General features: G+C 43.6%; 1 protein-coding gene across 2 annotated transcripts; it reads left to right on the top strand.

Moving 5' to 3' along the window:
• The first annotated feature begins 70,811 nt into the window (after positions 1 to 70,811).
• On the top strand, positions 70,812 to 205,175 carry Kif5c (kinesin family member 5C). 2 transcript variants are annotated; one of them, XM_035446811.1, is made up of 26 exons: positions 70,812 to 70,937; positions 116,633 to 116,723; positions 125,464 to 125,537; positions 132,148 to 132,252; positions 136,601 to 136,649; positions 136,928 to 136,983; positions 137,708 to 137,795; positions 140,846 to 140,970; positions 143,240 to 143,344; positions 143,679 to 143,827; positions 157,662 to 157,810; positions 167,249 to 167,421; positions 172,093 to 172,161; positions 174,206 to 174,412; positions 176,637 to 176,783; positions 177,149 to 177,152; positions 179,971 to 180,152; positions 183,796 to 183,913; positions 185,908 to 185,984; positions 186,960 to 187,069; positions 189,726 to 189,827; positions 190,026 to 190,086; positions 194,653 to 194,724; positions 197,045 to 197,149; positions 203,741 to 203,957; positions 204,971 to 205,175. In XM_035446811.1, exons 1-26 carry the CDS (start codon positions 70,812 to 70,814, stop codon positions 205,072 to 205,074), a joined length of 2,865 nt encoding a protein of 954 aa, XP_035302702.1. In that variant the 3' UTR covers positions 205,075 to 205,175. The 2 variants fall into 2 exon arrangements, with proteins under 2 accessions (XP_035302702.1, XP_035302701.1); XM_035446810.1 differs by lacking the exon at positions 177,149 to 177,152 and having other exon boundaries at positions 179,964 to 180,152.
• Positions 205,176 to 221,235: the final 16,060 nt, after the last annotated feature.

Here is a 221,235-nt window from a genome sequence, read left to right as displayed (position 1 = left end):
ACTTGTAGTCACCACCTCCCACTTACAACAGGAAAGGCCTCTCCCTAGCTGCCTCACTGTGTTACTCTGTGCTTGCTAGCATCTGCAGCAGCCCAGAATTTTATCCAAACAACCTCCACCTCACCCATACTCTTCCAACACCAAGCTTCATGCATTTACAAGCCTGGCTTCTAGCTGTGCCCTGGTCTTTCAGATCTAGCCAGTGAGTGTTCCAATGAGAGCAGGTCTTGGCTGAGGTAGGGCCCTTTCTGGACCTATAAGTAAGAAAGTTCCTGAAACTAGAAGAGGTCTCACTGATAAACTTGGTGGAGGATTGTGTGTGACCATGTGCCTCTGGCTATTTGCCAAGGAAGTAAACGAAATCAGATCTAAGTCTAGAGCCTTTCAACTCGTGAGTGACACACAAGCTGACAAACGGTGAGTGTATTGCAGCAAACATCTAGATAAACTCATGTAGATGACTATCACCAAGAGAGACTACAGAATGGTAGCGTACAAAAAACTTAAGAGGGGTGTTTTAATCCTTTTCTGGTCTTATCCCTGAATTTGTATCATTTAGGCAGCTCCTTCTCAAAGCATTCCAGAAACATCATCTTCCTTGCCCTTGTTAGTATCCAATTGCCTTATAGCCATCATACAGTATCAATAGCAAGTCAGATGTGTACCCTCCTATAACTTATACTGTCTGAAGGATTTTTTAGCTGTCAAAAATTTAGTATAGGTAAGAGAAAGGTAACAGCCATGTATTTCAGAAATCATTCATTTGGTTCTTATTTTAAGTTGTCCCAAAATAGAGTCTGATGCCATATCAAATATTTTCCCTTCGGTATAAAAACAAACCATGTCAGAAAGCCACACTCCCAGAGCAGGGGCATATGTATTCAAGCCCTGTAACTACTCACATAGAGAAAGCTTCCTCTGCTTTAATGTGGGACACCGGGGGCATATAGGCACACAACTTTTTTAAAAATGTGTTGGATGCACTTGTCTCACTGAAGAGAGTTGATTTTGGTCAAAATCAAAGAGAGATCAGGTTAAAGATAGCAAAAATGCAGGCTTTGGGTTTCAGCATAAGATATTCAGTATGTTAACACTGCTGAATAATGTCACTGTGTAGGACATTTGGAATTGCTGCAGTCTTCTAGTACCTGGGGCTGCATTCTAATCTAGATAGAGAAGGGTCTATTTCCAAGCTCCTTAGTCTGTAACAATTCTTTTTCTTGTGACCGTGAAATTCATAGTTTATGAAGCCATCACTGAAGGTTTTATCAGCTGCCTGGTGAGTTCCACTGACTAGGAGATTTAATCCCATCTTCCAAACCTCCATATTTGCTAATTCTATTGGCTTGAAGCAGGTCAGTGGCCTTGCACATTTTGGCATAAATAACAGGAATTATAGGGTGTGTCTGCCTCATCTTTGTAATCAGAAAATTGCATATTGCTACCATTCACCCCAGCATTCCTTCAACTCTGGGCATTAGATTAGGACATTAATTGTACAGGTTATAATATTCAGAATTGCTTGAGATAAGACCTTTTGAATTATTTGCCAAATTGTATAAATAAATAATTTAAGATACTCAAATACAAACAGCTATTTTGTTGGGCAGGTGATTTAGGTCAGAACTGAGGAAAGGCATCAACAACTCCAACCCCCAAAGCCTTTGTGGAAGCTGGAATTAGTGAGAACAGTAAGCAGCAGAGCCTGAGCATCTACGTGGGCAGGGTGGGAGAGGAGCCAAGGAAAGAAGAGGCAGTCAGGTGATAGGAGAACCATGCAGAAGCATAGTGTGGGGGAGAAAGGAGCAATCTGCAAGGAAATCCAGGCATAGATATGACCGAGTAGGGAGGAGATGTGAGAAAGCCTGGAGACAGTTCCAATCAGAACTTCTGTGCTTCAAGAACATCTAAGATTTGAGAACTACATGAGTTAGGCCATGGCAGAGCACACCTATAGTACCAGCTACTTAGGAAGCTGAATCTGGGCCATAGCAAATAAAGGTATGTGCCCTCACATACCAGACTGATTGGACTGGAGTCATGAAGATTGATTCAGGATATTAGTATTGAGTGCTTAGATCGTTGCAATTCTTTGCTTGTGTAGTTGGGTGGGTGGGTTGGCAGGTTGTCCCCAAGCTCTCTTGCCACATAACTACAGCTAAGGTAGTATTTCTGCTTTATATTCATGATAGTATACAAGTAGCTGCTTAGAAGCACGGATTTAATTTCCTTTGCCTGGCAAATGAAGGAAATTATTTCCCTAGCCTCATTAACTCCCCTGAAGTAGAAAAATTTCTCTGACTGAGCAAGTTCCCAGTCGCTACAATTCATGTGGATTATAAAGAAATCTATAACAACTGCTTTTCTCTATCCCCCTTTAAGCTTCTGAGATTTAGGAGGAAATACTCTACAGTAATGCATTGCAGATCTAAAATGTGGTTACTTAAAATTCTCTACATAAATCTTAAGATAACCCTCACACCTTCCCATCTCAAGCAATCCAAGCTTTCAAGGAACATTCTTGGATGCTGTTCTTGGAAAGTTCAGCTCATCGGTGGGAATCCAAAAGAAATGAGTTCCAGGACTGTTGTAGACTATAAGTTGAAGTTGTGTTACATTAGTTTGCGCTGTTGAACATTTGTTTAACGATGCAAAGATGTGTTGCATTCTTTTATGTTACATTTATTTAACTCTGTGAAGCTGTGTTACTTCTAAAACACCTGATTGGTCTCTAAGAAAGAGCTGAACAGCCAATAGTGAGGCAGGGGAGAGAAATAGGTGGGACTGGCAGGCAGACTAAATAGAGAAGAGAGAAGGAAGGAGAGAGAAAAAGAGAGGAAGATGTCAGGGGCCAGCCAGACAGCCAGACACAGAATAAGAAAGAAAGATAAGATATAGACAAAGGTAAAAGCCCAGAGGGCAAATGATAGATGGGATCATTTAAGTTAAGAAAAGCTGACTAGAAACAAGCCAAGCTAAGGCGGGGCATTCATAAGAAGTATAAGTCTCTGTATGATTATTTGGGAGCTTGGTATCAAAATCCATAGATATTTAGGTCCCAACTGTAAAGTGGCACAACTTTTGAACTGGCTGACACATACCTTACTTCCCAAGGTTGCTTACTTCCTTGGAAGCTTGCATGGAACCTTCTACTACTATGAAAACTAGTCCTTAAGGAATAAGTTTTCAGATTGGACCCAGCTCAGGTTCTCTGGGTCTTGTGTCCAAGGCTCACACTGTCTTCTGCAATAGGGACTTGTCTTCCACCTCTGGGAGGCAACCGAAGACAATACCCTGTAATGTTCTGGGAGTCTTTCAGACAGCTCTGACGAAAAACTAAAAAGGATGCTTCTTATGCCTGGTGTTGGGGGAAAATTTTTATTTAAACTAAACTTATATGAGTATATACAGATTCAGATCTATTATCTGTAATTTTATGTGGATAGATAATTTGTCTCCCTATGACTTTTTCAGACATTCTCACTGTTATTTCACCCTCATCCTTCCGTATGTGTTTATTTCCCTCCCCACTCCCTAGTTAAAGCTCCTTCAAATCTCTTTGTAGCCTGCTATTCTCCCCTCTATCATCTCCTCTCATGGCCCCCTTTTACTTGGTTTTTACAGTTAGTCCAGGATATGCGCTCACATCTGAAGCCTTGGAGCTAGGCACCTCCGGTGAAAGAGAACATGTGACATTTGTCTTTCTGGGTCTTATCTCACTCAACCTACTTTTAGTTCCCTCCGTTTACTTAGTGAGGCCCTGATGAAGGATGTCCTGGCTAGATTTAAGTCCTGGCTAGATTGCTAATAGTATCTAATAACAACAAAAGAAGTCTGCACTTGTTTAGAATAGAAACAATGTTTCTGTTCTTTTGTTTGTTTGTTTTTTTGACGGTCAGTTGGTCCTAGCCAAAGAAATAGAGCCGCTGGGTGTGGAAGGTATAGGGGTCAGTTTTTCATCACTATGACAAATGCCTCAGTAACAGCTCAAAAGGGGACATGGTTTATTTTGGTTCACAGTTTCAGTCCATGTTCAGCCAGCTATATTGTTTCAGAGCCTCATGAGACAGTAGATTGCCAGCCAGAGGGCATGGCAGAGCAAAACTGCTCACCTCAGGGAGGTCAGAAAATGCGTGGAACATCTTTTCGTACACTGTGAATATGTATTACTCTCATTGGTTAATAGAGAGCCGACTGGCCAATAGCTAGGCAGAAAAAGGTGAGGCGGGACTTGGGGACAAAAAAGAGAGAGGAGAAGAGAGGAAGGGGTCACCAGGAGACACGGAGAGAAACAAGATGAACACGCTATGCTGAAAAAGAGGTACAGCCGCCTGGTAGAATGTAGATAAGAAATATGCCTTCATTTAAGTTGAAAGAACTAATTAGGGACAAGCTTAAGCTATCAGCCCTCTAATTGGTAACTTATCAGTGGATTAGTTCATTGATTATGTCAGAGCCCTCTAGATGCAATCACACTTCAATGACTGGACAGTCAGCAGCTTGGACCATGCTTTTAGCACACAAGCCTTTTATTTATTGGGTCATTTTTGAGAATTTCATAAGTGAATACTGTATTTATGCCATTACTACCCTCCCTCTCTTTCTACCTCAAACTCCTCCGCAACTTTTCCTCCCCGTCTCAACTGTATGACTTCTTTAACTATATATCTACATGCATATATTTAATACAACCTGTCGGGTCCATTTAGTCTTCAGCCCCATCAAAGATCCAAGAAAGGTATCATATTACCTGCAGTGTTTTCTGACCATGTGAGACAAATCTTAAACTGTTTGGTGGCAGATAGGCCCTCTGCTGCATAGCTTTGACTTACGTCACTAGCAGCTGGCTCTGCCCCCTTTGGGACCACCTAACTGTCCCAGCCACACCTAACCATCCCAGCTCTGGGAAGCCGCTGTATCCATGCTAAGGCAGGCATTTCTATCTAGTCTCCTGCAGGGCCTCTTAAATTAGCCATGCCTCTGTACGCCAGAAGCAGCAAGCTTTGAGTCTGTGCTGCATATTGGATGCCAAATGTAGTGGAATTTTCCTTTAGGCCGCCAGCTCACAAATAATGACATGGAGACTTATTATTAATTATGAAAGTTCAGCCTATAGCTTAGGCTTGTTCCCAACCAGCTCTTTTAACTTAAATGAACCCATTTATATTAATCTACATTCTATCATGTGGCTTTACCACTCTCCTGTCTTGCACCTCCTGTTTCCTCTCCATGTCTCCTGGGGTATCCTCCCTTCTTCCCAGAGTCCTCTCTGTCCCCGGAAGTCCCACCTAACCTCTTCCTCCCTAGCTCTTGGCCATTCAACACTTTATTAAACCAATCAGAAGGCACGTTGGCAAAGACATCTTCACAGTGTAAACACTCTACCAGTTGGACCATAAGCTCCAGCAGACCCGATGAGGAGACAGTGGTAGATAGGATGCTGTTTAGAGCCTTTAGCAGCCCCCCCCCCCGCCAAGAGAATCACAGAAGAGATCTTTGAGATTTCAGAGCAAGGCTTTACCATAATCTGCAGACAATTATTCTCCCTTTGAAAGACAGCTCTTGGCCTGCTATCGGGCTTTGGTGGAAACTGAACATTTGACAATGGGCCAGCAAGTTACCATATGACCTGACTTCCCATCATAAAGTAGGTCATGTACAGTAGCAATCTATTATCAAACGGAAGTGGTATATATGAGATTGGGCCCAAGCACGTACTGAAGGCACTAGCAAGCTACATGAAGAAGTTCCCCAAATGCTTATGGTTTCTACTCCAGTTACAATGCTGTCTGTGCCAAGCATGCACCTATAGCCTCATGGGGTGTTCCCTATGATCAGTTGACTGAGGAAGACTAGGACCTGGTTTACTGATGGTCCTGTACATTACTCTGGCACCACTCAGAAGTGGACAGCTGCAACATTACAACCCCTTCCTAGGGCAACCCTGAAAGATAATGGTGAAGGGAAATCTTCACAGTGAACAGAACTTCTGTCAGTACACATGGTCATACAGTGTGTTTGGATGGAGAGATGGCCAGATGTGCGATGATTCACTGATTCATGGGCTGTAGCCAATAGATAGCTGGATGATCAGGAACTTGGAAAGAGTATGATTGGAAAATTGCTGAGAAAGACATCTGGGGAAAAGGTATGTGGTTAGATCTCTCCAAATGAGCAAAGGATGTGAAGATACGTGTGTCTCGTGTTAAGGCTCATCACTCTAAGTTGGTTGGTTCTTTGTGGACTCTTGTGCATAAAATATTATCTTCAAAGAAGACTACTTTGACTTGTTCCTTTCCCATTTGTATCACTTTTATTTCCTGCTCTTGTCGGATGGGTCTAGCTAAAACTTCAAGCATTAAATTAAATATGAGTAGAGAATGTGTGCTTGTCTTGTTTCAGACCCTAGTGGGAATGCCTTGAATTTTTCTTCATTCAGCATGATATTGGCTATAGGCTTGTCATATATAGCTTTTGTCAAGTTCCTTCCATTTCTCATCTCTTCAGGACTTTTTAAAATTATTTTTAATGATTTGTTTTTATTTTATGTGCATGTATGTCTATATGATTTGCCAGATCCCCTGGAACTGAAGTTACAGACAGTTGTGAGCTGTCATGTGGGTGCTGGGAATTGAAACTGGGTCCTCTGGAAGAGCAGCCAGTGTACCTGAAGCCATCTCTCCAGCCTCTCTTTTCTTGGTTTTTATCATGAAGTTATGTTAGATTTTGTCAAAGGCCTTTCTTAAAATACCTGTTGATGTGATCATGTGATTTCAGTCCTTGAATATGCTTATGTGATACACTATATTTACTGATTTGCATGTGTTGAACTGTCCTATATCTGTAATGAAGCCAACTCAATTGTAATGAACATCTCTCTCTCTCTCTCTCTCTCTCTCTCTCTCTCTCTCTCTCTGTCTCTCTCTCTCTACCTGTCCTGGAACTCACTCTGGCCTTAAACTCACAGAGATCCGCCTGCCTCTGCCTCCCAAGTGCTGGGATTAAAGGCGTGCACCGCCACCACCTGGTTATGAATATTATCTTAATGTTATTATTTTTATTGTTTATTTATTTAGAAACAAGGTCTCACTGTGTAATCATAGTGGGCTTAGAACTCATTAGGTAGAATCAGGCTGGCCTCAGAGTCACAGTAATCTGCTACTGAGTGCAGGGAATAAAGATGTATGCCAACATACCCAGCAATGAATTCTTTTTTATGTATTCTTGCATTCACTTTCCAAGTATTTTATTGCTAATTTGTTGTGTCTGTGTTCAACACAGAGGTTGGTATATCATTTTGTTTTTGCTGCTGTTGTGCTGTTGTGTTGGAAGTTAATTGATACTGGCTTGATAAAATAAGTCTGGAAGCATTCCTTCTTTTTCTAGCTTATGGAATAACTTGAAAGGACACAGTGTTGGTTCTTTAAAGTAGGATCAGGATGCTGCAATGCATCTGTCTAGACCTGGATTCTTTTTTTTTTTTAAGTTGAGAAAAAGTGTAATTAGTGCTTCAATCTTATTGATCTGCCTAACTTATTGATCTTATCTTGACTTAACTTTAATATATCATGTACATCTAGAAATCCATTCATTTTTCTTTTTTATCGTGTGTGTGTGTGTGTGTGTGTGTGTGTGTGTGTGTGTGTGTGTGCCCACACATGTGTGTGTACATGGGATTGCACATACCATGGGGAGGGTGTGGAGATCTGAGGACAACTTGTGAGAGTCCAATCTATTGGTGAGAATAAGCTATTAAAGTCACCCTCTATAACTGTGTCTCTACGTCTGGTAGTATTTGTTTCTTGAAGTCTGCTGTACCTGTATTCAGGGTTATATATTTAGAATTTTGATCGCTGTTTTTCCTTTAGTCCATATGAATGACATTCTTTATTTCTTATGACTTTGGGTTAGGATCCATTTTGTCATCTTTATTCTGAGGTTTCAAAATGTTTATCTTTAGCCCAGAACTCTACTCCAAATCGCACTCTCCTACACCAGTGGCCTTTGTGGAACTTCTATGTAAAGTCTCACACACATGCCTACACAGTTTTCCACTTTCTCCTCAGCCATGGCCATCACCTCTCCATACCATCCCTCATAGGCTTCTCCATTTCAGGGTATGGTACCACCTCATTCCATTGCAGTCAAGCTGCAAGTCTTTGGATGGGTGCTCCAAAATATGTATTGAACCCATCCATTCTTCTCGTTTCCATGCTGTTTCTGCCTTGTCCAGGTGGCTGCCAGCTCTTACACTGCAATGACCCCCAAGGTGTTTCCCCCAACTCCTGTTCCTGATAATTTGGTAGCAAATGTGACCCTCCAATCACCAGATTGAGAAAAAACCAAAAAGGAACTCCTCCCTTCCCTTTAGTTTCCATTACAATTCACCAAGGCTCTTAAGACCTTGCTGTTCTTATCCTGTGCTCATGGCCAACCCCATGCTGTTCCTCTGCCTCACTCTTGTGCCCCAGCCTTGTAGAGTCTCCTTACTTTTAACCATCTGCTTTGCTTCCTTTTCCTCTGCCTAGATCACCCTTCTCTTTGTTTGCTTATCTTTTAGTTCTTGCAGATCCCCCCTTCAGAGAGCCCCTCCCGTTTCATCTCAAGAACTTGCCTTCTGGCCATCCTCCCCTGGGAGCATGGGACCATTATTTTCTGCCCCAACCATCTTACTATGAATGAATGCTACAAGTGACATAACTACATTATTTACCTATTCACTGGTTCTTTCATCTCATAATGACAGGGGCTTGTTCTCCTCTGTATCTCGGGCACCCGGCATGGGCATGGGACCTAGCACATGGTAAGCCATCAGCTTTCTCCTTCAGCTGTTTTGGAAGGAAGCCATTTGCAATGTGGACTCTGTCTCCAGAGGTTGATGCTCAACACCAGGTATCCAACGGTGGTTTGGATCTAGCTAACTTGTCATCTATAAACTGCTCTGCTCTCCTTGCTTCAGAAGGAGCTGTTGAAATTTGTTTTTGTGTATACAAATGAGTGAAAATCCTTTTCTCCAAGCTTTTGCTCTTTTCCGTATGTCTTGGGGAATAGATGGCATGCATACATTTTTTTATAAGTGAAAAAGAACTCTACAATTGATGTAATCCATTCCTCACCTGGGTCCCAGACAGGTGAAAGAGCTTGTATGAATCAGACCTGGATGTGCCCAACCTGAGACCCATCCCCGATGCATGCCAGTTCTGTGTGCCTCCCTTACAGGGTTAAGTCCCAAAGACTGCTTTGGTGGCTTTCAGCTCTTAGTTATAATTCTGAAAGTGTCTGGTGACACTATTACCTATAACACTGAGGTGCTTTATCATATACATTGTATAGGTTAGAGCAGTGGTTCTCAAGTTTCCTAATGCTGTGACCTTGTAATACAGTTCCTCATGTTGTAGTGATCCCAGGCATAAAATTATCGTATTGCTACTTCATAACTGTAATTTTGCTACTGTTACAATTATAATGTAAACATCTGTGTTTTCTAATGGTCTTAGGCGACTCCTGTGAAAGGGTTTTTGACCTCCCAAAGGGGTTGTGACCCATAGGTTGTGACCATTGTGTTAGACTTCTTAAATATTGCCTCAAAAATGATATTTTTAAATGTTCATTGCTATTAGGGTAAGATTTAAGATTGTTGTATCTAAGCAGAAGCTCACTACATTACCCAGTTTCATTTGTCTTTGTTTTTGGATATAGGATCTCCCTGTGTAAGTCAGGGTGTTCTCTGGTCTTAGCCCCTTTGGCCTCTGCCTCCTGAGAGCAGGAATGAAAAGTGTGCACTGGCGTGCCAAGCCCAAACTCCAATTCTTAAGCAAATATAAAAAAAAAAAAATCAAGTCTAGAAATTTTTAATAAATTCACTAATTTAGCTTAATTCCATTAGATTGAAGGGCCCTTCTTTGCATTTATCTTTATAGGTATATATTTCAAATTAGCAAACTCAGTAGAAAGAGGTAAATTACTGCAGGCATGAAATCCAGCTAACGACCTTAAAAAATATTTATCAAATTCTAGATGAGGTGGCCCAAACTAAAAGCCCACCACTTAGGAAACTGAAGGGGGGTGTGGTCAACATGAGTTCAAAGTAAACTTGAACCACATGGTAAGTTACTTGCCAGTTTGAGATACAGTGTGAGAGTCCTCCAGGACAAGAAAAATCAAAAAATAATGATTGATGAAGTGATTTTGATGGAAATAAGACCAAAGTGACATCTGTTTCTTCCTTTATTTATTTGTCTATCATTTTATTCAGTAACTACTGACTATTCTGTTTTAAAGCACCCTGGGGCACTGTTGAGAATATAAAGGTTTTAAAGGCGTGACTCCCTCGGGATGTTGAATTCGTACCAATGGAGAGAGTGGAATGGAAACCAGCTGGCCTTGGTCTTGATCTCAAACCTTGCTTTTGCCAGATGGAATGTTCAAGCCCCTCATGTGACTCCTTATGAAAACAGATCCCAGGCCATTGTTTGTCATCTCCATCTCAATGAACTCCCAGTGTGGACTGGTGTGTCAGTGACAGCCCCCAAACAGGATTTCTCAGTTAGAAGATACACACAGCTGCAATTTTGGTGGAAGTGAACAGAATAAAGGTGTGTGCTCTCACCAGCAATATTTGTGTCTGCTCCATACAGCATGACCAACAGTGTTTTTTAAACTTTGGAATTTTTGTCAGTCTGAAAGGTAAGGCCTCTTTGCTTCTGTAGGTTTAATTTCTCTTATAATAAAAGAGATTAAGAATCTTTTCACTATTCTCTTTTTCTGTTGGATTATTATTTCCTTCACTTTTTACTTAGCACACTGTTCTTTTTATTATTTTTTTATTTTAAAAACAATATTATTTTATTCTACAAACCAATCCCAGGTCCCACTCTCTCCCTTCCTTTCCCCCTACTCCATCTCCCATTGACTCCTCAGAGAGGGTAAGGTTTCCCAAGGGGAGTCAACAAACTGGCACATCACTTTGAGGCAGGACCAAGGCCCTCCAACCTATATCTAGGCTGAGCAAGGTATCTCTCCATGGTGAATGGCCTCCAAAACGTCAGTTCAAGCACTAGGGATAAATCATGGTCCCACTGCCAGTGGCCCCAAAGACTGCCCATACCACACCACTGTCACCCACTTTCAGAGGGCCTAGTTTGGTCCTATGCAGGTTCCTTTGCTATCAGTTCAGAGTCAAGCACACTGTTCTTGAGATTTATTTATGTTACAGTCTCAGCATGTAACATAAACCTCTTTATGTTACATCCTCTTTATGGCTTCATGTTATATGTAAATATAATTATTAACTGGGGACCATTTACACCTTTAGGATAATGCTACTATGTTCATGGATATATGTGTATTTGTTTGGGTCTGTGTTTAGCGTTTTGAAGACTCACCAAACTTTTTTCAGCCATGAGCAAACCATATGCAGTTGTTGATGTAAAAGATTTCCAATTTCCCCAGGTCCTTGCCAAGATTAACTTCCCTTTAAAAAAAAAAAAAGTATAGCCATTAGGGGCTTAATTTGCATTTCCCTGATGAGTAATGAAATTCAATATACTGAATATGCTTGTTGGCTAATTGTGTGTGTTCTCCGGAAAAAATGTCTATTCAAGTCCTCTGCCCATTTTAAAGGCTGGTTAAATTATAGGAATTTATATCTGTTTGACAATATTTGCTATGTGACCTTGGTTGACCTTGAACTTGTGAACCTCCTACCTCTGTTGTGCTTAAATTCTGAACCCCCAAATTACCAAGAGACCCAATGTGATTCAAAAGCAAAGAGTCTTTATTGTTTAAGGAGTTAACTATTTAACTAGGTTCTTCCATCCATCTGTCTGACACACCAGATGGGATGAGAAGGACCCGAAGGGACCGAGGGGTGGGGAATTTATTGGGGTGAGCAAGGGGAGTGTGGGGGGGAAGGGGGGGTCCACAACAGTCTCAGTATTGGTGCATTTCTGGCCTTGGACAACCTGTCCTGAGTTGATTGTTAACTGCAACAGGTAGGTTGCTATATCCTATAGGCCCTCCCAGGGCAGTTGCTATGCCTTGCATTTCACTATTATCAGTAAAGCATGTCCAGAGCCCCCAGCAAACTTCTGATTGGTTCCTTGCCATGTGGAGGGTATCTGCCTTCCTAGTGACTAGGAGGCCCAGCAAGGGAGGGAACTCAGTACATGTTGCTGAGTCAGGGGCCTTTGTCTTCCTGGATCTTTTCTGTAGCCTGTCATGGCTGCCAAAGAGGGAGTTGGGTGAGGGGCTAGTCTCTTCACCTCTGCTTCCTAGTGCTAGGATTATGGGCTGTGTTGGTTAGATTTATGCCAACTTTACACAAATTTAAGTCATTTGGGAGGAGGAAACTTCAAAATAGAAAACCTCTAAAAATGGTGCTGTAGACAAGCCTATAGAGCATTTTCTTAATTAGTGATTGATGGAGAGGGCCCAGCCCATTGTGGGTGGGGCCATGCCTGGGCTGGTGGTGGTCCTGGGTTCTATAAGAAAGCTGGCTGAGAAAGCCATGGGGAGCAAGCCAATAAACAGCACCCCTCCATGGTCTCCACATCAGCTCCTGCCATCAAGCCCTTGCTCTGTTTGAGTTCCTGCCCTGACTTCCTTGGATGAGGAGACTTCCATTGGTCTGGAAGTATAAGCCAAATAAACCCTTTCCTCCCCAACTTGCTTTTTTTTTGGGTCACGGTGTTACATCACATCAATAGAAACCCTCACTAAGACACAGACCTCTGCCACCACACCAGGGTCTGTGAGATTCCTTTATATGTTTGATACTAGATCCTTGAGAGTGATAAATGGTCTGTGAAGATTTCCTCCATCCACGGCTTGCCTTTTCTCTTTCCTGATGGAAAGTCTTCCATTTTGAAGTTTCGTTTATTGTTGTTGTTGCTGGCACATTTAGACACATAATCAAATCCAAGTACATGATGTTTTCATCCTGTGGCTTTTAGTCACATTTGTGTATTGATCTGTTTGGGTGAGTTTTTCTGAAGGTGTGAGAAGAACAACATTGCGAAATACAGGGTTCCCAGCCAGAAGTCCAGGCTCTGCAAGCACCACCTCTAGACAGAGCACGGGGTGCGGTTGCCCTGCCACCTTTCCTCTGGGATTCCTACAGGTCACCAACTCCAGCCATGCTCAACTTCGGGGTTCCATTAGTGAGCCTGGCGACACTGTGGCCTCTCTGTCCTTGCTCTAAAAGATTTGGCACCCAATGCTCCATCCTCCCCTGTCTCCCACACCCCATTAGCTGAGCTGTGTTCCTGTTCCTGACACTTTGCCAAGGCTCTGGGATCCCACGCCAAGAAACCTTTTGTGCTAATTTCTATACACAGTGCCCCGAACACCTAACCTTGAGGACATCTGTGGAACATATGCTCTCCACAGAGCTGGCGGCCACACAAGAGCACGCCTGGGAGAGGGCTGTTCAAATGTGGATGCTGGGTTCTGAAATCCTCTGCTCGTCAAAATTGTGGGCAGTTCCACCTTGCGGTTTTGGTTCTATGCAGAGAGACGTCCACACAGGCTTGCTGCCTCGTAGGCTGCTGCAGCCTGAGAAAGCTAAGAATTGTGCCTGGGCCTCGAAGCTGTTTGCAAGCTGTAGAAACTGAGGCAAATTTCTTTCTTGCCTAGGAAACTTGAGTTTTCTCTTCAGTCCTCTCAACATCTGCCTACCGCACTAAAGCCTTTCAGATCCTGATGTGTATGGCATTTTCAAAGGGCATCTTCTGACCGGTGCTCACCATGGGTCACCACCAGACACTAGACACTTTGCACTCTTGTGAAGTCTCATTAGCAGCTTCGCTTGTCAAGTTGATGTGACTACAAGCTAAGGTGAAACCCAGTACCTTAGTCACAATGGTCATGCCCCAAGTGTTTGATGGCTGAAGACCATGCAGATTCGACAGCGAGTGACCAGTGACGGCAGTGGTCAGCGCCGAGGAAGCTTTAGAATCTCACTTCATTACTAACCTTTTGTTTTTGAAGGGAAACAGCCAGAAGTGCTGCTTTGTGGCTTCCTAGAAACGACACCACCATGGGGAAGCTTGCTTCTCGGGTGCCCGCAGTCAGGCAGATACCCGGTTCATTGTCTGACCCTGATGATGCGTTTCCACCCCAGGGCCAGGCAGCAGGCAACCAATGCCCAGCCATAGGAAGACTATTCACACTAGTTGGATCTAGGCCTGTGGATCCTGCTCCACCTACCCTACTGTGCAGAAAGGCAGAGAGTCCAAGGAAGGCTCTAACTCGGGCTTTCTCTCTCTCCTGGCTTATTCTGGTGGTCCCCAGGTGACACCACGCCCTCTGTTCCAGGAATCTGCATGCCCAATAAGCTTCTTTTCCATTGTAGCCATCTCCGCGTTTATGCGTCTTTCTAAGCCAGTTTACTGTCCCGCGCACTGTATGTTCTCGCCAGCAAGAAATACACGCAGGACACTCGGATCCTTCTGTAGACAAGCTTTAATGCATCTTGAGAGTTAGAGAGAGCATAAGCTTACCAGAGCGGAGACACTGAACTAAGAAACCCATCCCTTAAAAAGGCTGGCAAGCAGCCGCCTGGGACGTGTTACCCTATGAATGGCTTCAGCTCCTCAGGCCAAATGAGCCACGGGATAGGCAGAGATCAAAGGAATGGAGATTACCCAGCGCCTGTGAAGTAATTTACATCTTGGTGTCTTTAGGCACCATTATTATAATGGAGAATGCAGGAAACGGCCCCCTACATATCCCCCTTTTTTATTAATTAATGAAAAGGCTTTATATTTTTACAAGCAAATAGGTCACCCATATGTTGAGGGATAGAGGCAGAGGTTGTACCTTCCCAAAATCAAACATTAAGACTGTGTACGAGAGTCGCCATCAGGCTGTTAGCTTGACCCGAAGCACTCTCGACCTGTCCTCTGCCGTTTTTCTGGGAAAGGGAGGCTCGGGCAGGTAACCCTTATGCAGGTCAACGTACCTCTCAGAGAAGCCTGCATATTAGGCAACTCTGTGCGATGCCTTTGCTCAGCATCCCTCATGGGCTGCCCAAACCAGACACTCTACCCTGTGCAATGAGCCTAGGCTCCGGGTGTGCAAGAGCTGTCTGGCCGGCGGCCTATTGCTTAAGCATTGTTAGCCAAATATCAGTGGAAGCGCTTGGGCGATCTCTCTTTAGTTTTGAGCCTAGAGCTTATAGACCAGCCAGAAGTAACAGCAATCTGCAAACGGCTGCATCAAACAATCCCACCCCCATCCCTTTCTCATAGACCAGCCAGAAGTAACAGCAATCCGCAAACGGCTGTATCAAACAATCCCACCCCCACCCCTTAAGCAGTGACAATCTCTCCGCCAAGGACAGGAGTTAATCTGGATAACAATAGCGGCTCTCAACTCCCGGGGAGAGGGTGGAGTTTCAACTTTTGAAGGTCCGAAGGGGCTCTTCGGGTTGAGTCTTTTTGGGATCCACAGAGGATTTTCTTCATCCTGTGGGAAAACATAATAGCTCCCCTGGATCTTATGAGAATAGGATCCGGGCCTCTCCAAAGATCAGTTAAGATATCTTTCCATTTTACCATTTCCTTTTGACCTTTTAGGTTTTGAGGTGAGACGCTTGGCCCGAGCGTCAATGTTTATGAGGCTTTAAAGCCCCAGGCATTCTAGGCCTTTAAGAAGTGTTGAATAGCAGGCACGGCCTTTTCCCCTATCAAAGACTGGGAAAGCCATCTGTAATTTCCTCCGCTCCTCTGATGGTAAAAAGGAGTCGGTACCAAATTTTTGTTGTAACTCATATAATGGGGGTGCTGATGGAAGTACACCCGCTGGATTTTTAGGCGATGGCCTCATATTTGCTTTCACTTTTGGCAGCCGATATCTATCGGGGTGGTATCGTGCTGCCTCCTCCTCTAGCTCTGCTTCCTTGCTAGAGTCTAAAATCTCAGAGTCTGAGCTGCTCAGATCCAAGGCCTCTAGTTTCATTGTAGGGCAGAGGCTAGGTTTTGAGTCTTTATTTCTCTTAAATTTACCGGGGTGTGACCGGTTATCCCCTATTTTCTCTCCCTCCTTTTTTGTTTCTTTTTCATCTAGCTGAGCTGTTTTCTCTAAAACTTTATCTCTTGAGCTTTTAGAGTCATCAGAGCTATCAAGATTTAAAGCTTTAGAATCATCTAACAAATTATTCACTCCCTTGTCAGTAGACATCCCAGGAGGTCCTTTTTTCTTATTTGTTGTTGTTTCTTTTAACAAATTATTCACTCCCTTGTCACTAGACATCCCGGGAGGTCCTTTTTCCTTATACACTCCCTTGTCAGTAGACATCCCGGGAAGTCCTTTTTTCTTATATTTTATTGTTAGGCGCGCCCCATCTCTCACTACATTCGGTTTTTGATATGTAATTCTGGACTTCTTTAAGATTGCTACAACAGTGAGAAAAGTCAAAATAGCTCCTAGTAAAAGCATAGAAGCCTCTATATTAACCTCCCAAAATAGCAACATTCCCAAGCCAAAGTCCAGAAAAAACATATCTCTCCGAATTTACCACCCTGCAGTTCTGAATCCGCCCCGTTAGAGGGGTCTCCGCGGTGCCAGAGATGTTCACATGTTTCCCGGGTTTCGGCACCATATGTCCCGCGCGCTGTATGTTCTCGCCAGCAAGAAATACACGCAGGACACTCGGATCCTTCTGCAGACAAGCTTTAATGCATCTTGAGAGTTAGAGAGAGCATAAGCTTACCAGAGCGGAGACACTGAACTAAGGAACCCATCCCTTAAAAAGGCTGGCAAGCAGCCGCCTGGGACGTGTTACCCTATGAATGGCTTCAGCTCCTCAGGCCAAAATGAGCCACGGGATAGGCAGAGATCAAAGGAATGGAGATTACCCAGCGCCTGTTGAAGTAATTTACATCTTGGTGTCTTTAGGCACCATTATTATAATGGAGAATGCAGGAAACGGCCCCCTACAGTTTACCACTTAAGAATACCTTGATTTGGGGCTCATCTTCACCCCAAGGCTGTCCTGTTTTCTTTCGTGCCTCTCTTGTTTAAGCTCCTGTTTCCTGAGCAAAGCTCCATGCCTTTGTGCATATTGCTCGCAGCAGCCAGCTGTGGCTCATGTTCAGTCTATTTCTAAGGGCTGGGAAGACTTCCTGACACTCCCCATTTCATCATCCCACCTCCCTAACTTCTGTTCATCCGGTATCCTTTCTAGATATATCTGCAGACCTGCTGCAACTGGAGCAGGGGCACTGTCTGCTGATACAGCTGTTTGGTCACTGAATCGTAATCATTCTTCCACCAGCCACCTGGCACAACAGCCAGCAGTCAGCAAAGATTCACTGCTCAGCTCTGCTACTGGCAGGGTCTTGCTTCCAACACCTAGCTCTCTGGACACATCCCTACACATCAGCAAGGAAATAACCAGAAACTATCTGCTTTGGGGGAAGGAGGAGGGGAGAGGGGGGGCTTTTCTCTGACAATTTCCTGCTTGTAATTCAGGAGTACCCACCCTTTCCAAGAGAGATGTTCTCTAGAGTCAAGACTCAGTGGTGGTTCATAATCTCTCAGAGGCCCCAGGAGGGCTGGCTTGTGAAAGCACGGATGACAGGACCCCAGCCCAGCTGTAGGAGGTCTGAGATCAGTGGTGAGTTTCATTTCTGCCGTGTTCCAAGTGGTGCTCATGATGGTGGCCCATGGATCACCCTTGAAAGCCATTGCTTTGGATGTGTGGCCTTGAGACCCCACCAATCCCTGGGGTACCCGGCCCCTGTTCTGGTGAGCAGGGTTGAGCTTTCTGGAGAGAGTGGTCTTGGTGAGACTCATTAGATTCCCCTAAAGCAATCTTCAGGTGCTGACTGCAGAGCTTCATGGCTGGGAACAAACCTCTGGCATCATTTGCATACTGCGTTTTTGATACCCCAGTGATGATGGCAGTGTTATGTGCTCCACGGAGTCATTCATGAAATTCCTCTTCTCCCTGCCTCAACCAAGTGATAGTTGGGCTGTGATTCTAGAATAAATAAGGACCACTGGGGCTCATTACAAGGAGCTATAAACATCATAAAGAGGAACATCAAGACGGGTTGTTTTAGAGGAAGCTATTTGCTGGCTGTTGGGGAATACAGCTCAGCCTCAGAAAGCCACATTCCTGTCAGTAGAATACTGCAGAGCAAAGTGGTGCCCCTCCCCCACCACATAGCAGCCTTCCTTGCAGCCTCATTAAATGACAGCAAATTGAAACTTGTCAGTGAGAGAGCTGTTTGCAATGAAAAACTGAGACCCCTCTGCAACTGTGGATTACCATCTGTGACTGCCTGACTGCAAGGACACCTTGGATGGCTCCCCAGGCTGCTGCAGGCTCCAGAATTGGACCTGGTTTCTGGAGCTGACGTATGGGTGTGCTGCCTCCTGGGAGGTGGGGGTGGAAGAGCTCCTAAATTAAAACCTAAAGCATCTCCCATCTCACAGCAGAACTGCGTCAGTCAGGCGCGCTTTCTGTGCGCACAGTCTGGGGATGACGCTGATACTGGCTCAGGATGGTCTGCCATTTAATGCTTCCTGAGCGGATGGGAGAGCGATCCTTAGGAGCCAAGCCTTGAGCAGTGGACTCAAAGTACATTTTGAATCAGACATTCTAGTCATCAGAATCAACTAAGGAGCTTTTTAAAATATCCGTGTCTGGGAACTTCTCCGGGGCCAATTAAATCTAAAGTGCTGTGGTCAGTGTTTTGGCACCAGACATTTAACCTCACTTGCTGCCACACAGTCGAACTTGCAGCCAGGGTTGAGGGTCCTTGCTCAAGGCCATATCTGCCACTTCCCAACTAGGAGACGTTGGGAGGCTGTTTGCCACTTGCTGATTGATTGCATGCAAGGTGTGGTCCATGGATATTGAGAACCTAACACAGTAGAGGATCCAAAGCAAGTGCTCTGTAAATGGTATGTTCAGTTTGAGCTTGGGGGAAGCCCCAGGATTATAAGAATAACATGAAGAAACAAAACAAAAAGCAAAACAGACCTGAAGACCTAGCATAGTGGTAAAACTAGTACCTGGTATGTGTGTGGTTAGGAATTCAATAGTCTTTGCCAGGAAGGAAGGGAGGAAGGAAGGAAGGAAGGAAGGAAGGAAGGAAGGAAGGAAGGAAGGAAAACAACAGACTATAGTTTACAAGAAAGTTCTCAAAATACATCTGTCTGATGCAGGATTTGTATCTAGAACACAGAAAGACAGCACACCAACAGAGGGTCAAAGGACCAGCACATCACAGCAGAGAACCCAAGAATAGACCACAAGCACCTAAACCTGATCAGCAGCCTAGGTCAATAGGGAAATGCAAATGTAAATCACAGTGGAAGCCACTCCATAACTACTCTAGCTGCCAGAATTCAATGGTCTGGTAACACCCAGTGCTGGTGAGGATGGGAGACTGTTAGAATGTTAGCACAATGAGATAGAAATATTCCATGATGTAATCACTTGGCAAAACTGTTAGAAGTGTCTCCTAAAGTTAAGCATGTAATACTGAAAAATCCAAGGCCAGTTCCCATCCAGGAGACATGAAGGCAGGTGTCCTTCATAAGACTTGTGCTTGGCTGCTTATATCAGCTCTATCATAGGCAGAACTCAGGGTTCAAAATAAACCGACCACTAACAGCAGGGATACACCTCAAGAAACCTAAGAAAGAAGGCAAAAACCAGGGAGTCCATTCTACAAGTCCCATTCATAAGTCCACAAACAAATGTCGTCTTCAGTGATTAAAAAAAAAAAAAAAATCAGTGGTTCCATCTCAGTGAGTGGGTAGGATCCAACAGGAAAGAGCTGAGTGGGGAAACTTCTTGTAGATGGAGATGGGCAACAGACACACAAGATATGCATTATCAAAAACAAACAAACAATCCCCAAAGACTACCACCTGTCCACACATGAGACCTGTGTGTGTAAGCTATGCATCCTTTAGAAAGACTGTCTGAGGACAATAAAGTTCCACACAAAGATTCCTAGTGATACAAAGAATAGATAACTATGGGAAGATGGAAGATGGCTCGGCTGCCAAGTTCATGACTCGCTTTTCACCTAGATGGTTAGGAGTCTCTCCTGAAAGGAGGTGTGGAGTGGGTTTACATGTAATGAACATTAACCCAAGATGTTTGTCTCTGCAGGGGAGCATGACTCACTCTAGTGTCATACAGTCCTTCCTCCTGTCAGGCTAAGAACCTTCGCATTCTCCAAGGTTTGTATGAATGAAATCATTGTCAGAGTGAAAGCCTCCCCTGTGCATTTTTACCCTGCATGGCGACAAGGACTAACGACAGCATTATGCTGATGTCTTGTCTTCACCTAGCATGTACTCAGGTACAAAGCAAGAGGTACCACTTATACAATGGACAATCTGAGCATCACTGACACCCCCAATGATAACTACAGTGGACCAAAGCACACCAAATATATTTAAATGCATGAGTGTGTAATAATAGGAAAATGTTAAGGACAGTAAGAGTAAATCTAAATGGCCATTATTGAACGATGGAAGGAAATGCAGCCATCATTTTGAAAACCGTTAAGTAAAAGAGATAATTAAGTGGCTATCCAGCCTTGTATTTACTAACTGTGACACAAGGCAAAACAGTACTAGGCAGGTTACTTTTTCAAAGTGTTCTAACTAGTAAATGGAGAAGAATAGTTCAGCCTTACACTTAAGGAATGAAACCAGCAAAATCCAGATTTGGGGCTGGAGAGATGGCTCAGTCGTTAAGAGCATTTTGGATTCTTGCAGAGGACCTGAGCTCAATTCCCAGCATCCACCTGGAAGTTCACAGCTACCAGAAGCTACAGTATCAGATGATCTGATGCCCTCCTAGGACACCAGACACACATGTGGTACATGCAAGCAAAACACTCATACAGATGAAATAAAATAAATAAACCTTGAAGAAGTCCAGATGAGAAACCATGACACAAACAAACCATCTTGTTCTACAAATAAATTGGGGGGGGGGGTCCGGAAAAGAAGCTAAAAATGGAACAGAAGAAAGCAATTACCTTAACCAGTTGCAACATGTGAACTTTGTTTCCCAACTCAAACAAGCTGCAGAAAAAAGAACACAATGACATTTATGAGACACTGGGTTTCTGGATATTTGATTTTTTGATTCATATGAATAGCCCTGATATTATTTGTAGATATACAAAAATTAATATGCCTTCTTGAAATGGGGAAAATTTTTTACAGAAAAAAATGGTATACTATCTGGGATATATATCAAAATAATAGGGAAGAAATAATTGATCAGGCATGAACTGGTCTGTGTGCCTCATATTTAAAGAATCCATTATGCTCCATGGTAAATACTTGTCTGTATTAAAAGCATTCATGATGAGTTGGGTGGTGATGACCCACGCCTTTAATCGAAGCACTTGGGAGGCAGAGGTAGGCAGATCTCTGTGAGTTTGAGGCCAGCCTATTCTCCAAAGCTATACAGAGAAACCCTGACTCGGGGGAAGAAAAGCTTTCATGATAAACAGGTGTGTGTGTGTGTGTGTGTGTGTGTGTGTGTGTGTGTGTGTGTGTGTATGATGAATCTGGAATCAAACTCAGTCTTTATTAACTTAGCTGCATCTTCAGCCCCATAATATGTATTTTATAAAGTTATGCTCTCTCTTTTTTTCTTTTCTTACAGATTAAGAATTTCATACAGACCTGGGCATGGTGGGCACACACATTAAAAATAAAAAAAAATGTTTTTTTTAATTTTGTTTTTTGAGACATGGGTTTCTTTTTGTATCCATGACTGTCCTAGAACTCACTCTGTAAACCAGGCAGGGTCAAACTCACAGAGATCCACCTGCCTCTGCCTCCCAAGTGCTGGAATTAAAGGCATGTGCCACCACTGCCAGGCTAAAAAAGATTTTTATATACTCATATGATGTGTTTTGAACAAGTCCACCCCTATCCCCCACATTGTTCCTTTTCAATTTCATGTGTTTTCTATTTTTTTAAGCTCACCAAATCCTCTTAGTGCTACATGTATGTGCACGGGTTTAGGGCCATCTCCTGGACCACTGATAGATGCTCGGAGGCCACATCCTTAAAGAAAACAGACTCTCCTTCAGCTAGCAGCCATGAATTGTCAATAGCTGCTTGGCCGGGGTAGGTAGGATTTCCTGACCACCTCCCCACCTCATACTGGTATTTTGTCTGGCTTGATCTTGTGCTGGTCTTGTACATGCAGCCACAGCTGATGTATGTGAATTCCTATGAGCAAGTGTGCTGTCATGTCTGATGATTCTTGCTTTTACAATCCCCAGTCTTCTTTTTTGTTTGTAATAATCCCTGAACCTTGGAGGATGACTGTGATGTAGACATCTCACTTAGAGAACACCCCTGCAATCTCTCATTCTCTGCACAGTGATCAATTGTGTGTCTTTTTGTCAATTGTCATCTATTACAAGAAGAACCCTCTGATGAGAGCTGAGAGATCCACTTTATCTGCAGGTGTAATGATAAGTCTGTAGGAGTCAGTTTAATATTAAGTCCTTAGCCGACTAGGAAGTTACCCCTAGGGCCTATAACCTACCTATCTTCAGGTTCTTGTCCCCATGTGCAGTGCCAGATATGCATTCTATCATCTGGAGGGTACCTTATATTCAGTTAGAAAGGGTTTGGTTACTTCTATAACATGTGTGCCACAATTGCACCACTGGGCATGTCTTTTTATTTTAAAAAATGTGTATTTGGTGCATACATGTTTGTGTACCACATGCCTGCCTGTATCCAAGAGGCCGAAATTGTGGATGGTTGTGAACTGCTAGGTATTGAACCTTGGTCCTCTAGAAGAGCACCACTGTTTTAGTTAGGGATTTACTGCTGTGAAGAGACACCATGACCACAGCAAAACGAAGAAAAACCCAAAGCATTTCCACTTAATTTAGGAACATGACAAGGATGTTCACTCTCTCTACACCTTTTCAATCTAATGCTTAAAGACTTAACTAGAAAAGTAAGACAAGTGAAGGAGATAAAAGGGTTACAGATAGGGAAAGAAGAAGTCTTTTATTAAAATTTAATTTGTGTGTGTGTGTGAAGTGTGTGTGTGTGTGTGTGTGTGTGTGTGTGTGTGTGTGTGTGTGTGTGTGTGCAAGTCAGAGGACCATTCTTCAGGAGTTGTTTCTCTCCCACATGTATGGGATCTAGGGATTAATCTCAGGTCACCACATGTAGAGACAGCATGGTTACCTCCTGAATCAGCTTTGCTGGCTCACATGACTTTTTAAAGATGCAAAAGCATAAAATTTTGATACGGTTACTACTGGCATTTTATGAAAGTTATAGATACATATATATCCAACACTGATAGGAAATATTTGAATATCATTATCAGAATATAACATCATATAGCTAGTGATAAAATACATAATTTTCAAATCATTAGAGGGGCATATCTTAGTTTTACTTCTGTTGTATTAAAATATCTATCAAAAAGCAAAACATTGGGGAGAAATGGCTTATTTTAGCCACAATTCTAGATTGCAGTCCATCACTTTGGGAAAGTTAAGTTAGGAACCTCAAACAAACAAACAAAAAAAGAAAATATCCAGATGCAAGAGAAACATTACACACATTACTTGAGCTCACTTTGATGTCTACTCTTATACAGTGCAGGACCTCTTGCCCAGGGAATGGTACCACTGCACAGTGGGCTGGGTCTTCCCACATCAATTAACTTAATAAGGTCGTAGTCCAAAGGACAGTCCAAAGTAGACACTGTTCTTAGGTGATTCTAGTTGTGTTAAGTTGAAAATTAAAGCTACCTATCAATCACAGGGCAGGGGAGTATGGTGATATTATTAAAGCTTGCAAGAGGATACAGAAAGCAAAGCCAGCCACACTAATTAGCTATAGAAGCCAGGTGGTGGTGGTACACACCTTTTAATCCCAGGACACAGGAGAAAGGCAGATGGATTTCTGAGTCCAAGAATATCCCAGGCTACTAGAGAGTGAATCAGAGCTCATGCCTTTAATCCCAGGATTTCAGAGGTATAAAAGGTAGAGTCATTCAATCTGAGAGTTAGTCTCTAGCCACGCTGAGTAGAGCACAGCAACCTGAGTGAATCTGAGGAGCAGTGAAGTCGGGAGCAGTCTGAGGATTGCCCCTTTGGTCTAAACTGAGGCAGAGGTAAGAGCTACTGTCCTGCTGCTTTGCTTTTTTGATCTTCTTGAAGCTTGAACCCCAATATCAGTCTCTGGGTCTTTTTATCGTGTACAGAGGAGAACCCAGGATACTTGTGATTCATGAACAACAATGTGAGGAATGCTTTCTTGTGCTTTCAAGTGATTTTGTGTGTGAAGAAGGTTCTGTCTAGAAATGCTAAGAAGAAAAGGAGAAGCTCAGATGCTTTATTCTGAGGGAAAAGTAGGATTTCAGTGGGAATAAAGGTATTCACACATCTTCCTTTGTACACCTGTGTGATGGCTAATTTTAGGAGTTGACTTGATTAAGAGCTAGTTAGACAGCTGGGAAAACATTATGCCTCTGAAAGTGTTTTCAGGTTGGTGGACAAAGTGGGAAGATTTACCCTCACTTTGGTACCGTGCAATCAGCTGCCACCCCATATGGAACAAATGAGCAGTGGGAAATCTAACTTGTTCTTTTCCTTCTGGAACCAGAACACCCTCTTCCTCTCCTTAGATATCAGAGCTCTAGGCTCTGTGGTCTTGAATCACAGGACTTGGACCAACCACCAGTAGATTCTCAGGCCTTTGGCCTCAGAGTCAGGATTGCAACATCATCATCATCATCATCATCAACACCTCATGGCATTCTACCAACATCCCAGGGTCTTCATCTTGCAGATAACATATTGAGAGACTTCTCTGCCACTATAACCTTCGAATCCAATTGCCCTAATAAATCCAATAACATCTATCTTCTATCTATCTATCTATCTATCTATCTATCTATCTATCTATCTATTTATCTATCTATCATCCATCTACCTATCTACTATTTGTCTGTCTATTTATTTATTTATCCATCTTCTATTGGTTCCATCTCTCTGGAGAACCCTAATACAACTTAACTTTATGTCAAGTTTTTAAATGTAGATGTATTCATTTGGGGGAATATTATTAAAATCTTTAAAAAATAAATGACTAATTTTACCTATTGTCAGGAACTGCTTGGCATGGAGAAGGGCCTTCGTGCTGCATTTTTACCCCACCACAGAGATTCACAGAGTTCCTACCTTCCACACACCCAGCCTCTACTACTACTTGTATCTTATGTTACTGTGTTGTTGTTTTTTTTAATCACAGCTGATGAGCCAGCGTGTTTTAACTGTTCATAGTTAAAGCTATTATTTTATTCATTTCTTACCAAGTATTTTCTTTCTGTCCTAGGATCCTGCTTGGGATGTTTAGTCACTAGATGTGGTGATTTGAATAAGAATGGCCTTCATAGGCTGATACATTTGCAGACTTGGACCCCAGTTGGTAAACTGTTTGGGAAGGGTTAAGAGGTATGGCTTTGTTGGAGGAGGGATGTCATTATGGATAGAATTTGAGGTTTTAGAAGCCCACACAAGGACCAGTATCTCTCTTCCTGTGGCCTGTGGATCAGGATGTAAAGCTTTCAGCTACTGCTCCAGCGCCATACCTGTCTGTTTCCCACCATGATGATGATAATATACTAACCCTCTGAAACTGTAAGCAAGCCCCAATTAGATGATTTTGTTTATAAGAGTTGCCTTGGTCATGTGTCTCCTCACAGCAATAGACTCAGACACTAGGTCACTTCATACTCTTCTCAGCTGTGACATCCTCTAACTTTGCTTCTTTTGGTTGACCTTCAAAGATTTGAGAAGTACTAATAAAATATTTTGTAAAATGTCCCCAATTTTGTCTACCATTTTTCTCATGGTTCAATGTCTGGTGTGGCTACAGGTTTTTGAAAGAATGATCACCAAGCTGCGGAGTCATGCTCAGTACACTGAATCAATCAAGGGTATCGATCATCAACATGGTATCACTGATGATGTTGAAGTTGACCATTAGACATGTTTATGCCATATAAAGATGTCATAATACATTCCCAGGAGACATTCTTAAATACAAGAGTTAGTAGCATACATATCTTTCTCATTTTTAATGAGGCAACTGAAACAGTGAAGGACTGAGGGTGGGGACTTTGTTCTTTACCACATACACGGATCCAAGCTATTTCCTGTAAGCATGTGTGATATACTCCAGAAGGTCATGCAACCTTCCAGCTGAGGTTTGTGCTTCCATACTGATTGATTTGCAGGCCAGTGCCAACCTAAGCTGGTCAGCACTCTACACACAGTAGGTGGCCAATATATACCTGTGAAATAGCTTCCATGGGCTTAATTAATGAATGAAGGAGGATCTGATTTGAGTTCTGGCTTCCTCTTTGATATTCTTCCTTATGTTGTCAAGCAATGCTTTACACAGAGGTAAAACTGAGCCCTTGTCACACCACATACTTGGCATTTACAAAAAGAAGGGTTTACACTAGTAAATGTATAACTCTTGTAGCTGGGATACGTCTCTCAAGGACCTAAGACCCCTTGACAAGAGTGTGGCCATCAGAGGAATAAGACCTGGGCTTTCAAATCTTCATGACCAGACAGAGAAAATGTAGACCATGTGGGGAGGGTCCCACAGCACTAAGACCAGCTAAGAGACTGGACTGTGGGCTTTGGGGATCTTCGCCTGTTTTTCATTCACTGGGCAGATCTATTCTTCCCATGCATCAACTACTCTAATCTTAATAACACCTCAAAAGGAAAATATTTCCATCTTAGTTTTAGAGTACAGAATCCAGGGACAAGGTCCTGGCTAGAGCTTGCATATTGGAAAGTAAGTGCTGAAGCCAAAGATGGCAGAAAGACGAAATGATGGGGGTGAGTTGAGAGGATGTAAATTTAGGGGCTGTTATAGAGGCAGCCTCCACACAAGACCAGCCTGCCTCCCCTGTAGTCACAGGAGCACACAGCTACTTTCATACTGACCTGCCAGCTGCCTGGGACTCCTGTCTGACCTTCATCCAAGCTGCTATGGAGCATTGCTTTTCTGAACCCCCAGAGCAGTCATTCCTCTGCTTCCGAGAATTCTGAAGCCCAGACAGAGGATCCTACCTATCACAGTGGTTTGAGCATCTGCTGCAGGACCTTTGGCAGAAGTATGAGCCTCTCAGAACAGAAATGTCCACACCAGCTCAGCTGAAACCAAAGGCAGCCACCAAAACCCTCTATAATGGTGACTCTCGGCCTTCCTGATGCTGCTACCCTTTAATACAGTTCTTCATGTTGTGGTAACCCCCATCCCCCCAATTTTTTGTTGCTACTCCATAACTGTAATTTTGCTACTGTTATGAATTGTAATATAAATATCTGTATTTTTCAATGGTCTTAGGCAATGCCTAAAGGAATCGTAACCCACAGGTTGGGAAACACTGCTCTATAACATGCTGCAAACATCCTTCACACATGGAAACAGAGGCATAGAGAGAAGAATTAACATACTCAAGGTCACACAACTTAGGAAGGTGTCCGGCCTGGATTGTGACAATGGTGGTGTGTTCATCCTATCTATTTAACCCTAATTCTCCTCTGTCCAGTCCTTTGATTGCACTTAGACCCATTCCAAATCTTGCTGATGCCTAATGGACTCCATTCAATATTCTCCTCTTGATGTACTTTCCCCTGGTTCTGTGCCCATCATTTCTAACATGGCATAGGCCTTCCTGCCTTATTTATCTTTTATTCCTCTTGTCTCTTCTCTTTGAGCTTTCAAGCTGGTACCGCAGGCTAGAAGTATCCCCCAACTCCTCAGCCAATTCTATTACCAAGGAAACAATTTCTCTTATATTTTTGGTTGTGAGCCTAGCCTTTAAGAGCTGAACCATCTCTCCAGCCCAAGGGAACAATTTCTCATGCCACTTGTACTGTTAGAAATTTTCTGAGTTAGACTATGCTGCAGTTTGGGTCTTGGGTCTTGAATGTCTCCTAAGTCCTGTATTTTCTAATGGATTGGTCCCCAGCCTGTGGCACTGATTGAAAGTGGTGCAAGTTTTAGCATCTAGTGTGGAAGGAAGTCTGGTCATGAGAGCCTATCCTTGAAGGGATATTAGGATTCCAAGCTTTTGCTGTCTCTTTTCCTCTGCTGCCATCAGGCATGTAGTTTCTACATGCTTCCATGACAATGTGCTGCCTCACCAAAGCCACAATCCAGTGGAGCAAAATATGGGCTGTAAGCCCTGAATCCATGAACTGGAACAAACCTTTGCTCCTTTTAGGGTGACTTTCGTCAGGCATTTGTCACTGCAATGGAGAGCTGACCAACACAGGTTGTGGGTTGTTGAAGAAGAGCTTCCAGCTTTCTATCATCCAGGTCAGGCTATGCCCTGAGTGCTCATGGTCTCACTTGGCAGTAGTCTGGTTCACAGGGAGTCTCCCATCCCACCCTGACTGCTGACTGAATGAAAAAAAAGAAATAAAGTGGAAAGGAGTGTGAGTGCTCCAAGGTATGGCAGAGGAGAAGGTTTAATACAGATATGTGGGAGAGCATAGCCAGAGGCAGGGACATCTGAAAGAGTCCAGAGTGGACATGACACAGAACCATGTAAAGAGATGGGGAGGGGGAGGGAGACAGAAGAGAGGAAGACCAGATGCAGCAGTCAGGAAGCCCAAAGAGCAGATGAAAAAGCCGGGTAACCAAAATGGTTGGATTATATAGGGAATGGCAGCTGGGGGAAGGGCAGACCAGTTTCTGGGCTGGAGTGGGGTATGCAGGCCAGGAGGGCCCTGTAAGAGGTAGGGATTGGGGGATTCAGGGAGAAGCTGAAGGCCAGGTCCTCTTTGACGTGTTAAATAGGCACTTCAACCGTTTGTCCTGGGTTGAAATTTAACACTGAACATCTGCAATAATGAACATCAACTTTAGTAAACCTTGGGATAAAAGCTTTTATTCAACTTTCTTTCATCTGCTTTTTCATTTTAGGTACCAAACTCACAAAAGTCATGGGTCATGTCTGCATCGTCATGGGTGCCTTGTAGACTGACTCTACAGTTAGGTCAACTTTCCTGGGTTGGATCAAAAGGTAAAATAGACAAGAGGCACAATACAGGACAGATGTTGCTATGCAATGAAGGTGACTAGGCATCAGCTTTTACACATAACTTATGCTTCCCCCCGCCCCAGGTGTGCTTATCTATCAATCTGAGGTAAATGGTCACACAGTTGTTCTTTCCTTTCTAACTGCTAAAATGTGACCAATTGATGAAACACAGGCATAGGTGAGGAGAGGGAGGGCAGCCTCCTTGTCATAGCCACTTGCCAAGAAGTTGAACACAGATTGATTATAGAGTCCAAAGGACTTGGGCTTGGGCAGTTAGCTGGACAGGGAGAAGACAGAGCTGGAACAATATGAAGTTGTTGTGGGAATGCCCAGGAACACAGAGAATGGTGCACAGCTGAACCTTAGCACCACAGGGTATCAGATGCTCAATTCTGTCTTATGGAATGGCATAGCATTTGCTCATAACCTTGCACATCCTCCATAGACCTTAAATTGTCTCCAGGTTGCTTATACTACTTAATGTAATGTAAGTGAAATGCAGATACCCCTTGTAGTGTATTGTCTAGAGAAAAATGCCAAGAAGCAGTCTGAATATGTTCTGTATGGAAGCAGCTTTTTAAATTATTTTGATCTACAGTTGATTGAATCCTTGGATGCAGAAATAGTGTACAGGAAGGTCAGCTGTACAAAACTGTGCGCATTCACTGGCTGAGCTGAAAATCTGAGGTCAAGATAGCAACAGAAAAATCTCAAGGACTCCAGCCAGGGCTGGATTCAGAACCGAGGCACACATAGTCCTGTATGGGTGGAAGAAAAGAACAGACCGTTCATGGCTTCCTATTCACCTGTATCTGTGGGGGCTTGGACAGACTGTCAGGATGGGCAGTCAAGGCTGTACAAGCAGCCAGAGGCAGGACTCTGAGGCCATTCTTGCCTCTAGCAGGGACAGGTTGGGCTGAGTGTGAGGCTCTGCAGGTCTTCTTGGTCATCCTCATGTGAACTTCACTTCTGGACAACACATTGTCCACCAACCATGCTTGTGTTCAGAAGTCACAAGAGGGCAGCTGGCAGGTGCATGCAGCTGGTGGGAGCCAAGCTCAGGGTCCAGGGTGAAGCAAGCTGGGACTTGTGCACAGGTGTGCCTCAGAGAGCGTTTTTGTTTTGTTCTTCTGGTTCTCTGAGCTCAGCTGCTCTGAGCTGCATTAGAGCTCAGAGTCAAGTCGCCTTGGTGGCTTGAACAGTAATCACAAATTGAAGAGATGGGTTTAATGCAAGAAAGTGGAGTGCTGGCATGCTTGCTAGACTCCTGATAAAGAATTTGGAAAAATACAAGTTGCTGAGGACATTGTATACTTTGTTCTAAAGGATGATGGATTGGAGTGCAGACCAGCACGGCTGCCTCAGGCCAAGCACAGGGGTTGCCTTTATCTTGCCTCTTCTTGTAGCTGCTTCTTCCCTGTGTATTTCTTCTGTCTGCCTGCATTGACTTTGATAGCTGAGGGGTACTGAGTACCTACTATGTTCCAAGCGTATCTGCAGTCACTGGCAGTGCAAAGAAAAAGTACTCTGAGGGAGGGCACCATAGCCCCTCTACAAAAGAGCCTAGACCAGGGCTGGGTGAGGATGGCTGCTGTGTTTCTTCTGGCCTTTAGTCTCAGTGTTACTTTCTCTTGGCAGCTCCCATCTCTGACTGCCATTTTTGGCTCCTCATGGATGGTTGTCAAGGCTATCAGGGGTATTGAGGCAGGGACACTAGGTAATTACTAGACCTTTCTGACCCCTCCAGTCAGAAGGCTGGTCTTGAACTCACAGAGATCTGCCTGCCTCTGCCTCCTGAGTGTTGGGATTAAAGGCGTGCGCCACCAACTCGCGGCTATGAAGCTAGCTAGCTCTTAAGCACGGTGAATCTGAAGTGTTGTTCAGGGCAGACTCTTAGTATTTGATGAGTGCATTAATGGATACCTGCCTTACTTGAGGAGCTTCTGTTTCCTTTGCCAGGACTATCTTTTCCTCATGTTGGGGATCCACAATCCTTTCCCTTTTCTCCAGTACCAAGTGGCCCTGAGGCCAATTCTCATAAACCAGTGTGATTTGTTGTTGTTCAAAAGTCCTTAACATTCTCTTATAGTCTTACACTTTGAAAGGGATTTATTTTGAGGCTTTTGTTGCATTTATTTATTATGGTATTTTGCATTTCAGATGCACAACATGATATTTTTGTATATGAATATTTGTGGAATGGCCAAATCAAGCTAATGAACCTGTGTATTATGTACCTGATTTTTGTGGTGAGAACACCTAATATCAACTCTCATAACAATTTACTGTGCATGATACACTGTTATCATATTGTACAGGTCATCTTGTTGTACAGTGTTCTTGTATTTTACTGATACTAACTTGCCTTTAAGAGTTAGGTTTTTGGTTCTGTGACCACTTATTTCCAAGCGACTTATCTTCTATTACCCCAGAAGCCAGGCCCACCCCTTCCTCTTGACTTCTATGTCCAGTCTTCCCCTAGCTCAAGTGCCTATTTTCTTGCCTAGACTACAGGAAGCATTTTTGCATTTTAAGACCCTCTATATCCTGATGATTAGAAAAATAAAGACATCTTAATTGACTTTCTCACATAGCACGCATTTCAAATATTAAGTATATAATTTAATGGTGCTTAGTTTAGTCGTGGAAATTGTATAACCATCCTGACAATTTTAGAATATTTTCATTAGCCCCCAAAGAAACTTTATACCTTTTGGACTTCACCTTCCTCCCCTCCCCCATCCTCCTTGACTCCTAGTCTAGGCAACCACCACTCCTTTCTCTACAGAGTTCTCTATTCTGGGCCTTTATACAAATAAATTGTATGACCTGTGGGCTTTGTGACTGGCTCCTTTTGCTTATCAGTGTTTCTGTGGCTATCTCATGATATACACTTAGCAGTTCTTCATGACTGACGAACAACATCGAATGGATGGGTATTCCGCAGATTTAAAAACTTATTCTTGCCTCTGTGTATGGAGTTTGTGTTTCTTTAGGAGTCTGTTCACTTCATCCAAGTGATTTCAACTAGTCTGAGTAAATATTCCGTTATATCCCTTTTATTGAACAGTAACGTCCTTTTTCTCCCTGGAAAACATATTTTTTCTCCTTCGTTCTTTGTCAGCTTAGCTAAAACCTTGTCAGTTCTTTCCATCTGTGTGCAGAGTCTGCTTCTGATGCCTGAGTCTTCACTCTAGTCCTTAATCCATTTGTCTCTGCTCTACTCTGTAGGACTTTCTATATGCATGCTTAAAAGAACTTATCAAGACTTAATGTAGAAATATTACTCATATTAATATTTCTGTATTTCTCTTTCCCCGTTTTATGCTATGATTTGTATATTACATATCTATAAATGTTACAAACCCAGTAATTAATTGTTACAATTATTACTTACTTAAATTTATACTTATTAAAGAGTCTAAAAAAGGAATATATATATACATCTATATATATCATTTTAAAAGTTTAATGTACTCACTTTCTAATTTGCTGTTCCAGGTTTCCCCTGAGCCTGTGGTTTGAATTACCACATAGTGTAATTTCTTTACTGCCATCCAACTCTGCTGTCACCTAATTCCTTCATGCTGTTATTATCTTGCTATATTTATAGGTCAAGCAACATAGTTATTTACATATTATCTAATAAAATTGCTTTTAAAATACAGCTAGCTAGAAAATACGAATTCATACTACTTATTTATAGTTACATAACTACCTTTATGAGTATTCTTTGCTTTTCATGTGGCTTGAAATTTCTATTTTGGTTTATTTAGTTTCTGGGTAAGGAATGTCACTTAGTATTTCTCACGTGGCAGATCTGCCAGTAACCGTCTCTTTGTTTATTTGAAATGCCTTTATTTCATATCCATTTTTGAAAGGCAGCTTTGCTGACACACACACTCTTAGCTGATAGCTGTTTTCCTTTATCATGCTGAACCATCATTCCATTGCTTCTAGCTCTCCCTGGTCCTGCTGAGAAGTCAGCTGTTAGTCATTGGGTGTCCTTTGCATGTAAAGTGTTTTGTCCTTTCCTTTCATAGATTTCAAGCTTATTTCACAGCCTTTTACCATGATGTGACTGTCTGTGGATGATGGTTGCCTTTATTCCTGCTTAGAGATTGTTGGGCTTCTTGGATGGGCAGATTGGTGTTCTACAGCATATTGTGGACATTTTTATCTGTTGTTTCTTTAAATGCCTTTTCTGTTTCTTTCTACCCTTCTAATATATTAATGTGCTTAAACATGCTCATATTTTTATGAGGCTCTGTTGCTTTTTAGTCATCGTATCTTCTCTCTGTTCTTTGGGAGCTTGGTGGGGTTTTATTTCTATGTGCTTTGTTCTTGTTTGTTTGGCTCTTTGAACATCTCAGTCCACTGCTTTTCTCCTCCGTTGTCTCAGATAAATGGTATGCTGACAATCTTACTAAGGGTCCCTTGTTAGTGATGAGCTCTCTCTCTCTGTGTCTCTGTCTCTCTGTTTCTCTCTCTCTCTCTCTCTCTCTCTCTCTCTCTCTCTCTCTCTTTACTCTGGCGATTTGATTATAATGCATTCAGACTGGGCCTATGAGTTCACCCTGTTTAAAGTTCATTGAGCTTCTTGGAAGTCCCAGTCTATGTCTTTCAGCAAATACAAGTTTCAGCTATGGGTTCTGCAGCACATTCTGCTTTGCCTTGTTCTTATGGGACATCTACAATCCAGCTGTTAAATCCAGCTGTTAGTGAAAGACCCCCTGAGGCTCAGGCCCCCAGAGTCTCCACCCAGGACTGTGGCGACCTCAATCACTAGGTGGAGGCGAAAGCTTGATGCAAACAACAAGAAGCTTTATTACAGTTGTTTAACGAGCTAACCCCATTAGCTTGGGCCTTTCATCCATCCACCATGACGGATGGCTAGCAAAGACAGCTCAAGCCGTCTGCATAGAGATCTTATAGGGCAGTGTAAGGGGAGTGTCTAGGGGTACGCACAGGCTCAGGATTGGTGTGCCTCCAGTCTTGGATGGCTTGCCCTGTGTTGATTGGTCAACTGGTTGTTGACCTATGGGTCAACTGGCCCATAGGCCCTCCCAGGATGGTTGCTATGCTCTTCGAGTCATTGCTGTGCACTTGTCTGTAAAGCACACCCAGAGCCATAAAGCATAGCACCACCAGCTAACTTCTGATTGGTTCCTTGCCATGAGGCAGGCATCTGACCTCCTAGTGACCAAGGCAAGGACAGGCAAGCACGTGTTAGGCTGTTATGATTGCCAAAATGGGGAGCTGGTCCCTTCATTAGCTCATCCAGCTGATGTGTTCCATGACTTTCTTAAATCACATCCAGCTTTTTTTTTTTCTGTACCTGATTCAATTAAAAAAAAAAATCATTGATTCTTCCCTTTGTCAGTTCAATTTGCCCTTAAATTCCTATAATGGATCCCAACTTTGGTTGGTTCCAAAATTTCTTTGTGGTTTCCTTTTAGGTTTTAGAAGGTTCTTTATTGACACTTCCCTTTTCTTAATAACCATTTTCTTGATTTTCTACATGTCTTCTTTGAGTTCTCTGAGCACCTTTAAGAGTTGTTTTTCAGAGTCAGTTTCATTCATTTTTTTTGTTTTTGTTTTTTTTTTTTGCCTTTGAATAACCCATCCTTTAGTTTATTCTTTATGACTTTTTTTGTTGTTGTTGAAATCTGTCCTTTAGATTTTATAGTTTAGTAATTCCAGAAGTCAGATTGTACCCCTTTCCTGGAATTCCTGGGGAGTTTTGTGTTTGATTGCTACCAGGCTAATAGCAGAAATTGACTAAAATTAGCATCACTGGACCTCCCAAGCCTTCCTCTAGAAGTTAAAACCTACAGTGGACTTTGGGGTTCCAAAATAGTGCCCTAGTCAGATTCTGGGGGTGTCTAGGAACACAGATCGCTGCTTCTTTTTTCCACTGTTGCCCCAGAATCCTCCAGGAACAGATTTGGGGGCCAGTTTTTGATTCACAGTCTGATCCAGGAGGGCTCTTATGCAGTTATTTGTGGTAAAGTGGCTAGCCTGTGGTTTTGCTTGTTGCTCTGAAGCAAAGATGCACATTTTTAGGCTTGATCTACCTGTCACTATTTGAAATGAAGTCAGTTTCTTTGGCCAGAGTCCTCTTGTGTATGGATTGCCTTTCCCCTTGAACAGACTCCCTGGGCCTCCTTTCTGACAGTCAAGTGGGCCACGTGGCAGCCTCTGTCTTCTCTGTTTGACTTGGTCCTTACAAACCAGTAAAATAAGATAAAAAGCAATAATAGATGACCTTGGGTAAATGCTAATTTGTTGGGTGTCTTTATGACACATTCCATAAAATTTAAATGGTTGTTTTTTTTTTTTTTTTTCATCTTCTCCCACTTGAACTGTTTTGCTGGAGAATGGGGCTACAAAACACTGTACACTAGCACACTGGAATAGAATTCCCATCTAAACCTTCATTCTTATTCCTTACTTATGAGGTGTTGTTCTTTGGGGTATCTTGATGTGATATTACTATTTTAGAAATCTTCAAAATTTCAATGCCAGGGAACACTAATCAAGATTCTATGCTCATTTCGCCCTCTCCCTCATGCACAGATTTCCAACATTAATTGAGACATACATACATATTTTAGGTACCTCCTAGTGATCACAGTTGCTTAGTGGGGTCATAAAAATACATTTCAGTCCAGGAGTTTGAAGTGAAAATGTTGTCTGGGTTCTGAAGAACACCAGTGGAGTGAATTATTCAGTCGGGAACAAGAACCCTGACCTTTCTTGCCGGTTAGAATCCGGCCTTGAGTCTGGTGCACTCGAAGTCATCTTGGGTAGAGAAGAAACCATAAGTTCTGCCCTAAGGATGGCAAAGCAGAAACAGAAACCCTTTTTGTCTCATGGTCCTTTTGTGACCATGCAGAGCTGCCTATCAATGTTGAGTTGCTTTCCAATGAATGGTACAAAGCTATGTGTTTTACTATTTTTCCCTCAAATGTCACCATCCCTGTGAAATTTTGTCTCACCTCCAGACAGAAATAATTTCTCTTTCTTCTGAGTTTCCATAGTGCACCAACTACCCTGTGGTGCCAATTCTCAGCATTGAGTTTCCTTTTGCATTAATGCTCTTAGGTTCTATATTATAAGGAAGCCAGATGGTCTGCTTAATAAAATCTAACCCAGATCCTCCAAGGCTTGCTGCTGGGGATGGGCCATTTAGTGTGGAATGCTGACTGGACCTCAAAGACCAGCTCCTTTCCCAAGGTGCACTTTCTTCCCTTTACTCACCAGTTACTGTTCCTGCCTACAGGCTGGCCTCGGGGGACCTCTGTTTTCCCTTTGAGCATTTAGTCCATGTATTAAGCCTTTTGCTTAATTCCATTTGGCACAGCTATGGATAGGCAGAAAGATATTTTTCAAAGATCATCAAGAGCTCAGGGTAACAGGGGAAATACACGGAGATGGTAAATGACATTGGGCTATCCACCTTACGGGTCATATTTAGCTCAGGGATCCTACTGCATCTTTTGCTGCCTCCAGGTCACAGATACCATCAGTCCCTTATCTCAAAGCCTTTTGGAACAGGAAGGAAGTAGACATGTGTATTTAGCATGTTCATGTTGAATTCTGGATCCTAACATCTATTTTTAATTTATTTTATGTATACGAGTGTTTTGCCTACATGGTATGCATATGCACCAGATGTGTGCCTGCTGCCCAGGGAGGCCAGAAGATGGCATTGGATTCCCTAGAGCATGAATTATCAGCCACCATATTGGCATGGGAAATGAACCTAGGTCCTCTACAAGGGCAGCTGGAGCTCTTAACCACTGAGCCATCTCTCTAGTCCAGATCTTAACGTCTTTGAAAGTCTGGTACCTAAGACGCGAAAAGCAAACAAACAATAAACTCTAGTGCTTATTCTTTGTACACTTTGTGTCTTCTTTTACAGATGAGGAAGTTTAAGCAGAGGAAGACTAGGTAACTTCCAAAAGTCACACAACTAAGAATAGGAGGGACTCCAGAGGCTGTGCCTTTATGCCCTCTGAGACCACTCTGGTGCCCATTTCTTTACATAGTTATGAAATGCTATAAAACAGTTAACTAGGTAGTTTATAAACAACAGAAATGCCATAGTTTTAGACCCTGGAAAGGCCAAGGTCAGGCCTCTGAGATTTGGTGTCTGACCAGGGTCCCCTTATCTCAGCACCATCTCTCTGATGTCCTCACGTGAAAAAAGAGACAGACATACTATCTTGGGCTTATTTTGTAGGATCAGTCATCTCAGTGATGAAGTATCTGCCCAAAAATCCTAATGACCCCCAATGGCCCATCAGCTAACACCACCATATTGGTGATTAGATTTCAGTACAAAAGTTCAAATGGCCATGAACATTCAGGCTATAGCCCCGAGAGCTGGCAGCTCTCACCAGCGGGAACCATTCTCCCCTATGAAACTGAATACTCCTACAGAACAAAAATAAAAACAAAAACAAAAACAAAAAAAAAACAAGTGATAGTCTCATCTACTCATTTTTCAGTCAGTCACCTTCCTGAACTCTCATACATTAATCCTGTTAGTATTTTAGCTTACTCTCTTGTGATGTGTGGCAGTGTAATCATCTTTCCTGCAATATGTCACATGGTTTTGTTTCCACGTTTCCTGTAGCTACGCTTTCCATTTCTGTTTCCTGTCTCACTACATCAGCTCTAGTTTATGGAATAATAAAAATGAAATTGAATTTCCTGGTGACTGTCAGAAGAATCCATGAGATAAAAGAACATAGGGGCCATTGCATTAATTTTGGTGTGCTGTCAAAATGGTTTGTCTAGGATGACTGTTAAGGACACATATTTGAAAGATATCTTGGCAAAGAGCTACCTTACTTTGAGATGTAGGTGAGCAATAAAATAAATACACGCTACCTGAAACCAAGAGATCTATGGTACAGTAACTTCTAGGAAGTGTCAGAATCTATTGAGAATTTATGGCTGGCAAAAGGAGTTAAGAGTCAGTAGGTGAACGCAGGTCTCCACCAGTGATAACATTAGCATATGTCTTTTCTTTTGGTTTGAGACAGGGTCTTACAATGTTGCACAAGCTGGCCTCAAACCCTCCACCCTCCTGCCTCAGCCTCTCATGTTCTGGAATTACAAGTATAACAGATTCAAAACACAGTTTTAAAATTAAAGTGCCATGGTTTGGTTTTCTTTCCTTGAACTATCTATCCATCCTTGTTTTCACTTGCTGGCTTCACCTATGAGCTGCTCTATTTCTCTGTACCCACTATCCTTTCCTTCTAAGTGTTTTTATCCAATTCTGGTATTCATTCTTCTACCATCTTGGTTTAACAGGCTCTGCCCAAGATTTCCTTCCCTATGACTATGCCCAGGGACTAATTTCACTATGCTGTCTCTCAGCATTTTACCTCCCCCTTTCTGATCCTCTCTACTGGTTGCAGTTTGGGGGTTGCATGATGTGACTGTGTGGTCTGTTCCCCTACCTAATCTGGTAAGTGATCCTAAACTCCATGAGGCTCAGGTTTATCCCTGATGGAAACAACATCTTTTCTTGTTTGTTTTATTTCTTTTTTTAAATTTATTTATTAGTTCTAGTTAGAGAACAAGCTTGTTTCACATGTAAGTCCCTTCTCCCTCTCCCTCCCCTCACCCCCATCCCTCCTCCCTCACCCCCAGCCACCCCCACCCCATCCACCCACCACTCCCCAGGCAGGGTAGGGCCCTCAACGGGGCTCTGCAAAGTCCACCAAATCTTCCTGTGCTGGTTCTGGGCCCTTCCCCATGTGTCCAGGGCCAGAGTGTAACCCTTCACGTGGGATGGGCTCTCAAAGTCCCTTCTTGCACCAGGGAAAAATACTAATCCACCACCAGAGGCTCCCTGGAGTGCAGAGGCCTCCTTATTAACATCCATGTTCAGGGGTCTGGATCAGTCTTGTACTGGCCTCCCGACAGTATCTGGGGTCGATGTGCTTTCCCTTGTTCAGGCCAACTGTTCCTGTGGGTTTCTCCAACCTGGTACAGACCCCTTGGTTCTTCATTCCTCCCTCTCTTCAACTAAATTCCCAATTTCAGCTCAGTGTATATCTGTGGATGTCTGTCTCTGCTTCCATCAGCCACTGGTGAGGGCTCTAGGATGGCATAAAGAGAAGTCATCAATCTCATTTTAGGGGAAGGGCTTTTAGGTTATCCTCTCCACCATTGCCTGGATTGTCAGATCGTGTCATCCTTGTAGGTCTCTGGAGATCTCCCTGGTTCCAGATCTCTTCTCGGACCTATAGTGGCTCCCTCTGATATGGTATCTCTCATCCTGCTCTCTCTCCTCTATTCTTCCCCCAACTCAATATTTCTGCCCCTCCATTTCCTCTCCTCTACTCCTCTTCTCTTGCTCTTAGTGTAGCAGCTCCTTTCCCCCTACCCTCATGCTCCCAATTAGTTCAGGAGTTCATGCCACTTCCATTCCTGGGGACCATTTATCCCTTAGAGTCCTTCATGTTTCCTAGTTTCTTTGGTGAAGAGGATTATAGGCTGGTAATCCTTTGCTCTATGTCTAAAATTCATATATGAGTGAGTACATACCATGTTTGTCTTTTTGTGACTGGGTTACCTCACTCAGGATGGTTTCTTCTAGTTCCATCCATTTGCCTGCGAATTTCAAGATTCCATTGCTTTTTTCTGTTGAGTAGTACTCCATTGTATAAATGTTCACATTTTCTCAATCCATTCTTCAGTTGAGGGGCATCTAGGTTGCTTCCAGGTTCTGGCTATTACAAACAATGCTGCTATGAACATGGTTTATTTCTCTTTGAGGCAGGTTTTTCTGTGTAGCTTTGGAACCTGTCCTGAAAGTAGCTCTTATAGACCAGGCTTTATAGAAATCAATAAAGTAGAAACTAGGAAAACATTACAAAGAATCAATGAAACAAAGAGTTTGGAGATAGGTCTGGCACAGGGGAAATGTTAGGGGATACACAGGGATGACCCCAACTAAGAATGTAGACAGTAGTGGAGATGCCCTTCCCCTATAATAAGATTGATGACTACCTTGGTTACCATTCCTAGAGCCTTCACCCAGTAGCTGATCGAAGCAGAAACAGGTACCCATAGCTAAACACTGAACCATACTCCTAGAATCTAGTTGTGGAGAGGGAGGAGGGATGAGCAAAAGAGCCAAGACGGTGCTGGAGAAACAGTTGACAATCTTAAAGCTGAGGAACTAGCATTGGACTGAACCAAACTCTCTGAATGTGGGTGCCAACTAGGAGGCCAAGGCAGTCTATGGGACCTCTAACAGTGAAGCCAGTGTTTATCCCTAGAGCACAAATGGACTTTGGGAGCCCATTCCCTATGGAGGGATACTATTGCAGCCCAGATACGGGAAGGAGGGACTGGATCCTCCCCCCAATGATGTAATAGATTTTGGTGATCCCCAGTGGAGGGCCTCACTATCCCTGGGGAGTGGGTGGGGGGTGGGTTGGGGGTCAGTCAGGAGCATGGGAGGATGGGAGGGTGAGGGAATTGGGAGATGGACATGTAAATAAGAGTGCTTCTAAAATAAATTTTAAAATGTTAGAAATTGTTCATCTGATCATTATTTAATTTTGATATGTGTTATAGTAAATTTATATAAAAATTTGTCCATTTCTTTTAGATTGTCTAATTTTGTGGAGTACAGATTTTTGAAGTATGACCTAATCATTCTCTGGATTTCCTCAGTGTCTGTTTTTTATGTCCCCTTTTTGTTTCTAGTTTTGTTAATTTGGATATTCTCTCTCTGTCTTATTAGTTTGGATAAGGGTTTGTTTATTTTGGTTTTCTCAAAGAACCAACTCTTTGATTCATTGATTCTTTGTATTGTTCTCTTTGTTTCTATTTTATTGATTTCAGCCCTCAGTTTGATTAAGGTGTCTACTCCTTGGGGGTGAGTTTGCTTCTTTTTGTTCTAGAGCTTTCAGTTGTGCTGTTAATTCTCTAGTGTGACTATTCTCCAGTTTCTTCCTGTGGGCACTTAGTGCTATAAACTTTCCTCTTAGCACTGCTTTCAAAGTGTTCCATAAGTTTGGGTATGTTGTGTCATCATTTTCATTAAATTCAAGGAAAGATCTCCCATACTCATGGATCAAAAGGATTAACATAGAAAAATGGCAATCTTGCCAAAGGCAACCTACAGATTTAATGAAATTCCCATTGAAATCCCAACACAATTCTTTTCAGACCTTAAAAGAACAATGCTCAACCTCATATAGAGAAACAAAAGAAAACAAACCAAAAATAATACATAAACAAAAACAAAAAAAACAGACTATCTAAGAAAATCCTATACAATAAAAGAACTTCCAGAGGTATCACCATCTCTAATTTCAAGCTATACTACACAGTATATATAATAGCTTTTAGTAATAAAAACAGCATGGTATTGGCATAAAAGCAGACAGGTGGGTCAATGGAATCAGACTGAAGACCCAGATGTAAATCCATACACCTATGGACGCCTGATTTTTGAAAAAGAAGCCAAAATTATACAATGGAAAAAGGAAGCAACTTCAACAAATGGTGCTGGCATAACTGGATGTTGTCATATAGAAGAAGTCAAATATATATCCTTATCTATCACCCTGTACCAAGCTCAAGTCCAAGTGGATCATAAATCACCTCAACATAAATCCCAATACACTTAACCTGATAGAAGAGAAAGTGAGAAATAGCCTTGAACACACTAACATATGAGACAACTTCCTGAATGTAACACCAGTAGCATAGACATTGAGATTCACAATTAATAAATGGGACCTCATAAAACTGAAAAGACAAAAAGGCAGCCTGCAGACTGAGAAACAATCTTCACTAACTCCACACCTGACTCAAAGGGTTGCTCTCAAAAATATATAAAGAACTCAAGAAACCAGATATCAAAATACCAAATAATCCAATTAATATGGGGTACAGAGTAAACAGAGAATTCTCAACAGAAAAATCTCAAATGGCTGAGAATCACTTAAAGAAATGTTCATCATCTTTAGCCAATGGCTCTGAGATTTCAAACTCACACCTGTCAGAATGGCTAAGATCAAAAACACAAGTGACAGCTCAAGCTGGAGAGGATGTGAAGCAGAGACAACATTCCTTCATTGCCTGTGGGAGTACAAACTTGTATAGCCACTTTGGAAACCAATATGGCTGTTTCTCAGAAACAAGACCCAGCTATACCAATTTTGGGAGTAAACCCAAAGGATGCTTAATCATACCACAAGGACACTTGCTCAACTATGATCGAAACAGCATTTTTTTTTTCAATAGCCAGAACCTGGAAACAACCTAGATGTCCCTCAACTCAAGAATGGATAAAGAAAATGTGGTACATTTACACAATGGAGTATTACTCAGCTGTTAAAAACGATGATGTCATAAAATTTGAAGGCAAATGTGTGGAACTAGAAAAAAGTCATGAAGGAGGTAACTCAGACCTAGAAAGACAAACATGGTATGTACTCACTCATAAACAGATATTAGCCATAAAGCAAAGGATGACCATGCTCCAATCCACAGACCCAGAGAGACTAGGTAACAAGGAGGGGACAAGGGCATATGTTCAGATCTCCCTGGGAAAGGTAAATAGAAGGAATTTTGTAGGTGGACTGGGGGAAGGTGGGGATGGGAACATGAGGGATGGTTGGGAGATGGATGGAGGAGGAGAGTATTGAAAGAGATGACTGGAAAAAGGGTGTATTTGAGGGTTAGGTAGAAATATGATGCAAGGTAAACTCTCAGAAATATACAAGGATGACTTCAGCTAAGACTCCTTGCAATAGTAGATATGTAGCCTGAACTGGCCATCTCCTATGGCAAGACTTCAGGTGGAGGGATTGGGACACCAACCCATCCACATAACCTTCAAACTACAGTCTAACCTGCTTAGGATGTGTTGGAGTAAGAGCTATACAGAGATTGAGGGAATGGCCAACCGATGACTGGTCCAGTCTGAGATTCTTGCCACAAGTGTGAGCCCACTGCTGACACTTCCTGGAGTGCCAGGACCCAGAGGCTGGATAGCCCAGAGATCTAAGATAGAACCAAACACAACTGGAGGAAAAAAGGCCAACATAATGATGCCTAACAATATTCTGCTATCCTCATAGATTGGTGCCTACCCACAATAGTCATCAGAGAGGCTTCATCCAGTAACTGATGGGAACAGATGCAAAAACCCACAGCCAGACATTAGGCTGAGCTTAGGGAATCCTGATGAAGAGAGGGAGGAAGAATTGTAGGAGCCAGAGGGGTCAAGGACACCACAAGAAAACCCACAGAAACAGCTAACCTAGGCTCACAGGAGCTCTCAGAGTCTGAACCAACATCGGGGAACTTGCATGGAACTGAGCTAGGCCTTCTATATATAGAGGACAGTTGTGTAGCTTGATCCACTTGTGAGACTTCTAATAGTGGGAGCAAGGGTTGTCCCTAATGCTTTGGCTGGCTTTTGGGAACCTATTCCTCATACTGGGTTGTCTTGCCCAGCCTTAATACAAGGGAAGGTTGCTTTGTCCTACTGCAACTTGATATGCCATGTTTTGTTGATATCCATGGGAGGCCTGTCCCTCTCTGAATAGAAAGTGGATTTGGGAGGGGAGTAGATGGGAAGCAGGGGCAGGGAACAGGAGGAGGAGAAGAAGGGGAAACTGTGGTTGATATATAAAATAAATTTAAAAAATTAATAAAAAAAGATACTTTGGCTTGAGCTATTACAAGATCTTACAAAAGAAAACAATATTCATTCATACATTTGTTTTAGGAAATTGTACCAAATATCACTAAGAACTCTTTTGTGTATTGGGGGAATTGAACCCAAGGCCTCACACACGCTAAGCACATACTTTACCACTCAGCTATGTCCCCAGCCCTCTGTAAGGCTGCTTTTTAACTAAAACACAAAATAAAATAAACATACACCAAAACCCAATGTTATGTCTTTTCTATCATGAGAGCTATTAAGATAAGCAAGACATTGTTCCCACCTTCCAAGAGTTTACCATCTGGTGAATAAACAACAGTGGAGGGACAAACAGGGCATAGAACTGTATGTGTACATCTCTGAGATGAGTTTGGGGTTTTCTTCTGTGCATTCAGAGGAGGGAACCTGTGGCAGTAACAGGAAAAAGCCAAATTCTAGCAGGTGACAGGTAGAGTCTATGAAGGAGGTAGGGTGGGGGTGGGGGCTGAAGCAGGAATTCCTGTGAGCATGATTCCTTAGGAAAGGGCAGGCATGGGGAACAAGGCCAGGAAGGAGGTGAGTGAGGGTGTGGCTCTGCAAGCCCCTGCCCTCAGCCTGGTCTATCAGGAAATCCTAGCACAAAAAATTGCATCACTTTGTGTTGTGGCCCTCTATACCTCAAGGCTAGTCAGTGAGTGCAACTGCTTCCTCCCAAAGGAACATGCTTTATTCTTAGTTCTTTGGAGGAAGGCAGTTCATCACAGAAAAGAGCAGCTAGGAACTGTTCACAGAAGCTAGGGGAGGAATCTGAATGAGCACATGACATCCATAATGGGAGCCATGCTCAGTTGAGAGAAGAATTACTTGGGTAAAGAGCATGGCATGTCCAGAGTCTCATACACTGATACCAGTGAAAACATGGAACACTTTGAGGTGCCAACCACAAGTTCCAGATCTGTGATTCTCACAGTGTGGATGTCAAAACCAGATGAGGCAGAATAGATGTAAAGTATTCTCTGTAAACTAGAAGGTACCCCACAAGTGCTCCTTCTTTAAGATGAAGGGACCAGCTCCCCATTTCGGCATCCATAACAGCCGAACACATGCTTGTCTGACCTTGTCTTAGTCACTAAGGTCAGATGCCTGCCCCTTTCAGCATCAATAACAGCCGAACACATGCTTGTCCGACCTTATCTTAGTCAGTAGGTTAGATGCCTACCTTGTGGCAAGGAACCAATCAGAAGTTAGCTGGTGGTGCTATGCTTTATGGCTCTGGGTGTGCTTTATAGACAAGTGCACAGCAATGAGGCGAAGAGCATAGCAACCACCCTGGGAGGGCCTATGGGCCATAACAACCAGTTGACCAATCAACACAGTGCAAGCCGTCCAAGCCTGGAGGCACACCAATCCTGAGTCTGTGTGTATCCCTAGACACTCCCCTTACACTGCCCTATAAGATCTCTATGCAAATGGTTTGAGCTGTCTTTTCTAGCCATCTGCCATGGCGAGTGGATGAAAGACCCAAGCTAACATGGGGTTAGCTCGTTAAACAACTATAATAAAGCCTCGTGCAGTTCGAATCAAGCTTTCGAATCTGCCTGGTGATTGGTGTGACCACGGTCCTGGGCTGAGATCCTGGAGGCCTGAGATTTCCGGGGGTCTTACAAAGACATGTCTTAAGCTTGACATAATGTGCCCATGGGTGCAATAGTGGCACAAATTATGAGGGTAACCAACTGCTTTCTGATAGGATTTAAGGCTCACTCCATAGGAGGAAACTCAGGTCAGGAACTTGTAACTCGAGCCAGATATCATGATTTGGGAGTTCATATGCCTACCCCAATGGTGAACCTACTATTGTCATTCTATTAAATGGACATAATCTCACACTGGTCTCTAAATTCATATCTCTCTACCCATAAATTAGTGCAGCTCTCAGACTTCATTAGAGAAGTTTTGATGGGGGATGTCCTACTGTATGCTATGAATGTATGTTCCTCTTATTGGTTGAATAAAGCTGTTTTTTGGCCAAAGGACAGGCAGGATTTAGCCAGGTGGGAAATCCAAACAGGAATGGAGAAAGGTAGCAGGCAGAGTCAAGGAGAAGGCATGTAGCTGCTGAGGAAGCAAGAGATCCGGGTATCACCGGTAAACCAAGACCACATGGGGATACACAGATTAATAGAAATGGGTTAATAATTAAGACAGAGCTAGCCAGTAAGAAGCCTGAGTCATCAGCCAAACAGTTTATAATTAATATAAGCCTCTGTGTGTTTATTTGGGACTAAACTGCTGTGGGACTGGGCAGGACAGAAACTTCCATCCACAAAGTTTCCTTATGCAGAGGATAGTTGTTAATGCAGGATCTTCCAACTGATCAAAGTCCAGGGAGTAAATATTTGTGAAGTGCTCAGCCACAAAGGGACATCTGTATCACACCCTTCCCCAGCCTGGCCTCATATAAAGCCGAAGTCTTCTTCTGAGTTGGAGGCCAGAATATGAACCCCCGGGGAGTGGTGCAGTCTGGAGTTGTTGGACAGGCTTTAAGAAGTATTAGCGGGCAGTGGGTGGTGTCTTACCTGGGGTCGCCAAATCTGTCTGGTCTCTGCTAAAGTCTAAGTTTTCTTCCAAAGTTGTAGACTGGAATATGGAACCCAGGGGAAGGGTGTAGTCTGGGGTTATTGGTCCAGAATGATATTCTTAAATAAATCTATTCCTAAAGTTTGCCTGCCATTTTGAGACAGAAAGTGAATAGGATATGGCGAGAGTCCTCCAGACAGAGCCAGAGCTTTTCACACAATCTTTGTTCCATGCATGGAACATTTCCAAATCATCTCCATTTATTTATGGAATAGAATGAGCCAGACGCAAGCTCTTTATCTGTCTCTAGTTCCAATGCTCTTTCCCTTCTGGTCATGTCTGGTCACAGATGGAGACTGCAAATAAGCCACAAAGCACATGATTGCCAGATAAGCTTTGCTTATATTTTCAGTTATTCACATTTAAAAGAAGTCATCTTCCTCTTCCTGTATTTCTTTCCTTCTTCCTTTCCCTTTTCTCCCTTCACCTCCTTCTTTTCATCATTCCCTCCTATCTTCTTTCCTTCCTTCTTTTTGAAGGTCAAGGACTATGAATGACCTTGAATGAATGACCTCTTCATGCCCACACCTATCTAAGTGAGCTCATCCTGGCAGAACAGAATGTTTTAACTTCCCACAAGGCAGAATCACCTCAGCAGAGGAATTGCAGAGGAATTGCTTGCATCAGGTTGGCCTGTGAGTATATATGTGGCTGCATTTTCTGGGTTGCTAGCTGACGAAGGTGGGGCCCAACCCACTGTGGGTGTTACCATTCCTAGGCAGATGGGTCTGGGCTGTATAAGAAAAGTAGCTGAATTAGCCAGTAATTAGCAATCTGATATGAGTTTCGGTTCCTGCCTCCAAGTTCACTTGGCTTTGCTCAGTGAAGGACTGTAACCTGTAAGTCAAATGAAGCCTAGCAACAAAGAAACAAAGTAATGTAGGGTTCAAACAACAGAATGTGATTTTCTCACAGTTCTAGAAGCTGACAGTTTAAGGTCAAGGTTGTTTAGTTGAATGAGGGCCATCTTCCTCTCCTGTAACAGTGTGTTCTCATTGTCTTCACATGTGTAGAGAGTCTTTCTCCCTTTATTTTCATAATAATATGCCTATTAGATTAAGACTCCAGATTTGCTGAGTCTGGTGCCACAGACCTATAATCACAGCTATTCAAGAGGCTGTGTCAGTGGGATTGCAAATTCCAGGACTGCCTGGACTGAAGACCCATAGAGAAGTCTTCAAGCTTAGGAACCCATTGAAATGTCATTCTCACCTACAGACCCTGTCTCCAGGTGAAGTCACATGAGGGTCAGGGCTTATGAACTTGAGGGGGAGGCATGGTTCAGCATATACTCTACAGTAACATTCTTTGCTACATAATATTCTAGTCCCCTCTGAATGTGTCTTGATTCAGCCACATGGCCTGATTTGCTCAATGTGATCAACTGGGAGACAAGAGAAAGCATGAAGGTGTAGTAAGCACATGTTCACTGGTTCTCTTGTTCAGTTGCCTTGGTCAGCCTTGGGTCTCTGCCTCTGCATGAGGATGTTCCTGGCCAAGCGTTATGAAGCCAAGGCCATGCCAGGATCAGCAGACAGGACATCCAGTGTTTTGAGCCCATGTTGGATGGACATAGCAGAGGTCAGCAACCCTGCCAGATATTCTGCAGACTGTGAGAAATGATGGGAGCTTGAGGGGCTGAGGAGGAGATGGTTCAGTCAGTAAAAGTTCCTACTGCTCAAGTGTGGAGTTCAGATCCCCGGTGCTAAGGTGTGTGTGTGTATGGGGTGGAGGGTAGAATCCCTATGTAGCAATGTGTAGCTCTGGCAGCAGAGGGTAAGGTGAAGCAGATACCCGGAGTTCACTGGACAGACAGTGTAGGTGAATCAAAGAAATCCAAGTACACTGAGCAACCCTAGCTCAAAAGAATGAGGTGGAAAGTAATTGAGGAAAAACCTGACTTTGACCTCCACATGAATAAACATGCGTGTATATCACACTCATGTGTACATACCTACATGAACACATGAATACAATACACACACACACACACATACACACACACACACACACACACACACACACACACACACACACACACACACACACAAAGTTTTTTAAGCCACCAACTTTTGGGGTGGTTAGTTACATGGTAATTCCTAATCCCTCTCCATCACTCCTCCACCCCTCTGGTTTGCCTGCATGTATGCTGAAGCTTAAGAACTCAAACATAATTACAAATTCCTTTTAAGTCCTAAACTAGAATAGAACCCCATCCTGTACTGGCTTTTTACCATCCTTGCATCTTTACTCTAGCTTGTGGCCCTTAGTAGTGCTTTGGTATAATGTCATGCTCTTATGTGTTTATTGGCTAGCTCCTTCAGTATGCCATGTGAAGTCTTGGACCACATCAATCTACCTGAGACAGTGACTGGCCCTTAGGGGAAACTTTACTTAATAAAAAAAAAAAATTTTTTTTTTTTTTTGAGAAGGGTTTCTCTGTGTAGTCCTGGCTGTCCGGGAACTGTTTTGTAGACCATGATGTCCTCGAATTCAGAGAGTTACCTGCCTCTGCTTCCTAAGTGCTGGGATTAAAGACATGCAATGCAGCCCCACACCCAACTAGAAACTTTAAAGACACGTGTAGATGAGGCACGGCTGGGCATGAGAGACACCAAGAGGCCCCTGCCCACACCCATACAGCACAGGTGGGACATAAGATACTGGAGAGGCCCTGGCCTTTCCCACCACATGGCTGCCACTATGATGAGCAAGTATGTAGTGGAGAGATGGGAGAGGAAGAGAAGCAGAAAAGTTTGTGCACTGTGAAGAGAGGAAATACTCGAGCTGCGAAGGTGGGGAGGAACAGCCTGGTGTGAGCAGCCTGAGGCCATGGTGATGTCCTGGCCCATGCTGCTGCTGAAGATCATGAGGCAGCAGCAGCAGGAGTCTGGTTTAATGTCCTGGCCCATGTTACCACCAAAGGCCATGCAGATATCCCTGGTCTAGACTACCACCTGGGGCCATCTTGATGTCTAAGAGCTGCACAGGGCTGGCTCCTCCCCTCACAGGCAGCCACAATTCACTAGGGAGAGTTGGCTCCACCCCCACTTGGGCAGCATGGGAGAAACTGGCCCTGGAGGTGGGAGCACGCCTTTCTTGTCTGCCTTGAGGTGGCCTGGGCACACGAGAGACACCCATCCCTCCCCACTCCACCCCAGCTCCTTGCCACTTATGGCAGTCAAGAGAGCTGGCCCTGAGAGCTGGAGAGCTGGTCATACCCCTTGCCAGCTATAGAACGGAGGGAAGCAGGCCCTGCACCCCACCTGGGTAGCACAGTAGAACTGGCCCCACCCCTTGTCGACTTTGGCACGCAGGTGATATGGCTCTAGTGCTCACCAGGGCAGTGCTAGAGAGCTGGCCCTGGTGGCACAGGTGCAGGGTCAGTCCCACATTCAGGGCTTTGAGTGGGCCTACTCCAACATCTACCCCACCTGAGCGTGTGAAGCAGCTGACACAGGGCAACAACAGGATATCCAAGAGAAGTCCCAGTGAGGATCCAGTACTGATGGTATAACAGGAGACAGAGACCTGGAACAAGGCCAATGACTCATTGCAATTAACATTTGCAAGTAAAGAAGGTGTTTGGGCAAAAGGGTAGACTGTGACACACTGTAGCTACTATGGCAGGATTTTTTAAAAATCATATTTTTTATTTATTTTTAATTTTTTGTTTTCTTGGGGCGGGTTGCAAGGGCTGAGGGCAGATATGGAGGGACAGGAAGATGAATGGGATTGGGGTTCATGGCATGAAATTCCAAAAGAATCAATCAAAAGTTTTGTTTTGTTTTTAAATGCCCTGACACAGCTATTCAGACAGTCCTGGAATCCTGTCATCCTTTTACTATTGCAGTTTGGAAATTGATGTCTTTCATTTATTTTGAAAAATGTGCTGCTATTATCCCTTTCAATATTACCTCTGCCTGTTTCTCTTCTCTTCCAGAAAGTCAATAAAATATATGTTGGCCTTTTGTCTTAGGTTTCACTGTTGCTGTGAAGAGACACCATGATCATGCCAACTCTTATAAAGAAAACATTTAACTGAGGGCGGCTTACTTACAGGTTCAGAGGTTCAGTCCATTACGATCGTGACAGGGAGCATGGCAGCGTGCAGGCAGACATGGTGATGGAGCTGAGAGTGCTACATTTTGCAGGCAACATGAAGTCCACTGACTGTCATACTGAGGTAAACTTGAGAAAAGGAGACCTCAAAGCCTGTCCCCACAGTGACACACTTCCTCTAACAAGGCCACACCTCCTAATTGTAGGAGACATTTTTCCATGTAGCTCAAGGTCCCACTTAGACCAGTTTCTTTCCACCCACTGGGTTCCCAAAGCTACTTATAGGATAAACCACTCAGAAAATATATATATTTGTTTGGCGAATGTCTTAGACATCTTACTGACTAGATCTCTTAAAATATTAACCCATTTCTATTAATCTGTGTATCTCTTATGGTGATGCCCTTGCATCTTTTTTTCTTTTTCTTTTTAATTTAAATTAGAAGCAATCTTGTTTAACATCTCAATCCCAGTTCCCTCTCCCTCCTCCCCTGTCCCCCACTGATCCCCTATCCCAAGCCCTTTCCGCTCTGCAGGGAGGGTGAGGTCTTCCATGGGGGATCTTTAAAGTCTGTCATAGCATTTGGAGCAGGGGCTAGTCCCTCCCCCATGTGTCTAGGCTGAGAGAGTATCCCTCTACGTAGAGAGGATTCCAAAAGTCCATTCATATATTAGGGATAAATACTAATTCACTACCAGAGCCTCCATAGATTGCCCAGACCTCCAAATTGACATCCTCATTCAGGGGGTCTGGATCAGTCCTATGCTGGTTTCCCAGCTATCAGTCTGGGGTCCATGAGCTCCCCCTTGTTCAGGTCAACTGTTTCTGTGGGTTTTCCCAGCTTGGTCTTGACCCCTTTGCTCATCACTCCTCCCTTTCTGCAACTGGATTCCAGAGTTTAGTTCAGTGTTTATCTATGGGTGTCTGCTTCTGCTTCCATCGGATGAAGGCTCTAGGATGGCATATAAGGTAGTAATCTATCTCATTATCCGGGCAGGGCATTTAAGGTAGCCTCTCCACCATTGCTTAGATTGTTAGTTGGTGCCATCTTTGTAGATCTCTGTACATTTCTCTAGTGCCAGAATTCTCTTTAAACCTATAATGGCTCCCTCTGTTAAGATATCTCTTTTCTTGTTCTTCTCTATTCTTCCCCGACTCAATCTTCCTGCTCCCTCATGTCCTCCTCTCCTCTCTTCCTCTCCCCTTCTCTTTCTCCTCCCTCTCCCCTCCACCCAATCTTGTCCCTTTCCCCTTCTCTAGGGGACCATGTATGTCTCTCTTAGGATCCTCCTTGTTTCCTAGCTTCTCTGGTGATGTGGATTATAGGCTGGTAATCCTTTGCTCTATGTCTAAAATCCATATAAGTGAATACATACAATGTTTGTCTTTTTGTGACTGGTTACCTCACTCGGGATGGTTTCTTCTAGTTCCATCCATTTGCCTTCGAATTTCAAGATTCCATTGTTTTATTTCCCCCCACTGAGTAGTACTTAATTGTGTAAATGTACCACATTTTCTCCATGCATTCTTCAGTTGAGTGGCATCTAGGTTGCTTCCAGATTCTGGATATTACAAATAATGCTGCTAACTGGTGGAAGTAGAAGCAGACACCCACAACTAATCACTGAACTGAACTAGAATCCAGTAGCAGAGAAGGAGGAGTGATGAGCAAAGGTGTCCAGACCAGGGTGGAGAAACCCACAGAAACAGCTGACCTGAACAAGGGAGAGCTCTTGGTTCCCAGAGTGATAGCTGGGAAACCAGCACGGGACTGATCCAGACCCCAGGAACTCAGATGTCAATGAGGAGACCTCGGAAATCTATGGGGCCTCCTGTAGTAGATCAGTACTTATCCCTAGCATAGGTGTGGACTTTGGGAGCCCATTCCACATAGAAGGATACTCCCTGAGTCAAGACACATGGCTATGGGCCTAGGCCCTATCCCAAAGGATATGACAGACTCTGATGACCCCCCTATGGAAGGCCTCACCCTCCCTGGGGAGCAGAAAGGGTAGTTAGTAATAGGTAGCATTTTAGTTTGGGGAAGGAGAGGGAACTGGGATTGACATGTAAAACAAACTTGTTTCTAATTCAAATAAAAATAAAAAAACCAATAACGCTGCTATGAACATAGTTGAACAGATGTCCTTGTTGTATGAATGTGCTTCTTTTGGGTATATGCCTAAGAGTGGAATTGCTGGATCTTGGGGTAGCCTGATTCCCATTTTCCTGAGGAACCGCCATGCTGATTTACAAAGTGGCTTTACTAGTTTGCACTTCCACCAGCAGTGGAGGAGTGTTCCTCTTTCTCCACATCCTTTCAAGCAAAAACTGTCATTGGTGTTTTTGATTTTAGCCATTCTGACAGGAACAAGATGGTATCTCAGAGTGGTTTTGGTTTACATTTCCTTGATGGCTAAGGATGTTGAGCACTTTCTTAAGTGTCTTTCAGCCATTTTAGATTCCTCTATTGAGAATTGTCTATTTAGTTTTGTACCCCACTTTTTAATTGGATTATTTGGTGTTTTGGTGACTAGCTTCTTGAGTTCATTGTATATTTTGCAAATCAGCCCTCTGTCAGATGTGTGGTTGGTGAATATCTTTTCCCATTCTGTGGGCTGCCATTTTGTCTTGTTGACTGTGTCCTTTGCCTTACAGAAGCTTCTCAGTTTCAGGAGGTCCCATTTATTAATTGTCGATCTCAGTGTCTGTGCTACTGATGTTATGTTCAGGAAGCAGTCTCCTGTACCAATTTGTTCAAGGGTACCACCCACTTTCTCTTCTAAGAGGTTCAGTATGATTGGATTTATGTTGAGGTCTTTGATCTATTTAGACTTAAGTTTTGTGCAGGGCGAAAGGCTTGGGTCTATCTGTAGTCTTCTACATGTTTGCATCCAGTTATGCCAGCACCATTTGTTGAAGATGCTTTCTTTGTCCCAGCATATATATTTGGATTGTTTGTCAAGAATCAGATATTCGTAGGTGTGTGGGTTAATATCAGGGTTTTCAATTTGATTGAATTGGTCTACCTGTCTATTTTTGTGCCAATACCAAGCTGTTTTTAGAACTTAGCTCTATAATGGAGCTTGAAGTCAGGGATGGTGATGCCTCTGGAAGTTCCTGTATTGTACAGGATTGTTTTGGCTATCCTGGGTCTTTTGTTTTTCCATCTAAAGTTGAGTATTTTTCTTTCAAGGTTTGTGAAGAACTGTGTTGGGATTTTGATGAGGATTTCGTTGAATCTGTAGATTGCTTTTGGCAAGATTGCCATTTTTACTATGTTGATCCTACCTATCCAAGGGCATGGGAGATCTTTCCATTTTCTGGTATCTTCTTTTCTTTCTTTAAAGACTCAAAGTTCTTGTTATACGTTTCTTTCACTTGTTTGGTTAGTTTACTCCAAGGTATTTTATGTTGTTTGTGGCTATTGTACGGGGTGATGTTTCTCTGATTTCTTTCTTAGCCCATTTATCATCTGTATTTAGTAGTGCTACTGATTTTTTTTAGTTAATCTTGTATCCTGTCTCTTTGTCAAATTGCTGAAGGATTTATCAGCAATAGGAGCTCCCTGGTAGAGTTTTTCGGGTCACTTATGTAGACTATCATTTCACCTGCAAATAGTGAAAGTTAGACTTCTTCTTTTCCAAATTCTATCCCCTTGAATTCCTTTTGTTGTCTTATTGCTCTAGCTAGAACTTCAAGTACAATATTGAAGAGATATGGAGAGAGTGGACGGCCTTGTCTTGTTCCTGATTTTAGAGGAATCAGGTTGAGTTTCTCTCCATTTAGTTTGATGTTGGCTGTTGGTTTGCTGTATATTGCTTTTATTGTGTTTAGGTATGTTCCTGTTATCCCTGATCTCTCCAAGACCTTTATCATGAAGGGGTGTTGGATTTTGTCAAAGGCTTTTTCAACATCTAGTGAGATGATCATGTGGTTTTTATTTTTCAGTTTGTTTATATGGTGGATTGCATTAATGGATTTACATATGTTGAACCCTGCCTGCATCCCTGGGATGAAGCCTACTTGATCATGGTGGATGATTTTTTTCTGATGTGTTCTTGGTTTCGATTGCCAGTATTTTATTGAGTATTTTTGCATCAATGTTCATGAGGGATATTGGTGTGTACTTCTGTTTCTTAGTTGTGTACTTGTATGGCTTGGGTACCAAGATAATTGTAGCCTCATAAAAAGAGTTTGGCAGTGATCCTTCTGCTTCTATTGTGTGGAACACTTTGAGGAGAATTGATATTAGCTGTTCTTTGAATTTCTGGTAGAATTCTGCACTGAAACCATCTGGCCCTGGCTTTTTTTGCTTGGGAGACTTTTGATGACTGCTTCTATTTCATTGGGGGTTATAGGTCTATTTAAATTGCTTATCTGTTCTTGATTTAATATTGGTAAGTGATATCTATCCAGAAAATTGTCCATTTTCTTTAAATTTCAAATTTTGTGGAGTACAGGTTTTCAAAGTATGACCTGATGCTTCTCTGGATTTCCTCAGTGTCCATTGTTATGTCCCCTTTTCATTTCTGATTTTGTTAATGTGCATGTTCTCTCTCTCTACCTTTTGGTTAGTTTGGATAAAGGTTTGTCTATCTTGTTGATTTTCTCAAAGAACCAACTCTTTGTTACATTGATTCTTTGTATTGTTTTCCTAGTTTTTATTGATTTCAGCCCTCAATTTGATTATTTCCTGATGCCCTTGCATCTTGCTTCCCTGACATCTACATGGCATCTCTTCTACCCCTGTTTAGATTTCCTGCCTGGCTTTACTCTCTTAAGCCACTGGCCAAAACATCTTTCTACATTAAGCAAGAAGAGAAACATATAGTCCATCACCTAATAGTGCCACTCCCTTTGGGAGCCATTTTCTTTCAAACTACCAAACCCTTCTTGTTATTTTCTTTGACTCTTACTTTCTCTTCTGGAATCCCTCACCAATTGTTTCTATAAATACACTCCAATTAAATCAATTAAATTCTTCCTATTTGGATTCTAAATAAATAAAGTTATGTGTAGAATAAATAAATGAGCAGTCTTTTTCAAAACACTAGAACAAGATCTCTATCCTATACCTTTCATATATATATATATATTATATATATATATATATATATATATTCCATCCTTACACATATCAATATACAAGCTGAGTGCTTGTAGCATGGAGTAAATACTGTGAAATTGTAGAGTTCACTGTGATGCTAACATTTTGCTGATGTGCCAAATGAATGCAGTAAAAAAAGGACAAATAAATAGGACAAACTTGATTTTCATTAATCAGGGTTGTGAGGCCGAACATTGCTAATGTGAGTACCGTAGGAGTAAGGAGCCCTTCACACAGGGCTGGGAATATTTGCCAAATGACTGCAAGCTGTTGCCCTGCCCACAACTATGTGCTTCTACTAGCAGAGTCTGGAATCCTTGCCAGTGATGACAGGGTTTGGTTTTAAAGTATCATACAAATTCGTTGGTTTTCTGGGTTAGTTCAGAGTGTTTTATGCAATTAATTCCTTGGTAATCCAATGGCTTTCTTTCCTCTTGTAATGAACAGGTCCTGTAAGGAAACAATGAAGCTGGCCATTTAGGCTGGTGGAAGTAGAGCCTGCCAGCATAGGCTGAGCTGTGGCCATTTCGGGTCATTTCTTTGTTCTAGGGTTTGGTGACTGGAGGGACATACAGTGGAGTGGTAGGACTGAATGTGAAATGAGTGGCATTGCAGAGGACACACAGTATCAGCGGCTCCAGCATCTGTCTGAGGGAGGGTTCCTGGGGACAAAATTATTCCCTAAGTCTCATGGTTGTCAGTCCTATGCTTGTTTGCCAGGAAGATGCTCCCCACCCTTCTCTGTCCAACCCATAGATTACAGGGCCACTTATGGCAACCAAGATTGTTGAACATAACTCTGCCCTGGCTCAGAAATGGTTTGTTTCATGGGCGTGAACCTTCCCTGAGCTCAGACATTGAAACAGAGGGAAAGAGTTTATGTCATGCTCCAAGTGTCAGGCATGCAGCTGAGTATTCTGTGGTCCTGCTTTGAGAAGGCAAGGAGATGCATCCCCAAGAAGACTGACACACACAGCAGCAGCAAAGACCAGACAAAGAGAAACTTCCCAGTGTTCAGCTCACTGAGTTGAGTTTGTTTCTGAGCTCAAGTGTAGTTTAGCCTCATAATTCTTCAAGAATGCAACTTGCCCCTTCTCTGCTTTTGTTTTAGATAACTTACATGTATTTCTATTGCTTGGAACCCAAAGAATTCTGACTAACCACCATGGCTTAGCAATCTCCATTCTTGCAGTTCTTGGTAACTCCAATGCTGGGCCTGGGACGATGATATTAGACTCACAAGGCCATAGGCTTCTTCTGTCAGTGTCAGAAGGAGCCCAAAGTCTGGGCCCTTTTAGTCTCTACTGAGTACTAAATACTGATTGCCTCTGAGAGACTGTGAGATCAAAGGGCGTTCTATTGGAAAGAGAAATACACATTCCGAATTCTGCATCTGGATCCCAATGTATTTCCTAGAGGGCTCTAATTGTGTTTAGGGATTTTTGTTTTGTTTTGTTTTTAGCCTTCATACTCTACACACCCCCAGGGGCTCTCCACTGACTGTCAAGGCTACCAGCAACCCCACCTGCTTCTCAAGGTTTTCTAATACTTGGCAAAATTTCCAGCGTTAGTTCTCAGATGCCTCCACAGAACGTTGCAATTCCTGTCCCCCTGGGCTCACATGCTCATATCCTGATGCTTCTACATGTGATAGCAGGAAGTCCATGTCTGTATATCTGTGAAGTTCTGATTTATGTTGCCCTCCTAGAAAAAAAAAATACACAAACCTACCTCCTGCTAACAGTAGGATGAGAGAAAGCTGCCCTCCTGGCATACTTTGGAGTAGGAAGTCCTATTATTCTTTGTCATCCTTGCCAATTTAACGGGCATTCCCCTGGTTACTAATGAGGCCAAAGAGCTTTCCATGCATATCTGGATAATGTATAATTCTTTTGTGTGTCATGTTTTAACGCACAAGGCTAGCTTTTCTACTATGCATTTACAACCATCATATTGATTTGTAAGAATTCTTTATTAAAGGTATTGTGCTCTTTGCCATGTGAGTTACAAAAACCTTCTTTGGCCGAGTTTTAAAATTTATTCTCCCATATGGATTTTGATGTATAGGATCCCACTTTTAAAGAGGTGCAGTATTTTGCTATTTTCCTTTATGATTGCTGTCTTGGGATAATGCTTAGATGGCTATGGTTCTCTGTAGCTTATACTTCTACTGAAGCTGTTTGAGAAAAGGGTGTATGTTGGCTCAAGGTTGTGTTCATTATTCCATGCCCCATTTCTGTGTAAGAGACCCAGGAATACATGGTTGCTGTGACGGCAGCTGGTTTAAATGGTTCTCAGTGGGCCAGTCCCCTGAGTATTCACTCTATGGAAGCCCTTCCGTTGAATGTCCACTAAACCAGTGACATGCTTCTACTCACTGGAATGTGGTTACTGTCTTGTTCCCATTCTCTCATCCATTGTAATGATGCCTACTGCTGTGGGAGACCATATCAGGAGAAACTGAGAGCAGCTTCTGGCTATGATACCATGAAGTACCTTTCTGAGTCAGGTCTTAAAATGTCTACAGTCCTGGCTGTATGATAGAGCCCTAAGCCACAAGACCAAGTGTAGGGGAAGCGGTAATTTCCCACTATAACCAAGATACATGGCTTCAAGATTGCTGACCTAAAAACAGCAAGGGCTGCTTAGAGAGGCGGAGCGATTTGCTACCAGCAACAGATAACAAGCGCAAGTGTTGGAAAAAAAAAAAAAAAGGCTCCCAGTGTCTGCATGCTTTCCCTTGACCTCTGTTGAAGAAAACCTCATCTCACTTATGGCTTCAAGAAGAAAGAGAGACACTTATGGGAGCTCCACACCCCCCGCCCCAGCCCCACCCCAATGTTGACTCCAGTGGCTGTGACTATGTACAAGGAGGGCGATTGCTGCTGATGCTGCTTTGTGGGCAGTAGAAAGCCATTCTTCTCCTTTCTTCTTCCCCAAGTCTAGGAGACAGAGTGCTGACTGCAGGAGCATACTTTGTTTTTTTCCAAGCACGGTATTATAGTTGGGACCACAAATCTGGAACAGAGCTAGGTCACCATGGGATGACTCTGTTGCGGGCAATTTTCCTTAGAAGAAAGGAACTATGTGGGGTATCATAAGAGAAAGAACTCCTTGAGATTGTAGGACATAATAAAAACCTCAGCAACATGAAGTCTCCAGTGAATTTTTGGGGGCATGATGAGGGATGTATAACAGATAATGCCATTGTGCTTCCTGTTTCATCTTGGGAGAGTTTATCTTCTTAGTGACTTCCTGTGAGTGGATTTTAGAGTCACTATCAATGTTGAATTTGATGTCCAGGTGGGTCTTGGATGAATTACAGCACATTGACTGTGGTGAGTTATGCTGAGAGGGCTGGGTGCTCCAGTGCTGCTCATCTCCTATACCTCAGCTACCTCTAAGGGCCAGTTCTCATTCACAGGTGCTCTTCTGCTACAGGTTAACAACTGACACTGCTGTCCTTTCTTGGAACTGATGTTCCCCCCATGTGATTCCCCCATATCTTTCACTGTTTCTGTAAGAACACTAAGGGCTTAATCCAGTAAAGCCTCAGCCGATGTACCAGTCCTCAGAGACGAGAAAGGGCTCTCTCCCACATCAGCTGATGCCATGCTAGAGAGATGCTATAGCTGTTTCCCCTTCCTTGCTGAACTGTACAGCTCGAGCCGAGATGATAAATTTTAAAGACATCCAGATTTTTCTGTTCTATGATAGCACATTAGTTTTGCAAGTTTCAAAGGGACTTTTTTTTTTTTTTTTTTGAGCATCTTTAAAACTCGTTCGTCTGCTCCTTTGGTTTCTAATCTTCACTAGGGTCAGATCTTTCCTTTTCACTCTTATAAGAATAGGGCTGGGCCCGGGCAATCAGAAATGATTAGACCCACACGGTAACCTGCAGACCCCAGGGTTTCAGTTAAATGGCCATCCTGGGGACTGCCAAGACAGGAGCTGACGTGAAAATTGAAGCAATTACCTGGATCACTCAGGCAGAAGAATTTCTGAGGCTTTTTTTTTCCTTGAACAATCCAGATAATTGCTTCAATTTACACTTCTTACTGGCAGTAGAGATGGGGACAGAGACTATTCTCCAGGAGTGGGCTGAATAAAAGGAGGCAGAGTGCTGGAAAATTATTCTGGTAAGCAGGGTTATCAGAAGGGTAGGAAAAATTCACCTGCTTTGGCCTTGATTTCTATCAGGTACGAGTCACTCAAAGCAGGACTCATTGTCTGAGTGCTGCAGAGATTTCTCCATTTTCTGTTTCATTTCAACAATGAAGTTTTCAGGCTGTACAAGTATTGTTATAGAGGTGGTAGGAGAGACTAGGGACCTTGCAGTCTGTTTGAGGCCCTTTCCTTGCTAGCTGTGAGCTCCTCCATTCATTAGCCCTCTGAAAGCACAGGCAAATCCTTGCTGTGGGGAGGCCTGGCTAGGCCAGGAAGTTGAAGAGTGGGCAAGCAGCCTGCTAGTAGATGATACTGTGAATTTAGGCATGAGCTAAAGATAAGGACCATCATTCTCTGAAACAAATGTTTGTTGGCTAGCGTCCTCAGGATCTGTTTCCCACCACTAAAAACCCACTTTTGTAGAAAGACTGAAACGGTGAGCAAATTCATGGAATAACATTGATTGTGTTGTATTATGCTGGGCCTTGGAGATAGAAAACAATGTTATATTGTAAGCCTGTTCTGAGCCAGGGGTGGGGGCTCATGACTATAATTCCAGCACCTGGAAGATGGAGGCAAGAGTTCAAGGTCACCCTTGACTGCATAATGAGTTTGTGGCTAACCTGGGCTACATGAGAACCTGACTTTGAAAAACCTAGGATCCAATGAGCTGGCTCAGAAGGTAAAGGTGCTCACTGAGCAAGACTGGCAATCTGATTCCATCCCTGGATTCACGTGAAGGTGGGAGGAAAGAAGTGACTCCTCAGAACAGTCCTCTGTCTTCACACCTCCCCCACAGTAATAGTAAACAAAAAGAAAACAAAACATACGTACACAGATACACACATGTGCGTACACACACACACACACACACACACACACACACACACACACACACACACGTATTTTTTTTTTTTTTTGATGCAAACAGCAAGAGGCTTTATTGTAGTTGTTTAATGAGCTAACCCCATGTTAGCTCGGGCCTTTCATTTGTCTACCAAGGCGAATGGCTAGGAAAGACACGGCAAAGCCACGGGATAGAGATCTTATAGGGCAGTTTAAGGGGAGTGTCTAGGGGTATGCACAGGCTCAGGATTGCACACACAAATTTCTAATTACTTCTTTTCTTGTTTCATATTGTCTAGGGAAGAACAATTCTTTCAATCTTTTCACTGCCTTTTTAAAGATTTTTATCTCCAAAGCATTTTCCCCTCAAACATTTCTTTTTCAATTCTTTTATACACAGAATAGTTATTTTTAGTTTCAGCAGATGGGATAAAAAAAAAGTAGACTTTTTTTTTCTTGCAAAAAATAGACTATATCACAACCAGAATTTGTCAGCAGCAAATCTGGAATGAAAAGCAAAGGACCCTGTGCTCAAGGCTCCATCCATAACTTGGCACCATTGCCTTCAGGTTCCTGTGTGCATTCATCGGTTCTTGCCATTTCTAGTAATGTGATGGAAATAGATCAATCATTCAGAAAATAGTGATCGAACATGTGAGTAGGACACAGGTCTCACAATATAGAAAATGGAGCAAGACATACACACAGAGCATTTGACATGAAGGGAATGGCTATGAAGGGAAGGGAACTAGCACAGACTCAATACCAAGGCCACTGTAAGGCTGCCAATGGTTAGGTTTTGAGTTGGAGGTGAAGATGGAGATTTCTGTCCTTCCTGGTCCCACAGCTACTTTGCCCCAAATAAACACACAGACAATATATTAATTATTAAACTGTTGGCCGATAGCTAGGGCTTCTTACTGGCTAACTCTTAATTTCTATTAATCTAAGTATTTCTACGTGGCCTTATCTTACTGGAGAAGGGTCTGGACCTGTTACTCCTTCCTCTGCTACATGGCATCTCTTTCTGTCGGCTTCTCCCTGCCTCTCTATCCAGCATTCTCCTTGTCTGGTAGCCCTGCCTATACTTCCTGCCTGGCTAATGGCCAAACAGTGTTTTACTCATCAACCAATAAGAGAAACATATATACAGAAGGACATCCCCCATCATGGAGGAAAAGGACTGCAGAAAGTGATCGAGGTGTTTTTAAGTTCTTTTATTGCAGTAAATAAAGCGATCACAAAATTTCATTTAAAACCATCGTCAGGCCCCAACTCAGTGGCATCAAGTACATCCATAAAGCTGTTCAACCATACAATCACTTAGTTTCAGAATGTTTTCATGGTTCCAAATGTCAGCTCCATGTTAGAACATTTGATGGGTTCTTAGATATCTGGGATTTGGAGAGGTAGACCAGGTATGGACAGACTGGGAAGTAACCATGTAAGCAGGGTCAGATGTGTGAGGAAGCCAGGTCCTGAAGCACAGTGATGAAGAGAGAGGCTGGCAGACCCATGGGGACCTCCCCCTCCTGTCAACAGGACTTTCTTTCCCTGTTCCTTCCAGGGTCATCTTCCAGTAATTGATTTTTGTTTCTTTCTTTGCTTGTGTTTTAGACAGAGACTCACTATGTATCCCTGGCTGTTCTAGAACTCCCTATGTAACATCAGGCTGGCCTTGAACCATAGAGATTTATCTGCCTCTGCCTTCTGGTGCTAGGGTTAAAGGTGTGTGCCACCATGTCTGGTATCCCTTCAAATAAAAGGTTTGGAGAAAACAGGTATTGGATTTGTATTCTTGCCTTAAGGGAACAGCATATCTCCTCAGTGGTGTGTTCCCATACACCATCTCAGCCCTGCTGAGCAGCATACTTTGTTTTGCCCTGTCACAGTTCCCATTCCCCAAGTCTGATTCTCTTTCAATCCAACACTGCTGCTGCTGTTCCATGCATGTCTCAGCCAGGAGATGAAAGGGGCACATCGTTTTTTTGTCCTTGTCATTCTTCTTGGCATCTCTGCTATAAGGCTGTGGGGTATAGAGTCTTATGGGATGGAGACAGCTAGAGGGAATTTCATCATGGGGTTATATGATTAGATGTGGTTTGAGTGTCCTTCAAGGTATAGGTGCAGACATTTAATCTCTGGTGTGAGTATAAACACAGTGGGAACATAAATTAATCAAATCATGATGTTTAAAAGTGAGGTGACTATTAGGGTGGGGGCATCAGGATTGCCCCCAGTGACTTTAGAAGAAGAGGAAGAGGGACCACACACACACACACACACACACACACACACACACACACACACACACACACCCCTCTCCCTATATCTCATCATGTGATGCTGGGTGAACCAGTAAGATTCCAACAACAAAAGGGTCATCAACAGATACATAGCTCCTTGACTCTATACCGCCACAATCTGAGCCAAAATAAGCCTCCTAAAAACAAAGCCCACTCTAGGCCTTTGTTATAGTAATGCAAAATACCCTAATATGGGGGAAAATGTTTAGAACTGCATTCTAATTTTCATGATTCCTAGAGTCCAAATAACCAAGATCATCACCAAGGCATGCAGTTTCTTGCCAATACACTCTGTCATGCGTATTTGTTGATCATTTGTTGAATTGGAAGTAGCAGCAAGACCAGTGCTGATCAATCAAAATACCATGTGAGCCACTTATACTAAAACAAACAAAAACCAACGTTCCTAGAAGCCACTGAAATAAAAGAAAGAAAGATTCCTTTGTGACCCTTCCTGCACAATTGCTCTCTCCTAGGACTCCTCATTCACCAGCCTTAGCTGGGAACCATATTTTTGTGTCAATTGACACTCACCAGAGAAGCTTCATCTTGCAATAGATGGTTATTCACAGAGAGACCCACACCTGGAGAATGTGCAGTGAGAGACTTTGGAGCACTCAGCAATGGGGTGTTTATGTCCAGCTCCTCCCCTCAAGGCTCAGAAGTCTATGTGGAAGAGGAGAAGCAGTGTAAGAAACAGAGGTGAGTGACCCCAAGGAAGCAGCATCTTCTGTACACAGCAGGGCTGATGCATGGGGGAGTTCACAGACTGACAGCATGTATGAGAACTGCATCAACTCAAGCCAGACAAAATCTCAGCAATGAGAAGGGGAAGTAGGTACAGAGCCCCTAGCCAAGAAGCTGTTTGCAATTGCTATCTACTGGGAGAGGGAAAACCGGTTTTGTCCTTTGGAATGTCACTGGGTATACTAACTACACCCCGGGGAAGGCCCCATGCTCAGTCGTTGGCCAACACAAACCAGGTTCCATTCCTTTTTGTGTGTGCTTTATTGACTTTTTTTGGTAATGGTTTTATGGGGGGGGCGGGAGGCTGTTTTTGTTTGTTTCCTTATTTTTTGTTTGTGTGTTTTGCTTCTGTATTTTGGTTAGACAAAACCAAATATTAGGTTAGTGTTCTACTGCTGTAAAGAGACACCGTGATACCATGACCAAGGTAGCTTATAAAGGAAGACATTTAATTAACTTGATATGCAGACATACCACATTTAAGCTGTAATCTTCCACTCCTTGTTCTCATGGGCGCGTGGCTATCTTACAAGCAAATGCATTCAGTCTAATTTTAAAAGTCCTCACCATGAAAGTTCAGAGTCTAAGAGTCTAAGACTCAGGCAATCTCTTTAATTGTGAGTCCTGCACAATGGCTGTCTAAGGGTTTCTATTGCCATGATAAAAAACCATGACAAAGAATACCTTAGGTAACTGGGTGGTGGTGGCACACACCTTTAATTCCAGTACTTGGGAAGCAGAGGCAGGCGGATCTCTGTGAGTTCGAGGCCAGCCTGGTCTACAAAGTTACATAGAGAAACCCTCTCTCAAAAAACAAAAACAAAATAACCAAACCAAACCAAAACCAAAAAGAACACTTGGCTATAAAGAGTTTATTTCATCTTATACTTTCATATCAAAGTCAGGGCAGGGACTCAGGGCAGCAACCTGAAGGCAGGAACTGAAACAGAGGCTATGCATGAATGCAACTTATTGCTTGTCCCTTCGAGGCTTGCTCAGCCTGTTTTCTTACATACCCCAGGACCATTTATTTGCCGGGCGATGACCCCATCCACAATTGGATGGCCCTTCCACATCAATCACTAAGAAAACAATCCCCAGCCTTGCCTACAGGCTAATCTTACTGAGGTGTTTTCTCAACTAGTTCTCTCTTCTCAGATAAATTTAGCTCTGTTAAGGTGAAACAAACAAGTAAACAACCAGGACAAAAGGTCTAGAGTGAATATTACCATTCCAAAGGGAGGGGGGATGACGGGGGGGGGGGGTATTCAATTCACTTTCTCCCTTTTATTTAGTCCAGAACCCCAGCCCATGGAATGGTGTTGACCAAATTAAGAGTGGGCCTTCTCCCCTCAGATAACCTAATTTAGAACCCCTCATAAATATGCCCAGCAGATTGTCACCTGAGTGATTCTAGATCCTGTTGAGCTGATAATCAAAATTAGCCATCAGGCCTACCCTGGAAAAGAAAAATTATGGCTTCTATGGATTACACTGGGATGGGGAGAAGCTGGTGAAAGGCGGGCAGGAGGAGGCCTGGGAGCCAGCCCTGCTCTACAGAGCCCCAGCTTTATAACAAATGATATTTTAAATAAAGCATTTATTGATCTAAAGTTGTATCAAGAACAAAGGGAAAAAAAAAAAACAAAAGCCAAAAAATGAAACTGTGAACAGAATTCAAACTTTACACATCACACTTACTTTGTTAAAGAATAACAAAGAATAATGTCCCGTCTCTCCTTCCCCAGCTCCAGGCAACCAGTACTGCCCCTCCCTGGGGGTGTCTCTGTGAACTTGACTGTTCTAGGCATTTCACAGAAGAGGAGTCACACAGCATTGGTGGTCCTCCTTGTCAAGGTTCTATCTCCATGATGTCTCCATCTGTTTGTCTGACTAGCTGCAGTGGGAGAATACTCAAAAACTGTGTGTACTAAGCTGTGCAAAGGTTTTCTTCCTCTTATTTGCTAACAACTATTTATATAGTGTTTACATAGTTCAGGTATAAGAAGTAACCTAGAACACTGGGTGGTGGTGGCTCATGCCTTTAAGCTCAGCACTTTCGAGGTAGAGGCAGGTGAATCTCATTGAGTTTGAGGCCAGCCTGGTCTACATAGCAAGTTTCAGGAAAAAAAAAAAAAAAAGTAGCCCAGAAAACATTTAAGGTGCATAGAAAGCTTTGTATAGGTGGTGTCGATACGGAGGGCAGCTACCTGTTTCTTTGTTGAGTGACTTATTAATGTAGACTCTACAAGGTTCATTCATATTGAACCATGTGTCAGGATATCCTAGCTTTTAAAGACAGAGCAATGCTTCATTATATGTTTACACATTTATCAGTGGTGAGCACTGGATTGATTTCACCTCATGGTGAATTATGTTGCTATGAACACTGATATACAAATCCCCAATTATCAATTGATTGGAGAGCACGTACCTAGCAATAGAAACTGCTGGGTTGTCTGATAATTCTATGATTCAGGTTTTGACCGTGCAGATACTGTTTTCAAAATAGTTTTACCATTTTTACCCAAAACTGTGCAAGGAGCTTCAGTTTCTTCACACTGTAAATGTCTTCTTTCTCCCTCTTCCTCCCTGTCTCCCTCTCTCTTCTCTCTCTCCCTTTCTTCCTTATCATCCTACTAGGTTTTAAGTAATGCATCTAAGAGATTTTAATTTTCTGGTCTCTTTATCCTTTCATGTGCTCATTGGTCATTTGTACATCTCCTTCCGAGAAAGTCTATTCAATTCCTTTGGCAATTTTTATTTTAAACTTAAGGTCTTTGGTTTTGGGTGTGAGTTGCATGAGTTCTCTTTACATATTTTGAATATATGATAACCTGTGTCATACATATCACTTAAAATTCTTTTGTTACATGGATTTTTGTTGTGGTTACCATTCTTTAATGCATAAAAGCTTTTAAGTTACATTTTATTTATTTTGTCTGTGCCCGTGTGTGTGTGTGTGTGTGTGTGTGTGTGTGTGTGTGTGTACATATGTGCCATGGTGCTCCCATGGAGGTCCAAGAACGATTCTCATGAGTCAGTTCTCTCCTTCCACCATGTAGGTGAAAGGGGTTGCACTCAGGTTGCTAGGTCTCTTTTTACCCACTGAGTCATCTTGCCAGGCCCCAAAATCCACATTTTTATGTATTTAAACTTATCAAATTTTCTCTTGTTACTCTTTGGTTGCTGTCATATTTTTTTTTCTTGGATCCTACTTAGCCCATCTTCTTAGATACACTGAAGCCTTCTGTATTTGTGGCCTGGGGTTCCTGTGATGACCTTCTTGATAAGGGTTCACTTCATACACTTAGAAATTGGGAGAAAATGTTATTGCTTGGTAAATAGCAGATGGTTGAATAGATGAATTGATGCATGAAGAGGGAGTCCATCCACACACAGGCAGGTCTCTGTGTATCCCTGGTTATTCACAGTTCTGAGACTCTCAAAGAAATGAGTGTATGTGGAGTTCTGAGCATCCTCTATTGGGCCCAAGGAAGTTAGCAAGAATGCCATCGTGTTGTGGAATATTACTTTAACTATGTAAAGATGTGTTACATTAGTTTATGCAGAATATTTAACCGTGGAAAGGTGTGTTACATTTGTTTATGCTGCATTTGTTTAATGATGTAAAGATGTGTTACTGTTTAACCTTACCTGCCTAAGGTACCTGATTGGTCTAATAAAAAAGCTGAACAGCCACAAGCGAGGCAGTAGAGGGATAGGTGGGGCTGGTGGGAAGAAGACTAAGAAGAAGGAATCTAGGCTCAAGAATGAGAAGTAGAGAATGAGGGAGAAAAAGAAGGAGACTCCTGGGGCCAGGGCAGTCAGGCAGCCTTCAGCCAGCCAGACATAGAGTAAGCAGAGAAGTAGGATGTATAGAAGGAAAGAAAGATAAAAAGCCGAGAGGCAAAATGTAGATGAAAAACAGGTTAAGCTAAGCTATAAGAGGTAGTGGGACAAGCCTGTTGACTTATAAAAATCGATTTGATTTGGCTCATGGATCTGGAATGGCATGAGTCTGAGACCGGCACCTGCTTAGCTTCTGGTGAGGCCCATTTGCTGCTTCATACATGGTGGACAGCCAGAGGAAACTCCATAGGAAAGATCACACGGTGAATGAATGAGAGAATGAGAAAGGACAGAGGGAGCTGAGCATGGTTGGTAATACACACTCCCATGCTAACAGATCTAGTCTCACAAGAGCAAGAGCTCACTCCTGTGAAAAAGGTATTTTCCCCTTCTAATGACCGAATCACCTCTTACAGGCCTCACTCTCTCTCAACCAAAATTTGACACTGGTTTTCCAAAGGACAAGTGGTCTGTCTGTGAGCTAGAGGCTGAGACCTACTTAATGTGAGACAGGTAAGAAAGGAACATCAAAGTTCTGCCCACCACCCCTACCACTTTAGCTGCTTCTGAGGAGAAAAAAAATCAAACTGCTATTGCTTACAATGTTTTAGAAACATTCACTTCAGTGGGGGGTCTGTCTTCTCAGCTAGGCAGGAAACTTGTATTCCTGGGTGTAACAAGTCTTTTTCTGTCCTGCCAGCCAGGACAGAAATTAATTATGAAAGCTCAGCCTATAGTTTAGGCTTGTTCCTAAATAGTTCTTATAACTTAAATTAACCCATTTATGTTAATTTACATTCCATCACATGGTATTGCCTCTTTTCCATCTTGTACCTCCCGTTTCCTCTCCATGTGTTCTGGCTTCTCTTCTCTTCTTCCACGAGTCCTCTCTGTTTGGAAATCCTGCCTATACCCTCTGCCTAGCTATTGGCCACTTAGCTTTTAACTATACTAATCACAGCAATATATTTTTACACAGTGTACAAATATGCCACAACACCAGGTTATAACTAGATGGAAGCACCAGATATATTTCTAAAGTTAAATAGCTGATTATTTACAATTATTTATTTAACACTCAGTAAAAATGTATATAAGCATATATATACGTGTGTGTGTGTGATTGTGTGTGTGTGATTGTGTGTGTGTGTGTGTGTGTGTGTGTGTGTGTGTGTGTGTGAGTATCAGTCACTATGCTAAAGCTTTACAAGTAATATTGCTCTTAATTTGCTAGGAAGTTCTGAGGCAACATTGCTATTCTAATGACAAAGAATAGGAAACTGAAGTCTGAAGGAAACTAAATACCTTGCCATGGATGAGAGATGCTCAGGTGAAATCTTCACACAGCATGCCTCCACTCTGTGTGGTATTCGTTGTCTAGATGTAGAGATGCAAACACAGGAGCCTGAGGCTGTAAGTAAGGACAAACAGCCACAGGACATCAAGGAAATTCTCTTGTAGAAGTAGCCTTAGGCTTCACAAATTAGTGTTGGCAAAATTCAATGGACAACCAGTTATTGGCCAATGCATTCTTGTGGGATGTAGGAGCGCATCAGTTTTCAGGAACCTTCCTGCTCTGAGGGTCCTTTATGAAGTTACAAAGTTTCTGACTCTAATCTATTGTGCTAGTCATTCATAGACCTTCCCTGGAGCTTTCAAATCCAAATGTTGAAAACCATCTATCCTTGTCTAAATTGGAGAATGACGAGCTGTTGGCACTTGGTTTCCTGTAGGTGGGGATAGGTTTTGAGTAAGAACAAGGTAAGTACAGAGACAATACTCCCTCAGGCAGAGACCTAGTAGCCCACCCTTACTCTTGTTTGGTTGTTTAGTACCTTCTTGAATAAATAAGTAAGGCCATTTGTAGTCTAATAAGTTCTCCTTTTACTTCAGTGGCTCTGGTCATGTTCCTATCAACTCTGATAAGGTCCCCAAGCCACTGATGGATGGGAGTAGGTCGGTCTGGCAGAGCAAATGGCCTAAAGAAATATCAGAAAAAAGCAGGACTGTTGAATGAAAGAAGTCTCAAGAATTTGGTACCTGTTAGATTGTAAGCATCAAGATGGGAAGTTACAGGAGAGGAGGGAGCCTAAACATATAGGGATAAATATGATTATGGGGGCCTAGGCCTCTCAAGAACTTTGGATTTGATCTTCTATATATTCTGTTCATTCTGCAGGATTCTAAACAGAATTAAAAATTGATCTATGATTCGTTGTAACTGAACTTTTTTTTTTTTTTTTTTTTTTTTTTTTTGGTCCCAAACTGCCTTCTGAGTGTTGGGATTCCAAGTATGCACCGCCACACTTGGTTGAAAGGTTCCTGACTTGGGACTCAAAAGCCAGTTTCAATGTCCAAGCTCTATAGCAGCATGCTAAATATGTGTGGATTTGTGTTTTGACTTAGTTTTGCAGTGATAAAGTCCTGGACTTTCATCGAATATGAGCTGTTATGAACTACCTATGTATAGGCATTTCCAGGTATAATTGGCTTCCATGCAAATCTCATTTCTTTCCTGTTTTCCTCTTGCAAAAACTACTACGCTGAGAAACACTCTATAGATGTTCAGTTGTACACTGTATTGATGAGTATTTTTTCTTTGGGATCAGGAAAAGATGTGACCTGTATTTTTATAATTTACCGGGGATATTAACTATGACTTCCGTTCAGTTCTTGACTTAGGCAGGCACATCAGTCCTGCAGCTCCCCGGGCGTGGGTGGCAGTGTGTGTGGGGTGTCCTAACAAATAAATCCAAGCATCCTTGCCCTCCCACCTGTAGGTCAGAGTCCGACTACAAATCCCGGAATGCGCCGCGCTCACACCCAGGGTGGGGCGGGCTCTGCAGTGACGTTACCGTACCGAGGCGGGGCAGAGGGGCGGTCCTGGAGGTGCCGGAGCGCCCTGGTGCTGATGCAGGATGGCTGAGTGCGCCGGAGCCCGGGAGGTCTGAGCTGGGAGGGGATCGTTCCCTGCGCATCGCCTCGTCCGCCCGCCGCGTGGTCGCGGGCAGGTGGGCCAGGGCTCAGGACTTGGCTGGAGGTCAGCAGCGGGGTGGGGGGCGGGGGGCAGCTAATAGGCTGCTCTCCTTCCCGGTGGCGGAGCTGCCCGGCTGTCCAGCGCAGGCTCGCCATGACCTGCTGAGAAGCTGCGGGAGGCTGCGGGAGGCGGCCTAGCTGCGGGCAGCGGTTGGTTCGCGGCCTCCTCGGTGGCGCTGCCCAGCCCGGCCCCCCACCCATCCCCGTGTCCCCTCCTGCAGCGTCCCGAGATGGCGGATCCAGCCGAATGCAGCATCAAAGTGATGTGCCGGTTCCGGCCCCTCAACGAAGCGGAGATCCTCCGCGGGGACAAATTCATCCCCAAATTCAAAGGCGACGAGACGGTGGTGATCGGGGTAAGTGGCCTTGGTGTCTCGCCCCTTCATTCGGCTTTGCACCGCAGAAATCTTCCGGACGCCTCCTCGGACATCCCCGCGGGGCTGAGCTCGAGGGTGGACCCGACGACAGCCCTTGGCCGGTGACTCCCTCCTGGCAGTGGTGGCACCGGGCGGCGGGGGCGTGCGAGGGCCGCCATTGTTCGTGGGTGGGGGCTCGGGTGGGCCTATTGTTCCCACGCTCGCCTCCGCGTGGGCAGTGTTTCGGATTGCCCAGCAAGCCGGGATCCCCAGGCCTTGGTCAAAAGTATAAGCTCCACAACCCACAGATGCATCCAGGCTAAGGTTTGTGTGAGACCTTAGCCAAAAAGGTAGGGAGGCAAGGTGCAAGAAAAACAAAATCCTCGCCTGGGCCGTGTATAGCCGGTTTCACCTTGCTCCCCGTGGGGAAGGTGAGGGGTGCTCTTGTTATCCCTGGGAGGTCTCTTTGTCTCTTGCTTCCTATCACCCCAAATTGTCCTAGATTTGTGCTTTGTCTGCTGGATGTCCCCTTCCCCCAGATCCTCTCTTCTGAGTGTCCACACAGTCTGATAGGTTTCGCTCTGGGTGAAGGGGAGACTGTCCAATCTTCGGAGAGAGGGAGTCCCTAAATAGCCCCTCTGTGTCAAGAGCAGAAGTTACTTTAGCATATCTAGGGTCTCCACTTTGATCACCCCCCCCCCAACTTAGCTCTGTCCCTGCAGTCTGGCTGCTGCTGGAACGGGGAGGGAAAACTAATGGCTTATAGTTCTTAATGGAATATACCAAATGAAATAAACTAGTCTTGCCCCCACCCCTTTTCTTAATCTGCTCTCCCTGTAGTGTGTGGCCCACGGTGCCCTCTTTGTATTCGAGCCGCGTGGGAAGGGAGTGAGTTAATGCGAGCCTCTAGGTCCCCACTGATACGTTCCTGGCAGCCAGCTCCAGGCTGCTGATGCAGCCTTCCCGACTCCAGCATTGATTAAGTGATGTCATCTCCATCACTGAGCATGCTCGGACTACCCCCCCCCCCACTCCCCCAGTGATTCCAGTACTGTTGTATTTAGGTCAAGTGATTGACAGGTGACAGTTTTCTGAGAGTGTAGCTAGAGAACACCTAGCCCTTCCCAAGCATGAGGCCTGTGTTTCTCCACCTAGGCTGCCCCCAGCATCTTTGGCAAGGTTGTCTGCTGCAGTCACTGTAAAGGGACTTTGGACAAGGAGGTGCTAGTTGTACTGGTAGGCGGGTATTTTCCTGTGTAGGGGATTAGAGTCCAAGCCTTGGCCTGGGGGCTTCATCTTGAATCTTGCTTAAGAAGGCACTTTTCCCCCCTGCAGAGCATGGCCACTTCCCTCCCGGTTTTCACAGCTAAAGGAAAATGCAGACCTCTGAATGCTGTGTGCATGGGCAGTCACTCATTCTGGTACCTGATCTATGAGAGTAGGAAAGGGATTTTTTTTTTCTTTGCCTAGTGTTAACATGCAGAAAAGAAGTGTGCTACAATTATTGATGAGGAAATTCTATACTTAATGGCATATATAGGCTAGTGATATATTCATGGCAGCCTGGAGCTAGTGTTACAGCTTCTAGCAGGAGATCCATCATAGTCTGATCTGTCTTTCCTGAGTGAGGCGTGGTTCAAGTACAGTGGCAGTTGCTAGGTACTTCTAGTCCCTTCCTCTTGGCTTGTAACAATTTTTAAAGTAACCATTGTTTCAGCTACTGAAAATGTTCTGGTGACCTTGTGTTTTGTTTTGTTTTTCTTCTCCTGATGCTTTAAAGGGCCTGAAGTTCTTCCCATATCTCCTTCTCCTCCCCCACCTTTCTTCTCTTCTACAAGGATCAGTGAAGTAGAGTAATAAATCCTCTTAGTTGTGCAAGCAAAGATTAATTTTAGTACTATTTACTATGAGTCTATGCTTATTCTCTGCCTAAATGTACACATGTAATACTAAGTTAAAGCAACCAGATACAGAAAAATTTTAACAGAAAGTTATGCATGTGAACATACATCCTGCACTTTATTTTTAAGGTTTTTGCTCATCCTACTATATTTGTTTAATGTAATAAATGTCTTTTAAAGATAATTACTGAAACAAAGCATCATATAGAGAAGTGTTATCGATTAGCTTGATGGCTTTTCAAAGTATGGGTTCCCAATAACCATCTTTCAGAGTAAGAAACAGGCATTTTCAGGACCTTAGAGGTTTCTCTGTTGTCACCAGTCCCCCAAGCCCCAGGGGAACCATTATTTTCATTTCAATATCACTTATAAATTTTGCTTGTTTTTCTTTACAGTAGGCTTTCTGTTGCGTTTCTAGCAACTGACATTGCAATGCTATGCTTGTCAAGTTGGTCTTGTTTGCAGTGGTGTTCTACCAGATTAATATACCTAAATGTATTTATTCCTTAGATTTTTTTTTTTAAAAGAGGATCTAGCTTTGTAGCCCAGGCTGGCTTTGACTTCACGATTCCCCTGCTTTAGCCCTCACAATACTGCAATTATAGGTGTGTGCCACCAAGCCCTGTAGCTGTTGGGACATAGCTGGCCTGCTTCCATTCGGGGCTAGCTTGTGTGGTGAACATTGCTTTGTGCATCTTTTGGTTCATGAGCATATAGAACAGACCAGTCTCAGATGCTGATTTGTGTTGCCTTGGCCTTAAGACCTTTCCCATTCCTAATTATTAATGTAGGTGTAAATTCAGTCTGGCAGTGTATATGACTCAGACATACATAGAAATGGCCTCAGTGGGTACATGGTGAGGATGCCCAAAGAACCTAGAACTGAGAGCCACCCAGAAATGTCGCTCTCAGCAGACACAAAGGAGGACATTTGGTGGAGTTAACTGTTAGTCCAAGGTCAGAAATCTGAAGTTCTTAGTTTTGAAGCAGAGATTTTTTTTTTTTGCCCCTTTAAAGACTTCTTCAGTTCTTGTAGTGTTGCAGATCAAGAGAGACAGATTTCCAGGTGGAATTTCTAGCTTTCTCCTTTAGGGAAATGCACAGTCCTGGAGGAGTGCCCTCCCTGCTTTATGTTTGAAGCTTCTATGCAAACCGGCCCCTCCACTCCTCCACCCAACTTTTCCAGCCACAAACAGCCTCTCTTTACTTTGACCTAATAGTACTGTATTCATTACCTTTCTGCTGCTGTGATAGAATGCCATAAACAAAACCTTCTGGAAGAGTTTATTTGGGCCTGTGATTCCAGAGGGAAAGTCCACAATGGCAGGGGAGACATGGCAGCAGGCAGCCAAGTAAGAAGCGTAGCTAGTACATCCCCACCTGCCAACTCAGGCACAGGGCAAACTGGAAGTGAGAGTGTGACTCTAACTCTCAGAGCCAGTCCCTAGTGACTGCTTTGTCCAGCAAGGCCATGCCTCTTAAAAGTCCCATACCATCTCCAAATATCACTAGCAACCAGAGACCAAGTGTTCAAATGCATGAGCCTATTGGGGACATTTCTTATTTAAACCATTACAGACATGTTTGTTTTATGTATGATCTCACATGTTTCCCCTTATACTATTGTTAATTTGATCATATAATCTAGTGATACTGTCAGCTATTCTAGGGATAAGGACCACCCAGGTTTTACTCCTTTGTACTTTTTAGGGCCTTATTCATAGATGGTATTACAGTATTTACTGATGTCTGTTAGTCTGGAAATCTTTAGTGTGTGTGTGTGTGCGTGTGTGTGTGTGTGTGTGTGTGTGTGTGTGTGTGTGTGTGTGTACTTGTGTGGAGGCCAAAGGTAGACATTGAGATGTCTTCCTCAGCTTCTTTCCATCTTATTTTTTGAGGCAAGGTCCCTCACTGAACCTAGAGTTTGCCAAAAGGGCAAGGTAGGCTGGCCACTGAGAGCCCAGGATGCACTTGCCTTTGATTCCCTGGTCCTAGAAGCACAAGTGCATGCTCTTACACTGGGCTTCTTGTGTGGATACTAGGGGTTTAACTTGGGTCAACTGTGTAGCAGCCACTTTCCTGACTAAACGATCACTTCAGTCTCTACTTTGATACAGTGACTTACCTTGCTGACTTGATTTTATAGACAGCAGGATGTGGGAAATAGTTAACCAGTTTCAAGTGCCATTCTTCTTTATAAGAGTAGGCTTTATACTCAAAGGGCTATAAAAATTAGAGAAAAAAATGCTGTGTTCAGCTTGTTGAAAAATTGGAGAGTTGCTGCCACTGATGATAAGCCAGAGTGGGAGGGGAGGACTTATGATTAGAAAGGGAACTTTTTCTTGTACCATTTTAATTCTTCAGAGAAAGTTATGCGATTTATAGGATTTCTCAGAGGACATTTTCATAGCTGCTAAAATCCTGATGAGTCAGCCATGACTGGGGGCTCCACCTCTTGGTTGTAAAGCATCTGTGTTGATAGAAGATCTCTGTCTTGGCCAGTTCTAAATGCTTCTTTAATGTGGCCTTTCCTTCCTCAGTTTCTTCTTGTTGGATATTTCCATTTGCAGTCCTGAGCTCCTAGGCCTTTTTCCTGAGACTGTGTAAGCTTTGAGAGCCACACTGTCTGCCACAAACCCTGAACCGGCCACTTGTGAGGAAAGTGACCTTGGGACTTGGGAGCTTGGCGTTAGTTTTCCACAGTGGATGGACAGAAAAGGAAGACATCTGAAAGACTGCAGATCCAGGTGTGAAGAAATGGGCTGTACTTGAGAGTTTTTCATTTGGTCCACTCAATTTACTGAGCTTTCAAAATAAGCATTAAAACAAAACAAAACAAAACTAAGCACTAGAACTTTCTTAGGAGTATAGTTCTAATGGTTTGGAAAACAATGTTTGATGACTCTTACATTAGGTTTCTATTACTTCAGTAACAAATTGCCAGATTATCACAGCCCAGATTAATTTTGTCAGTTTACACAAGTCAGAAACCCAGTAGGTTGGCTATTTTCTGTTTTGAGTCTCCAAGGGTCCAGACCCAGGTGCTGGTGGGGTTTTGTTCCTTCTGGAGGGTCTAGGGGGAAGCTGTAGCTCTGCTACGCTGGTGGCAGAAGCCAGTGGTTTATAGTCCCACTCCCTGATCTGAGATCTTCTTATCCTATTGTTAGATGATTAGCAAGCTTCATTCTGTGTACAAAGTCCCATTTATCATATTACATTAACATAAAATGGAGTTAGTGAGTGTGGACATCTTTGAGGAACAATAATCTGCCTAACATATAACACCATACTAAGATATAAAACATTTTCATCTCTCAGCAGCACTACACACATACACACACACACACACACACACACAAACACACACACACACACACACACACACACACACACACACACACACACGTGCACCAAAACCAGACAATAGTTCTCTTTTCACCCTTCCAGCTGCCACTCATTATTTTCCTTCTCTGTAATTTTGCTTTTCCCAGGTTGTCATAAACACTTATATTTTTAAGTCTAGGTTTTTTCACATAGCAACTCTTTATGACTTACTTATATTGGGTATATTCATATATAAACAGGTTTGTTGCTATCTTGCATAATATTTTTCCACTGAATGTATGGACATACCACAGTGCTTATCCACTAATCTTCAAGGACATTTGGATTGTTTCCAGTTGGTATGATTATAAAGATAGCTGCTATAAGCTATTGCATATAGGTTTTATGTGAGCATACATTTTTGTTTCTCTTGGTTGAATGCCCAGAAGTGGGATCGCTGTATCATTTGGTAACTATATGTTTAACTCTATAAGAAACTGCCAAAGTCTTTTTCAAAGTGGTTGGATCATTTTTGCCTTCTTATCTAAAAGCAGTAACATTTTAAGCCAAAGTTTAAAATAGCTTAGTCAGTCACTTTAAGTGTGTGCTAAATTAGTAGTGTTTTAGTGCATCAGCCCTTCATCCCCTGTGCTCAAAATTCAGAAATGTTTCTCGCTCCTGAAAATAGACTAGTAATTTTCTATAAAAATGCCACCAAATATTGGAGTGCATGAACTCAAGGGAGTAGAGTAGTTACAAGCTGACACACATTGCATACACTACTTCAGTATTCACTATTCCCAGGGAAGCATACAGTTGGTGCTTCATAAATGAAGAGGTTATGTAGAGGCAGGTGGACACGAAAAACTATGGATTCCGCAGCTAGTGGTGACACTTTTTCCAAGTGACTTAACTATTCTGGGCCTCAGTTTTCTCTTATTAAAAGCGGGAAGAATTATATAACAGGGTCATTAGTCTAAAATGAGCCGGTCATTGTCTGGCACAAAGAAAATATCCAGCATTGATTATCTCCCGAGTTTTCCATCCCTTTATACACCACCCCCCCAGAGTTATGTTTGTTCATGAAGGTTCTTGACATACTTCGGGTATCCTCTGAACACCTTGCATTTCCTAGGCATCTGTCCACTCCTTTCTCCTGCCTGAATAGCCACTCTTCATCTTGTTTGTGACCAAAGCTCATGTTCCATATAGCTATAGGTTCTATTAGCTGGTTCTTTATCTGAAGCAGTCATGCCTGAGACTGCATGTGTGTGTGTCTTCACCCAATGGCATCGGAAGTTCCTGGGGCCGAAGTTGTTTGTTTATTTAAATGATTTCTGTCTACTTTACTATAGTCACTTCCTTCCTAAGTGTATTCTGGCTGAAGGTTGTTCTTTTCCCCTGCTTGGCAGCCAGTCTGCACAAATGCTGATTTCTGTATTTCTTTAAATAACTTGGGAAATCACTGGAGATATTCCTTTCCCTCTACCTGCACTCATATGGCCCAACTCTTCTTGTTAATAATACTGTTTTCCACTCTTAGCCCCTCCTCCACATTTAAAGTTTGCGTTCTCCCCTACTCGTCTTTCCCCTGTGGTTCACACCTCATATTTTTCACCTGTGTCTCCTTATTAAAAAAAAAAAAAAAAAAAAAAAAAAGCAAAAAACAAAGGCCTGCTCCCAAATGGTTTCTCTCGAGGAACAAAAAAAATGCTCCCTTGACAGATCCAATTCCATCTTTTTTTCTTTTTTCTCTTTCTTTCTTTCTTTCTTTCTTTCTTTCTTTCTTTCTTTCTTTCTTTCTTTCTTTCTTTTTTCCAGAGACAGGGTTTTTCTAATGTAGCTTTGGAGCCGATTCTGGCACTTGCTCTGGAGACCGGGCTGGCCTCGAACTCACATAGATCTACCTGCCTCTGCCTCCCAAGCACTGGGATTAAGGGTGTGCACCACCAATGCCTGGAGATCCAATTGCATCTTATTTTTTCCTTTTTAAAAACAAACAAACAAACAAACAAACAAACAAAAGCTCTCCCTTTTCCTTTCTTAATTGTATATCAACCAAATTTCTTGTGGTAGAAATTGTTGCACACATTTGTGGTCATTTGTAAATATGGAGGGACTGGGAGAGAACAGTTGAGAACCATTCTAGCGTCTCCCAACCTCAAACATGTGAGGTCAGCCTGGGAGGGATGCCCAGATCTGCTGCTTCTTAGCTTAGAAATTGGCTGACCTGTACTGAGTTCCGGCTTCCTCATTTGGAAGACAGTGATGGCAGCAGTTCCCTTCTGGGGTAGCATGATGTGAAATGCCCAATTCACAGGCTCAGCTGCAGGTGTACAACAGGTATTGAAAAATCATTCCCTATGGGTGCTGACTAGTGGCTGTTTCTCTGTATTCCTGTGGGACTGACTCCCCTTGGGAAAGCCCAAGTCTTTCAGAGGCTCTTGGTGTCTGCAAGGTGAACCCCGATGATTTTGTGAGGCATTTGGGGCCCTCTACTTGAGTCTGCTCACTTCTCTAGCCTCACCCCTTACTCCATGTTCCAGCTGTGTTGTTTCTTTCCTCCCCTGCCCCCAGCTCCTCACACCTTCATGCCCAGAGACTGCCTGTATAGCTTCCCTGCATGGCTTCCCTTTCTGTTTCTGCTCCTTCAGGACTTCCTCAGGACTCTCTTAAGTCCTTCTTTCCTGTTCCTGCAGGTGAGGTAGGGTTAGTCCTTTCCCTCTATTTTCCCAGCCAGGCACAATGGATACTTTTATCCCATTAGGCTGAAAACCTGGTGAAGGCAAGGGAAACAAGCCCACTCATTCTGTTTTCAAGACCCAGAACTGTGCCTGGAACAGAGTATTGTTTAGTGCAAGGTCTATGGAAAGACAGGCCTTCTTCCTGTTGGTGCCTGTGTTTATTTGCTTGGGGGCACAGCCCTGACTTCTCTGGAACCATGTCTTTCCTGCCCTAGGGACCTTCATGGTTTTGTTCTCACTGTAAATGAGAAAGCTGTTCTCTGACCTAGGTGTGGTGGTACCTACTTGTAATCCCAGAACAGAAGAGGCTGAGGCAGGAACATGTCGAGCCTGGGCTACATACTGAGATTTTATGGCAGAAAGGAAAAAAATAGCTCTTTATAGTTTGGGGGGTGCTTTTAAAATATATGTTCATTGAAAAAAGATCATGAAAATCACAAAGACAGCAAAAATAGCTCATGGTTACCGACACAGGAATACCAGTTAACATTTCCTGGCATATACCGCTCCTTCCTTTTACCACCATGTACACTTTGTTTTAAAACAGATTCTGTTATGGGGTGTGTTCTAGCACCCAGCTTACTAAGTGGCATACTTCAGACATTTTCATTTGATTTGCATATTGCTTATAACTTCACTGTTTTCTAATCAATTATTTAACTGCTTCATTCAAAGGAACATTTGGCACTTTCTCTGTTTTTCACCCATTATAAACATATTATTCACCTCAGCCTACTAGACTTCTTTGTGAATTTGCCCAATTATTTTGGTAAAGTATATTTCTAGAGTTGAAATTGCGGGATGAAGGTTAGCTACAGTTCTAGGGCATCCACAATCTGGAGAGGAAGCGATTTAGAGACGGGGAATTGTCCTGTGTTTTATAGTCTCGCTTCTCTGCTTGCCCTATGGAATTGCTGCCAGTTTGTTTCATCAGGCAGTCTGGTCTGTGCTAAATTAAATTCTTACTGAGAATGTGTCTTCGTCATGCACTGTTAACCCCTAGATCCAGAGCGTGGCAATGCCTTCAAACTCTCAGTGTAAACCATGGGGTTTTGTAGGCAGTCTCCTGTCATTTTCAATATCCCAGAGGATGTTGTCTCTTCCAGGTGATCAAAAGCTAAATCTTTCTCTTGAGGCAGACACACAGAGAGGCAAAGATTGTAGTCTTAACGAGAAATAGGATGGATGTACCCTGCCTTCTTGTGTTGACATTGAATGGCCTGTGATAGCCCAGGGAAGTGGGGCGCTGAGTAGGGACCAAATAGCCCTCCCAGAAAGGCCCTAGAAAGAGGACCCTAGTTTCCTTTTCCTTGATTACTACTCTAAAAACAAACAAACAAACAAACAAAAAACCCAGTAAAAATTCAAATCGGAAAGAATGAAAATACACACTCCCATGTGCCTTGACCAGTCTTAACCATCATCACCAAATAGCCAACCAACCCCTTCCCCGCCCCATCGTCTCCTAACCTTTCCCATACTCACTAAATTACTTTATAGAAAACACAAAATCTCTCATTTCATGTCATTTGATCCCCAAACTTCAGTATATCACTCTAAAGGGTCACAACTCTTAAATATCACTGTGAAACACCACAATAACTAAAACACTACTAATGACTCCTCACTAACAAATACCCATAGCCTCATAAATTTCACCCCCCCACCCCAAGTCTGTTTGAATTGGATTGGTAGGTACTTTTAATTGGCAGGTACTCTCTTCCAATGGAGAGAGAGAAATGTATCCCTTGAAACAACAAAAGGGGACTCTGCAGGGATGGAGCCATTGTGGAGACAAGAACATGACAGTGACAAGGGCTGATCAAGATTCCAGACCCACCTCTGCCAACAATGCCCATGTTCTCATTATCCCTTTTAATCAAGCAAGGCTGTTGGCTTTGTGGCCACAAGACAGCTGACAAAGCTCCACACTCTATAACTTTACCTTGCTGCTACACTCCCTGACTCCAGTCAGCTTGTGGAAATGCCAGGGCAGGTGAACGAATGCCATTTGTGTCCCAACCACAGTCCTCAGCCTTGTTTGATCAAAGATTTGGAGAGGTTCTTTGAGGTGCGTTTGGGAGATTTTCATCTTATCTTTTCATCCATGGTGTGAACTGAATATTGGGAAACACATCTTCAGGGGAGTGTGTGAGAATAAAATCTGGTGCAGCTTCTAAGGAAAAGAGTTCAGTAGTTTCTGCTTTCTCATTGAAAGAGGAGAGAAATGGAGAAAAACAGAAATGAAAAAAATCCAGGTAATTAGTGTTTTAACAACTTACAGGGTAGATTCTGAGGAACCCCACCCCAATATTACTTTAGAAGCCTGTTCTGTGGAGATCTTGGACACACAGTTCTGGACTGACAAGCCTTAGGGACTTTTCCTTCCACAGACTCCCTCACAGGACTTTGCTCCAGTTTCCTGCTCGCCCTTGGCCTCCTGAGGAGCCCAGAGCTGGCTGCTTCATTCTCTGGGGAGGTTGTAATGTAGTTTTCTCAAAACCTGTCTGGAACCTTGCTCCTCAGAGCTTATTGATTCCCTCCTGGGAACTGGGGCAAATAACGGCTCCCTCTGACATCAGAGACCTTGGAGAGTCGTGGGGGAAGGGTTTTTATTTCTCTCATAGCTGTCCCTACCCCAAAGGGAGGGACAGGTGCGAGTCTGACTATCTGGTGTCTAGACCTCTGTTAGACTTGGTTTCTAATGGAGTAGGTCCTGAATCAGTACTTCCTGTGTTTGACTTCTGTGGTAACCTGAAGTAAACTGGACTCTGCAGGGTGTAGCTTCTTGGGCTGGCCACCAGGGCTGTTCTCAGTCCTCATTACCGGTGGCTCAGTAGCTCACAAACTCCAGGCCCAGCTGAACTAGTTTCAAGTTCATGTAGGCTCGGGCAGCAGGGGTATAGGGTGGTTGGGTGATGAGAGTAGAAAAGAGTATAACCCTTCTCATTTGCCCTGGGCTAGACCTTGTGTTGGGATTGTGGGTGCTGGTGCCCCACCTACACCATGATGAATACTGTGTGTCATGGGTTTCCTGTGTGGTATAAACCCAATGGAAGGGTGGCAGAGTAAAGGAGCAACTGGATTTTGGAGGAGATTGTGATATTCTTGGGTCTCTGGTGCTAATGTCATTGTGATCTCACTAAATTCATGATCCCATTAATATATGTTTTATATATATATATATATATATATATATATATATATATGAGCATTAGCTTTAGAAGAAAAATGTGTAGCTCTTTGGAAGGGCTGAACAAACAGCACAACCAACTATTAACCTATTTAAACTAGCAGGGAACAACATCGGAAGTACTCTATGCTCGACCAACAGCATTTGCATGTACACACGTGTACTAAATTTCCATGGTAAACCTGGCTGTGGACAAGGACCTACTTCAAGATTTTCTTTATAAATTTTCTCATCTAGATTTGTCCAAAAACATTTGCAAAGGAGAAAATAGATACCCGTTTGCCACTTCCTAGCCCTGGTGGGGTAGAGGCACATGGGTTCTGGTGCTCCCTGGCCAGCTAGTCTAGCTGAATCCTGTGACTCCAGGCTCAGGTGAAGGACTGTCTCAGGAAGTAAGGCAGGTGCAATGAAGGAAGGTACCCTGAGATGATCTCTGCCTTCTACACATGCAAGCAAGTTCATGCAACTGTCCCCACCCCAAAAGATCCCCTCCCCCAAAACTACCTAAAACAGATATAAAGCAGTAACTAGTAGATTATGGAAAAATTGCCATTAAATACATTATTGTCAGTCCAAAAATGTTTCCTTTTAAAAGAGGTATTCTGTGCATTATAACCTTTTTTGAACTCCCCTCTCAGCTGCCCAGTCTTGTGGCCACTGGTCACATTAGTCTATTGAGCAACTTGAAATATAAGCCATCTGCATTAGGGTGTTTAGTAGTTGCAAAATATGCACCAGACATTGAAGACTCAGTATCAAACACACACACTCACACACACACACACACACACACACACACACACACACACACACACACACAATAAAGCAGTACCTCCCTCGACCAAAACAACAAACAAAAACCTTCAGGAAAAGAATCATTGATGTGGATAAGATCCATTACACATTGCGGGGATATTTTGGATGGAATATGTTTGACTACTAGCCCCAAGTGCAGTTTTAGATTTCATAGTATTCACATCTTCATAATGCAAACTTGGACAACTTTCCTAGCATTGCGATACAGGGTTCAGACTTTACATTCATTAGATTTAGTTCCACTCTACTGTATTGAGGGCCTACTGAGTGCTCAGCTCCATCAAACATCCTGAGTCCTGCCATCAACCGGAGGGAAAAATGAACCTTACAAGTAACTGTCCACAGAGAAGTAAAAGCAAAGCCTTGTTGCCATAGGGAAAACACATCTGGTTCTGTTGGGGACAGCAGGCTGAAGGACCCTTTGTCCATTATCTGGGGGAACCTACTTTGCGGTTCTCCATAACTATTTTCTACATTTCAGTTTGTAATACTCCTGAGGAGAGGTGTGAGCCGAGTGTGTGCTTCTGCCCTGGTCCTTCCCTTTCCTATTTATCTGTGTCCCTACCTTTTCCCTATGCAAATACCAGGACATTGAGGGTTACCTTTGAGAACCCCTGGGAACAACAGCCCAACTGTGCCCTTGTTAAGGACAAGACATTTGGGGACTGGTGGCTAGTGAATGAAACTGAGAGCACCAAAAGGTGACTGGATCCCACGGATTCTGGGAAATTTCACTTTGCTTCCTGGCTCTGTGGTCTACCCTGGAGCCAGCCTTGAAGCCAGCCTAGGGCCTCACTCATGCCCCTGCAGCTCCTGAGCCTGGAGTGTCTAATGTCACCTCCCAGGGAGATTTGCTTTCAATTTGCAGGCAAGAAACACCACAGTGACTGCAAATCTGCTACTTACCTTCTGTCACCATCCTGTCACTGTTGTAGGAATGATGAAATCTTTTGTCTTGAAATGCATTTTCCATTAGTATGGTGACTTCTAATGAGATTGCTCTGCCTAATGGGACAAAAGCAGCCATTAGGATGTGGAGGAGCCATAGCTGTAGTGGAAAGCCAAGGAAACCACCTTTGTCACTCTCAGGTACCTTTTCTTTGTGCATCTGTGGAAGAGGTTGCCTTCAGGTAAAGAAAGCCATGCAGCTCTTTGCAGGAATTTGATTCAATGTTGAAAATCTGCCCCTCCCCACTAAGTCCCTGGTATCTGAATCGATGCAGAATTGATTGATCCTCTTTGTAAATGGTGGAAGCAGGTATTACCACAAAGAAACTACCGGAATCACCACAAATCTGCCATTATTTAATATTCCTACCTAATTGTTAAAAGCAGTGTATTCAGAGGTATACATGTAGTCCTGCCCCTTTTCTTCTTGCTTACCTAATATGCTATCTGAGGGGTTTCTGTGTGGCAGAATATCCTCAAAATAATACCTTTTAGTAATTACTTAATGCCCATTGGGCTAGCATAGCAATTTGCTAGCCTGTCTTTTCCTGTTTTTGACACTGAGAACTCCATCTTGCACTTACCTTCAATCCTAGTTGGTGAGCGTCTTTATGCATGGAGCTATTTTCATTAGTTCCATTATTTATAGAGAATTTATTGACCAGAGGCAGATTTCCTTGGCCTGATGCTGTGGCTGCTTAAATCTGATCCTATTAAATGGCAGCCTGTTGTTTTTCACAAAGACTCTACTGATTCCTGCATCATTCAAGGATGGGTGACTGGACCATCTGGCAGTAAATCCATTCCTAAAGTAAAGGAACTGAATCATTTGAAAGGATGATTATATAGTATAAGTATAGCAGTGGTCTAATGAAAATCCGTAGGGATTTCCCCCCTGGTCTTTGCTCTGATGCAGGTGAGCTTTAAATGAATGGTGTAACTATCCAGAAAACTGTCTTAAAAATTTACAATAGTACTGCCTGTGAGCATTCCCAGAGTCAGGCTGTGTGTGTGTGTGTGTGTGTGTGTGTGTGTGTGTGTGTGTGTGTGTGTGTGTGTCCATCTGTCCAACCTGGCAATATTAAAGGACAGATTTGGTAGCATCACTGCGCTGTAGCCCCAACATCTAACAACTGACAGAAGAATTGAGTGAAGGTGATGATTTCTATTCTGAATGACCTCAAGGCTCTTTTCACAAATGATTATTTCTCTTGTGGCATGGGATGAGCATTAGCCTGTATACAGCAGCATCTGCCTGAGTGTGCTTTGGCTGAGAGTGTGATGGGCTGGCTGCAGTGTGAATCCATCCTTTTGGGAGGTGGTGTCACACTACACAAAAGAAATAACTTCACATTTCGAAGGTTATGTGTCATCCAGGGACACAGCACTCTAGTTCTGGAAGAGATAGTACACTAGGTTCATCTTCTAGTCAGTGCCACTGGCAAGCCTTGTTCTGCAAAGGCAGCCAGAACCAACTGAGTTGAGCTACATAAACAGAAAGAGGAGAGTATGAACCAAGCCTGTAGTTCCTCCCAGGTGTCTTGATTTTTTTTTTTCTTTTACAGAATACTGCTCTCTGTTGCACAGTTCAGCCACTTAACCCCAGAGATCCTTCACTGTGTCCTTACCTATCACATTGAGAATATTCACTTAAAGTCATCGATTTGTGAAATGTTACCTATGCCTTTGGTAAAATCATTACTTTAAAATTTGGTAAAGGAAGACACAAGCATGCATACAAACCAAGTGGTGCTGAAGGAGATAAAGAGAAAAGGATGTAGTAAGCATTTTACAGGGGAGGAAAGGCGGGCAGTTGATCACTCTGTGTGCCGAGGACAGGGTGGCCACACATGCAGGGCCAGTGTGGAGGAAACAGTAATACTCTCAGGCTGTGGGCTTTTCAAGTGACTTGATGAAATGAAATTTGACTTGGTCAACTTGCTTCACTGCTGTGGCCTGTGACTGGGTTAGAAATACTCCCACAAGACATTTCCTCAGTGCTGCCTCTCTTGGCTCCTTTTTGGTTCCAAAGATGGAGGATACAATTAATATTTGCTTTCCACAGTTTTATGGCTGATGGTGTAATATAAAACATCCATTTCTCGTCAGTCCCAAGTGACTTTCAACTGGCCCTTGACTTAATGACAAAAGGCTGAACAAACTGCATTTAATTTGAGTAGCTGAGGGATCACAGCTTGTTCTTTTTTACAGGATACTAGATATAGATCACCACATTTCAAGGAATCACACACAGACGGGTGTGTGTAACTTAATCACACTCCACAGGATGTTTTCTTCATGGTATAAATGTCCCTGGGAGGTTCCTGCCCTGTGGCCAAGACTTATCCATTTGGAATATAGTATATGCTGTGGCTCCTCAATGTATAATAATAGTTTTGGATTATGTTTGTTGGCCTTTTCTATTATTGTTAATAATTTTTTCCATTACTGGGGGTTAAACCCAGTGCTTTGTTCATTTTAGGTAAATGAGGGAAGACAGAGTTTCTTCTTTTTCTTTTTGGGGTGTCTAAGTGTGTGCACACACCTGCAAAGACAGATATTCCTTAAGGAGTGTACTCTATTTTTCACACTGCATCTAGATTGTTCTAGAAAAACTTGTGTGTTAAGAATTACTTCCTAGTTTGGCACTTTGTGGGGATGATAGATAATAGGTGGAACTTTTTGGAAGGTTACAGGTCATTGGTTTGTGCCCTCAAAGAGGTCTGTACCACCCTGACTCTTCCTTTCCCTTTGCCATATGTTGTCACCACCACAAACCCAAAAACTGGGGCTGATTGATTGATTGATGGACTTGCACCTTCAAAACTATGATGCAAAGTAACTCTGTCTAGTAACAGAGATGGGCAAACATACAGACACATTGGAACACATATACACATGCACATGTGCATGCGTGCGCTCGCGCGCGCGCGCACACACACACACACACACACACACACACACACACACACACAGACTAGTAATACCATTGACACTGAATAGTTTATTGAAGATGAAACCCCTTTTAGGATATGACAGATTTGGCAAAGTAGTTTCATTTTTCAAGGAATAAAAAATTCTTTTATGCTGAATACACTCATATTGTTTTGAATTGGATGCATTCAGATTCGTTAAACACAGATGATTACTTTGAAATTATTTCCTTTTCTACTAAAACCTGGAGTCCACACACAGAACATTCTTCTATGATTTGCAACTTACTAATCTTAAAAAATTATTTTAATTTCAACTGAAGGCTGAGATCACAAAAGAAGATGAAACCAAGAAGTTCTAAATTGAAGACATTAATATAAATGAGCCATACTTAAAATTCTATTGATAGAATTCTGAAAGGAAAATGTCTATAATTTACCTAAATTGCCTTGAAAAGAAAAGAAATAAGAAACTTCCTTCTTTGGATGTCTGTTCTCCTGTGTTTTCCTAATAACCAGGCAGCAGAGCTATTGAATAACTGTTCTAACCCCCAGATATTATTTTCATTGCCAAGGAGTGTGGGCTGATTTCAGCTAACCCTTACATTTCAAATAAATACACACACACACATATATATATATATATATATATATATATATATATATATATATATTCAATCTGAGCCACAAAAGTCGGACATTCAAAGAGGTTTCTAGACCTCCTAGTAAGTTTTTCAAGGATAGTTGGTGGCTTGTCCTAGCTTGCTTATTCCAGGAAACAGAAGTGACAGAGGATAGAGAAAGGGCTAAAGAAAGTATCAGTGATCACAGAGAGTCTAATTTATTTGCATTATTTTATTTATGTGTATGTGTGTCTTTCTCTCTGGGTATGCAATATGCATGTATGTGTAGTCTGCAGGTGCCCAGGGAGGACAGGAGAGGGCATTGGCTCTCCTGGAGTGGAAGTTGCAGGTGGCTGTGAGTAGAACTTGAGTCCTTGCAAACATTCTTAACCACTGAGCCTTCTCTCTAACTCTATTTTAATTGCTTTTGTTTTCTTTTTATTTCATTTATAAAATGTTCTTTGGGATCATTAAACATGTTTGTGAGAGTAAAATTTGGAAAGTAGAAATGCCCTCATATTGTCCCTGAATAACCATCTTATGTGGGTTAAATTATTTCAACACCTTGTTCATTAATTCAATTCTAGAATATGATATGTAGTGATACCTTGTTTATACTCTAACAAATAATGCTTGCCTGAAGTTCAGAAGGTGGAGCTAGTCACTAAACATAGAGGTCTGGAGGTCTGAACAGACAGACAGGAATTTATATGGTTAGGCAGAGAGAGGAACTGATAAGGCTGGAGGAGACAGGAGCTCAGTCTTTTTGGCTGGAAAGTTGAGGAGGTAAGGTATGGATGTGGCTTGCTCCTTTGTCTCCCTGATCTTTTGACTTTCACTCCCTAATATCTGACTCCAGGTTTTTATTATTAAGACCTACTAGAATCCATGCTACAATGATACATACAAGAATATGTAACAAAAGGGCAGCTGGGATGGATTAGTGGCTAGGTCTTGAGGTTGATGCTGAAGACCATATGGTGGAAGGAAAGAACTGACTCCTGTAAGTTGTTCTCTGATCTCCACCCATTCTCTGCTGTATATTACATGTGTACAGGCGCGCGCGCGTGCCCTCGCGTGCGTGCGCGCACACACACACACACACACACACACACACACACACACACACAGAGAGAGAGAGAGAGAGAGAGAGAGAGAGAGAGAGAGAGAGAGAGAGAGAGAGAGGGTATCAGGAGTAGCCAGGGCAGAGAGTGTAAAAAGAGCAGGGATCTAAGGTGAGAAGGGCCAGCATAGGGGCTTTGAAATGTGTAACAATACTTGTGGATAGGGACTGAGGGAGCCTGAAGGCCTGCATGGGCTTTGATATACCACTACAGTATATCTCAATGGAGCCTTATGTCCCTTCTGCCAAAGGTGGGGGAAACAACTCCTTTTGGCAGATGGGATTCCGTTTCAAAAGTTCCCAAGGAATGCTGGCTTTTATCTAACTGCTAGAAATCTAGTCCAGGTTGAGCTGGGGCTAGACTTGATTCTGAACTGAGTCAGTGGGCCTGCTCTTTTGAGCACATGCAGAGTGGGGGTTACCCTTTGGACCTGGCAGTGTATTGTCTATTAGTCAGCTTCACTATGAAAGCATGATACTGCAGTCAGAGTGGCTTAGACAGCAGAAAGTTATATTCTCACTGTCTGGAAGTCAGAAATACAAGATCAGGGTACTAAAGCTATCTTCCTGGCTTATAAACTTTCTCATGTGTCCTCACCACACAACCCCCGCTCTGTCTCTCTCTGTGTGTGTGTGTGTGTGTGTGAGAGAGAGAGAGAGAGAGAGAGAGAGAGAGAGAGAGAGAGAGAGAGAGAGAGAGAGAGAGAGAGAGCTGATGTTTCTTCTGTTCTCTTTTAAAGACATAGGAAGCTTATTGGATTAGGGTCCCCCTGCCACCGTCAACATCTGAGTCTGGAGACACATGCACTGTAGTCTCTAAGAGATCAGACTTACCCTGGGGATTAGAGCCTATGGTGGCTTCCTGAGTTTTTCCTAATAACTTGGTCAAGATCCCCCAGGTGAGCCCTCTTAGAAATTAGCTGGTGTAAGCAGTGAAAACAGGGAGCAATGGGGCCATGCCAGAGGCATGCCAGCTTTCCCTCATTTCCCCATGGGTGGATGCTATTGGATCTGGAGGTCTGTGTATCTGGAGACCCATCCTTGAAGTCCAGGTGCTTCTGTTCTAGTGCAGTATGTGCCCGCATAGACATAGGTCTGCAGCACCCAGCTCACCCTCTGGATCATCATAACACTGATGTCTTGCCTATTTCATTCAAGGAGGAAAGACTGTAATTCTCTTAACCTTATTGGTTAAGTCAGAGTCTCTTTCATTTGTGCCCAGAGCTCAGTGATGTGGCTTGTCTAGGTAGCCAGCTTACTCCTGGATCCCATGTTTGCAAGTGCTGGAATTACAGGAGGACTGCTATGCCCACTGGGCATTTACATGGATGCTGTGGATCTTAATACCTATCAAATCCAAGAATTGGCTTCTCTCTGTCCAGCTTATGATAGTGATGTGAATGTCTGACCTGGTCCCTCTAAGTCACCTTTTACGGGAGCGAATGAAAAATGTGTGTGAAAACCTGGGTTTGAGTGAGTAAAAATGAATAGGGCTTTATTTGTATAGTGTGACCCCAGATGAACAGTGGCTCCAAGGGCTTTCTGCATATGGACACAGTGTGCACAGATTGTCTCCTCTCCTCTCCCTTCCATCAGAATGTGGGCCTCTTCTAGTTTGTGGCAGAATAGAGGCTTTCTGGCATCTGGAGTAAAAGTCCTACACTGAGCAATTCTATCTAGTTGGAAAAGGCCAGCTTGCCAGGTCCCTTGAAGCAGAGTGGTAGGTTTGTGTTTAATGTCACCACCAAACCATCTATTAGATCAGTGGTTCTCAGTCTTCCTAGTGCTACCACCCTTTAATACAGTTCCTCATGTTGTAATGACCCAACAATAAAATTATTTTCATTACTACTTCGTAACTGTAATTTTAGTACTGTTATGAGTTGTAATGTAAATATCTGTGTTTTCCAATGGTTCTAGGTGACCCCAAAGGGATCATGACCCACAGGCTGAGAACCATTATGTTAGATGCATATGGATGCAGGACTCTGGGTATCTCATGAGATGCCTCTCTGTGGCAGGCAGAATAATGGACTCCATACATGTTTACTTTCTAATCCAGCATCTGCATATGCTATGTGCCAGTAAGAGAAGGAACTAAGATTGCAGATGAACTTAACCTGATAGCCAACTGGCTTTCAAGTAGATTATTGTGGATTCTTGGGTGGGTCCACTGTAATCACAGAGATCCTTCAGTGAGAGAGCAGAAGAGCCAGAACCATTGTGAGGTAGAAATGAGGGTCACCATTGCTGTGGAGGTGGAAGGGGGAATGAGCAAAGGGATGCAGAGGCCCAAAAACTGTCAGAGAGAAGGAGGAAGCTGCCCTCTGCAGCCTCCAGGAAGGAAAGTGGTCTGATGGTGCTTACTGTTAGCTCAGTGGGACCTAGGCCACTGAGTAAGACGTCTATTGTTAGATCATAGATTTGTGCTGGTGTGTATCTATATAGCTGGAAGTCAGCCTTGGGTCCTTCTTTAGGAGCTATCTACCTTGTTTTGTTGTGTGACAGAATCTGTTACTGGCTTGGAACTTAGCACTTAGGCTAGGCTGACTGGCCAGTAAGCCCCAAGGATCTGCCTGTCAACTCCTCTTCCTCAGGGCTGGGGCGACAAGTACATGCCACCATGAACAGCTCTTTTAAAAACGGGGTTTCTAAAGATCAAGCTTGGGTCCTTGTGCTTGCCCCAGCTCAGATTATCAATGCTTTGAAACTCTGGGTTTGTGGTGACTTGTTATGCTAGCAATGGAAAACTAATACAGTATGACACTACTTTCTATTATATCTTTTATAAAGCAAACACATGTTTATTTACCAGAAATGAAAATGCTATGAGAAAACACTGCTATTTTGAAGAGTTCATTTTCACCTTATCCAATAGGCACTGTTCAGACTTTCTGTGCAGTGGGAATATCAGTGTGCACGCCTTGCCTGTGCGATGGAGAACCATTGTAGGTGCTTGCTGTGTGAGATGCTAAGAGTGGTTGTTTTAGAATTCAAAATTACTGACCTGTGTCCTTTCTGTTGGCACAGAAGACTTTTAAAACTTAAAATGGATCCACATGACCAAGCATATAAAGCCTGTATCTTACTGTTCCCTTTTAATTTTATTTCTGTTTCCAGATCTGTCTGCTACTTTACACTTGAGTTTCCCTGGCAGTCTGAGCTCGTGGGTAGATCTAGGAGAAATAATTGACAGGATTTGTTTTACTCTGTTGAAGGAGAAGGTCTTGGACCCACACTGCTTGTTGCAAGAAACAAACTGGAGAGTTCTTATTCCTCACTTGCCTCCACATAGGCTCCTTAAGAAATGAGTCCCCCTAGCACAACCTAAGCCATGGGGATTTGTTCTTCCAGAATCCCGAGATCTGTTCCACTCTCTCCTGTATGTTATGCACTGTTCCCGATCTCATGGCTGAATGTAGACTCTTGACTATTAAAGCAGCAGGGTGATTTCTGGCCTCAAGGAAAGCAAAGAGCAACAGCCCTTTCTTCCTGCCTCCTTTATATTTGCACCTCTTGGTGCAGAGACAGTTAACGTTTGGAGCTGTCCCAGAATCAGGCTGCTCTGGTAGCTTTATTGAACCCCTTTCTACTCTACTTCGTTTGTTCCTTGAAGAGGGGTTCTTCAGACTTTGTGGCCCCTCCCCACCCCACTCTCTCCCCACCCTGCCCCTTGCCTTCTAGGCAGCTTACTTTTTCCAGTTCTGTCTACTTTGAAGCCCTCAAGGTGGTGGCTTTCCTCATAAAGCATCTCCCTTCACTCTAACCAAATCACTGTGGACACTCGGTTTGAGTATCCCATTCCTCACTGTCTTCCTTTGAGCTCATAGTCCAGTGATCTGGTCCTGCATGGGATGCAATTCTGGGATGGTTTCATGTGAGTCCCAGTAAGGTCCCTGTTCACCTCCAAATTTTGTAAATCAACTCTTGCAGTGTTTTCCCTGTTGGAAGAGGCAGATGGCTGAAGCAAAGCCCCTGCATGTCTTTTCCATCTCAGGGGCACCTTTGGCTCTCTGCAAGCATCCTGCCTCCTTCCTGACAGTGACTGTCACTGTGAAATGACATTTGCATTTAGTCATTTCCATAGCAACCAGAGCAGGGAATGACACTTCTGCTTTCTAATTATAAACTGGCTTTGGGAAAGGACTTCACAAACATTTAGTTGGTTCTTTCTCAATAGATGCCAGAAATGCTTGGTAACAGTGAAATGGAGTTTGAATTGGCAGCCTCTGGGAGAAAGTGGTCATTTTACAGGCCACTATGGATGGTGCACTATGGAAGTGCAGGTGTGGGGTGGTATAAGGGCACCTTGTGAGGACTGCATCCAGCAGGGATCCTGGCTGGAGATGAGATACATTCTGACACTTATGGCTGGTGCTGAACAGTGTGTCTTTGTATCCTTATAAAACACAAACAAAACAAAGCAACTCCACATTGTCCTACTGTGATTTGGAGTAAAAAATGGGTAATTGGCGACCGGAGTTGGCTAGAAAGGGACACAATACAATGTCTTTTTAGTTTGGGGCGATTTTTATAAAAGGATGTATGATAATCAGAATCATTTGGTGGAATGTTTCATATGTATGCACTTATTTGTAAATTAAAAATAAAACAGTTTGAGATGAAAGGTGGTAAAACATGCCTTTAATCCCAGCATTTGGGAGGTAGAGGCAGGTAGATCTCTGAGTTTGATGCCAGCCTGGTCTACACATCAAGTTCCAGGACAGACAGAACTACATAGTGAAACCCTGTCTTGAAAAACTACCACCACTACCACCACCACCACCAACAAAACCCCTAATCAACCAACCAAACAACAACAAAACATATCCCAAACAAAACAAAAACCACCTATGTAAAAGCTTTCCACCTATATAGTAACATATTTGTCCATCCTCAGATGTGGAGGATGGGCTCTAATACTTCCTCCATCCCCTCTGCACAGACATCAAAGTCTATAGACTCAAGTTCCGTATACAAAAACAAAGACAGCTGCATACTACCTATGTACGCTCTTCTGTATACCTGAAGTTATCTCTCAGCTGTTTACACTCCTGCTATATTGTAAATGCTCGGAAGCTAGTTGCTAGGTTCTGTTGCTAAGAGAATAATGGCAGAAAGCCTACATGTTCAAAAAGACATTTAAAAAATATTTTTAAACTGCAAGTGAGTAAATGCACAAATCCAGAACTTCCTAGACTAGTGCTCCATGGGGAATCTTCAACATAACATCGAGTGAAAAAAAGCAAGGTGAGGCAGATGTGTACAAAATGGCCCTTTATAACCTGACGAGGTGGCATTGATGGGTGTCTGCACAGAGGACTTTGGGATGAGAGGTGGGGATCTGGTGGCAGTGCTGGGCTGAAGGTAGTGATCAGCTGGAAGCTGTGGAAGTAGAGGGCAGGAAAGTGAGAGGCTGTCTCCTTTTATACTTCACGCCTCCTGAAATACTTTGTTTAATATTCACACATATATGTGGAGAAAATTACTCCCCTCCATTTTCTCCCCACCCCACTAACTACTCTCCCCAGTCTCATGTTCTCTCTCTCTCTCTCTCTCTCTCTCTCTCTCTCTCTCTCTCTCTCTCTCTCTCTGTGTGTGTGTGTGTGTGTGTGTGTATCTGTCTATCTGTCTTAATACTCACTAAATCCATTCAGTGCTGCCTATATGTGGGCATGGGAACATCTGTTGTAGCATGGGTAACTTCTTAGGGTTCACATCTTTGAAGAAAGCCACCCTCGACTCTCCTAGAATCCATCAGTTGCCAATAGCTTCTTTGATTAGGGTGGGTCTTCATGAGCCCCCTTCCCCCCATTTGTGGTAGGATTTCAGCTGCCTTGGTCTTGTGAAAGTCTTAAGCACGTAGTCACAGCTGCTGTGAGTTCCTGTGTGCCATGGCCCTGCCATCTCTGGAAACTATTGTTTCCTTACAGACTCTGTCTGGATCTCACAGTCTTTCTGCTTCTCTTCTGCAGTAATCCACAAACCTTGTCTGGGAGGGGATATAGATGTCTCCAGTTCTCTGCTTGTTGTCCAGTCATGGTATCTGTGTTAATTGTCATGTGTGGCACAAGGAGCTGCCATACATTACAGGTTATTGCCATTGCTCTTGCTTATTCTCTTAATTATGATAAGACCCTCTTGCTGAATCATTAAACATGGAGAAATCATGCTAGTACCACCTGGAGGCTTTATTCTTACTGGGAAGCTTTTGTAGAATCTGGACAGTCTATGCATGCTCTGGAAGGTTCTACAAATTCTACTGGAGGAGAAAATCATCAACAATCTCACCTAACTGTGAAACCTGTGAGCTTCAATAATGACTGCCCAATGTGCCCAGTGCAACGGTGGCATGATTATTATGGTAGTAACCAATCACTTTTTGATTGGATTTAAAGCCTTCTCCTCAAGATGGTCTCTTGCCTTGGTACCTTTAATGGGACAAAAATCTGTTGCTGGCTAGTAGGTAGGCCATAGGGGAACCTACTACTATTATTCTGCTAAATGGACAGAGGAATAAACTGCCTGCTTTTTACCATAGATTGATGCATCTCTCAACTGTCATCTCCTTTTTGCACTAGATGGAGATTAATACAGAGGCTTCATGCATTTTTAAAGATACTCCTTGGTGTTTGAACCATGTACATCCATTTTTTTTATTATTTAAAAAAATTAAAGGAGAAAAAAAAACCAGCTTACATAGAACTAAGGGATTTTAGGCTAACATAGAAAGTGGTTTCAGTTACTTGTTATGAAAGGCTATTTACAAGTGAAATATTTTCAAGTGGCCCCTTCTCAGCAGTTCTGTGGTAACCAGTGACAGAAGTGTCATTCCTTTGTTGGATGTCTACAGTAGGTGCTCCAGCCCCTGCCTCCCTCTTCCTTCCTAACTCCTTGCTCCTGAGAATGTCTCAGTCAACCTCTCCCTCTTTCCTGCTCCCCCCTTTGTGTGTGTGTGTGTGTGTGTGTGTGTGTGTGTGTGTGTGTGTGTCACACACCATCACACCATGGCATGTATGTGGAAATGATAGAATAACTTGAGGAGTTTGTTCTTTGCGCCTATCATGTGAGATCCAGAAACAAATTCAAGTCAGTTGTTCAAGTTATCCCCTCGTCACTCTCTGGTAGTCTAGTAGTTAGGATTTGGCACTCTCAAGTTCTCCCCTCCCCCCTCCCTCACCTTCCTTCCTTCCCTCCTTCCTTCCTTCCTTCCTTCCTTCCTTCCTTCCTTCCTTCCTTCCTTCCTTAGTTTCTTTCTCTCTATCTTTCTGTCCATCCATTCGTCTCCCCTACCCTCTCCTTTCCTCCCTTTGTAGCCCAGACTGGTCTAGAATGCATAGCAGTCCTGCCTAACCCTCCCAAAAGCTGGTATCACAGGTATGAAACCACCATGCCTGGCTTGTTTTTGTTTGTTTCTGAGGAAGCCTTATTTACCATCTGTATATTCTGGATGATAATCTCTGTAAGGCCTTTTCATAGTGACAACTTCTTCGTAGAAGCTTGGTAGCTCCTGCAGAGGTCCCAATGTCATAAGAACTTCATTTCTGCTTCTTATCTCTCAGGGTGTGTCATGCAAGGCAGAGACCTTTCTGTTAAATTTGTTGGGTTTTGCACCGGGAGCTGAGATCTTGTAGTCAGGCTATGCCCAGGGCGTGAAGGCCGAAGATCTTTCCTATTTTAATGTCTTCTTTCTAGGCAGCAGCTGGACTTAGCACCTGTTCAACCTTCAACCCAGAGGATGTGCAGCTAGTGTCCTGGACTCTCTCTCCTTCCTCTGGCCTGCCATTTTACTCTGTTTCTCTTCAGTGGGCTGAGTCAGCTTTTATGCTTGGGACCATCTTTAATAAGCTAGATTTGTCACAGTCTGTGTTCCTTCACTCTTCTCCTGTACCTGAGGATGCTGCTTACCCACCCAGGGGAGGATAGGGATGTTTTGTTGTGTGTGTATGTTCCAGGCCGAGAGCATCTCACGGTGCTGTGCATTGGATTTTGAGCCCTTTGTACCTTTGCCTCACAACTTAAGCAAGATGTGGTACACATCATATCGTTAACTGTTTCCAGTCAAATGTCTTATCAAAGGAACTGCAGTAACAGTGACCCAGATGCTGTGGCTTAGTCCCAGGCCTCATTCTCTGGCTGCTTGCTTAGAACTTCATTTCCAGAACTCAAAATGTGAATTGGCAGGAGTGTCTTCTTCTTGTGTGATTGATGGGTGATGTCTGCCATGGGATACAGAAAAGAAGGCAGCATAGTTTGAACCCCCCCTCTTTTTTTTTCTTTTTGAGACAGGGTTTCTCTGTGTAGTCCTGGGACTCTCTTTGTAGGCCAGGCTGACCTTGAACTCACAGAGATCCGCCTGCCTCTGCCTCCTGAGTGCTGGTGCCACCACTGCCCAGCTAGTTTGTTACTTTTTATTTGCCAAGTTGACAAGGTGAATTCCTTACCAAATTTCTTTTGATGTCAGATAGTATTTGCTACTTTTTGCTAATTATATGCTAAGTAAATACTTGCTCATGTTGCTGTTTTGGAGTTTGTTCTTTGGGAAACTGGGTTAGTGGAATTAGGTCTGGCCACATGAGCATGGCTACTACCTGTCATACTTATTCGAGTAGAATTAAAATGACAAAGGTCCTGAAGTCTCCTTTCTGAACCTTTGTCACTACTCTCAGCAGCCTTGATAGGACCCTTTAAGTTTCACCAAGCTTTGGAGACAGTAGTATGAGTGGCTAGGTGTCCGCACAGGTGCTATGCATGCAGGCTCCTAGGTTCCCAAATGTATCAAGTCCTGAAATCATCAGAAAAGCATGAAGAGGTGTGATCTGCGTGACGTCTTCCAGCTCTGGGTAGTGGAGCCTGGTTTTCAGCTTTGGGATGTCTGGATTTAGCTTATGTAATCCCTGAGCTTCACCAAGTGCTGGGCTATGACACCGAGCTCTGTATGTTCTTGACAAGTTGTATCTTTGTTTTCCCAGCTGTAAAAGGAAGGGTTGAGCATTGTGGCTTGGGTCTCCCCCAAGCCCCAGTTGACTTGATTGTCAGTTACACAGTGAAGTTACCCTGGAACCTCCTTAGGATTCACTGTGAGAGCTGACTAATACAACATGTATGTGCTGGAGATATACCGATCCGAAAGAGAACTTGAACCTTCTCAGCACATTCTAGAATTATAGCTTGTCAAGAGCAAAAGACTTATTTTCCCAAACAATTAGAGGACACCAGTAATTATGTTTAATTGCAAACCGAACAGTTTTCCTGTTGTGTCAACCCATTGTCTTAATTGTGCTTAAGAGCAGCAGGCTATTATTTTGCAGTTTGTGAGGTTGAAAGTTGCTTTGGTCTCAGAGTCAGGGAAGCTGGAGCTGGACACATTTCCTGCAAATTCTGAATCTGCCAGCTGCAGGCTTCTTAACATCTATAAATGATAGTCGTCTGATGGCAACAACCTCAGGGGGAATGTGTGTGAGGTGTATGGCTGCTAATCTCTCAGATGGTGCCTATTGTTTATTATTATTATTATTATGTCTATTACTTTTCTTTTTGCAGCCAGTTTTTGCTTATATTGCCCAGGCTGGTCTTAGTCCCAGCCTCCTGAATGCTGGGATTGCAGGCATTATTGTTGCTCAAGTTTCTTGATCCACCAAGTCCTGCCGCCCTTCTCAGCCCCAAATAAACACAGGAAGACTTGTATTATTAAACTGTTGGCTGTTGTCTAGGGCTTTTTTATTGGCCAGCTCTGACTTAATTATTAACCCATTTCTATTAATCTAAGTATTTCCATGTGGTCTTATCTTACTGGAGAAGCGTCTGGACCTGTTACTCCGCTCTCTCTGCCTACCTTTCCCAGAATTCTTGTCTCCTACTCCTGCCTATCTTCCTGTCTCTACTGGCTATTGGTCAAACAGTGTTTTATTCATCAGCCAATAAGAGAAACACACACACACACACACACACACACACACACACACACACACACACACACACACATATAGACATCCCCCATCACATTATGCCCCATCTTGTCTTAGTTTATTATTAATGATTATGTTTTGATGACAGGCTTTGGACACATTTCAGGCTCTAGCCCCGATGCATGGCTCCACCTGGGGTAGGTGTGGGCTCCAGTCTGGACCGATTGCTGTTGTTCTATACTGTTTTTGACATGAGAGTATTCATTATTCCTTCTGTTTCAGATTGCTGTCTGTAATCTCATTGTCTAAGGATATGTGAAATGGAGCTAAGAAATACAGTCAACCATTGAGGGAACTTAACTGTAAAACTCTTGATAAAAGCCTTGGGGGAGAGGAGGGAAGTGGACAATGGCCATAGCACACAGATACGACCTTAGGTAACAGGTAAATACAGGGAGAAGAGACTCCTTTTTATTTATTTCCCTTTCAGGCCCCATGCATCTATCAAGGAGAAGCCCCAGCTTGCTGATAGTCCTTTGTCTTTCTTTGGAATGAAAAGAATGGGTCACAGACTTGGAGTCCTTGTCCAGTAGTGATGCGTAGCTAGTTGTGCTCATTAATGTGTTGTTTGTGTTGCATCCATCTTTAATGTCTTCCATTGTAGTGTGTAGTTATTTTTAATATATTTAAGGAAAAATAACTTGATTTAAGAAAATATTAAATGAAATGTAGAATGGCTTGTATGTGGTTACAGCAAAAAGTATGATGGTGTCATGTAGAATCCTGAGTTGGGTGACATCAGTTTATGGGGGAGTGTAGATGGAGTTTCGGCTCCACCCAAAGCCGTTTAGCCCCAAATAAATACACTGATGCTTATATTAAATAGAAACTGTTTAGCCAAAGATTCAGGCTTCTTATTGGCTAGCTTTCTCTTAATTATTAACCCATAACTATTAATCTATGTATTTCTACATGGCCTTATCTTACCAGAGAACACCAGTGCATCCTATCTTCCTGGTAACTACATGGTATCTCCCTCAAGGTCTCTCTGCCTTGTCTCCCCAGAATTCTCATCTCATAGCCCCATCTATCTTCCTGCCTGGCTACTGGCCAATCAGTGTTTTATTCACCAACCAATAAAAGAAACATATATCCAAAAGAACATCCTCCATCAGGGGAGAAAGGGACCAAAGGCTGTTAGCCCTAGGGAATAGAATAGAATAGAAATGAAAGGACACATAATGCACAAGGGAAGTCATAGCAGAAGAGAGAAGTGGCAGTGGGGGTCTTCATTAGAGAGGACAATAGAGGGAGGCAGGGGCGAGGCTGTTGCCTTTGGCTCTTGTTTTGGTCAGTTTAGCAAAAGGCTAGAGTCAGGAAGCTGCCCCCTCCACAGGGAAAGGATCTGGAGGGTGTGATAGTGCAGAGGCAGATGAGCGGCTTTTGTTTTCAGAGCCTCAGAAGTGCAACACACTTTTAGGTAACTGAGAAGGAGATGATGAAAATGTGTGTGCACCTGAGAGGCCACAGAGAGTTCAGGGGCAAGGAGACAGGAGAGAAGGATAAAGCCTTCCCTGAGGCCAGCCGGGAGAGAGGCAGGATATGAAGAGGACACCTCCTTTACTGGTAAATTCTGCAAGTAAAATTTAGCCAATTCTTAATGTTAAATAATTCAGCAGAAAGTGAGAGTGGAGACTGAGGATGCTTGCCTGGAAGGAAACAAATGGCTATGAGAGATGCATACTCACGGATCCAGGCGCATACTCATTGATCGTTTGGGAGTCCCCAGGGAGGGAGTTCTTGAAACTGACAGGCCTCTAGGAAGTACACAGAAGGTGGGATTGCTGGAGAGGATCAGAGGAAAGCTGGTCATTGCAGACCATTGAGGAGTATCAGTGTAAAACTCCCCACTGGACCACTGGCCTCCAGTTTTCCTTCACTGTAGCTGATCGGCAGGCAGTCTGTGCCACTGGGATGATCTACTTGGAGATGTGGCCCGTGACTGGCAACCTGCCACTGCTGTGTTGGGCGCCTCACCTTGCAGGTTGCAAAGGTCAAGGGCTTCAGACCTGGTGGCATTAAGGCATCCTGGTATGAACTTAAAACAGGGAAGGGACCCAGATTACTGCATGACAGGCCCCAAATGTTGGTCTTTAACCCAGGAATGTAAGTTCTCTTATTGTCTGGTTTGCTGTATCTTCACGCTCCTGTATTGTTTTCTTCCAAATGTGGGGGCAGTGTCATTTGGAATGAATCTAATAGAGAGTGGTTTCCATGTATGGCTCCATGTCTGGGGCTTCTTGACCTCAAACCAAGGCCTATGACATTGGTGGAAGACTGAAGAAAGCAGAGAGGAGAGGAATCCTTGAGGAATTGATAGAAGTTGGCCATTGTGACTGATGTGGCCCACAGTGGGGGGAAGGAAGGGAAGAGTACTGTGTACCCCACCCCCATTACTTTGCTCAGGTGCTTACCCCAGGACACCTGGTCAACGGACTCTCCCAAGTTAAGAGCAGTGCTCATCTGGTTAATGGAGAGAACAACCTCTTTCGCCTACTGCAGACTGGGAGATTCTGATGGGGTTCTTCTCATTCTTTTGATCTCAGATCTTTCCAGCCTGCTCAGTCTCTGTTGCCACTGCTGACATCAGTGCTATCCACAACCGCAGATGTGGAGCTGATGGGGAACAGGTGGAGATAGATCTTTTCAGGCAGCTCACATTCCTGTTTTGGAAGTATTATCCATATGCATTTTCTAAGAACCGGATTGAGCATAGACTAGGTAGAAAGTCCTACCTGCCTCTCTGTAGGGAGTTGCCATTCAAATGTGGACAAGATGTACTCTCAGAAAGGAAAAGCACTAGAAAGATGGCTTTGCAGCAGGTGGGCTGTGTGACAGAAGAGGCATTGATGGTTGGTAAGCATTTACAGACAGCACAGTTCCCCTGGGTCCCCCACTTAACCCACTGCTTAGACATTCTTTATCCTGTCTTTTCCAGCCAGGTGGACAATGAAGACTTTTTCTTCTGCTCTTAGGGGAGGCGGAGAGCAGTATCTGTTTAACTTTAAAATACCCTGAGTGGGTACCAACCACTCTTCAAAATAGCTCTGTTCTACGCAGAAGAAAGTTGAACTCCTGAGCCCTGCTAATAACCCTGACGTCCCCTTAAAGATCATCCTGACCATAGCAGAATAGAAGAGGAGTTAAGAATGGGGTGCTCCATCCCATACATAACTAGGTATACTAACCTTATACAAGTTGTGCAGCCGCCGAAGTTCGTTTCTCCCACTCTGAAGTGGGCATCCTAATACCCATTCCATCGCCATCTGAGGATTCAGAAAGCTCATTTTTGCAGAACAGCCCACTCACACACACTAGGTTCCAGAGCTGTGTTGTGTCCTTATCCATTACTCACTTGCCCTTCTCTGTGCGTAGCCTCCAGCACAGTGGACCCTGGCTGGCAGTGCTGAGTGGCATTGCCAGCAATCTGAATGCTTCCTTCAAATAGAAGACTTATTTTACGTGTAGCTTCGCTTTTTTTAAACTGACACCTTTCTTCATGAGACAGAACTAGAACAGAATAATACAATGGAAGGGATCTGTGAAGTGATCTACATAATGGGGCCAGTGTGGCACAAAAGCAGTGAAGTCCTTAAAAATAAGTCTGAATTTTCACCCATTTATAGAACTTTAAAGTACGTCAGAGGAAAAAGACCACAAAAAAAAAAAAAAGCTTCTCCTATTTTTTGCCTCTTTGTCTTCATCATCAGACCCTGAACACTTGGTCCTTGGGAAATGTCTCCTTCTCACTGTTGGCTTCCTAGAATCTAACAGGTGCTTGACCAGGAGCATTGATAGCTACATGCTGTGCAAGTACAGAAACTTGTGCTTAGAAAAAAATTTCAGATGGGTAGTGGTGGTATACACCTTTAATCCCAGCACTTGAGAGAGGCTGAGGCAGCCTTGATCTACATAGTGAGTTCCAGGACAGCCGGTACTGTTACACAGAGAAACCCTACCCCCACCTCCAAAAAAAAAAAGAAAAGAAAAGAAAAGAAAAGAAAGGTGTGGTGATATAAAGCCACTGAAGATCAGAATGCAAAGCCAGCCACAGCCATAGAGCCAGGCAGTGGTGGCACACACCTTTAATCCCCAGGACTCAGGAGACAGACACAGATGAATCTCTGTGAGTTCAAGGCCACCCAAGGCTACATGAGAGTGAATCAGTCTAAAAGAGAAACAGAGCTCACACCTTTAATCCCAGCACTAGAAAGATATATAAGATAGGTGCAGAGTCTCAGATTGGGGATTCATTCTGGCAATTAGTCTCCAGCCACATTGAGGCCAGGATAGCCTCAGCCCTGGTAGAATTAAGAGCTGTCTGGTATCTTAGCTAGCTTGCTTCTCTGACCTTAAGCTTGAATCCAATATCTGTCTCTGGGTTTATATTATTCATGCTACAGAAAAGAAAAAGAAAAAAGTTGTCAAACAAAATGAGAGAGACTGAATTAAGGGCTGGAATCCAGAGTGGCTTCTGGAGTACATGTGGCCAGCTCGTGGCTACTCTAGCCACAGTGAAGGTCACTCTCCCTACAGAGAGGCACATACTGTGGCTGAAGGAGCATGGTTGTTGGGGACTGGGCTAGGTATAGATCTGTTGCCTACCCATTGAATATGCTGCCCCTGTCATGTCACAGGTAATGCCATGAGTTTCATGGAATTGCTGTGGGGGTGTAACTTGGCAACTTGAAGTATCTCTGGTTTCTCTCTTTCCCTTACTTCCAGCTGACACACTTGAACTTGAAGGTGGAAAGAGGAGAGGCAATCTCTAGAGTGTTGTGAGATTAACTTGGACAGCTTTTCTTGGCCTACTCAGCACTGATGATGGAAATCATATGTGACCTATGGCTCAATATGGCTACCAATCAATTAGATTCCTAGTTTCTGCAAGAGCTTGTGACATGGTTCTTAGCTGTCCTTGATTGCTTTATTGCCTTCCTCTCAACTAAACTCTTTTCATATTCACTGCCAAGCTGCCTCAGCTCTTTCAGGATTTCCACAGTTGCTTCCTCATTGGTCTTAACGATTATTTAATTTTATAGTTTATATTCCCACACATCAGGCTTCTACAGAGTGGCAAAATACACACCAGATCAGGCCATTCCTTTGCTTGAAGGATATCACGGAAGATATCCTTCCCAGCGCTGCTCTCTGAGCTTCCCAGCTGTCTCCTTCCATCCTGTGCCTTGCTCTCTCTGGATGAAGTGGCTCCTTTTCCAGCAGATAGGTGCTTCTTAAATAAGGCCACTTTTTGGTTACCTCTGCCTGTAGCACTCTGCCCTTGATTTCCCAGAGGCTGGTAAGCCTTCAGGCCTTGGCTCAGTTGTCAGGTCCTCTAGAACCACAAGTTACAACCTGGCAGAAATTCCCTGGTACAGTTGTCTGTGCAGAAGTGTTGAATTGACACGTGGTGGGTTGGATCTTTGTGGTCAGGAGTCTAGAACTTTGGGAAATTGGGAGCTCTGAAAGCAGCCCTTCTTGCCTCTGCTGCTTGCTTTACTGTGACAATGGGAAATATTATTTCTGACCACTGGTTTCCCTGTCTTAAGATGGGTGTTCAATCACCTTGGAGCTTTGCTATGATTATTCAAGATGGAAATTTATTTTTGGCACACAGACTTTATGTTGGCAATATTTTGGAGTGACACTTCTAAACCACTGTATTATTTAAACATCTGTAATGAATATTTAAACACTGCACTCATAGATGAGTGAGGTAGGAAATGCATTTCTTAACTAAAATTCTCAAAAAGTTATGATGTTAGTAACATGCCTTGCACTTTCTACAGTGATTTTATGTTTTTTTTTTTTTTTCTTTTTTTCCGAGACAGGGTTTCTCTGTGTAGCTTTGGAGTCTATCCTGGCACTCGCTCTGGAGACCAGGCTGGCCTCGAACTCATAGAGATCCGTCTGCCTCTGCCTCCGGAGTCCTGTGATTAAAGGCGTGCGCCACCAACACCGGGCTTTATGTGTCTTTTAAAAGTTGGTTTATTACTGAACTCGAATTGATTTATTTACTACTATGCCAAGGGCCTGATGAGTTTTGAAGAAGGCAAAAGGATTTCCTTGGAATTCTAGTAGAGTAAGGTGGTTGAGTAATACCTGGAAAGAGCCATGTTAACGTGGCATGACTTTTAGGTTCTTTTGATCTGTAGGCAAAGGGAAGGACAGAGTCTCAGTCTAGGAAAGTCTGGTGATCGGGACTCTACATGCTGTTGTGATGCTCTGGAGTGGGGCATTGGGAAAAAGGTCAGTTTGTTTGCTCATAGCTACAAGGTCATGATGCCCCTAAAATCTTGACAATATTTCCATTTTCTTCATCTTGGTGTCATTAGTTCTGTTTCATTTATCTACCAGATACCTGTGCAGGCCTAGATGAAGGATCAGTGATTTTTAACAGAAGTGGCCTTTGAAAATTAATCCAGGCAACAGCTGTCATCACAACACATGCATCCAAAGTGTTGTCCAGAACAAAACTAGTGGGGGACAAATAATATACTGCTCAGCTATGAGACCTCCACAATTAGTGGTTTTAAAAGCCACTTAAAATCGAGTGAAACTAGAGGGTTTCTTTAGACTGTCACTTGTTTACATGTTCTCAAACCAACATAGGAAGCAAACGATGTGGGTTTGTGACCCTGCGCACGCCAGGGGCCTTTCTGAATCTAACTTTGTTCCCTGTAAAATGCAGAGTAGCAATTACATGAAAGTGTGGTTATTTAGAAATATACACAACAGAGGGACTAGCATGCCCAATAAAATATGTCAGTCCTGTCTTACCCTGTGTTCCAACGCTGAATCCTGCTTTCTTTCCACAACATGGTGCTTCCAGACGCCTGCTGGTTGAAGCAGGCTGTGATCAGAGGCCCCCTGGAGCAGGACTACTGTGGATGCTCAAAGGAGAGAGAGGAAACTTGTTAGGTAAACAAATGACAATAATTCTGGAGGTCACACAGCTGAACAGTATGCATCCTACTTGCTTCTAGGAAGAGCAAGAAGGAGAAAAAGGAGTCTCAAGAAAAGACCTCCCTATGTTGGAAAAGAGAATATTTGGCATGAGTCTTAAACGATGGGCTGTATTTTGACAGAAAACAAGGGCAAGGCATTGAGATGGCATTCAAATTAGAGGGAATGATGCAACAGTGGGATGGCAGTAGGGACGTTGCAAGCACATTGCCAGAGTGTTTGACTGGGAGGTACCCACCTGGTGAGTTGTGAAAAGTGTTGCAGAAGGCTATGGGGCAGTACACAGTAGACATCCTCACAAATTGTTGAGCACCTTTTAAAGGACTTTAGTTAATGCAGATGTATTTGGAAAAGGACGTAGGGATGTATTGAAGGGTAGAGAGACTCGATGACCACTTAGAAGGCTCTTGCAGGAATTTTGGCAAAAAGTGGTAAGAATAGTTGAGTTGTAAGACAAGAGAGACCAGAGGCATGAAGGACCACTCTGATCCTGACATGGAGAAGGTGGCCTTAAGTTTGTCAGCCTTGATGAGTAGGAATAGGGATAGAAAGAGGGGGAGGCAGAGGACAAGGAGAAACGTGAGTTTCCAGCCTGCAGCTGCAGATAGTAATGGCAAGGAGAATTAAATAGCAAGAGACAATTAAAAATATTTCAAATCCACGGTTGGCTGATTGTGTAACTAGAGAACCCAAAGTTACAGCGGTCAGCTGCATGCTGTGTTTAGGGAAGTTGGGGCATTCAGTTGGATTTATTTTTGTCAGACAATTAATAACAGAGGTCTGGAACCCGGAATTGGAGGTGGTTTTGCTTCTTCTCTATGAGGCTGTGGCTGAGGCTAGAGGTATACTTAGAGCACCGCCAGGGCAGAGAGCACAAAAGAGAGGTTTCAGAATGAGAGAGAGCATAACGGCATGATGGAACTTGGATAGGTAGGGAGGAGAACAGGTGACAGAGGTAAGGAGATCAGAGGTAGGACACTGAGCTGGCCCTTGCAGCCGTAGAGACAGCAGTTTCAACAGGCTGGCTGGGGCTCAGGAGTGAACAGTTGGTTTTTCTTAGTTCTGTTAATAAATGAATCTGAGAAGTGAGTTGCTGCTCCTGGCAGAACACTGGAGAGCTGATTTTGGTGACACTTTGTTGCCTAATCCACTAGTGGGTTCAGGGAATGCAGTCTGGGTTCAGCAAGGAGGCAGATGAGTTAGAAAGGAGTGTTGGGAGGACTTGAATTTCGCCTTCTCTTGTGTGTGTGGCCATTTCGCCCTTCTAATACCTTAAACACTGAGAAATGAGGTTCCTCTGTAGCCAAGTGAAAAGTAAGATCATTTAAAGGATACAGAGCTGATGATCTTCCTACGCTTGACAGCACTCAGACTTTTTTGACTCGAAAATAGTGGCTGAATTCAGTGACAGAAATTCTCCTTAATAGAGATTTTTGCAGGGTGGGGGACTTTACCTGCTTTATCTGTTGATTGCCCCCCATGTGGCATTAAGGACCAAATGTCCTATTATTTCCTGAGGGTGGCATCTCCCTGGATTATAATGTCTGAGCTTCATGATGCCCACATTCAGCCCTCCATCCTAAATGTGGTTGGCTACAGAATCCGGTATCCAGTTTGCACCCATCAGCTTTCCCTTTTGAGCATCTTCGTATCCCCCCCCCTCGCTGTGTGTGTGTTTGGCCTTAGCCATCAAGACATAGCTTCCCGAGCCTACTGATTTCAGCTGGTTTTAGTCAGTGTCATCATGTCTTCTTCATGGGAGACTTTTTCTCCTGAAGTTTACAGAAGTTATCTTAATAAGGAAGAGCAGCTATCAAAATGTGAGTTGTGCTGTGTCATGTTCTGGACATGACATGTTCTGTTATTATAGCATATTAGAGCCAGAGGGATTCCACCTCTCATTTTCTATAGAGGAGGAGGCCCATAAAAATATGGATATGTTGTCTAAGGTCATAGATTTGGCCACATGTGTGAAGTTCTTAGAAAATCTGTAGTTGAGGAATAACAGTGTTCTTGGAGGAACAATAAAAGATGCAGTATGGTCTTATGGGTGGCATGTTTGGCAGGGAGCCAGAATTCTGGTGTGTGCCGAAGCTCACGTTGCTGCTTTCCAAATGTCCAGGGAAGTCATTCTTCTTTCTCAGAAATGGAGGCTAATGCTTTCACCCCACACCTCTGAGGAACAAATGGAAATAGGGCACCTGAACATGCCATGAAATTGAAGTTGTCATCCAGTGTGTCAGGTAATTACAGTTATGTGAGCTGTTTCTCCACAGTGATTCACTGAGCCAGTCAAGTGATGGCAGAAGCTCCCATATCAACGTCACATAAGTTCTCATGTGGCTTTGGTGTTGTCGCCACCACAGGCCTCAGCCTACCTGAGTAAGGTTTGACCTGAGTACATGTTGCTGCCCCCAAAGGAGGCACACATTGTCCCTGTTATTGTGAATCTGGCAAAAATAATTTCTCCATTTTACCTTCAGTGAATTTTTTTTCCTGTCTCTTCTCTGAGGAAAATTTCATTTTTTGCTCACACCTCGACATGGCACCAAATCTATTGAGATAACCATAGCAGAGGTTTTATTCCTTTCCCTGAGAATATATACTTTAGTGAACAGTGAACTCTTGGAACTTAAAGTTTACCTTCTCTGGGGCTGGATGTGTTTGAGACAGAAACCACTTGTGAGAAAATTGTAGGCTTCTGTGTCCTGTTACTATCACGGCATGTTAGAGCCAAGGCGATTCATCATGTTACACAGGTGAATGTCTGAGGTCACTAGAATGAGAGGAGCAAGCTTCTGGGAAGGGACAGCCATCCCAACCTTCTCTGCTCTTCTCTGCTCTCTGGCAGTTAGAGCTCCCACTTAGGGTGGGAGAGGAAGGAGTGCATTTTGCTTTTATTGGAAGTGAAAAATCACCGTGTTTTGAAAACAATCACCATTATTCTCCCCAAAAGAAGTCATACTTTCTGTTTCCAGTCTCCTGTTAGCCAGGCGACAATTCTGAATTTCTTTATTATCTCTCTGGCAGTGTGCCTTGCAGAATATTTTTTTTTATAGCTGTCTGCCATCTTGACAGTGCCTGTGTGTCCACATAGCGGGGGTTTTGGCAGAATGGAGAGAATTGCAGCCTGATTTCCTGCAAGGAGAAGCCTTAACAAGATTCATTCTTGTGTGTTTCTTTTGTTCGTTCTCTATCTGTGAAGTGGTTGGCATTGCCTTGGCAACTCTACTGGGAGCCAGGCACTGCTTTGTGGACGTCTGCTTCATTATTGACTTTCCTGGGAGCAGCCTTGTCTTCAGCCAGCATGGGCACCAGCCACCTTACAAAGGGCATAGAGCCAGTGTGGCAGCGGTCTGACTGCTCTGTGGCTTAGTGTTTCTAGCCCCAGTCACAGGACCATCCCCATGCAGGCAGGAAAGTGGAAGTGAGAGCCTGCAGCTGGAATGGAGAAGACAGCTGGTTTTAGAGTTTCCTTATAAGGCAGTTAGAGGCTGGTGGGCCGTGAGAAGGCTATGACAAGGCCCAGGTGTGGCTTCTCTGGAGTTGCTGCCATGATCAAATGGAACTCTGGAGTCCAGTTGGAATACCTGCCCAGTGACTGCTTTATACCACTTCTAGTCCAGACAGCTAAAGTATTGACCCCTAAATTTTATCTGCCATTGACTAACACTGCTGGGTTGGAGCCCCAGACAGGCCTTCTGGCCTGTTAGTTGTAGGTGGTCAGAGGGCTCCAGCAGCCAGCACAGATAGACAAGGTATGCAGGAGATGACAGTGGAAGGGCAGGCCAGTCTGCAAAGACTGGGAGGTGAACTCTGCATCACATTGGCAGTGGGTGTTCCACTCATGTTTCTGGAAGGCCCTAAAGCAACAGTAGTAAAGTTACTGAGCCCATGAGTGCCTGAATCACACTGAGTTCTTTACTGTTCCTGCATGGGCTCTGTGCACAGAATTGTTCTGGGGGTGGAGGGAGCCACTGTTTTGGATATGTCCCCCTCATTCTTTGGAGCTCAGCTCTGGAGTCACTGACTTGGGGGCTTGGAGTAGACCAAGATTTGATGGTGTATTTCATTTGGGATTGTGAGGGCAACAGGGTACCAAGTTCTGAACAGGTTGATTGAATGGCTCACTTTTCTGCATCTCTCCCTTTGAAGACTCACAGCTTGGGAAGTTTGGTGCAATTCAAGCTATTGGTATACATTGATCATCAGACCTCAAACCTTGCATTAGAGGATAACATTGATCCCATCTCTCGAATCTTCTAGAATACCTGGCACTGTGTGATAGATCCTTGATTTCCATGGTTATATTTGATCCTCACAGGAAGCCTGAATTTTGGCCTCTGTTGACTCCCCTTTGCAGGATAATCATAGTAAAGAAGACAACAGCAAGTGCTGACAAGGGTATAGCAACATTGGAACCCATATACACTGCTGGTGGGGATAATCAACGACTCAGTCACTTTGGGAAATCATGTGCCAGTTCCTCAAAGTTAAACTTAAATGTAGAGATGTTTCATGGCCCAGCAAGTCTACTAACTAGATACACTCCCAGAGGGAACATAGATCCACATAAAACCTTGCATGTGAATATTCATAATAGCTCCAAAGTACAGACAACACAATTGTCCCACCAGTTAATGAACTGCACCTAAAATACAGTATATCCAATCAGTGGAATGTTATTTGGTCTTGAAATGAAGCCATGATGCATTGTGAATGGAGCTTGAAACATACAAGGTGGAGGAAGCTGATCAGAAGACCACACACTATGACTCCCTTTGCACCGAATTCCTAAAGTAGGCAGTTCTGTGAAGTCTGGTGGCAGATTAGTAGTTGCCTAGAACAGGGAGAGTGGGAGAAGGGAGACCGACTGCTAATGCAATAAAGGGTTCAACTGAGAGTGATAGCAAGGCTCACTGCAATGAAGTGCACAAAGGGGTAAAGTTTGTTGCATGTCAGTTATATTGTAGCAGCCAGCCCTCAAACTTCTAGTGAATGTACTTCTGCTGATAAAAAGTGAGCATCAACACTAGCCCAAGGACTTGGGCTTTTTAGCTAATGTTTTGGAAGCATTCTTTTAGATTGTTATGAAAGCCCTTCACAGTATGTGTTTTTTTCTTGTTTAGTTTCTCCTTGTGCAGGCTAATATGATGCTTTACTGATATCCTGACCTTGGGTATCTTTAGAGTCCTTCAATTAAAAACACATTCATCCAGCTTTTAGAAGCAAGTACACCTGTCCTGTTATTTGTTTCCAATAGAAGAAAGTGCTCTGGGGGTGGACATTCACTTCCAACTCGAGGAGAGCTGCCTTAGACAGGTTCTGTCTTGTTCTGGAGGACAGTAACAGTGCTCCAGGGAGGTGGGCTTAAAGTTGATACTGCTTGCTTCTTCTAAAGGACATTGCTGGCTGAGCCGTGTGCAGGCTCATGGACATGGACACAGTCACTGTAAGCAGATCGAAAGGCTGCCGTTCATAGTTGGCTGGATCACAACTAGTACAGCACTGCCTCTTTGTTCCTTGCCCTAATTAATTGTGTGTATTCTGAAATGATTTAGACTCCACTGGGGACTAAACAGGTTGAGAACCATTGGTATAAAGGATGAACACAAAATCAGAGCCTCAAAAGTATTTCTGCAATGCATAGAGCTGAAAATGTGACTGGCTGGCCACTTTGTGACATGGGAATGGTAACATCTCATAAAGTTACTGTGAGGAGTAAGATGGAGCACAACTGGGTGGGGACCATTGTCTGGGCATTCAGCGTGAAGCATGATCAGCTGAGGCTGTAAGAGTTCATCCTCTCCTGCTCGCTCTCCCTGCATTTTCAGGAATGAAACCATCTTAACAGCTATGGCTAATGATTGCTCTCAGGAGTTGGGACTCACCAGTGGAAATGGTGGTCTTTCTTTTAGGGTGTTCTGTTTGTTTTGTTTTTGTTTTTGTTTTTCCACAGCTTTTCTCTTTGTAGCTTTGGAGCTTGTCCTGGCAGGGTGGCTTTGAACTCACAGAGACCCGCCTGCCTCTGCCTCTGGAGTGCTTGGATTAAAGGCATGAACCACCACCCGCCTTTCTTTTAGTTTTTATCCTCTTTCTGTCTCTCTTAGTGAAGATAGGAAAGAGACAAAAACATTCAAATTATGATCATAACTCTTGGTCAGTCTTTAAGATTGTTCTTGGGTTACTTATTAATACTCGGTAAGAATAATTAATTTTGTGTTCTGCAGTGTCCCTCTTGGTACAGCCTCTGAGTATTCCTGGATCTTCTGCTTCCCTTTGTCTTTCTCTGTTGAGTTCCTTGCAGGCAGTGGAACAGTTTTTGGGTGACGGGTCAGATGTATTAATAGGCAGGCCATATGGTTCACAGACATTTTGCTCTCAACAACTTGATAGGAATTCTGGTGGCATGATTTTTGTTTTTAATTTTAACTAGAGAAGTGTAAGGACCATCTGCTATTATTTTTTTGCATGTGATCCTGGTAGGTCATTAATTTTAGTATTCTGCTCCCGTGCAATTGCACTGCTGTGCATAGAGGCTTCATGACAACGCTGGCAAGCTTCATTGTCAGTAGTGATGAGTGCAGAGTGTGTCATCCAGATTCCTGTCATGAAGTTCAGTGGGTTTGCCTACCTGCTTAGGATTTGGAGCTTCCAGTCCAGCTGGATAAATGCTTTCATTGCAATGGTCCATTTCATTGGTTAGAATAGGTCATTTACTCATTGCCCTGAAACAACCCAAAACTTCAGGGAATAGTAATGTCAGCATGGGATGGGGTTGCTTTAGTTAGAATCGTGGAAGCCCTGAAGGATGAAGAGTATGAGATACAAAGAATGTGCTGACTGGTTTTTGTCAATTTAACACAAACTAGAGTGACCTGAGATGTAGGAACCTCAACTCAGAATATGCTTCCATCAGATTGGCTTGTGGGCATATCTTTGGGAGCATTTTCTTGATTGATGATCGATGTGGCAGGGTCCAATCCACTTTGAACAGTACTTCTCCCAGGCATGTGGTCCTGGGTTGTATAAGAAAGCAAATTCAGCCAGGTGTTGGTGGCGCACACCTTTAATCCCCAGCAAGCCACAGGGAGCAAGCTCACTGTGAGCGGTGTTCATGCATGGCCTCTGCTTCAGTTCTTGCCTTCAGGTTACTGCTTGCGTGCCTGCCCTAGCTCCCCTTGATGATGAACTCTAACCTATATGATGTAATAAATCATTTCCTGCCCAAGTTGCTTTTCATCATAGTGTTTTATTACAATGACATAAAAGCAAATTAAGACAGCAGTTCATAAGAGGGTAGCCAAATGCAGATTTGAACTAAGAGAATTCCAAGGGGAAGGAAGGTTAATAGCAAAGACACTGGGCAGGAAATGAACAGGGTGCAGGAGATGCCACTGGGCCACACTGCAGTGAGAGAGAAGTGCATGCAGCTTGCAGTGATGTCTATTGTGTGTGTAACAGGATTCACAAGTGGGGAAGTGATGCCATCTTAGTTTTGGGATACTTACCCTGCCCAGTGATGGAAATGGATTATTATGGAGGAAGAGCAGCAGGGTGACTGGCTAGGGGGCTTGGCTGCTCTGTGCAAGAGATTGATGGCTAAAATTGCATGGTGTAGGCACTAAGAAATGGTAACTGTTGGGATGTGTCCCAGGTGGAAGTCTCTGGTACACACTGAGTCTTAGGTGTTGAGTGTGAGTATCTAGGTGATGGCTGGGATGCTCAGATATGGAGAGAGTGATGGTTTGCTTTTGGCTAAGTTTGGGTAGCTAACGGTCACCCACAGAGGTGGAGCTCTCTAGTAGGCATATGAGCCTGAGTGTGAGATGAGAGTTGAAGGCTTAGTTATTTAAATTTCCTAAAAGTCAAGAGCACAACAAAGAGACTTGGATCTAGGCCAGGACTTCACCATTTCAGGATACATATGCATCAGAAAGAGATGCTAGCAGAGGACACTGGCATGGGTACTCAGAGAGGCTGGAGAACCCAGGTGCTGGGAGGAACCTGGAAGGAAAAGTATCTTCAGAGGCTGGCAGATAGTGGTCCCACCAAGGCCCAAATACCAGTGTCTAGTAGCTACACAGCAGTGTTACTTGAATTTTGTTCTGTAGCTGCAAACATGAGAGCAGGCAGGTCTGTTGCCTGTCCAGAATCCTCAGCCATTGCAGCATTAGAAACATTACAATCTTGTCTCTTTGGGGATTCTGCAGAAGGGTCTTTGTTCCTGTTTTGGTCAGAATTCATGACATATTCTTTCTATTAAAATGTGGAAGGGAGGAGAGGAGAGGGCAAACGTATATACAACTGGTACAAGTCAATTCTCTGACAACATTCAACAATGATACTAATCTCTCTCTTTCTTAATTCTTCAAGGTTCACTAAAAATAAACCAGAAACTTGTATAGTAGTCAAGTGCATGAAGGACACGGAATGCTTACATTTTAAACTAATGTGCTAGTTCTGATGAGACAGATCCTGGAACAAACTGTTTGCAGAGTTTCATCTTAGTGTCAACCAGCCATAAAATCTTGAAGGCGGTTGCTTTTTTGATGTCATTTAGAAGTGTCATGTTTGTCAATTGGTAATTGGTCATTGATACCATTTTCCAAAGGGAGTGGTGAATTCTTGTTTTGTTCCTCTGTTAAAGGAAAATATATGGCATGACAGAAAGCATTTACATTTGATGGCAAGCTGGCCATGCTATCATTCTGTACTGTACATCATCATTCACTAAGTCCTTTTCCCTGCTGCACTGAAGGCAGGATGTGCTGTGGACAGCACAGTCTACTATAGTTGGGGTTTCTTTTCCACTTGGTTCCTCAGCCAATTAGCCTCAAATAAGCACACAGACACACACTAATTATTAAACTGTTGGCCAATGACTCAGGCTTCTTACTGGCTAGCTCTCTTTTAATTATTAACCCATTTCTATTAAACTATGTATTGCCATGAGGCCATGGTTTACCTGTAATTTGAATTTGGCATGTTACTCCTCCAGTTCTCTCTCTCCCTCTCCCTCCCTCTCTCTCTCCCTCTCTCCCTCTCCCTCTCTCTCTCCCTCTCCCTCTCCCTCTCCCCCCCCTCTCTCTTGGCTTCTCTTCAGCATTCTCCTCATCTAGTTGCCCCGCCTATACTTCCTGCCTGGCTACTGGGCAATCATTGTTTTATTCATCAACCAATAAGAGAAACATATATACAGAAGAACAGCCCCCATTAGTCTACACTGCTGTTCTCTCTAAATTTGGAGCAATAGTAAAATTGTTTTAGGTTTCTAGAGGGTTCAGTGGACAACTTAGGCAAATTCTGTAAATGTTCCCTCCCATTGTTTTTTAGTGCACAGGTTGAACCCCAGGGCCTCATAAATGCTAGGCAAGAGCTCCCCCACTCAGATATGCCCTGAGCCCTCTGTAAATGTTTACTTTTACTTGGTGCTCTCTTGGTACTTGTCAAATTTTTAAAAAGTTTTTTTTTTAACATTTTAAATTGTTCTTAAGGTATATGCATGTGTGGATGTGTGCACGCAAGTACTGATGCCCAAGGAGGCCAGAAGAGCATCTTGGATCCCAGGGAGCTGGAGTTTCAGGCAGTTGTAAGTGCCTGACATGGGTGCTGGGAACTGAACTTGGGTGCCCTTTAAGAGCAATACTCACTCCTAACCAAGCTGAATCTCTCCAGCCCCTGATATTTGGTTGAGTTTGAAAATGGATAAAACTAATGAGAAAGTTAGCCGAGGATTTAGGTAAAGAATATTTCTTGGTTATCCCATCAAACATCTGGTTTATTAACCAAAGAGTACACAGTTGTGAATAAAACATAAGAAACTATCCCTTTCTGTATATTTTTTTATAAGAATGACTATAGTTCTGCCTTGTGTATAAAGCAAACCTCTTCCCTCTCCTCTTTCTTATATTGTCTAAAATTTCTCCATTCTTCTAAGATCAATTTACTAGTAGCTTGTTTACCTGGCTGGTTCAATTCTGTTTTCAGAGACTAAAGCTCAAACATAAGGCATTGAGCATAGGATTTCACCTCCGGTTGCCCGGACCCATGGTGATGAATGAGTAGCCATCAAGTCTTTCTGATGCCTTGTGCTCACTGGTGTGAGGGTTATAGGATGTAACAGGCCTTGTTCTTTGAGCTCTGAAGAACAGCTGTCTCCTCAAGGAGCCAGTCTGCCCTTGACTCGTAGGAGGTATGTTTTTTAGCCCTCCTCTCTGCTCTCTTTCCTCTGTCTTCCTCTTTGTGGTTTGTGGATCAGGCTGTGAGAGGAGAGTTTCTGTTTACCTGGGCACTGCTGGCAGAGGGAACTGCAGTTTGGATCAGTGTCTTAACCACTTTCCCCCAGTGTTCAGTGTTGTACCTGATGCTGAGATTCCTGTTGGTCCATATTGAACAGTGATGGCCAGGCAGAAGGGTCTACTTGGTAGTGTGGGAGAGCTCCTGCTCTCCCTCCCCAGGGATGGAGGTTTCTTTGAATTTTACATAGGCGGTTGCCAACCAAACCCCTAAACAATCCCCCTCCCCTGAATTTCTTGTTTTCTTGCATAGAAAGACTCCTTTGTTTCGGAGGTTTCAGTTTAGGCATTGCTTCTGCATGGCAAGGAAACTGAATTGTGTGGGACAATAACAGCTGGGCTGTCTCTCTACATGAACCGGCCTCTGATTTTCTTGCTAGTTTGTGACATCCTCTTGTTCCTGGCATTCTGTTCATCCCATGTCTAGAATGTTCTTCCCTATCATTTTTCTGACAGGAATCTTTCTGAACTTTTCATGAGCCTCTGAGTTGAAACATCTGTGGCCAACCCTTCCTTGCCAGCTCTGTCATCTGTGTCACCTTACTTCATACCTGGGCGCTCTGTGTTTTCCTGTGTCTATATTCTTGCATACCTGCTATCAGTTCCACTTAATGGAAAAATTCACAAACTCGGGAAAGTTGTCTCAGATTTAGGAATTTGTGCTTTCAAGCCCTTGACATTCACACATACAGCATGCATATGGCTCATGCCGTAAAGGTTCCATGGTGAGGGAGAGGACTCCCTTGCAGAGTGGGTTGTGATTTAGTTGCCTGTGGCCTAACTACTACCAATATTAGTGCTTTTTAGACCTAAACCCCTAATGTGTTTTCTCCACCCCTTTCTTTCATCTGCTTTCAGCAAGGGAAGCCATATGTATTTGACAGAGTGCTGCCGCCCAACACAACCCAAGAGCAGGTCTACAATGCCTGTGCGAAGCAGATTGTCAAAGGTAAGTGGCACTTTATTTCCTCCTGGGCTTTCACTAATGAAAACATAAAGTGACATTTACTGCCTGGCAATCAGTGTGCCTCGACTGTAAGCAGAGGCCCGTTAATTGGAAACACTAAATTGCTGCCTTGGCACTGGCCTTGACTTGCTGAGATGTCCTTCATGTTATTCGGCCTCTGTGTTTGTTTTCTTTGTTTCCTTTGCCACCTCTTTGGTGGTGTTATTCTGCTATACAAGCTGGAAAGGCAATGTAAGCTGTGGTAGCAGTGTTTCTGTCTTGGTCTAAAGAAACTTCAGGTCGAGTGCTCCTCTCTCTTTTGAAGGAGGAAATACATTGCTCCGTGCTTTAGTTATACATTGTTGGCTGCTTTCTTTTACCTAAGACTATGAGAATGGAGTCTCTCAGGTTAGAGATTGCTCTTGCCATCCAAGGATATTCTACAGGGTCATGAAGCCCTATTATTGAGGTGGCTGTGGAGCTATTTGTGCCGTGCAACATCCCTTAATTTTCAATTTCATCTAACCCACTTTCATGCATCCCATCACAGCCCAACATTTGTTTCTCCAAACAGGTAGCCTCGAGCTTGCCTGTGTGTCTCAGAGATGAGTTCTTTTTGCTGGGGCTGGCCTTGGCCCTGGAGGATCTGTGTCAAAATAACAGCAGGGCGATGAAGCAATTTGCACATTGCTCTCCCTTGCCCTTTCAAAGCAGGAACAGGTTGAAGCATGCTGAGGCAGGGCCTGCCATCTGGACAGAGCTGAGGGGCATCTCCTGCTTCCTTGCTTTTCATCATCAAATCCTCACCTTCCGATTGGAATGCCATGGCCGTGAACATGCTCAAAGGTCTTGATAACCCATGTAGGCAGCCATGGATTTGAAAGACAGAAGCATTTTTTTTTTCTGCTTTGGATCTGTTGTTTTCAGGAGCTGAGCTGACTAACCTATTTGAAATTCATGAAATTCAGCCCTGGTACATCTGTTAGATTAATTCTGACCCCAGACACCTGCGTGGGAGACTCAACGTCAGCATGCAATGTTCCTTGCTGGGATGTGTGTTTATTCACATTCTTGTTACAAACATCAATTCATTTGGAAGATTTTCTCAGTTGGATCATTATAGAAGACTGACAAGGAAAAATATGCCTGGATTGGAGCTGTTTTGAATGAACAGTTTTGGCCCTACAGGCAGTGGTCACTCTTGTGTTTTTCCCCCTTTGCCTCTCTGAGTATTTTCTCTGTTTTTGAAGTATGTCTTCCTTGGCTTGCTCCTACTCAAGCCCGCCTCCCCCCTGTGATTGAGCTTGTGTGTAGTTTTTTTTTATTTATTATTATTATAGTAAGATTAATCACACGTGCCAGGATTTCCTGTTCTTCCCCCCTCCCCCAATTTCATTATCAGAAGCAAATAGTGTTTACCACATGCTGTACTAAGCATGAAGGCCATTTAAATACATCCAGCTACCTCTGTGCCAATGTAATTAGAAATGGATGCACTCCATTAAAAAAAAAAATCAACCCTGTGATTAACAAACAGTAGTAATCGTCTTTGGGTTTTTATTCAGTAGTATTCTCCTTTCAATGTTTAGATTTTTTTTTTTTAGTATGAGATGTCAGAAATAGACAATTTCATTACCATTAATGTGTACACTTTTTGTGGTTTATATGTATCAGCCAATACCTAAATGAAAAAAAACAAAACAAAACAAAAACCAAAAGACACCAGTCTCTGTGAAGACATGGCCTAACCCTAGGTAACTTGCTACCCTACATAGATGGTGATCTACAAAGAAGAAGAACAGGGCTTAGCCTATGATAAACAGACACCTCCAGGGCACTATGGCTATAATGTGAATATGTTCATTTGGTAGCAATGAAGAATACCTTATTCTCCTATGAAAAGAAATTGTTAGGGTGACAAAGGCCTGATTGGGCATTTGTTAAACCTTTAAAAAATAGACTACCTTTTATTTTTTCTTCTCACTCATGTAACAATACATCTTGATTATTTGTTCCTCTGACTCCTCGCCTCCACTCTCCCATGGAACCCTCAACTCCTCAGTCCCAGTTTTCCAGAAACCCCTAACCCATCCCTTCCTCCCACCCACCCCATGTACCTCCAATGTGTTTCCCTCACAACCTCATGTCCTCCCCACTCCCTTTCTGTTGGACACTGAGTCCAATTAGTGATGCTTGTTGGAGTGTTGACTCATCCTAACTGCAGTGAGCTTCTGAGTGCAATGGCCTGTCGTGTTCTGAAGACAGCTTTCACTTGTCATTCCCAAACTCTTCCTGCCACTCCATGATGTTTTCTAAGCTCTGAAGGATGTGGGAGTTAAATATCCCCTGGAGGCTGACCACTTCCTTGCCGAGCCACTTATTCTCAGCACTTTGATCAGCTACAGGTCTCTACTTTAGCTATGCTTACTGCAGAGAGAAGCCAAGACTGAGGTCAGCATAATCGATGGGTATAGGCATAAATATTTATAAGGCAGTTTGACTGTATGACTGTTTAGCAAAACAACAATAGCATGCTCTTCCTAAGGGCCTGTGACCTCCTGAGCTATGGGAAAAGCCAGTTTTAAAGTATCAGGCCTAAATTCCTCCCTGTGATGCAGGTCTCAACTCTAAGCCAAAACCAGTTGGTTGCCCTTATAACCTTCATGTCACTATTGTACCATCAGGTGAGTTTTGCCTGGCAAGTTGGTATTGTAGCATGGAGGGTTGGCTGCAGGAATACTATTGAATACTATCTTTTCTCCCCCAATGGCCTGTGTAACACCTTCTGGTACTATTAAGCTAGCCAGCAGGGAGGAAGCTCCCAGAACAGTTCCAGCTGATTTCTCTATGTTGTTCAACCAGTGTGCTGGTGTTTTCAGCAATACAGTCTTATCATCTAGTTGTGTTGCATAACCAAGAACAATGGCAAAGCTTTGTTGTTCCGGGGGCCTCCCTGACAAATACCTTGTAGTGAGAAACCCATGCTTAGTACTGAGATTTCATTTAATAACTTATGTTCTCTAGGGGGATCATGGTTCATTCTTGCAGGGTATCTGTGTTCAAACTTGTGTGTGTGTGTGTGTGTGTGTGTGTGTGTGTGTGTGTGTGTGTGTGTTTAATTTTGTTTTTCAATGAACTTACAAAGTACTGGGTTTCCATGGAGGTTCTTTGTCCATCCTTAGTTTTGTTTAGCTCACCCTGCCCAGCTTCTCTCTCTTCACTTCCTATCCCCATACCTATTAAAAACCTTAAATCCCTGGGTCCTCTCCCCTTCATATTGTGTTTTCTTCTAACCCACTCTTCCTCTTAAGAGCTCTTCACATCTCCCTTTTACAGGCTCTTTCTATCTTCCTGGGCTCTATTGATACCTGACAGAAATTTTCAAAGTAACCTCCAGGGCTGCTGTGAAAGGAAGTGATTTTCCTTTCTGCAGCATCAATGTAAAGTGTACATATACAAGCAAGACCTTCTCGGAGTACATAACGTAGCATAGCTGTGTTATCTCCTGTCATAAGAGCCCCACCTAAGCTAGGACTGGGGCAGGGTACCATGGACATTTTCTCTAGAGACTGAGATGTGAATCAGGGGATTCTGAAGACCATCATAGTCCTCATTCATGATGCTGTCACGGGCTGGAGACTTCTACTTTCTAGTCTATCCAAAACCCTCAATGTCTCTGAGGGTCTATTAGCAATTGCAGAGCCCTGGCATTTCCCACACTCCCATCATTGGTGTGGTTTTCAAAATGTTGGCTGACAGAGCATGTGGATCTCTCCATTTCTGTGGGAAGAGGTTGTAAGGTTTATGATTATAATTGCAGTCAATAAGGCTTCTGTGGGTGCCTAGGCATTAAACACCATGGTTACTGGATCTTATTGTTGATCCTGGTAACTGTATCCTAGCCAGCAGAAGCTGCTCTGGGCATTTGCCTTCCAAATAAACTAAATATGGATTATCCAAATGCTGGAGAAGGTGGTTTCTGATTTTCCAGTTTGATTTCTTTAAAATATAATTATTTATTTATACAAGTGATATTAAGTGCTTAGTGTGTGATAAGCACTGCCAGGGACTGGAGTCACTAAAACTTCTAAGACTGTCTGCTAGGAGTTCTCAGTATACAGGAAGAGGCAAATGCATATACCATTATCATGCACTTTGCAGGCATTCTGTAGGTTAAGATGGGTGTGCACACTGCTAGGACAGCACAGAGCAGAGCCACTTTGTGCTGATTTGGGTGAATGTGGAGAATTAAAGAAAGGTTGGGCTCTGAGGACTATAGATTTTAGTGGAGCTGGAAGCAGAGGAAACTGTAAGAGCATAAAGACACAAATGGTGTGGCATGCTTTGGTAGTTCAGAGGGCGTGGCGTAAGGTGTTGACTACATGATGGGAAATGAGGTTGCAAAAGTCAGTCCTGAGCCTCTGCTGGACATTCTGGACTTTATCCCGTAGGCAGTGGGGGCAGACAGAAAAGCTTTAAGCTTAGGAAGATATACTCAAATCTATTTTGTTATTCCATATAACTCCTAAAGAACTATGCTTAGCTCTGTATTATGCTATTTATGTTTTGCATCTAGAAGCTTCAGTTTATGAAGTATGAACATTATTATTCCCACCATATTAAAGTGGAATTTGATGCTCAGAGATTGAAGCACTTTGGCCAAAGCTAGAGGAACCAGTGGGTCTGAGACTTGGTTTGTGACTGCCTGACTTCTGAATTATCTTGCCTTTCCTTTCTTATGGGCCCACAATGAGCATTTAAACAAACACAGTCATCAAGTATTTTATGAGTTGTTCTTTTTCAATCAGGCCATATGGACTATTAACCAACAGTCCAAAATGACAGGGATAGGGGTGCGTGTGGGAGGACAATAGAGGAGAAAGAATAGCCATTGAGGTCCCACAGCCTTGTGCTGGCCAGTTGTAGGGAGCGTTTCCATTCTGAAATGCAGTGTGCTTTTGCTTGGGAGTGGTGTCACTTCAGACAGAGTGTCACCAGGGTATGGAAATAGCCATTCTACTCAACAGAGACTAACACAAATGTTTTTCTCAGGCCTAGGAAATGTCTGCCATTTACTGAGATGAAAGTGTTTTGTGACCACTGGTGTACAGAGCTTGGATGGTCACTCTACAGCCATGGCCAACTTGAGTTGTTTGGTTGGTTGATAAGAATCAAATGTATTTCTCAGGTCCAGGAGCTGTCTGTTGATTAACTGCAATGAAAAGTGTCTGTCTTTTTGTGGAGCTTTCAGTTGGGGGTTACAGCATGGCCCAGGAGGTGGCATGGGGCTCTGTACAGAGCCAGTGCCTTGGATCTTCCCTCAGCAGATTCTGGGCTAGCTTTCTCTTGCCTTTACCCTCCACTAAACGTAAACCATAGACTAAATAAACAAACATGTCCTCTCACACCTGAGAAAATAGACAACCCTAGATTAACCTTATCTTTTCAAATTATCTTTTAGTTCAAAATTGAGTCCATAGAGGGCAACACCAGCTACATTCAATTTTGATCGAGGAGATGTTCTCCAAAAATGTATTAGCCCGCAAGATGATTCTCAGGTATTTTAAAGACCAATCAGAGTTTGTTTTAGTGGATTTAAGTGTTCTCTATTACAAAAAAGAAGGAAATTGTGCTCGGTGTTGACATAATAAAGAGAATGGATTTTCTTGAGTGCAGTCCCACATGCCTCTCGGCAACTTAGCGCCAAATAAGGCAGCACCACTCATGCATGTTCCTGTTTTTATTTTTTTTCACCTTTGCTACTGTCACATTTTTATTGAAGGAAGTCATGAGTCTTAATACAACTCTATTACAATAGGAACCTCAAAAGATGATTTTTTAAAAACATGTATCTCCCTGGTCCCAGGTTGTAAGAGTTAAATGCTCCCCTTTTTTTCCTTTTATTTATTCTTTCATACAAAAATCCAGACTGCAGCCTTTCCTCCCTCTATGCCTTCCAGTCCCCTCAGCACACACACACGCTCATACACACACACACACACACACACACACACACACACACACACACACTCACTCACACACCCCCACACCCCCCCCACACACTTCCCCTCTCCCCCAGAACCATTCCTCCTCCATTTTCCTTCAGAAAAGAGCAGGCCTCCTAGGAATATCAATTGAACATGGCATAACAAGTTACAATAAGTCTAGGTGCAAATCTTCATATCAAGGCTGGACAAGGCAACCCAGGAGGAGGAAAAGGGTCCTAAGAGCAGTACTCAGTCCACAACCACAGAACAAAGAATAGAGACTGTCTAGTTGACAAAACTTTGTGCTGTGTTGGCAAGAGTGGCTCAGAGGTCTCATGGAGATGCCAGCTTCCTTCTCTCTGGCAGAGGAAGAGGTGTGAGTTGGATTTAGTCTCTGAAGTCAGTTTCCTTTAGGGTGTGGCAGGTTGCTCAGAGACACTGCATACGGTTACTGCAGAAAGCAGGGTGCCACACACGGGAAGGACAGGAGCTAGGTCAAGAGCCGAATGGGTGTTGGCCCCAGCCTAGATTGGGATGCCTACATATACAGGAGGGTAAAGTAAGAAAGGCTCTTCCTTTAGTTTGAGGAGAGGTATTTAATTTCTAATAAAGGAAGGTTTTCTGTAGTGACAGTGTGTGGTGTTCTAGTTGTCTGCAGTAGTTTGTGTTATGACTATTGACTTTTGAAAGCACAACTGAAGGATGGAGCCTCTTTCTTTGGGTCCCTCAAAGCACATTTTTGTGGTGGTGTGGAGGCACACTGCCAGGTGCTGTCTCCACCCATGAGGACTCTTTTCTCTGAGAGTTGACATTTTCATGGAAACTGAAGCTTAAACCTCTACCCCTAACACTGACTTCTTCCGTGTTTTCTTTTTCTTCCTGTTGTTACCAGGGAAACCACCCTCAAAAACCATTTCTAGAAGACTGATATATGTAAGAATTCCCACCCCCAGCTTGATGCAACTCTTTTTGAAAAAAAATAAACCTTTGTATTGATTCTTTGTGGATTTCTCGCCATGCATCCCGATCTTACATATCTCCTCATCCCCTCGATTCTGCCTTCTGCCTTTGCAACCTTCTCCACAAAACAAAATTTAGAAGTAAAACCCAAAAAAACACCCCCCAAAACAAAACAAACAAACAAACAAAAACAAATAAAAAAATCTTGGCATAGAAGCTGCAGTGTTGCCCAGTGAGTCCCTCACACAGTGTAGCCTTTAGTCCATTCAGCTTAACTTGCAAGTGTTTATTGCACTGAGTCTGGTTCAAAGCCTCTGACTTCTCCTACACCCTTGATACACCCTCCCTGAGACTTCTCGTGGATATCCTATTGTTGCCTTGTGTGATGGAGACCCTATAGCAGGTCCAGCCCCTTCACATGCTCCAGCAGTTCATAATTGGGGTAGGTTACCTAGTAGTCCTGGTTCTGGGTCTGGGTGGTAGCTGGGTTGGTCGGCTTGCCCAGCTGTCCCTCATCATCACCACCCAGGTGAGCACTCCAACACTGCCTCAGCTAACTAACCCAATGATGCAAACTCTTCAAGGCTGCTAGGATTTTTTTTTAACTTATTGATTATTTTTTGTTTCCAGTTTTTAACTCCCTGAAGGAAAATCCTTTCTTCTCTGATCTTAAGTTATACTCTAATAATCTCAGATTAGTAAAATATGTATGCTAAAAAAAAAAAAAAAAGCCTAGCAAGCAAAACAAAAACCCAGCATTATAAAATTCAGAGAGGAGACCATCCCAATCTGAAAGAGTTGACTGGCTGGCATCCTTTTCTCACATGGCCCCAAGTAGCATCCTCTGTATGGGGCACTCCTCCTTGCCCTCACCATGAGCCACATTAGCATCTTCTGTATAGGGCAACTGTCCTTGCCCTCACCATCAGCCACATTGAGAGTTCCTCCCTTGGTGCAGAGTGGTGGGTCAAGGATATTAATTATGCATTGCTTCCCTCTCTGTGACAGCTGTATAGATGAGGGGAAGGCAGGAGGGAATATGTTTTAATCACCTCTGCTGCTTGGGAAGAATTCCCACAGTTGATCTTCAGCTCTGCAACATGAAGCAGCCCCCACCTGCACGCCTCCTCTCATCCCTGTGTGAAACGGAAGCCAGCCTGCCATGCTCGTGGGCTTCCCCAGCATGCTTATTGTGTAATTAAGAGAAATTCCTGATGTTGATGGGCCCAGGCTTCCCTGCTAGCAATGCAGGGAAAAAAGAAAAACAAAAAAACCCCAAAAAACAGGCATTAAGTTGAAATCAGGCCTGCTGGTTTCCAGGCTGATTGGATTGTCTGTGGGGCCCAGTTTGCAGGGTAGTATCTGTTCTGATGGGCCTCTGGTGGGATCTTCATGGGAAATGGCCCGGAGGATCCAGATTTAAGCTGACCCAGACCAAACCTTCAGGCAAGACATTCTGCTGTAATCTCCAGAAACTAAAAGCCTGCTTGCCTTTCCTCCTCAGTGATCTCAAGAGAGCAAAATATAGACCAAAGCTTCAAGTAGCTAAAAATGGCTTTACCCCTTCAGACATGCAGTCTGTAGAAATGTGAGTCCCCTTCTTGGTATTTGTGGGACAACAGACTTATTTCTGTCCTTATTTCACAATCATACTTAAAAAGCACATGCAGTTGGCACATATCATTTGTGTAAGAATGAGATTCGGGCCATTTGGAAACTGTAACTTTGACTCATGCAACCAATACCAGTGTAGGATCAAAGTAATGAATTAATTTGAATCTATTTTATGTTTGCAGATGTCCTTGAGGGTTATAATGGGACCATCTTTGCATATGGGCAGACTTCATCAGGAAAAACCCATACCATGGAGGTAAGTTTGCATTGTCAGTGTCTGAAGTGGCTGTTGCTTTGTGACAGCAGAGATGGTTAGGTTAGGGAGTTTTAAAGTAGCTGGACAGTGGTGGCTCATGCCTTTAATCTGAGCACTTGGAAGACAGAGGCAGGTGGATCTCTGTGAGTTCAAGGCCAGCCTGATCTATAAAGTGAGTTCCAAGACAGCCAGGGTTGTTACACAGAGAAACCCTGTCCTGAAATGAATGAATGAATGAATGAATGAATGAAGTAGCAGTGAGTAATAAGATTTCAAGAATTTAGTTTTCAAAAAGCCTTTGTTGATCTCTCTGTCCAATTGAAACAATACATTTCTTGAATAAAAGGAGTCAGGGTATAGCTTAGTGGCAAAGAGCTTTCCTAGCTTGCAGGAGGCCCTGGATTAGATTCCCAGCATAAAACACACACACACACACACACACACACACACACACACACACACACACACACACACACACCCCACTGTCGTCAGTAGGTCATCAGTAGTGTGGAACCTTATGGATTGCAGTCCACCCTAATTGCCTAACTGACAGGACCTATAGCAAAAGTCTTTTGCCCTTTGGAGGGCAAATGGGGAAGCCAGGCTTTTTATAATAAAAACAAAACACCAAAATCAAAACCTTGTAGGTCAGAGACGTAAAAGAGGTTGGCTTTAAAACCAAATTTAGCCTATGGGCTTACTTTTATCTGACTTGTACGATGTCTGTCTGTATGTATGAATGTATAAATTTAATTGCCGACAGTCTTTAAAAATGGGATGAGTTCACACAATTCTAATTTTTTTACAATTCTGATTTTTCCATTTTCTTAATTGAACAATAAAGATTTTGTAGAGCTGGATGAATTTTAGGATAGCAGAAACTGCATTTTCTTAGAGGAGGAATCTTCATTGTCTTGTTCATCTTTGTGGTCTTTTTTCTTTTCTTTATTTTTGTTGCTTGGGCTCGAACCAGGGCCTTATGCATCCTAAGCAAATGCTTTGCCACTGAGCTATGTTCCTAGCCTTTGTCTGCCTTCTTATTAACAAATGTGTAGTTGCCACTGAGAAGAGGCCACATAAAATATTTGTTAAGACAGTACCAGTGTGGTGGCTCTGACCACCCTATGTGTATGGTAGGTTCTCCAATAGGTCCCAGTGTACTTTGCCCACAACCAGAGTGAATGTGAACTGATACATACTTTCTAATGTGAACTGCTGTGCACCTTCGGATGTAGGTATACTTGTGCACCTTCTTCTGAAAGGTATACTTCAGGCCTATGCCAGCACTGGAAGGATTGGCCCTCTTATGCTTTGTCTTCAGAGCTTGGTGGCTTCAGGCTGTCTTCCAAATGGGAACCCTTTCTTGCCTCCTTTTCTACTTTTTACCTGGGACTCCTAAAGGCCTTTGATGCTGGATAATTTATCCAAAGGCTAGGCCTACCTGACAGGTGAGGAGAGTCAAAACTGGTTAGTTATTCCATGAAACAGCACTGAGAAAATTTGGAGAATTCAGCTTACAAGCAGCAGGGTAGAATGAATCCTTAATCCTTCAAGCTGAGGTTTTCTCATTTATGAATCCCTCCTGGGAACAGCAGTGAGACGGCTGCTGCAGAATAGGTTTAGCTCATGAATCATTCCTATTGAAGAGGAGATTTCAAAGGCATGAGGCTAAAATCTTCAGAGCTCTGATGTTCTGGGCACTGAATTGAGTGTGGGCTGGGATGCTGGGGGATCTCGTTTCCGTGGTGTTGACTTTCTTTTGCCCATTTTGCTGAAGACAAAGTGGTTTGGAGACTGTGCAAATTAAAGAAACATGAGGCTCACTTGCCTCATCAAGACTGTTGCCCAAACATGGGCTCTGTTAGCCACTTGTCTCCACACCTCACACCCCCAGCAGTACATTGCAGAAGACTGGGCTTCATGTCTCCACTCTCCACTTTGCCCCCTCATCTGTCTCTCTCTTCAGGGCCCACAGGCCCTTGATTTTGCAGGTAGGTACTAGCCAAGTTTAATTGCATACTTTCCCAGCCCCACTTTTTCTGAAAGTGGAGGATAGAGGATGGAAGAAGGAGAGAACAACATGTTCTCAAGAGGGAATCCATCAATTTTTAGGTTTTTAAAAAGTTAAAAGGTGTGTGCAACATGAGAGGAAAATCCTTTACTATTTTAAATCACTAAGCTATTAGGGAATGCTTACAAGAGCGAATGCTAAGGCTTAGGATTCATTTATCATTGAGAAATGCAAAGTATTTGCTAAATGTCAGGAAGCTAAAAATTGGAGACATTAAGAGATACTGCCCTGCAGAGGAAGACTCTGGAAGAAAGTGACTAGGTGTAGGAAGGGGTGTGCTGGTCCTCCAGTGCTGGTGTGGGGACACTTTGTAAAATGAGATTGTCCAGAGCCTTTGGGGCCTTTTCAGTGTAAATTCAACTCATCTGCCTTGAGCACACTCCTTGGGGGACATGAGCGGAACTGGATTCCACACTGATCTCATCTAAGGTCCCCGAATGCTGTCACCTATTTGTCAGTTGTCACGAGTTACTTCTTTGTTGTGACTTCTGCGGCTGGAAGGAGTTGACTGAATCTTTTCCCTGTCACCCAGCACCTATGCTGGATCCTGTTCTTTTATGGGTGCTGGAAGACTGGAGGAAGGTAGGAGGTCTGCTAAGAGAAGACCAGAGCAAAGGGGCTGCTGCAAGCTGCAGTCATAGACTGCAGGAAACAGCAATTCAGGACCCTGGAATGCAATTAAATAAGAATGTTCTTCAGGGTTTGTGTCTCCTAAAAGAGACACAAATTCTATATATTCAGAATTCTACACAGGATCCTTCAAAGGCATTCAGGAAGGATGTTAGTTCCCTGAGGGAAAGACTGTCACATTTTAAAGCAGTTTTTTTTTTTTTTTTAAGCATTTTAATCCCCCTATTTTGGGCCTGGCATCCAGTGGTATTGCCTTTATCTTCTGTTAAAGAGAATAACACATAATCCTCCATAAAATTGGAAAGATTAGCTTCTCATGATGTTGCATTTAAGGGGGCTTTTCAGGTTAAATAGGACCCGCTGGATAATACTGGGCCTGAGGACAGTAGCTAACCGTCATGCAAGGACCACAGACTTGTCAGGAGAATTTGCAGGTTCATAGAGAGGATGGTGGGTGCTGGCTGCAGACAGGCAGAGAGTGGGAGTTGTCTCATTGGTTGGACCCTGTCTGATGTCTGAAAGAGCTGTTTCTTGGTTTGTGCCCTCAGTGGACCTCTTCAGCATGCCTAGTAGATGGCTGAGGAAACCTTCTGGTTTCCTTTCTGTTCAGAGGGACATCTGGGGACTATAGGAATCATATAGTCTTTCTGGCCACCTTGTAAACCAGTCTGATGATTCCTAACAAAATCAAGAGTGCATGGCGTTCACACACTGCAGGTCTCTTGCTTTCCCTTTTTCAGTGTTTGAGGAAGCTGTGGATGCCATTGAGGCTACTGGCAGAGAACAAAGGGTGTCTTGTTGAGTGGCCAATGGGCTGTGTCTTGTTTTTCCTCTGTACCTACTCCTAGAAGGCTATATTCAGCTAGAAGTTTCTGAAGACAGTCCTGTAGAACATAGCTATGAAGTGTTTGTCCTATTTGCTCCCTTGGAAGAACAACAGATAGCAGCGCACTTCTTTGTACTGTGCCCCTTATTCCTGAGCTAGACTATACTTTGGCTGCCTTTGGTAGGGCATGCTTATTCTCATTTCCTGTTTTTGCTGCTGACAGCCCACCCCTTCTGCCACAGCCTCTATTCAGCCTAGATTTCAATCATCCCATACAATTTGGGGGTTCCCATCTCTACTACCTGAGCTGCAAGGGCCTTCATGTTCACTGAATTCACCTCTGTTCATAGTCTGCTGACCACGTTGTGTCTGTGCATGTGTGTTTCATCTGGAAGCAGTTAACTTGGAAACAGTAAGATCTTTATACACACACACACACACACACACACACACACACACACACACACAGACACATACACACACATTCACATGCACATGGGTATTCTATATATAATATGCATACATTTTCCATATATCACACAAGAAGTATCCTACATTTACCACACACATAGGGTATAAACATAGACACAACACACTTATGCAGGGGCACTCCACATATCCATATATGTGCCACACATACATTACATACTCACCACACAGATAGAGCATGTACCATACAGATATCCTTCATATCTATGCATCACAAACATATATATTATGCCCCCATATATATTTACATATATACACATATATACATACATATATATGTATTATGTATACATACATACATACATATATATATATATATACACACACAGTATAAATCTCTCTTCACATTGTCCCATAGTAAACACATATCTCATGTACATCATACCCTCCCATATACCACACATATATTCCACATATACTTACACACTCCCCATAAAATATTTAATATTATATACACATTCACTACCTCCCCTGGGTTATTTTGGCAGGCTAATTTTAAGTCAGTTATCAATAAAAGATGATCTGTTGGGAGAGAATGATCTAGGAAACACATTTGAGTCAATTTTAATGATTTTTAGATTACCAGTTATTCTTCTCTGGTTTGGACCAATGAGAAGAATCTAAAGAGTTATCATGGATTATTCAAGAGCCCTGGAGGTTTGGGTAGAAAAGATTTTTGATTGACTGAATGAGACAGTGAAATTTAACTGGAAGGAAATCTATCTTTTTATCATAGGAATCTTTTTGGATGATAGTCTCTGCAGTGCAGAGTACATATAGTCATAGTCAGTTTTCTTTGTATTTATGATGGACTATGTGATTTAAACGTGGTGAAAATTTGAAACCTAAGATTCAGTTATTGGTGCTGTTTTCCTAAGATAACATGCAATAATAGTCTGGAGTAGAACATTGTTTTAGAACTTCTGTGGTCAAATCAGCCTCACCCCAGCTTAGAGACAGCCTGTTGGGAGCTGCATTTTATAATGCTAACATTTATTGAGTCCTGTGCTGGTGAACACTGTATGTATTTTATTGAATTTAAACTCTGCCCTAATTTTATACAGTAAGTACTTTGCTCAGTCTCCTGAGTGTTAGGCCAACCCTATTTTTAGTGTGTCTTAGAACCAAACTAAAACACAATGTAAATAAATCATCTGATTTATTGTTCTTGATAGATGAGGGCAGCATGCCAGAATAGCCAGATAAGAGGGTAGCCAGGAATGTCTGAAGTTGCATACCTTTTGCTTTTTAATAGAATAGAAAGTAAGTAGTCCAATGTGCTGAGAAATTATGATACCGAGTTCTTGGTAGCATGTCTTTAGTGCCTCTGTCCATATGGGTTCTTGATTTTGTAAACTCAAATGTTGACTTAGAAGTCCCTAAGGATAGTGCTGTATGATGAAGACCTGAAGGAAAAGAGGATTGATTGAGGAAAACAAAGTTGGCTTTCAGGTATCTGGGTCTAATTTGTAAAGGTTGTTGGGCATCCCCCAGGACTGAGGAGAAAACTGTCTTTTGTGTTGTTCCTAGAGGTTTATAACTTCTAAAACGTCTAAAACCTTCTTCGGGTATACCATCACTGCAAACCTTTAGGCTGTGTCCATAGACAGAGAGGATTTTATCATGTGGGAGAGGACTTGAATATTCAAGAGAAGATTCTGTGGAGATGTGTACCTTAAGGTCACACTAAAGCCACGGTGGCTTTAAATCCTTTAGGACCCCTTTAGTAGGAAATGTAGGCTGCTGTCTCTCCCACTCCCCCGTCCCATTCCCTCTATTAGGGAGTGGTTCCAGAGCTTCCTACATCTGCAGCCATTGTGGCATCTTTTGAGAGTCTTCATAGGTGGTAAAAGAAATTCTGGGCATTAAAAGTAGACTTAGTAATGTTCAAAAAGAGTATTTGTCCCTCTACCTGCTAGGTAGAATGAATAAAAGTGGTAAAAAACAAAAACAATTCAGGCTGAGAATTATAGATTTCAAAAAGAAATCAATGGAATGGATTTTCTTGGCTGGTCTGCAAAATGATCCTGAAGAAGTTGCTTTGAAATTGAGGACTTAAGAAATTTTTGAACAATGATTAGTTATCCTATCTCATGGTGCTTTTATTCAGGATTAGCTTACCTATGGTGTATTTGTGAATATTACAAGTTAAACTAAATCATGCTCCTTCCCTACCTTCCTCCTTTTCACACTCTCACAGCTTGTGTGCATTTGGCTTGGCAAGGGAGGGGAGAGGATGGGCTGACCCGCAGCCGGGACAGCCCTCTGCTGGCTATAAAGGGGAACACATTGAATACTCAGGTAGATTCCCCAAGGGAGCCCACAGCCCACATTTTCCTGCTTCCTTCCTGTCTTGGGGGTTCTGCATAAGAAGTCCTGAGTTGAACTGGGACTAATGCCCATTTCAAGCCTTCCCTACCCATCATTCTAGAAACTTCTGTTTGTTGTACAGGACCCAAGCAAAACATGACCCACAAAATCAACTTGGGTTTTGTGGATTAAAGAACATTATTTGAGAAAGCATGACTTCTGTTCCTCTCCCATGTATTTACCAACACGCTTTGACCGCCTGTATTTATATTTTTCACTCATAGGGGAAGTTGCATGATCCTCAACTTATGGGCATTATACCGAGGATTGCACATGATATTTTTGATCACATCTATTCCATGGATGAGAACCTGGAGTTTCACATCAAGGTAAGTGCTTTTAACTAAGAACAAGACAGGAGAGGTCCTAAGTCACATTTATCAGTCTTCCTCCTTTCAGATAGATATAAAAGATGCTCTCTTTTCACTCAAGTGTCATTCTGTTGGAAGCAGGCCCTACCCATACTTTTAATGATTTGGGTCAGTACCAAGGTTTTGGAATGGTTTGCTTGAAATAGCAACATAAAGAAAGCATAAGCCCCTTATAGGATTTAATCATCTTACTCATTACTGGGATACTCACCATTTCCTATTAGTTTCTGAAGATAGGCCAGGAGTAAGTCTGTGTGTATATGTTGGGTTGTCATTCCCCAATATGAAGTTTATGGAACCAGTTGTGTTACCAATAGGGGAGCTGCCAGAGGAAAGTATCACATGGCTAGAGGAACTCAGAAAATGCTTTGTTGACCAGTGCTAAACTTACTACATGCTGTCTTGAATAATATGACTCTTAAATGGAATGCACACTCCCCACTCTCCTGTATAGTGAGTGACTCATTGAGAAGTATTGGAAGGTAATTCTCTTACCCCTTTTCCTCTTTCTCCTTGTTACTAGTTTATTTTAACACCGACCTCGCTTAAGTTTTAATTGAAAGGGAGACTTCTACTCTATTACTTTAGTCATTAAATCAAAAAATTTGAATTCCTTTGTAAAATCCGGGAGGGCTACTTGTTCAAGCAGAGAGACATGTCCTAAGGTAAAGATTGTGTGGCTGGTATGGGGCAGGCTGTGGAGATCAGTGAATTCCAGCCCTGGCTTTTCCTTTCTTTTTAAAGTTAAAAAAAAATGAGATGTAGTTCATATGGCATAAAAACAATCCTTTAAAAACATAGTTTTGTGAGTTTACTATATTGCCCAAATTGTATAGTTATCGTCCTTATCTAAATCTTTAATCTTTCCTTCACTCCTGAAACAAACTGTACCTTCTATCCCTGTTCATCAATACTTAACTTGCCTCTTTCTCTGATTGTGGACTACCTCTGTTTGGCTGGGAGGGCCTTGGGCAGCATGGCAACCCCTTGTTGAATGTTTGTAATTCTGCATTCTACTGGGAAGGGGATGACTGGCCAATCTAGAGCAGTCCCTGCCCTGCTTTTGTGTTCCCAGATCCACACTGTCTGGTTCTCCATCTTTGTGACTAGAGGTGTTGAAGGGCAGGAAGGGGAGACGCTGTTCTAAGAAGGCTTAGAGATGAGTTGATCAGTGGTCCCTAAAGCCTGACTGTTAGTACACATGACCCAGTGGGTTAGTATCGAGGAAGAGGAACCTCAGACATAGGCCCTAGCACCAAACTGATACTTAGCAACCGTTTCATTGTATTAGGCTTTTTTTTCTGGGCTGGTAAGGTGGCTCAGTGGGTAAAAGCATTTGCTGCCAAGCCTCATGATCCAAGTTTAATCTCTGAGTACCACATGCAGAAGAAGAATTGACTCCCACAAGTCATTCTCCACATGTGTACCCAGGCTCAGGCCCTTCCCACATCCACAGAAAAGAAACAAATGTAGCAATCAAACATTTTCAACCTCTCCCCTTATTTATTTCCACAACAGACTGTTCCTAAATTTACATTCCAAAAGGCCATTGCTGGCTGTTTGCTCAATTATGAATTACATCCAGCACGTCACGTGTCCCTGTGCTGTGAAAGCTTGCTTCTTACCCCTAGCAGGCTTCCTGATGTCTGAGGCTACAGAGCTTGTTGCTTTGATGGGCTCAAGATTTAGAGGCTTAGTGCTTCTTTAAGGCTGTTTACGATGACACACTTTAAACTACTGCAGAGGTCTTAAGTGATAATCCTGAGTAAGATGTTAAACCAATTACCACCCTGAACCAGTGTCTTGTGTCAGAATCTTATTACGATTAAGAACGGTGCTGGCTTGAAATGGTGGGGGAGGGGAAGAATATTTCCTGTCTCTAGTGTTAAGTTTTACCGTGCAGGTTCCCATCATGCATTTCTTAGTTGAATTTGCTTTCCTATTAATAAGAATTGTAAGTGGACGACTTAGCTGTGTGGACTCCGAATTCTGAATTTACCTGCTAACAGGCCAAAAGAGGCCCTGTTAAAACAGTGTGGAAAATCTGCTTCTTAATGCGTCCCACTAAGGTTTTGAAATGTTATTTCTGATCATGATCTTGTTCACCACCAAGCAGTGCCTATGGTGTTCCTTCCGCCTGGTCTCACAAAGCATTCTTAATAACAAAATGAATTTTGACACTTCACAAAAGCAGAAATGAATAAATCAGAATTCCATTTTAACTTGTATTAAATGTGAACAGGAATTTAATTGCCAGGCTTGGCAGTACATGGCTCATGACTACTTTTTAGATGTAATTAATTTTCTCTGTAATTTGTGGAAGTAAAATCACATGTTTAGGATCTCCCAAGGTTGAGGGTGAATATGACCAAAATGCATTGTATGAATGTATGAAATATACTAAGTTAAAAAAAATCTCAGAGGTAGTGAGAAATCTTAGTGGCAGTCAATCATGAACTGGAATAGGTTGGCACCAGAATAGGGCTGGCTGCAGAGAAGGCCTAGTTAGAAGTGACTAAAATTGGGCTTGAGGACTGGATAATGGGGAATATGACAACTTGAAAGATTAGTGAGAGCAGTTAGGGGCTGGTTTAGCTCAGTGGTAGAGTACACGCCTTGCATGTGTGAGGTCCTGGGTTCAAGCCCCAAGGATAACCTCTAGACAACCAGAACAAACTAGCAAAAACAAAGAGCTGGGAAGAGGGAGCAGAGAGACTTCTGATTGCCAGGTAGGAGTTTGCAGAAGAGATGGAATAAGTAATTGGGCAGATGAACAGGCTATTAGAGGTACAGGTATCCAGGATCAGGCTCCATGACACCTAGCTGCTGCTTGTAGATTTCAAAGCAAAGATCTTAAAGCTGCCTGGAACTGGGAAGTGGGTGGTTCCAGATAGTGGCACACAAGAGACAATGAGCCAGGGCTAAGCTGGGAGAGACATTAGTGCGAGAGCCGAGGACTCTTCACATTCCAAAAATTAGTGGTAGGGTTTGTCTTGTCCTGATTTACCTGGGGAGGCAGAACCCAGTTTTCCAACAGTCATAATCATGGCTGGCCTAACAATGGGGGCACATCCTGAGAAATCTGTAAGATAATTTTATCATTTTGTAAGCATGGTAGATAGCTTCTGCTAAACAAGGTGTCTGTGATATCATTGGACAGTATGATCTCATGGGACTGCTACCACATATGTGGTCTCTAATGTTATTATGTAGCCCACATGTATATTTTTCTTCTGTCCATTCTCTTATTTGTATTTCAAAGATGCTTATGAGTTTGTGGGGAAGTTTATCTGGGAAGAAAGAGTCAGATCCAAACTGTGCAAAATCCTGGAGAGAATTTTTCACATCTTAAAGACTAATGGCTTCATTTGCCAGTGAGGAAATTTAGGCCATCTGTGCATTAAATTTCTCAGAACTCATTCTTAGTTTAAGCATTTCATTACTTCGGTTATCAGATGAGTCACCTGGGGATTTAGAAGTCCATCTCTGGGTTCTAGTATCTGAGACTGTGCTCTGGTACCGTTGTGGTAGTTTTCAGGATTCTGTGGTTCTTTAGCATATGTTGTTATAATTGGGGCTGGGCTAAGGCTTGAGAATCATTATTTAGAAGGCTTTCTTTTCCTAACAAAGTCTAATTGCCTTTTAACTCTGTAGTCCTGGCTGGTCGTAGATTCATGACAGTCCTCTTGCTCAGCCTTCTGATCTGGGATTATAGGCATAAGCACCACACCTGGGCAGTCATCTTCATTAAACCACATTTGTTCCAATCTATCAAAGACTCCAATCCTGGCTACCTTCAGTAGTACTCTCCCAGGTATCTTCCTGAGCCCCTGTAATCCCAAGCCTCTGTAGCTTCTCCTTGCTTCCTTCATGTTTATGTATAAGCTGTGTTCGCATGAATCTGATGAAGCTGTGGCATCATGCAGTCGGGTGAGGTCTATATGAACATCACTGGTTTAGGATGTTTTCCCTTTTGGCTGTTGCCATACATGGACATTAACTTGGTATTCAGTTAAGGTGGAACTTGAGTCCTCTTTAAGAGTCTGTCTAGCATCTGAGTGGAACCAAGAGGAGCCAAAAGTGTGGAGCTCCTGAGTGGTCCATGTTTGACAGATGCATAGTCACATTGACCAAGCAGGAGGAACACATGAGGGTTGGCTGCAGCTCTATGCTCAGAACTCTGACCTTCACTTGGTGCCCCCTTTTCTCAGCCATAGCAAAAGCTTTTATGAGTTTAATGGTGATGTTTTTGAAATGTGGTATGGTATTTCTATTTCTATTCCAATTTCAATTTCTCTTTAACTAGGTTTCCTATTTTGAAATCTACTTGGACAAAATAAGGGACTTACTTGACGGTAAGTTACAACTGAATGTGACTATGTGTGCTCTGTAATTGAAGTTGGGGGGCGGAGTTGAGATGAGTTAGGGCACTTCTGCCTGGGCAGCTGATGCAAATGTAGAGAGATGTTTGCCTTCAGGCTGTGTGCTCTTCTCAGCCACAGCTTAAACTTGCAAATTATGAAAGGATTAGACTTGCCTATCTTCTTTAAGCATTGCTATTCTTCTTACAATACAGGTTTTTTTTTTTAACTTCCCTTTTCTTCTTTATATGCCATCATTTTTGTCATTACAGTGTCCAAGACCAACTTAGCTGTTCATGAAGATAAAAACAGAGTCCCCTATGTAAAGGTATGAGAATGGTTGGGGGTGATGCCACTAACTCTCCCTAGTCACTGTCACTTGAGAGCTATAAAGAGTACCCAAAAGGCATTGTTAACCCTGAGCCTTATTTATACTATTGATTGGCTCCAAAAATTAACATTTACTTTCTTCAGCTGTAGCTTTCTTGCATGTAAATGGTTTTTATTGTATTTTGGTGCTGGGGATTTAACACAGTCCTCCATGTATAAGCTATGAGCTATCACACCCAGCCTTCTTTAGGAAAGCTATTATTTAATATTACTATTTAGTATTGCTTATTTTAAAGAGGTTTGGGGATTGAATGCAATGGTTTATGCTTTGTACCTCGTTGAAGTCTATTGTAGCATTATGTGTACTCTGTTGATGACTGAAATGGTAAATACTGATGGCAGGTGAGGAAGTACATTCTCATTTCTTTTCCTCTTATAGATTTTCTTTTATTTTCTGCCTCCTGAAAGTACTGCTGGAGGGTATGAGCATGATCTTAAAAAGAATTTCCTCCAGCTTTACATCTAGTTTTCCCAGGGCTAGCTCATACTTCTCTTTAATGTAGAATCCAAGCCCCAGGCAAGGAGGAAACCCTGTGGGCTTGCATCACTCCCTTTCTGTTTACCTGTACCGTTGGGGGTGGAGGGACAGAGAAGCTGCTCTAAAATGCTGATGCTTTTCAGTTGTTGGAGTGGCCAACCTGACTTGTTTTTGACTCTTGCAGGGGTGCACTGAGAGGTTCGTTTCAAGCCCTGAGGAGGTCATGGATGTGATAGATGAGGGCAAAGCAAACCGACATGTGGCTGTGACAAGTAAGTGCTGTGGTGATGTTAATGCTATCAGATTGGATCCCAATATCTGCCCTCTGTGCAGGAAAGCTGGATGATGAGGCACATGTGTTGTGTGCCTGGAAAGGCAGCAGAGAGTTGCATGCAGACAGACCCTGGCCCGTATGCAGTGTGATTATATGCAGTAGTCTGAAGTCTTGAAGTGATGGGTGAGATTCCTTGGGGTCTGATAACAGGTTCTAAAAAAAAAAAAATCCGAGCTAATAAGTTCATGTCAAACACAAGGAAAAACTACTTGGCTTCCTCCTCTGCAGAAGGAGAGTAAAGGCAGACAAGAGTCAGAGCTGGCAGCTTCCAAGAAATCCCTCTAGCAAACACTTACTGTAGACACACTTGCTCGCAGAATCTAAAGTGCCTGGCATGGGCACCTGGGTCACATTTCTGTGTCACATGTGTCTTGGAGCAGCAGAGTCTCTTTAGAGAGACTAGGGCTATCCTTTCCAGAGGGATGTGAACTAAAGAGTATCAGAGCTTGGTTCCCACAGAGCTGAAGGAACCAAGAATTTCTAGTTTGGAGGAGAAAGAGAGGATGTAAGGGCCGTGCAGTGCATCAGTGTTCTCCTGGGTTCTGATGCTAAGGAAGCTATGATGTACTGCTGAGACAGGGAGGCAGGCAGACAGGCTTGAACACCTGACAGCACTCCCTGCCCCAGGGGAGCCTGCTGCCCAGGAAGGGAGCTGGGGTACTGTATAGAAGAGATTCAAGCACTAGTAGAGGACTGGTCTAGACTCTTCCAGCAGCTGATCTCAGACTCCCCCATGGATGGGTTCCAGGTCTGTGATCCAGAACTGAAACTCTTAACCTCTTCTCTGCCCTATAGCTTGTCAGATGGGTGCTCATGGATGTGGCAGTTTTCAGAGCTGACCTAGACTTGCATCCAGTTTAGGAAAACATTGATTCTCTCTGTCCTGCCTGAAACTTGCATGTACACATTGAAACTTTCTCACTGTGTCTGTTAAGCTCAGTCGTGAATTTTATTCACGGTGTCCCAGAGTTGGGCTACCAGCTTTAGAGCTGAGGGTCTACAGTGTTTCTAGTGTTATCATTCTGTCAAGGTTTTTCCCACATTATTTATTTGTGAGTGTGTGTGCTCATACGTGCCTATGTGTAAATGTACTTGTCAAGTTAGAAGACAACTTCAGGGAGTGGGCCCTGGAAACTGAACGCAGACGTCAGGCTTGACAGCAAGCATCATTTCCCATTGAGTCATCTCACCAGCTCTGTCTGTGTTTTAGCATGGTAAGTATAGTTATCCGTGCTCTGGCATTGAGTCCATTTGCATTGTGGGCAACATTCCACCATCAGTCTCCACGTTCCCATCTTCCCCAGCTGAGACTTGAACTCAGGTTCTCATACCTTTGCAGCAGGAGCTTTGGTAACTGCTCATCTCCTGTTTTAATTTTCAAGATCAGCTTGACTATTCAGGATGTTGTGAGATTCTGTATGAATTTTAAAATTTTAGGATAGATCTATCTCTGTAGAAAGTGTCATTGAGATTTTGCTACAGTTGAATTGCATAGATTATTTTGGCTAATATTTACATCTGGTTTTTATGTGTTTACATGTGTGGTGTGTGTAAGCAGGATAACACATGGGCAGGTCCATGTGCATGGTGTGTGTGTGTGTGTGTGTGTGTGTGTGTGTGTGTGTGTGTGTGTGTGTGTGTGTGTGTGTATAGCCTGAAGTTGATGTTGGATATCTCTTTCACTTTTCCTAACATTTTAAGTTTCTTGAGGCAGCCTCTCTCATTGACACAGAACTTACCAGTTCCAGCTAGTCTAGCTAGCAAGCTTGCTCTGGGCCTCATCTGTCCCTGCCTCCCCAGGGTTAGGACTGCATATAGCTGCTATGCCTGCCCAGCTTTTATGTGGTTTCTGGCACATAAACTCCAGTCCTCATACTTGTACAGCAAAGCTTCATCTTTTAAAGCCATCTCCTCTGCCCTAATTTTGATGTCTTATCACTATTTAATCTTTTAGTCAGTTACCGTGGGGTTCTATTTCCATTCATCTGTATCTGTTTTAATATCTTTTAAGCACCACTTTGTAGCTTTTGTCTAAAAACCTATCCTTTATTGCTATTGTAAATAGATTGTCCTCTTAATATTTCTGGTCAGCCATTGTTAGTAATATAGTTAGTGAAACGTAAATGCTGTTTACATTTTGACTTTGTAGCATGCGATGTTGCTAAATTTGTTATTTGTGACTTTTTGGTAGTGGGTTTTCTCGACCAAGATTCTCAGTGTAGCCCTGGCTGTCCTGGAATTCACTCTGTAGACTAGGCTGTTCTTGAACTCAGAGATCTGCCTGCCTCTGCTTCCTGAGTGCTGGGATTAAAGACCCGGCATTTGGAATTTTTAAAATGATCTTCAGAGTTTTTAGGAACAATCTGGTAAGATACTTTTTGAGAGACAGTGAAAGTTGAATGGGACACTTGCTGGGCTATGGTGGAAAAGGAAGCATCTTTCCCTGATACCCTGACATAATGAGCCACATTTAATCCTTGAGGGTTCTTTGTGTTTAACATGAGTTATAGAGGTGTGTTTTAATCTTCCTTTAAGTCAGTTTCTGATAGTCCCAGCAATCCCAGGGTACACACATGAGCAGGACAAACTGAATTAGACACTACACTGTGATAAAGTTGGAGGCTTTCCACAGGTCAGTCAAGGAAGCTGTGAGAATCTTGGTGGGTGAAGCTAGAGTAGGATATGGGATTCAGGGCATCTGGCAGATGATGGGAATGTTACCTTAAACTGCTCTACAAGAATGCTAGGTTAATTCCTTTGTTCCTTGAAGACATTGTAAATCTATCATCTCTAGAATGAATGGGGGGTTTTTTCCTTCTTTTTTCTTTTTGAAAGTAGAAACAGTGGCTTCGATACATTCTAAAGTTAGCTGCACTGCCTGCAGAGAACTGCAACAGTGTGACATGATTGGTTGTGTTTTAAAGAGCAGAGGTTTGCTACCTCTGCTCATGTGCTCTCTGTAGAGCAGTAAACCATGTTTCATTTCAGACATGAATGAACACAGTTCGAGGAGTCACAGTATCTTCCTGATTAACATTAAACAAGAGAATGTGGAGACTGAAAAAAAACTCAGTGGGAAGCTGTATTTGGTTGACTTGGCTGGGAGTGAAAAGGTAATTGGTTCTTAGTTACATTATCTATAATTTCCCCGTTATTTGCTCAAGTGTACAGTGGTATAATTTTTGTGCCTTTTACTTCCTGATTTTAAAGAGGTTTAAAATATTGAGGTACAGTACTGTCAAGTCTCTTGGTTTTCTCGTTTTCTTTTCTGGTCTGAAAGTTCCCTGTATGTTATGTTCATTTATGCTTAGTAGGGCCTATGGCATTAAGCAGGGTTAGACTGGCAAGACAGCTGCCCAAGGTAGCTACACAGCCTCCCCTTAGGATGGAGGGAAGCCATCTGTTGTATGGACTCCATTGGGCTAGGAAGGGCTCTGCCATTGGACCATGGTGGCCCTGCTTCTGCAGCTTTGCCTTGCTGAGGAAAGGTCTGGAACCTTGGCCCTCCTGGTGTTCCATTTCTACTGGTAGTGGATCTGAAGTGACAGTCTCATATGTATGACATTAATTCCACTGGGTTATGAAGCTTTCTTTTGTTTTGTTGTGACCCTCCTTACACACTGTACTCCATTCTATACCCCCAGGAACTGGCTAAGAATCACCACATCCAGAATCACCACCTTCCCTCCCTGCCCCCTCCACAGCACCAGGGATGTTTCCATGTCCACACTCTGGCAGGACACAACCCCTTTAGACAGCATCATAGAGCAGTGCACACGCACAATGCCTCTTCCTACATTCACCAGTGACATCAGCTGGATGTCCTCATCAGTCTACCTAGCTGTACAGGTGACTCCCACTTACTGCCACTTACTGCCTCACTTTGCTAAGTTCCTGAACCCTAACTATGGCTACGGACATCCACGTAAGTCATGGCTGTTTGAATAGCCCACTTACTTGCCTTTATCCCCAGGGAAAACCATTGGATATTCCTGGCTGCCATCTTAAATGTTTTATGTGTGAGCTGGCTACATTCTCAATCACTCTCCAGGATGAAGGCCACTCGTTCTGCTCTAGCCTGACCACTAACTTGACTGCTATGCCCGGCACAGGCCCATGAAGAGAGCCATGTGGAAATGTGTTATTTAGGGATGAAATACCCCTGACAGCTGCCTCCTGCTGGCAGTTGTCACTTCCTGCTAATGGCACAAGATATTTCAAATGTCCCTTCTATAGTTTTGTTTGTTCATGTCTGTTTTCCTTTTCCCTAAATGAATCCGTATGAATGTGCTATCTTGAGAACAGAGCTCTGGCTTTAGTTCCCATCACCCCAAAGGGCCATCCTTCCCTCGGGCTGGCAGAATGACATCTCTGGAGCTCATTGTCCTTGCCTGCCAATGGAAGGTGATAGACAGCCCCTTTTCTGAATATCTCATGGAATTAAGATGCCCAAATTAGAGACCATCTAAAAACTCCCGCATCTCTCCCTGATGTCTCACTCTGCAATCAAGCTGCCCTCCACAGTTCCAGGATAGAAGTTTGTCCTATATTCTGAACCACCCCGCCTCAACATTCCCCTCTGTAATTGAGGGTGCTCTCCATCATACGTATTTGAAGTCTGTCTTTGTTCAGTTTAAGTTATTTCTCCTCTTTTCTTTTTTAAGAGAGCAGCTGTTCATCCTGTAGCTTTTGCCTAGGCAGCCAGGACAAATGTTACTGAGTGCCCTCTCCTTTGAAAAAAAGTTGGCAGGATTTGTAAACCTCCCTACCTAGAGTATATGCTGTAAATGTGAAATTATCTGTACTAATATAGTAGAGGAGGCACCGTGTGTGGAGGACTGTAGAAGAAAACCAAATTTACAGGGTAACATATAAGTCTTTTGCATTTTAGATATCCCTCCCTCCCTTTCTTAGTTCCCCCACTCCCTCCCTCCTTGCTCAGGAAATAAGTAGAGAAGGAATAGTTCCAATACCTATTTCTTTAGTCCTTTGCCTGAAATTGGGGCTCGAAATGTTTTCCTCACTGTGCTCCGATGGACCCCATCAGACTGGGAGACTGTGGTTTAGTCCCACAGGACTCAGCTCACCGTGGTGACAGCACTTCAGGAGCCTGGTTTTCCTCGATGGATGTCCCCCGGGGAAGTATCTACAGTTTTCCCACTTGAGGCATTTCAGCCATTCCACTAAAACCCAATTGAGAGGAAAATGACAGCAGGAGAGACCAAACTGTCAGCTCCTGGCTCCAGGGACAGCTGGATCGTTGTGGTTCTCACTCAGTTCTTTCCCTGCTTTCCTGGAGGGTCTGCCTGCTGCCCCTCCATGAGTTTGCATTTTCTGCTCTCTGCTGTCCCTGCCCTCACTGCCTTTTCTATCCTCGGGTAGGTCAGCAAAACTGGTGCCGAGGGAGCTGTTCTGGATGAAGCTAAAAATATCAACAAGTCTTTGTCTGCTCTTGGAAATGTGATCTCTGCCTTGGCTGAAGGGACAGTAAGTAATCCTGTCGCCATCTATTAAATAGTATTAAGGGAAGCTGCCTTTGGGGTTTGTGTGTTCTCTTTGCCACAGACATTTATTTGCTTTCCTCTTTGGAAGAGAGCAGGGGAATTCCTGGCTGGGTCGCTTGTTGCTGGGAGATCTACTCCACTAGAAATTGTGAATGGTGATGCTAACTTCCAATGATGTGGGTCAGAGTGGACATTGGCAAGCTCCAAAGACCTGGCTGCAAATTCTTATTCCACATGCTTCTAAGTTTGGCTTGCTTGCTTCTGTAGTTTTTCTTTGAATGGGCTGTCAAAACCGATACTCCTTCTTTCTTAAATAGAAAACACATGTGCCATACCGGGACAGCAAGATGACTCGGATTCTCCAGGACTCTTTGGGTGGGAACTGTAGAACCACAATTGTCATTTGCTGTTCTCCTTCCGTCTTCAATGAAGCTGAGACCAAGTCCACGCTGATGTTTGGACAGAGGTGCGTGTGGGGTCTCGGAACCCATGCTCTGAGCTAGGTTATAGGTCTTAGGTGTGAATGGCTTTGGGCAATGGTCAGAGGGGCAATAATTATTACATTGCATCTAGCAGATGACCTGTAAAGTCGAGGCATTATTTACTGAGGGATTATGTTTTCAGTGGTGGTTAGCAATGTGCCTGTTGGAAGAGTGTTGATGAATAAAACAAAACAAAACAAAACAAAACAAAGCACCCAACTTCTTGCTTCAATAGCTTTGTTTTTCATGGACTTGAAGTTTAGCCTTTAGCTGTATACAATTTCACATCTGTAAATCTGAAGATTGATAACTACTTTTAGCTCTGGAATCTGAGATCCATTGCAAAGTGCTCATAAAAATCATCAGGAACTTAGATAAAGGCAGAGTAGAGGCATGAATAACAAGGGAAAGGAATCAGATGCGTTAACTCCAAGGGTGGGAGGCGTGGGGTGTATATGGAGGAGAAGGGAGGAGGATGACCACTTCTCGTTGTTTGAAAAGCCCAGGTCAGCATGCCCTGCCTCTGCGGATTGTAGCAGGTGGGCGGGCCTGAAGGGCTTGCTAATGAAAGCAATCTTTCAGTGTGTGGGTGGGTTCTTACCTTCCTTGCCTTTCTTAACACACTCTTCCTCACCCACCTTGCCCTGCTGCCCACAGCCGACCTCATTCAGTCTTGTTTGCTTAGTTTGCCACCTCCATCTTCTCAACTGTGTTTTTTGGAGGTTTGGTTACCTAAGCCTGTGATGCTGAGGTTTTTGATGATCTGAGCATCTTTGGTTGCACGGGGCTGAGTTGGGACAGATGTTGTGAGATGAGGATTCCCTTACCATTGTTACATTCAATGTTGCCAGCTGATGAGCTGTGTCTGTGGCCCTTATTGCCTTGGGTGTTAGTGGTTTTCCCAGTGCTCCCCTGCTTTAGTCACAGGAGTATGTGATGTATGGTTATGCCCAAGAAGTAGTTTCAGATGGGGCACATGGGGTGGGCATTCTCTATGGGAATTGTTACAACGTGTTTGAACTGCATCATATCCTAGTCACATCCTCAATAGACCATAGGATTATTCAGCTGTCTAAATAATATTGTAGAACTAATCTGTCTTTTAAACCAGATTTGGGTCCTTCACTTATCCTAAATGACTTCCTTGATTAGGCTAAAGCTTGAGGCAGTGGCATTATAGTAGGGTGAAACCTTTGTTTCCTGGCCATTTGAGCCATTCTCTCCTTGACTTCTCTGAGCTTCACATCTCTTTGCCATAGAGATGGAGTGGTTCCTTCCAAGGACATTTGGAGGATGATCGAGCTGTTTCCATTTTCTCCTTGCCCAAGGGCTGGCTCAGAGGGGGTTACCACTGATTTTAAGCTCACCTTCTACCATAAACTCTCCAGTGGTATTGAATATGGAAAGGTCATAGTAGTAGATAAGACTAGACTACAAATAGGGGACGACATTGTAATATAAGGGACAGGTTTGAATGAAATAGAATTTCACTTATGGAACTAATGGGTGAAGAAATACTATAGGTAATTTAGGATTCTGGCAAATAAAATGTAACTTCAAATATGTTTCCAGATGAAATAGTTGGCCTGCTTCTTTTATCAGACCCTGAACTACAGGAGAACAGAGAGTACATTTGCCATTGGCATCTGTTTTCCAGCATGGGAAGTATACAGTAGGTGATTAATAAGTACATGCTTAGTGAACAAGGAAGCAAGCCAGCCTCAAGTTCATGGTGCAGGATCCTTGCTGAGCTGTGTCATCATTGCCCCTAAAAATTGGCCTGGGTTTGAAGCTAGTTTGCCTTCTTTCTAGTCAGTAGTCAGAAATATGTGATAGTTTGTTCCTTATTTCTCTACCCACATGTTAATTGCCCTTTAAGGATAGTGGATTTTTCTATGAACCTTCTGTTTTATTAACTATACCCATTGAACCCAGTTATACAGCAGAAATGGGTCTCAACATCAGGTTAGACATGGAATCTGATAGATGATAAGATTAAGCACTTCAAACTCGGAAAAGCTGCCGAGTGTGTCCCAAGTGCCAGATAGCCAGTGTTCATTTTGTTCTTGTTGCAGAGCCTTGGGTAGCATAAGTTCTATGGTTCGCTCAAGGATGTAAGGGAAGAATATGTTTTTCCTGGGCTGAATAAACAACACCATGTGCTTTGAAGTTGTAGAAAGGCAACAGGGTCTACAGGCGCCTGAGCGCAACCCTGCCAAGACCCCAGCCAGCCTTCCTTACGATCCTAGGTTTAGTACTGGATTCAGCCCCCCCCCAAAAAAAAATCATGCTGTCTAGGCCTTATTTGACCGAGCTTGTCCCTTTAGCACTCTGCCAGCACAGAGGTGGATAAGTCTGTGTATCAGAGAGCAGCAGGTAGTCCAGACACCTGACAAAACGCCAAATTAAGACATTTTTGTGTTTTTTTTCTGTTTGTTTCTAGACTCCAGAATTTTAGTCTTTAGTTTTTAATTGCTCTTCCATAGTATTTTCCTAGCATTTTTCAAAAAAAAGATATTTGTAACTTTCGGATGTATGAACTCAAGTCACCCCATTATCTTGGAAGTCTGTTTAATGTGTTAGGGGGAGGAGTGAAGGAAAGAGGGCCCTTGCACCAATCAGTGTAAGAAGGCCTGAATCAGTATGCCTTTGGCCAGCACGAATCCTTTAGCCTGTTTGTATGTTGCATGTGAAAGGGGACTGATAACTTGAGAAGATTAATGGTCTTTGTATTCCTGGTGTGCACTGCTTTCAAAAGGACACCATGCTATCCTTTTAATTAAGCCACCTGCCATAGCGACAGCTGGATTCAGCAGAGACTGAATAGTGTACATGTAAAATTCATGTTACAAGTATGTGTGAACAAATTGCCTGCAGAGACAGAGCAAGCAGTTTAGTTAAGGCAAACACTTTAGTGCACTTGACATAAAACCTCCATTCACTTCTGATGGAGGACCTGTTGCTGGGACACCAGAGGGGTGATGGAAGCTCATGGAGGAAGAGATGCTGTGTGGTCTAATTTTATCAGAGGCCAGCTCATCACTGGTCATCAGGGCTTTAATTTCTCCTCACTGACTAGCCCCTTCTCTTAGAATAGGACTAGCCCCTTCTCTTAGAATAGGGAGCTCTTTCCAGGCCTGAAGAGTGCTTTGGATCAGAAATGTGTTCTGAGGAAAGGGTAGATGTTTACACAGCAACTGAGACTCAGGGCAGATCAGAATTATGGTATTAATTTCACACCCAAATACGTGGCAGACTCTTTTTAGTTTTTTGAGGCAGGGTTTCTCTGTGGCTTTGGAGGCTGTCCTGGAACTAGCTCTTGTAGACCAGGTTGGTCTCAAACTCACAGAGATCTGCCTGCCTCTGCCTTCCAAGGGCTGGGATTAAAGGCGTGTGCCACCAACGCCCAGCTATGTGGCAGACTCTTTAATCAAACACTGATCTAGCTATTGCTCTGACAGTAGTTCTTAGATGGTTAATGGCTGTACTCAGTTGACCGAGTCAAGTAGATGACCCTGGGTAATGAGCATGGCTCATTACCTCTGATCATTCAGAGTCACTGAAAAGCAAAACCTGGGGTTACCCAGGAAGAATTGAATACATGCTTGCACCTACATTTCCAGCTGGCTGCTTAGTTTTGATGGCCCCCAAAGACACATGAGCCAGTTTCCTTAGACAACTAAGAGAAGAATACATTGTATGTCTAATGGGGTCTATATCCTTATCACTCTCTGTTTCCTTGGTAACCTCTGACAGATGGAGATGGAAAGTGGCACTACCCTCCTACCCTCCATAGAGGGCGCTGCAGTCTCCCTCACTCTTCCCTTCTTTCCCTCTCTCTCCCAAAACTTACTGTGTAAAGTGTGCATTCATGGACTTTTCAATGCATTAAAGGTGTGGGGTGGTCCAGAGCTCCTTATTCAAATACTGGCACTGTCTGGAACACCTGTGGATCAGAGGAAGCTGCTGAAGCGAGAGGTACCATGATCCAGCATCCTCAGTTCCTTAAGGAGGCCAGAGTGCTTAGAAGAGACTCTATAGATAGCCAGTATGCTTGTCACTCAGAATCATTACCAGGGCGTGTAAGTTAAAGAGATCAATGAGGAAACAGGAAAGGGTGGGACTTGCCAGGGTGTAGAGTGAGTCTAACCACTGACTGTTGGTCTCCTCTGAAACATGAGGGCTCTTTTCAGGTGCACATGATGGGATGCCTTCGTCATCAGGTGTTCGTGCCCAGCCTCAGCTGTTGAAGCTGACATGTGTAGTCCTCTCAGAACCTGAACATGTATTTCTTTGTGTGTGAACTGGACACTTGGGGATGGAGGGCCTGCTGGGTGCTGGGAAGGTAATGGATAATGCTTGAGAGCAGAAAGGTAGCTGTCTTCTTAGCATTCCTTGGAGACTTTTTAAAGAGAATTTTTCCTAATATAACCATCTCGGTGTTTGCATCCAAGTGAATGTGTGCTGTATCTTCTGATTACTGTTGGCTGCACTTGGAACTGTCTTCCCTGAGGCAATAGCTTTAAGGACCTAAAAAAAAAAAAAAAAAAAAAAAAAAAAAAAAAAAAAAAAACTTGGCCTCATTCCTCTCCGGAGGGAGAAGAGATCTGATACTCAGGCAAACCCAGATGACATGTTACCGAAGTGGTATTTGAATCTCTGCAGCAAGGCAACACAAGGAAAGCTGTAAACAGATTCTGTTGGCGTCCACATAGTGGACTTTGTCGTGCCAAGTGGATCTTTTAGAGCAGAAGCAGAAACATGGATTCTTCCTCCAGGGAGCCATTGGTTAGGATTTTGCTGGGGTTCTAGCTGTAAATAGGCAAATGTGTCAGCATGCATTAGGGTCAATCACAGGCTGTCACAGTTTCAGTAGTAAATAGCTAGAATACAGCTCTAGAAGGTCACTGGCTTGTTCACCTGTGTCATAGAGATAGTGCCCCAACCCTATATGACTGGACTTTGCTGCTCTTACCGTGCTGTTTGCATAACAAACTATCATGTAAGACTTTATCACCCTAGTGATGTCTAATCCATCTTAGTTGCATAAACAGACTCTGTGATGTTGGTGCAATGCTTCCTGATGCATTTCTAAATAAATCCCGTTTTGAAGCCATGTTTGACTATTAGGCTTTCAACAAAACTATAAAACTGGCCTTCAGGTTCTTCCTTGGTTTCTGCTGTCTTACTCATTTCATGTGTGGTTGTGAACTAACTGAAATTCTTTTGGAAGCTAAGCTGAGCAATAAAGGCATGTATCTGGTTCTATGCCCTGTTCCCTGTCATGGGCACTAGGATCCTGTGAACTTACCATGTCTGATTCTCATGTCTAATGCTTTTTAGTGTGATTCTAGGCGATAAGTAAGTGGGGGAAAAAAACCAAAAACAAATAAAAGATCCAGGAAACAAAAACTCTTGGACAGTCTCTAAAGTGAATAAAAATGAGGACATGATTACTCCTAGGTATGGTGAGGAGAGGGTTTATCATAGATATGATGGGGGGTTCAGCTAGGAGCATCTGGAAGGGTCCAGACTGAACCAGGCCATAAGAGGACACTAGAGGAGGGGTTGGGGGGGGGTCATGGTTGGCAAGAGGACAAGAAAAGAGAGAGAAGAGGGCAAGGGACCAAAGGAGGAGCTGAGGACCAAGACTGTGGCTGAGATGGCAGGCTTATACAGGAAAGAAACTGGGGGAAGGGACAAGAAGTCCTTCAGATGGAAACATTAAGTAGGGGCGGGGTGAGAAGTGCTGGGAGGAGCCACAGGTACTGAGTGAGCCTTGTCAAGGGTTTCTTTGGGACCTGACATAAAAGTGTACAAGGCAAAACCATTTTGCATTGCTGAGCTTGGGGTGCCCTGGAGTGTTGTTGATATACCCAGTGACACTACATTGGAGAAAACTGATTTCCCTCTTCTAGCAGGCATCAATAGCAAATAGCCTCTTGGTTAGTTTGTACCTCCCTCCTCTTTCCTCTGTGTTGAGACTTTATTGGGTCTGAACTCATGCAGGTCTTGTGTGTGCTGTCACAGGCTCTGTGAGTTCATATGTCTATCAACCCAGTTGTGTCTGGAAGACTCTCTTTTTTGGATGCTTTGTTGTTTTTGGCGCGCGCGCGCACCCGCACACACACACACACACAGAGTTTATTTTGATTTTTCTTTTGAAATTATAATTACATCATTTTCCCTTTCTCTTTCCTCCCTTCAAACCCTCCAATATATGTTTCTTGTTCTCTTTCAAATTCATGTCCTCTTTTTAAATTAATTGTCATTATATATATTTGTATGTATATAGGTACCTATTTCTAAACATAGCCTACTCAGTCTGTGTAACATTACTCATGTATTTTTTCAGGGCTGACCATTTGGTGTTGGTTAAACAATTGTAATCTTCTTAGAAAAGACTGTTTCTCCCATTCTCAGTATCACTTAGTTGCCTGTAGTTATTTGTGTGGAGTTGAGGCCTCCTGGCCTTGAGAGACAAAGGACATGAAGTTGAATAGGTAGGAAGGTGGGGGGGAGGATCTAAGAGGAGCTGGGGGAGAGGAGAGGATGACCAAAATGTATTGCATGAAAAAAATTCTAAAGCCAATAAATAAAAACCAAACAAAACAGGATAAAGCCCATGTTAGAGCCCAGGGAAGGCTGGAGATGTGACTCAGGTTAAAGCGTTTCCTACTCTTGCAGAGGACCCAGGTTTGGTTCCCAGTACTTATATAGTGACACACAGCCAGCTGTCACTCTAGTCCCAGGGGATCCAATGCCCTCTTCTGGTCTCATTGGGCACCAGGCATGCATGGTGCACACACACACACACATACACACACACACACACACACACACACACACACACACACACACACACACATATACATCCAGGCAAACATTCATACCCATAAAAAATAAATGTTTCTTTTGTTTGTTTAAGATAGGCTTTCACTGTGTAACACTGACTGCCTTGGAACTCATTAAGTAGACTAGACTGGCCTCAAACTCACAGAGATCTGCTTGCCTTTTACTCTGAGTGCTGGGATTAAAGATGTGTGCTATCACACTTGACTGAAAATAAATCTTATTTTTTTCAGATACTCTTTTATTTTTTAACTTTTATTGATACTTTGTGGATTTCACATCATACATTTCTATCCACTTATCCCCCTGTCACCCCACATTTCCCTTTGCCCTTGTAACCCCCCCCCAACCAAAACTAAATTTAAAAGAAAAACAGAGAGAGGGAGGGGGGTGGAGAATGAATCTTGTTATCGAAGTTGAAGTGTGGCCTCTTGCGTCACACAGTTTACCTTTTAGTTCATTCTTCATTACTTGCAAATGTTCATTGCCAGGAGTCATTGATCTGGCTTGAAGTCTTTCGCTTCTGCTATACCACCAATAATGGGCTCTCACTGGGGCTCCTCTTGGATATCCTGTTGTCCTGTGTCATGGAGATCCTGCTGTTTTGAATTTTTAAGTTTGGTCCCCTTCACATGCTCCAACAGTTCATAGATGTGGTGGATGTTAGGGTGGGCCAACTCATAGCTCTGGCTCCGGGCCTGGGTGGTGGCTGGGTTGGTCAGACCAGCAGCTTTTCCTCATCATCACTACCCAGATGAGCTCTCCAGTACTGCCTGCGCTAGCTCACCTAATACAGCCTACAGCAAGGAGCAGGGCCAGTTTCTTGCTTTCAGGTCTCCAGGTCCATACTCAAACCACTAGGGCCAGCTCTACTATTTGGCCAGGCAAGGTGCAGAGCCCTCTCTCACAATTGCTGTAGGGCATACTGAGAGTGGGGTGATGGTGGGGGTGTCAGCTCTCTTGCTTTCATGCCCTTAACCCACATAGTTGTGTAAACACACTCTGTGATCCCACTATGTAGCCTATACCAATGGCACATAGCTGGACAGCCCCAGGAGGAAAGGCAGTCAGCATAGCAAAAGGTAGGGACCGATGATCATTCTGCTTGCTCATCTACAGATTTGCTAGAGTTAATGAGAAAAGGACGGAGATTGCCACTATCCCACACTGCTTGACTTCAGGTCCCTTAGGGAAAGGAACATTGAGAACCTTTTACTCCACCCTTCAGAGCTGTTTCCTGCAGTCCTAGGCAGGAGAATATTTGTTCTATTAAGAAAAACCCTCTGGGCAAAGAAATTCAATTTCTCTTTTAGTAGCTCTGGTTTGCTCCACAGCCTGGAAATGCTTGTATCTGATGTGTTTCCTTTCCTTTTGAAAATATATTTGGATTAATTCTTTGAGAATTTCATACATTGTGTTTTGATCACATTCATTCTCCCAATTTCCCCTCATTGATCTCAGATCTACCCCTCATCTCCAACTCTTCCCAAGTTCATGTCCTCTTTATATGTACCCATATGTATTTGTGGGCGGGGTATAGTAGACCTACCAGGGCCACATCCTTAAAGAAACTGACTCTGACTCCCCAGAAGCCATCATCTGTCAGAAGCTCCTCAGCTAATGGTGGGGCCTGGCTCATGAAGGCCCATTTTTCCATGTTAGAATGTTGATCTTGTGCAGGCAACCATAGCTGCCATGAGCTCATGGATTCTGCAGTGTTGTCATGTCTGGAAGACAGTTTCCCTCATGCCCTCCCCAACCTCTTGCTCTTAGAATACTGCTGCCACCTCTTTTATAATGCTCCCTGAACCTTGAGCATGAGGGAGATGTACATGTCTCATTAGTGGCTGAGCACTTCACAGACACACTTTGCACTTTGGCCAGTTAGGAGTATCTGGATTAACCAGTGTCCTCCGAAGCTTTGTATTTCTTTAAGTGTCTCCAATGAAGACAGAAAGCTGCACTACTTAATGTATAGGCACAGAGATAGAAGTTCAGAGATCAGTTTGATACCTTGTCTATATAGCAAAATGATAATAGTACTTCACCCCTGGGACCTGTGTACTCTCCAACCATGGGTTCTTGGCCAGATTCATAGTGCCAAGTATGTGTTTTCTCCTGTGGAACAGACTTCAGATCCAATCAGAAATCAGTTGTTACCCCCATAACATTGATGCTACCTTTGTGTCAGTTGGCATATTTCACAGTACTGTTAATTACTGCAGTATTCACAGCTAGGAATGCTATTGATGATATTCCCCCCCCTCCCCCCCGCCCAATCAGCCTACATAGTACTTTCCTTTCCTTCAAAATGTAGCCAACAGAAAGGAAGCTTCTTGGTCCTACAAAAGTGTGTGCTGTCTTCAGCAATAGGGTCTTATCACCAGGTTCTCGTGGGCAACCAAGATCAGTGGTAGTAGCTGTATTGTTTTTGGAGGTCCTGACCTACCTAACTCAAGGGGAGGCAGCCCATATCTGACACCAGGCTTTGTATTTGGAATGCAATGGCCTCTGAGAAGAGCAATATCCCTTGTTTATGGCAACTCCAATTAAACTCTTTTATATGAATATATGCATGTACTTAGGAAGCTTATAAAATAGAATGCTTCCATATAGCTTTTCTAAACATCCTTAGAGTTAGTTATCCTCCCTCCCAAAGCCCTCCTCTACATTCTCCTCCTGTTCAAACACAGGTGATATAAAAGGGTAGGGAGGAATAATGGGGAGGCTGGCTTAGATGCTATCTTTCTGTATAAGGTTATTTCTGTAACTCATTGAATACAGCATATAGTAAAAAGCATAAAGTTATACAATGTATACAATTTGTAAACATGTACAAATGCACACGAACACATAACTGCCTCCCACTGTGTTAGAAGCCTCCCTCTTACACTAGCTTAGCCAGTGCTATGCTTTCAACAGTAAGCACCACCCTGACTTCAGTCAGCATGGATTGGAACAGCAGGTCTTGGAACCTCACATATGTGAAAACACACAGTACTGTTTTCATCCAGCTGCCATTATCATTGTATCTGGGAAGTTCATTCACAATGTTGGGCGTGGAAGTTTTGTGTATAGTTATATAGTATCTAGTTGAATGTATTCATTGTACAGTTGGTGGGTGTTTGGATGACTTTCAGATGGGGGCTGTTATCAAGAACATTGCAGGTATTTGTTGCTTCTGAACATACCTGTTAGGTAAGAATAGATATGGGCCATAGGGTGTGGCATATAGTTTTAGCAGATGTTACAAATCACTTTTCTAAAATTACAGTAACAATTCATACTCAGTTGATCATCAGAGGTGAAGTCACTGCCCGTTCTCACGAGTTAGCTTTTCTGTTGGGCATGGAAAGATATCCTGTTGCCATTTTAATTGCACTGCATTTCCCCAATAGTTAATGATCCCAAGTATTCTCTTTGCAGTGTTTATTGGCACGTCTTTCAGGAAATGCCTGTTCAAGTCTTACCCTGTTTTCCCTACTCCTGATTTATAGGAGTTACTCCAGATAACTCTGTTGTCTGTGTGTATTTCAGTATCTTCCCCTATTTTATGACTTGTCTTTTAACTCTCTTTATGGTTTTTAATGAGGGAAGTTTTTAATTTGATGGTCAATTTTTCTTTTACGTTGTAGTCAAGAAATCTTTATCTAACACAGGGTCTTGAGGACATTCTCTGTATTTCCTTGTAGACATTTTACTGTTTTACCCTATGATCCACCTGGAATAGCATTCTTATGTGGAACTGGAGTTTTATTACCATATATCAAAAGGGCCATGTTCATGCTGTGTGGGGTGAGCATAACCCATTGATCAGATGGCAGCGGTGCAGAGCTTTTGGAGCTTTTGTCTATTCTGTTTCTAGCTAAAGTTTCTGACTCTGTAATCACTTTAAGAACTAGGGCTTCTAAGTACTGATATACATTCCTTTAATTAGTGTACACACACACACACACACACACACACACACACACACACACACACACACACAATCTCTTTCTCTTTTTCTCTCTAGGAAATGGGAGATATTTTAAGTCTATGGAGCCATTTTGCTAGAGTCAACTCTCTGTTTTTTGTTTTGTTTTTTTTTTCTTCCATATCCTGGCCTCAGGGGATGCAAAATGAGTCTCATTTGGAGCCTAGAGAATTCTAGAGATCCAGCATGAGCTGTGGTTTCTCATGGTTGCTGAGCTCCAGGTCAGAATTGGGTTGAGTTGTTTTCTATCTCCTCCTCTGACTCTGCCCTGTTGTCTCTGCTCAGCTCTGCTCTTTTCAGCCACTGCAGTGGCCCCCTTACATCTGACCGCTAGTCAGGTCAGGCCAGTAAGGAGAAAACATGGGTAGGTGATCAGAAAGAACAGAGGGAATGAGTGCCAGCATTTATTTCCCTGCAGACTCATTTTAGGCTGGATGGCCCCAGACCACAGGCCATTATAGGTCCCACAAGCAAGCTGTCTCTTCTAGCTCTCTTTTTGAGGCTTTTCCCATGTCTACTAATATAGGCGTTACATTGTCCCTTGTTCCTCAGCACCTTTCCATACCTTTGTTAAACTCTGCAAATTGTATGAATTGAGTAGATCAGAGTTCTTTCCTGCCAGGACTCTGCTTACTACAGAAGTAGAAGAAAAAGAATGTTCTGGGCAGCTCAGGAACCAAGATCAGTTATCCTGCAGAAACCTTGACAGGTCTGCTGAACAATGTGCCTCTGACTAATCCTGCCTGGAGGCAGCACAGAGACTCCATCTTTTTCTCTCTGTTACCATTTGGGGCCATCTGGGGCCTATTTATGACTTAAGTAGACTTGGTAGTCTAAAGCAAGCATTTTAGGTATGAGTTGTTTTTTGCGCCTTCTGATAACGGAATGGACACTGCTCTGCCTGTGCTTGCATCCCAGACACAGCCTCAGCATCGCCTGAGGATGTCAGAAGGTGGGGTGAGAATGCCAGACTGCAACAAGCTTTAAAGTAGTAATAAAATTACTGCTATTGAAGAATTAGAGCTGAGATAGTTCCGGAGAGAGCAGCCTCAAGCTACAGCAAATGAGAATTACCCTAAATCTTTAGTGAGTCCAACACTGAAGTAGTTTAATTCCTCTTTCGACAGTTGGGTTATTTAGTTGTCTTCTTTAGGAATTAATTTTGGAATGGCATCTGTAGCAGTAGAGAGGACTGTTGAATTTCTTGCACCAAAATAGAAATCATGTTCTAAGTGTCATTTGATGACAACAGTAATTAACCTGGATCACACATCAGCTGTACCAGCAAACATGACAGTCCCGGAATTGTTTGGAGATTAAAATGAGAACGTCAATAGCAAGTAAGACAGAGCATCATATATTTTCACAAGAGCTTTACTTGCCTAATGAGCAAGTAGCAAATGGACTCCTACATCAGGAATCCACTTTTCCTTGGACATGGCTAAACCTGTCCATTTCTGTGTGGACTTAGGTGAGCCAAGCCTTTTGTTTAATCTCACCTAATACAGATGGTGATTTTTTTTCTTTCCAGCTTCTTTCATTACCTGTACAGCAGTTGTGCACATTGCATGACACCCGTAGGCCACATGCCCTAAGAGATAATGAAAAATAATGCCCGTGAGGCATGTTTTGTCATGTATTATTTTTTTAAAACATTTTGAACTTAGAAAATACAAATATTAAAAATCCCAACTTCTGGCTATTTTTGAACAATGCGATGATTTGAGAACAATTATCTCTTTACTCTAGCATGGTGATCCTTGCCTTTGATGATGGGATCAGTAGGAAGCCCTGGTGTCCACTAGTCGGCCTCCCTCACCTATGCGGCCCACCTACACTATAGCTATGGGTTGGCATGTGCCCAACACTTTGGTTCTAGGTACCAAAAGCAAATAAGAGAAGTAACTGATCATTCAGTTTTGTCCCTTGTAACATGAATTCTAATAGGTCTTAATAATAAAAGCCCAGAGTCAGATATAGGGGAAAATGCTGAGAGATCAGAGAGACAGAGGAACAAAACCACAGCCATCTTACCTCCTCAGCTTCCCAGCTGAAAAGAGACTGAGCTCCTGTCTCCTCCTGCCTTTTCCCTTCGTCTGGCCACCCAACCATATCACTTCCTGTCCATCTGTACAGACCTCAGGACCTCTATGGTTAGCTAGTGGCTAGCTCTACCCTCCGACCTTCAGGCAAGCTTTATTTGTACAGACAAGATATCACCACAGTCCCTGACATAACAAACCCCAAGCTCCGAGAATCTGGGAACCTTGTCCACCTGTGTTGGTATATCCCCAGTGTTTTATAAATGTTTATTGAAATAAATGGGAATCTGTTTAGGAGATGAATCTGGCAATGGTCTGAGGAATGACTAAAGGAACATGGTGAACATTTGGGGTAAAACAGACTGAGGGGGCAGAAGTTCGACAAGATAAGACTCTGAGACACAATTTGAATAAAAGTCCATTGGATTGAAAGGCTCATGGAGTCTGAAGGAGAAAAGGGTAGGATGGTTTTTGGAGCCTCAACGAGTAACAGTGTGAGGCTGGAGAGATGGCCCAGCAGTTAAGAGTGCTTTTTGTTCTCTCCTGAGGACCAGAGTTCAGACCTCAGTATCCATATCAGACATCCCACAAACATCCATAACTCCAGCTCCCAGGGATCCAATGTCTTCTTCTGGTTTCTAAGGGAGCACATGAACACATACACACACACACACACACATACACACACACAAACACCCCCCCCCCCGTAATACACTGACACACATATGCATACACAGAAACACACACATAATAAAAATAAATCTTTTTTTAAATAAATGAAGTAGCAGTACCCTTTACCCAGCTTTGAGGGTTGTAGGTAGATACCACAGGAAGCCTCTGCTATCCCAGTCCATTCTGAGACGTGAAGGGAATCCGAGGCTTGATTATATAAAATCAGTGAATGTTGATGGCTAGTTTCAGAATTGATTCCTTGTGTTTTAACCCCAGAGCAAAGACCATCAAGAATACAGTCTCGGTGAACTTGGAACTAACAGCAGAAGAATGGAAGAAGAAATATGAAAAGGAGAAAGATAAGAACAAGGCCTTGAAGAGTGTTATCCAGCATCTGGAGATGGAGCTGAACAGGTGGCGGAATGGTGAGAATGGATGGAATCGGGGGAGGCAGGGACATACGCTTTCTCCTTCCCATGACTGTGGGCATCTTGGGAGCCTCTTGGGAAAGAGGATGATAGTGGAATTCAAGCATTTCCAATTCCCGTGATGATGAGTGTTTTATTCTTTTGTTTTACTTATATGTTTTATTATTCCTTGGCACCATGGTATGCCTCATTCCATCCTGTGGCATGCACATAGTGGTGTGGGCACGGTGGCCTAAATCAATCAATCTCTGTGTGTGTGTGTGGAGGGGTGCACATGTATCAGGAGGAGTGTGTGTGTGTGTGTGTGTGTGTGTGTGTAGAAGCATGTGTGTGAGGGTTCATGTGTATACACATATATGTGGAGACTAGAGAACAGCTATGGGTGTTCTACCCAGGAAGACTCCGAGACAGGGTCTAGACTAGCTAGCAAGCCCCCATGACCAGTCTGTCGCCCCTTCCCCAGCTCTGAGATTTTGAGAGCATGCCACCATGGCTAGTACTTTTGTGTATATTATTGGGATGCAATTCAGGTCTTTGTGTTGAACACCAAGCACTTGCTTGAGAGAGTAATTCCCCAGCCTAACCAGAATATTTCCGGTGCTCTGCTTTCTGTATGTTACAGATCTTCATTCTCAGGGATCCTGGCTTGATGTTTACGGGGCAGCATCTGAGAGTTTGTTTTGACTAATTCAGATTGCTTTGACTAAATGGAAAAATATCATTTGCTTTAGTCTTCCCGTTTATTTGGGGTTAAAGGTCACCTCTGGCAAGTACTTGCCTTTTCTGACCTGCCTCACAGTCAGGTTCTTCAGAGTGAAAGATAGAGGGCTAAAGAAACCCTGTTCTAAACTGGACTCCCGAAGACCTGCCTTATGACTAGCTGCCCTCCCCCGCACCCCCGGAACAATCTCTTTGGTTTGTTCTACAGGAGAAAATATCTCAGAGAGCTGGCGTGCTGCGGGTGGGTGGGTTGTGGGAGAGGTGTTAGGAGTGGCTTCCAGATCGCAGGGCAGACAGATTATTTTGGTGACTTTAGCATTATGACAGAGCTTAGAAGGTAGCAGTCTGAGTCTGGAAACAAGGCAGGCTGGAGCTGTGTGTCAGAGGATGGGAATAGCTGGAAGTCATTCGTTCCTCAGATCCTTTGCTTCCCTGGAGTGTGTGTATTTCTGCAACTACTGCAGTGTGTGCCCTGAGGGCGGGAGCCTGGGGGTTGCTGAGCAGACCTGGACGTAGCATGCCTGCTTGTGACTTCGCAGTGAGCTGGAAGCCAATTGTTGGTGATGGTATTTGCTGCTGCATCTTGCTACTAAGGATCCAGTGTCAGTGAGCTGCTTAGTTAATTGAAAAGCAATTACGTGGCAAACAGGAATTCAAGAGAGGATCAAAAATTGACCTAGTAGCCTAAATAACAGGATTTTCCTCTTTTCGGAAGCATCTCTAGCTACGCATGTGTTTCAAAAGCTGCTAGAATAATTGAATAACTCAGCACCTGTGCTGGGTGATGATTCCATGCAGATTGGCAGGGGCAGAAGAATGGGAAGTGCAGAAAGCAAGGCAGGAGGAGGAGGCTCTGGGAAGCTTTTCTGTATTTCTGGAATCCTTTTGGGTCAGTTCCCTGTGGGATGACTGGGCCATTTAGTAAAGTCCTTGGTGAGGGCTTGGCTCACTGGCAAGAAGCACTGTGAGTTGGGCAATAACCTGGTTATTCTAACCATTTCCCATCTCTTACCTAACTCTAGCAGTCCAGTCCTTCATCCCACATCCAGTGCCACCCTCTGGAACCTGCCCTGCATTGTTTGCCTAGTTTCCTGCAGGCCTAACATTTCTTTAGGGTCCTGGATCCCATTCTTGGCCCCTGTGTATGCCATGGCATTAACTGGTTAGCCCACTTCATCCTCATTGCAAATCTTTAAAAAGTATGATTTTCTGTGTGTTTTGGTGAGAAGCTACATGATACCATAAGTTACATTCTTTGGGGAAAGTAAGGCATAAGTCTGAGGGTCTGGAGCTCAGGAATGAGCTGAGGAGGGGAGACTGAGTAATACTGATATTTCCGTAGTTGTTGAAGGATAGGGAGAGGCAAGGCCCCTATAGGTGATAGGTGGGGAGAGGAGAGGAAGTGGAGATTGATGGATTCCCCCCCTCCCCCCCCCCGCCCCTGCACACACGCACAGCCTATTGCCTTGTAACCACTTGATAGCTTAGATGGGAAGTGTTCTGCAGAGAACTTTGTTAATATTCTTGTTGTAAAAGTGACTGTTTTTGGAGGCACAGGCTTTTAAATGCAGAGAACGTAGACTGATAGAGACAATAGGTGAAAGGAGTGTAGTGAGGCAGAGTAAGGGGACTGGGGTGGTTCTAGGATGAACCAACCAAAAGTGTAGAGCAGTGGCAATGACTAAGTTGTGATATGTTGGTGTATCTCACATGTACAACAAACCAAAGCCACGATTTGTTTTCTGCTCAGGGTTGACTGGCACTTTGGTCTCTTGGAAAGCTGTAATTCATTCCTTCCTCCTTCCTCCCTACCCTCCCTCCCTCCCTCCCTCCCTCCCTCCCTGCCTGCCTTCCTGCCTGTGTTTTTTGATTTTTTTTTTTCCGAGAAGGGTTCCTCTGTAGCCTTGGATGTCCTGGAACTCGATTTGTAGATCGGCTGGCCCCGAACTCACAGAGATCTGCCTGCCTCTGCCTCCTGAGTGCTGGGATTAAAGACAAGAGCCAGCACTGAGAGTCGTAAACTTAACCAAAGTCCAATCCCTTCTGTCATTGGTGCTGCCTACACAGAAATAGCCTTAGTGATTGTGTATTGGCCAATGAGATGAGTGAGAAAAGTGCCATCCCAGAGGGTAATGGGCTGGAGGCCCTTCAGGGCTGTCCTGCACCAATCCTTGTACTTGAGTCCTGAGGGATGATAGCCATATAGAGTAAAAAGCTAAGCTGGAGACAGGGTCGGCTCTCCCAGCTCATATCAGAATGGCAGGATAGTGCCTGGTTCCTTTTGAAATAGGGCATTGGGTTTAAACTTCTAGAAGGCAGCTATTTAATTTACTTCAACATTCCCTGGGTAGTGATATTTCCACAGTGGGATATGAAAAAGTTCTAGGAGCCCTGTCAATGTGTGCTTTCCTGGGAAAGATACTTCATTCCTTGCATGATGTGTTTATAGCTCAAAAGTTTTGCCCCTCTATTCCAGCTGTGAGAGAGCAAGGAAGAAGTTGTGTGTGCACGCCTGGGAACTTTTGAGCTTTCCTTGCTTGCTCTCATAGAGAATCCAGTGGCAGTACAAAGCAGGAGGAAATAACTGCAAATCAGTTGCAGACAAATAAATGAATAAATAAGGACACATGTCTAGTCCAGTTGATAATGACAGATAATAGAAACCATTACCCAAGAAAAAGGCATGCCTGGACTAGTATTGAAAAGTTACAAAAGGTTACCCTATTACATGCCTAGAGGCTGATCTAAAGTCTGACCTCCACCTGAACCAATTTGAAGCTCGATTGAAAGTTTGTGTTCCCTCCAAAGCACATGTTGAAATCACAATTTCTGAGGTGATAGTATTAGGAGGTGGTTTCTGTGAGACTTGTCCTACTTAGGATTCCAACTACTGTGATGAAACACAACTAAAAGCTGCTTGGGGAGGAAAGGGTTTATTGGACTTACACTTCCACATTGTAGTTCATCACTGATGGAAGTCAGGGCAGGAATCTGGAGGCAGGAGCTGGTGCAGAGGTCACTGTGCCGTGCTGTTTACTGTCTTGCTTCCCATGGCTTGCTCAGCCGCTTTCTCATACAATGCAGGACCACCAGCCTGGGGAGGCCCCACTCACAATAGGCTGGGCTCTCCCACATTAATTACTAAGAAAATGTCCTGTAGGTTTGCCTATAGCCCAGTCTTAGGGAGGCATTTCTCAGTTGAGTTCCCTCCTGTCAATTGATGGCAGTCTGTATCAAGCTGACATAAACCAGCCAGCACAGGAGGTGACTGTTTCCTGAGGATTATTGCCTTCATGGGATTCCCATGAGACTGTGCTTCAAGAGATGCTGTCTGCAAACCCAGAAGAGCTCCTCCTACCCCATCCAAGAACACTTGTGCATGGACATGGACATACAGTAAATAAAAACATAAATATAATTTTTAAAGTAAGCCGAGTGCCGGCATCGTTGCTCACACCTGCAGCTCATACATCATAGCTCATCTCCCAGCATTCTAGAGGCAGAGGCGGGAAGATTCCAAGTTAAAGCTAGCTTGGGTCACAGAGAGACCCTGCCTCAAAAGGAGTCATGAAAGAGGATGAAAAGCTATTTTTGTCTAGTTTTAACTCCATTATTGTTTCTTTCTTTTAAAAATCATGGATAAGTGAATAAAAATGTAATTTCTAAGAAAAAGAAAAAAGGAAAATAAAACCAAAAAAACCCAAATTTAAAATTGAAACATTTTTTATTTTTGAGATCATAATTTTATTACAACGTTTCTACCTGCCGTTTTCTCCCGCCAAACCCTCCCACATACCCCTCCTGCTCTCCTTCAAATTCATGGCCGATTTTTCACTAATTATTATTGCCAAACTTAAATTTTTAAAAATTACATTTTATGGTATTTGTGTACGTGTGCATGCGTATGTACGTACATGACACACTTCACTTGTGAATGCCAGAGGACGACTTTCAGGAGTTAGTTCTCTTCTTCTGGGTCCCAGGGTCTGAACTGGAGTGATAAGGCTTGGTAGCAGGCACCTTTACCTGGCAAGCCTTATTGTTGGCTCCTAAACCAAAATGTTTACAGAGGTCCATGTCAGGAAAAAAAAGAGACCCTAAAGTCCAGGTGTCAGACTAGCAGGGTAAAGGCCATCTTCTGTGTCTGCTATTTCCCTTGTTGAACAACTAGGTATAAAATGAGTAGAGTGGGTTTGAATTCCGTTGTGGAAATCACAATATTAAATGCTTTCTTTTGTTAGGTTTGCTTTAGACAGCATTTTGCTGTGTCGCCCAGGCTGGCTTTGACCTTTGATCCTTCTTCCTGCCTTAGCTTGCCGAGTGCGGGAGTTTCAAGAGGGAGGGAACCACTATGACTGTTGAGATTTGCTTTTTCAGCATTACGTCTATGGGGATGCTGGTCCACTCTTGAATTCATCGGTGTGAGCTCATAGGAGTTAGCATTTCAGTCAAGCTAATTTGTTAGGTCTCCTTTCTTCCTTTGAGAGTGTAGCAAAACTAACAGGAATACCGACTGCTCAGCGAACACTGTGGCCTGTTCAAAAGCCATGAATGGAAAGAGGGTGCAGGTTCTGAGTAGCCTGTATGTTAGAAAATTGCTCTGGACAGAATTAGGGGATGTCAGGAGCTGCTTACAGTATTTTTAGGAAAGAAGGTAAAGGATGCTATTGGTATGCAAAATAGTCTCATAAAGGAATGATGCAAAAAAAAAAAAAAACCTTCACATTTATATAATGACATCTTGTAGCCAGCTGCTCTTGCCCATTTGGCTACTTTAAAGACTTCCTTTCCGTGTCTTCGATACAGAAATTACTTACCAGTAGGTTTGCCACTAGGCCTGTTTAATTGGTATTAAAACAAAACACCTCGTTTGCCAGATATACAGTGGTTTCTGGTGGAAGCTGGGAGTGACCTGCAAATCCCTGCCCTGGAGTGGCTGAGAAAATGCAATTACCTCTCCGTATTTTCCAGAGGCTTCAGGGACTCAACTTAGGAAAAGAATAACTAGCTTGTTGCTATTTCATGTGTGAAATTTAATGATTTCCTGGCAGTCTAGTGGCATTCCTAAAGTAAAAAAGGAACCAAATAAACCCCCTTTAGAATTTTTAACTAATAGACCTAATGAGATTTTGTTGTTGTTGTTGGTCTGCCATTCTCATCCATCGAAACTGATGGATTTCCATTTTTGCCGAGATGTTATTTATGTTCTCTGGGGGTTTTCCTTTTATAATTAGAAGGTTCTGCAAGCCTTATAGGTATGCTCCGAGTGAGTGCTCCTGTGTAAACACAAATCTTTTTAGTTCTTAAAGGTAATTACAGCTGACAATAGTAAATGCCAGGGTGTTTATTTAAAGAAGGGGGGTCTTGCAGCTTAGAAACCCAGACATTTCCAAGGTTATAAGCTCTTCTATAGGCAGCAGGTACAAGCCTCCTGGGCCGGACTAAAAGAAATCTGCTTTTCATAAAGCGGAAAGAAAATAAAAGCCGTTGCTAATCTTCACTTGGTGGTCTTTCTCCCCGGCTGATTGCAGGGCATTATTCCTCCAGGGCTGGCTCGAAGCTCTCTCCTCTCTGTTACAATCAGTTATTCCATAATCATCTTGTGGAGTACACTGCAGTGCAGGGAATATTCTCGATTAACACGGTCAGATTGCCATGGAGACAGATTGCCTGGTGTCAGCTCTTGCACAGTGTTGGGAATTTACAGTCCCCAGACATCGTACTTACTGGGGTCGCTTCTGGAAGTCATTCGCCCGGTTCTTTGAAGGGTAGTGATGTTTGGAAACCCTTTGGTTCCTCCCTGGGCAGGAGCTGTGCTGCTTCTGTGTGTGGCTGCCTTGTTCAGCTCCACCTGAATGGCTGCTGCAAAAAACCATGCCTGCCTGACCTTTAGAATATGAACTAGCAAGAGCTTGCTGTTTACATGTAGCTTTGTGGGAGAGGTGTTGACACACCGATTCAGAGAAGTGCTCATGAGAAACCAGAAAGACTGCTGTAGGTTTCAAACCTTGTTTTAATAATGTTAAAAATAACCCGGAAATGGACTTGCATAACTGGTGTTTCAGTTTTTAAAAGACCGCTGGCCACACAAGTATTTTGAAGATACTAAAAAAAAATTAAGAATAAGTAAAAATAATTGAATTGCCGAGCATCTCAAGTGGCCCATATGCCAGGGAGGAGAGGGAGTAAGAGGTGGGACTTGAGCCTGTGATGCCAGCTGTGCTCGCTTGTGGCATCTACTGTCTTTGGAACAGTTCTGTGATGAAAGCAGTGCTCTTCTCCTTTACAAAAAGCAAATGAAGAGGCTAAGCCGGCTATGGGCCTGTGATTAATTCAGCTTGTGAAAACGTGTAGTGTGACTTCAGGATAGCATTGCAGTGCTAGACATGTTTATGAGAATCTGTTGATCATTTTCTGGGGGCCCCATAGCAGCATGGTTAGCTTGCTGGACTTCTGGAAACTGGGACATCACCTACTTCCTGGAAATGATGTCATTCATAGGTGACAGAAGAAGAAAGGTTTAGGGGGAATCAGATCTGTAACTTTTGGTTTGAGCAAGGTCATTTGTAGGTCACAGGAGTTAATCCCTGGTCCCTGCCTGCTCAGGTAAATTAAAACAAAACAAACAAACAAACAAAACCACTGGGCAGCCCTTAGTTTGCCTTTCCTCCAGATATCATTGCCTGTGTAGCCATTTGGAACCAAAGCACACAGGGACTGCTTCTCATCCAGATGTTTGTGGATCTTATCTCTTTGCCTGTAGTGAGTGAGTCTGTGGAAAATATGGTCATTGTTGGCTGGTTTCTGGGTCAGTACAGTTAAGTAGTTAACCTACAGTTAAGCATGTTGAAGCAGGATGGTTAAATTCATAGTGCATTGGACTGCTGTGTTCCTCAAATTTTATGACCTATTCCTGAAAAATCCAAAATATAACCATAGGCAGGACTGTGAGAAATGCCAAAGTGTCAGTGGGGAGCAGAATTAAAAAGGAGGAAAAGGCTTTACAGTTCTGATCTATGTTGTACATTGCCTGAGATGTCTGAGGGCATATTCTGAATTCTTTGTGTGATTAGAAGTTGTACCTTCATCCATCCCCTCACACACTCCTCTATCCAGTCATCCATCTATTCATCTGTCTTGCCACTCTGATAGGCCATGTGCTTAACAGACTGTAGAGAATATAGATTCTTTAATTGAATGAAACCCATTCCCTACCCTAAGGTTGTTGTTGAACGTTTTAAACCAAGGATTGGAACTTGACGATATACTGATTTGGTCCAAAGGCCACCATGATCTTCTAGTTTTATTTCAGGTCAATAATTTCAGAAAAAAGCATACATACAGTGTGTAGTCCAGTTTAAGGGAGAAGATAGTGAAGCTTAGTTTTACATGTAGTGAATGAAGCATGGATTATCTAGGATTTGCTTCACATTGCTGTTTTAAATGGAACTGACACAAAAGTGAAATCATTGATATTAGCTTCACCTCCATGGAAGCCTGTATACAAACAGCACAGCCAGACCATCCCTGTGTTTTGTTTATACAGAGATAATGTGCACTGTGTTCAGGTGGGTTCCCTGAGGCATGAAATACACTGTTTATGAAATTACAGATTAAGATCTTGGTTCTTCTGTCTTTGTTCCCATTTTTGGCTCTGGGCAGTTTTCCGGGGAAATTTTTGCAGAATGGATAGTATGGACTGAGAAGCTGAGTGGGGCCTGGGCTGCCCTCATGCTCAGGGACTGGAGGGAGAGCATGGAGTTGCTGGTGAAAGCTGTGGCAGGGAAGTGTGTTTGGTGTGGGTTTGCTTTCCAAGAAGGCAGTTGAAAGAGTTAGGCCATGTAATTTCCATAGGATCTGCTCCTTGCATTCTGTCTTTACATGATGATTTTCCTGTTGGGGCAGCCTTTGGTCAGCTTGAAATCTGTGCCTTTTTCCCCACTTGCATTGCCAAATTGAGCCTTCTTCCTTTGAAGGCCCAGAAAATCCTTCTTTGCAGACTGAGAAGAGGTGTGTATAGATTCTAGATTGGATGTCCTTTTTTTTTTTTTTTTTAAATCCTCTTTCCCTGGGACTACCTGACATCACAAGAAATTATTCTATTTGAACTCTCCAGCAGAGCCAATTAATTCGGGCTTCCTGGGGGAGAGCATGATGGTGGAGAGAGTGATTGCGCAGGGCAGGTCCAGTCCTTGAGTTGACGCTACCCTGACATTGCCCCCCTCCTGAGAGTCTCAGGTTGGCAGGAGTTGGGGTCCCATAGCATTCTAGTTAAACAGTGGCACTGTGTTCCTTGCTTTGACTGTTTCTACTAATGACACAGTAACATAATTAATTGGTAATTAGGATGCCTCAGAGGTCTGTTTCCCTTTGAATCAGTGACTAGAGAGAATATGATTCTAGTAAGTGCTAGCATAGTTCTCCACAAAAGGAAAATGTGTACAGGCACTCTCAGGCAGTGCTGGGGTTGGGTCACTTACCAGCACTGTGACCAGTGGAGCCATTTGATTTTTGCCATGTGTCCTAGATCCAGAATTGGTCAATTAGCTACACCTTTATTCCCAGATAGAAAGAACAGACATTAGCTCTACACAGGACTTTTTATTGTGTCTTCTGTGTATTTGTCACCTGGGTGACTATTTTTAGAGTTCTTCCTGGAGGGTTGCATGCTTGATTTCTGTATTCCTCAGCACCCCACTTGCTGTGTGTTCTCAGGGGAAGCTGTGCCTGAAGATGAACAGATAAGTGCCAAGGACCAAAAGAACCTGGAGCCCTGCGACAACACACCCATCATAGACAACATCACGCCCGTTGTTGTCGGCATCTCTGCAGAGAAGGAGAAGTATGACGAGGAGATCTCTAGTCTGTACCGACAGCTAGATGATAAGGTCTGTGGTTCAGGACAAGAGCTCTGTCTCTGTGGCCCGCAAAGACGCCACTCAGCCCCAGTTAAAGTGATAAATCATGTTATCTCTTAATGGCAGAGATAAGGAAGAGGAGGATTCAGTCAGAGTTACCACATCAGAGAAAAGGGGGATGAGAAAGGATAGGTAGCACAGGTGTTTAGATAAACACTCTCTGAATGGTTAATATGCTTATATGCAGAGGTAATCAGTTGACTGACACAAAGTGAAGAGAGATACAAAATGAAAATAGAGACCATAGGATTTTATCTTGCTTTTCCTTGGCTTTGTGGGGTTAGTGTTTTCTAAGAAAAGCAGTTTCTGCATGTCTCTTATACATATATTAGCCAGAGACCAACAGTCTTCACCTTTGTGCAAAGATGGAAGAAGGTGGCAGGCCCAGTGAGCACCAAGCCCTTTGGAGCTGGTGTGGGGCTGGGGGGGGGTGGGGAGGCTGCAGACAACTACAGATGCCTCTCTTCCTGATTCCTGTTCTCTAGTTTGATTGCTGTGGGAATAGAAACCTTCATGGATGTTTGATTAGAAGAACCAGGAAGGGGGGGGGGCGGGTCCAGATAGACAGGTGATCATTCTTAGCAGTCTGTCCCGGTAGACTGCTACAGGTAAGGAGGGCTGTGTGAGTATGCAAGGGTGTATTTGTCGCTTCCCTCCTTTTCTCTGCCTCTGCTTGCTTTTCTTGGAAAAGTTAACAGTAACCCCAGCCTGGGACAAGGTAAGTGACTCCAAAGACTCAAGTGTGACTTGAGTAGCTCTAAGATCCTGAGCTTTGGACCTAATCATATTAAAGATGATGGTCTTTGTACTGTGAAGCCGTTTTCAAAGACACATTGTTGAATGATGGAGATTGATCACATTAATTGGGGATGCTTAATCCTAGGACAAACTTCTAGGACTCACTTAGGCATGGCACTGTAAAGGTTAGAATATTGAAAAGACTCCTTGAACAGCATGTGTCAATCATCCCCAGTAAAGTTAGGAATCCCAGAGGTTCAGAAACTAAGTCAGCATGCCATGTGTTCCTGGCATATTGCTCATGGGATATCCTAAGCTCTTTCAGTTCATTTCATCAAGGTTGCTGATATTGTCAGTCTGGTTTAATCTTTTCTGTGTTGGTTCAGCTCAGGTGCCATGAGGACACCTATGGCGTGGATGTAATAGCTTTGTTCTGGGAACATCACCATTAATCTTACAGGGCTCTGTCTTTGGGGTAAAGCCCAGAGTCTGGTATTACCTTTGCAAGCTGAATGTGACTGATTGCCTGGGGACACTCCTTCTACTGTTTGTGGTTCTGGGAGTTTTATGATCCCCAAAGATTAAAGCAGAGTCATCCTGTGTTTCTGAAAACACATCTCACAAAATACCCATACCCAAGAGAACTGTGTACTTCACCCTTCGTGTTCTGGGTGTCCTCTTCTTTATTCTACATGGGTAATGTACTTAAGACCTCGACAGGACAAAAGGAGATCAATAGTGTGTTAGTAGTTTATGTGAACTTCCTGATTTCTCCAAAGAACTGTTGTTGTTTTCAGCAGTGAAGAAAACCAGATGTAATCCCTTCCTCCCTTCACAGATTCCTGTATCTCAAGAGTCTTGGATGGCGGGTCAGAATTGGTTCTGTGATGTTGAGAGATGTGGGAAAGAACAGAACCCAGAGGCAATGTCCTGGAGGGCATCAAAGCTCATGTCCACTGTCAGCTGTGTTTGTGAGCTGCTTGATTATGTCCTATCAGCTGTCATTCTTTGTCAGTCTTTAAGTTCCCTCAAAGACTCTAAAAGATAGCTCCATGCTTCTGGTGATTTAGGCGGTTAGAAACTTTGAGAATTCGAGAGTTGGAACATGGTGTCTTCTTTGATTACTGAATACTGTATCTGGAGGGATGTGAACATTAGCCTGGGTAGTTGCATGTGTCTTTCTAAAGTTTTCACAGTCCCTTGGTGGCAGAGCAGGAATGAGTTTTCATAGCCCTTGACCTTGAGCCCCACACTCATTTCATGATGACCTTAGCCCTTTAACCAAGGAACTGGCCATCCTTAGTGAATCTTTTTAGGAAACAGTGGGAGAAAGATAACACAGTTTCTCCAAAACCCTCTGTGATGTTCACATGGACTTAAGGACAGATATACCCCAAGGTCTGCTGCTTGATAGAAAAGCATGGGCTTTGTAGGAGACCCGTGACTTAATATAAGAGGCCAGTAGGAGATGCCCTGCTTCTCGGTATGCTATTCTCATCTGTAACTCAGGGCTCACAGATGTCACTTCTAAGATAGCCATGGGGACTAAAATCTTTAATGTATAACAGTATACTATAACTACTAGGTCCCTTATTAGTCTCCTCTGTGTGTTCTCTTTGCTTGATGGAGAAGCCACATCTATGGTGACATCAAAGGAGTGTCAGTATAGTGGGGAGCTGGGTTGTAGCATCAGAATATTGATGTTGGCCCAGTCTCTCCTTGGAGGCAGTGAATTCAAGAACTGGTAGTTGAATACATACTGTACTAATTACTGAGTAGCAAAAACATCTCCAGAATTAAAGGTGACCATATTATTTCATGTCTAAGAAAATCCAGCCACAAAATTAATTTTTGAAAAGTGCTCTGAAATGTGTTATCTCAGTGTGAGCATGCTTAAACATGTCCTGAGAGACACACTTGCTGTGCAGAAAGCACAGCACACCTCATTCAGAAAGGCTTAGAAATTAAAATGAAATCAGAATAGGCAACATCAAATCCTTAGAAAGTTGCCCTCATAAAAGGCAAGTCTACTTCAGGACACAGCTCTAGTACTGATTTTCTCTCTAGTGGAACCTTGTTTTCATCTTTCCCGGATGGATGGGGCTGTCCATTGTGTCATGTCGTGTCCCTGTTCCCCTCCCCCTCCCCCGCTTTTCATCAAATCTCCATTTGTCACCTGTCAGGGAGGAAGGCTGTATCTCCAGGTTTGCCAAGAGTGCAGTATGAGAAGGCAAGTTATTTCATCCTTCCCTTTTTTATTTCTGTCACTTGGGGACAGGTTTCCCCCCTCTGAGGGGCAGAAATACAAAACTGATGCTTGTAACGGGCATGCTAAGTGGATGGAAGTGAAGAAAAACATGTCCTACAAAAATAGTGAGTAAGCTGCCGAAGCGCCAATTCCTGGCAGTTTTGCTGTGCTGTCATTTCTCTAATTTTTCTGCCAGAAATCTGAGTTGGGAGGAAAATCATCAATATTTTATACAGCCATTGAAGAAATTTCGGTATATAAAGTTCAGTGCAAATCAGCTTTCTTTTTGTTGCTGTTGGTTTTTGTTTTTATTTTGTTTTTCAAGACAGGGTTTCTCTGTGTAACTCTGGTTGTCCTGGAACTCATTGTGTAGACCAAGCTGTCCTCAAATTCAGAGAGATCCACCTGACTCTGCCTCCCAAGTGCTGGGATTAAAGGCATCACTGCCTGACTGATGCCATCACTGCCTGGCGCAAATGGGCTTTCTGAGCAGGAGAGTGAGAACAAGTGTGTAGGAAAGACCAAAGACACAGAATAAGGATGTTCAGAGCCTCCATTGCAGACCTGAGAGTGCTGGTGCTCTTTGGAAGGCACCAGCTACACCATCCACTAACCGCAAGCATGTGCTGGCACAGACACCACCAATATATGCTGTGGATGTCTTCGGAATAAAGGTTCTGTGACCAGGTTCTGACATCCACCCCCCTCACCTCACCTCTGAAACAGATCCAAAGTTCTGGAGAGGGGTTTTAATGGTGATAACACCAAAGCAGGATCTGGCACAGAGGCAGTGTAATGTACTGGACTGGATTTGACAGCTTGGTGCACAGCCTGAGACAGGTCAGCAAATATCACTTCTCCTCTTATAACTGAAGGATAGATGAGCCTCAAGCCCCACTGTCATTTTTCACAGACTATACTTAAAATTTCATTTAAAATCACGAGAACAGAGCAGTGAAGGCCGCGTTCTTCTGCAGTGGTTAGGTGTCAAGCCTGCTGCCTCTCCTTCATTAGAGAAGGCTTGCTGGTTGGGAGGCTGGCAAGGCATTCTTGCTTTCTCAGCAGCGACACCCAGTGGGAGAGCTGCTGTTTTTCCCACTTGAGCTTTGGCTTGGCATTCATGTGTGCACACCCCATTGGTTGCAGGGTTTGTTTGTTTGCTTATTTTGTCTTTCAATTGGCAAGGCTATTGATTGCCAATCAAGAGGGCTGTCTATTGATACCAAAGAGAAAACTCCACATAAGCACTAGTTTTGCTACTCTAAGTAAATGGACATGGTATTGAAATAGTGGTCCATCCATCTCGTCACTTGGCAGCGTTCCTGGTCACAGATGTGCTTGATAGTCTAGTCTGTTAACATCTTTGTTTGGGGAAGGATGTATCTGGAGTCCCTTTCAGTGCCCAAGTACCAGACCTCTGACTTCTGGATGGAGAAGATTTGGGTTCGATTTGTAGATATTACATTTCCCAGAAAGAAAGCTGGGTGAAGAAACACACTAATCAACGAGATCCCAGAATTGTCTCTGGCTGTACCCTTCCCCCCAATGTAATGAGTGAATTTAGGACCGGCTTCTTGGTGTCTGACTGTGGAAGGGAAGCCAGGGTATCAAAACTGACATAACTAACCCAGATTAAGCATGGTGTTTCTTTTTAGGATGATGAAATTAACCAGCAGAGCCAGCTGGCTGAAAAGCTAAAGCAACAGATGTTGGATCAGGATGAGGTAAAGTATGCAATAAATTCGTTTTCACAAATTTTTTTATTAGTTTTTCTTGTTAATGTTAGTCCTAAAAATATAATTTGCAAATAACCTTTTCAAAACCTTCGAGCATGTGGAGATTTCATGGCAGCTTTCTTATCAGTGCCTGCTAAAGGTTGGTTGTAACTGTGCATAGAAGACAAGTGTGACTCTGTAGTACTCCAAGGCCTGGGGAGTTGCTCTGTGCTACACTTGGCCCTGGGAGGGCACCCACCTCTCTCCAGGCCGTAGGATGAGTGTGCTTCTTGCTTAGCCACACAGAGCATCACTCTTCTGTTTCAGGGTATGTCCCCTCTGCATTTGAGCAGCGTCAGTCATCTACACAGAATGGGTTTCACTGTGACATTTTCATGAGTCTAACTTGCTTTGACCATATTCAACCTCACCCCCAGCCCGTTTCCCCCTCTTGTCTCACCTTCCTCTCCTGCTGTTTTTCTACTTCCTTTTCCAAGATCACTCTCTACAGTCCATGTAGAACAGAAAGTATGTGACATTTGTCTTCCTGCATCGGCTAATTGTCTAAATGTCAATGTGTCTCCGACCTTTTCCTACAAATGACACAATCTCCTATTTCTTTCTCACGCAATAAAATTTCATCATGTGCATGCATCTATCAATCAATCATCTGCATCTATCTACCTGCCTTCCACTTTGTCCATCCATCCATCCATCCATCCATCCATCCATCCATCTATCCATCCATCATCTCCCTATCACATTTCCGCTACCTAGACATCTATTGATGGATACCTAAGCTGGTTCTATAGCCTGACTATTGCAGAAATCTGGTTTATGTTTTGGCGTACACCATATCTCCCTCTGTCCTACAGGGAAAACAAAACCAAAATCAGTGTAGAACTTCAGAAGGAAAGAGAGTGGGACCCAGTGCTGTGCTACTGTATATTTGGTACACTAAAAAGGAGGCCAGCTGTTCTCAGCCTCCCCCTGCCAGCATCCAGTTCTACAGTCAATGCCTTGATTGCCATGGATTTTACATACAGGAACCCAAGCACAGCACAGCCAGCCAATCTATCAAGCATAGATAATTCAAAATTCTCTTGCTGAGATCACCTAAGTATTTTTCTCTTTTGTGCTTTAAGATGCTTTTTGCTTTGTTGCTAAAGTGCTGTTGATTGGCTCCTATGATGCAGTGACGGCAGGTGGCGGAGACTGATGTCCCACTCTCAGTCCCCCACATCCAGAAATAACTGTCTTGTAACCATTTCCTTCCTCTGTGTTTCCCATCATCTTTACAATGTAACGATTGTGATTTTGTAGTGAGCCATATTTAATAGATTTCTCTCTTGCGTGTGGTTGAAACCACTTTTTATGTTTGCTGTTCTCTGCATGTCCAAAGAGGCACAGCTGCCTTGGATCGGTTTCTTTTGTTACAGTTCAAACCTTTAACATTTTTTTCCTACAAAGCAATAAATGCTCATTTTAGGAAAGTCAGAAAATAACAGTGGGAACAAAGCTAAAGAAACTACGAGCCTAGGAACTCATTTTACCACATGTCAGTGTTTGGGGTATATGCTTCTATACATTCTTAAAACATGATAAGGACATTTGTCTTCATTTTAATTACTCTTTGGTGTGGAATCAACCTATATACAGTATGAAATCATAGCACTGATTTCAAAAGCTTTGCCAGTGTTACTTCGGTCATTAGGAATGGTTCTCCCATCTTTTGTTAAACATGGGAAAGCCAGCCAGCTTGCTTGCTACACCGTGGTGTGTGTGTGTGTGTGTGTGTGTGTGTGTGTGTGTGTGTAGTTCAGTCTTTGACTTAAGCATAAAATTCTAAAGCTAAGAAGGAAAAAAGAGAGAAGGGTTTTGGAATAGCATTTGAAAATGTATTTAGCATCTGTGCCATGCACTGAGAGCCACTGACAGACTGAGTGCTTCCAACCTGTTCTCTTGTATATCGTTATAAAGTTGCTCTATGTGAGTAGAGCATAGGTCCTTGACATATAATTAGTGGAGTCACCATTCCTTCTGATCTCCCCAGCTTCTAGCTTCTACAAGGAGGGACTATGAGAAGATACAGGAGGAGTTGACACGTCTCCAGATTGAAAATGAGGCAGCCAAAGATGAAGTGAAAGAAGTCCTCCAGGCCCTGGAGGAGCTGGCTGTCAATTATGACCAGAAGTCACAGGAAGTGGAGGACAAGACCAGGGCCAATGAGCAGTTGACGGATGAGCTGGCCCAGAAAACGGTTGGAGCAATAGTGTTAAAGGGGCGGGACTTCCTTGTTGACAGACTTATCTAGGAAGGCAGTTGGCTGAATGCTTGTGACTGTAAGACTCGCATTGTTCCGAGGCCTCTCTCAACAGCCCTTTCATCACAGACTGCCTGTGACAGTTGTTTTACACCCAGGAAGCTTATAACATCAGCATGAATGCTTTCTGGAAATAGTTGAATGCAGATTCTAGATCCAGAAAAAGCTCAGTGAAAAATGTGACCTTATGACTCTTTGACCTCAGGCAAGATGTTTAAAACATCTTGACTATTAATTGCATTATCTATCAAAATGACAATCATTTGCTCCTTGAGTGGCATGAGTGTTAGTCACAGCTTATGTAAAGCACTGAGCAAGGACCTGTGTGATATAGTAATGAGGAACAATGAATAACGCCAAGAGCATTGTTATTAAAGAGCATTATGCATTCCATTGTTCATACCCTATTGAATGAGATGGCTCCCCGCTATGCCATCTTGTCCTAGCTTCAGGAGGCCAGAGGTAAGCCAGTCCTGTTAACTTAAATCCAGCCAGCACATTGCTGTATTTCGAGTTCTTCCCAGTTCTTCCCAGGGAGGCAGTTTACTTGGTAAACTAGTGGCAGGCAGCAGGACCAGTGAGCATTTGTTGAGGTGGCTGTGCCATGCCCTTTGCTGCCTGGAGATGGGTGGTGGAGAAGTTGTGTGGCTGCAGCCTGCTGTTCTTGGTGCCTCTGCCTAATGGCCTGGTGTCCTAGACTGTGCCAGACTACCATATGGAAACATCAGTCCTGGGCACACAGAGCAGGTGGTGAGGTCAGTGCTGGTGGTAGAGTGGACAGGAAGTCCTATTTGTTCTCCACTTCCTACCACATGGAGGGAGAAAGGTCTTTCTATAGCTTCCCGGAGAAAGTGTGTCTGTGGTGAAACGAACAGTTGGCAATGGTGCCCTAAATCACTGTAGACTCACTTGGGGAGGACACCTACACTGCTTCTGCTCGTTTTCCTGGGTTCCAACAGCCCGTCATGCTTTGTGTTTTGTGCTTCTCGAAGTAAGGCAAGATTTTCCATACTGTGCTTCTAATTTGTGTCAAAACAACTGTTATCAGACGGCTTTCATAGTTTTTAAGTAAACTGTACTAGCTACAGTGGGGGAATTAATTTGCAAGGCTCCAGGAGTAGAAGACTTGCTCTAGTATTGGCCGAGTTCATACCAAGATGCTAAAAGAGGGTATTCAGTTGCTGTGAGTTAAGAACACATTACTTCTTGTGGTAATAAACATGGGAGGTAGAAAAGAGACTGATTTGCTGAAGTTTGGTGTGAAGACAGAGCTTTTACTGCTTCTGAAGGAGCTCTACTATGGAGCTTGAGTAATTTTGAAAAATTACAGTATTTAATTTGTCTTCCCTGAGTATTCAAGATGTTTTAAGTTATTTTCTATGCTCGTTAATGTTTTGTCTGGGACACTGATTCCAGTCCCATTAATTAGAATTTGGAAGTTACCCAGGGAGCAGATTTTTGTTTGAGCATGGAACTGGGGACCTTAAACTAGAACAAGGGGAATGAAACAGCATTTGGTAAGTTAGAAAATGTGGTTAAATACTAGAAACATAAGGGCCTCTTTTTGTACCATTGTGTGCATGTGGATGGAGGCCAGAGGTCAGCCTTGGGCGTCATTCCTCGATGCTGTTCATCTTGTTTTTTGAGATAGTCTCATTCTTTTGGAACTCAAAGAATATGCTAGACTGGCTGGCCAGTGGGGCCACAGGACTCCTTCCCAGCACTGAGATAAGAAGTGGGCACCACCAGACCCAGATTTTTGTCACATAGTTTCTGGGTTATTGAACTCAGGTCCCAAGTACCTTATTGACTGAGACCTTTATTTATTTAAAAAGACTTATTTTCACTTGGTCAGAGGACAGTTTGCTGGAGTTAGTTCTTGCCTTTACCTGCTGTGCCATCTTCTAGGCCCAGGATTCATTTTTAATAACTTGCTTTGCTAACGTGGTTATTGTCAACTAAAACATATCTGGTCTTACAAGATAACATCTCCGTATTAAGTTCTTCTGTCAGAGAACCAAGTGTAGAGCAACAGTTGGCCTTCCGGGTTCTCGTGCACTGAGATCAGAGATGATCAAAGAGCTGCGTCTGGCATGGGCTGTTGAGCTCTGGAGGCTGCAGGTCCCACCTTGGTAACTTGTGGTTGAATTTGTTTTTCCAGACAACACTGACAACCACACAGAGAGAGCTGAGTCAGCTACAAGAGCTTAGCAATCACCAGAGGAAGAGGGCCACGGAGATCCTGAACCTGCTGCTGAAGGATCTGGGGGAGATAGGTGGAATCATTGGCACCAATGATGTGAAGACGGTGAGCCAGACTTCTGTCCTTGGTGTGATGGGGGCCTCATGGCACCAGAGCCTCAGGGCTGTGGTCTGCATGTGTAGCATGATGGGAAATAATTGAAGGCAGGAAAAAAAAAAAAAGATGGTAATGAAGTTTGGTGTGGAGGAGAGTAACAATTTGCCTTTCAGATCTGGGGAGCATCTTCCAGTCTTGATTGGAGGCAGCTGGGGGGAGTTTGGACCTCAGGTGTCTCCCACTTATGAACCCAATGCACTGAGAATTCTCCAGCCAAGCAGTATGGATTATGGAAGCTTCCAGCTGAAAGTCATAGGCAGCTACCAGTGGCTTTCGGAGTAAACCACACTTAATTATCCACACAACAGGAGAAGCCAGGTGCCTGTTTTTCGGTGTGGTCTGCATCACCTGGAGCTAATTAGCAATACAGACCCGAGGCCTACCTCAGACATACTGAAGTAGAATTTCACCTTTTAACAAGATTCTCCAGGTGACTGCACTAAAGTAAGAGAAACAAATGTTGTTCTGGTGAAGTGGCTGGATAATATAGAGAACCCAGCCATTCTGTTCCCTCTCTGGCTGTCCTCAGCCTATTTCATATTTTTATATCTTTTGCCTCATATAGCAAGATCACTGCAATAGCACCAATCATCACATCTTCACTCGACTACATCCCAAGCAGTGTGGGCTGAAACAGACTACTTTTATCCAGGAGGGAACTGTATGCCAGAAATTCCTAGGAGACATAGTTGGCCAGATGTAGGTCACATGGACCATTCCAAAGGAGAATAAGATTACCATGAATTGCTTTATCCCCTCAAGTTATGCACACTGGTGTTCTTGAGGGCAAGGAAGTGAGAGAGGTAAAGAAATAGTGGGTAGTCTAAAGTTGTCTCAAAGCTGGGATGAGAAGGAAGAGAGAGAAAAAGAATGTTATGAGCCAAGAACAACAATGAATGGCTGTTGTCATTAACCAGAAAAACAGGATCAAGAATTACAAAAATAGTCTCATTGGGGGAAACATTAGATGGAGTCAGCTTCACACTTTTGAGGTAGACCATCGTCTTCTGAGGGTGGTGGTGACTCCCTCTGAAGGCTAGTGTCACACAGTTCTGATGAGCATAGCTTTCCAGTGACAGAGCACCTTGGATGGAGTAGTTACTGGTTTTGTGGATGACACCTGGCTGAGGATGAATGACAACTGGCTGGTGTTCCTTAACTTGCTGCCCCCACAAATCCTGCAAACAGAACCCTCTGAGAAGCATTTTACAGCTTTACTGCATGATCCTTTGGTGTGTTGACAATGGTTAAACACTGGGAACTCCTGCAAAATTTAGAAATCTCCTTTGGGAAACAGAAAGCCATTGGAAGGTCTCGGCTGCACATCTAAGACTTTGGGCCTTGATTGCCGCTGAGTGCTTCATGAGTCCCTGTGAGCGTGTGCAGCAGCAGCACCATGTGCAGGTCCCGCCAGGTCAGTCTGTCAGTCCCAGTCTGGAGATTCTGTTAATTTTTAGTGCCACATGTTGGTGTTGAGCAAGGCAGTTCTGACACTGGTTAAAGGCCTCCTGGGACCAGGTGGAGTTGATTTATGGGAAATCGGCATCTGCTGCTGACAACAGTAAGGGAAGGTGTCTTTATGCTAAAATTTTGACATGGAGCTGATGAACACGCTAATGAAATCAAAGCATGCCTGTTGCTTTGCCATTAAAGGTCCTTCCTGCTGGAAGTCCGGCATTTAAAAATACTCATTGGATTTTTTAGATTAATTTTAGATTCCAGACATTGGATGCCCTAGTTAATTTCATTGATGACTCTCACAGATCATGGTACTAGACCATCTTGTTCTATGCTGGACCAATGACAAAGGCTGCAAGTATTTTCCACTTAGTGTTTCTATGCTGTTGCATTACGAGACGGATGGAACAAGGAGCACTGTTGGAAGGCAAATCTCAGGCAGTCACAAGCCCAGCTTAAGTTTAGCAAGAGCTTCTGAGAAGGGGAGTCAGGCTGATAACTGTAGCTTTTCCCTGCTTTAGCTTGGTATTGTGTTGGAGTCACTGTTAAGTACTGTTGAATTCTTATAAATTAAAATCCCAGTGCCAACATGCAGAGCTATGAACTTTATGTTTGCTACCGATTTTCAGGGCTCATATTTCAACACCATCTAAACCTTAGCTCTCAAATGAATACATGGAAAAAAAGGCTAGTTAATGACAGCAGTAATGACATGAGGATGTGGGAAGGGCAGTGAGAGGACACTGTGGAGCATTAGAACCTAGAGTTAGAGACCTTGCCTTCAGCAGAAGCTGGTCCTTGGGCTGGAGGCTGCTGGGACAAAAGAGTCTAACTAAAGTGCAAGGCTCCCCTCTGGTGGCCAAATATAGTATACACCAAGCTACTTTCTCCATGGCTTAGCTTGTGTACCCTGCATCTCCATCAATCCCAAATACCTTGTTTCCGGTTTTTTTGTTTGTTTGTTTGTTTTGTTTTGTTTGTTTTTTCTTTGGTTTCCAGTGGAGCCCTGAAACTTAGAAACCAGATATAGCTCATTCAGAAACTCCATCAGAATAATCACTTTTTGATGTAAACTTAGGCTTATTCTTAGATATCTTAATAAGTAGGTCTACTTGGAAGGGCAGGTGTTGAAAGGCAAAGAAAAAAGATTGGTAGCAACAGAACCTTCACCACAAGGAAAGAATGGTGCATCCCCAGGCATTACAAGTTTTGTTTGAAGACTATGGAAAAAGTCTTTTATAGTTCAGCCATGGCACATAGAGGCATTGGGCTACCTGACCACTGTGGAGGGTGTGGAGAATTGAAATTCTGGGCCTAGATTCTCCACAGGTAGGGTTAAGGGCCCTTATAGGGACACCATTGTGGTCATGGCAAGGTAAAGCTTCTGAGAAATTTTCTCCTTTAAGAAATTCTTCAGTCGTTTTTCTTCCTGGGTCATCCCATCTATCCTCAAATCAATGATAATGAAATGTATACCTAACTGAGGAGCACATTGGATTGTGGTTTCTGACGGGAACTTTCTCTGAGGACTTCACATGGACTTGGTAGTTTTTATTTTTAACTTTCCCTATGATTAGACTTTTTGCCAAAAAGCTAGAGCTGTCTGTCTCAAGGACCCATGGTTGGGTGTCAAGGGATCCTTGAACATCTGACGGTTCTCTCTCTGCTCAGCTGGCAGATGTGAATGGAGTCATTGAAGAGGAGTTCACCATGGCACGCCTATACATTAGCAAGATGAAGTCGGAGGTCAAGTCCCTTGTGAACCGTAGCAAGCAGCTGGAGAGTGCCCAGATGGACTCCAACAGAAAGATGAATGCCAGCGAACGGGAGCTGGCAGCTTGCCAGTTGCTGATCTCCCAGGTGGGCTGTCCATCCCATCTTGTTCACACTCCTCTGTTGAGATCTGTTCCCTCCTTGCCCTTCTTGGGATGTGTGTACTAGACACGTAGACACTCAGTCTACATGAACCTAGTTCAGGTTATCCCAGCCATACTTTTCTGTCTTTTTGAGACAAAAGCATCACTTTGTAGCCCAGAATGGTCTTAAATTCATGATCCCCTTGTTTCAGATGCACTCTCTCACCTCCTTGCTGAATATGGGTGTTTGGGGTATGTATTACCAAGCCTGATTTCTCTGGGGCTATCCTTAAGATAGATTTTGTTGTGTAAGTTACACAAATCAAAGGCTTTTCTGTCTTCAAAGGGTCCATCTGTATTTCTCTGTTAGCCCATAGTTGGGCATATATAATGTATCTCTTAATCTCCTGTTAGTTAGGGTAGCATTCCTACATCTGTAAATCTACCATGGGGACAAATTGTGCAAATAGAAGCTGTTGTAGATGGTAGTAACAGGAGCCATTTCATTGTTTGTCATATGTACACATGGCACTCAAAATTTTGTTTGCATTTTCTTGTTGATCTTTAAAAAATGCCATAGGCAGAATTTATTCTTGTTTTTTTTCCAAATAGAGGTGTGATTGTGATTAAATATATTGTCAAATCCATAATGGCAGAACTGGACATAAACCAAAACTTGTGTCTTGGCTCCTCATGCTCAGGGCATGTGTCTTTGGCCATGTTCTTTTCCTATTGGAATGGTGCTTTCATCTTGGGAAGATAGTTCAGAGGACTGTGGAGCAGTTCTGGGCTACACCGATGTGTAAGCTTACTGTTTGGGTTTGAGATTTCTGAGATTGTGAAATGTGTGCTGCTCACTACCTTGTGACAGTCATTTGAGGAAGCAGGTACAAGTGTGGCCTAGAATGTCTAACAGTACCAAGAGGCAGACAAAAGAACACCGTATTCTGATATAGCTTTAAACATACACAGTAATAGAAACAGCTTTAACCTAATTGTCTAAAATGGGATCTGCCGTTGTTTTTTTACCAGGTAAAATAATATTTAAAGGGTTATTCAGTGCTGATATGTGATAGAAAGTTGATAAACACCATGAGATATAATTTAGTAATCCTTTTGGGAAGCCCAGGGAAAAACAAAACCGGAAAAAGCATATAAGTATATTGAGTATGTTTGTGTGTTTGTGTGCGTGTGTGTATGTCCTCACATGGATGCGTATGTGTGGAGGCCGAAGGTTGACTTTGAGTACCTGTCTCTATTTCTTTCTTCTCTATTTTTGGAGACAGGATATCTTGGTGATACTGAGCCTTGTGTTTTGGCTAGACTGGCTGGCCAGCCATCCCTGTGACCCACCTGTCTTTGCCCATTCTCAGCTCTCGGGCTGTAGGCAAATGCCACCACCCTCAGGTTTTATATGGCTTTTGGGGATCCAGATGTAGGCCCTGTTCTTATACAGAAGGCACCTCTGCCCTATGTGCCATCTCCCTAACTTGGAAGTGTCTTTTGGTCCTGTGATCTTATGTATTCTGTTTTTTATTGGTAATGGAGATTAAATTTTTAAAGTTCATATGTTATTATAATCTCCTGATTAAAATATTAAAAGTTTATGTGGAAAATGTTGAATGTGCTATTACTTTATATTATCATAAAATATATTACCCTAACACCTGTTGATAGACAAATGATGCTGTAGAAGAATATTACATATTTTTGGTTGTGAGCCTAGCCTTTAATGGCTAAGCCATCTCTCCAGCCAGAATATTACATAGAACTTACAAAAATCCATAAAACTTGGGCACTTGAAAAGTATAATTTTATAAAATTAGGCTAAAATGAAAATATTGCATTATATCTATGCCATTTTATATCTTTGTAAAATATGCCTTAATTTGTAAGACAGGGTAGTTTGTAGGTGAAATTCATACTACATTTTTATAGATTTGCTCTATATTTTATGACTATATTGTCATTAACAGCAAGAACTTTTTATTTGCAGCAAGACATTTTTATAACTTACAAAAATTGAGAGAAAAAGATAAACATTGGAGAAAGATACAATTCAACTTTAGTTTCTAGGTTACCTTTGAGACCATGGCATAAACTCAGGGGTACTTTGACTCCCAACAGTTGTGGGCTGAAGTCAACCATAGGCAGTGTGTCCACGGCCAACAGCCCAGTGCTTTCTGTGTCCAGCTGGACAAAGTGGCCCCATGTCCAAATCCCTCCCACACCCTGCATATAGACCCAAATACTCAGATCAGGTCAGCTGTGCCCTTCATGAGGGAGGGAGGAAGAGAAGATGCAGCCTGCAGAGCCCCTGGGCAAGGGCAGCACTTGGCCTGCAGTGCTGAGAGTGTGCCCTAGACAGATGTAGGCAGGGAACTCTGGTCATTGGAGCGAGTACAGCCAGAGGAAGGCTGAAGAACATTCACTGTCACTGGTGGGGTCCCAGCATCAGAGTTGAGAAAATTTAAAAATTAGGAAAATCTTCCTATGTCTGCAGCAAGGGTGGCTTACCATGAGACTGTTTCATATTCTATTATGATGTCCAGAAGCCATCAATTCACTCATTGCTTCCAAGAGATTTCATACGGACAAAACCATGGTTCTCCAAGACCTGATGTGGTTTCTGAAGTCTAACAGAATTCTTTCTTCTTTGGTTAAACCTTCTTCCCCCAAAGCTGTTCTTATATGTCTTCCCACTGAGTTACAGAGTTGTTATGCCATCACCTGTCATTCTGCAGGGTCTTCCTGCTTAAACATGAGCCCTGATTCCAGTGGGGGACAGTCTGTATCTTCCGTCTGTCCAGAAGCCACTATTATTCCTGACCAGTCACTGAACTCACATCCATTTACTGACTCCTTCCACTGGTGTTCATTAAGAATCTACTCTATACCCTTGTGGGCAAAAAAAAAAAAAAAAAAAAAAAAAAAAAAAAAATAGAAAAGGTACCATCACACAGAAGCAAGAGCTGTGAGAAAATGCTGAGGTCTGATAGGGAGCCAGCAGGACATTGTGTGTGCATGTGTGTGAGTGTGTGTATGTGAAGGGTTCTGGAAGAGAGGGAACTCTCCAGACAGAGGAACCCTAAGATGCAAGGACACTAATGACCAGAGTTGGTTGCCCTGTGTCTGAAGGACACACACACACACACACACACAAAAAAAAAAAAAAAAAAACAGATGTGCTATTTGAATCCACAGGTGCATGTCCAAAGACAGATAGAGGCCTTCAGCCCTGGATGTTTCCTAGTTCCTTCACACACTCCCCTCCCTGCTCCTTAGGGTGCGGGGCACTGAATCCAGGCCATTGCTCCTGCTAGGCAGGTGTTCTACTGCCAAGCTACACCAGTAGCTGTTTAGTTTTTACCATGAGGAAGGAAACCAGGGTAGGCTTTGGTCTTCACATGAAGTGGAAAGCGCCAGGGACATAGTATGCAGTGTGTATGGAGACATAAGCGTCAGAGTACATGGAAGAAACAGAACTGCCTCCGTCCTCATTTGTGAAGCCCAGGCAAAGGACAAAATAGGAGCCATTCCATGGTGAGGTCTCTAAGTTGTTGTTTCCTACTGGACAGCTCCAGACAAGCCCGGACGAGCAGACACTCGCCACTCACCTTTCCTTCCCTCTGTTTTCTTGCTAAAAGCATGAAGCCAAGATCAAATCTCTGACGGACTACATGCAGAACATGGAACAGAAGAGGAGGCAGCTGGAAGAGTCTCAGGACTCACTCAGCGAAGAGCTGGCCAAGCTTCGAGCCCAAGGTAAATAGTGACTACTTTGGCAGTGTCAGACACTTGGCCCACGTCAGTCTCTGTTTGGCTGAGTCTTGATGTTTAGTTCAATTACAGCCTTTCTGTGTCTGCTGGGAACCCCAGTGTTAACAGAAAGAAGAGATCCATGCTAGCCCTACTGTGTATAAGCCTTCCCAGCTTCCCTCTGTCCATCCAGCTGCCTGGGCCAGCATCCCCCACTTCCACCCATGTGGCCTCTAATCACTCAGCAAATCTTGTCCCTCACGCTTGTCAGATGCCTCTGGCTCTGCTCATCTCTGTTATGATTGCCTTGTGCAGCCTAGTTAGGGATTGTGGCTAAGTCAATACGCTGAGGGGGTCACCTCCAGTCTTCTCTGGACTAGCTACCTGCTATATCCCAGGGGTGATTATCTTATGTCAGACCCTTCCATGGAGTTCTGCACTTACACTGTGGCTAAGCTGAGAAGCTCAGCTTTTGAACAAGCCCTTCCCTTAGCTGTGTGGTATCTGATAAACAGAAAATGCTTAATAACATGTGAGTAAAGAGAAGCAAACATTAAGAGTGGCAATCAGAAATGCAGAAGCCAGAACAGGATTAAGAACTTTGCAATGTGCAGCCTGAGACCAACCACACATAGTAAAGGCTGAAATGTTGCCTGAGGAGGGCAGAAGAAGTTGTAGGTAGAATTATAGGCATTTGTGAGCCACCTGGTATGGGTGCTGAGAATTGAACCTCATTCTCTGGAGGAACAGCAAGTGCTCTTAACTGCTGAGCCATCTCTCCAGCACCTCATCACAAAACTTTAGCTCAGAAAAGCATAAACAAGAATGAAGGGAAGAGGAAAAGAGAAAAACACCCAAAATATCTAAAAGTTCAGTAGACTTTAATAGAATATCATTGGAGATATTAGAATTCACGCCGGAGACAAAACATGCATGTGTGTTGCAATAATTTATGATGCAGTGTTAGGTTAAAACCTTTATTGCAGTTATTCAAAATAAATAGATCCTTGTGGTCTTAGAAATGAATATTTAAAATAAAAATATTTTGATAAGTAATAGGATTGATGGTGTTATTATTCATTTCTTTTATTTTCAGGTAAAGCTATTTACTGGATAAATACATGCTACTACAGGTTCAAAGGCAAATTAAGAAAGAGCCCTGCCATAGCTTGGTAACAGTTTATTTTAGTGGTAAGGAATGAATGTTGAGAATAGAGTATGCCACCTAGCACTGGATAAAGAAAAGCATTTTCCCCTCTTGCATGTGTTTCGTGCAGTGGGGCCACTGAATATAAATACAAACAGGGAGATGGCCTGATATAAGGTAAAATAGACTAGAGATATAGTGAGTTAGATGTCAGTTTCCAAATGACATTTGCTTGCAGCCCCTCCTCCCCCAGCTTTCCAGCTCAGGGAGCCCCACTGAGCAAGAGTACAGAGAGACAGGAGTGCTGGCAGCAGCCCTCCCCACCTGGGGCCCCCTGGTGAATCTGGAAAGTGCTGGAATCTATTTCTGTTTCCCTGGTTTTCATCTTTAGCTTGTTTTCCTGCTTCAGAGCCTTAGGAAATCAACAGTTACTCCTGGGAGGTAAATTAGCTCCTTGTGGAATTCTACCAGTGACATGAATCCAGATGTCACCTTACACTCAAGAGCTTTATAATCTGCAAGACTTGATCATGTCCTCATGCCCGTGCCCTCGGGGCCCACTCCCAGAGGCCAGGTGGAAGCAGTTCTGGGGCTGCCTGCTTCCAATTACCCCCTTTCTTTCCCTGGCTGCTCTCTGCTGGGGAGACCTCAATTTACGTAAGTAAAGTGACCTAAGTACCAGCACAGGTCACAGGAGAGGTCAGCCCTGGCATTTGGGGTGCTGGGGCAGGAAGAAGGCCGTCCCTGGTGCTGCTCTGGTACAAGTTGGCTGCTATCTTCACTATGTCATCATCGGTTTGTTTTCTGAGTTTCTGCCAGTTAAAACTGAAGTCACTTTTACAATTTGAAACAGAAAAAATGCATGAAGTCAGCTTCCAAGATAAGGAGAAGGAACATCTGACAAGGCTCCAGGACGCCGAGGAGATGAAGGTGAGTGTGTGGATTTGAGGTGTGCACATCTGGAAAAATCAGTCTTCTCAGGCCTGTGCATGCCAGTGTGAGACAGAGATGAGAGGAATCATGACTGGGCCTCCAGAGCAGCTCTCCTGGGGCCTCATGTAGTCACAAGGTGATGATGGGACCGTCCAGGAAGCCAGACACATCTGTGGATACAGTTGTGTTGCATTGATGCCTGTGTTCCCTGTTCCTGATGAAGTGGGTATAAGGGCAGCACCGCAGTGACCACACGGGCCATGTGACCTGTGTTAATTTCTAGAGAAAACTTTTCCTCTCAGCCCCTACAAAGAAGATCTTCGAACCCAAGTTTCCTAAAACACAGATCTTCATGTCACATTTAAATCAAGAATGGAAAATGTAGAAAAAAATAACCGGGAAATAAGACTTCCAAAATTGAATAAAATGAGCTGGAACAGACAGGAATTTTGATCGATTTAGAAAAACCATGAACCTCACTGAGCAGAAGCTCACAGCTGATAGTCTGCTGCGTAGCCTGGCCTTGCTTTGGTGGCTTGCTCTCATGTCAGAGTGCTCTTGGAAGTCTATGGTGGGCTGGACAGAGAGAGGGGCTATCCCTCAATTCAGCAGGTAAGGAAGTGTTCTTACAGGGGTTAAGTGATGCGTCTGAGTCACTCAGGTAGTAAGGGAACTACTGTGTTCTGACTGGCCTGGCTGGGCAAACCATGTAGCTCAGATGAGTGAAGGCAAAGGCAAACTTCTGTGCAGTTATTGGGCTGGTTTGCCTCCAAGGCCCACACAGTTTTGTGACAGATCTGTGGGCTTTGCTGTGCAGATGAAGCAAGGCCAGGAGCTTGGCATAAGAGCCATAAAACACCCTTAATTTTGGGATTTAACATCTGAGGGAGGTAGACATGGATCGGGGGCTTGTCACTGAGTAGGCAGAGTGCCAACAAGTTGATGCGACATTTCTCCTGGCCTGGCTTGCAGAAGGCTCTGGAGCAGCAGATGGAGAGTCACCGGGAAGCACACCAGAAGCAGCTGTCCAGACTTCGTGATGAAATTGAGGAGAAGCAGAAAATCATTGATGAGATTCGGGAGTGAGTTGGCGAGGGGCTCACAGGACATGGGTGGGCATGCTCAGGCCTTGTGAGCCAGACTTAAAGGACAACACTCTTAGCCCAGGGGCCTTTGTCTCCTTGTGCTTGGACTCTGTGCTCTGCCTAGGTGGTGCTGCCTCTGAGGTCTGTTCTCCCATCTGGAACCCAGCCTCTTGGGGCTCTGGTATAGCAGGTGGCAGGCAGACCCAGCCACCGCTCTGCATCACACCAACTGGGGTAGGATCAGGGATCAGTGGTGACTCAGGTTGGGAGATACATGCCCAGGAGCCAGAGAGATTATATGAAAGTATGAAAAAGAAAAGACTATTCTCCCCAGAATTAATAAACACTCCAGAGAAGCCATTTGGCATTGCTGCTCCTTCAGCCCACCAAATTATGTCCCTGAAGTTACCTTGTTGCCTGTGTGCACACCTCAGAGACCTATGCCAGTGTGTCTGTGCAAGGTGGATGCCAGTATACCATGGCGTTGCTAGTGGGATGGTGCCATTGCAGCTTAACTCCAGATGCTGCCCATGGCCACATCCTGCCTTCTCAGAGTCTCTGGGGGGAACACCTCCACAGCACCCTTTCTTTTCCTGCAGCACAAGTCTTCCAGCTTCAGAGTTCCTTCTGGGGGCTCTTTATGCTCTTTGCATAGTAGATCTCCTTGGCAGTCTTTGTACCCCCTTGCAGAACAGCCCTTTAGATGTTGTCCCCAAAAGGTATACTCTTAAAAAGAAAATATGTCTACTTGTCTACTGAAATAAAGTTTCACTCACCGCCCTCCCTCCCTTCCCCCCCCTCCCCCACCCCCCCCCCCCCCCCCCGCACTGGGCCAAGGTTGCCCCCCTCCACGACCAGCACCACCATTTTCTGTAGATGAAGAATTAGATATGAGAAGCAAGGTTGAATTATTTACTTAAGGTCACACTGCTAAACGGGAATCAGACTGGAGCTAAGCGTTTAATTCTCCAGGCTACTGATCCAAATCTTCTCTGAGTATGTGAGCTGCTTGCAAGTACATTTGCATCTTGAGGGAGAAGGGGCAGTGGAGGGGGAGTCTAGGTGGGGTGCTGGCTCTGTGCAGCCTGCCTAAGGACAGGCCTCGGCATGCCCTCTCCTCCTCCTCCTGCCCCATCTGATCACACCTCCAGCTTCCCCTGGACATGATTCTGATTAATCTCCCTCAAAACATTGTGTGGCAAGAGAGGGAAGAAAGGAAGGGAGACAGAGAAGGTCAGTGAGCGACTCTCTGCCAGGGGAGCTTCCTAGGCTCGGGCTCTAGGTGCTTCTGACTTCCTTCACACAGTTCTGTGGTCTCAGCCCCACATAAAGCCTGGTTTATGAGCACTGGCACGGTGCAGAAGGGCATCAGACACTCCTGTCTTAGGATTTCTATTGATGTGATAAAACACTATGACCATAAGCAACCTGGGGAGGAAAGGGTTATTTCAGCTTACAGTTTATAGTTCATCATCCAGGGAAGTCAGGACAGAAGCCCAGAGGAGGGGTGCTGCTTACTGGCTTGCTCCTCATGGCATGTTCAGCCTTTCTTTTTATTCCTCCCTCCCTCCCTTCCCTCCCTCCCTCCCTCCCTCCCTCCCTCCTCCCTCCCTCCCTCCCTCCTTCCTTCCTTCTTTCCTTCCTTCCTTCCTTTTGGTTTTGTTTTTCAAGATAGGGTTTCTCTGTGTATCACTGGAAGTCCTGGAACTTGCTTTGTAGAGCAGACTGGCCTTGAATTTAGAGAGATTCTTCTGCCTCTGCCTTTGCCTCCCAAGTATGGGGACTACAGACATGCATCCCCAGGACCAGCTCAGCTTGCTTTCTCTCTTTCTCTCTCTCTCTCTCTCTCTGTCTTTCTTTCTTTCTTTCTTTCTTTCTTTCTTTCTTTCTTTCTTTCTTTCTTTCTTTTTGTTTTTTGAGACAGGGTTTCTCTGTGTAGCTTTGGAGCCTATCCTGGCACTCGCTCTGGAGACCAGGCTGGCCTCGAACTCACAGAGATCCGCCTGCCTCTGCCTCCTGAGTGCTGGGATTAAAGGCGTTCACCACCAACGCCCGGCTCATTCTTTAGCTCATGTCATGTTGACATAAATCTGACCAGAACAGTCCCCAACCAGATGATGATTTTCTGTCTGCACAAAGCTCTTCATAACACCTGTCCCAACATCCCACAGACCTGGGGCTGCCCCCATAGCAGTTGCTGTCCTTGGAAGACAGCTTCAGATATGGGAGGGGGGGCGTGGACAGGGTCTTGTAACCACTGGGTGGTTACAGAAGCAGAGTTTGTGAAATGGAACACCCTCTCTCTCTCTCTCTCTCTCTCTCTCTCTCTCTCTCTCTCTCTCTCTCCAAGCATCATCCCTTTCCCAATGTCATTATTTCCCCCACAGAAGCCCTTCCACACAAACAAACTATAAATACACCCTCAAAGCCTTTGTTTCATTTCATGCTTTCTAGCTGCTCCCCAGAAATTAGTTTTTACTTGGGCAGAGAAGAAGCTGTGAGCTTGTTCTCTGATCCCCCCCCCCAAAATCCTCCCGAATTGCTCCCTTTATTGCACGGAACTAATGGGGCTGGAACAGACCCAGGGCTTTAGGCGGATGACTCAGAAGTTCAAGCTGATCGGGAATATATTGCTTTTTCCTCTCAATTTCAGCTTGAACCAGAAACTGCAACTGGAACAGGAGAGGCTGAGCTCTGATTATAACAAGCTGAAAATAGAGGACCAGGAGAGAGAAGTGAAACTGGAGAAGCTCCTGTGAGTGCCTCAGCATCCCCACTTTTCATCCCTGGGAGGGCCTAAGAAATGGCCTTTGTGCCGAAGGCCCAATTTGTTTAAAGCAGCATAGGCTTTGTCTGTTCTTTGGTTAGCCTTGTTTATTTGCCTCAGGTGCAAACTGCATCTGCACCATTCTGGTTCTCCCTGGGTGACTCATGGTTCCTTTCTGACTCTCAGGTTGCTCAATGATAAAAGGGACCAAGCCAGGGAGGACCTCAAGGGGCTGGAGGAGACTGTGGTGAGTCAGTGCCCAATTAGTTCACCCCCAGAGGCCTGATTTGTTTGTGATCTACTGAATTATTTATTCTAAAATTTTATCTACGTGCCCCTTTCCTGTATAGCATTTAGACACAAAGAATTCTGTGACAAACTGGCATTTGTAGAATTACTTTTAAGAGAATTAATCCATCAAGTGATTAGTTGGTCATTAGTGTTGTAACCCTGAAATACTTGAATGAGAACTGAACTCCATTGTAAACCACCTCTGCACTTTGGGACACCACTCAACTTTCAGCAGATATATAGCAAGTACCTACGGAGGCTGGCACTTGTCTAGATACTTGGCTATATAAGTGTACAGTGTAGGGAAGTCTTGTCTCTATAAGCTGACCTTGACGAAGGGAGCTGAGGGGAAGGACATTCTGGAAGCAATAACTTGTGGCATGTGGAGGTGACAGCGATGCCAGTGTGTGTCTGGGTGAAAGAAAGTAGAAGACAGGCACAGAGGACAGTGCTGGAGCAGGTGCCTTGGAGGAGGGCCAGACAGAGGAGGAATAGACACCACTTGCCTCTGGGAGGGCTCTGTATCTGAAATTGCTATTGGGTTCCTCTGTGCTGTGCCCACAGCCATTGGCTTCCTCTGCCAGCTTTGGTTTCAGGGGCCACTCAGGATAGCAGCTTGGTCACACTTCACAGCTGTGGCTTATCACATCCATTCTAACATCAGCACAGTTGGGTGAAAATGTGTTTAGGCTTGCACATGTTTAAATTCAGTGCCAGCATCTGAGCCCACTCATGTGTCATGTGAGTTTATGTGGGACAGAGCCCATCCCCACCAAGCCAGAGACTCGGACTGTAGGCATATGGCTAGTCCCATCTGGAACCGAGGCTGCACGCTGACTCCTGGGCCAGGACAAACTGCTCCTCAGAGGAATGAGGACACAAGCCTTGGGGACTGAGGTCACATGCCTGTGCTGACAGGAAGTTGGGCCTTTCAAAGGTGAAGTCTATAGGGAAAGCAGCCACAAAGCCAAGCAGTTGCTTCATGTGCATCATGTCATGCAGTCCGTAACTGGGTGTACTTAGAGCATTGCAGGAGAAGCTTGAACATTGAAATTCTACTCCATTCCTGCCAGCAAGGTTGTGTGCAACTTGGGGATGCTCTCTACTTGTTCCTCCGTGGGTCCCCTCTACCTGTGTGCCCTCGTTTGCCTTCTGTGCCTCTGCCATCCTCACACACAGCCTGCACACGCATTTGCACATACAGATTGTGGGCGTACCACACACTCCACTTTCATGATGTCCTCTGGGCTTGCTTGGCTGCACGCCCTGATTGTCCCTATAACGCTCATGTATATTCCCGTACACTCACACACATCTGCAACTCACTAATGGTTTTTCTCATCCTAACATAGTTTGCTCGCTTACACAAGTTGTGACATACTTTAAACTCACGCTTGCTTGCCTTTTCTCATGCTTCCTCTCAACACCTACAGACCAGCATGCACAGATGCTCAGTAAACTCGGATGTATCCACAAGACGTCACAGTCACAGCTCACACTCATGCTGACTCATGCAAGTCACTCTCACGCCCCCCCCCCACACATCCCTCTCATTCCCCAACTCACATCCAGACTTATTTGCACACTCGCATGCTTTCTTGTTCCTCTGCCTGTGAACATGATAAAGGACTCTCCTTTGCCTTTTTGGGTGCTTGGATATGTATTAAATGGCATGTTTTCTCAGTAGCCTCCATTATCTTCTCAATTATTCTCTCTCCTTCCCTCCCACAGCTCATCTCCTTAGTAATCTGGCTGCGCCTACACACACACACTCTCAAAGGCTGCCCTCTACTTAACACACACATCCTTCTGTCCCCCACACAAGGGCAGACCCAGTAACATGGTGGTTCCTTTTCCTCTTCCCCTCACCATTCCCACGCCCCCTTCCTTAAATCCAGGACTAGATTCCTACAGCGCTGCTGTTTTAGACTCGAATGTTTGTCCTCCGCTTTGGATTCTTCCCAAGCTGAGCTGTAAATAGGCTTCAAAGACAGGTCTTGGTGTCCTTGGCTGTCATTTGGTTCTCAAGACACCCCCCACCCTGCCCCGCACAAGTCTGCCCTGCCGCCTGAATGTTGTGGGGAGGGGTAGGTGCTGTCTGCAGATTACACTCTGGGAATCTCACTGCAGACTGGCTATGCATGAGGCTCTTTGGCTCAAGGCAGTACACTGACCACTCCCTCTCCATCTCACTTCATGCAATACTGACCACCTCTCTAGTTCTGGCCTCACCATCCACCACGATAGGAAGCTTAGCCTCAAGCTCTTATATGGAGTGTGGAAGCCTGTGATGGGAAGAGACCTGAGGGAAGCTGGAGGGTGGAGGAATAATTATGAATGTGATGGAGGAAAGAGCATTGGGGCAAGAAGCCAAGTGACAGCTGCCAAAGCAGCATTGTACATCAGTGTAGCGGTGTAAACCACCTTAAATGCCTTTGGTGGCCCCTGCAAAACTGTTAGAAATGAAAGGGGCCAGCTCAGAACTCTTAGGTGGTATTTATATCCCAAGGAAAGGCCTGGCTTTTGGGCAGGGTGTCAAACCTTGCCTCCCTTTTGTGTGGTGGTGTTTTTCACCAGAAAATGTTAACTGTGATCACATGATCACAGTGTAAGCAGAAAAAGAGATCTGGCGCATAGACGGGGAGGGGGGGCATGCAGGACATTTGTAAACATTAAGGGATTCTGGGACTGAGCTCCTTCTGCAGGGGTGGAGGGCAGCCTGGATCATGGTGAGCAATGCACTGCACTCCTTTTCCTATGCTGTGAGGCGGCTCACTTGCAGATGGTACTGTGCACACATTATTTATAATACTAGACCTGTTTGGCTTCCTGCAGAAAGCAATTTACCTCATCCAAGGATGCAATTGACTTCAGGTGCTCCTTATTTCAACACAAAATTGGACCTAATAATAAGGCCTTAAATTAACAGAATTGTATTTCAAGAAACTGTGTTTCCTTAACTCTGGGTCTTGTTCCTACATTTTTAATTTGAGCATTCATCCCCTGACATCCTATCCATTTATATAGATAAAAACTTTTAAAAGATTCTCTGTCTACTTCTCACTTATAAAGAAATAATTTACATGAAACTAGCATCTCTTGTAGAAAACACATGAAGAACCGGGCTGGAAAGATGACTCAGTAGTTAAGAGCACTTACTACTTTTGTAGAGGACCTGAGTTCAGTTCTCATGTAAGGCAGCTCATAACCACCTATAATCTCTGCCCCAGAGGATTCAATGCCTTCTTCTCAAACCTTCCAGCACTTTGTTCATATACATATGTGCATGTGCTCGTGTGGATTATTTTCTATGAACACCTAAGAATATAAGTGATGAGACAAGGGCCTGAACCAAACCTGGTAGTCTTTCATAACAAAACCAGAAAATCAAAACAGTTGCTTCTATTCAAGTCTTAGTCTACATATGCATGTACATGTGCGCACGCAAACACACACACACACACACACACACACACACACACACACACCCCTTGAAGAGGATAGATGAGGTGCACAATATTAATCTGAGCATGTGAGAGACAGAGACAGTGGAATCTATGAGTTTGAGGCCATCCTGGTCTAATTGATGAATTCAAGGCCAACCAGAGCTACAGAAATTAAGACCCTTTCTAATATATATGATATATATTACATATATATCGTGTGTGTGTGTGTGTGTGTGTGTGTGTGTGTGTGTGTGTGTGTGTGTGTGATATTCTTATATTCATAGAAAATAATCCAAACTGAAAAAGGAAATTGCCAGCTCTTGGGCTATGAACTCATTGTGGTCCAGAAACCTTCCTAAAGGCTTTCTAGATCTTCTTGTTTAGTCTTGATGAGAGTGAGTCAAATTATCTTCATCTTCATATTAAAAATGATAAAACACATAAGAAGTTCAGGTGTTGGCCCAGGGTCACCAGATGGAGAGTCTGAGAACTGCCTCATCTATGAGCTGCTGATATGAGGAAAACATACTGTGGATTGGGCCAGTAGTGGGCACAGAATCATGGAAAATGCCAGTAGTGGGCACAGAATCATGGATAATGCCAGTAGTGGGCACAGAATCATGGAAAATGCCAGTAGTGGGCACAGAATCATGGGAATTGCCTGTAGTAGGTGCAGAATCATGGGAAGTGACAGCCAGTTTGAGTGAGAGTAGTCATGGTTACCCTTTAATTTAGCTTGTTGGTATGACATGTTATATTTATGTGGGAAGTAAAGCAGACCCCCCCACCCCCCATTCTGGCAGGAAGTTTTGTTTGGCTCCCTTGAGAGCAGAGGAGAGGAGCTGGCTTACAGGCAGTAGTTGGAGTCCCCAGGATCCTGCACCATGATTGTGCTCCTGATAGCAGTGTAAGTTGAAGAATAGGCAAGACACAGGCAATACCATGACACTAACAATGTCAATGGCAGCTCCTGCAACACAGTGGTGATGTCAGGGGAGTTAAGGACCTGTAGAGCAAGTGCAATGCCAGTTCAGTCCATCACCTCACTGATGCTGCATGTGAAATATCTCCTCCAGTCTAGAGAACTCCAGACCCTTCATAACCTGCGCAAACTCTTCGTCCAGGATTTGACCACCCGGGTGAAAAAGGTGAGTTCTGTCATTTCTGAACAGGTTGAGGAAAAAAATTGACCATGAGGTGTCATCTCCAGTTGAAATTCACTTGCTCAAATTAAGGCTGGTTATGCTAATAAATTAATTACCTCATGCCAGAGAATATTATTAAAAGAATGTGCTGGGGGCTGAAATTACTTGGGAATATTTTACCATCTGATTTTCCTTCTTTGTAAAAGGAAGTTATTATGCTGTCCCTGGCTGGCCTTTATTTAAAATGACATATATCTGTCTGTCCCCTGCTGTGTGGAGGTCACTGTTTTGGGTCAGAAAAGTCTGGAACATTGTTGTCAGAAGATGACAGCATGGTCTCCTAGTCTACAGAAGTGAGATGGCCAGAGCCTCATGTTTGTCTAGGCAGTTAGTGAGGTGCATTAGTATTGTACCTGTTTATCCCAGCATCTGTACAGTGGGGTTCCTGCATGCTCTGGATTGCAGGTGCGAATCTAGGCTTGGATGTGATTGAAGACGGAAAGAGTCAGATGTAATTCTGCAAGCTCTCAAAAGCCTGGTGATCTTAGGGAGTCTCCATGTTGGTGACTCAATAGGTCAGCTCAGAAATTAAAGAAGACATGAAATCAGGGTGTAATGGACAAGGGGCAGGGGCTCATGGAAGGGGCATGAGAAGATCGAAGAAAGGAATTATGAGAAGCATGTGCAAATGTTTAGTAAAGGTGTATGCATGTTCGAGTGTGCGTACATGTTTATGTACTCGTACACATGGGTATGCTTGAAGACGCAAAGGAGGAAAAGCCAAACACAGTGAAAAGGGAGCAGCTGCTAGAAGCAGGTCTGAGGACAGAATTTACAGCACAAATGGATATGCTACTTTGTAAAGAGAAGGCACTGAGTTTTCCAGAGGTCAGAGAGAGTCAAGCTGGAACATTTGCAGGAAGCCCCTGGACAGCGAAAGAGGCTATATCTGATGGCTGGTGTCCTCAGTGGAGGAGGGAAGAGAATGAAGAGCTGGGTGGGGCGGGGTCGGGGGGCAGGTGAGAGAAGATTCAGCTAGATGTGGATGGAATCAACCAGGGATGAGTAAGTGGGTTGCTGGGCAGTGGTGTGTGTGCCCGACAGAAAACAGTTGGCATGCACCTGTGGCAGCCTGGCTTTACAAGTTGGAATCTTGGTAATGCAAATATTGGAGGCAGAGAATCATGAGAAATTTTCAAAGCCCGAAATGGCAGTGGTCAGTCCACTGTATGATGACCACAGTTTTCAAAACGCATGTTAACTTGGGGGCTGCACCAGATAGGAGAATGAGGTCAATGTAGATGTGATGGACAGACTGGACAGAAAGGACACCTGAAGAAGACCTCTGTCCCTGGGGGGGAGTGGGGTGCTAGTCAGAGAAAGGGTTAAGAGGAGGACACCAGAATCCCCGGTTTCATTGTATAAAACTTCCTAAGGATGACCTGTTTTTAGACTTTCAGCCTGTGAGCCTCTGGCAGCTACATTGACATCACCTGGGAATTTTTTAAAATGCATAATACACCCCCAGATCTGAGGAATCCGAGATGGGAATGGGCTCAGCAATCTGAGTTTTAATAAATGTCCCGGGGGTCTTGGTGTATATTCCTGTTTGAGAGCATGTGTTTTGGCCTGAATTGATGATGGAAACCATTACCCTTCTGGAGAAGGATTGTTTCTTCCATTGTTGCACCAGACAGACATGTTTTGCTATTTTTGAACTTAGGTTGTGTTTGCACATGTATTTTAATTTATCTGTGCCACCTTGCTTGTCAAGAGTGTGGTGTTGTTGCCAATTTCAAGATCTGATAAATCTGAAGGATTTTCCCAGCACCTGGGTGCTATGACAGGACTGAGACTGACTCACGGATGAATCGCATAGCATTGGGTGTTTAAGAGACAAGCAGAAGCCATTAGGATTTCCCAGTGGCAACGACAACTCTGGCTGACAGGTGTGGCAATTTCTTGTCTGGTCCTGATGGCTAAGCTAAACTTGAGTCTTAATTTCACACTGGTTCTTCTCAATGAGTTGTGAGCTCATTCTTTTTGAAAAGAAAAATCTCTTTACCTGCATTTCATTAAAGAGAAATGTGTGCAGTTCACAAAAGCAGATCTGACGGTATTCTTAGTCCAGCACTCCAACAAGCCAAGGAAATTTGTCGGGAAGACCAGGGAGTGGAAACTTTTACAGCTTCTCTTTATTTTCACTTTCAGACTGTCTTTTATTGGGATTGGGGATTTTTCCTTTTCAAGAGCTTTAATCTTGAACACTGGGTAGGTGAGTGGGGTGACGGGTCGTGCCACTAACTGTCATGTGTGGATACAGAGTGTGGAGTTGGACAGCGATGATGCAGGGGGTAGCGCCGCCCAGAAGCAGAAGATCTCCTTCCTGGAGAATAACCTGGAGCAGCTTACCAAGGTGCACAAGCAGGTGGGTGAGCTCACTGTATCCCAGCCCCAACCCCTGCTGTTCCCTAGGCTAAGCCTTGGTTGTTTGGCTGCACCATAGAACGGTTCTGGTATTGGATGTCTGTGCATGGTCAGAGAACATGGGTGCTGGAAGGAATGCAAGTCCTACAAAATCTCTGACTCTTGGTCAGGAATGGTGGCATGTACCTGTATTCCTGGCTACCAATTAGGTGGGAGGATCACTTAAGTTTTTGTTTTTTGTTGTTGTTTTTTAAAGATTTATTTATTTATTATGTATACAATGTTCTGCCTGCTTTTATGCCAGTACACCTGAAGAGGGCACCAGCTCATTATAGATGGCTGTGAGCCACCATGTGGTTTCTGGGAATTGAACTCTGACCACTGGAAGGGCAGCCAGTGCTCTTCACCTTTGAGCCATCTCTCCATCCCAGCCCTCCCCCCTTAAGTTTTTAATACCAGCCTGGGCACCATTGTAAGACCCTGTCTCAAAGTGACAACAAGATGGTAGGTAGGTCTAGGAGGAGCTAGGGTAAGGAAGGAAAGCATGGATTCCATTCAAATACATTGTAAAAATTCTGAAAGAATTAATAAACCAAACAGAAAAAAAAAAAAGCCCATGCCTTTGGCCTTCAGTGACTTCCTTTATATATGGAAAACTTCCTTTGGCGAATAAGATGGCTTCTTACATAGCTGTGTGTTGCCATGCTTGATGAGTCCAGTTCCCAGAACCCATACTGTAGAGGGAGAAAACTCACTTCCATAAGATGTCCTCTGACCTCTGCACGTGTACCATAGAACACAAGTGCCTGCACACATACAAAACAAGACCACACACACACACACACACACACACACACACACACACACACACACACACACACACACACACACACAGGAATGAGACTTTCTTTGATGGGATCCAGTTATATGCAATCTGTTTATAGAGAATGAAAGGGGAACTCTCTGGTGCTTGGAGTGAGTAAAGTGTTGAGCCTTGTGTTTCCATCCTGCTTTCATTCCACTCTTGGATATTGACTGGCCATGTGCTCTCCCATGATGTCTCTGAGGCACCTCTGTAGAACAAAAGTCTCCACTGAGTGCATGTGCTGAGCGAGCTGGTTCAGGTCCCTTATTTTACTGCCAAGGAGACATTACTTTGCCCCACAGATGGTATGGACGTTTGAATGGGAATGGCTCCTGTAGGCTCATATATTTGAATCCCTAGTCCCTTGAGAGGGGCACTATTTGAAAGGATTAGAAGGATTAGAGGTGTGACCTTGTTGGTGAAGGTGTGGCTTTGTTGAAGGAAATGTGTCACTAGAGGTGGGCTTTGAGCTTTCAAAATCCCATTCCAGGCCCAGGCTTTCTTTTTGCCGCCTGTGGATCAGGATGTAGAACTCTCAGATACTTCTCTATCACCATGTCTGCCTGTATGTTATCATGCCCTCAACAGTGATGATAATGGACTAGCATCTGAAGCTTTAAGAAAGCCCCAGTTAAACACTGTCTTTTTTAAGAGTTGCACTGGTCCTGGTGGCTCTTCACAGGAATAGAATAGTGACTAAGACAGGTGGGAACCAGCAACTTGAGCTCTGTTGTTCTCATCCTGTCTTGGCCATCTTGGGTGTCCCTTAGGATCATTGCCCTGACATCTGTCCAGAGTGACAGAGAGGAATAAGCATGCCCAGTAAACCAATAACCTAGGCAGGCCATTTGCCTCCCTTCCTTTCTGTAAATGCCAGCATGTCTGTGACTCTTTCTCTCTTAGGGTATGGTATGGGGTACATATGGTCTAACTCTTTGGGCCAGATGACTAAGGGCATGCCACTTCTCTTTGATTTGTGAGGTTTGTTTCCGTAGAGCTGTTGATGACATTTCCCCAGAGAGAGGATGGGAGATCAACATAGTGAAATCATTCAAGCAAATTGATAATGAGAAATACAGAAGCAAAGACTGCCAGGCATCTTGAGATCTGGCTGTGCAACTCATTATTTTATTCATGAATTCAAGGAATATTTATTAAAAGCCAAGTCTGCCAGGCATGGAGCTGCTGCTGGCATAAGCAAAATAGGTCAGAGCAGCAGCAGCTTGCTCTGATGCCTTTTCTCATTTTTGATCCTTTCTCTGATCCATCTGGATTCCAGCAATTGTAACTGGAGATTAAAGTGCAGAACCCTGGGCTCTGCCAGTGCCATCAAGCTAGGTTGGGCGGGTCCCATGCAAGACGATCTGCAGTACTGCAGCCTGTCCTTTATCGTGACTGTCCTCATCTTGGGGTGGTATGTCCTGCAAACTTGCCTGCTACTTGGGGATAATGTCAGTCCCTTGCCACAAAGGTATTTATGGATTGGTCCTGCTGTTCTTGGAACCTAAGGTAATTCAAGAGAAAAAGAAAGGACAATGACTTCTCTGTGGGCCTTCAACCTTGAAGGGGGATGAGAGGTTGGGTAGGGGTTCGGTGTGTGTGTGGGGCGTCCAGCAGGGATCTGATCCAAAGAGAAGAGACAGAAATAAAATCATGGCAGACACTCATCCTGCTTTTTCAGTGCCCTGTGGACCTGTAGAACTTTCTTTTCTCCTTCTTCTGACTAAATACCGACAAGATTCGACTTTAGGGCAAACAGATGTGTTCTACATCATGGTTTGAAAGTACAATCCATCATAGCAAGAGATGCATGGAGGCAGGATTGGTTAACAGTTGTGGGGGATTACTTGAGTTTTTAGGGCGTAAGCCCAGACGTCTGGAGTCCTAACTCAGCCAGTGTCATCAGTAATACCAACTAAAATGATGAGCCACAGTGAAAAGCAGAGAAATATTTAACCAGTGTGGTCACATTGGGAAGAGGGCAAACAAGGAGGTCCAATGAGCCTCCCCTGCCCATTCATCTATACTTACATGAGGTTTAGGTTTAATCAAGGGCAAGAGAGATGTATAACTAAGCCGCCGTAATCAAGGTGCAGCCCTGCCCATCGTCACATTATTGTCTTTTGTCTCTCTTTCTGGTATGTCTTACAAATTGTTCAAACCATATGAAATCTTTTCCTGAGGAACAAGATCCTCCTCTGGCTGACATCAAGACTTCAGCCTTTCTACTTTGCCAGCATGAAATTTCTGGGGAACTTTCAATTCCTTGGGGATCATTGTCTCAATAGTCTGGTAACCAATGAAAGGGACACAAGTATCTCTCTGTAGAAGGTCTTCCCTCCTGCCAGGTTGGCTACAGTGGAAGGAATCTTCTCACAAATCAGGCAGATCAAGAGACAGAAAGTCAAATGCTGGGGTTCATCAGGCCCTCTCTCTTTTTAAAATTTTTTTCCTCACTCCAGCCCCTTAGAGGGGTATGATGCCCACCAGTCAGGGTGGAACTTCCCACCTTAGTTAAATTTCTGGAAATTATCAAAGCTATTCCTGGAGCTGTGATCATAAAGACAGTCAAGTTGACAATTACGCACCATCAGTCCACTCCCTGTCAACCGAACACCCAAAAAGATCAATTTTATTTTATTTTTAATTTATTTTTATATTTTATGTGTGTGTGTGTGAGTGTTTGGCTTGTATGTATGCCTGTGCACTATGTACATGCCTGGTGCCCAAAGAGGCCAGAAGAGGATGCCAGATTCCCTGAAACTGGAGTTCCAGTCAGTTGTGAGCCACTGTGGATGTTGGGAATCAAACCTGGTTTTCTGCAAGAACAAGTCTTCTTAACCACTGAGCTATCTCTCTCCAGCCCCTTGATCATATTTAAACCAAAACATTATACCTTGGTCCTTAAAGATTCATAGCAATCAGCTAGGTAGGCGTGGTGGCACACACCTTTAGTCTCACTCACAGGTGGAGCTCTGTGAGTTCCAGGCCAGCCCCATCTACAAAGCAAGTTCCAGGACAGCCAGGACTGTTACACAGAGAAACCCTGTCTCAAAAAGCAAAACATATTAAAAAACCAAAAAGATTCATAGCCATCTTTTTTTAATTTATTTTTTATTTTGTATGCACTGGTGTTTTGCCTGCATGTATGTCTGAGTGAGGGTCTCAGAATTTGGAGTTACAGACAGTTGTGAGCTGCCATGTGGGTGCTGAAAATTGATCCCAGGTCCTTTGGAAGAGCACTCTTAACCACTGAGACGTCTCTCTAGCCCTATTTCATAGCCATCTTATGATGCAAAATGCATTTAGTTCATCTCCAGGAGTCCTTAAGTCTTACCAACATTAACATTTTTTTCAAAGCCCAAGTTCAGAGTCTGCTCTGAGACTAAAGGTAACATTTTAACTGTAAGTACCTGCATGGGGAAAAACAAAACATTTCCAAAAGGAAGGAACAAGGGAATAGCATAAAAAGATTGGACCAAACCAACTTAGAAATGAACCAGAGCAAACACCAATCCCTGCAGCTCCATACCTAACATCTTGACTTGTGATAGCATCATCTATGCTCTAGTGAGCTTCATAGCCCCATGCCTCAGGTTCTGTTGCCATGGCTACCTGTGGCCTCTCTCTTGGGCTGGCTCTACTCGGTACCTGCACATTTGTAGATTTCCACATCCTGGTGTCCTCGTTGCAGCTTGGGCCGTACACTCACTCTTAAGTTCTCTTTAGTGGCCTTTTGGAACACTGGTGTAAGCTTCTATGACAGGTGCCTTCAATTTTAGTATCATGTGAATGGTACAAGTTCTGCTATTCACTCAAAATGTAGTATTGCCCCACTTGGACCACAGCTGTAGTAATCTTTGTGTGTCTTCCAGGCTGAACCTGAGAAAACACTTCCTGGGTGGCCCTATGTGAGCAGTATGCCCTAGAAGCTGTCTTAATTCAAGTACTCTCTTTTCAAAGGAAAGATTTTCAAACCTCTTTGTATTGTTAGGCTTGATCTCATTGGTGGGGTGAGGATCTGTCCTAAAGGCAACTTTTCTACTGTCCCATTTGTAATAATCTTTGAAGTTTCTCCTTAATGGCTTTAGCAATTTAATTTCTTTTAACAGTTATAATCATCCTGTCCATATTGACTTTAAGCTCACTCAGGTGCCTTTCCTTGTCAAATTTCATAGTTTCATACCTTTCTGCTCCTTTTTACCACAAACCTAAGAACAATAAGCAATAGCCATGCCACAGCCTGAATATTATACTACTATGAAATTTCTGTCTCAAATTCACTAGTCCATCACTTTTGAATTTAGCTCTGCTCAAATTTTCAGGGAAGAGATAGAATACAACTAGATTTTTTTTTTCTTTTTGCCAGAATATAACATGAATGGTCTTTAGGTAGGTTCACAACAGAGTCCTTATCACTGCTGGGCCACTTCAGGAGCCCAGCCTTCACTGTCCTCCTTTTTGTAGGCACTCTCCAGACTCCCACCAGAATAGTCCACGACGCCCTGCCCATGGCACTGGAGGGGCCCCCAAACCTGCAGTTCTACTGCAGGGATCTTCCACATTCCCCCCTGGTAAACTGTCCCAAAGCCTGAGAAGAGCAGGCTTCTTACAGTGGTGCCTTCCCATGCTGGGTCCACTTTTCTGTATTTGTTATTGTTTTCATTTCTGTGGCCAAATACCTGACAAGAAGCAGGTCAAGTGAGGAAGGTTTTATTCTATGGATTGAGGGTACAGTCTCTTAGCACAGGAAAAGCGTGATGGTAGAATTGACTTGTAGCTGGGCTAGCAGGAGTTTGCTCACATTTGGGCATTTCAGGAAGCAGAAATGATGAAGACTTCTGCTCATCAGGCTTTCTCCTTCTCCCTTTTCCTCTAACTCGGGACTCCAGCCTATGGGATGGCTCAAACCACACTCTTGATAGGTCTTCCCCCGTGAAACCTCTCTGAGGACATTGCCAGAGAGGTTTGTGATTCTCACCTTGTATGTGATTCTAAATTGGGTCATGTTGACAGTGATGGTTAACCTACCACAGAGCTCAAGTGAAGAGTCAATGCATTTTAGTGGATACAGTTTCTAAGTGATTATCTCACTGTGACCTTTCTGTTTTGTCTGTGCAGCCCCCAAAACTTGGAGTGGCTCAGCTCCTTATAGCAAGTCAGATGGCAGGAAATGGTAGCACTAGCATTGGTACCTACCATCCACCTAGGGTCAGCCTGTTACTTCTTAATTATGAGTCCTAGCTAAAAAGGAGCAAATAGAAGCTCCCCACCCCCACTCCCAGCCCATCTCCTTTGAGCATCTAGATATGTTGCAGGGCTGGGTTTCAACCTGTGCGGATACAGACAGGAAGGTCTTCAGAGAACTTTGGAATGTGCTGATTTGCTGACTTTGAATTTCTCAGCTCATGCACATATCCTAGAGTAATAAATTCCTCACAGCCCCCTCCTTCCACGGTACACACTCAAACAAAAGAGAAAATAAGCCCTCTCCCAGAATAAACATGTCCTGTGGCTGGATATGGCTTCCACTTTTCTCTAGCCCCTCATTACTGTGCCTAGTGAATCAGGGTGACATGGACCATCAAAGACAACCTAGTAGGATAATTGTTCAGCTGCTGAGCAGGCTTGTCTCTCTTCTTGCATGTCTTTGTCCTGCCGGGGACACAGCCTTACTCAAAAGTGGCTTTTTTTTTTTTTTTTTTTTTTTTTTTGTCCCTGCTGCAGCTGGTCCGGGACAATGCAGATCTGCGCTGTGAACTCCCCAAGCTGGAGAAGAGGCTGCGAGCTACTGCTGAGCGTGTCAAGGCCCTGGAGAGTGCACTGAAAGAGGCCAAGGAGAATGCCATGAGGGACCGCAAACGCTACCAGCAGGAGGTGGATCGCATCAAGGAGGCTGTGCGAGCCAAGAACATGGCCAGGAGGGCACATTCGGCTCAGATCGGTATGTGTGTTCCAAAGGTTGGGAGCTACCATGCCTCTTATTTAGGATTTTGTTCATCTGAAAGGATATGCTAGAGCTTGTGGGACTTGGAGTTCCTGGCACCTGGGTGTTCATCCTGGGAAAGCAAGACAGTCAGTCACTACTGTCCTCCTGAATAGCCCTGTGTGGAATGTGTTCTTCAGAACTGTACGCTAAGCCCCACAAGCCAGCTGTGCTGTAGCTTTTGGCTGTAACCAGAGGCACACTCCTGGAACTAGTGTAATATATGAATATTTCTCAGCAGGATCATGAAGGAGACCATCTGTTTGCCTTGGGGAAAGTTTCTTGCAAGCACTGGTTTAGAAATAACTGGAAAGAGCATGACTGGCAGTACTGAGCTGCATGTTGCTGGAAGCTGATTGGTGGCCTATGGAGTTGGGAATTTTGCAGGAATAAGAATGGTGGCTGTAGCTGCTGTTTCATAGTGGATGTCAGGCCAAAGCCAGGGGAATTATGGGATATACAGATGTTCTCTAGAGTTGTTTTTAATCGAAGCATCTCTAATAACATGTAACATTGTTTTCCATCAGATATTGTGAGATAGCACCTTTGTGTTTCCATTCTTAAAATCCTATAGATTAGTGATATATTGAATTTTTTGGATTTCTTGCCCTTTGAGAGTCTACTGAAAATTGTGGCCTCTTTTCCTAGAAAACTCATCACAGGTAGAATTCTTGTGAAACCTATGGGGAACTATGGATCTACTGCAGATAAAACCCCAAATCCTTTGCTTCTAATTTCCATTTATTTATTTTATTTTTCACACTTAAAAATAAGATGATTAAATAAATCAGTTTTTCTCCTTGTTCCCTGAATTCTGTGTGTGCCCTGAATTTACTAACTGTATTTCTCAAAGGCCAGCCCTCCTTTGACAGAAAGGTCTGGGGGTCTAGATAAACAGTGATAAGTGTTGATAAGCATCATGACTGGTTGTCACTTATGATGTTGGTCTCTCTCCTTTCTCTGGGATATAGCCAAGCCCATCCGCCCAGGACATTACCCGGCATCATCTCCAACAGCTGTCCATGCCGTCCGAGGAGGAGGTGGCTCTTCAAACCCTACTCACTACCAGAAGTAAATGCAGAGTGAGTCCCTGCAAGTCTGGGGTGTTTTCTCTTTGCAGCAGACATGGGCTTATTTGGAGGCAGAGCTCTTGCTACTCCAGAGCCCCACCCTAGCCTTCAGCCACATTCTCTAATAGAAATAAGTTCAGCTCTGTTCCAGGAGAGGTGTAGGATCCAGACAAGACAGATCTGGGCCTAGCTGTGTCAACATAGAGAGCCTTGAGGGTCCTCTAGCCCCAGGTCCCTGAGGTTGATGCAGCCCTGAGCCAGGCCTGGCCTGATCACTCACCTCTCAGGATGATGAGTGCCTCATCTGAGCTTTCTTTGGTCTGTGGGGCTTCCCTCTGCAGCTGTATCTACAAAGCCAGATAGATGTAGCAGGTGGCTTTTGGTCTCAGGAATGGAATATAAAGAGCCAGGAACTGTCATGTTTTTGTACTTATTGTGAGCCTCAACAAACGGCGTTTTGAAGAATGTATGATTTATATTCAAGTGGGCCTACACCCACTTTCTTTGAGGTGTCTGTGAGCCCTAGTTCCTGAAACCCACACACTCAACATTGCTCTGACAGCAAAATAGGAAAAGTGATATATTTTTGAAAAGAGAGAAAGGGAAGAGCCAAGCCTATCCTTAGTAACTGAATAGGTTGGCCTGGCAGGTGGACAATAGAGGGCTAGAAAACTTGGACAGAAAAAGTCAGACTTTGAGTGTGTAGATGGGAGGAGATGATCAGGAATGCTGCTCCCGGGCTCTGAGCCCTCACTAGGGAGACTAGTTGACAAGGCAGGTGAACATGTTTCAAGTGATGTCTTGATGATCAAGAGCAATGGAGGAGACCCCCATTTATTCAGTCCTTTCTGAATCAGGGTATAAGTGAATGGGTGGGAGCAAAGCCCTCACACAGGGCACAGTGACGTCACTGCTAAGGTTCTGGGCCTGGTCAGGTGAGCAGGACCAGAGGTGTCAGGCCTAGGTAGTCTGCACTGGGACAACATACCTAGCAGTGTCACCACCATATCTTAAATGAGCTTGCTGGTGAGCCACCCATTCATGTCCAAACTGTGCTTTCAATCTGAAATAAAATTAAATTGGACTTTACTGAATTGTTCTTGATTGCATGCTGTCAGTAGTGAGGACAAAACCTGAAAAGTAGGCATTTGGGACAGTTTAACACAGAAAAGCCTCAAATTCTGGTGGGGCCTGGAGGTAGAGATGGGGGTGGGGGCAGAGAGTGTACTTAGCATGCATAAAACCTGGGTTCAGTACAACACAGCAGTAAGAAAAGTGCCAGCTTTGGTGGGTGGAGGCAGCACCGTGGACCACAGGCCAGGCTACTGGTGGGATACAGAGAGGCCCAGGCTACAGGACCTATCTGTTTTTACCAAGAGTAGCTAGTGGTTTTGATGTCCACGAGAATGTAATGCCTGCTTCCCTGTAGTAAGCATGGCTCATATACAATTGCAGTTTGTTTTTCATGGGAAGGAAGCATAAGGGCTGGGGTCAGTTGGTGAGGTCCACAGAGACCACAGAAACACAGACTGTAACCTAGACTTACAGGTCTCTGTGTGTGCCTCCTTTCCTCAAGGTCACCTCATGGTCCCCAGAATGACTTCTGCTAGACTTTGAGCTTCATGCCATCTTTCCATAAGGAAGCCAGGGCAAGACAAGGCCGCACTCCTGGCTGCAGCAGCCTCCCTTTAGTGACCTCCCTCAGAGGACCCATGGAAACTGAGGTCTGCATTCCCATGACTATCAGAAGCACATGGCCACATAGGAGGCTAGAAAAAGCAGCTCTTTAGTTGGGCACATCAGTGCCCCAAAGGGGAGTTAGGTTTTATATTGTTGTGATCATAATCTCAGCATTTGGGATATAGAAACAGGAAGATCAGAAGTTTAAGGTCATTCTCACATCAACTATATATTGAGTTCTAGACTAGCCTGACATGTAGAAAGTCCATCTCAAGAAAAAAAAAATCAGAATTGGTGAAAGTTTCAAAGTCTTCAGAGAAACAACCATAGCAATTCATTCCTTTCTTTACTTAGTGAGTTGCAAGTGATTTAGGATGACTTGAGCTGAAATTGAAGCCTTTATAGCATACTTTATCCATCCAGTTCCCATAGCTGGGAACTTCCTATGTTTACCTAGTAAATTTCAGGGACTTCCTGAGATTTGTGAATTGTTTGTATCCTAAATGTTAATGAGCTTCCTTCCACAATGGAATGTTTCAATTCAGAGGAAATTGTTGTACAACATTCCATGCCTTCCTCTGTCTCTTAACATTCTTTCTATACTCTCTTCTGTGATGTTCCCTGAACTCCAGAGGGGGTGACATAGATATCTATCTAATCATTAAACTACTATATCACAGCAACAGTACAGTGTTCTCAAGAACTTCACCAAGGTCATGTGTTTCTGTGGTATGCCATCATTTGCAGAAGGATGTTTTCCTCCATGACCAACTTCCAACAGCAACAGTGACCCCCATGCATATACACAAATATTTAGAAGGCAGTTTGACAGGAACATTACATCTACTTAATAAAACCATGGCAGCTGCTTTTCCACTGGGGCCTGTGAACATCCTTATCTTACAGAATATCCTCCTACAGAGTGGGCTTTAAATCTAACTGGAAAGCAGTTGGTTATACCCCAAAGCATCTTTGCCACTATTGTACCTGTGGTTATATCCTACTTGGCATTTTGATAGTGTAGCATGTAGGGTCCAGTGTAGAATTGTTGGTTACAGTTGTCCCCTAGCAGCCTGCACAGCACCTCTCAGAAGGGAGGAAACTTCCAGTTCGGTCCCAGCCTGACTTCTCTATGTTTTGTAAGCAATGCATACATCATCTTTGCCAGTAAGGTCTCACCATTTAATTCTGGCATGGAACCAATAGCAGTGACAGTGGCAATGGCAATGGCAATGGCTTTTTTTTCCCCAGGGGTGGGGAGTAGAACTCCTCTCTAGCCAATAACTCCTAGAGAGTTAGGCCACTGCTGGCTCTGAGATTTTTTCTGTCTTTTTTTTTTTTTTTTTTCACTGTGATTTTGTAAGAATCTTTGGCTTCTAGAAGCACACTTTCCTGCTCAGGCAGGATGCCTCCATTTAAGTTCAACATCTGCCTTAACTGCTCTTCTACACACTTTTATAAATCTGTAAGATGCTCAAGAGTGGTCGTTTTATAAGAAAGCCTTTTTACAGAGTGTGCACAGGACCTCTGAAGGACTGTTGTCATCCATTTCAAGTTAACACCAGTTGCTCTTGAGCTGCTAAGGGCATGCTAGAAAAGAAATCTTAACAAGACCTAGTACATCCAAAAAGATCTCATCACGTTTATAAATTCTTTCTTCAAAAGTGCAATGTTAGAAGCTGGTCATGGTGGTGCATCCCTTTAATCCCAACCCTTGGGAGAGGCAGAGGCAGAGGCAGAGGCAGAGGCAAAGACAGGTGGATCTCTGAGTTCGAGGTCAGCCTGGTCCAGTTCCAGGACAGTTAGGATTTGTCTTGACAAATCTAAATAAATAAATAAATAAATAAATAAATAACAAGAAAAAAAAAAAAAACAAAGGTGCAATGTTATGTATAGTGGTATGGATGGTATGGTTGGGAGATACTATCCTGTGTAGTATAGCCATCTAGCATCCATACTGCTGTTGTCACAGGGCTGCTGTGTGTCTCTTTACCTGTTGTTGTTGTTGTTGAGGCCAGCTTGCAGGCTTAGTGCAAAGGGATACAGTCTTCACCTACTGCTGGAACTGACTCCCGGCTTCAGACAGGCTGCAGAATGGCACTGTAGCCCTGCATTTTCATCATCCTGGACAAGCTCCACCTTAGCACATTTTATATCGTGGCCTCAGCTTACTCCAGGTCAGGTTTAGTCTTTGTCATGCATATTATTTTGCCATTTCTATCGTCTGTGAACTACTACTGCTCAGGCTTTAAAGCCTTTTAGAAGCTTGCTGGCACTGCGTTTGGCTAGCACAAATCTTGCTACACTTGGCTAGCCCCTGCTGATCTTTTGTCTGTTTGCCTTCCTTTCATCATCTCTTGATTGCTGTTGTGTTTTATGAACTCCATGCACATGTTGGCCGTGTTGTTCAGATCTGCCAAGAGCTTCTTGTACACCATGAAGGTCACAGATAACCATGGCCCTCAGCAAAGCCACCAAGGCTCCATAGCACTTCTGGTGTCCCCACTGAGTCAGTCTCTTTTTAAACTGTGGAAATGGGTCCTTCAGGCCCAGTAAGCTAGCTATCCAACACTGCCTCCCTCAAGCTCATTGTTTCAGTGACCCCTGTCCTTTTATCATCTTCCAGCCCCTCATATTTGTGAGGATCACATCTGGTGATGTTTTTTAGTCCTAATGCTTCCTATTAGCCAGTCCATCCCATCAGATGCTGGTTCCTCATGTGACAGTTCAGCTTCCCCAGCTTTTGCCTCAGTTTCTTCATTGCCGCAGCACTCACACTGATCCCATCTGCACCCGTGTTCCACAGCCTCCCAAGCCAGGTGGTGACAGCCCCTTTTATGTTTCGAAGTCTTTTCTAGTTCACAAAGCAGAGAGACAGATACTTCCTGGTTGTCCAGGTCTTGCATGGGCCATTTTAAGGCCCACATGTACTAAGCTTCCCTTCTGAGGGCTATGGATTTTGTTGTTATTGTTTAGTTTTTTGTTTTAGAGACAAGGTTTCTCTGGGTAGTCCTGGCTGTCCTGGAACTCACTCCTAGACCAGGCTGGCCTTGAACTCAGAGATCCACCTGCCTCTGCCTCCTGAGTGCTGGGATTAAAGGCATGCTCCACCACCACCCAGCTCTTTGTGCTTTATTAAATCACTTTTACTTTGTTCTCTTCTTCCTCATTAGTTGATTTCTTTCATAGGCTCTAGTTTTTTTGGATCCCAGGAAGGGCTGTTTAACGTAGAGTGTTATATTCCTGTATCCAGAAGTGACAAGGCAACACCTCTATGTCATCCTCCCCTTTTCCACTTTTCCTTTCCAAATTGGGCTAATATGGAGGCAAGCAGTTACCACATGTTCTTTACCCATTCTAAGTCCCCCTCAAACCAGCAAGCTCTACCTGGGAAGACAGCCGAGCCTCAGTTACATGTCTTTTCACCCATACCAGGGGCCAGGCCACTAATACTACAACCAGTTCATGATCTCATCTCGTACATGTCAGTCTCAGAGACTAACACATATTTAATCCATCAACTCTTTGGAGGTATCCTGTAGTCATGAGGTAGGCTCCATCATCAAGGATTCGAGCTACCCCATACCAGAGATGGCCACAAAGATGGGGAATCCACTAACAGACAGCGTGGCCTTGGTTTTATGTCCTATCACAAATCTCATAAAAACTGAAGCCACCACTTACAGCAAGAGGCACACCATCCCATACCGCACAGGGAAAGGTAACTATATTAGAATTTCCTCTCACAGTAATCAGCCTCTGTTACATGTCTTAACCATTTCAGGGGCCATGCAGCAACCCCTCCCCAGCCCTTCTTTGGTTTATATTCATCCCTGATTAGGTACCATTTTTGCTGTGTGACATTATTCCTTGGAGATGCAACATGAATAAATATCTTTTCATTCCAGATAAGGAACCAATTAACAGACCAAAGTAACGATTACACCAAAGTCTACCTGGGTGAATCAATCAGATTACTTAGGGTTACTTACAGGAACAAGGATGACCCAAAGACAGGTGCATCATTGAAAGTCCACTCCAGCTGGAACCCTGGTGCTCTCTGCATGATTTGTAGGTAGCTCAGCAGATGGGAGACTCTCTTTTGTAGTCCTTACAGCTTATGCATCTAACCTTGCTGGGGTATAGGGGATGCTTATATGCCTGATAAGTTTCAGAGAGTTCCTGAGACTTATGGGTTGTTTACTTCCATAGTGTTAAGGATAGAACTTTTCAAATTTGGGGGAAATATTTCCACAGTAGGTGGGCAGGATTCTGATGTTCAGCTGAGGCTAGGGCCAGAGGCCTCGAGAGTGAAGATCCATAGATTGTTTCTGCAATCTGATGTCTTAGAGCAGATCCACAGAGTAGAGGGGAGTGGAGGGTAGGGACAGATAGACTGGCCTAAAAACTGACAAGTAAGAGGTCATAAAAAGGAGATGACACTAGGGGAAGAGCTGAGTAAGAGGATGTACGCTTACAGGGAGACTATCACCGGGTGGTCGGTGAAAACTAGATGGCGGTGACCTTGGGCAGATTCAGGAGAGTTTGGTGGTGGTGGGTGGTATTGGGTGATGGGTAGTGGTGCTGGATGGTGGGTGGGGGTGGTGATAATAAATGAGTCAGATACTGATGGAAGGCAGAGGTAAGGAGAATGCAGGGTTGAGATAGGCGCCTTTCTCTTAAGAAGCAGATGATATTGTATTATAGCTGATTATTATTAACTGGTGGTATCCATACAACTAGGGTGGCAGGAGTGGAAGTGAAGGTGCAGTGAGAAGGTAGGGGGGTGGGCAGAGAGGTCAAACTGCCCAGCTTTAGGCCTCCTTTCTCAAGCAAGTGAAAAGCATAGGTTATCAGCAGGGCGGGTGGAGGGGAGAAGGGCCGCAGGCCTGAGAATACACAAGGTGTGAAATGACCCTCATAGGCAGTATGGAGTGCTTGTTTGAGGTTCCACACTGAGTGTAGACACCCAGTTAAATATTTATCCAGCACTCTGGTTCTGAGGGCCCTGGAGATAGCTCCTCTTGGCAGTTCTTTGGCAATCTGATGGGGACTTGTTCAAATGTATCCACTAGATGGCGCAAGGAGGGCATTGCTGAATCCTCATCTATTAGACTTTGAAAGCACATTTGTTATCACCTCCCAACATTGTGTGTGTGTGTGTGTGTGTGCACACGCGCGCATGTGTGTAGATATATATCAAGATATTTATGTATCTGCATTATGTATAGAGGGGGATATTTATCTTTTTCCCTTATAGCTAGACCAGTGGTTTTCATTCTTTTTATTCCCCAAGACAGGGTTTCTCCGTGGCATTGGAAGCTGTCCTGGAACTAGCTCTTGTAGTTTGAACTCACAGAGATCCGCCTACCTCTGCCTCCCGAGTGCCTGGATTAAAGGCGTGCACCACCACTGCCCAGCGGTTCTCAATCTTCTTAATGCTTCGAACCATTAAAACAGTTCCTCATGTTGTGATGACCCCAACCATAAAATTATTTTCATTGCTATTTCAAAACTTTTATGAATCATAATGTAGACATCTGTGTTTTCCAGTAATCTTAAGAGACTATCATGTAAACTCCAAGGGGTTGTGACCCACAGATTGGGAACCACTGATCTAGACTATTACATTTTTCTTAAATAGGAATGGTAAAAATATTTCTAAGGAATACAATTCTCAATGGTCCCTCCCCAACGTTGATTGAACTTATTTTATTATAATATTTAAATGTTTATAAATCTAAAATAGTGTACATTCCCTGTTCTTACATATTTAACACAGCCATAAAGTCAAAACCAATTTAGAAATTATATTAAAACAAAACTGCAAATCAAAATTCCAAACCACTTTATCTTAGTATAATTTAATGAAAGATGAGTTTTCCTTGAAAAGAAATAGCGAAGTGCAGTGTGACCTCTGTGTGCTGCTGTTGCTGTCCATGTGCCCTTACTTGCATGTGCCTTGACCAGACCAAGGTATCACACCCCTTTTGTTAAAGCCACAGCACACCTCTTCTTGTGCTGGAATCCATCACATCATTTCCCTACTAAGTGCTAGCCTGGAGGCAGCTAAAGAGAAAAATAGAGTATGAAGCTATAGGTGTCGGGGAATGTTTTGGTAAACGTTGGTAAAATGTTTGATGCCATTTTAGAAACTATAGTGGTAGATGCAGAGTGTCATTTAGCGCTTTGGGAAGTATATTTAATGAAGCAAATCAATGGTTTTCTGTTCTGATTTCATGTTTTGAGACATAAGGAAAGCACTTGGGCAGCCACTTCCACAGCCTGTCAGGATCCCCTACTTAGCATGCCCCAGAGGAGCCTAGGCATCCTGCAGACCCTGGACTGGTAACTATCAGTGAAATATTAGTGTAAATAGCACCTTTAAATTCCTGGATAACGGGATGGAAATAGATGTATAGTGAAGCTATGCCTGTGTTCACTGCTGATTGCTGCCACAGTAGGCCATTGTGACTCAGCCTGAAATCCCAACTCCTGCTGCCATCTGGCCTGTGCACTTGCTCCTGTATGAACCGTCACCCTGCTCTGAAAGTTACAACTACTTGGAATACACATATTACTTTATGGTCTCATCACAGTAAACTGGGCTCATGCAAGGGAGATTCCAGAAGTGCAGCTGAGATGGCAGATCAGTAATTCTAACTTAGTTCTTTCCTGCATGTTTCTTTGGCTCCCAGTACCTCCCCACCTCCCCTGGCCCCTGCCACCATCACACAACCTTTCACCATCTTCATTTATAAGGAAGGTAAAGCCTTAAACTTTTGGCCCAATTACAGTATGTATATGTCTTCCTCAAAGCTCCAGTGTCCTCAGAACCACCCCTCCAGCCTCTCCCTCCCCCATCCAGGCAGAATAGAGTTTCCTCACTAAGCATTTGGCTACTTCTACACCAAGACCTTTCCTTTTAGGCCTTTGGCTACTGGTTGAGTTTCCCAAGAGGACATGCATTCACTCTGCTCATTTGCGTCCCTGACTTTCTCCTGTCTTTTTCATCTGTAACCTTTTATCATAATCATGCAAATCCCATTTGTATTGCCCCATTGTTAAGGTGTCCCTTCATTGTCACCCTTTCTTGGATGTGACACCTAATCACAAGTAGATTATCTTGTGTAACCCTAAGATGTTCACACAGCTTGCTGTGCTCAGCACAAATGGGGTCACACTGCACAAGGAGGGTGGACCAGATGTGGCTGTCAGCTTAGCTCCTGAAATTGAGAACTGAAATTGTCTTGCTGGCAGCATGTAAGCATCCTCCAGACAGGTGCAGCCCCCTGTAAACATCTAGACTGTTCATATTGCTCTTCTAGCTGTTGGTGACTAGATGATCTGTCTTAGTTGGGGTTTCTATTGCTGTGAAGAGACACCATGACCACAGCAACTCTTATAAAGGAAAACATTTAATTGGCACGGCTCACTTACAATTTTAGAGGTTCAGCTCAGTCCATTATCATCATGTTGGGGAGCATGATGGCATGCAGGCAGACAAGGTGCTGGAGGAGTAGCTGAGACTCCTACGTATTGAAGGTCAGAGGAGCTCAACTGAGACACTGGGCAGTAGCCTGAGCATAGGAAACCTCAAAGCCTACCACCACAGTGACACACTTCCTCCAACAAGGCCATACCCACTCCAACAAAGCTATGCCTCCTATTAGTGCCACTCCCTATGAGATTCTGGGTCCAGTTACATCAAGCTACCACATGACCACAAAGCTCATTCATTTGAGGAGCCCACTACAGGCAGAAACAGTGACTGGGCTCCAAAGTGGTGCTGGAGCATTTTGGTCTGAGTCCAGCTCTCACCCTCTGGCCAAGTCACTTTGTCTTTGTGCCTGCATGTGGCCAGCACCTACTTACAGGGTCCTTTGATGATCAACTGTGTCAGTGTGCACCTAGGGCTTAGGGTCTGTGGGCACAGACCAGGCATTTACAAGTCTCATAACGAGAGTAAAGGTACAGGTTCCACAGGACCCGGAACTGAGGCTGGACCACCTTCCCACATGCCAGGCAGATGGCAAAAGTCAGAGGCAGACTTGTTCATTGTGGCCACATCAGGAAAAGGGACAAGTAAGGTCTCCTGAGCCCGTCTCAAGGCGCTTGATGTTAGCTTTACATTTATCTACAGGGAGAATGGGACAGGGGGCAAGAGGTGTATGCATGGTTGGACAGTACTGGTCAAATGTGGTCTGTTTATCATTGTCTCAGTTCTTGTTTATGGGGGTATACAGAAGCCCCTATTGCTGGGGGCTGGTGGTTCTCAAGAGATGGTTCTATTTCAGACTACGGCCTGACCCTCATGGATAATTGCCTTCATGCACGAGTAGGGGCTGTGGGGTACAGGGGTGCAGGGTTGGGAGTTAAAGGGTAAGAGAGTTGTCATAAGGGTTCTCCTGAAACTCACAGTGGCTGCAGGTTAGGACAATGACATTGCTGTGTCTCTAGCCTCGAAAGGACATGAGCTACATTAGTCCAAGCTCTCTGAGCGGCTAAGGGGGCGAACTAAAGTGGTAAGTTGAGGAGCCAAAGCAGGAAGGCACAAAAGACCACCATGTTTCATCCCACTTTCAGTCGACTCGTGGGCCTGAGGGAGGAGTCAGGGTTCGTTAGCAGAAGCAGCCCTGTGCCTGTTTCTGTGCATATCCACACCAGCTGTCCAGGGCTCCTTATTCTGTGTTCCAGAGAGAAGGCCAAAATGGGCCTTAGACCAGGGACTCGGAGCTTCTCTGTTCCCGTTCTTAAAGTTTGGCCTTAGGACACTTTGTACCCTTAAAGAGGATCAGTGGCAGCAGAGGGCTTCAGCATTTATTTGTTGTATGTATCATATAAAAACTAAAACATTAAGTGAATGGTTCATTTAAATAAGTTACCATAAGTGACTTAAAAAGAAATTTTATTTTAAATTGTGTGTGTGTGTGTGTACACATGAGAACAAATGCCTCTAGAGGCCAGAAGAAGGTGTCAGATCCCTTGGAGCTGGAGTTACAGGAGGGTGCTGGGAACTGAACTCTGGTCCTCTGCAAGAGCAATATGGTTCTTAACCACTGAACACTTTTTAAACAGTTTATTTTCATTTAACTGTGTGTATGTATTTGTGTGCCTGTATATGGTTATGTACATATGAATGACTACAGGCATGCATGACATGTTAGGGAAAGATTGTTTTTTCAAAACCCTTAGTTCATTGGCATTGCTTTGCACTTTGCAGACCTCTTTGATGTCCACTGTAATAGATGGTGGCTACTTCTCCAAGCTGCTGCCGCCTTCTCTGTTTCTCTGTATGGCCTTGGCTGGAGTATGTGAAGGAAGCACCCATGCTTGCCATTTCAGAGAGATTCTTGGCTTTTGCACAGTGATGCAGGGAGAGTTCAAAGCCCTTGTATGGGGATCTGATAAGACCATAAGGAAGAAATTAAAAAAAGAAACCCAGAGAAGAACTTAGCAAAACTTTGACCTTCACAATACCCACTAATCTTACACCAGTTATGAGGCTGGGGTCTAAAGAAAAAAAGTGCATCTGCAAAGACTAGGACAGACGTACCTGCAGTGGGTGGTGATGGTGGCTTGGAAACTACCACCTAGAGCACAGAGGGAGACTTGGTGGCACCAGGAAGAACTTGCTTCAGTAGTCTGGGTTATGCATTTCTCCTGTTATAAATGCGGAACTATTTCTTCCCCCTCTGCTGCAGATTGTACCACAGTGATAAGCAAACTAACTGGTAATTCTTATAAATGGGGATTGAACTATAGAAAGGCAAAGGGAAAGATAAAACTATGTACTGTTTGGATTAAGCTTAAATCTACTGCAGGCAATTTCAAAAGCCAAAGTCGAGGGTTGGAATTGAAATACGTCTTGCAAAACCCTTATATATATATAATTAGCTCCTTTGGCTTTCTCAGATTTAGAAGGTGATTCTATTTCCTTCTAAATCTGGTCACACGTCCCCACTCTGAGCTGCTGGCCTCAGCTTGGCAGAGCCTCAGGTTAGCACACTGCCTGGTCTCTTGGTCTGGTTCCTTGCAACTGTTAGGTGAGTGAGCAACTCGCCTTCACAGCACTGGAGAGACGGTCAATGGGAGTGGGTGTTAAGATGAGAACAGGCAGACATGCTTTTCTTGTGGAGCAAAATAATTTACCTTCAGCGTTTACTTCCATTTTCTGTGGTGCATTCATCTAAGGGACTGGGGGGATGGATGGAGATACTCTAGCTGACCCAGAATGCTCTGAGAATTTGAGTGAATGGAGACACTTCATTGAGGTGGAGAAAGGACCCTGTTTCGGCTTCTGCTTTTTCATTCAGCAGCCTGTCACAACCCACCTCTTTCTCACTGCCCTTGAGGTGACTAAACTAAGTAGCTTGGGCCTCCCTTTTGCCCACACCCCCCATTTTGTTCAAGCTGTTAGGTCAAACGTGCTGGATCTTGTACTTCAGGGGAGTGGGGGTGGGGGTGTGGCATGCCATCTTTCTTGTGGAAATCTTGTCACTTCATGGTCTACTGGAGTTTTTGAGGCATTTGTGTGCTGAATACTTCCTGTGTCAACAAGGGTTGCCTGCAGTCATTGTGTCAGTCCCTATCCTCACAATGTAAGGTATGTACCCAGCACCTCCCTGCCTCTGGGCACACAGGAAGACCAGTCTCCTTTGCCCAGGGCTCTGATATGTTTGGAAGAATGAACTCTTAGGTGAAGTACAATCTTAGGGCTGCTTTTCAAAAAGCCTTCCTGTTGGTTTTCAGCTCAAAGTGGATTGTAAATGACAACTGCATTCTGCCCTCAGCAGGAAGTATAGATTCTCTCAAGAAAAACCGAATGTGAAATGTGTCCTTCCTACAGACATTTAGTCTTTCTTTCTGTAGCTTCTAGAAATTACAAGATTATCATCAAAGGTTGTTAAAGTTCCTTTTCATCGGGCAGGATTGTAAGTGAGGGGAGTGGCATGGAATGAGATTCCTGCATATTGACTGTGGGGTCCAGGAGGAATGGGCATTCTTAAAAAGTATGAAGTGTCCTTTCTCCTGCCAGTTTCTCTTTTGTTGCATGTTCCTCTTCTTTTTTGTGTGCTCGTACACAATTTGTGTTATGTTTGTTTATTCAAAATATGTGATGCTGCTTACAGTACTATAAGTGAGGAGGTTGAAGAGAAACAAACATAGCAAAAGTATCATGGCAGGACCGAGAGTCACTGCAGGTGGGTGTCAATTTGGACTGAAGGCTAGAGATAAACAGGAAGTGTGGTGTGCTGGGCTATGGAGGCTTGTTTAAACTCAGGAGAGCAGATGAAGTTTTCTTTGGGTCTGACATATTTCCTGTTGTTCTACTTTCTTTGGTTTCATAAGGATGAGGCTGTACCTGCCCATCATGTCCTCTACCTCTTCCTTCCTAGGGTACCAGGAGCTCTGCAGGAAATCCACAGGCCAGATTACAGATAGGCCAGGCCCCTATGATGCTGGCAGGAATTGATTCTTTTGATATGTTCTAAGTGCTGAGCTTACTACAGTTAGAGGCAGACCACTCAGGACTGGCTTCCAGTAGAGGTTGGTCTACAACTCCCATCCTGGGGACCTGCCCAGGATCAGATGGACAGACCTTCAGTGAGAGGCAGAGTGAACTCGAAGGGGGTGTTGTACTGAAACTTTTACAACTCCATTGCAGTGAAATACACTTGAAGATCAGGCCCCTCTTTGTGGATTGCCTGGTTCAGGACCCGCCTGGCCTGCCTGCCTGGTGATGCCTGGCCTGGTTATTAGCAAGTGATGTTGTCTGATTGTCCTTTAGGGCAGGAAGTGCCCTGTGCTACTCTGATTGCACGCAGACTCAGGACTTACTGACTCTAGGAAGAGAATATAGACTGATTGTGTTGGAACAAAAATACTTAACTCCAGGACGTAGGAAGCTATATCATCCATTATGTGAGCCAAGTCCCTACTGAGAAGCACTGGGAATGAAGAATAGACACCAGACTGCAAACCCTTTCAGCATAGGGTAGAGTATGTTGAAATCCCTCAATGGCAATACTGTAGTGAAACATAGCCCCACATGTACACATTGAAGCAATATTTTAATACTAGACTACAGAAGTAGATTATTAAGATTAATATTTCCTTTCATTTTAACTTTTTAATGCAGACACTGGAAGAAATAGATTAAGTGGCTCACACCATATTTGTATTGGATTGCCTCTGCTTTACGCATCTAGACTGGAACAGAGGGGCTGAGGAATGAATCTCTGCCGATCCCTAACTCCTGTGTTCTCTCTCTCATTCTTTTTCAACAGATTTGACTCCATGTAGCATGAAAAGGACTATATTAGTCACCAGTTCCTTTATTCCTCCTCCTATACAATTTCCATTTCTTTTTACACTTGCTTGCCCAGCCGTCTGTAGTACACCAGATTCAGGTGTTTGAGCTGTGTAGAATTTGTGTGTACAGATATGTGCTTGGATTCTTTTCCTAAGAACTGGAAGGAGGTGGTTACAAAATACCCACTTTCTGCTTGGAACTGTTCCCACTTCACGGCCTCCAGGGTTGCGTGGTCTCTGGAGGTCCCTGCAGTTCACTGACCCATTGGAATGGAACACCCTGCTGTGCCATCTTTGAGGGGACAACCAAGTGCTGTGGAATCAGTGACCATGCTCTGCCTCGACTGTCTGGTTTCCTGTAAAATAAACACATTACTTTATATTTTTAGGGATCAAAAAAAAAAAAAGTGCTGCTATAGGGTTCAAAATTTTCATTCTGAACACTTTTCCAAAACCAACCCCAGAGAGCATTTTAAATATCCTGGTCATGTCTTTGGATCTATAAAATATACGTTTTTAGTATGGCACCTGGTAAAATGAAAGCAGATTTCTTCAAGGCAGAAAAACAGTTTGACAGTAGCAGTGTAGGATTCGCTCATTCAGACGCATCTATGAAAATGTGAAGAGTCAGACAATTCACCTCCGAGCTGCTCGCTGGTGAACCTGCAGTGACTAGTCTCTGCCAGCCCAATTGTTTGAACATCATTTCTCTGGAAGTGTTGGAAATGCTGCAGAATTGAATTGATGGAGATGGGGATCTCCCCCTTCACACCGCCTCCTCCCAGTCCCCTGGAACCTGGACTGGGATGGCCTCTCTCTCTAGTGAGCCATCAAGCACTTGAGGAAGATGTTCCTAAAGGAATCCAGCATCATTCCAGTAGTTGGAAAAGAATTCCCTTTTGATGAGAGGGAATTGACAAGATTTGGGCCTGTCTGTGAATTCATTTTCATCGTAACCCAAACCGCTGATTTGAATTATTTCTTTGGCACCAAATGGGTTTTTTCTTCTTCTAGGCACAGTTAGAGGATAGAAAAATCAGTATAACTGGATTTTTTTAACATTTAATTATTATTTTATTTAAATCCATGAATCTAAGTGATTCATTTTACTTCCGGCTGGGCTTACTAAAAGAATCAATTGCCAAGTGGTAGATTTTCAAGGGAAACTGACAGGTTTAAATAAGTCGATACTATGTGCTGCTATTAGTTTTTATTAATTTGAGGGTTAGTTAGTAACATCTCCTCCTATCTCAGAGAAATCACCCATCCTGGCATCTTATGTGCCCAAGAAGTGTGAGCTCGCACCCTCTTTTCCAGCTGGCACCACTGAAGTAAAGTCTATGCCCGGGGGAGGAGGAGTGTTGGTCTTTCTCATGGCTGTGAGGGTGGGGATAGAAAAGTTAATGTAGTTAATGTTTGTACTCATGCACATGCGTGTGTAAAATGTCAAGGGTTATGTACATTACCTCCAGATTCATTACTTTCCCTAACAAAGCAGCACTGCTTTGACTTAATTTATTTGTTAGATGTTGCCCTTTAATACACATTTTTTTGTTTTTAACTAGGCATGAAAAGAAGACTACTTCTATTGAAGTATTTATTTCACAAAGATGATTTGGTGTTTGTCTAACTGTGTTCACTTGGTTTAATTTTGTTGCCACTGCTTAACATAACTGCTTGGCTGTGGTCTGGAGTTTGCAAGTTTGCAAGCCTTATCAGGCACTAGCTGATGCCAGATTAGAAGCATGTTGTCTATGTTTGCCTCTGGCTTTGGAAGCTGAAATGTTGGCCTGTAAGAGGACTGCCAATCGAACACTTCTATAGGACCTGCTGTCTTTTATACAACTGTACAACTTTTGTGTTTAGAAATTGGGCACAGTAATGCAGTAATGGTGAATTCTTGGCTTTCATTAATATCCATTAGAAAATGGATTATTTTAGATTCTTTCTAAAGCAGTTTCCCCCTAGGTTTCTGTTTTCTACTTCTGAAGAATTGTGGAGCACTTTCAAGTTTCAAAAGGCAGGGTTCATTTGTAGTTCCCTTTACTTGATCTCTACAAGGGCCTTACAAAATTCACTGTACTTTTATTCACAGAGAAAGTTGGCTTTGATGTCTTTTAGAGATAATTCTGCTAGTTGCTGATCAGCCAGTCAGTTCATCTAGCACCAGT

Source organism: Cricetulus griseus, chromosome 6 (genome assembly GCF_003668045.3).
Source record: "Cricetulus griseus strain 17A/GY chromosome 6, alternate assembly CriGri-PICRH-1.0, whole genome shotgun sequence".
Classification (NCBI taxonomy): domain Eukaryota; kingdom Metazoa; phylum Chordata; class Mammalia; order Rodentia; family Cricetidae; genus Cricetulus; species Cricetulus griseus.
This window is presented reverse-complemented; position numbering and strand designations above follow the sequence as displayed.

Coding starts and splice junctions, on each gene's coding strand:
- Kif5c (XM_035446810.1), top strand. CDS start 70,812: ATGGCGGATCCAGCCGAATGCAGCATCAAAGTGATGTGCCGGTTCCGG. Junction 180,153..183,795: donor GCCAGTTGCTGATCTCCCAG/GTGGGCTGTCCA, acceptor TCTTGCTAAAAG/CATGAAGCCAAGATCAAATC. Junction 185,985..186,959: donor AGGACGCCGAGGAGATGAAG/GTGAGTGTGTGG, acceptor CCTGGCTTGCAG/AAGGCTCTGGAGCAGCAGAT.